Raw genomic sequence first — 282,983 nt, 5'->3', positions numbered from 1 at the left:
TAATCTTTCTGAGCTTGTAGTTCTAAAAAGAACTATCACAGTCCTTTTAGGACTACACAAGAAAGCTTACTAAACAGTCCTTTTCAGGACTTCCCCATCCTCTTCTCTCATATGGTGCAAATAAAGCCTACCCTATAAGATATAATATAACTTTGAATTATATGCATTGCTTTTTTTCTTTTTTTTCAGAGATCCCAACTCAATCCCAATTATTGTTTCAAATATTTTGATACTGACTAAAATTTTGGTGTATTCTGATGATTGATGTATGGCAAACTGTTAATTTTAAGCAGATTAATCAATCATCGTCTAATTGTAATTATACTTAGTGTCCTTCAACAAAAATAATTAAATTGTCAAAGGTTATAAAAGTGAAATGTTAACTTGAAACTACTGAACAATGGAAACAAAAGCACTGAAAGTAGTAGTAAATCATTTATTATTCACTTTATTTTTCACCTTTCTCTGTTGATATAAAGCCATTATATAGGTTATTTTTTTACTACATACGACTAACCACAGAATTGTCGAAAGTACATCAAAATGTATACTCTACTAAAAAGATATTGCAGATACGTTAAGAATGAGTAAGCGAGTCAATAATAATATCATGGCAAGCGAAATTAAATTGTTTTTCTGTTTTCCATTGCATATAAAGCAAAAACAACAAAAAAGGCAAATAGTAACACTGAATGAGGAATTTCACCTCAAATGAGCTAAACTTACAGGCAGGAATATCTGTACTTATACTTTTGCATTTCTTATACTTTTGCATTTGAATGTTTTTGTGTCATAACATGCTATACTAATGATTACTAACTTAAGCATAATTATATGCACCAATTTAGGGTCACTGAAGAGAAAAAAAGGAGGTGGAAAATGGAGAACAGTTAACAGATATTAATACATAGCGGTGGATAGAAAAAGAAGAAGAAAAGAAGAAAAATAAGGAAAGAAGTCGATGAAAAATGCAAACAGGAAGAAGTCAAGATGCAAAAGAAATATCAATATGAAAATCCACTATGACACATGAAACTATGAAATCACATCATAAGCAATATAAAACTGATATAAAAGCAAAGTTGAGCTCAAATAAGCTCAGGTAAAGTACAAAATAATCTATAAATTCTAGAAAGAAAGACTAAATTCCATATACTTCAATAAGAAGTGTGCAGAAATAGACTTGAAAAATATATTCCTACAATACAAGTGTATAGAATAACTAATTTCCAACTATTATCATATAAATACACTACAAGTAAATATATCGCATGATTAAGTAAGGCACATACAGAATTAATACAAATGGCGATTCCTATACAAAATTGATTATCTGAAAAGTGATTATATTATATTAGCTCACATTTTAGTAAGTGAATATTAAGCTTTCATTATTATGCTCAATAATTTACATGTTTAAAAGGCAAAGTACAAGGTACAGGTATTACAGTACAACAAATTAGGTAGAACGTTAGATACTGTTTTATGAAGGACAATATGCCTAAAAACATAATATATTATTCAAATTGCAGAAATACAATCAAGCTAAAGAAATGTGTGATTGAAGTACTGATTGCGAATGAATACAAAGAATGGTCACAAAAATGTTGTTCCCCCATCACAGTACAGAAGAGTTGTCCAAACAAGAAATATACAAATATATTTGAAAGGGAAGTTTAGTGGTAATAGTACAACAAGTACAACAATCTTTAGAATTGAACACATAATTTCTTTACATGTATGTAATGATTAGTACTTCTGCTTAAAATTGGAAGAATACTGCAAAACAACTGAAGAATACCAATAATATACCTTCTTCTAATGGCCATTCCTTCTCATAATGGTGGAACATAGCCAACAACTTAAAATATACAACAACACAAAAAAATTGCTGTGATATTCATCTATATTATGTCTGGATAACCATTGACCTTAGCTCAACATTAATGAATAGATTGCAATGAATTTTGATGTTCAGTGGGACCACATATAATATTGAATAGTATGTTCTAAGACACAGTTTTTAAGATATCACCATCGCCAGTACATGAATCATATAATTCATAATTCCAGTAAATTGGCAATAACTTCTGGGTTTCTTTAAACCTAAATCTAAATAGACCATCTCACCGGGGAAGTACAGGATAGAAAAATAGCCCAAGAAGATAATACCTTATGAATCACTTTTAATAGTAGTAGCATAAAAAAACACTGTCTGTCATTGTCACATCTATACATTTAAATGGTATATTCTGGAACATAATAATCAGCCATTCAGAAACCTCTTTTACATTGTCTACAATGCTCATTATCACAAAAAGTATTAGTTATCACCAAAAATGTAGAGTTCTATACATCAGAGTATAACTTGATTTGGTCTCAACAAGCAGACACCCTCTGTTATTCTGGGTGTGTTCTCAAATTCAAAGCCTTTCAAGTTAAAGGCACTTCCCACACCATAGGTTAACCAACAGCAATTGAACATAATCATACAAATTTGAAATATACAAACAAGTATGTATATTCATTTCACATCTACTATTTTACTACTACAATACTGTTTTTTTAGCCAGTGAAAGTACTGATTATAATGACATACACTAGAGATATAAATGTACTGAAATGGATTAGTTGTACACAAAATGCCTGTCTCACAGCAACATGCTTGTTAGAATATACGCTGAGGCCGCCAGCTACACTCAGCGTATATTCCAATAATTACGATTTGGTAACGAAAGGAAACTTCAAGACAAGAGATATAATGAATTGAAAATGGTGAACGGAACACAAAGGTCAATGAGTGAAGGGAGGGGTGGACGGTTTCATATAATCTGCTCTTTTAATTGCCTTCCCTTCTCCCTTTCTTTTCCTCTTTAGTTCCCCTTCCCCCTTCTTTTCCTCTTCACTTTTCTCTCCCCTTTCTCTTTTCTTTTTCTCTTTTGTTGCCCCCCTTTCCTCCTTTCTTTTTTTCTTTAGGTCTCCCCCTTTCCCCCTTTCTTTTTGTCATTCAATTGCAGGGTGGGCAAGTGGCCCTTTATAATACCCCATGGTAGCTAGGCCACTGCTAAGATACATGTATATACATAAACGAGAGAAAAACTTCACAGGATTGTAATACATATTCTGAATACAATGCTAGCCCTGCCTAAAATCAACACAGCAATTTAGAAAATAGACTTTGCTCCAGATTAAGCGTTATTTTACATGATTTTAAGTTCATATAAAAAGGATGGAAGAAAATGATAAAGGGGATTCAAATGGTACCAAAATCTTGCCAGAGCAATGTGGCACATCAACATTTAACCTTTTCACCACAGACAGTTGAGTGGACTTGGACTTTTGTTGAAACAAGGGTAGGAGTTAGTTGGCTACCAGTTATGGAAAACCCAATCAACTTTGACCTAACCTTGCTCATATCATTCTAAGGTGAAGGGATTCAAATGGTACCAAAATCTTGCCAGAGCAATGTGGCACATCAACATTTAACCTTTTCACCACAGACAGTTGAGTGGACTTGGACTTTTGTTGAAACAATGGTAGGAGTTAGTTGGCTACCAGTTATGGAAAACCCAATCAACTTTGACCTAACCTTGCTCATATCATTCTAAGGTACTATCTTAATCACCAAAGAGACGTAGCTATATAGCAACTGCAGGGTTACCAAATGATTACAACTCCATATCATCATCTTACTGCACTTTGATATTTGGAGTGGCTTCATCAGTTACACAACTAATCACCATGGAAACAAAGGTAGCATCTGGAAGATTACTGAAGATTGTAAACTTTACAACTAGGTGTATTAAACTGCTCAAATATGGATTGACTCCATTTGTTACAAACTATTAAATCCAAGGTGCTGCAAAACCAGAAACTTCACAGCATGAAACTGTCAGGAACTGTTTGTCATGATGGTCATTTTCATGGCAAGAACCTTTAGCAAACTGCAAATATTCTGTGTTGTGATCTAATAATTTTGTGGAATGAAACGTTCGGAAATCTCAAACATCAACAAAATTTGCGGAAGTTTCTGGTTTTACAGAATGAGCTGGGAGTATAGCAATGACGATGGATCTTTGGTGCATCTGGTCTCATATATACATCTCTGTTCCTTCATCTTCTCCATCATCAGGGTTATTGGTAGAGATCCACCGACCTATGGAGGATGCGAGGGCAGCTACCCATCTATCATGGAAAAGTGAGAAGAAACACAGAATTACAATAGCGACAATCAAAGCATTCTTTGATATAATTTTTTCTTGAGTTGCAAATAAATTGATTAAACGCTGGAAAGTCTACACAATTATTGTTGGGATTGTTACCTTTCTACCCTTCTTTATTTTTTTGTGGAATCTGTAATTAGAAAACACAACTGGTTAAAGGTATAGACCAGTTCTGGTCATGCGATTGCATTGTGAAAGAAACGTTGTGGAATTGATCAGAAAAGGTTGATCGTCTAGCATATAAGTATTGGTGTTTACTGCAAGATTCTGGAATCATCAAAATGATAAGAAATTTGGCCAAATCTTGGTAAAGTTATAAGCACTGTACACAGAAAGATGTATATGGGACTATATATCTATCCAGTCCGGATAGATATAACAATTTACCAAATATATGAATTAGTAGGCGGTTAGTCAAAACATATTCTTTCACATGATTGGTGATAAGAGCTTCCATTTCATTTTTGAGAGGGGGGGGGGGGGGGGCTTTTCGAAAACTGGTCCAGACCTTTAATGATTCACATGATCATGTGGACTGATGATGATGAAAATGATGACAATGTAAGATTAAATCGTGATGATGACAACCACATTACCATGACTGTGGTGAAAATGTTGAATATTATGACGATGATACATGATGATGAGGATTAATGATGATGAAAATGTTGATGACGATCATGTTAATGACAATGTAGGATTTAGAAATGATGATAACAGATATGAAAATGATGAAACTCTCAATGTTGAAGGTGATGATGATGATGATGGTGCATGACTATGATCAAGACAATCATGACATCAAGGTGAAAACACTCATCACCAGACACATCTTTAAGTATCTCCCAATTCAAATAAACGAACTTGGTGACTTCAAAATACCTTTTACGATCTGTGTCGTGATCTGCAAAGAAGTAGAACTCTCTCAGCTCTTCATCCGGTGGCTTCAGGATGAAGGCAAACTTCTTACCCTTCAGCTCCGACTCCTGGATGCTGTAACCATGGAGATGAACCACACCTAGAGATGAAAATGATTTTACATTCATTTACAATTTCTCCATGCAAGTAGTCCAAATGAATTCCGTGACAAATCTAGGACAAAGTTATTATCTCATGTAGCTCTCATTGCCATCATTTCTTTTTTGCAGTACATCATACTAACAAGTAATGCAATTTTTTTCAATCTGTTCTCTTGGCAATGTAGATTTTGATTTGGAAAGTCAAGAATTCTAATAGTTTAGACATAATTTTAGCCAGGGTAATTCAACTTTCAATTCTATGACCACTGGAACTTTTTGTATACATATTTCAGGTGTCCATTTCAGTAGATGTCTTTAATATCCTGTTTCGTTTGGTAGGAAAACTCATTTTCAAACTAATATTCACTTCCTCACTAAAATCTACCCTTCATTGGCTGAAAAGCAATCTCATGCATGATGATCGGCACTTTTAAAAAAGACAACAAACATATCCTTAAAGCCCGTCTGCACTAGTTTGGCCAGGAGGGATTAGACCACCCAGTGTGGTCACTGACAGGTGGCTTTCTCATCAACTCAGCTCTCAATTAACATAAGAAAAGAGGATGATGGGGGACCAACGGGCACCGCTTAGGCATTGTTTTCTACATAGAGGGAGCAAGTAGCTACAAGTAGTACAGTGGGGCTTTAACTCAAATCAGTTAAATGATTTCTACTTCAAGACAAACAAACAACAAACCTTGTGCATCCAGGGCATCCATCTCCTTGTAATAATAGAGGCAGGCATCCTTCAGAACACAGAACCGTCTCCGAGCATTCTTCATCTTGCCGTTCCATTTGGTGAGGAACCCATTGCATTCTGGGTCCTTGATTGACAGGGCCGGCAGACTCACGTTGTGGGTGCTAATGTCCAGCCAGACGTCCGTCTTGTGGCTCGGGTTGGCCGCATCGTTAATGGCCTTACCCCAACTGGAAAAAGAGATATAGGTTTGGAGAATATTCTTTTGATTTGATTTGATTTGATTTATTGATTTCTATATCAATCTTAAACATATATATCTAATACCCTTTTCTAACTGCACTGATTTTCATCAGATGCATCCGGACGCATCCGATGAAATGGTCAGTTAGAAAGCAACAGAGGAGAAAAAGGTGATTAAATAGCCGATGAAAAGAAGAGAAATAGGCGATTAAATTCTCATTCTATCGGTGCTACACCGATGAAACGGCCAGTTAGAAAACGTTTGGGAGAAAAAGGCGATTAAAACAGCGATTAAAATGGTCAAAGGTTGCAGTATACGCGCACTTTATCGTAACCAGCTGTGTTTGTTGACTTATGGTTGAACATGCTGCATGCTAGCTAGATGGAGCGCGGGCTTAATAATTACGCAATAATTCTTCACTTCCGGCAAGGGCTCGCCACAGCGAGTGAATTTCACTGGCAGTTAGAAATCGACAGGGGGAAAACTGCAGTTTCACCTCTGTTTACATAAGGAAAATTCAATCGGTATTTTCATCGGTGTGAATCCGATAGAACCCAGTTAGAAAGCAGTATTAAACATACATTATGTCAGTGGTGTCCCATATAAAAGGTGAGCTATTCACTCCATAAGTAACACTTGGTGAGATTGTTTCATACCATTCACAAACTCTGTTGATGGCATTACCCAACTGATGGACGGACATAAATTTAGTTTAAAAACAGAGGTGGGCCATCAATTCTAGTCAAGTAACAACTGGTGTGATTATTTTATAGCATTTTGTCTGCTGGAGAGCTAGAAGGTCATTCAGAATATACATAAAAGAGTATTTCAGTAAATTCCCCACTAGCTGACAGCTGACGATTAACATAATTTGTCGAGCCACAGAAAATAAATTGAACTTTTTGCTTTGAAATCAACTACATTGTCTTATTATTTTTAACCATTAATCCACTCCAGCAACGACATCATAGGACATTCCTAATACATATATAAGTGCTTCAGGGGTTTTCCCTCGCTTGGCCAGATGACGAAATATGTAGAGATCTAGTAGGTCTACCATTATGAATGTTAACTTTGGGTAAACATAACATGTAAACTTGATATTAACATGTACACTCAACAGGACTGCCCAAATAAAACAATCAGATTGTCATGAGAGGATTGAATATTAGCTTATCAAAACACAAACTTATCAACACAGTTGGCCCTCTGCCTATGGGAACTGGGTGATCCCTGTATTAAACCTATGTGGATTAGAGGATACAGTAGTCACTGGATTAAGATAAAGAATGAAGAAAAAAAGTGGGGATAACTGGGCTATAACAAAAATGGGACCTCCAAGTTTGAAGCCTATTGCTCATAGTCCCTTCATCTAGCTGGTTTTCTAAAACATTTGACAAATATCAAAGGAAAGAAGAAAAAAAATTCTCACCTGCTCATCTCCTCCTCATTGGCTGTGTAGAAGACATATGTTCTGGCGCCCTCTTTGGTGAGTTTAAATGAGAATTGTTTGCCGGCATCCCTAGCCTTGGTTACTGTGTAGTTCTGCAGGACTATTGCTCCCTGGGGAAGTTTATCCTGCATGGAAAATATATTGAAGGAGAGATAATGTACTTATATAGATTAGGGATGAAGTATTACAGTCAAACCTGCTTTAGTGACCACCTGTCTACAAAGACCACATTTTTTGTTTCCCTTGAAAATGGTTTCTCATTGAAAGATGTACTAAAGGAACCTGTTTACAAAGACCACTTTTTGTGTTTCCTTTAGGCAGTTGCTATATACAGATTTGACTGTATATTCATTTTGAAAACAGTAGAAAGAACTCTAATTATTGTCAGATGAGAGGCAAAAGGGCTGGTATACTTTGACATACAATTAACATCTTTCTGGCTCTCAGTAGATGCTATCTAACCTCATGCTTCTGTTCAAACATTAGAACATAAATGAGTAATTCTGTGATTTGAATTCTAAATAAAATTTCTATGCAAGTGAAATATGCCCTGTCTGCATTATTACAAATTGTTCACAATAATTATAATGTCTGCTGAGAAAAAGGGCAGTGACTGTAAACAGAAAATATGTGTTGATGCTCTTCTGGCTCTAAACAGGCATGTAAAGTATATCAAAGAAACAAATATTTTATGTCAATAAATCCTAGAAATAGGGCAAAAATAAATTAATCTGGAAGTAGACTCACATTCTCAGTCTTGTAGAAGTAGAGGCAGTTGTCATGTTTTAGAACAAACCATCTTTTTCTCCACTGTTTGATCGGACCGGCATTGGCCATCTTGTGCATGAAGCCACTCATGATGGTATGATCACCTTGGACGTTGAGACTGTTGCATACCACAGTCCCTACAACAATCACCAACGGCTCCGGAGCTGCAACAACAACAACAAAATCAAGATATCATTGACATCATCTACTAACACAGAATCTTATTGACGTATAATTCAGTGAATGTTACCACTAATAAAGATGAACCCATTGTCAATAGGTAGCACAGGTTCCTACCCGGCACTTGAAATGATCACCATTGAGGTTGAGACTGTTGCATAGCACAGTCCCTACAACAGGCACAATGGTCTAGGAGCTTCAACAGCAACAACAAAATCAAGATATCATTGACTGCATCGATCAGGCAACAAAATATAAAATCACATTGAGTAAATTATAGATGTAGTGACTCCTTGCTCTGGATCAAATGGTGAAACATCACTGTTCCATTCCCGGTCACAGCTTGAATGTCCTTTAGCAAGTCATTTAGCTAATATGCCACTCTCAACGTAGACATAGTGCATGGGTACCTGATAGTAGGTAACTCCTGGGGAGTGTTTCACAAAGACTAAGATCGACTTTTTGTTGGACTTAACTATTGCAGGCCTTTCATGCCACTAGTTCCTCTAAAATTCCTGGCATTGGTTTCTCAAGGAATGAACAAATCGTGGTCACAAATCTACAGAATTTACATTTTTGTATAGTTTATTATTGAAGAAAAAAATATTATCTAAAGATCCTAATTGAGAGACTAATGGTGAGACCTACCAGGGGCATGAACGGCCTGCCATAGTTAAGGTCAACATAATGTTGATCTAAGTTTTTTGTGAAACACCCCCCTGGAAACCTATCAGCACCTTATGGTAATGTGGCTAAACCCGGCCAGGTTAATACTTTGTGGCTGCCTTCCCATATGTTCAGCTACAGTGGTGAAAATAAAACCCCACTCCCACCATTACTAGATTGAAACTCTCTATGGATGTTGTATAATCAGCATGATAACACTTCTTACAAAGAACATGATGGCAATAAAGATGACCATTACATACCTTCTGTGGCTATCTTGACCACTTCTGAATGGCGTACTTGTCTCACATCTTGACCGTTGACTTTAATGACCATATCACCGACCTTTAACCCCGCATTCTCTGCAGCACCTCCTGAATGGCATAGAAATGTGGTCGTACACAGTGAGGGATTGAACAGACATGCATGGAAAGATAACTCTCATCTTAAATATATGTGACTTGGGGGGCCGGGGGGGGGGGGGGGTGTTTCATGAAGATCCTAAGTTGAACTTAATAATTATGAAAAGCCGTTACCATGTTTGAAAGTATTTTGTGAAAGTTATTTTAAAAGGCATAAAATGTTGATTCAGATCATTCATATTTTCCATTATCAAGGAAATTTAGTGTTCTTGATGTGAAATCTATGAAAAGTTTAAAATACTTGACTTTTTGCTTTTGAATATGTTTTATTTTAAGGCTACAAATGGCTCTCCATAATATGTAAGTCCAACTTAGAGTTGAGTTTGACTTGGGATCTTTGTGACACATTCCCCTGGTATGGCATCAAGAAGTGCCGGCGGTCTAGAAACAAGAATTCTGCTACTGGTAATCCAAATCTATCTTGTGCACCAAGGTGACTTTATGATGAACCAGTAAGTATCTACAGCTGAGAAAATTTGAAATTCTAGATATATTGTTTGGCACATGTTTTAAAAGAACCCATCAAAAACCAGGATGGATATTTTGACAAAATGAAGCAATACTCAAAAGGGTAATCATAAGGTTGACAATTTGTTTTTGATCTAAAAATTCATAACTTTCTCATCCTTCATTAGATTTTCCTCAAATATTCTGTTTCTTGCATTCTAAGCTTTTTCATTAAAATTTGGCTCGAAGGAATTTGATCATTTGGCAACCAATCCATTGCAAAGTATCATTATCCTCGATATTCAAGTTAGCTCTAGAAGTGCTATCAACTTAGATATACTAACATTTTAGATGTGATCAGTAACTCATGTCAAAATGGTTATACGATAATTGCTCCTGCGACAATCGCTCATGATCAAATTTCCTACACTAACTGAATTCTTAACCCCAACCCTGGGCCCAGCACTATGCCTCACCTTAACCCTAACCCTAACCAAACCTAAAACCCAAATGAAACTCTAACCCTAACCCTACACCTTTGACAAAATAAAGCCTATCAGCATTGTCGCAGGAGCTCATGTCGGTTCACAGACAAAGTAGCTTGGACTTGTCCTGAAACAACCCAGTTCTAAAGGTGGACTGTCTCTTTTGATAGTAAGAAGTCGTATCCAGACACATACCCCCTGGACATCTACCCTCCAGATAACTACCCCCTAGGACAGCCACCCTCTAGGACGACTACCCCCTGGGACAATTACCCCCGGACAACTACTCCCCAGACAACTGCCCCCCGGCCAACTAGCCCCTAGGATAGTTGTCCTAGGGGGTAGTTGATAGGGGGTGGATTTCCAGGGGGTATCCTAGAACAGTAAGAAGAATCTTACCTGGGTCTAAGGTTGTAATAACCACTGGTTTGCTCTTCTGTATCCTCAAGCCATAGGTGCCATCTTGTCTGCGAAGAGTGATCGTCCGCTCTCGACCTAAGGGTCAGAACAATAAAGGGTGACGGGACAAATTGGCACAAAGGAGAAAATCACTGTGGTTCAAGTGGTCATCTTAAAATACTTTGCAATAATTCTAGGAAGATGTAAGGCATACATGTTATCATAAACGTGATAGAAAAAGAAAAACTCTTCTGTATTCCCGTGTTGTCTGAGAGGGTTCCATACAGACACTCAGTGGACAAGTATTGGTATTTCAGGCATAAAATCTTTTTGGAAGTGAGATATTTCAATTTGTTTAGAGAACTCTTGCTCCTTCAAGCACAGTCTACAAAGCAAGTTTTTGTTGGTACAGTGCTCTCTACTGTTTAGTCCTACAAGGACACTGTGAGTATATTCAATCTTAACGGATATACATTGTGTCATTTTTCTGGCAATGTAATAAGTAACAAAATGTCTTTCTTTTTTTTTTTGACGAAAAAAAGAACTAATACAATCAAAACCATTTACTTTTGTGAAAGGCAGAATGTTGCGATTCTCATTGCATAGCGGCGATAACTGCAGCAAGGTGGAGTGAGATGGTTGGTTCCTGATGTTTGGCACATGGGAATGTGAGGTTTTTAGGAGTCAAACGGGTAACAAAAATCACTGCAGTGTGACCGGGACTAACTAGAAGCCAAGAACTTACTAATTCTGGACAATCGCACAAAGTCCTCCGAGCCCCTCCTTCTCTGGATGCGATGAGGACGCTCTCCAAAGCTGGATTTGAACTCCTGCTCGGAGGCTGTGGTAGCGAGGGATGATGACTCCGACAGTTGGCTGATCGTGTCTTTGGCCTCATCTGCTTCAACATCTAAATGTTTGAAATTGTTGCAAAAATATACACTTTATTAGTTTTCCAGAAGGGAGATATTTTTAATTAAAAACACAAACAATTTTCTCCCACATCCTGTATAAGAGAGTTTGTGCTTAGCCTGGTCCAGCTTCACAGGGATCATTGACTTTCACAATTTTCCAAACGAGTGATATCTTTCACTAAATATGTAATCATTCTTTGTTACTTTGAATTTAAAACTTTTAAATACAAATGGTTAACACATTGTAATCAAGCTAAAAAGTTGGATGGAATATGGATGTTAGAACATGCAACTACAAGGTAGGACTAACAGTGATGAGTTATGCAAGAAATACGCACACCAAGGTGACATACCATTTTCAGGATCAGGTTGTGTGCTCATCCTAAGCTCCTCATCAGTCTCGCGATATTTCCAGTCTTTCTTTTTGTAGCTCGCATCATAGATGTCAATCTTATCATACATATTCCTATTGTCGTCATCACCATCATTATCTTCATCATCGTCCTGACTGGAATCAAGACTTCTGGGCTCTTTGACGATGGGTTGACAGGGGACCAGCGATGAAGAACTGCTCGACGTTGAGGAATCGCCCTCCACACGGGTGAATTGTGGAACGAGGGGCTCTGGCATGGTTGTCACAGAGACAGTCACTGCAGCCACTTCAGACCAGGGCTTATTGATGGCATGCTCCGAGTGATGTGCAGGGAACTCTGCACTGTCGCTTAATGGTTCTGATTCAGTGATACTAATAGCGACAGACTGATTCTCACTGAGATTAGAGAGGGTGTCTGCTGGTCCTGACATAAGGGTTGGATTGCCAGCAGGGACCTCCACAGAGGAACTTCTTAGTGCTGCATTCCCTACTGGCTCGATAGTAGCAAAGTGGCGGAACTGTTGGGGATTGTTCCCTTGCTGTAAAGCACTCTTTTCTGTTGATTCATCTGCTGATGAAGTGATAGAGGTCTGATCTACAAAAGCTGTTTGTGTACACATGGAGCTGGATGGCATACCGCCTATGAACACTTCCTCCTCTCCGTCTGAATCCACTTGAGTCACAACAGCTCCTGCTCCTCCTCCATTGACGATGTGCTTCTCTCTGGATGCATCATCATCTGCACCACCAGCAACTTCCACGTCGCCAGTGAGGGAGCTTTCATCATCTTCATCACTCTCTACGTCGACACTCCTCACCCGATGGCTAAGACTGATCTTTGGTCGAGAGAACGGTCTGGAAAAAGAGCTTCTTGGAGCCGGGAGAGGTCGTACAGCATCCTCACCTTCCAAGGGAGTGGTAGAGACATCTGAAGTGGTGGATGCTCTCCCAACTTCTAGTTCTTCTGGTGTTGCCCCAGGACGCATTCTTGGAGGTTTTGATGGTCTGTCCTCCTCGGAAGTGGCGCCTTGATCCTCTTGAACAACAGCTGTTGATTTATTATGGACATTTTCAATTACAGTATTCTCTTCTGCCACCTCTTTCTTCCCTTTCTTTGGATCTTTTTTAGGTTTCTTCTTAGAGTCCTTGCTCTTAGAGTTTTCAGAAACTGCTTTTTCCTTTCCAGAAGCTTCATACTGCTCATGGAACTCTCCTGAGGAATACTTCAGCACTCCAGGCTTCTTCTTCCTTGACAACGAAAATACCCGCTTCCCCATCTCATCAAATTCTTCTTCACTCTCTTCTTCTTCCTCACTTGCTACTTTGCCTTCCTCAGTTAATTCTTGCGCAAGTTCCCCTTTGGCATCCTCTCTTTCTTGAAGTTCTTGTTGTTCTTGCCCTTTAGTTTCTTTGCTCTCCTCAATATCCCGACTGACTCCTGGTTGCTTAATTTCTGAACTGGACACAGGTATATCCTCAGCAGCTAACTCAACACATTCACCTATAGTAGTTTCACCAACTTCAATCTCAGCTTTCGATGGATCCTCAGTATTTTCTGGAGTTCTAGTGTCTTTTTGAAGGGCTATATGGTTATCACCCTGACCTTCTACGACAGCAGAGCTTGATTTAGACTGTTCAACAGTGGGTTCTTGAATACTGCTATGCTCTTGTACAGGAACAACCTGGTCATTCTCTTTTGCTTTGGTATCTTCCTCAACCTCAGTGTTGCCTTGAGCCGCTGCTGTCAGTGAAACAAGGACAATGTCTTCATCATTTTCAGCAATGTGTCCTTCCTTTTCTTGAAGATCTCCAAAAACACTGATGCTGGAGTTCTGTCCTTTCAAACTGTCCTTTTCATCAGGATCAGAGGTCTCTGCATGAACCCTTGTTTCCTCCGCTTCTTCTTCGTCTTCTTCTGCAATCTCCGGCTGGACCTCAAAGACTCCACATTCATCCTCACTGTCTGAACCAAGACGGCTGCTTCCCTGGCTGCGGACAGATTGGGACTTTTGACTTTTGAAAGAACTGCCACCTCTGCTTCTATCTGTGAGAGACAAGACGAGAACATCGAACCAATAAGTACCATCATTATAAAAAAATAAATAGTTCTTGTTTGTACAGGGAGAGTTACAATGGCACTGGAAAAAGTTGATCCTTCATAAACATGATATCATGCAGACATTACGGTTCAATAGAAAGAGTAATGATCTAAGAAATGTCTAAAAACAAATTACTAGCATTGGTGCCAATGGATAATGCATTAATTCTCTATCACCTAGCCCCTTTAAAGCTATAAGTTCTAGAACCTCAAGAGCCTACATGTATTTCCTGGGAAATACTTCCTCTCTTGCTGCTCAGATAAAGGAAATAAAAAATTCATTCTCTTGTAGTCACAATTATAAACCGATCCATTCTTGGTTGTCAGTCCAACAATTAATTTTTGTTATTGCAATGTACTTGAACCTTTATCTTTGACTAATTAAACCCTCAACCATTAGGACAGGATATGGAATAACCAATCTTGCATAATAGAATCCCCTGATTATACTTACTTAGAAAGTCATAAGAGTCTAGAGACTGAGAGGACACATCTGAAGAAACACTTGACAGAGATCGACGCGGGGCAGGAATGGGGGCTTTGGAGATACTACAGATTCCTCCTTCCTTGTTGAATCTTCAGTTTTCTCAAAGGCATCATCATCATCATCATCACATGATGTAGGATCTGTTGTGACACTTTGGTTTTCTGGCTGGTATGTAGGTATGGAGTTGGCAGTGACGTCTGAAGAAGCACTCAAATTATGAAGACTGTCCTGTACAGCTGCGGGTGAATCGCTATCAGGAACAATATCTGTGTCAGGTACAGGTGAAACATCAGAGCTCCTACTTGCTGATGTTTCACAGGATTGGGTGATAGAATTAGTATCAGCAGTCTCTAAAGCATCTTCTTTAGGAGAACAGTCGTTATTAATACTTTCATTGTCATGTGGCACTGGAACTTCTGAAGAGTCTTCACCCCTCACAGAAGTATCAACGGGCAAATCAGAAGGGGTTGCAGCAGTATTGTCTATAGAGTTACTCTTCAAAGTTTCACGATGTCCTAGTTCATCATTCGGTGCATGACTTTCTAAATTCGCAGGATCTGAGTTTCTTAATACATCATCAGTGGATTGACTAATTTGATTACTGTCAGCATCACCCGAGCTTTCTCTGCTTTCTTCAGGTGATAATGAATTATGGTCTATACTTTCACTTATTACACACTTTTGTTCCTCTTTCTCAGTCTTATCTTGTGGGGAAATCTCTGTTTGGTCACAGACAGACTCCTCAGAAGCAGGTGTACTCTTTTCCTCTGATATCGCTTCAGTTGTTCCTGTATTTTCCTTGAGGTCCAGGCATTGCTGTGGAGAAGCAATCCAGGATTTCCTCTTGAGTGGAGGCTTGGGCTTGGGCTTAAAGGCTACAGGAGGTGGAGTACCACCATTGGTCACCGCAGGGGCTGTCCCCGAAGAGGGCGTTGCACCAGCACTCACTGATCGAGGTCTTGATGATTCCAGAGGTGGTGGCTTAGGGGAAACGACCGGAGCTTGGCCAGGCTTGGGCTTTTGAGCAACCACTGGTGGTGGTTTGGAACTTTTGGTTGGTTTGGCTGCTGGGACAGGGAGAGCATCACTTGTGGCTCGTCTTGGCAGGGTTGGCTTGGCACGAGGCTTGGGGGCAGTCTTAGGTGGAGGAGTAACAACTCCTGCTCCTGAAAGAAATATGAAAAGAAAACCAAATGTTTTAAATTATTTTTAATTTTATTGAAAGATAATGTTGACACATGGTCCCATATATTGCCATCCAGTCAAAACAAAATCACAATTCTTGTGACATCTTTCTGCTTTCATTGTGCCATTTGCACTTGTTATCTTGAAGTTGAAAGAAACGATCATATCTAACTTTTAAATGTTAACATTTTCAATAAGAAGCACTAGTATTGCTTGGTCCATATTAAATATAGTATTCATTATTTCTGGCCAGAAAAAAAGTTTAAACATTGAAGGTTTGAGGATATGATCATGTAACCTATTTGTAATAGTAAAGGTTTCCATGATTATTATTTGAACAAAGTGATAGAAATTCGAAAGGGGGACATCAATGTGTTATGAAGACTAGAATAGTAATATTCATCTATTCTGGCCAGAAAAAATATACATATTACCATGCAAAAGGCTTTCACACTCAGCTGTCCTTGAAATGTTTATTTATGAGCAATAAACATCTTGATATTAGCTTTCAATAAATTGATATGCTACAAATCTGGATCCACTATTTGTTTTAAAACTTTCATTCAAATTTCCCTACCAAGAATTTGAAGTAAATATCAGTATAATTAGAGCAGATTCGGTTTGGCATGTAGCTACATGCATTGCTAGTTCTTTTTGTATCATCAAGGATTTAATTTAAAAAAATTGTTATCCCAAATGGTTCATTTTTAGTCAGACTATCACATTTAATGATTCTCTGTTTCATCATCCATTCACAAACATTCTCCTTTATGGTAAATCCTCTTTGTTTTCTGAGGCTTTATTTGATTTTCTTTCTTAGGCTACTTGCCCTAAACCATGTCCATTTTTCACTTGTATTTTTTTGCCCCTTTAAGAGATATACAGAGACGTATTATTACACGACTTGAACCACATATCTATTAAAGCAATTAAATCCGATTGAATGAGTTATGTGAGGAATTCACCTAAGCAACAAGGCATGAAAACAGTGCGTACCTCACCCATACTGAACTTTAAAGGTCATGAAAGTAAATGAAACCAAACCAGGAACAAACCTGTACAAAACTTGTCAAAAATATCTATTTCACTTCCTTATGTTTGGGTAGTATATTGCATGGCAATAATTATCTAAATGTATTACAGAACAATGGAAAGCTTGTGTACTTTGTCATTATAACTCATAAAAAGCCCCACCCCCTTTCCCTGTCACAAAATAAAACACAAAAAGTCATGTCACTTATATTTGAGGATATATAAACATTTGCAATAATTGAATGCAAATGCCAGTGCTACATGTACGTATCAAAGTTCTTTTAAAAGATTTGTGCCAATGAGTTAGATTAAAAACCTTCAGCTAACAAAATACAATGAGACCAATAGTGCATGCATGTAGACAATCGTGTTTTCTACAAACATCAGATTGTCCACATCATACATGATTAATTAGAGCCAGAACTGTTCAAAGTTCGTTTTGAAATTGGATTTGTAAATATGCCCAAAAGGAAAATAGGTTTGCAGAGCATATTTGAGGTTACATATGGCTGACCTCGCAAACATTATGAAAATAGATTGAATGATTCATGAAACATATAATCTGAATGATTGAAATGTAGCCACGACTATCAGAGAATGACTCACTACTTTTTTTAAATAAAAATACATTTAGTAGGGATAAAATTAAAAGTAAATCAATTTAATCAAAGTAATAAAAATGTGCCGACATGAAAAAATGTACATATAAGACTAATGTAAAGGTTTGAACATTTGGACAAATGTATATTCTACCATGCTCAGTTATGGATGTAACATGAGAACTGCTAAGATAGACATACAAAACAATGAAACATCATTCTGTATATAAATACAGAATAATTTTTATCTTCATGTACTCTGTAGGCTAGACAGTTATTAGACAGTATTTTCATCACCATTTTCAGTCTTCAGAACCTTTCCTATAATGACAACACTCCCCTAATCCCAAGTGAAATGACAAATGACCCAGCAGGTCAAGTCAAAGGTCAAAGGTTCAACCCATCATTCCAATCCCACTCAGGTGATATAACCAAGGAGTTTACCAGCACTCCTTGATATAACCTATACCAGAAGATGTGTGGGAGAAAGAATTCAACTCCAAAAGCTTACCATAGTATTAACAGGGTGAACTAGAATAACAAGGGAGAATAGGAACAAAACTAAGAGAAGGATTTTGGACAAAAGAGTATAGACGTCAGAAGTGTGATGTCATACTGGCTAAGTTGTCAAGGTTACTGGTTACAAATAAGTTTGTGCTAAACAATGGTGTGGTGATCACACCAGCACCAAACAATGAGACCCTGCTCCAGCCCGTTGCTTGCACAGATTTCATGGTGAACCTCATGTGCAGGCTTTGTTGTAACCAGTAACCTTCACGACTTTAGCCCTATAATAAACAGCAACATGACAAGTTCATGTTAATTTAAATTAAAAAGTAGTGAGAATTATAATCAGACTCAGTATGAAGAACTCTAAAATACTAAATAGCAACATAAAAGAACCATATTAAAGGAATAGACCAGTTTACTAATATATTCAAATTTTATGCATACTGTTCAAACGAAGGTGGTTCTGGACAACCTGAATATTTACCACAAGACCTACCTAACATAGCAACAATTAATGTAGTTCATTTATTAATAGCAGGTTAATGGAATAACCTGCGAACACCACAAAAAAACAAAATCAATAAAAACCCACCTCTGGACAGTTTTTTGGTTATTCACGCCTGCCCAAATTTCACAGATCTATGAAGTGTTGGGAGCCCCAAAATTTCACTTAAATTGTACATAATGTGAAAGAGGATGTCATTTAAGACACATTTCTGCAAGGACTTCCAAAACAAATGTGTTTGAAGTTGAATATTGATGAAAGAATGCAGATCTGTTTTTGATGGTAGTGTAAATGGCAGTCCAAAGAGATAATGATTTTTCAAAATGGTGTTTTTAGCTGTGTAACTGAACTACATGTAATGGTGGAAAACAGTACTACTTTGCAACTCACTATCTTTGGTCTACTTCCCCCATTATGCCTATCATTTGCAGACAATCTTAGATAAATCAATTGACATCTTAACATGTTCTTTACTAGACACAAGCATGTCAGTAGTCTCAGTACTTGACCTCTAATGACCTTCGCATAGTCAGACAGGTAACTGATATATATTCATAAGGTCAATTCACTATGAAATCATTAGTTTGTCAAATCTTAGAATTAAAAAAATCATTGAATTCTTTTAGTACAATACAATGTGAATTCTTTTTCAGTTATTATCATTTAACTCATCTTACAGTATATTTGTAAGATATTTCTGCCTTTCCCTTGAATGAAAACATCTTGGGTGTACATTGTACATTGAGTGCATCTGAGGGCGCGTTCATGCTTGATTTTGAAGGCAGAATGAGCGATTTGTAACGCTCATCGTAAACGCTCATCGTAATCGCAGTTCCACGGTGCACTGTTCATGCTCACTTCTCCAGGCAATTCTCCTTGGGTGGCCTTCAGCTGGATTCGCAAACCTGTGTGCGCATGCTACGTAGACCCACTAGAGGTCAGTGTGTTGACCCCATTTAAACGCGTTTACAAATTGTAAACGCATCTTTTTGTGAGTTTACGATCGGCGATCGTGATCGCCGTTTTTCGGTGATTCTACAAAAGTGAGCATGAACGCAATCGTGTTTTAAACTGAACGCTTAACAGATGCCTGATTCTGGCCGTCAAAATCAAGCATGAACGCGCCCTCAGACATGCCGAATGCATGTATGTAGCTAATTGATACCACAATCTTGTTAGTACAAATTGAAACATTTACAGTAGAAGGATACAATAATTAATGATTCTACCCTGATACTACTATCTGCAGTAGACAAATATTGGCCATAATGCTAAGTTCCTGTAAGTAACAAACTAGCAACTTTGGTGTAAATGAACATTTTGCATAGTTTGTGAATGGTCAAGATTAGCAAAATTTGAATTCAAAATAATAATTGAATCACACCACTGAAATTATGGCAAAAACAGCAAAAGCTTGTGTCACAAGGGTATCTATACATTTCCCAAAGAAAATGTACATGAAGCTTTATACTATAGTTTAGCTGAGTGTAAACAGGCCTAGTAACCAATGTGAACAAGGCCAGAGACCCTGACCTCTTCATAAAACTTGACCAACTTATCTTAAATAACAGCTGAATCCTTGAATTGTTTCACTGGTCATTGACAAACTATAATCACTGTACACATATTCTCTAAGTTCAAGTTGTATTCTCCAAATTGAGTGTGAACCACGAAATAGGTTCATAATTTATAAAGTTATTTGTGGCCTAGTTTCCAATTCCAAGTGGAATGGTCTTTCTGAGAAGTCTGGAAGACTCCAACTGAACTTTTATTCTTCATTTTCCTGATAAATCCTAGGTTCTAACTGTTCAATTCGTGCAAGTGGCCTGACTTTACCTTGGGATTCATTAAATGTCGTTTCCTGTATTACATGTAGGTCTGTCCTCATTAGCTTGAGATTGCCAAAAATATCCTGCTATTTGAACTATCCCGATCACAAATTATCCAGTTAATTTGCGTCTTCATCAGATCGAAGTTGCAATTAGCGGGGATATTTGGTTGAGATAATCATCCCAAGATATCTTGGGCTAGTTTGTAATATATCCCTTTATTTGGCACAAGACTTGCACTATGCACAAACACTGAGCAAATTTTCTTGAGCTAATTTCTTGAGCTTGAGTTTCAAGTTTCAAGTTTCCAGGTCAAGTCTCGAGCTGATGAAGACGTGATTTGTATTTTCAGGATATTACGCAAATCAGATATACATGTAGCAGGCTATTTGGCAATCTGGAGCTGATGAGGACAAGCCTATTGTCTACCAGATCCATGCTCAGGTTTTGGATCCCGTTTAGTAATTAATCAGTAATTAATTTAGATACAGTATAATGGAGCAGAAATGTTTGTGGTGATAACTTGATAAGAGTGTTTAGCCAGGCATAGGTCCATGGCTTAGCACACAACCAGGAACAAGTTCACATACATGTAGAAGTAGGCTAACACCACTTCCCTTGGATGTCTGAGCCATCAATACTCTACTCCATCAAGTCATGTGATGAGACCCACCTGACTAAAAAAAATGTATCAAAAAATAAACAGGAACCCTACATGTACTTGCATGTCAAACATGTTTCTTGGGAAGGATTACCGGTATCTTTTAAAGTTTCAGAAAATACACAATCTGTTGATTTGAATATCATGACCATTTTAGCAGATACACATCTTGCTGTTAATGGGGTGTTTTTTTTTGGGGGGGGGGGGGGTGGGGTGGTGGAGGTGGGGGTGAAGGGCACTTTTAGTTAGTGCCTGGGTGGTTCAAATGTACAGGTAGACAAAATTTAATGAATGACTGTCTAGCACTTCAGATTTCCAGACAAAATATATTTTAAGCAGAGCAGATCATGCCAGCATCTCCAAGACAAGGTTCAGGTAGCCAAACAAGTCATAAATACAACATCAAATTGTACTTACAATGTTATTACAGTACATGACTGCAAAGAGAAAGTCAAGAGCTAGATCAAGTCTTTGAAGGTTGTTTTCTTTTCTACTTTACATGCTACATGTACCTCCTTGCTCCTTGCTTGTTTACAAACATATTTCAAGCATTGAAGGACTTTAAAGGCATGTTCATATGGGGCCATCCAGTGTTAAACCTTGATTTTGGTAGCATATAACCTACTAACGTCCAGGGCATCGTTTCACTAATCCGTCTTAAGTACAAGTTTACAGAAATCCTATAGAAATACGTGCTAAAAGTAGTGCATGCATTTCAATGGGTTGTCGAAGAACTTGTATACTTGTATGACCATCTCATGAAACGCTGCCCAGGATTCATAAGTTTTCAAACAACGGTTCAAAACTTTAAACAGAGAGCTGGGCAAGCAATCATAATTACAGGCTGGCGAAACATTGAAGTCAAGTGCATCCACACAGCACATATACGGTAGCTAATTGGAGTTAGGATTCCAGCTGGATGCTCATAGTAATTGTATTAACCACAACATTGCTTGTGGTTTAATTAGGCTACTAACTTCAAGTACGGTAAACTTAATGTTTTGAAACCAAGAGTGCATGGTCCTTAACTACAATTATCAAATTTGAAGCCACGAGCTAAACTTAAAGTTTATGGACTTTTGTGGGAACGTCGCTACTGTTTCTGACATTTCACTCACAGCATGTCATCAAATGCATTATGGAACAGGTTCATTACATGAGAGGATATTCTTGGGTTTTGGAAACCCTGGGGAACTTGTTCAATAAGTTTTAACCCTCAGGGAACATGTTCAATAAGTTTTGATCTTGGTAGGGTGCATATATACAGACACCAGGGGGAATAAATGATATGCAGCCAGTAAATGAATCAATTTCATTTTCAATTTCATGCTTCATACCCTCCAGTAAATCTGTGTTAGCTACAGGGGCCTAATTAAAGCTTACGTACTAAGACATTCAGAAGATGGATTAAAGTTTGTTTTTAAACCACAAAATAAATGTCCTTTATTATAATACTGAAGAAATATGTGCATCTATTAGATTTCACATTGTTTGGTCTGCACATTCACTAAATCTATAATCATATAAAATTTGAACAAAACAAACTCAAGTTGCACACATTGATACAATCTTTACAATTTACAAACTGTAAAGAGCAGACATTTTCTCCAGATGAACAATCTGAAATTGTTAGGTATAGGACCCAACACTTATCATAAATTTTCACAAATTTTCAAAATCCCCCAAACTACATGTATCAGCTATAGCATGGCTCTTGTTCATTTTCATTGGCCTAAATAGATCTCTACATGTAGGTAAGTTGGCCTTGAAAAACTGGTTCATGTAGTTTCCTGAATAGGCACGTTTACAGCGCTCAAAATACACGGGGGCGGTGGGCGATTCGCCCCCGTGAGCTACATAATCGCCCCCGTCAGGTTGCTCACGGGGGCGATTGCAAAATTAAAAATCGCCCCCGTGGAATTATAAAATAAAGATTATCTTTTCTGTTATAACTTTAACATAATATTGAGTTTCAATTTTTAAACCTTAAACCAATGAAATTGAACTTAGATTAGCGTGCAAGATTTCTCGTTTTTATGAGTATAGGCCTATTCAGCTCGCAGTGCCGCCGTCAGCAGTGGTTATAGGCCTACTGCGCCGTTAGTAGCGGTATGTGTGCACGCTGCCGCGCAATGTCTGCTCGAGCTGGAGGCGATCGCGAATTACGAAAGGGCAGAAACATGGTCATGAAGAAGTTTTTCGTTGTGAAAGCGTTAACCCGCTGAAATCTGGTGATTTCAAATGACCAGCAAATAATGAACCTCGACCAGTAAATCAATATTAGGGACTTTTAGATTTGCACGATGAGAACGTGGACTGCTACGTGTGACCTCCTTTTAAGGCAGTGCCAGTGCTTAAAAGGACGTCACAGTCATGTGACTGCCAGTGCACGTCCACGCAAATCTAAAAGTCCCTATTAAGAAGAAGAGGAAGACCAAGATGTCGTGGAATAATATGGTAACATGGGCAGATCTACGGGGGGAGGATTAGGGGGTTTAACCCCCTCCTCCCAGCCCCCCGGCGCCCCCTTGGGCTGCCAAGTGAAAATGTGATATTAAAGCGGGGGGGGGGGGGGGGGGGGGGGATGCTGGAGAGAAGGACTACTCTATTTTATTTTTTTCAGAGGGGGGGGGGAAGTGAAGCGCCGTTTTAGCATGACTTTCTTTTTAACTCTTACTTTCACCTATCTCAGATAACCCTAAGTTTCTGGTTGCTGCTTTATTATGTAGTTGATAATGCATGATTAAAATAAACAGAGAGAGAGAGAGAGAACCACCATCATTTTGCAATGGTTCATGCAGGGTTCGTGTAATATGAATTTGAAACCATTTCTTAGCGTCTCAATTTTAAAAAAAAATAGCAAAACTATTTTTGAGGAAAAGCATTATACTGAATTAAATGAAGAATAATAGCTTTACGGTATATTGGATCATACTAATACTGATACGGGCTAAAGACAATGTGGTATTTGTATAGAGGTATTCCAAAATGACATTCTGATAATCAACATTTGTTCTGGTATCATAAATGTATATACGCATAATACCACTGATTTTTATGATTTCTTAACGTGACATAGCTTCTTCTCCCCCTGCAAACAAAAAAGAAAACAAGGTTATTTAATAAAAGGATCATGCGAAAAATAATCATTGTGATTCAAATTGATGCAAGGATTTTTTTTGAATAAGCAATGCTTTTCACCAGAATCTTCTTTGTTAAAACGACTTTTACAAATCTCAGCCATGCAAATCTGCCACTGTGTTGTAAGATCACTTTCAGATTAGGAGAAGTGTATTCTTTAATGAGTATTTTACATTGAATGGAACGTCTCAACTCAGTATAAAGCATGGCTGAGATTTGTAAAAGTTGTTTTTACAAAGAAGATTCGGGTGAATAGCAGTGCTTATTCAAATAAATATTCGCATCAATTTGAATCACAATCATTATTTGTCGCTTAATCCCTTTTAATGACCTTGTTTTCTTTCTCGTTTGCAAGGGGAGAAGAAGATATGTCACGTTAAAGACATCATAAAGATCAGTGTTATTATATACACAGGCCAGTAACAGCTATGTAGCTTGTAAATTTGTAAGAGGGAAAATGCTGATTGCAATGATAATGATGAAATAGCAAATAATTGAGGAGTATCATAGGTACCAATTCAATTGATATTAGTATAAAAAAGAGCCCCCGTCAGTACTAAAAGAGCCCCCGTGAGCCTTCTCACAGGGGCTCTTTTTTGGGGGGAAGAGCCCTCGTGGACAAAAAATTAATTTGAGCCCTGCACGTTTACCATACATAATCATGCAATCATTAAAAGAATGCAAAGACTCAGAGTATACAACCTCAAACAACAAATATACCCTAAACAAAGAATACAATTCTCTCATGTACAGATACACGATACCCCTGCTTAACAGTGGTTATACAGTAACATGTGTTGTTATCATTATGGTGTCGTAAATATGAAGCTTCTTTAACAAACACAGTTTTCTATAATTAAATGGAGAATGGTGTAATGCCACCAATATGTTCCACTGGTTTGAACGCTGATATGTGAATTCATTAATGTTTGTTTATTATCATAGTTCATTAGAATTAACAACTATTAACATGTGGGGGAGCTAAAGGATTTGAAATGGAGGGAGGGGCGGGGTAGAGGGCAAATGCCCCCCTAAGATACTTGATTACATTTTAGTTCAACAAAATAGAAGACAAAAACAAAGAAAGTCCACTTATTTTGTCCTGGAGTTGATGGAGAATACCCCCCACCCCCTTGAAACAAGGAGAATGATATTTTCCAATTTTCTGTTTTTCCACCGAACTGAACATGATCACGCATAGCGTGGTGAAGTGTGACTGTGACATCATCAAAAATCTATTTTTAGAATTTCTTATATTTTTCTTCATTTTCCGAAAGAGCATAAAAATATTAAATGTCCAAATTTAAAAAAAAAACAATTGAATGTGTTAGTTATTGGCTGAGATATGACCATCTGAATAAATATATTTCCTATGGGAACTCAGTGTTATCTGCTCTGGCTCCTAACCATTACGAGCCAGAGCAAATAACACTGTAGTTTCTTGGACATAACTGGACATTATTTTTGATGCTCTTTCGGAAAATGAAGAAAAAATTAGGAAATTCTAAAAATAGATTTTTATGACGTCACAGCTTCGGTACTCTATTGGCTAAACCTGTTAATGCCTGAAGGTATTCAGTCATAACAAGAAAATGCTTTCACATGACTCATGGAATGTGAGCGGAAGTAGCAGGTTGAAAAACATGAAATCTTGTTTATGTTTTTAAGGTCCCAGACAATATGGGACAATTCCCACAAGGCTCTACACATCATCACTATAGCTGTGTTCTCACTATCCTAAACTCAGGCCTAAATTTTCATAGAATGCAGTATACACTACAAGTATACTGATCTTATTCTCATGAAGATTTTAAATCTTATTCTAAGTTTAGTGAGCTGTGAAAAATATTGAGACACGGCCATACCGGTACATCCAAACTTAAAATTCTTGATCTGTCCCTCACAAAAAATGTTACAATTACAATGTACATCTGAAAAATATACAAATACACTACACGTTAACACGCTTCTGTCCCAGCTGGACCGTAAGTATTGCAAAGTGTAGTTCTTTTTTTTAAGCCCCCCCCCCCTCTTCCTGAGAGATATGTCCTCTGCTAGCGAAAAAAAAAGCAAAACATTTATCTCAATGCACTGGCATAGCTAGTGGAAACATAGCTATTATATAGAGAGAGAGAGAATCCCCATTTCAAAAGCACTTTACACTTGGGTGAAAACTCCTAGAGATAGAGATTCCCTATAGCCCTAATTAATAAACCATTTACCAAGGTAGTGGAAATGCTTCTTCTCTCTTGATAAAGGTATAATTAGAGGAAATTTAAAAATGATTAAATAAAAACAACTTTACATACCAGTATTCTTAACACATTAAGTGCTGGAATTCATTTCATACTTTGCAAAAAAATGCTATGGAAGTTTTGACCAAAACAAATATTTAAAAAATACTATAATATAGATTAAAGAAGCTTTGCAATAGTAACAGTATGGACCTCAAGATTCAAGTTCACCCCAATATATATTTTTATTTTGATGCATCATACTGTTCCTATAAATGTGAGCTTGCTCTTATCTGTGTGAACATGCTTGGGACAAGCGTAAACTGTAAACTAATGGGAAAATGCTTATAAATAAATGGAGTTCTCCTGGAGGGCACTGATTTAACATTTCAATGGTGATTGTGGAATTCATATTTTCTTTCTCGCTAGTCATAACAATCAATTTCATGACTGACCTCCCACTGTTTTTCGGCCTTGCGTGCTGACCTATTTAACTCTTTTAAAACTATGAGCAGAACATTTGGGTTTCCTACTTCCCTTTACATTATTGAAGTTCTTCGACCGTGAAAAAAGAAAAGCTTGCTAATAGTGCTAAATATAGAATGTTTAGTAATCCGTTTTTGTTGTTGTTTGTTTTAACTTTGTTTTCATCAAATATTGAAAACACAAGCATTTGGGCAAAAGGGAACAATTTAAAAACTGACGGTCCTACATGTTTGAAACTACTGTACCTATACGTGTTAACCCTTTATTGGTAGAAATTGATTTTGAAAACTGTATGAATAGTCACTATTTAGGTTAGATCAAATAACAGTGAATGATATGCTCAACAGTTTAAGCACCATCAACTGTTATTCAAAACTGGCTATAAAAACCATTTCAACTGGTATATAATCACTCTCAAGGGCCCTCAATGTCACACATGGATCACCTTTGTACATGTAGATGTACTTCTGAATAACATAAATCACTGTTCAGTCTTTAGATTGCATTGTCATTGAAAAATAGAAAAGAGAAAAGAGTGAAGTTTCTACAGATGAAGGAAATGATTATCAATGCTTTGGTCGAGAACCTTGGAGAGTGTGGAAGCGAAATTCCAAGGTATTTGGTCTTTCATGCATGTTAGATGTGAATATACCTGCATGTCAAGCTGTTGTAAGAATTCTAATTTTCAAGTTTATGTAGAGAATTGACACTTCAGAAAATATGATTGTTGAAATTTTGGTTAACCCATTACAAAGGAGTACAAAGTTCACCTCAGACCTGTGGAAGTTCTGGTTCAGTAGCTTGTTGTCACAGTCAGCAGAGTGCGATTAGTTTAGTTTTATCTCTCTTATATCTCTATGTGTTCCCCTCTTAGTTTTTGTACTTTTGTTCATTGTTTACATCTACATGTAAATATGTACAGTGCGAGTCAAAAAAAAGCTTACACCTAGAAAACTGCTAATTATTTTAAAAATCATCTACATGTATGAACAGTAAATTATTATATATCTTATGAAAAAGTGTTTTATCCCAAATCATTTAGTATCATTTTTGTGTGGTACATGTATGTTTTAACGCTTGGATAAAAAGGCGGCATTGTTTGCGAGAGTGCAAAAATCGACTCGCGCCAAAGTAGCTTATGTGATGTTTAAATACGTATAACAATTGGGATTTGGGTGTTAAATCGGTTTTTGCAGATCCAAATAACATCCCTAACAAAATTAATCATGCCACACATATCAAATATAAAAAATCAATTTGTGCGCATGTGTGTGTGTGTGTGCGTGGTGACTTTGCTTGTGGAAAAAGCACATGCAATGCATTTCATTTGATACATTCAATTCATTCTCTCACTCCGCTAATCCGAACATAATAAATGCAGTAGGCATCACTTTGGCGCAAGTCGATTTTTGCACTCTCGCAAACAATGCCTCTTGTTCTTCCAAGCGTTAATACATACCACACAAAAATGATACCAAATGATTTGGGATAAAACACTCTTTCATAAGATGTATAACAATTTACTGTTCATAGATGATTTTTAAAACAATTGGCAATTTTCTAGGTGTAAACTTTTTTTTGACTCACACGGTATATGTTGGACATGGCCACTGCTCTTGCAGCTGAGTCTAGAAAAAAGTCTTGAAAATCGACAAATTGAATTTCATGGTCCATATTCTAGAACCCAAATCTGCCTTTTTTTAATGGTGTATATTATCATAATTTAATCTAACATTGCCTGCAGTTTCAAGTGAACCTTTTTGCACAGAATTAGATTGCAAATTTGGGGGTGTATTCTCGCAGTTCGCGTTATAGACTGAAGATGCCATGCATAACACCGACATAAATATGTGTGAATTTGCGGACGCTGCAGTCTAACTGAGTCTGCATGGTGGACTCATTACCAAGTATTGTAGAGCTCTGAACATAAATTGATTGACAACATTTTGTTTTAAATTTTGGCTGTTCTGTGCTCTAGAAGGGCTATTAAATTAACACAATGATCAGTTATATCTTTGGTGTTGTCAGTTATGTACATGTACAGAGTATGGGACAAAACAATTTGGATTTCCCCCAAAATCTTATAAAAACCTAGACCACAATACCAACAACATAAAATATGCTTATACACCATTCCTGCACTAACAGGTTTAGAGTAGGCCGTAGGGCTGATCTCGATCTCTGAGGTGTACCTCAAATGAGGAATGTCCTACTACTACTGCAACACTGGATATAGTGACAAAGTAGTGCAATGTACTAATACGAACAAGAGACAGAGGATGAGGAGGAGAGAAAGGGGACAATATACTTACCAACAACAAGAACAAATTGTGAATTATCCTTAAATTTCCTCAACCTATAATCACAAGACATCAAAGCCACATTGAGAACCATACAGCAATGCAGACGGTTCCTCACTGGTGGTATCTCCCAGTCTATAGCCCTCTTGGTATGGCAGTTACTTGTAAAGTCAAGTCATAAGTGCAGCTCACAGTGAGAAGGAGGGAGAGAGATGATGCTGATGTAGAGAGTGTGACTGTGTTTTCAATCTGGTTATCAACTCTGAGCCTGGGATCATCTCTTACAGTCTCGCATTTCAGACCTCTTTAGTCTTTGTGTTACGACAGGAAATGACAAGTTCACCTAAAATGCATTTTTGGCTGTCCAAAGTAAGTTCTGATCACACTAAGTTGCATACATAAAACATAAAACATGGATGCCTGATAGAATTCATGAGAGGGATAGAATTCATGAGAGGGCTTAAAAATCATCATCAATGAGCTACATGTATTTTGTACCCTAGGAAAGCCTGAAATCTGGCAAAGTAACATGACAACTTTTGCCAGTGCTTTAATTTTCCTGATAATTTACATGATCTCTGTATATTTAAGCATGTATTAAAACACTACAGACTTGTTGTAGGAGAGATCTATATAAAATACTTTTATGCAGTGTACAGTGTATCTACAAAATAGTTCTAGTTCCTGAGTTACACTCTTTTGATTCTGGCCACAGGGAGAGAGGGCGTCTTTCATCACGAGAAGGATGCAATTTTACTTTATTTTTCTAGGGTTTCACCTCACAAACACTTTGTCACTCATAAGAAAACTTTGTGTGTTGTGTAACTTTTCTGACTTTGGTCAAACCAGGGATATGTGAGTTCAAGCTGAGGTGGGCTTGGGTAAAATCATGGATGTAGGTCCATTCCATGGTATAGAAGGAAGGTTCATGGTGGAAAATAATAAAATGAGTCTGAATTCTTACTCTAACAGTGAGAGACATTGACAGAGGGACAGAGGAAGAGAGAGAGAGAGAGAGAGAGAGAAAGAGAAAGAGAGAGAGAGAGAGAGACAGGGAGGATGAGAAGTAAAGATGAAATCTGACACCCGTTGTCAGGAATTGGACACTCCTCCAGTGACAAGGTATAAGGGGGTGTGGCTTGACCTAACTTTTTAGTCTGATAGACAGACTTCCCTTCTGCTTACATTGCACAAGAGTAAACTCCCTCAAAAAGGACACTTTAAAAAATTACCTTTTACAAGCGGATTAAAAATGTATTTGACATGTCTTATTTTGGGAAGGATACTTATAGAGTTGTAAGATGATATTTGGAGTCAATTTGCATATCAACTTACCACTTTATTTCACCATTTTTCCTAGATAATTTAATATTCCATACTTCCCATCTCTGGCATTGGACTTTATGGCAATTACCAAACCTCCGGTATTGGTCATCAAACTTCCAAGATAAAACTCTCATGACCAAAAAAATTGTTTTTGTTAAAAATAAGGTCCGAACCATCAAGGACATGGAATCGAGAAGTCATATGGAATAGACTCTGTGTAGCCTTTCAAACCACAAACACTGTCATATTTAGGTCTGCGGTTGCAAGACTATCCATATCGTAATTTCCCTAAACTTACCATTCATCTTGATCTCTTTTCCTTTACAATTTCCAAGTAGAATGCTGCTAATGATTGCACTTTATACCTCCGAAACAGACGTCATAGTTTGGTGAAATTATTGTTCCATCTGTTGTTTTGCTCAATCTAATGACAGGAAGTAAATATCTGAAATAGAAGTGTCATAACAAAATAATGTTGGTTAAAGATAAACAATTATCTGAGGCTTAATGGTACTGTTTAGCATGAAATGCCACCTAAAAAATCACACATTTGAGCTGTAAATATCTGAATGGAAGCATAAAAACAAAACTAATATTGGATAAACAATAACAAAGTAACTGAGGCTTTATAACCACATACCACTAAAAGAATATGAAAAGCTTACAATAGCTGAATAAACAGTGAAAATAAAGAGTTTGTAAATGGCTGCAGAGAGTTTTATGTTGCCTTCAACAGATGTGGAAAATAAGGAACAAACAAAATAATTCTCCAAAACCACTTCCTTCATCATAGTTTTCATTGACATCTCTTTGTACTTTTACATTTTAAATTAATGTATTGACAATTTAATATGATTTTTTAAATAGAAATAGTGCTCTCTCTATTTATAGAATACAATTAGATGTAAATACCAAGTGTCAGGACTCAGGATAGTTGGTAAACATTAAGAGGAACTGAGTGAACAAAATAAACATCATACCATTTTTGTAGCTTCTAAAAATCATATACATTATTATGCAGGGCTAAACACATGGTTTAAAAAATCTAAATCTGGAGTCTCTGGAGTCTGAACCCCAAAATTTCAAAATTGTAACATAGGACTCTTGAATACAGACTCTAACAATTCAAATCCTAATCCCTGTTCAAAAGAGTTAATGTGTAGTCAGGCATTATGTCACAGTATAAACACACTTTTTATATTTTATAAATCGCTATCTGGTATGTCACTACTGTTCTTCCATTTAAAACACTTTGTTGAATTTAGGTCAATCATTAAAAGGTATATGAAAAGCCTATCAACAAAATCATTCATCCGGATCCCTATACCAATATGTATACATAAACATGTAGTTAAACTCCCAAAGAACATGTTACAAGTTATAAATTCCATGGGTATGAGCATGGTGTACAAAGAGAGAGGTATAACTTACATGTACATCTTTGAGTCCTATAAATTAGGATGGCACATCATAAGCTATGCTGAACTGAAACCACTTAGTCCTATTTAACGGCCCATATGAAATCCTCAAGAATCGTTAATAATTCATTATCGGGCCAATGCATGCAAATTCTCATTTGCCTTAAATCATTGTAAATTTGTTAATACTTACATTGATATAATACATTCAAACTCATATATATCATATGTTGTACAAAATAGAGATTACCGGTATAACAAAAGGGGGTCTAATCATAATTACTAGGAGTCATGGTTTTAAAGAAGATATTTCACTCAAATTTACTAAAGTTTTCAATTCTCCATCAAAATTACCATTAGTGCTATACATTTACACGTATGTGCCAGTAATACCATGTGTATACCTAGTTATTTTATGCCAGGTCCTTTAAAAATACAGTACAAAATGGAGAATTTACATTCTTCTTATTGTAAAGGAATAATACAGAAAGCTTAATCAACTTTTTCTACCCTTTGACTACCGGTACCTGAATAATTTTGTTCAGATTTCCATATAAATATATACACTTGTAGCATCTCCGTTTCGGATACCCGGTAAACATTTTGTAAAAGGATGTCAAGAAATAGAAATCATTATCATCATCATTATTATGATCTACATGTATACATTCCTACGGCTGACTTAAAATGTAGATCACAATTATAATTACATGTAATACTATTAGCGCCAGCCTTAAATGTACACATGTACATGTACAGGATTGTACATACAATACATGCTTCTGTAAAATAGCTACCATATGTGGTCAGTTTCTGAGTAAATTCACAATGCAAATACCGGTACCAACTTTCCACCCAGGACCAAATACAAACTTACTGTAAGTACTAACCCTATACAGTAGATAGAGTACCGAAGGGCTAAAGTCATATTCGCTCATCGTCCAGGTTACTGGTTCTAAACAACAAGAGCCTGTGCATAAGGTTCACAGCAAAATCATTCAAGCAACGGCCTAGCTGGAGCAGGGCAAATTCAGTGTAGGGCACTGGTGTGGTTACCACGCTATTGTTTAGCACAACAGTAGGGACTTTTAGATTCGCACAAAGACAATGGGGATTGCTACGATAGACGTCCTTTTAATGCACTGCCTTGAATGGACGTCACACGTATCAGTCCACGCAAATCTAAAAGTCCCTATTGTTTGGAACCAGCAACCTTGCAACTTGGCCAGTATGATTGCACACTTAGATATTCTCTAGGATAAAATAACACCCAAAGTATGTATGTGGCCTACAATGTACACGTACATCATGTGTAAATATATATGACCTAGAATTGTTCAATTAAAATGTGTGTCTTTCAAGTACATAATTGTCTGTTTGGTATTAGAAGGGCATTATTCATGATATACTTTGCACAGAGTTAAAGCCCTTTAGCCTCTTAACAGACAAAATCTAAAAGTGTAGCATTTCCTGACTGAATCTCAATAAATTTATTTCCGGGATGCCACAAATACAATTTGGATGCATTTTTCCTGGTCAGTTTTGACAAATGGTTAGTTTCAGTTTCACATGCAAGTACAAGAAGTAGACTTATCATGATTAAATATACCAGCTCTTGAACTTTGTGCCTTTTAAAAAGGCCATTAAAAGAGCAACATCTGAATATGTTCTACGTACCTCACAATTTTATTGACAATAAAATATTAAATCAGCCCAGGTAAATTTATATTGTATACCATCAGGCCCCCTGTTGCCAGATGGTATGCATGTAAATAAATATGTAGGGCCTGTTATGAATTTATGCAGATCTATGCAATTAAAGAATGACATGTGATGTAATAACATATTCTTTTCTTCTTCTTCAAGATATTCTGCCTCCTTCAATACTGAAGATTCTTGCAGATGCCATATACTCGGCCTTATTGGGGTGTGCAGGTGGACCACTATACCGGGGTACTCTTATACGAATAGTGCAGTGGGTTCTTAACGTGCAAGGGTGGTGACTCTACTGTACACGGTACACGGGGCCTCCATTTAACGTCCTTTCCGAGGGACGGAGTGTTTTCCACTTAAGCCTGCGTCTATGAAACAAGGGGAGGGGCACGTTAACACACATGCAGGCTTCAGTCTTCCGTCTGGGTGAGATTCGAACCCGGGATTATTGGTAGGACAGGCAGACGCTTTACCGACTGAGCCAACTCACCTCCTGCACAGCACATATCACAAATATACCAGTATTGAGCAAGAGGTTTGAAAAATCTATTTTGATTTTATTTTATTTTAGTACACAGTTTGGTCAAAAAATTCAGCTTCATTTCAGTCAGCCTTTTAAACACAGAGCTGTATCATGTTTTTATTATAAATGTAATAATTATACAGTGAGAGGACATCAAGAAGTATTAATGAAGAAATGTCATTGTTCTTACAGTAGTTGTGAAATTCACCATAATACATTTACAATTAATGGAATTTCCATGTTTTTCTGGATAACCTTGTACACCATACATGTTGGTCCATGCACTAGGAGTGGAGTATACCTGGTAAATACTGCCAGCATTCATGGACTTATCAAACTATAGTACCCTGCTGCCGGCCACAATCCTCATGCAGGGCTCAGCCTTAAGGTAATCAACTCTAACAATCATCAAACTTTAATGAATGCATTCATTTCCCCCACAAAATATAAAACAGCAATTACACATAAACATATTTGCAACAAGTTGTCAATGAGTTACATATATTAATAAGAGATCAACTATTAGCATTATAATACTTTCAAAACTACTCACTTCCTAGACTTAGCGTAGCATCCATTCTTGCTCTTCTTGAAACTAACTTCAATCAAGGATGTCCATGTACAGAGTCCATATATAAAACTGTCCTAACAATAAAATCCTACCACTTCCGTTTCTTTGCTAAATACAACTGGAAAGCAAATGTACATTCGTCAGCCACTGTTCAGTTTGTCTGTGTATGCATTCCGCACGCAATATATTCATCACAATAAAATACACAGCACACTAAATGATTGGGAGAACTTACTCATCGCAGGCTCCAGTGCACTTCAAAATTAGTTTCACAATAGTTGGGGACTCTTTTCAATTTCAGTAGTGCTTGTGTGTCGTCATTGTGTTTCGTACTCCTGTAGCTAACCCTGACTAAGAAAAAACGCCCTATTGTTGTCGCCGTGATTATTTTACCATTTATGGTAACAAATGTCAACAGAGTTAATAAGGATGTTCAAAGTTCTTCCAAAATCACCGCCTTCGTACACCTGTCCAGATAAGCCGCAATAGGCGCTAACCCAGGATCTTATAACTTGCATTGTATGCGACTGGTGCACACGCAAACGAATCCAGCTTTAAAACCCCCGTGTGTAAAGGCTAACTGATCCGGGTTTGCCACAGGGGAAAACCCTTTTTTGTATGAATTCGCTCTTTAAGAAAATGTCATTATGAAATGTTCAGGATACTGATTAAGAACAAGATAAAAAGGAGCAGGCATGGGTGTCGATCCGTAACTGATACCTATTCATCAGGGGGGGGGGGGGGGATGATCTATTCATTCATCCCCCCTGATGAATAGGTATTACGTAAGTATCGACACCCATGTATCTCCCTCTCTCTCTGTGCCATATCGTTTGACTTTGGCGATCATGCTGTTCCACAACCCTCGGTTCCTTACCACTCCCAGTTCTTTCACTCCTCTCTCTTCCAATAATTTCTGCAGACTGTCCATCCAAAGTATCCTCCTTCTTCCCCTACTCCTTCTTCCCACAATTTTCCCTCTCAAAGCAAGATTCTCTAGGCCTTCTTAACGTGTAATGTGACCCATCAACTTCAACTGCCTAATCAACATCTCACGTATCATTTTCCTTTGCACTCCAGCTCGTGTAAGAACTTCCTCATTACTAACTTTGTCAGTCCAGGGGATTTTCATCATTCTTCTTAAAAACCACATTTCGCAACTTTCCAAACGCTTTTTAGTATCAGAGGCTAAAGTCCACGTTTCACTACCATACATAAGTACTGGGTAGATGCAATTCGATACTCTTATTTTGGTCCTCATACTCATTGTTCGATTTATCAGAATTTTGCCTAGCTTTAAAAATGCAGATTTAGCGATAGCTGTCCTTCTCTTGATCTCTGTCTCACATCTGGCATCCTCGGTGATCATGCTGCCGAGGTAGTTAAATGAGGAGACTTGTGTAATAATCTGTTCTTTCAATTTCAAGTTACATTTTGGACTGCTCTTCTTGGAGACCACCAGGCACTTTGTCTTGGTATAGTTGATCTCTAGTCCCATTCTCTCACTTTCTTTTACAGCTACATTCAGGAGTCTCTGGAGATCTTTCTCTGATTCAGAAAATAAAACAGTGTCATCAGCATATCTAATATTTGTGATTGAATGGCCACCCACTTGTATCCCATTTTCATCTTCCAATTCTCTTAGAATGATTTCATTATACATATTGAACAGGTCCGGCGACATAACACAACCCTGTCTGACTCCCCGTCTGATGTTAATATATTCACTACACTCTCCTTCTACCCTGGTGTATATGCAAACTGATTCCAATATAGACTTTGTAGCAGTCTTAGATCTCTCCTATATAAATTATATCAAGCTTTTTCATCTCTTCAAAAAGTTCTAAATGTTTTACTTTATCAAAAACCTTTGAATAATCAATAAAACACATTTACACATCCTTTTGGATGTATGGTGAAACAAAAAAGCAAGCAAACAAAAAGCAAGAAATGAGTATTAGAGTATTAGGGGTATTCTACTAGACGGCCTTTGCCTCTGAGTGAGGGGGCAGCGAGGAGGGGGGGGGGGGGGGGTGCGAGGTTGCGTATTAAAGGGATCGTTTAACAATGTTAAGATACAAGGCCCTACGTGTTATAAGTATCTGTGATATGGTGTAATATTGAAGCCCTAAAAAAATAGCGCTTCAAAATGATCAAGAAGTGCCTCAAAAACGTAATTTTTTTGAGTGACCGGTTTTACCATACTCGTTTTCCCCAATAGAATGTAGTGTTATGAAAACCGTCAGGCGAACGGTTTTCAAAATTTGTAATTCCAATCATAAATATCTTGATAATCAGACAGGCGATCGGCTTGTAAAAGTCATGGGGTTCCTGACTGACCTAAAGGTTTATAATTATCATTGCATCATGAGCTAAATCCAGAATTTTGTTTCAGAATCTGAGACAAAGTTACCGGATCCCTTTAAGTTATTTGAGGGGGCAGCACTCCTTCCCTCGTTGTGAAATTTCAAAATCAATTACATCATTATTGCTGTTATCATCAATGTTACCCGTGATACAAGGCAACAACTACAGATGTATTTTTTAAAATTTAGATTGCCTAACTAATGAAATAACGTATAACTAATAATTAATAGTATTCATGATTATCAAACCATAACAGTTCAGATTCAAGCGGTTAAGAATTTTTTTCCTGTTCATTTAGTAAGAGCTGCTCTTATATCGATCACCGGTCTCCACTTCAGGCAACGAATTAGTCCCGAAGAAAAAGCAACATGCACTCATACAAACCTATCAATGCTGACCCCATTTTGTTTTATAACATTTTCAATTATGAAATGCATTCAAGTGGGCAATATTCATGCAGAGATAATTGGAATATTTAAGAGCGGTATAGTACAGTACAGAGACAAGTGCGACTGCGTAGTACAGAACACTTCATTAAGGATGTTTCAAAGATAAGCCGTAATTCCCTTCTTATATTCTAAGATAAGTACCGATATCAAAGCGGTGTTGTTTTATTATCACGAGTGCACTTTGTCGGCAACATCAGCCCACTTCTTCGTTAGCTAGAGAGAGCTAGAGAGAGAGAGCTAGAGAGAGAGAAAGAAAGGGGGAGAGAGAGAGAGAGAGAGATAGGGAGAGAGGGGGAGAGAGAGCTAGGGGAGAGAGAGAGAGAAAGAGAGAGAGAGTGGGAGAGAGAGAGAGAGAGAGAGAAAAGGGGGAGGGAGAGAGAGAGAGAGAGAGAGAGAGAGAGAGGGGGGGGGAGGGGCCTGCCGTCGCTAGGGGACGTATAGATGGGATGTGATGTTGTTAAATATCCAGGACCCCTCTTCAGCCTGATTCAGGCTTTGCAAATATCGGGGCGTTGGCGTTACCTTCCCCTGCTCCTCTGTATACAGCAAACTTCCCTGTTAATATTTTTTTTAATAATTGTTATTATCCTGCATGTCTATTATTATGTGGCCAACAAATTGTATTTGCCTCTTTCTTATTGTTTCAAAAAGTGATGGCCTTACTCTTGCATTTCTGAAACTTCTTCATTTGTTATAATTTTCTGTCCATGATAATTATATTCATAATCTTTCTCAAGAACCGGGTCTCTGTAGCCTCTAATATATATTCTTTCGAACTCTTTGTTAATACTATTGTCCAACACTCACACCCTTAGAAAAGAACTGACGAGGTATAATTATGTTTAATACATGGATTTTGGTTTTCAAAGTAATGTTCTTATTTTTACGGATTTCATCTTATCTTATCTCATACTAAGATCTTATTAATATGCATAAGCTTGGACCATGTACAGGTCAAGGTGGTGCCCTACATGTACAATTAGCTGTCAGTTTATCAATATTAAAGGTATAGACCAGTTCTGGTCATGCGATTGCATTGTGAAAGAAACGTTGTGGAATCGATCAGAACAAGTTGATCATCTAGCATGTAAGTATTAGTGTGCACTACAAGGTTGTGGAATCATCAAAATGACAAGAAATTGGCCCAGTCTTGGTAAAGTTACAAGCACTGTAACACAGAAAGATGTATATGGGACTACGCTATATCTCTCCAGTCCGGATAGATACAATAATTTACCAAATATATCAATTAGGCGGTTTCCCGGCAAAATTTGTATCATCACGTATTAGTCAAAACATATTCTTTCACATGATTGGTAATAAGAGCTTCCATTTCATTTTTTGAGAGGGGGGCGTTTCCAAAACTGGTATTTTACCTTTAAAGAAACGAATAAAATGACGAGAAATTGAAGGCACAAATACTAATGGAGAAAAAAATTAGTCGCTAGATCATCCTATACTAATTACCTCATACAAGCTTAGGGGTGAACGATACTCCACCAACTATAATGATTGATAATATAGAGTAATAAAACAAAATGCAAGAATATCAAATACGTTTGTTGTTTCTTATTTCCGACCTCAAGAGTTCTTATGTATATAAGATGAGTTTTCATGAAATTACAAAATAATTATTACCTTAGTTTATTAAGCTCTGCTACTTAAGGATGTCGCAGGAGCTTTCGGCGGTCTTAAAGAAAATGAGATGATGCCTTTGTTCGTTTCCGAAGTCCTGTTTTTCATTAGTTTTTGCCGTAAGAATAATTTCGTCTTTGGATAGAATTGCGGCAAGATGATTGGACGTTGTGTTGTTGTTTTAATGTGGGCAAGAGCAGAATATATATCCAATTATTTTTTATGAAGATATCAAGGGGGTCGGAAGTCGTTAAAAATCGTGAAAATCGAGTGCTTTTGTTAGTTTTCCCCATGAAGACGGAGAGGAGAGTAACAATATTACTGATTCATTATAGTTCGGGTTTGGAATGCCGATACAACATGGCAAAGTCGTTGCGAGGACTGGCAAGTTTTGTCTTTATGGTAATGTCAGTGGGTAAGTCTGAAAAAATATGTTTTCAGTGTTATAAATCATTTCCTAAACTTCCGAATTGTGGCAAAAATCATCAAAACGGGGATTTTGTCTGTTTAAAATGTCATGTTCTCTTCCGGAAATGTGGGATATTATCAAATATAAAGGCATGCGGGCATGTTTGAGTAGGCGATTTCTTCCAAATTGGGTATTAATTTATTTATTGATGTATATATCTATCTGTCTGTTTAACTTTCTATCTATCTATCTAATAATTCATCTGATTTTTGTTTGTGTGGTCTATTCATTCTTTGTATTTATTCATTTATTTATCTATCTATCTAGGTATTTATTAATCTATCCATATATTTATGTATGTAGTTATTCAGTTATTTATTTGTTTGTTTTATTTTTTTTATTAGTTGATTATTTATTCATTGATATGTTATTGGTTTTTTATCAATAAGTTCATTAATCAATTCTTTCTTTTATCTAAGATTCTAGGTCCTTAATATTTTGTATGTTATTTAAAACGATATTTAGATGGGAATATCTACATAATATCTAATCGCGAAAATGATGAAATATTTTCTGACCAGATTGTATGAAAAAAAATATACTATAACATTTTAACCATCTTTGATGAAATCACTTAAAGTCAATTAAAAACAATTTTCTATAATTTTTACTTTATACCTTTAATCAGGAAAATATAGCCTAAATGAATGTTACCATGTGTTGTCCAGTTTAACCTTTTGGAGGGGGGGGGCACTCCTATTTCCGAACGCGTGTTCGTTTTTCCGAACGAGTTTGTTCATTTCAAGATTTCAAGATTTCAAAGTTATTCATGTTTCCAACAAAACATTACAAATCAATTATAAGCATTTAAAACAAATTTAAGAAATACATGTTGGAAACAGAGGGGTCCACTAAAAAGCAATGCTTGTACAAAATGTGAACACCTCAAATGAAACTTAGGAATAATGAGTAATTAAATTAACTTATCTGTAACTACAAAACAAAAACTACAAAATAGGGGGGGAGGGGAATGCCAACAGAGACGAGAAAGGGACAAGACAATACTATACACGACAAAGATAGAAGAACACTGTCATAATACAAAGAGTAGACAATGACAAAAAGAAGTGAGAGATCGAGGGTACAGAAAATAATACCAAAAGATGAGCTGCGTGTGGTTCGGAACACTTTTGGTAAGCGGACACTTTTTTTTTTCTTTTTTTTTGGAGTCCAAAAAAAAATCGCAACGACTAAGCCAGCCGCTGAATAAGCGGGGGGGGGGGGGGGGGGGGGGGGGGGATAAGAAGACACTTTTTTTTGGGGGGGGGTAAGGTCACCTTTTTTAGGTCAGCCATGTGCATAATTCTTTTTTTTTTTTTTTTTTTTTTTATAATTAAAAATAAATCAATCAATCAATAAATAAAACCCAAAGGGGGGGGGGGGGGTAGTTATTTTTTAGGGGGGTTTACACACATAAAAATACCAAAGGGGGATTGAATACATCAGATAATCAAATAACTAGAATACAAAATTTGAACATTTTGAATCTTTCTCATAAGTAGTGTCCTTCGTACGAGTCTTTCTATTCTATTTCTATTCTAATTGAAAGATTCGTGATTAGATTTTTTTTTTAATTTAAGGTACTAACACTTCCCTTGAGTTGATTTATCAAAAGTTTACTATAAATTCGTCCCTGGCGTCACTGCTTTTAGGACTAGTCCACGCTGAACATAGTGAGTGCGAGGATTTCAAGGACTACTTTTCAACACTGGTCTCACCAGACTATCCCGACCCCTACCCACCGGCTACCCGACGGCAATGGTATATGGAGATCCCCGAAGGTGTGCAGGTAAGGACATTACAAAAACGATGTACTTCACTTAATTAGTTGGTATTTTCAACAATGATAACAACAACAAGAGAAACATTGAAAAAATATTTTGTTAAATTCTCTATAACTCACGAATTGATAGAAGGGATTCAGTTCAATAATAGTTAGTACGACCAGGCGCCATGATAATATATAATATTTCTTCCTTACTTCACCCCTCACCAAGGTTAATCGTTAATGAATACCAAATATCAGCTGTAATAAGTACTATTTCACCTTGGAGTAAGATAATTGTTTTCTGGCCCTCCAAAAAGCAATGCTTACTGTATTAGAGAAACATGACTATTTCTATATTTCTGTCGTAAACGCACTCAAAGGGAAAATGCCAAGTTTGCCTACAATCTTTGTTTAATTGTTTTCATTTATAGATAAACAGTTCTCTATATTGTTGTGGTCATTGTTGTCGCTGTCGTACCTCGGAAAACTCATTAACTTCCATCGATGCCTCCATAATGTTCTTGGTCATTACTCATGATCTTTGAAAAGTAAATCTAAATATCTTTAAGATACTAGCAGAATATTCTTTAAAAAATTAGTTCATTTCATCATAGAAAAGTAAACAGAAATGCAGTAACAATATACCCTCTCATCCGTACACATGCTAAGGCAATTTTGATTAACCATTATGGTTTAACCCTAGGCCCTCATTCGCGTAAACGCCCTCGAAATAGAAAGAACATGGGATTACCTGACTCTTGAACACACCCACCAGACTGCACACGGCATTAATGTTACTCGCTTCCCATTGGTCAGTGGTAATGTGACGTCAATATTGCTCCCGGAGGGAAATGTGATGTTGGACTTTTGCAGTGACGAGTTTGAAAATTTCGATGGCTTCTCCTTTGATATACGCACACGTGAAATCAACAGTAAGCAAATTAAAAAATATTTTCCATTCTCCTAGTAAATCTTTCTCTCTTTTATTTCTAAATATATCTTTTGCTAATTTATCTGAAAATTGTACCCTTTTATAAACACAAATTTCCCTCAAAATTTTAAAGAAAAACAAACAAACAAAAATTGAAACATAACAAATTGTTAGAATACTTAAAGACTCTTGAACGTAAATTGTTCAATGCGTTGCTCTTTTTAAAGGAAAATATTCTGATGACATTACGAACCCTTTACAGTGGATTTTCCATCTTTTATTCCTGTTTTTAAGAGAAAACAATAATTGCTTTAATAATATATTTATTAAAAAAAGCACACACAACGATGATTTTATTTCGAAAGGGTAAAAAAAAAAGATAGAAACAAATAAAACCAATTTGAAACACTTAGAAACTGGTGAAGTCGTTAAATGCTGATATTTTATTTGTTAAGGTCCTAAATAAGGAAAATCTCTTGCTATTTCCACGTATTTTAGATACTTTCGACCTGGGTTGTTACGAACCCGATGTTGAGACCTTTGCATGTGCTTCGGGGGTGCAGTACATCCACGCCATCGCACGATGTGATAGGATCGTAGACTGTCATGACCACTCGGATGAAATCGGCTGTGGAGGTGAGGATGAAAGGGAGGAAGAGAGAGGTGAAGAGGAGAGAGCGATGGAGAGGAGAGAGCGATGGAGGGGGTGGGAGAGAGAGAGAGAGAGAGAGAGAGAGTAGAGAGAGAGAGAGAGAGAGAGGGAGAGAGGGGGGGGGGGAGGGAGATAGGGAGGCAGGGAGTGAGGAAGGGAGGAAGGGAAGGAAGACGAGAAAGAGGGTGTAAGAGCTTACATGGGTTATCATGTCAAGGTATACATCACTTGTACATTCAATAATATAAATTTACTTATTTTTTGTCAAATAAAGGTCAGTCAATCATTTTTATAATATATGATAATCTCTCTCCCTCTCCCTCTCCCTCTCCCTCTCTCTGTCACTATGAACACGACGGACAAAGAAAGCGGACAAAATATACAGTTCCTCGGGTAGACAAAGGAACATCCCTTCACTGCTATTATGTACAAATGTGTAGAACAGGTGAATATGCATGTGACACCTGTTCTACACATTTTTACATAATAGCAGTGAAGAGATGTTCCTTTGTCTACATGAGGAACTGTATATTTTGTCCGCTTTCTTTGTCAGTCATGTTCATAGTGTGTCTCTCTGTCTCTGTCTCTAACTTCGTCTGTCTCCTTTATCGACTTTTCCCTTTGTTTAAATGCAGATTGTCCTCCCGATACCTCTCAGTGTGAAGGGACTGATATATGCATTCATTCTAAATTCCTTTGTGATGGAGTGTTTGACTGCCCTCATCAGGATGACGAGAACTGTATAGGTATGAAACTCGCGTTTTTAATACTTGTTATACTTTGTATTGGGGGGGGGGGGAGGGGGTAGGGTAAAAGGCACGTCTTGATAGTCCAATAAGCTTTCTGTTAGTGCTATGATTTTCGTTTGACCAGTGGACTGTTTCCCCTACAGGCCCTATGATTTCATAATATGAAAACAATTCTGATGTTTATAGTATACGCTGCTTTGAATAATATACGCGTGCAGAGCAGAAACTGTAGTAATTTTTTTGAATGGTCCATTCAAGTTGGAACCAGCCGTCTATAATAATGCTACCAAATTGTCATATTGACGAATTGACGATGTTCACGTGTTTATCAAATAACGTTATTGTGATGACAATTTCGATTTTGATTTTTTTTTTAAACGTCAGTTCTCTCCCATTTCGTTAATGATTATAAAGAAATGATTATGAAACGGAAATTTGCTAAATAACTAGTTCTTTGTCTAAATCTTATCTCATTTATTTCCGAATTAAAAAAAAAAATCAAATCAAAATCAAAATCAAATTTTCCTTTGATCCCTAGATTCAAAGTGTCCCGATGGATGCATATGTGGAGAGGGCCCCTATGCCCATTTCTTCGGGCCAAGTCGAGCCTTCTGCGCTGCACCTGGCTACCTCCCATACTGGACGAATGGGACTACGACTTGGAACCAGGAGTATGCAATGAACACCACACTAAGAACCGTCGTCATGTGAGTATAGCTCGTTTAAGAGGCGCAGTCGCATGGATGGGGGGGCAGGCGCGTAGCCAGGGGGGCGGTGGGGGCGGTCGCCCCCCAAAAACGCTGGCCAAAAAAAAAAAAAAAAAAGAGAGAAAAAAAGAAGAAAGGAAGAGGACGTAGGAAGAAAAAGGATAAAGAGTCGAGAACGGTACAACGAATCGTCTTCTTTCTCTAATAATTTAATGAAACGTCTAAGCTTCCGCGCTTCGCGCGGGAGGGGAGGGGGGAACTGAATTCAGATAAGGATTAAGAATCGAGAACGGTACAACAAATCGTCTTCTTTCTCTAATAATTTATGAAACGTCAAAGCTTCCGCGGGAGGGGAGGGGGGAAACTGAATTCAGACAAGGATTAAGAGTCGATCGAGAATGGTACAACGAATCTTCTTCTTTCTTTAATGGTCTAATAAAACTTCAGAGCTTCCGCGCTACGCGCGGAGGCAGGGGAACTTGATGCAAACAAAGATTAAGAGTCGAGGACCGTCACGGTACAGCGAATCGTCTTCTTTCTCTAATGAAACGTCAACAGAAACTGAATTTAGATAAGGATTAAGAGTCCAACGAATCGTCTTCATTCTCTTATAATTTGATGAAAACTCCCCCCTCCCTGCACCCTCCCCCTAGGGAGCGCGCTACGCGCGCTCTGTAAGTGATTCGCACGCTTCGCGTGCTCACTACCGCCCCCCCTAAAATGAAATCCTGGCTACGCGCTTGATGGGGGGGGGGGGGGGGGCGTGTCTTTCCCTCGCACGGCGAAAAAAAAGAAGAAATTGGTCAATTTTAAAGAGAAAGAAAGGGATGGAGGGATATGGACGGGGAAAATCGATAGGGTCCTCTTTCATACATGTATCTCTTCCCTAAACATGCAACATAAAAAGGGAAAAATAAAGAGTTTTAATAAAGATGTGAAAGGGAAAGATTAGAAGAAACGTGAAAAGATAGACGATATGATCACCCCACACTCACACCCTTGTACGGGCATCCTGTTAATTCATCCAACGTTAGTAAGATCGTAGCCCACGTATTGTGCCAGTAACCCATCAATACTTTAACCTATGCTTGGTAGCTTAGGGTTGGCACAATATGGGAAGGGGTGCTGTGATGTGATGCCCCCTCCTTATTAAGAAATCGATAAAGTCGTCAAACTACAATTTCAATGAAAGGACTGGGTTAAACAAAGCAAACAAGTAGAGTGGAATACATGTTTTTAGGAAAAGCGTTATACAGGCGAACATTTTAGTTTAACTGGAGGGGGGAATAATTCCCTAATAATTTTAGACGAAGCGTACTAATGAGACACCCCAGGCGCGTACGCAGGATTTTTTCAAGGCGGGGGGGGGGGGGGGGGGGGGGGGGGTTTAACATTTATAAATCGGGCCGAAAATTTCGCAACGACTCAGCCAGCCGCTGAATAAGCGGGGGGAGGGGGGGGGGGGGATAAGAGGTCACTTTTTTTTTTTTTTGGTCTCGAAATTTGAACATTTGACATGGGAATATATATATATATATATATTTTTTTTTTTTTTAATGAAAAAAAAAAATCCAAAGGGGGGGGGGGGGGGGGGTTAGGGTGGTTTAGGGGGGGGGGGTTTACACACACAAAAATACCAAGGGGGGGGGGGTTAACCCCCCCCCCCTGTGTACGCGCCTGAGATCCCCCATAAATTATGTTAATGATTAAAAGATAATTATGGTTCATCAAAGATTTGCGAAGGCCAACAGCAAATGTATTTACTTACTGCATTATTATCTTGTTTTCCCTTAATTTTGATTATCAATACTTGTAGAGACCTCCATGACATTCCCTTAATGCATCTCGATCCAGGAAGCTTCATCGGTGCTACAAATCTGAATACCCTGTGAGTATGTCATTGAATATTATTATTGGGCAAAGAGAAAGAGATGGAGAAAGGGAAAAGAAAGAGAGAGAGAGAGAGAGAGAGAGAGAGAGAGAGAGAGAGAGAGAGAAAGTGAAAGACAGAGAGAAAAGGAGAGAGAAAGAAAAAGTGTAGAGAAAGAGATAGGGGAAAAGAAAGAGAACCAGAAAGAGAAAGATAAAGAGAAAAAGCGAGAAAGAGAAAGAGACGGAGAAAGATAAAGAGAAAAGGAGAGAGAAAGAGAAGGAGAAAGAGGAAGAGGAAGAAAGGTACAAGTAAGGAAATGAACATTGATCCAGGGCAATTTGAAGAGTCTTTGAAAACGATAGCTTATTTTGTATTGCATGATATCGTTGACTTGATAGATTTGTTTGGCCATTCATAATTCAAATAGGCTGTAATATATGTTAAAATGTAAATTTCTTAATCATTGGCATATCTTTTAAACTGTTATTTTATTTCGTTTCCTTTGTTCTCTCTTATGTGTCTCCCTTTTCTCCTATCCATTCGATCCCCTCTCTCCCTCCTTTCCCTCCCTTCTTCTCTCTCTCTTTTTCTCTCTCTCCTTCTCTCTCTCTTTTTTCTCTCTCTCTTCTCTCTCTCTCTCTCTCTCCCCTCTCTCGCTTTCTCTCTCTCTTTCTCTCCTTTGTTCTCTCCCTCTCTCTCCTTTTGTTCTCTCTCTCTCTCTCCTTCTTCTCTCTCCCTCTCTCTGGTAGTGACCTGACTAACTGTGATATCGATCATCTCCCTTCTGGTGTCTTCGATGGTGCGCCTCGCCTCTATAAATTGTAAGTAAAACTTTCTCAATTAAAAAAATATCGAACTATTAAAAGTTATCAGTAGTTATTGTTTAAAATAGAAATATGAAGGATCATTTTCAATATAAACAAAATTGCAATTATATCAAACATAAATAGAAGAAAATCGTTCATTGACTCTTCCTTTTCAATGTGGCATTTATTGTTTCGTGGTCGCTATATTCACATTTTCCAAACTTTAGTTACAATATTCATTTTGTAGTACCTTCTGTTGGTAGACTTTTGGGGTATAATATACCTGGCTGTTTTATGTTTCGCATGTGGATAGATGCTCAAAATCAATCTGTTTGAACGATTTTGAGTTTTTATCGTGTCGTGAATAGATGAACACACTACATTACTTCGTGTACATTAATATCTTCCTTATTATTTCCTGTCAATTTCCCTCTCGTTTTACAGAGTTATGTGGTAAACTTGTTTCAGCAAGAGCCAAGTCAGGAGAGGTTTCAAAAGACCAGTCATAATAGTTTCACCCATTCTTGTATTGTTGTTAACAATTAGATAGCAAACTGCAATATACTTTATCATTTTATTTCAGGTATATTCGAAATAACAAGTTGAGGTATTTGGAGAAGGGGACGTTTCGTGGACTCTACAACCTGTATCTACTGTAAGTACTGACACTGTTGATAATTGTTGCTCAGGGGCGTTGCCTGAATCCAGTGGCCTATAGAACCCCGCCATTGCATTTAGAGAACCATTGTAGTTTAGAGGGGGGGGGGGGGGGGGGGAAGAAGAAGAAGAAAAAACAACAACATGAGAGTCATGATAAAAAGGCCTTTGAACTTCGGAGAGGTCGTCTTACGCATGGTAATAGATTTTAAAGAATCGGAGGACCTTTCTTTCTGTATTTCTGTTTGCTTTTCAGGGACTTTTTACCCCTTTGTGTTTTCTTGTCAGAGATCTATCAGAACTATCGGCCCATTCCTCTTTAGAGAATCCTGGATCCGACTTTACAACCACCTTATGACGGAAAGATTACTTTTGCAATATAATACACGGTGCTTCCTTTTATGTCTTTTGTTTCTGATTTTCTTCATTTGATTAATGAAGCTTTGCAGAGTTCAACTTTCTGACGAGGTTTGAGGAAGGCTGTTTCGAAGGGCTGACCAATCTATTCTTTATGTAAGTATTGAGACAGCCATGTTGAGTTTGTGGTATCCTGAAATATTATTGAAAGAGCACCACCTTACGTTCATACTAGACACAACTTTGTTTCCTTTACTAGTGTTTATGGAACATCGGTCGATATACATAATTGTACGGCGTTAACAAAAAGAAGGATGTTGTATTGCCTTTTGCGACCGACCCACAAATCTTAAAATCTACGGTTGGCTTTATAATAGAGTTTTTTTTTAAAATTTGTTTTAACAGTTTTTAGAAAAACAAGCGTTTAATGAATACAAAGTTATTTATTTCGTTTGTTTTTATAAATGGGATATAAATGCATAAATCATAACATTATTCCCAAATTCACACTCGTCTTCTGCCCTAGTTTCGAAATCCTGCTAGCGTAAACAGGTAGACCCGGGCCTCGTGTAAGTGTATAATATACCATGAACTGCACAGCTAGAAACCAGCGAGATTTGGGCGTCGGTCGCTGCTTTGAGAAAGAAAGAAAAAAGTTACCTTTTTTTTATATTTTATATCCGACCGACCGACCGACCGACCGACCCAGGTTCTGGCACCTAAAGGGCAATACAACATTTTTAAGGCCTAAATGATGGTGGGTATCTACCTAGGCGCTAGAACCTGGTTTAATAAATATTAGAGAGACTTTCAAAAGTTTATATGATACTGTCAATCTATGCATTTATATTATGCATGGTAACTCCTAGACATGACGCTGTCGGAAAGTGCGGAGAGTCACTGCGTTATGTAGAGAGGACCTTTATTAAGAAAGGGGGCGGGTCATTTAGTGCTCGCTGAATCCAATGAATCCGATAATAATAATAATAATAATAATGATTATAATAATTTTGTTTACCCATGGAAGCCTCATTAGATTCAATGCTGTTCTTCCGGGGGTCCTGCGATCACTATTTCCCCAGCGATTGTCAGGTACCCATTTGCACCTGGGTGAAGAGTGGCAAATATAGATTAACTTCTTGTCAAAGATCGTTAGTGCCGGGCTGAGATTCGAACCCTCGACCCTTGGAATAAGATTCAAGTGAATGAACTACTATACCACGACGACGACTCCAATTTAACTTCATCATCATCTTTTGTATTTCAGAGATCTTGAGTTCAATGGGATAACTGACTTCCGGCCTGGTACATTCCGTGACCTCGGTGGTTCTCTTGAGAGATTGTAAGTCTTTTTTTTCTTCTTTGATTAAAGGCCCACTGCACTATTTATAGCTACTTGCGCCCTCTATATAGCACACTGTGCCTAATCGGTGACCATTGGTCCCCCATGATCCTCTTTTTCCTATGTTAATTGAGAGCTTAGATGATGAGATAACCACCTGTCAGTGACCATGCTGGGAGGTCTAATCCCTCCTGGCCAAACTAGTGCGATGGGGCTTTAAATCAATCAATAATTAATAAAGCCTCAAACTGAATGCCTACACCAGACGTTAAAGGTAATACAAAGTTTTGGTATGGAGTTGTGAATTTGGTTCAAATGAACATATTGGAAGCATATGCGATCCTACAATATTCACTGATCATTGTCGCGGTCGAAATCGACTCTAAAGTTATGAAATTGTAAGTAATAAACACTTTAAGTTGTATAGCTCCCTCTCGAGGTCAAATATTAATTAAGCTGTAAAACAATGTTTCTTGACTAAAATCGACCGATTAGCTATTCCCGTTCGGAAATTATATACCACAACTACATATTCTGAGATTTTCATGGTCGCAGCTACCATTGTACGGCCGTAGGAGCTATTTGAAATTTTTCAAAATTTACCGGGAGCACCGGTAAATCTTTATATTCAATTTTTCTCGAAAGCAGAAGTGTTTTAGGGACTAAAATTTCTAGTCCTTTTAATTCATCCCCAGAGGCATCCAAATATATCAAAATTGTAAAGAATCACTATCCACCCATTTTTCAAAATTTCCCAAAACTTTGTAATACCTTTAATGTCAGGAACACAAAGTTAAAATAATATAGCGATATCCTTTCTAAATAGAGTTCAGTAGATAGCCAACTGATAGTGGTGTAGCTATAAGCAGGAATTAAGAGGGGGTGTATTTGGGCGAGTGCTCCTAATGAATAACGAAACATTACATGGTGAAAGAAAATAAAAAAAGAGAAAGGGGGAAAATAAGCGAGAAATGGGAAGAAACTTGAAAGAAAGCGTTTTTATATTGGGCCTCTTTCATCCCTCTTTGTCTTTATTTCCTGTGTGCTTTATCAATCATCACATTTATGCAGTTATGATTAAAGAGCTGTTTTTATTGAATTATTTTGAAGGATAATAACTCGAAATAATCTGACGTCGATCAACTCATCTCTGTTCTATGGACTGGAAGAGACCTTACTTAGAGTGTGAGTATAAGGGTGAATCTTTACTCAACATTTTGTGTTATGTTAAAAATCATTACTACGTATCTGATCAATGGATATTCCAAAAAAATGTACGATTGGAGTGGAGTGCCTTTTGTAGTGTACAAAGCATTATAGCGTCTTGCCATACCCACGTTATGTTTGTTGTCTCGAGAGGGCGTTCACCACATTGTGATATAACATACACTTCTTCGATTTAACAATATATTTCAATAGATTTCGACATAGTAAAACATCTAATACGGTATAGCAATTATGTCAATTTGTGAATTATTCGTAGCCTTTTTTACTCTATAGCTCCACTGACTACTATAGTAATACAATATCTTTAGGCTTAATTTTGTTAGTTCATCGATGAACCGACTTTCAATAATGTTTACTTTTATTCTTTTTTTTAAAGACGAAATTTGAATTTTTCTCCTTCTTCTTCTTCTTCCGTTGTATAGGAACATAGATAACAACGAACTGAAATATATCGAACCAGGAACCTTTCATAATATGACTATTCTTCAAGATATGTAAGTATATTAGTGAAAGAAAAGAATGACAAATGAAAATGAGAAATTTAATATAAAGGATAAAACTATGAAATGTATTAATGACAACTGTATGGAAAAAGAGGGGATAAGGAGGGGAGAGAGAGGTAGAGAGAGAGAGAGAGAGAGAGAGAGAGAAAGAAAGAGAGAGAGAGAGAGAGATAGAGAAAGAAAGAGAGAGCTAGAGAGATAAACTGGGCGAGGAGTGTGAATTTCATGAAACTGGTGTTCTCTCGTCGCTGTTTTCAAAACTGCATTTTTGAAATAATATAAAGTTCACTTTTATATCGTATCAACATTTTGTTACCACGGTATTATCCAAGAACATTGATCAACTGTCCTTTGTTTCCCATTATAATATGTATCTTTTTAGTGTATTGGCTTCGCTCAGTACAGAACCTTGGACCTTATATCCTGAAGTTTTTGATGGACTCGTCGATTTGAAAACCGTGTGAGTATTCCTCCACACCCCCATCGCACATTGGGGAAGGGTGAAAGGTGAAGGTTGAATGGTGAGGGGAGGGTGAAGGGTGAGGGGAGGGTGGGGTTATGAAGAGGAGTGTGAAGGCACGAACTTTATTTTGGCACTTCGACAGGCACCATACCATAGGGTCGAGCCTAACATTGTATGTCATCTAACTGTGTCAGGAACAGCTACTTTACATAGAAGTAAAGTTTTCAGGGCATAGGAAGTAGAGTTTCCAGAGTTTCATAGTTCAAACCTTCTTTTCCATGTTTTGTCTCTTTTCTTGTTCTTTAACAGAATGGCAAAGAAGCGGGTCCCCCCCCCCCCCCCAACAAAAAATATGAAGAAGGATATTTTTGTGAATATTTTATCATATGGTTTAGTTTAGTTTAGTTTAGTTTAGTTCTTTATTTAAAAAAATCACACCCACATCATCAGACGGCCGGCCGGCCTAGGAAGGCCTATGACTGATACATAAAAATTAAAAAAATAACATAGTCATAAAAATTTTGACATGGTAACATAGTAAAGTATACATAATCACACACACATAAAAAGAATATTCATATATTACCATGAAATTAAAAGTTGTTTGACATGCACTTAAAATACACGCAACATAAATATGTTGTAGGCTTAATAATGAAAATAAATCAGTCCTTACAGTTTTTTACCATTTGTCATTCCACCTGAATCGGCGATGAATTCTTAGTAGAAAAATCGGAGTGTCTGGATTGGTATTGTTCTTTCATTACATGGTTATTGCAAGGCTCACCAATTAAGGCGAGCCAGAGAAAAATCTTTATAGACTCATCAATGTGTTCCTCTGCACGGAAATCTTTAGTAAAAGGCGAAAGATTTATGCGTATTGCAGAAAAACCAGAGTGATGATAATGGTGAATTTTAGACCGTAAGTAAATATAATTTGTTTTTAAAATGTTAGTTGACGCAAAAAAGTGACCTATTAAAGGTAATATTTAGTAGGCACTTGGTACGTTTCTATGTATTTTAACTTCAAAAAAATAAACTATTAATTTAATAAAAATAGTCAGAATCGAATTTTATATTTTTTTGTTTTGTAATAGAAAAAATAGTGCTAAAATATAACAAATAAATTAAAAATAGCTATCAAACTTTGTTAATCGATTACACTAATTTCAAGATCGATCAAATATATTCGGAGTTTTATTTATTTAGTGAGCTATTGTTATTATTATTTCGTTTACAATTGTTCCATTAACTAAGTGTGCCTTGTAAGGTCCGGGTAAAATGCTTGACACTGGCTTATACACAGTGGTAGTAAAACGAGGATGGCGGGATACTATAACATATGATTGATGATTTTCGAACTGGTCTAAACCTACTTTTGTTGGATATTAGAAACTCGCTCAAAAATAGCATTATGATAGTGTTGGTTTAATTTATTTTTCTTATCATGATACGGGATAAAATTGTTTCTGAAAATTTATTTCACATGTATTCACGTTGGTAAACCTACAGATAAAGGAGATGGGGAAAGAGATGACATGGGGGGGGGGGCACTCTTACTGCGTGTTCACCCCCCCCCCCCCACCCCCTTTCCGACTCTCTGGCTTTCTCTCTCTTTCTCTCTCTCTCTCTCTGTCTCTCTTACTATCTCTTTTATTTCTTGCTTTCTTATTCACTTGAGTCTCGTTTTGGTTTTAGACCTTGAGTGAAGTACCTTCCAACCAAATGCATTATCTTGACTCATTCTGTGTTCTAAAGATGTAAAATGGCTTGATTTGGGACAGAAGAAAAAACAACCCTGAGAAATTAAGGATGGTACGCTTATTGTTTTTCTATCGAATTTCATGAATACTAGCTCTGTCAACGATCCACGGCTCTGCTGTTTAGCTCCAGCGGAGACAGAGTGTATCCTTCGGAGGCCGCCTCATCCCCTCTTTACTTGCAGGAAGACCTTCCTTCAGAACGCGACCATCAAAGTCTTCATCTGGTTCCTGGCTGTTAGCGCCCTCATCGGTAATTTCATGGTCATAATCATGCGACTAAGGAGCAAGCCGGCGAATCCCGTCGGTCAGATACAGTCTATGTTTATCACCAACCTGGCCGCTTCAGATTTCTTGATGGGTGAGGTTTGGAGATGTTTTTTAAATATTTAGTAAAGGTTGGGGGTGGGGGGGGGGGGGGGAGGGTTCAAGAGAGGTGGACGATGTGGAGTTCAACTTCGGATTCACCCAACTTCGGATGCCCAGTCCCCACCCCCCCCCCCCCCCCCCCTCACCTCTCCCCCTCACCTCTCCACTCCGGGGTGCTAAATTATTTTTCCCACGATAGTTCCGGACCCCAGTATGAACTCATTTGCATATAGCCAATCAGGAAGAGTCTAGCTAGCTAGCTAAACACGCACATGGTAACCGTTAGTGTTAGTGATTGGGTTTTAATAATCATGCAAACCCGCCTTCATGAACGTATCGTTAGCTCAATCGGTAAGGACAGCGTAATACAAGGTTGGAGTAGTGGGTTCAAATATCTATTTATTCATTCAATATTTTGCCTTTATAAATAGTGAGGCAAAGCAATAAATAATCAAAGCTTAATTGTTTTTGACCTCTTTCCAAGCTGCTCATGACGTAAAACATATCAGTCAAGGTACGGAACTCTCGTTGGAAAAAAATGACACCTCCGGGGTCGGAGGGACCGCATTCGTGTTCCCCAAATCTCCGGTAAAGAGGTATTTTTCGTGCGACAAAGTCCGGCCCGAGAATTGTAAAAAAAAAGGAGTTGCGTATTTCTCTCTCTCTCTCTTTGGACTCCTGAGAAATTTAAAAAGGGGTTATAAAATATCTTGAATATCATTAATAGGGGTGTACGTTGAACAGTGTTCCGGATTTAGGAGGCTCTTCAAGGCAGGAAAAGCACACGAAAGGGCGGCTCATAAATGCTGGCAGTCCAGAGATAGGGGGTGCTTTTGAAGGGAGGGAACAAGCATACGCGTGCCCTAAAGAAAACTGAGTGGGAGGGGGAGGGGGACCCGATGTACCCTTTCCCGATGTTTCATAATGTCAAATAATTTTTTAATCATCAAAATAATGATCCGGAAAGTAGGTTAGATTTATCTGTATAGAAACGGAGCAGGAGAGGTTAGTTGTACCCCCACATTACCCCCTTCCCCATTATCATAAAAGATCGTGTAGAGAAATTGTCAACGAAAATACGTATGCTTTTAGTAATAACATTATTATGCGCCCGAAGTTGTGACTCGAGTTCATTCGACGATTCGCTTGGGCCGATAGAGCCAAGTAAAGTCACTACATCAATGCCAGATGTTAGAAATATACGAAATGCATCGTATATTTATGAGGTCGAGGAAAATGACCATGGGCACATTGGCAGGACTGGTATAGAAATATCAAACCCCAGCCCCGGGTTTATAGTGTTAAATTTGTAGAAATTGGCACATTGGCATTAATATATTTGTTAGTAATTGGTGGCTAGTTCTGTCGGTAATCGGTGAACTCTACACCCCACCACTGAAAAAGGTCTATAGCGACGCCCCTGGTAGTAGGCCTACTTGGACCATAAAATGCACGACTGTCTAGCGACATTCCATCGAGAGGTCTTTCTCGTTCGCCAAACCTTGAGCTCTTAATCCTGAACCGCTTATTAATATGTCATGAAAAGTCAAGTTATTCTAAAAGTGAAAATGCCAAAGAAAAACAATTTGAGTGATCATCATGAAATTGTTACCTGACGTAAACCAACAAAATCAGGACCCCTCGATAGGATAGCTGTGTTGAATAATGGCACAGCTGAGCAGGGGGTTATTCCTAAATAATCTTGCCATAATATTATCAGGGAGATCTCCTTGATATTATCATATTTATTATGTTGATATGTTTACACCCGGTATTTACAATCAATCAATCAATCTACCAATCAATCAATCTATCAATCAATCATTCTATCAATTAATCAGGTGTGTACATGGTGTTCCTGGCCGTTATGGATATCTACGTCGGCGAGTCGTACTTTTGGGAGGGCTTTTCAACGGAATGGAGGTCGAGCGTGGCCTGTCAGATCGCCGGTTTCATCTCCGTACTCAGCAGCGAGACATCCGTCTTCCTCCTCACCCTCATCAGCATCGACCGGTTCGTCTGTATTCTCTTCCCGTTCTCGACGAAGCGATTGACCGTCGCTTCGGCGCGGATGGCCATCGTCGGCATTTGGTGTTTCGCCCTATTCCTGAGTCTGACTGGGGTGCTGCTGAACAACGTCTCTCCTGATGCTTACAGGTAACGCGCCGAACAATAGTCAGTGTCCATTTGTATTGCATCTTAATTCACTGACACCAGATGTGGTTGAATTACCAATTAATGTGTGCACATGTCTCTCAGGCACCCGTAAACACTCCACCTTGGCTTCATAATTATCTCGAGGGTGAGGAACCTTTTTATTATGATGAGAAATCCTTAAGGCGGTAGGTTTAGGGCACATTGTATTGCATAAGACCTGTCAGTAGTAAAAGTGAAGTCCACTCTCGGTGATTGACAACATGCACCTTTTATTGGGTTAGCACCCGAATGGTGTCAATTTCCCCATTAGAATCCACTACCGCTACAGCCACTACAGCCCCAAGAGACGCCATTTCGGTTACGTCATGCAATAGGCTAATCAAACCTATACAGTGTGAGTCAAAAAAAAAGTTTACACCTAGAAAATTGCTAATTATTACAAAAACCATCGATGAACATTACATTGTTATATGTCTTATGAAAGAGTGTTTTATCCCAAATCATTTGGTACCATTTTTGTGCGGTATGTGTTTACGCTTGGATGAACAGGAGAAATTGTTTGCGAGAGTGCAAAAATCGATTTGCGCCAAAGTTGCCTATGTGATGTTTGAATAAAACAATTGGGATTTGGGTATTAATTCAGTCTTTGCAGATCCAAATAACATCCCTAACAAAATTAATCATGCCACACATATCATATATCGAATATCAAATATCAACGAACATTTGTGCGCATGTGTGTGGGTGTGTGTGACTTTGCCCTTTGCAAAAACATATGCAATGATCCATTCTCTCACTCCGCTAATCCCAACATAATACATACTGTAGGAATCACTTTGACGCAAGTCGATTTTTGCACTCTCGCAAACAATGCCACCTGTTCATCCAAGCGTGAACACATACCGCACAAAAATGGTACCAACTGATTTGGGATAAAACACTCTTTCATAAGATGTATAATAATTACTGTTCATAGACGATTTTTAAAATAATTAGCAATTTTCTAGGTGTAAACTTTTTGTTGACTCACACGGTACAGACGATTAGTGCATGCTCCGGTAATTAAACGAAATGTTTTTGCACTGTGCACTTTTAGTGTTTGGGTTACTTGATTACGATATCACAGTCACATGACTGACAATACCCTGTATATATTATTTAGCATATATAGGCCTATTGTAAAGTTTAAATTAAATCGTTATGACAGTAATGTAGTTTCATATCTACTTACTTTGTATTGATATCAACAACATTCTTTTACATTTCACACAGTTTGAGTGACGTCTGCGTGGGTTTGCCTTTTATCCGCAAATCAACCGAACTCCAGAACTCCGTAGACGACCGTACCACCGCCGTTTACCAGACAGAAACCTTCTTCACAGAGGCCACATCGTCGATCTCCACCTGGCAATTCTCCATCGTCCTCTTCCTCGGCATCAACTTCGCTAGTTTCCTCATCATCCTCTTCACCTACATCGCCATCTTCATCAAGGTCCGCTACTCCCGTGTCGAAGTCGGCAAGACGAACCAGACGTCGAACGACATCAAGATGGCTATTCGGATGTTCCTCATCGTCGGTACCGACTTCTGTTGCTGGATGCCCATCATCATCCTCGGCGTCCTAGTCCAGACGGTCGGGATCTCCGTCACACCCAACATCTATGCCTGGCTTGTCGTCTTCGTTCTCCCCATCAACTCCTCTCTCAACCCCTATCTCTATACCATCGTTCATTTTCTACTAACGTCATCAAAATAATGTGGGGCGTCTCTCGCTAACATTCTTTAGGGAAATGAGGTTCAAACTTTTAAAGACCGTCAATACTACTGGGCCAGAAGGGATTAGACCACACAGCGAGGTCACTGACAGGTGGCTATCTCATTTACTCAGCTCTCAACTAACATAAGAAAAAGAGGATCATGGGGGATCAACAGGCACCGATTGGGGGAAGTTTTCTATATAGAGGGAGCAAGTAGCTACAAGTAGGACAGTGGGGCTTTAAGGAAATGAGGTTCAAACTTTTAACTTAGGCCTAGATATTCTTTGTATTTCGATTAAATTAGATTTCAATTATTATAGGTGGTCTGCATTGGGTGTCTCCGTGCAAGGCTTTATTGTACAGGATCATAGGATTGGTTTCTTCCCGTGATGAATATTTTGTTGTCACTTTTCAAAGAAATTTAATTTTTCCTTTGTTCACCTCTGCCTTGAATCTATTATTATTAGTATAACTATGATATCAATTATTATTAGTAGTAGTATTATTATTATAACTATGATATCAATTATTATTAGTAGTATTATTATTGTTATAACTATGATATAAATTATTATTAGTAGTTTTATTATCAGTTATTATCACTATCATTATTGTCATTATTGTTTTCTATTATTTTTGTTATTATTATTATAACTATGATATAAACTATTAGTAGTAGTTTTATTATCATTGTTATTATCACTATCATTATCAGCATTTGTGTTTCTATTATTTTTGTTTTTAGTATTATTAATATCATTATTATTATTATTATTATTATTATTATTATTATTATTTATTATTATTATTAGTAGTAGTAGTAGTAGTAGTAGTAGTAGTAGCAGTAGTAGTAATAGTAGTAGCAGTAGTAGTAGTAGTAGTAGTAGGAGTAGTAGTAGTAGTAGTAGTAGTAGTAGTAGTAGTAGTAGTAGTATCGTTATTAGTATTATCTTTATTGTTATCATTATTATTATTATTATCATCATCATTATTACAAATTGAATTATTGTTATTATTATAATAATAATAATAATAATAGCTCACATTTATAATGCGCCTAATACTTTTGTTTCTAGACGCGGAACATATTATTATCATCATCATCATCATCGCCATCATCATTTTCCTGTGAAATTTTACTCATTTCATTTTGAAAAAATAGTTTAGCATTGCGATGTATGTTATGTAGTTTTAATTGGTTCACCCACTCATACAATTACATGCACATCTATAGTAGGTTACCTAAAGCCGTTACACTTCAACGAGTTTTGTGACATATAAATTGTGTTTGTACATGTTTGTGTAGTTTTAAATGAATTCAAAACTAACAAAAAGTTCATTTAGAAGGAAACAAAATAAGATCATCAACTTCAAAAACTTGTACTAAGTATTTCACTTGCTATGTGTAAAACCATTAAAAAAAATGTACTGTGTATTTTTTAAATATCTATTTGACGTGTCAAGTACAGACATTTTAGGCTACAAGGCTTTTAAAATGTTCACTAAAAATAATGTTGAAATTCCTACTGTTGTATACATTCATATTAAAAATGTTGGTATTCCTTTGCGCCAAATCTGATTTAAAATAGCATCGTGCATGTTATATATTTGGTCACGACAATTCACCAATTTGATAAGAGTGATTTAAAAAAATATAACTTTGTAATTAAAAAAAAAAAAGATTCTGTCAATTCAAAGAGGAAACTTTCAGAAGGACTTTTAAACAAAACCAATTCGTAAATTCTAGTTCATTTGAATTGATATTGTTGACAGAATATTCTTTGATCTGCACAGTATTTTTTCAGTGCTTTAAAGTGCTCTCACTGTCTTAATAAATAATATCTAGAAAACACGATAAGTTGCAATTTTGTTGATCCACAAAAGAGTAATTTTCAATGATTTTAACAAGAATGGAACATCATACTTTTATGAGAATTGCATGTAATTTCGTGCGGAAATGTGTTAAAGACATTTACAAAAGGTTTCCCTTTTTATTCGGTAATAAAGATTGTTTGGTATCACATAACTTATGATTTGTTCTATTGAAGAATATTGTTTTAGTTATGGATGGTGTGATGTTGTCGGTTTTGTCGTGGTCTCCATGATAACGATCGATTTGAAGTAGTTGATGGTTTGATGGTTTGTTTTACCTGACCGATAATAAAGCACGAGTATTCAATGCTGGTAAGTAAGTAACTAGGGGACCGGCAGCTTTAAGTCCTCTCCGACGGACTAGGTAATGAGGAGTAATGCCTTACCAAAGGGCACTATAGCACATTGATTTGGTTTCGAACCCGGGATTTTCCGGTGTATAGGAGCCCGCATCACTATCTCTAAGCCATTGTTTCTTAATTCTTGTGTCAAATTAATGGGATATAATAGTGTTGATGAAGACTTTGATGTTTGACAATTCGAAATCAGGAATGTCGGTAAGGGAGTTCATGGGAAGGAAATTTATCATCAAAATATGTGGACAAACCGTCAACACCCCCTGTCCTAGCTAGCGACACTTAAAAAAATGACGTCGTCCCTTTTTCGATGGCGACCCTAACTCATGAATTCGAACCAGGTTTTCAAGGGATGATGTCGGTACTTATGATATCATTGTACTGCAACCTATTACAAAATACAGATCCCTTTCCCTATACAGGGGTGGATCTAGGGGGTTCGGCGGTTTAACACCCCCCCCCTCCTTTAGCGGCCAAGTGAGAAAAAAAAGGGGGGGGGCAAGAAAAAAGAAGAAAAAAAAGAAAGACAGAAAAGTAAGTAAAACAGTAAAACGGCGCGATTTGGGGGGAAATCCTGGATACGTTCGCCACTGGGTATACCCACCCCCCCCCCCCTTGGCAAAAAGCTAGATCCGCCCCTGAGTATAGGAGTTTAATCGTGATGTGCTGCAACATAGAACACGAACTTAAAAATCAGAGAAATAAGAACTATTTAACATTGTGATATACATATTGGACAACATAATACATGTACATACAGATATTATAGTTGAAAAGTAAAACATTTAACACAGTAATTGCAACTTGAAGGTAGAAGGTATGTAAAACTGTAAAGTTTGAATACAAAAACGCGATCCTAGTACATTAACACCTTGATGAAGATAGAGAACTGTGAATAAAATACCTCATCTAAGAAAATTCGCACCTGGCAGAGGTTCGAACCCCTACTTGTTGATATGAGAGTCAGGTGAATACTATACCACGGTGCTCACACGTCATCATCATTATCATCAAAGTAACTCGGTGATTATGACGTAATGAACGGTAAAGGAAATGTATGTGGACCCCGGCCTCCCACCTTTATCCTTCACCCTCTCCATATTCATAGTCTTTCTATTTAGGTATTTCTATCTCTATTTTAGTCATCCCTTTTCTCCATCCATCTATCCTGAATAAATATTGATTTTTCTTTTTTGGTGAACTCTCAACCCCTCTTTTAGAATAAAATTATCAACAAAAAATATTAAAGCTCTGTGGCAAATTTGCTCTCACTTAATCAAAATAATTGAATGACATCAGTAGCTTATAATTATCTTGTCATTGACAACACGTTTTGTGAAATGGCCCAGATTCGTTTATCGCCTTGAACTTGTTATGATGGAATGCGTGACAACTAGGCCCAGGTCATAGATGTCACCTTTTATGAAAATGCTCCACACATCAGATTTTTGTGATTTCCCTTTAAGTTGCAATAAAATATTAAAGGATAGGCCTATATATTCCTTTCATGCCTAAACATTGCGAACGGAATAAAAATGATCAAAGGACGATGCAGCGACACAGTGTCCTTTTACTAAAGACCAATGCTAATTATGATCAGCCCATCTAATTTTTTTTTAAAGGTAGACCTTGTCCTATAGAAATTGCAACTCCATTTTTGTTAGTACCTGTAAAAACGCTCATCATTATGCTGTCTTACGATAGAGACGACTACAAAATGACCTAGGTTCAAACTTCTGCTTGAAAGTTGTAGCACAGTTCTCAAAAACAAAATATTATTTCTAATAACATCTTTCAAATACGTTTCACATTGTCATTTGAATAGCTGTAGGCCTATGATTGTATTAATTCAGCTGTCAAAACATTTTTAAGCAGTCAGCTTTCAAAAGTGTAGGGCGAGGATGTGACTTAAAATAATGTATATACTTTTTGTTTACAATTAATAATCCTTATCACTTCAGTTGCAACCGTCTATTTTTGGTAAGGTATAATAATTATACTCTCTGCAAAATGAAGTGTACTCCACCCTTTTTGTTGACCTTCTTTCTTTTCGGGTAGGTAACTCCCCGCAAGAATTATGGCGTACAAAAGAAAAACCGAATCTTCGACTTTGAACAATACTGCTTACACGCACGTAGAAATGTCGTCTGGTAGTACCGGGACGTCATTGCACGCATTGGTGAACTTTGTATATCAACCATCCGCATTTCCGTGTATATTTTTTTACCGCACGAAAATGTATACCTGTTGAGAAGCGTATTGTATTGACAAACTCTATCTCACAGTCCCATTGATAGACATTTGTGATAGTTTGACGCTATCGGGACATTGCATTATAACCGTGTGCCTAAAGTCGGCTTGATATTTTGATGACGATGCTTGTTAAATGTGATTTCATGGACTTGATCATGCATTATGTCGTTTAAAAGTCGGTGTTCGTCGACACTGCAGTGAGTTTGGTGCAGGCGCCAACACCAATCGACAGTGATCGAAGAGGAAACTCTTGAAACTGCTGCCTCACGCCCAAACATTCAACAAAAGGCCGGTGGTTTATAAACAAAATATTGTTCTCATACACTTCTGTAAGGTAAGTTTCATCAGAAGAAGTTCCACTTCTTCTTCTTTGAGTTAATCTCCTTCACAGTTGAAGATTCTTGCAGACTGATGAGTGTGTGTGTGTGCTTAATAAAGCCAGGTCAGAAGTTACTTAAATTGTCTAACATTAGGGGTGTGAATAGTTACTCAGTCTTTGATGTTATAGTTCAATGAATTAACTATAAACCATAACAGCCTATATTATGTGTATAATGCAAATTTTAAAACGTACCAATAATTTTAACTTTGTTGATATACAATGTCTGTAAAATAGCTGTCTACAAATAAAAGGTTATCGATTGGGTCTACGTATTGATAAATTGGTAGGACTTTCTAAAATAAGAGCTATGTATAGGCTGTAGCGAGTTACTGTGGTTAAACAAATAAATGAAATGAAACGGTTTTGCTGGCAATATATATATATATATATATATATATCTTGTTCATGGGCAGTCGAATTAAATCTACATAACTCTATAGGCCTATAGTTCATGTAGTACGTTACTATTTTCTTAATGATTTAAATTAGTTATAGGCTACTAGTTTATGTCAGTTCCATGGAACTGTATTACGAATATGCTATTGAGTGATTGAATCTTAAGTCAGCAAAGCTCCGAGCTTACGTTGAACCGTTTCCAAGCAGTGAAGCCTTATTCACACAGCGTACCAAAAGACGGCATTTGTATAAAACATACTGAAATAAAGATATGAGTTGTAATCATAGTTATCATGTAAGCATAGATTTGTAAATCAATAATGATAAATCAAAATCAATTTTAGCAACTGTCCAGCATAGATTACTACACCCAAAAGCTTTCTATGGGAATGTTTGTAGATCTTGTATTCTTAATTACTGTCTGAAAAACCTAGGCCTAGTTTATGTTTGAATTTGCATCTTGTCATGCACCACCTACCCACAAATGGTATTACAATGGAGTTCCTTTTCTATATTGAATTTTGAGGGGGCATTGCCCTATGATTTTCTGGATTAAATATCAATATATTTAGTATGCGTGAGAGACTAAGGTAGTTATGGTTGATAAATATATTTTAATGACGTACACGCCTAAAACTAAAACAACAACAACAACATAATAATAATATACGAAGAATTATGAACATGAAGCCTGTGTTAATGATGGTGTTTTGCACTAAAAGCGTCCAAAAATAGACATTTTATCTTCCTGTCTTATGGCACTCTAGTTTTAATTTCGTTTCATCTTTTGTTGATGATGGGATGCTAATGACCAATCGATCGTTCGTGTGACCAGTTAGAGAATAGTGATGGACGAAATGGCTTCGTCACTTAGATATCGTCGTCATCGTATAATCATCCATATACGTATTCCCCTGATTATTTCACGTTTCCCTTTGTTCATGTTTTTGCTTCAGTTTCAATATCAATTTCGATAACGATTTCATTTCGAGTTGAATTCATTGTTTTCTTCAAATACATTTTTTCCTTCTTCCTGTAGGCCTAATAATTTGATAATCAAGATGATAATAGGCCTACGCTGTTAAGCGTTTTATTCACTTATACTTGTCATTTTATACCATTATGTCTTTATTCTAGATTATTTCAACCTGAGTTCGTTTATTACACTCACTCACAAAACTGAAATGAACTACAGTAGAGACAAATTTCTCTTTTAGAAAGAAAAATATGCAATCTACATTATTTTGCAAACTTTCATTACGTAATGAAGATTTTCATTCAAGATTGATAACAGAAGTAGTACAGGTCTATACCATGTTTATAAGCACTTGATTTCACTAGTCACCACACAGGCCAACCGGGATAACCCTCTTAACTCTGACGTGGAAAAACGGGCATTTTTATGACCCTTTCTTTTGTTTGTTCTTCTCTCAGTTGTATTCAAAGAAAACCCTTTCGTCACAATTCCTATTGTTATTATTTTGAGGACAGTAACGCATAATAGAATAGTCACGGTCTATCTGCCCTTGAATAGTATTTGGAATATCCAAATATAGAACGACGTAATATGGTGCATTGATTGCAAGAGACACTGATATAATATATACCTTTCTGCCTCAAAATGATTCCCGCCACATTGAGGGAACTACATTGAATATAATAGTACATGATTCTATAGAACGACTTCAGTAACGAACGTCTTTGCTTGGCTCTAAATACCTTTTTGGTCTTCCTTCCTTCCTTTTTCCCTTTCCACTTGTATTCTCTGAAATATTTACTAATAAATCGAGAATTCAAGACACATCGGTGGTGGGGATTAATCAATTTATTATAGGAATACAATAATAAACACATCAATGTAATATGATATCTGTATATATTAATCAATTTGTTATAGGAATACAATAATGAACATATCTATGTAATGTGATATACGTACAGGCATTTATAAAAGAAACTATACATGACTTGGATAACAGCTGCACTGCTAAAGCCAGGGTAATTATGCTGCATTATTGTAGAGCGCTTAGAGACTTCTGACAAAGTAAGTGTTAGGCGCTATATAAGCACTGTAATTATTATTATAAGGTAAATCATATTACAAATGTAACATGTTAAAAGATGGTTGTTTTCGCAAAAAGATATAGACAAAAAGAAACATCAACTTTCGCTGCAAACAAGAAAAACAGAGAGAAGAAGAAAAAGAACGACAACAACAAAAACAATAACAACAACTAAGAGCACAATATAAGATAAACAGGGTCAGTTCGGGAGTCAATTATGGAAGTTAGATTGGTCCAGGTTTCAAGTTTTCACGACGTTTTGCTCGTACTTTCCTTGGCAAGACAAAAAAGCTTCATCAGTCAGACTGGTTCTAAGAAAAAGCAAGAGAAAGCAGGAGAAAGCAAAATGATGTGTTTCAATAATGATTAACAAGCTGGAGAAAAAAAATCATTAAAAATATATTTCGGAGAAATGAATTTTAAACAGTAAAAAAAACACACTTAAATTTAAAGTTAAGTGTTATTTTATCTAAACAGCTCCAGTGAAAATATAAGTGGTTGAGTCCATGTATTCTTTTGAGATAAATGAACATGAACAATATCAAAAAGTTGCAAGTTAAGAAGCCTTTCATTGAGATTGTTGATTGGCATGCCTCTTTAATCATGCACGATGCAATATGATCACGGTCTTATCATTGTCACAGAAGGCTGAAAATCTCAAAAATCCACTTCAACATCAATTTGTTGTATCGGATTATATAAAGGGAGGTTTCATGTTTCAGTAAGTGATTCGCTGTTGGAGAGCCTTTACGCCCGATTTGAATGCAAGCATTACAAAAACGACACCAATGAACTGTGGATACTTGAATAATTATTATAATTTATCTCTCAAGCAATATATTGCCTTGATAATGAGGGTAATTGACAAAATCATACAAGGGTAATGACAATACCAATAATGAGATGCAATATTATTCGTCTCGAGATGCGTGCTTCAGGAGCTAAGTAGTAATTTCAATTTAGAAGCTATAACGGAAATCAGTATACAGTAAATAATTGGGACAAATATACAGTGCATACAGTCTATGTGCACGGCGTTAGCATACAAGTATACAATGTGCATTCTGATTGAAATCATCATAACAATACACCTTAATAGATAGGGTATTAAGTTTGTAGAGAATTATATGTGCTAGAGTTCGCATGAATGATGTCACTAATGCAAATAACATGTCCCTTTTTGGGAAAAAAAGTGATTCGTCATTGTTTGTATTTGTCGGGTAAAGTCGGAGATATTCTATGAGGTATATATTTTGTATGTCGTATTGAAATAAATTATGTTAATTATCAAATCATTTGAGTATCTACAAGCAAACATACATTAATAAGAACTATGTGCCGACGGTAATGTAGCTCATTTGCCTGAGATTGTCTTCTCCCCCTTTTTTTTCTTAGACAAAATCAACTAAAGATTCTTTACTTCATTTATGTTCTTTTGAATTTGTCACATGTTTGTATTATAAACACCCCTTTATTTCTCATGCTCCCACCCCCTATCTCTCTCCTCTCCCTCTTACCTCCCAGCTCTATTCCGCCTCTTCCCCTCTCCTCTGTTCTCCTCTGTTCTCTCCTTATCATTCTATTTTAAGTAATGTCACTTTTTTTTTTTTTTTACCTCTTCTCTATTTTATGCATGCTTGCCTCTGTTGTCATGCCTCGTAGCTAGCCTTATCCCTTTTATTAAGTATTTCATTCCTTTTAAATTATCTTATCCCCTGTTTCTTACAATATCTGGCCATCATTTTGATTGTGTTGACACAATACCCGGATTCAAAGTTAATACCGGTACTTGAATTGTTTACCAGGGGATAAGATTTCCTCGTTTTCATTAATAGTTAAGTAAACGAGACCCTCCCTCAGACAGAGTTTGGATAATAGGAGGGTTACGTCTGTGAGAATATTTACTATTCTCTTCTCACAGTTTACACTCGTCATGTCGCAACGCCCCTTAAAAAATGCGTCTGAATAGTCCCGTTTACCTAACACAAACCGTAAGTTCACGAAGCAGTACACACGCTCTCAATCCAAAGAAGTTGGAAAAGGACTGGAAATCCATTTTGTTAGGAGTCGTGATAGGAATAACTTCGTTTGAGAGTTGAATGCACTCGAATCATAGTGGAACCCACTAAAAAGTAGTTGCTTGGCGGTGAATTACTCTCATGAGAGTGTATATTCCACTATATTTTAGAGAATGGATTTCACTTCAAAACGAAGCGAGTTTCGACTCCCGTCCATTTAGAGAGCATGTTTATACAAGACATCATTTTGTACTAATAAGGAATTTGATCCCTTTTAACGGCAATTATGGTGATCAATTTCATCAAAAGCTTTTTTCTGAGAAAAAACACACTTAAGGACACTTATGAAACGCTTATATTAGGACTGTAATAACCGCATGTAGTTCCCCGTACGCATTACCATTTGGCTTTACTTTGCTAGTTATATTAATTATATGACGTCATGAATTGAAGGCACGTGAATTTGATGAATACTACCATTAGACGCCAAAACATGTATTAATAGGGACTTTTAGATTGAGTGGACGAGAACGGAGTGCATGTCCACTGATCATGCGTGTCCATGGCAAGCCGTTATAACATTTATTCCTATTTCTTGATATCAAGAATTGGATTATTGATATCAAGAAATGATTTTCTATTGTGATGCAAATCATTTCTTGATATCAAGAAATTATTTTCTGATGTAAAGCAATGGTAATTCTTGATATCAAGAATTGAATTCTTAATATCAAGAAATAGGAATAAATGTTAGAACGGCTTGCCATAGACACGCATGATCAGTGGACGTTCCCGCCGTTCTCGTCCACTCAATCTAAAAAAACCTATTTCTGCTGTTAACCAATTTCTCAGGTTTGTGCGGGTCAATCTCATACAATCACGTTAATGCGTGTAGTATCAATACAACAATGGCCAATGTTATTAACAACATGATTTTAGACTTCAAAATTTAAACCAGAAAAATGTGTAATAATTTTGTTCACCAAAATATTTGCTGAATATGTGATGGGCATAACAAAGGTTTAGTTTTAATTCTTTTTACAATGTTAAAGAGTAGACATCTGAAACGGTATGGATATGCAATGTAGTCAGAGGTGGTATAGTAGTAGTGGTGGTGGTAGATATGATGACGGTGATGGTGGTAGCATGCAGTGCTAGAATTGTATATTAATGCATTTTTATATCTTTATGGAATATAGCTGTTCCAACGAAAACAAGTCACAATAATTATTGGGGAAATCATGACACGTGTCACATCGAATTAGTCGCTGACATCTCTATTTATCCTTGCAGACTTTACTCAAGATATCGAAGTCCACCGTTAATTATATGACGTATTAATCGGAAAGGTATATTGACTCTTCAATGAACACAAGTACCGGGCCCCTCTTATCAAAGAGTGCAACGCCAAATGGTATGAACAGGGAAATTCCCATCTCTGTTTCATGTCGCCTTTGACCCCTGTTGATATACATTGAAGAAAGAAAAACAATATAATTCATCGCATATTCCCCCCCCCTTTTTTTTTGGTGAAAAGTCATGATATGATTTTATTGTTATTTACTTTGCATTTTTACGAGATTTGTTACAATGATGAAAAGCAAAAATGTTGGTGTTTGCTGGATATATTTAATGATGTAGGCTTCCAGTAAACAATAGGGGGCAGGCTTTGATGCAGATTCTAGCATTGTTATCATTTTTCTATATTCACATTCGGGGGATTGCGTGAAGATACAGTCTTTTAAAGTATATTGATAAACATACGTTTGACTTAATCAATAACACTAAAGATTTAGCGTGCAAAAGCGCAATTCTCTACCATATATTTCTTCATTTTCAACTCCTGAATCACAAGCAATGTTGTCATAGGTTCAATGAGAAGGGTCTTGAACTTGTGGGAAATACCCGTAAAAACTTTAGGCATTCTGTGATCATCTAAAGGGCCTGATAACAATCTGAAAAAAGAGCTATACAGTTAAATAAATTACTCATACCTTACCAAGTTTTGTCATTTGTTAAGTATGTGAAAAATCGAATTACGTTTCTTGAGAATATGACATATTAAAGCTTACATCTAAATGAATTTAACAAAAGCCCTAATTCAACCAGTCCACCTTTCGTTCTTGAGTTACGTAAAACACACACACACACAAAAATCCCCCATCAAGTCTACAAGGGATGTGAAGCCACTGGGCTCGGAAATGTTATACTGCTCCTATTTTACGAAATATGGGAAAATATACATAATATCCTCCACTGTGTGGAGCACGACCTTTAAACATTCCTGGTTTCTATGTCAATAGGGTAGAATAATACAGCTAGCAAGGTCGACTATTCATCCAAAGCTGTCCTTACAATGTGCCAGAATCTAAAAGATTTATAAAAAAGCGATGGGTTTTCCCTAAAATTATATTTTTTCTCGACATGAAGTACAGTACACGCATACAATGTATACATGTTCTGTAAAAGTTAAGAATTCAAAGTTAGAAAGGAACTGTTTGGATCCAATTGAGAAAAGTTGATTATATACTAACTAATAATAAGTCTAAACCTTGATGTTTTGTAATCATCAAAATGATTTTAAAAAATTGACCCAATCCTGCGGAAAGCCACATGCACTTCACATAGAAATGTGTATATGGGACTACCCACCTATATGTGGTATGCAAATTTGGTAAAAATAATTTATTTCAGCTATTTATCGCTATATTTCAAAATTCCAGTGCAATCGGAAAGAGATCGTTTTTAGGGGACATTAATTGTCTCGTATGTTATTCCTCCAAACTAACATTGAAAAATAATAGATTCATAAGTTATTTTCACCTTTACAATGTTTACTAGAACTCAACGTTCTCTGGCCATCTATCATGCATGTCATACATATCTTTTGCAAACATTTGCATCGTTGTTTGAAGAGGTTTTATTTGTCCCTTGTGGTATTTAAACAGCTGGACAGGAATAAAAGCACACGAAATGATGGTGGATTTTCGATATCTGACGTTTTAGATAATTATAATTCTGCAGTAATTACAACTAGAGGTTAATTAAAAAAAAAAAATAATTTATGAGTTTTGAATGCCGTTTTTTACCGTTAGGTTTCATAATGTGGGGGTTTGATTTTGGGGAAGACATTCAGACATAGAAGAGGGAGAAAGAGAGAGAGAAAGAGAGAGAGAGAGAGTGAGGGGGAGAGGGAGGGAGAGAGAAAGAGATAGAGATAGGGAGATAGAAAGAGAGAGAGAGATAGGGAGGGAGAGAGAGAGAGAGAGAGAGAGAGAAAGAGACATTATTATATAGATAGAAAGAGAGAGAAAGAAACCCTTGGGAACAACCTGACTGATGTAAATTAATGTCATCATGAATCGATGCTCGTCGCTTTGAATATTACCGACGCGGACGAATGAATGAAAGAGTTAGCAAAGGCATATTGAAATACTGAACATATTTTTTTCAGGAAAAAAAAGTATGTTAAGAAAAATAATTTATTATAGTTACATACCATTTAGTATTGTTAATATTTTCCTTTATCATTTCAATCTCTTTCAGTTCTAAATTGGAATTCGGCAAGTGCTTCGAACTGAATAATTCCCAGGATTTCAAAGTTGCTGCTTGGAAAAGGGCGAATATTTCGTTAGAGGAGGATTTGTAAACTGTTGAATAGCAGGCTGTTCTTTCTGCTCGTACAGAGGCTCGGATTTTGATACTCTAGGATCGAAGAAACAGGAGTTTTGTGGTAACCATGCCTCGTGGAATCAATTTGGACGGTGCGGACGATCTTGCCGCACTGGACACACTCGATGAGGAGACTATGTTGGAGGCTATTTGTCGGCGGTATGAAAAGGACAGGATTTATGTGAGTATATAGAACAACAAAAAACGAAAACTTCTACAAATACTTGACTTTATTATTATCGTCACCGTTATCCTCATCGTTAATATTTCAAACTTATCGTCCTCATCACTACCATTATCATTACCACGAGCATCATCATTAAAGGTAATACAAAGTTTTGGTATGGGGTAATGAATTTGGTTCAAATGAACATATTGGAAGCATATGCAATGCTACAATATGCAGTGATCGTTTTCGCGGTTGAAATCGAGTCTAAAGTGATGAAATTGTAAATGATAAATTCTTTATGTTGCATAGCGCCCTCTCAAGGTCAAGATAGTGATTTAGCTATAAAACAATGTTATTTGACTAAAATCGACCAATTTGCTATTACCATTTGGAGTTATATCACAACTGCATATTCTGAGATTTTCATGGTCGCAGCTACCATCGTATGGCCGTAGGCGCTATTTGAAATTTATCAAAATTTACTGGGACCACCGGTAAATTTGTATATTCAATTGTTCTCGAAAGCGTTTTAGGGGCTAACATTTTAAGTGCTTATAATACATCCATAGGGGCATCCAAATATATCAAAATTGTAAAGAATCACTATCCAGCCAATTTTCAAAATTTACCAAAACTTTGTATTACCTTTAATATAACCACTATCCCAATCATCATCATCATCATCATCATCATCATCATTTCCATCATCTTTGTCATCATTGTCGGAAGACATAAATTCCTTTAAGATAATAGGAATGACTTTATTTAATTTGTAGACTGGTGTTTAGAATTGTTAGATGATCGACCTGATGACTTTCGATTATGTCTCTACGCCTTAGTAATGTAATTTAACGTTTAGATATTAATTTCCATAGTAATTGCTGAAAAAATTTAGGTAGTCATTATAATCACCATCGTCATCACAATCATCCACAACAACATCATCATCATCATCATTACAACAATTATCAACATAATCGTCATCATCACCTTCATCATTATCATCGTCACAATCGTCATCCTCCTCATCATCATGGTCACAACCACCAGTAATACTGTCATCATAATCATCACCACTATACCATCACTATCGACACCATTGCCAGGATAAGCGTTTTGCAGCTTATTGTGTACATTCATTATCAAAAGATGTGATATTTCATGAATGATAACATGTATATAATATTAACAGGAAATGTATTTATTTGCTTTAAAAATTATATAACAAGTTAATCAATTATATTGCGCCAATTTCTTGAAACCTTTGTAATTTTTTCATTTGTTCATGGCTATTTCCAATTTATAATAACTTCTAGATTTTGCCTGAACATTTTCCAAAGTTGAATTACTTGAAGTGGTAACTCCCACTCCAAGTAACAAATAAGTTTTGTGATACATGATGCATGAGACGTTGTTCTTTTCACCCACTGCAGACTTACATTGGTGATATTTTGGTAGCTGTAAACCCCTACAAGCCTGTGGGAATCTACTCGTATGAGGTATGGTATCAAAACATTAAAAAGAGTTTGTTTGAGGCATGGAGGCCATGTGTTAATTATATGAGTTTAATGCCCTTCTGGCTCCAAACAGACGAAATACTCTATGCCTAGTGAGATGAAAGTATAGGTTACTGAAATATAGTATTGATATATAAATATGTATATACATATATAACTACGGTAATTACATCGGTTTTTAAATGGTGTTACTTTGGACAGAAAAAGAGAAGATCAACAGTTCAACGCTACTGTTGAGACAATTTAGATTGGTGGCCGTAATTGAAGTTGTACCATATTCTTCATAGGCCTGATCAATGTAAAGGGTCAACATGACTCATGAAATTGACACTAATGCTTCTATTTCAGGTGAATATAATATATCAGTGATAAATTCATTATCTCACTAAGAGAAAGTTCACATACATTTTACAATTTTGCACAATCAGATCACGGGCCAATCATGTCTATTTATTTTCTCTTTTCTGGAGACCAAATTCGTGATAGTACTTGAACGTGTGATAATTTTTCGCAGTGACTATTGTCCAAACTGATTATCATGTAAAAACATATTTCAGAATAGGTGATTTCCAATTGTTAAAACTGCACGAAATAAATATATGTATAAAGAGATCAGCATGAGGCGAAGCAGGTTTAATCATGCCCCCTCCGATCTCCAAACTAAACGAATCTTTGAAAAAGAAAAGCATGATGTATTATGCAGGGCTTTCTTGAAATGCAGATCCACTGTTTTCCAGTGGAACTGAATAAAACTACCCTGTTGAAAGAAATCTTGTATAAATTAATAAATATAATAAATGATAGTCGATGCCTTCTAAATAATGTAAATTGTCTGTTCCGGGATATGTCCCTTGACTCCATTCGTCGGTGTACCCAGGTACTTTTCGCCTCTCCATGTTTATCAATTCAAGGATACGTCACCTTTCTTTATTTCTTCTTCCACTCCCTAGAAATCACTTTCCTATGCCGACCTGAAATACAGACAGTCCCTTCCGCCCCACGTTTTCGCTGTGGCCGACAAAGCTTATAGCTCTATGAGAAGAACAGGCATCAAACAATGCAGTGTTATCAGCGGCGAGAGTGGGGCGGGGAAAACGGAGACGGCCAAATACGTCATCGGGCACATCATTAGCCACTGTAATAGCAAGAAGAGCAACTTGCAGGAAAAGATTCTCCAGGTAAGTGAATGCTTTGTGGACTATCACTTTGTTTGACTATCAAGTTTCACACCGGGAGAGTTCATATTTAATGCCTCTGCATTCCATGTCATCAAAATGGAAAGTTAAGACGAAATATTGAAAATGGCCTAAATTGAGGGGATTGTATATGTTCAATATTTCATCGAATTGTGTTTTGCTCCACCCCTTTTAAAATTACGATTACCTAGTGAGAGTTTTTGTGATGAACGTGGCATGTCATCTAGCCAACCTTGGTTGATATTTGTATTATTCACAGTGATAGAAACTGGAAAAGTATTCCGTTTTTCATATTCAATATCAATCTCCTATTTCTTCTTATAAATCCAAGAAAAGTTCAATCCAAGTTGGTCACGAAGCGCTTTGTTGTAGGGTCGATAAAAGTCCTGAAGCTTTCTCAAGACATCCTCAGATACTTTGGGGTGAGGGCGTCCTTTCGATGGGATCATACATCCGAAATCGGGTCTTTCCGGCACTTGCGCACAGAAGAACCCCTTTGTTTTGGACTTTACAAAGTGTGATCGTTTATAGAACTTTGGTAATCCAAGGAATTCTTCTACTTTCGACATAGTTGGGTAAGGGTCTTTCGCAAAGGCATCACCGTCAATGAACATGAATTGGTCTCTCTCATATAAATTCAGTAATTTTTGTATGTGAATGATATACAGCCCTAGCCATGTGAACTTTGATACAACAATATCACCGCCAGGTTCCAGTATTGTCTTTTCGAACGTTTCCTGGATCCTGACGTTCTTGTAGATCATGTCAAAGGGTCGATCTTTGGGAGCGTTGGAATGTGCTACGTAGTGGAGGTACTCTGAGATTGCCCTATCAACAGGATCCCGTAAGATGACAAAAAACTTGACACTGGACGATAGGTACGATTGGAAGACCAAGGTCAAATGAGAATGAAAGAAACCGGGACTTTCTGTCATGGTTAGTTGGAACGGACTACTGAAACGCATAAGTTGGATCCATTTAGTGATAGAACTAGCATTGACTTGTTTTCCAGGGAACGGCATCTCCCTAGTTATGGAGATGACTGGATGAAGACCGAGGAACCTACTGAGGGTACCTGTACCACCTTTCTTAACGCCTATGACTATGGCTACTGGCATTCTCTTTTGGCACTGTCTCTTCTCTAGCAAGCTCCCGGGAATCGGTGACTGCTTCCCGTCGTAGGTGTAGCAATTGTCAACTTTTTTAGTCCACTTTGGATCAGTCGAATTGATACGACCAAGGATCGTTTCGATGCTGTCCCCTGTTTCGAAACCATTATGTTCACTTTGTAAATGCGGAGAACATGTTTGTCTGGCGGCATCTTTTCTTTCTACCTCGGTTATTTTGTTCCATTTTAATCCTTGCGCCGGGTTCTGTCCTTGCGTCCTCTCTGATTGTGGCTGTCTGTATATTCTGAGGAGAGCAGGGTAAATTGTAGAAATCATGCCCCCGCCGAACGTAACAAGCGTAATCGCAATTGAAACTGAAAGACACGCTATCAACACCTTACACCTCATCATGGCAGACCTACACCGAAATGGTACCACATATGACTGTGATGTAAATCTGTCGCTGTTCTCACGGCCTTCACTATATTATTTTCCACGTGTTTAGACAGGATAGGTGCTGATTGCTCCGCGTAATGCTAAGTGAGGAGCGGTTTGTTTGTCGACATAAAAAGACAAACAATAATTGTACTCTTCAAGTCCAAATACTTAGGGCAGATGGCGTGATTTTCCGTTCAGTGAAAAGATGAGCGTGTGACGTGCCGAAATTGAAATTTAGAGTTGATTTGTCTTCCGTTGATGCACCTTTTTAACGTGAATTATACTATCCGTTCCTGGGATTTATGTCTTCAATTGGATATTTACGAATTTTTAATATTGCAAATATGATGTCCTCGAGATCTAAACAGAGAAAAAAAATGGTCAAAGCATGACCCAGCAGCTGAATATCCACCTACCGACACGACGAGGTCTCTCAAGCCTGCATGAGGAGACCTCAGAAGATTCTGCTGCTCAACAGACCACAACTGCCTTTTCATATGCAAATTTACAATCTCAGCAACTAAGTCTAACATAAAAGATCGCATCATGGATCAGGTAGTGAAAGCGTTTCGCTCAAAGGCAGTTGTTAAGGAGATTGTTGACGCTGTTTACACTGCCGTGTACGACCAAATCGCAAAAGGGCTGCATGATTCATTTCAGTTTGAGCTTCAGAAAAGTGAGAAAAAGATAAGCGATTTGTCTTCCATCACTGGTGTCATGCGAAAACAGATCTTGAAGCTTGAATACATACAATATTCGTAATAAAATAAATTATATGATTCGATCTTCAAAGAGAAATTATTATTTTGATAAATTTAATGCTGTAAAATCTGATCTAAAGAAACATGGAATCTTATCAACTCTATTCTTGGGAAGCAAAAAAACTGTAACACCTAAAAATCTTATCCATAACGATGAAATTATAGATGAACCAGCAGTAATTGCTAATATTTTCAATAACCATTTTTCAATTGTAGGTTGTAATGTCTTAAAGTCTATTCCTGATTCGTGCAATAACTTTTCTGATTTTTTTACGGGGCAATTTTAGTCAACGTATTTATATCGAACCTGTCACTAAATGAGAGGTTATTGAAATAGTTAAGAAAATGTCTAATAGCAAAAGTTTTGGGTACGATGGTGTAAACGCAGTACTTCTTAAATCAGTTATCAAATATATTGTTTTACCATTAACACACAAACCACGGGATTTCCCCTTGTAAGAGTTATACCTACATTTTAAAAAGGTGACACAAATTACTTTAATAAATATAGACCGATTTCAATCTTACCTTAGTTTTCTAAAATTCTCGAAAGAGTGATGTTTAATAGATTGTTTGGGTTTTTAATTCATAATAACATAATTTTTTGCAATCAGTGTGGTGTTTGTAAAAATTGCTCCACAGATTTTGTGTTCTTAGATGTATATGATAAAATCTTTAAATATGTGGATGCCAATAAACGATTAAGTTATGCTTTTATTGAAAGATATTTTGTTTGACTGTCAACCAATCATCTTAATCCATCTAAAGCCTCATGTTTGTATTGTACACCAGTAGGTGTCCGGATACGATTTTAACCAGTTTCCTTACATTGTAGCTCAGCGTCGTGAATATATTAGTATAAATGACGATTGGAAGAAGTAAAATAGTTATTTAGTGAATGAAATATCAGCTTAATGAAATTTGTTCTTAATTTGTTCATTCTTGTTTATTTCATAACATCTTTCTTTCTTGGTTTCTTTATCATTCACAAGTCATGCCCATTATTGAATCCATTTAATAAACAATCTCTTCAGAGTTTCACATCAATATCTGTTCTTACCTCTATAGCCTTTTTTGTCTCTATTATATACATTTTGTTTCTTGCCGACGTTTTTTTTGGTACCATTCTTCTTCCATCTTTTGATCTTTTGACTCCTCCTCTGCTCTTCAAGTTTTTGTGAGTGTGTCTTGCTTCTCTCATTAAAATCTTTACCTCTCTCTTTGACACTCTTTCTGTCTGCGGTATTTGTTGATATTTTATCGTATGTCAAGTATCATCTCTTGTCTCTATCTTTAGCTGTGTCTACACTTACCTCTCCATCATGTTAAATTTATGTAATTCCTGTTTTCAACAAGGGCGTGAATTATGGATAGATGTAATTTGACCTTCTAACACATGATTTTTTTCGTCATTAGCCATTACTACTACTAATGCTAAGTTCACCTATTATTTCTACTATACTCCTTCTACTACTACTACTACTACTACTACTACTACTACTACTACTCTACTTCTACAATAATTACCCTCTTCGTTTCCATCTTTCAGGTGAATCCATTGCTTGAAGCCTTCGGCAATGCTCGAACTGTGATGAACGACAACTCGAGCCGATTCGGCAAATTCCTTCAACTTCAGTTCACAGAAGACTGCCAAATAGTAGGAGGTATATTGCAGTGTTTTCTTTTTTAAAGAATGAAAACAAAATCAAACTCAATGTTATACACATTATGTATAAATAACATCAAATCGATTTAAGTCAAATGGAATGTATACATTTATCTTTAACAACAAATGATTTTGGTACGTGCCCTTTTAATTCTATATTTTTACGAAACAAAATGAAGCAAAACTTTTGATTCAAGAGCTTATCGTCTAAATTCTTTGTCATTGAATTGAATTGAATTGACTTGAATTGAATTGAATTGAATTTCTTTATTGTCATGCACAAAATAAAATGAAGGCATAAAAATCGTTTTACAGCTCACATTTGTATAAATATAACAATACATTAACATATCATAGACAGTAACTACAAATAACATAAATAACATAACAATGTAATGTAATTTAACCTTTCTGTTGAGAGCCAGAGGAATTATTTGATTATTTGTACTCCCCTGGCTCCCAACAGACAATATTAACTTAAATAAATAGCAGAAAATGTACATGACAACAATCAATGTCATATAACATATAAATATATCAAGTCACAGCAAAGATCTAAAAATCCATTATGCATCAATTGTTAAAAATTTCAGATAAAAACTGTTTATTTTGAGTAGCAGACATAAACTAAAAGTACATCATACTGGATGGCAAAGAGGAAAGACAAGAGAGAGAACGAGAGAGTGAGAAAGGAAGTGAGAAAGGGAGAGAGAAAGGGAAAGGGAAAGAGAGAGAGAGAGTAGAAGAGAGGAACGGTTCAGTGTGAGATGATGCATATACAGTTTCATTCAAAACATTGCTTTGTAATAGACATTATTTATATTGCACCTGTGCTTAGTACTGTTACATTTATGAAACACTGCTATGCATGCCAACAAATACAAATACAACTGTATGCTAGTACATGTACAGTACATATAGATGGTAGATACACTGTACAGTTGAAAGAAGAAAATTGATGCCAGATAGAAGAGGCTAGAAGAGAGACAAGAAGGAAAGAAGAAGAAGAAGAAAGAAAAGTGGACAAAAGGAAAGAGAGGGAAGAAAGCAAAAGGAGGAAAAGTGAAGTGTGAGATATTGAAAATATTGTTGAAATAAATTGAACTGAATTGATGAGTCCACATGTCACTTACACACTACCAACCACCCAACCATAACAGCAGGGAAGACCCCCTCCCCCTTGACCTTATACAAGCTGACCCATCTTTCCAGGATATGAAGAGAGAGAGAGAGAGAGAGAGAGAGAGACAGGCAGACAGAAAGAGAGAGAGAGAGGGAGAGATATATGTAGGATAGAGAGAGAGAGAGAGAGAGCAGAAGGCAGAGGAGAGAGAGAGGGAGAGATAGAATGAGAGGGTAGGGGATCGTACTCGGGGGTTTACAGGGTCATTCATCTACAGAAATTGTTGTTAAATACTTTCATTGCACTTTGGAGAAAGGACCTGCCGAACCTATCAGTTCTTATTCTTGGTAACCTAATTCTTCCTGATCTATTGAAAACCACTTCATTATGCAGAGGGTGATTAGAATCCTTCACAATCACTTGCAGCTTAGCCAATAATGCCCTTTCTGCAACATCTTCCAGCTCTTTCACAGAGACCCCAATTACTCTGCTGGCATGTTTCACTATCCTATTCAACTTTGCTCTGTTTTTCCCACTAAGGCTGTTAAACCAGGCTAGACAGCAGAAACATATGACTGACTGTATGACACATTGGTAGAACAGGAACATTGTATCACTTTTCACATGTAATGCTTTCATCTTTCTTAGAAAATACATACGCTGGTTGCCCTTGCTTAGTATTACCTTGGTATTACTATCCCACTTTAGTTTGTTATCAATTACAACTCCTAAGTATTTGCATTCAGCCACCTGTTGAATGGCTTTCCCATCAATGTACAGGGGCACGTTATTTGTGCCACCATTTTTCCTGTAGTCAAAGATCATTTCATGAGTTTTTGTGGCATTTAGAACAAGTGAATTATCTTCGCTCCAACAAACAAACTTATCAACTGTATCCCTATATGCAACTTCATCGTTGTTGGTGATCAAGCCAATGATACAAGTATCATCTGCATACAATTGAACAGTGAACGTACATTATACCATGCTATTAATAGCTTGTTTTTTCCTCTTAGATTTGAGCACATTAATAAGATTGAGTATAATATTTTATAAATAGACTGAAATGCCACAACTCGTAAATAATAACACATACTTATAGGGAAATTTCTAAGTTTGGGGCAATTATTTATGTTTAAACATGAACTTACATTTTACCAATTTTGACACAAATTTATGTTGGGTGCTTCGCGATGAAATTGTGATATTTTGACCATTGTCCTACATTCTAGCCAAAATTGACACGTACTTACTGGAGAAGTCTCGTGTGGTATCGCAAGGAGAGGGAGAAAGAAACTTCCATGTCTTCTACTATCTGTTTGCTGGATTGACGGAACAGCAGCTCTTGAGTATACTGCTCTCACCTCCTGAAAAACACAGGTATGTCAGACCTAGGTGCTAACTTTCAGATGGGTGTTGCCGCGAAAACTGAATGTTAGAGATTGAAGTTTGTCGTACATTTTCCGACTCGGGACAAGTTGTTCCAAATTACAGTTGTACCGTTTTTTCCCCAAGTTGTAAATCACCTATTAGAGGCAATCTATTCTGAAGACAAAACGATCAAAACGTCGAGAACCGACACAACTCGTTATAAGAAGACTACAGCGCTGTATGGCAGCTAGGCTAAAGCCAGGGTAGCGACACTATACTTTATATGCACCTTGAACATCCTCTGGGATGTAATAATAAATAAAATAATAACGTTTTATTTACCCAGGGTAGCCACTTCAGTTATGAAACTGCTCTTCCAGCGGGCCCTGCATAACATAATATGTTATTACTACCCTTCTCCAATCTAATATGCTGAGCGCCTACCTAGAAGGCAGAACGTCCCATTGTTATATGTCTTTGGTATGACTCGGCCGGGGTTCGAACCCATGACCTCCCGTTCATGAGGCGGGCGCTCTAACCACTGAGCCCCCATACCCGGTATGTAGCTATTGATATTATCATTGTGAAAAAAACTGTGACCTAACGAGCTCTTCTTTTTGCGAAACAGGACACTTACTGGGAGAGGAGAGAAAAACATCTACACCAGCGAAGACGAGTTCCTGCATTGCCAAAAGAACTTCGATGAACTCCAGGATATCATGGAGCTGGTTGGCTTCACTCAAGAGGACATCTGGATGATCTACCGTCTCCTCTCAGCCGTCATTCAGATCCCCGACATCGAATTCGATGTTGATGACGAGACGGGGGGTTCCTATATTGTCGATGAATATGTCCTGAAAGTTGGTAAGACCTACGAAAAATCATTTTGGTTTACATTTGGTTTACATTATACAAAAATACTATTTTTGGTTTTACTACAACAGTACAGAAGACATAAATACATTAACAATGCTGTTGGAAAATATAATGGGTAAATAATCGCATGCTGGATTGATAGACGAGGCGAAAAAAGAAAAGAAAGAATGAACGACCTTATGAATAAAATGGTTAATATCACATGATAAAAGAATGACCGGATGACTGACAGACTGAATGATTGAACGAATAGATGAATGAATTAATAATTGACTGGTGGACAGAATGAATAAATGAACTAATGAATGAATGAATAAAGAAGTGAATGAATGATCTAGCTATTTGTTCTTCTAAGTTATTAATTCAGTTTCTTTCGTCGTTATTTTACTCGATCTGGATCTCTTTTCTATTTAACAGTCGCCACGCTCCTCGGTCTAGATCCGTCAGCCCTGGCTACAGCTCTCATCTCAAATATAGTCGAAGCAAGGGGTGAGTGTACTCTCCAATATTTCCTCCTAATGAATATAATATCATGATTTAATATCTCAGTAGATCAGAGCGAGAAGAGAGTTTTATCTTATCATTAAACACAGGATTAACAGTCCTTCTGGCACTCAACGGATTTGCATCAAGATTTTATTGAGCAAATAAAATGATGTGATACAGGGCAATATAACGCAACTGGATTCCCAATTCATTATCGAAAGATATATTGACCTGTTTGTCTTTTTCAAATGCCGTATGTTTCTAACATTTCCACATGTTATGTGATTATAATGATTATGCATGTCTATATCTATTGTTATATATTCTGTCCATACATATATAAGAATAGAGGCCGACTATTAAAACTGTATTTTCCTCTTTCTGTACTGATATATCTGAAATTGGTGCGACTTATTTTCTTTTTACAAAGTAAGATGTAAAGGGCACCAGAGGGCAATAGCCCCACAAAGTGATATGCTCTCCTATGTATGCTTTCGACCACTCCCCTCTTCATGAAATGGATAAGAATGAGATTATTTCTATTAGCTAGTCTATAAGACAAAATGTAACTTCTATGTTAATTTGCTTTCATCGTCCTCGTCCTACCCAGGCGAACAGATCGTGACTCTGAAGAACGTCGGGCAGGCGAACGATGGCCGGGATGCCCTAGCTAAGGCTCTGTACAGTAAGCTCTTCAATTGGATCGTCAACCAAATCAACTCCCTCATCGCTCCCGATGATGATTGCCCGTGAGTAATATGATATGATTTGATTTGATTCTTCTATTTATAAAGATACAACTTTTGCAACCACATCTACATATTAAAGAGAAACATTGATAGATACGAGAGGAAAAGAAACCGCTTAAATTGATTGCTGGACGTTCTTAGAACGAGGACAGACGGGCAGTGAAAAGGCCGTAGACATTCGTGTATGATGGAATTTTATTTTAAATTGATATGGCCCGTGTTGCACCTAGTATCATAAAATGCTTCGAGACCACTGCCGGGACAATTTCTATTAAAAATGAAATTGTTTCTAACGACAAAATGGTTTCGTTTTTATTTTCGAGTCGGTGCTCGGGGGTTGGGAGTATTGTCTGTGTTCCAAGACAGTTGTTGAAGATGAAATGTCATTATAGTCTTTGACTTTGAAAAAAAGTACCTGAAATGAATTGTCGGACAACATGGTCAGAAAGAACGAAACAACATAGGAATATAGCTTTATTTTCTCCATCTTAATGTTTCAAGTTAGTCTCTAGTTCTGAGGTATTTTGTCTTCTCATCCCAACATAATCACATTATGGGATGAGAAGACAAAACATTTTCACATGATGACGGTATCTTCACAGGGGAACGAAAGGCTACGAGATCGGCATCCTAGACATCTACGGCTTTGAGAACTTTGGGAAGAACAGCTTCGAGCAGCTGTGCATCAACCTTACCAACGAACAACTTCAGTACTACTTCAACCAACGGATCTTTGCCTGGGAGTTGGCCGAGTACGCCGGGGAGGGTATCCCCAAGCACTCGGTCAAGTACCAAGACAACATGCCGGTTCTGGACCTCTTTTTGGCGGTAAGGATTGGACCGAGGTTTTCAAGATGAGTTGTGGGATAATATAAATTGACTTGCTATCACTATATACGAAATAGCAAACAAGAATGAAGTGTGACAAGAATGAGAAGGGAAACAAAAGAAGGAAACGTGAATGGATGGTAGAGGAGACTTTTAAAATCATTTGTTTGCCACATAATATTGTAAATCAATTTGATCTGCTCGATTCGAAGTGGGAATTGATGTTAGAGGAAATGTAGCAAAAGTCGAAAACAGTAAATCTTACACCGACAATGAAAAATGATTTATAAGATGGTGAACGATTAATAAGTTAAAATATGAATAACAGACTTAGATCTACATTCTTGTTATTCTTCAAGCTCCAGAAATATGACTAGGTTCGTTTTGAGTCTTCTCTTTGTTAAATCACATATTTCCCTCTATTTCTAGAAGCCGCTTGGTCTCCTATCACTCCTGGACGAGGAGGCTAGGTTCCCCAAGGGCACTGACGTCACCCTAGTGGGCAAGTTTTCGACCAATCACAGCAAGAATAGCAACTTCTTGATGCAGAAGAAGAACAAGGGTAACACGACTATCTTCGGGGTCAAGCATTACGCATCAGAGGTAGGATTGTTTCTCATACAATTATCTATTTATTTGTCCACACCTTGAAAACAATTGGGCAGAATAATTGTTCATTATCTACTAATAAAGGATGGAGAGGGACAAGCGTGTTTGTTGGGTAAAACTGAACACCATATTGAGTGACACTTCACACACACACCCACACACACACACACACACACACACACACATGTAAACGCCTTCAATCGGGGAGGTAGGCAAAACACCATGAAACTGTGGAGGTAATAAATATAGGCTTTATAAGCAATATTTTATCAAATTTGAGGAAAGAAAATCACAATAAGCCCATTCAAATGTCAAAAGATACTAAAAAACGTTTACTTCTTCTTACACATGATTCGTCTGAATTTGAGCTATGAAAGTGCGGTGTCTGCATCTAGTCATTGTCAATCGGGGAAGTAGGCATAAGACCTAGCAAACGTGGAGTTTGTCGATTTTTATCTTTTCCTTGTAAACTTCGAACTAACTCATGCAAAAAAGGATATTATTATGTTTGCTTGTATTTAAAACAATGAAGGCAATACTGTCTTTCAAATCTTAATTTCCACAATATAATATCAATCTTAGAAACAAGAGTTATGGTCAACAGTTGACCATTGTGTATCATGTAAAAAGTCTTGATAAATATGATCTTGATTTACTGTATGGAAGCCAGTGGCGGATCCAGCCGGCGGGAAGAGGGGGGGGGGGGCCCAATCCGTGAGAAAATATTAGTTGCGACTCAGCCGTCGGTGAATAAGCGGGGGGGGGGGGGGGGGGGTAGGAAGCATTTTTTGGGGGTGCAATTTTTCAGGAAATATTTTGCGCCGACTTAGTCAGCCGGTGAATATGAGACCACTATTTTTTGTGTGTGACCTAATTCGTGAGATTTTGTTGTTGTTGACCCGTCACCCCCCCCCCCCCGTGGATCCACGCCTGCAGAGGATCCAGCCGGCGCCAATGGGGGGGGGGGGGGTAGCCAAATCTTAATACAAAATTTAGTGCCGTCTCAGCCGGCCGGCGAATAAGCGGGGGGGGGGGGGATGGGGCGCTTTTGTTTTTTGTTTTATAAAGGTTAACTTTACGTTATTATCCTATTTTTTTTAATCGTTTTGGGGGGCTGGGGGGGGGGGGCCGGGCCGGAAAAATCGCTACGTGGATCCGCCCCTGATGGAAGCCATTACAAATGTAATCCTAGGAATCCCAACATCAGTTCCACTTACTCAGGTTCAATAAAAATGTTGGCTTAGCTTTTATCAGTGTCAAGAGATCAAGGTAATTTAAAGGGATTGCCCATGAACTGTCACACTATATTGTGTGGCTCAGAAAGAAAGAAAACCGGATATTTCCAATTACAATGACATAATGACTCAAAGTTGATGATCTTTACATCATTTTTTATCATTTCGAAAAAGAATGATCTTCTTAATGAAGTAAGAATTAGGTCAATGATGAAGTTGTAATTGTAGATCGCAGGTGTTCCGTTCTTTCTAGCCCCCCCCCCCCCCATGTATATAAAAACCATTATTCTATCATAAGGATATTTATATTTCTTTATTTTTGTTTTCGGGGGGAGGGGGAAGATTTCGGCAATTCAAGGAAAGAATACAATTCATATTTGTAAATGTTTTTAAATTAATCGTTATCACTAGTGGTATAGAGTTTGGATTAATATCATTGCTTCTTGGTATGAGATTCCTTTTTGTTCTCTTACTATCATCAAAATATGTTTGTAACATTTATTCTTTTCTTATACATGTTTGCATTTTGACGTATCGACTTGTGAAAATGCTATGTTTTGTGAATAACGTTTATGTCTTTTGAAGAAAGAAGACACATATACAAAATAAAGATTGAGCTTGTTTGTACTATATTGCGTACTGATATGTCTTCATTATTTTAACTGTAAGGAATCACTATATCGCAAATGATGTTACAGTGCTTGCACACGTTGAAATTATTAATAGATAAGCTGGGAAAGATATAATGAAGGAAATTAACTTTAATAATTCCACTGTACGTACCAACGGAACTTAATGACACCACCACACAAAAAGTTTGCAAAACTTTCTCCTGTGCTCCTCTCTTTCTCTCTCTCTAACTATATCTTCATTCAATTTAAGGACGAAACTGTCATCTTTTTCAACATGTTTTAACAATTCCTCGATCAATGTGGTATCAAACCACTTTCCCTGAATATTTTCTTTCCTTTCATCCTCGAATTCTATTAAATTCTTTAACACACCTCCTGCAAACATATACATACTTGCCACTATAAAATTGGATATAATTACAGTTTTAAAACTATGCAGTATTATCTAGCAAATCATTTTCTTTCTTAATTTTAAAATATGACTTATGTTAAAGAGGGAAAACAAAAATCACAAAATTATCATGTTATTTCTATAAATATCTCATACACCAGCAGGTGTATTGTACTACAGAGGAAAAAGACGAGATAGAATCAAATAAATGCCAATTGTAATAAACAATAGTTTATCTTCTTTGAATTTCTGTAAAATATACTTTATTTCGATACAATTATTTGACAGTCTTCAAAGGCACATGCAAATCATGAAATTTACAAGAGACAAGTTAAACACGTCCAGCGATGATATGCAATTAGGAGTTAAGTCCGAACGTGTACATAAAAAGGGCATTAGTACCAATCAATACAATTGAACCACAGGCATTGCACCACATTTGCAAAAATCTACAGATTAAACATGCATGTAGTAGAAAAATGTCTTATAATTGGGATTACGAATAAAGAATTATTTCTAACATCACCTGGGTAAAAGAATGGTGCAATATTGTGAAGTTGACATTGCCACAGAAAATGAGGTTAGAATACAAACGAAGGCAAAATAGATGATATTGATATCATTTACTTGAAGAATTGATCAACTCAGCCTACGCATATTTCATGATTTCTTTGAGGTCTTGTTAAAATAACAGATCATATTACTGTTCATTCTTGGCCGGCCATCCTTAATTTATACACATGTATAGTATATTTGTGTGTTTGGAATGATATGAAAGGTTGAGGCATAAAATGAATTCTGCCACTTAAATAAATGGGGTTTACTACCGCAAAATCCCCAGGGATTCTAAAAAAAATCTAGAATTCTAAAACCTAAAAACAAAACCCACCTCAAACCATAACAAGAAATTAAGCAACCAATTAATGAAAACAAAAGATAACATCTGTAACAACTTTGAACAACATAACTCATAACTAGAAATGAAGAAAAAAAGAGCCCACTGCTGTAAACACACAGCAAGAAAGCCAAAAGCCCTCTCTTGGATCCAGGCAAACAAAGTCTCCTTGAATATTAAACAAAAAAAATAATTAAATGTTATTTAGCAATACTCCCATCAGCCATAATTGAACGCTTTACAAAAAATGATGCTTTACACACATACCAAACACGACAGGCAACACGTACAAACTATCATCCTCCCTAACCAGGGCAGTTTTCGCCATAAAAACTATTTCATACACAGGACCAAACTACTGAAGCACCATTGATCCGAATCTCAAATAGCTTAAGAACTGTTGCAGCTTTAAAAAACATATCAAATTGTTAGTATTAAATTTGTACATGTAATGCACAAGTATACTATTTTTTTCTGGACTGTGACTCCCGACCTTGAATATTCTATTCTAAAAACTTCCTTTTCTCTCTCCTCATTCTTCTCCTGACCCCCATGCTTTACCTTCCCTTCCTAGTTCTCTTCTTTCTTACATCCATCATCCATATCATTTCATTGTTTTATCTGTATACTCTGATTTTGTATCATCATACTTCTACCTTATAATGAATGACACTGTGTCAACATTATTTTGAGGAACTTAAATTCTACAAGCTATATGCTTTTGATTAAGTTCCTTTTTTCACATGTAATTTCGAAATTATTTAGTGTGAAATAAATGAAACTAAACTGAAACTGAAGGTCAAGAGTCACTACTGCTCTCTAAGAAAATAGCAGCCCCTAGGTAGAGTACTAGCACACCACACAGTTTGCTAGAAAGTCCTGATTTATATACCATTGTATTTTCTTTTGTTGTAAAATCATGTGATACATATAAATATGAATGCGTTAGTATTTGAGGGATAATTCCCTTTTCAGTCTGACAAAATTAATAATATCCATTTTTCCAAGTTTCTCAAATATTATATATGAATATTTGTCAGTGGTAACAATAGTACATTCCAAAGATACCATTTAACATGATGGAGTTTGATTTGGGGGCAAAATGGATGTAAAAGATTCCAGATATTAGTTTGATGAACATAATTACGTAGAGTTTAACAGTACCTAAGGTTAAAAAAGCTACACAGCATATCTGTTTTTTACATTCCTATCATAGCATCATCATTAGTTGTGTGCTATACATTTAACACATATCTGACGCAATACAAATTTGTTGGAGAAGCCAACTTTTGAACAATGATGAAGAATGAAGGAGAACTCACTGACATCACAAATCCCCCCCCCCCAAAAAAAAGGGACCAGGGATGAAATTGAATCAGCAAGAAGTAAGGTGAATCATATTAATATTGTAGGTTTATATGATTATACTGGAACCAACCCTTTATTATAGCCCTTTTTATTTGTTTTGTTGCAAAGGTATTACAAAAAAAAAAGGTTTTGGGTCCCCGACCCCCATCACAACTACAAAAAGATTCCAGATATTAGTTTGATGAACATAATTACGTAGAGTTTAACAGTACCTAAGGTTAAAAAAAGCTACACAGCATATCTGTTTTTTACATTCCTATCATAGCATCATCATTAGTTGTGTGCTATACATTTAACACATATCTGACGCAATACAAATTTGTTGGAGAAGCCAACTTTTGAACAATGATGAAGAATGAAGGAGAACTCACTGACATCACAAATCCCCCCCCCCCCAAAAAAAAGGGACCAGGGATGAAATTGAATCAGCAAGAAGTAAGGTGAATCATATTAATATTGTAGGTTTATATGATTATACTGGAACCAACCCTTTATTATAGCCCTTTTTATTTGTTTTGTTGCAAAGGTATTACAAAAAAAAAAGGTTTTGGGTCCCCGACCCCCATCACAACTAATTATTCACATTACAACCATCATCTATAGTCTAGTGCTTAAACACTAAATTGACATATTTTATGTATGTGGGAAATCTGAGAATAATATTCAGATCTGTTCTTATTAATTCACAACAAACATACAGTCGGTTTACTTTTAAAAGGGGGCACTGATCATTGACTCCCCCTCTATTTTTTGCCACAATTATACTAAATCTGCACAAACTACTGCATTGCTAATTAAACAAAAGTGTACAAATTCTATCTCTACACTATCCCATATTAATGGCTTGTACTAAACACTCAGGTCGCGGCTCGTTTGGCCATTTAAACAAGATGGTGTCTTCAAATCGGTTTTTAAGGGGGAAAATATTATTTCAAATTAGTGACTGTTTTTACACTCAGGTCGCGGCTCGCTGGGCCATTTATTCAATGATGTCTTCAAAGGGGATGCGTGGGGAAATTTTCTTAAAAAAGAAGTTGGAAGTTGTGATTATTATTTTTTTAATGATAGACAAATAAGAAGATTAGAATTAAGGCTGGCATTGGGAAAGACAAAATACTAGGTGATTAAAGTGGATTTTAGAGAAAGTGTAATACTACAAGGGAAATGAACTGTATATTTGATAGAAACAAGGAATAATGGATAGAGTGAGAAGATGAATTGTGGGAAATTAAGAACTAACAAGAGAGGATTACATAAACAAAGAATGAAAGAAAACAAATATTTAATAAAAAGGGAATTGAAAGAATTCATTGGTCAGATTTAACAGTGATAAAGATATAAAGAAAAGAGTGGAGGAAATAAAGATTTACATGATAGAAAAAAGATGAGAAATAAAGGGGTAGAATAAAATTTAGAAAGAATATTTTTTAAAGACTGACAAATATGAAAATAAAGCGAGGAATAAAACTTGATAGGATATTACAAGGAATGATGGAAATATTCATTTCATTCTTTCATTCTTTGTTTTTGTATTCCTCTCTTGGTAGTTCTTAATTTCCCACAATTCATCTTCTCACTGTATCCATTCTTCCTTGTTTCTATCATATTAATAGATCATATACCTATGTACTATTACACTTTATCTAAAATCCACTTTACCCACCTAGTATATTTGTCTTTCCCGATGTCAGCCTTAATTATAATCTTCTTATTTGTCTATCATTGAACAAAAAACAATCACAACTTACAACTTCGTTTTTAAAGTAAATTTCCCCACGCATCCCCTTTGAAGACATCATTGAAAAAATGGCCCAGCGAGCCGCGACCCGAGTGTAAAAACAGTCGCTAATTTGAAATAAGATTTCCCCCTTATATTAAAAAGCCGATTTGAAGACACTTAAAAAAAGATGGCCAAACGAGCCGTGACCCGAGTGTTTTTCAGCGCGCCGCGACCCGAGTGTTTAGTACAACCCCATAATAATATCAGAAACAACACAAGTTCTGTCCAAAATGAAAAGGGGCACCCTTTACACATAATAAGGGCACTCTCCCTTGATGATGATATTAATACACTATACTGAACGTGTTCTCATAATAAATGTTGTTTAAGTTTTAATTGTGTCACAAATGTACAAGCATTACACTAGTCAATTCCCCTACTGCCTTCTTATGCTGCCATTATGGTATGTAAATACAAATACTTGACTGTTTGATTACAACTTCCACTGATTTATTTCGTTAAAAAATCTATGGGTTTTTTTCTTGTTCAAATAGGATATTTCCAACTCATGCTGCAAAATTCTCATTGTAATCAGTACATGTTGCCTAAACGATATGCTCCCTGTCATTGATATCTGGGAGTGGCCAAGCATAGGTCCACTAAGACCCTAACACAATTACAAATTGCCGGATGCCTACAAAAATGATAATAAAACCTCAAAATAACAAATCCTTTGCCAGTAGAGTGGGTAAACATTTTATGAATACATGGAGAAACCAAATATAAAAGAATACACATTTTAGACTGTAATAACAAGAACATGCCTTGTAATTTATGAGCATTTTCAGCAGTTTGGTGACTCAAAACAAAAGCATGTGTGTATTCAATATAAAAATGGTGATTTGATATTAAAGGGAATGTTTTTACCAAGGCTGTGTTTTTCTGCTTTTGGTAACCTTCGAGTTTCTTACGTAGTCTTTGATGTTGACCCACGTTCTGTGTTTCAGCACAGCTTCAGCTTTCAAGCATTCGTCTATCGCTCTCTTGCCAGGTAGCTTAGAATGAACAGTCATAAAGGCTCCTAAACGTCTCTGGACAGCCGACTTTTCCGCATCGCTCCATGCTGTCTTTCGTTTCTTCCTTATTGGCTGTTCATCAACCTCTTCCAGTACATGTTGCGTTTGCCTTTGCCTTTTGGTACCTAATGAAAGACAATAACAAAAAAAAATGTTGCAATTATACTATGCAGAATAATAAATGCAGTATCACATACTGTTTCTCTGAGTCTCTGACCCATGAACTTGAAGAGTGCATTACTGTTATGAGGATGGAAGGAGAGGAAGAATATTTAAATCCTCTTTTGCAGTGATGCAGAATAGAGTGTGATCCTGGGAGGAATACACTTAAACGATTTTTTTTTGCGGGAAGAAAGCCATCATATAATTTTGTAAAGCTCATATTTCGTGAAATTATGGGCATCTACCGTTTAGGGGAGTCGGGCACAAACAAGTCTTTAAATTATCTGACAGTGTCATGACAGATGGGGTTATGTTTCACATATTCTACCCGGTTTCTATTGGTCATTTATTTTGCTAATCTAGCTCAGTTTTGGGTTTATTTGGGAGGGGCTCCTGGCTGCCTCCATTTTCATCCATTTCCTAGTATATTGTAGTGATTGCTGTGTGCATGAAAAAAAGTACATTTTGTATTACCTTGACAACCCCTGACTCCCAGTCTAGAACAAAAGGGCCACGATCACATAATACTTTCTGAGTCTATATTATTGTATGTACACAATTTTTTTTTAGTTTAGAGAAGTTTAGATATAGAGACCAATTAAATTCACTAATAGATTTTCTCCGTCATTGGCAACAGGCTTTTTGTGAGGCTACATTACAATTATAATTGTGCTATAATTTTTAACAATTCAAAATGCACAAATATTGGTACGTGGTGATTTCAACAGGAAAAAGTTTGGTTTCACTTTGGCTTTTGAGGATGATTGAGAGTGCGGTACAATAGGCAAAATTAACATTTAGGTTTGCAAAAAGAATTTTTTTAGATGCTCTCATTGGACTTAAAGTCATACCTTTTTGGGAGCATCCAGGTAGCTGACGTTCGACATCATGATCACCAGAATCAACATCGCTGTCACAATTGTCATCACATGATTCAGGTCCCTGTTCTCCAGTGTCGATCTCTGTACATAAAATAATAATCAATAATATTCACCAAAAAGAAAATCTGGGTCAACTGCAAAGAAAACATACTTGTAATTTAAAACAAAAGAATATAATCAATTATTTCTAAATACAACATGGTAGAATTGGCACCAGGTATATGCCACATGTGTGGATCGAGTCAAACAAATGCCTTAATTACCCCTAATCTAAATAAATTGAAACAAACAAGTGCACAATATAGTGAGGAATATTTAACTGCATGGTTCATTTGAAAACAACACTTTTCATTAATTCAATAATGTTGCAGCATGTTTATCAATTTACATATTTTGTATTTGATAATTGTCAAGTTGAGTGGAAATCAGAAATACTTGATTCTTAAAATTAGTACATGCTACATGGTTTGTTATTCATCCCACTCATCCCTCGCCATGATGTTTCTCATCTCATTAGGGTTTGGATTGAGATCCCCACTGTATAATTCTACCCTCATCACAAATTTACCTTCATCTAACTTGATTTGAAGCTCATCCAGACTTTTTGCAGTGCCAATCAGCTGGACCGGGTTCCCAGCTTTTCCCTCCATGGCGAACAGGATCTTTGATATTTTGGCCACCTGCATAGCAGCATCTGGCAGTCTATAATACTCCCTATGTATCCTAATATCGTGGCCCATGAAGTTTGCTAAGGCGTCCATCTCATGGTCCCTCAAGCTCATTAGTTGTGACATGGTAGCTACATGCTTCCGTAATTTTGTGGATCGAAGTGTTGAAGGATTTTGTGCTCCACATGCTTCTGACAGCTCACGGAGAGCATCTGACCCTCGAACATGAGATGTAGTGTCACTATTGGCTACAGCGAACAGGTATTTGTTGCTTGGGTTTACACCTGCTTCCTCCCTGTGGGATACAAGGGTGTCTACACATGATTTCATGGAGTCTGTCACAAGGATCGGCACTGTCCTGCCACGTTTTCCTACTACCTCAACTCTCCAGAGAAACTTTACAAGATTTTTTTCCCAGTCTTTCAGCATCTCTAGTTGTCCTTCCACCATATGAGATTCACCTTTCTTGATTTTATTGTAGTCATCAAGAGTCATCTTGCTGATTTCCCCTTGTCTCCTCCTATTAAACACAATGAGATGAGCCAGCATGGTCTTGTTGAGTTCTCTCCATGTGCTATGGTTTTCGATTGCGGTCCCAGATGACAGTTTGTCTACACAAAGTTCAGCCTGTACCTCTAGGTGTCTTGACAAAGCCACAACATCACTCGTTAGGGGTAGGAGTTTGGGCTGGTTTCGTTTCCTCTGGTACAAAGTTCGTAGAGCATGAGTAGAGATTTCAGATCCCCAACAAGTGTCCAGCAGCTTGATGAACTTTTCTACAAGTTTCTGCATGTCATCCCCATCTCTGTCCATCAAAGCCTTACTCAGGAGCACAAAGGCAGCCTTTCTTAAGGTATGTCCCAGCTTAAGTGCTAGACTTGGTGTATTGAACAAGTGGTTCTCCTCATCAAAGCCTGCCACTTTCTTGACAGCACTCAAGACAGTCATAAAACCATTTGGTGATATCAGGGAAGTCAGACTTGCCTTGCCATTGCAGCTGCAACGTCTGAACTGAAGTACAAGTCTTCCTAGTTCTCGTAACTTGCATCTGATGTGGTTGTGCTGTTCTTCGTCATGGCCCAATTTCTTAGAGTACACCTTGGCCAATTCTAGAATCAACTGATCATTTAGAATGCAGGCCTTGATTTCATCATCGCTGAGACCACTCAGTACTTTGTGTGTTATAGAATCTCTTGATGTGCAGGGCACTGGTGGAAGCAAGAGTCGACCTTGTGCTAATAGTCTTCTTCGTTTTTTCTTTTGCTCCTTAGCCGGCTCTTCTTGCTTCAAAATGCAGCGGTGTTTCCACAATTCGGCTTTCGCAAACCATCCCAAACAATCTTTGCAAGGCTGATAATCACGGGGCTTTGCTTCACAAGAAGGTCTATATACGACCACAAGCTCTCCATGACCCTTTTCGAAGACCCTGTAGTTGTGCATGTGATTTCCTTTATTTCTTATCAATGTCAATAGCTTATCCTTTTCTTTTCGATTCGTTGCTGCCATGTATTGAGCCACCTTTATTTCATTGGAATGTTGTGACCGCAGGTGATCAGGAAGTTTTTTGTGGGGCTTCTCACACATCATGCAATAAGCTACCTTGTCATATTTTCGCCCTCCTTGATTGTTGGTCTTCATCACAGTTATCCCCTCATGGTCAGCATCAATGCCTCCATATCTTGATGATGCCTCCAATGACTGATCTGATGACAGAGATTTCAGTGATCGAGTGATGCCATTTATTGATGTACATTTAGCCTTAGGCAATGATGCTTGAGAATTATTTAATGAAGTCTTCCCTGAAGAGTCAGAATCTCCTTGAGAATCACAGACATAGTCTGGATCATCATCACTATCATCATTATGGTCAGATAATGTGTCCTCATTATCACTTGAAAAAATATTTTGTGAAAGGGTTCCATCTGGTACCATCAATGCTTGTGTGGCAGGCTCAGGGAATGGTTCCCAGTGCTCTCGGTTATTAGGGGGGTTTCTGCATAGATCATCAGATGTGTCATCATTATCAGCAAGAAAATTGGACAGTGAAAGGTTTCCATCTGGTTCCATTAAAGGTTGTGTGGCAAGCTCAGTAAATGGTTCCCAATGCACTTGGTTATTAGGGGGGTTTATGCATGGATCATCACATGTGTCATCATTATCAGCTGAAACATTAAACTGTGAAATCTTTCCATCTGATTCCATTAAAGCTTGTGTGGCAGGCTCAGGGGATGGTTCCCAATTTGTTTCGTTATTAGGGGGGTTTCTGCATAGATCATCAGATGTTTCAGCATCATCAGTTAGAACATTGGAGAGTGGAAGGTTTCCATCTGGTTCTATTAAAGGTTGTGTGGCAAGCTCAGTAAATGATTCCCAATGCACTTGGTTATTAGGGGGGTTTATGCATGGATCATCACATGTGTCATCATTATCAACTGGAACATCAAACTGGGAGAGCTTTCCATCTGATTCCATTAACGCTTGTGTGGCAGGCTCAGGGGATGGTTCCCAATGTTCTTGGTTATTAGAGGGGTTCCGGCATGGATCATCACATGTGTCATCATTATCAGCTGAAACACTGAACTGTGAAATCTTACCATCTGATTCCATTAAAGCTTGTGTGGCAGGCTTAGGGGATGGTTCCCAATTTGTTTCGTTATTAGGGGGGTTTCTGCATCGATCTTCAGATGTTTCATCATCATCAGCTCGAACATTGGACTGTGAAAAGTTTCCATCTGGTTCCAGTAGTTCTTGTGTGGCAGGCTCGGAGAATGGTGAACAAACTTTTTCTGGGTCTGGTGGGAGGTTTGCAGAATTTTGCAGAATTTCAGGTTTTTCATCTTGGACTCCACTGTGTAATTGAGTAGGACTTGGGAATACAAAATTATCTCCCACCCCATAATCATATAACACTTCTTCACCTTCTTTGATTTTCTTCAATGAGAAGAGAACCAGTTCTGGTTCATTGTGAGGGTTCTCTCTAATCTTCATTCTGCTGTTGACTTCACCCCTCCAACCATGGTTGACGAGTCGTCCCAGTTGTTGTTTAGTTGGTTCGACTGATGCATCCCTACTGGAAATGAAATTGAAAAAAAAATGAAAACATTAGATTCATCAATGTTTAAAATTACAATGAATCACTGAAACATACAAGTATATGTGGGTTACAATTTGTGATTTCACTTTAGGTTTTCTCTGTTGTCAGATATTATTTGATTAACTGTTACTTTTCAAGTAGGGTATCACTTAAAGAAGAATCGTTACAGTCATGATTTTTGTTAACGCATGGTTAATTTTAGGAGGAAATTTGAAATACAAGTAACATAGGAAACAAATAGGTAACATTACATGTAGGCATTGGAAATCATAACCAATATCATGAACATTAAACATGCATATGTTTACTTTTCATTTGCCTTAAAATTGTAATGCTACAAAATGTCACCGTGCATCAGACAAGAGTACCGAGGCGAAAAAAGACGACGAACTAACCGTGGAAGATTTTTTCAATATAAATACAAATAACAAAAAAAAAAACAAAAAAAACACAAAGGTCGAATAACGACACGCCCTACAAGCCACGGGCAACAGCATTGCGAACAAAATATATCCTCTCAAGACCCTCTGAAATACGAGAGCCAAAGACATTACATGGTATAACAAAAATAACAAAAAAGAGAGAGAAGCGACCAAATTGGGGAAAGGGCAAGGAGAGGCAACAGACTAAAGGGAAAATGTACAATTTCGGACATATCTATCCACAAGATGTTTACACCGGGTGGGAGAGATGGAAGAAGGCTTCGGCAGGGGAGAAGGAACATGCGGAGAAGAAAGATGAGTCCAAGGAGAAGAAGGGAGGGAGAGATGAGGAAAGATTAAAAAATAGCATGGGAAAAAGGAAAAAAAGCATTATGATAAACAAGAACAGACGTGTAGAATGAGGGGGGAAAGAAGAAAATAATCTATCTAATCTTTAAAAGTGGAACGTAGCTCCAAAAAGCAAATAAAGAATACAATATAAAAAGTGGCTACTAGCACAAACCTGAATTCATATCAAACGGACCAAACATGTATGCAGTGTTATATTATTTTAGAATGAGCAAAGAAAGCAGGAAATCCAATGCAGGGTTTGAATTGTGCATTGAAAACTACATCCTCAATGAAGATTATGTTTACCAACTGTATGATTTTTGTTCTCAAGTTTTCAAATGATTTTTCAATAAATCTTACCATTTGACATATGTTGGCCCATCTCAGATCATCTTCCCAGATTATAAAGAAGAGGAAATTTGGGAAATTACAAAATGAATGATGAACATTTAACAAAGAAGGATAACAGAAATTAAAAGCAGAAGATGTATAAAGACAACAAGCAGGAGTAGCGAAATGAGAAATCCAGCTACAATGCGAGGATGACGCTGGACAACAGACATTGAAAGAAATGAATTAGGAGGATGGGAAGGGAGAGGAGGAGACAAAGCAGATGAAGAAGTTGAATGAGGAGTTGATGAGCGAGGGGTTAGGAGAGGGGTTGAGGGAGGGGTTGGGAGAGGGGTTGGGAGAGGGGTTAGGAGAGGGGTTGAGGGAGGGGTTGTGTGAGGGGTTGATTGGGGGGTGCGGGGAGGTGTTAGGGGAAGTAATGAATGAACAGATGAAGTAATATCAGACTGAAGTGAAGATGAGGTGTAGAAGAAAGGGGGAGTAGAAAAAGAGTCTTCCGATGACATATTGCAGGGAACTGATGAACCAGCATCATTTAAAACTTCACTGGAGGGAGAGGGAGGTGGTGCAAGCTGCGTAGAAATTTCCGAATCTGTTTCATCATTTAAAACTTCACTGGAGGGAGAGGGAGGTGGTGCAAGTTGCATAGAAATTTCCGAATCTGTTTCATCTGTAAGATGAAATGTGGAGTGTACAAAAAAAAAAACATGGACTTTTCAGTGTAATGCACCTTTCTTTTATATCCAATATTTGTACCAAATATTGTTTTATATTCTCATTTTATGCTCTCCAAAATGGAATATGATCTGTTGGACTGACAAGGTTGAATAATTGTCATTGGTAAGATTGTGTGTTTTTTGTATGATAGCTAAAACAGGTTTGAATAGATAGAGAAGAATATAAGTTGCATATTTGTTCTATGCTGTCCTTGCCGTATTGATACTTTCTGCAGAAAAATGTATGTGTACTGTATGTGGTCAGTCCACGGGTTTATTCAAAAGCACGGAATAGAATTTGACAGATATGACTAGCTTTCGATCTTTCTCTAGGGAAAAAACAAAAACCACTGGTAGAAAATATGTTGCCCTGTCAACCCACATGTTTACGACTACGTCATAAGCATATAGCCTTAGGTTTGTTTTCAACACCTATCATTACAAAATATACTTTTCAATAAATCAAGTCGTCATGTAGACTTACCACCATTTCGTCCCTTTCCATGTGAAAAAGTATCTGAAGCAAGTTTCACAGTCTGCATCTCTTCTTTCCCCCACATCTCTGGTTACCAGATCTCCTCTGTACCACAAAAGGAATTCTCCCTCTTCAAACGTTTTGGTGGTAAAGACTGCTCTACCTGTGATTGAAGAAATACATAATCTTCATGAGATCAATCATGCGAGTTTAAACATTGTGAATATGATGTTACAAGTATATTTGTCTGTCATTTAAGATAATGCTCAGGTGTGATAAGTAACTCAGACTCGTACTTGTAAGAAGGCACTTATTTTCAAAATTGGTTGAGTTTTAAATAACATTTGTGTGTCTTTTTGGTCACATTGCCATCAAGCAGACTTGTAAGCAACACATTGTATTTAATATTAGTATGCTGCAGATATTAAATTACAGTGTCATGCATGTCATGATGAACATGACGTTTTCTCTAGATTTTCTAAAAAAAATTTGACATTCAACCCCATGAGGAGGCATTAAAATTCATTTCAAGGTCTAATCTTTAAACACTTAACCAAATCAAGTTTAATACCTCCTGCTTTACAAAAGAGCCCTGTACATACAAATATTTACAAAAAAATAGAATACATTGTAGAAAACATTAAAAAAAAAGCTTTAAAAAAATAAAAACTAGATCAAAATGAACAAAAGGCCTTAAATATTAAACATTTAAGATATTATTGATACAAAGAAAAATGACCAAAAAAATATTTTAAAAAATACACATGCCGTAAAAATAGACTACACAACTGCAAACAGACAAACAAACAAAACTAACTTATGGTAAAAGTCATGATATAACATTAGGTACCAGTGCATGCATTAAAGTGATAGAGGGAGTGACTTAATTTGGTTTTTTAACATTTGGAGTGAAGTTTCCGTGCGAATATGAGTCGGTAGATTGTTACAGATGCTTGGAGCAGTGAAAGAAAAAGAACGTTTTTTAAATTCAGTCTTTGGTTTCAGGATAAATAAGGGATTTAAGGTAGAATGACAAGTAACAAAGTAAACTGGACGATTATGACCAAAAGATTCTAAATAAGGGGCTAGATTATTGAGTATTTTGTAGACGAAAATGCAGTAGTGGTAATTGATTCTATTTTCAACACTTTGCCATTGAAGACTGCTTCACGCAATTAAGTGTTGAATTAAGATTATAAAAACAGAAAAATATGAGGGAAAGCATATCAAATATTCTACTGCATGAAATTAATGAAATATACAGAAAGGGTATAGATTTTACTAAAGAAGTTGACCTGTTTAACTGCGAAGGGTATCAAAGTTACTCTGAAAAGAGCTGGTGATTTTCAGACAATAGGCGATGAGGTGTGATCAAAGAACCATACCAGGCGTTCCTTGCATAGTCTAGCTCTGAATCAATATTTTATTGAGCATATTAATGTTAGATATCTATGCTACAGTGAATTTTCACTATTAATACAATCTACATGTATGTAACCTCACTCACCTTTGTCAGGCAGCTGTTTCACTGTAAATCCTTCAGGATCAACTTCACTAAAAATATCTGGAACTGTCTGTCTGGTTTGACTTCTGAGAATCCGATTCTGAAACAGGTCAAGTAAATATTAATAATATTATGCAGAAACACAGCTGTGAGCAAGCTGGAAGAAAATATCTAAATATTACACCCCCCCCCCCCACATCCTCCCCCTAATCATACTGGAATTTGCCAAAATATTGCTACTCATATCCATGCTCAATTTTATTATATTATTTGTTAAAATCATGAGGTATTATGAAACACATCCATTATGATGTACATCAAGGGGGTCATGTAAATACATGGCTCCACATTTCCCATGCACACATCTTATCATATTTGACTCATTTGCAATAGATATAGATTGCTCCACATTTCCTATGCACACATTTATACATATCTAGCCCATATGCAATAATAAATGTGGCTCCACATTTCCCATGCACACATTTATACATATCTGGCTGATGTGTAATATATATAGATATGGCTCCACATTTCCCATGCACACATTTATACATCTTCAATCCACCTTAAATAGTTGAGATAAACATGGCTCCACATTTCCCATGCACCCATTTATACACATCTGGCCCATATGTAATATATAAATGGCTCCACATTTCCCATGCACAAATGTATAGACATCTGGCCCATGTGTAATATATATATATATAAATGGCTCCACAATTCCCATGCATAAATTTATACATATCTGGGTCATGTGTAATATATATATATATATGGCTCCACATTTCCCATGCACACATTTATACATCTGGTCCATGTGTAATATATATATATATAAATGGCTCCACATTTCCATGCATAAATTTATACATATCTGGGTCATGTGTAATATATATATATATATGGCTCCACATTTCCCATGCACACATTTATACATCTGGTCCATGTGTAATATATATATATGGCTCCACATTTCCCATGCACACATTTATACACATCTGGCCCATGTGTAATATATATATATGGTTCCACATTTCCCATGCACACATTTATACACATCTGGCCCATTTGTAATATATATATATGGCTCCACATTTTCCATGCACACATTTATACACATCTGGCCCATGTATAATATATATAGATATGGCTCCACATTTCCCATGCACACATTTATACACATCTGGCCCATGTGTAATATATATATATGGCTCCACATTTCCCATGCACACATTTATACACATCTGGCCCATGTGTAATATACATATGGCTCCACATTTCCCATGCACACATTTATACACATCTGGCCCATGTGTAATATATATATGTGGCTCCACATTTCCCATGCACACATTTATACATCTGGCCCATGTGTAATATATATATGGCTCCACATTTCCCATGCACACATTTATACACATCTGGCCCATGTGTAATATATATATATGGCTCCACATTTCCCATGCACACATTTATACACATCTGGCCCATGTGTAATATACATATGGCTCCACATTTCCCATGCACACATTTATACATATCTGGGTCATGTGTAATATATATATAGATATGGCTCCACATTTCCCATGCACACATTTATACACGTCTGGCCCATTATATATATATATATATATATGGCTCCACATTTCCCATGCACACAGTTATACAAATCTGGCCCATGTATAATGGCTCCACAGTTCCCATGCACATATTTATAAGTCTTCAATCCACCTTAAATAGTTCAGTTAAACATGGCTCCACATTTTCCATGCACACATTTATACATATCTGGGTCATGTGTAATATATATATATATATATATATATATGGCTCCACATTTCCCATGCACACATTTATACACGTCTGGCCCATTATATATATATATATATATGGCTCCACATTTCCCATGCACACCTTTATACACATCTGGCCCATGTGTAATATATATATATATATATATATATGGCTCCACATTTCCCATGCACACATTTATACACATCTGGCCCATGTGTAATATATATATATATATGGCTCCACATTTCCCATGCACACATTTAAACACATATTGCCCATGTAGATCAATATATATATGGCTCCACATTTCCCATGCACACATTTATACACATCTGGCCTATGTATAAAATATATAGATATGGCTCCACATTTCCAATGCACACATTTATACAAATCTGGCCCATGTATAATGGCTCCACAGTTCCCATGCACACATTTATAAATCTTCAATCCACCTTAAATAGTTCAGTTAAACATGGCTCCACATTTTCCATGCACACATTTATACATATCTGGGTCATGTGTAATATATATATATATATATAGAGATGTGGCTCCACATTTCCCATGCACACATTTATACACGTCTGGCCCATTATATATATATATATATGGCTCCACATTTCCCATGCACACATTTATACACATCTGGCCTATGTATAAAATATATAGATATGGCTCCACATTTCCAACGCACACATTTATACAAATCTGGCCCATGTATAATAGCTCCACAGTTCCCATGCACACATTTATAAATCTTCAATCCACCTTAAATAGTTGAGATAAACATGGGACCACATTTCCCATGCACACAATTATACACATCTGGCCCATGTGTAATATATATATATATATATATATATGGCTCCACATTTCCCATGCACACATTTATACACATCTGGCCCATGACCATGTGTAATATATATATATCTATGGCTCCACATTTCCCATGCACACATTTAAACACATATTGCCCATGTAGATCTATATCTAGTTATGGCTCCACATTTCCCGTGCACACATTTATACACATCTGACCCAGATTATTATGGCTCCACATTTCCCATGCACACATTTATACACATCTGGCCCATGTGAGTTATATACAGATAGGCCTAGACCTAGTATGGCTCCACATTTCCCATGCACACATTTAGGCTAAATCTGGCTGATGTGAAATAGACCTTCGAATCTAACGTTACTAGATATTCCTTTAGTTTAACTCTAAAGTTAGGCCTAAGAAGAACTTATACTAGACCTAGATCTACTACTACTAGTAGCCTAAACTAGTAGTACTAGTCTAGGGCTAGGCCTAACGTTAGGCCTAGATCTACATCTTACTTAGATCTAAGTTAGATCTAGATTAGATCTAGATCTATGTATGAGTTTTTTGTACCCAATATCATGAATAGAACTAGATCTATAGGCCTAAGGAATTCTTTAAAAAGTTGATAGAATATTAATGGGCCTAGACTGGATTAAAAATGAAAGTAAACTTTCTAGATCTAGACTAGTTCTACTTACTTTTGCCAGTTGTGGCTGTACTAATCCCGCCATGACATGTCCATATACGTTAACAGGCACGTCGCAAGGTGCACTGCACCAGCACTGCGCATGCGCTGCATCTAATAAGATACAGACTGTGCAGTGTGTATCCTCATGCTGGCGCTCTTCACTTGATATTATTCTTGAGATCGGAAAATAATACACATATTCAGGCTGCAAGCTATGACTCCAAAGTGGGAAACCGGGGATGGAGTTAAATCGCAGCCGAACGTTGATGGGGTACTACTGAGATGTCCCAAAGCTGATTTAAATCTCGTTTTAATGATTCTGCAACTGTGGAGCTCCACGGTTTGCTGTGTCTCCACAGTTGGAAGTTGTGTATTCATATGAACCTCCCCGATTGACGGTCATTACAAGTGCACACGCACACACACAAAATCTGCATGTTTCATTTAATCCCCGTATTGGACATGTTTTACCCAACTTATCTACAATACAACTATTGTTGTAATCAAAAGTATATTCAACTTGTACATGTGGGAGGAGCCCAAATAGATGCTCCTTCACATTGAGCTGAACTAGTGAGCCTGAAGTCGCAGACAAAATATAAAATATCATTCATGGAGAAACATTTGGCCGCTGCCGCTGGCTACGCTACATGTATGTAGATTGTTCTCCATCTACCTTAATATCACAGAATTATATCCCTGTATACTAATCTTCATCATATATTGATATTGTTATAATGTTCATACGTGATTATTTCTATTTTAATACAGTGTATAAACATACATCTGTCCGATTCAATTGACAAATTTGAAGCAATATTGCCAAATAAGTCAGTTTGAACCTGTAGCTTTAACTAGATTCTCTCAACGCACTGCATGTATATTTGTATGTTACCTATTTTTTTGGTTTCGTTTTATTTCAGATCTGGTACGACTCTACAGGGTTTCTCGAGAAGAATCGTGATACATTCAGCTCTGTTCTATCTGAATGCTTGACCAAGTCAGATAATGGTCTGGTTAAGTTCCTCTTCGTTCAACAACAAGAACAAAAGTAAGACCCTTCTCCCTACTTCCGTCCTAGTAATTAGAATATGATGACAATAGTTTGTTTAACAGATTGGATATTTAAGTCTGTAACATGTTCATGTAGTTGATTCTTTTGTACAGATGTGGTCGATGCGTTTAAGTTTAAAGTCACTCTGTATATCATTCTTGGGGCAATTCTCAGTTAAAAACTTTAACATTTCCTTCTTTCTAATTGTTGATATTGCATTACTGTGATTATGAATCTTAATTCAAATTCAAGACTATAATTTCACAATTTATATTCACTATATTATATAGGCCTATCTGAACATAATTATTACGAACTTTAACTCCTTTTAATTTTGTTTTATTGTAATGCTTTTAGAAACATCATTGGTCAGATGATGTCAATTGAGTGTCATTCGGCAGCTAATCGGAAACAATTAAAGAATGTTTTGAAAATAATAAAAGATCACGACGTTTCGTGCGCCGCTGCAACACTTCGTTATCACCTGACGAAGTGTTGCAGCGGCGCACGAAACGTCGTGATCTTTTCGATCCCTTGTTGACCATACATTGCGAGACAAATGAATATCACTGGCGATATTATTTTCGATACTACATCCTAATATATTTAGCATTAATTACAAAATGGTTTATACTATTTGTGCTTTTTAGTAAAAGGGGTCTGGGCACTCCGTTCAGGAATCAGAAGGATATCTTGATGTGCAAGCCGGCCCCTACGATCACGATCAACCCAGGTGTGAGTCTGTCCAGAGAAGCCGCTAGGAAACTAAAGAAACAGTAAGGGCATTATTATTATTATTATTATTTATTTATTATTATTATTATTTTTTTTTTTTGGGGGGGGGGGAGGGGATGCAGATAATTTTATTAAGCTCAAATGGGACCTCAAAGAGAGAAGAAAAGAGGAGCAAATAATCGCAGACTACACATGATATTCATGAAGAAACCCACACCAATGCAGATCGGATACCTCATGAATCATGACGGATAATATCTATCAAAAATTCGCATTGCACGATACATCTCTCCCAATTATATATAGTGATAATCAATGTTTTATTCAGAGCTCTCAGCCTGTCAGTGATAGCAATTTCATTAACTGAAGGCTCACCTTTATTCGAGAAAAAATGCAAGAGATTATTACTTCCATGCTCTTGTTTTTAGACTGAAAGAAGAGAAAACGGCCAGAGCTAAAGCAGCCAGGTCCAAGAACCAAATACCTACCGTAGGATCCCAATTCAAGGTAAGCAAAAGTATTATTTGATACATCTCAACCTAAAGATTGAGAAAAAAGGGGGATAGAGAGAGGAATATATATATATATATATATATATATATATATATATATAGAGAGAGAGAGAGAGAGAGAGAGAGAGAGAGAGTTAGTTGTTTTCTATGTATTATTTGTCTCTTTTTCCGAGATATCGTTTGCTTTCCATTTGCTATATTTTATTCACCCATGAAAAGATTTTCTTTTTCGCTATAAAGTTAAAAGCATCATTGTTGGAGAAGTTGGACAATCAAGTTGGAATTTCTTTATTACCAATTTCTTTGAAAAGAGACATTTCAAGTGAAGTGCTTTTTACGTTGATGTAATAAAGATAATCATTTCTGGCTAAGAAGGTCAATCATTGCTGGAAATTCTGTCCCGTTTCATAAGTCATCATGCTAATGGGGTTTGAGCGCGCGCCAAAGCGTGTATACGGTATGGTTTGTCTAAGGGCACTTAGCCAAATGATTATACGATTTTTCAAAGAAGGACACTCTATAAACAAAGGTAAATTTACCACCAGTTTTTTAAAAGTCGTGTTCACGTTACTTAAGGTCATGTTGGATACCTGGAAAGCTGCACATAGGATCTTCTTTCTCCGGAGAAATTTTGGATGAACCTTTGTTGATGAAAGTATATGAATCAAATGATCTTAGAATTCTCTGACATAAAAATTAATGTAGACATTTTCTGTCGTCACCTCAGGATCAATGCAGTACATTTACGTGCAACGTAGTATTGAATATCAAAGTATGTCGCAAAAAACACATAGGTAACATGAAAATCAACGAATCTATCGTCACCTGTGTGAACTTAGGAGGAGAGTAGATCACACTTAAGTGACCTGCGATTTCTAAGAGTCTGTAAGGGAAGAAGGAAGATTGATTCGCGACCTCAATTAAAGTGATTGGATTGCTTCCTGTTGTCTTCCGAATCGTTTCGGCTAAGGGATGACTATGGGTGAATGCGGTCAGTGGATTGCCAGTCTTTCTTTGTAGTCATGGGACTCTGTTTCACGTCGATTTTTGGCAGATGTAAACAACATGAAACGAAAGATGACAGTTGCTTAAAAACATCAAAACAATACCAGATTACCGGAATTTAGGGATTGACCTCTATATCGCAGTTAGTTAATAAATGTGTCGTCTGCTAAAGGCCCGGTCACACAGGGAGGACGCATGGGGAACGCACGGCCAGCGCATTGGAAATTTGCAATTTTGGCCAGTGCGTTGTCGTGCGCCCAACTTTTGACACCAAATGCATAGCGTGTTGCTAGCGCGCTGAGCGCATACAGGGCGCATACAGTACGCATACAGACCGTACCCAGAGCGCACATGATAACAACTTCCACGAATGCACAGCGTGTTGCTAGCGCGCTGGACGAATGGTCCACGCATGCACCGCGTTCTACGACGCACGGCCAGCGCATTGGAAATCGGAAAAGGCCGTGTGCCTAACTTTTGTCATGATTTTGGAAAAGCTAGCGAGCTGACACAAAATGCATAGCGTGTAGCTAGCGCGCTGTGCGTATACAGGGCGTGTGCCCCGCGTATGTCTGGCGCTGGTCTAGCGCGCTCAACGCACGTCTGGCGTGCCTTTGGCGTGTACATTCATGCGTCGAGCTCTACGCACACTTTTGAGCATGCTCAAAAAATCCTGACGCACACAGCGAATGACGACGAATGCATAGCGCTGGTCCAGCGCTGGTCCAGCGCGCTCGACGAACGAGTAACGAGTGATGACGCACGCCTAGCGAACGACAACGCACTGGCCAAAATTGGTAATTTTCCATGCGCCGGCCGTGCGTCCCGCATGCGTCCCCTCTGTGTGACCGGGCCTTAAGAGCCAGAAGGGCACTAACTCTAGAAATAGCGTCATTTTAGCTACTACCACATGTCATATTATGTTGCCATCGCGGCGTTGGGAGGAATAAGTGCCCAAAGTGCTACAAAATCTTCCATGAGCCCGGGGGAATTGGATGAGGAGGAGGAGGGGGGGGGGGGGGGGGGGGGAACTCGCTAACATGAACACCCTCACTTCTAAAGTTACTCGGCGCCATCTTGTCCAAGATACTATTATTCTATTAACATCAAATATGCAGAAGTGCAGGAAGTAATTCAGTTTCAAGACCAACATCAATCCACACGACTTGCTGTGAAAATGTTTTGTCTTTTCATCCCATAATGTGATTATGTTGGAATGAGAAGAGAAGGGCAAACAATTATTGGTTGCCAAACCATATCTCACATTTAAGAATTAATATTTCCCCTTCCCAGGGCCAAAGCAAACGTGATGCCTTTCACGGCGTATACCTTTAAGGTCAAAAAGAGAGGGTTAACCAGAAGAATATTATGTCACCCTGATTGCCGGATAAATAGGTGATTGTTCGAGGTCTATCCTTCCTTTCTTTGAATCAGGGATATTACATGTCGGTCAAAAAACTTTGCCTTGACCAGTATGTTAACAAATTTGTAAACAACGGCGATTACGCATGCGCACTGCGGATTACGGGATGTAGGGCATTGTACATAGCTAAGTGTAGTTGAATTAACAGATTAATAACATAAAGAATAGTAATGTTGACTCGGACATGAAAGCATCACTAGTGCGCAGTAAAGCTCATTATTGTAAGCATGAACTTCATCTGATTAATAAACTATTTTTCATGAATGGAGCGATACTCCTTCCTAATCATCATGTTTTGAATTTTAATTTGTATTGAATATGGATTTGAAATGCCTTTTTCTGCAATCGATACTTTTTTAAGGTCATGATTAATGAGAGCTTTATATTTCTACAATGTGGTATGTGGCATTTCTCACAAATTATTGTGGAAGACATGCCGTCTGTTTCACGCCAAGTATTAGAATATTTGTTTTCTATATTCTTGTGAGTAATTCTAACTATTAACATATTGTTTTTATATCCTTTCTTTTTCAGAGCTCACTGACGAGTTTAATGGAAAAGCTTCTTTCCGCCGACGCCCAGTTCATCCGCTGTATCAAACCGAACTCGTACAGCCGACACAACCAGTTCGATCACGAGTTGGTTCTTCGACAGCTACGGTACACAGGCGTCCTCGAGACTATCCGGATCCGAAAGAGCGGATATCCAACTCGGCTTCAGTTCTCAGATTTCCAGCATCGGTAAGTTAATCATTGAACGTTTCAGGAGGACTCATTTATTTTATTCGATGAGTTTTTTTGATGAAAAAAAACATGGATGCTAGTGAGATTAAATGGATACTTGCACGATGGGTCACATCTAGATAGAAGATTAGATTTGTTTCAGTCAGATAGGTCCTCTGGCAGAAGAATAGAAATGTTTCTCTGCAACTAGCAAGAAGCATGGATTCTTTTCGAAAAGTCTGTTGGTCTAATAGACTAATACAAGTTGACTTTACACGTGAAATAAACAATAAACTACAGTAAATTTGTTATGGTATTCCTAAATTCGTTTTTCACAGCATGTTTAAAAAGGACAAACCCTTGGTAGGCTATAACTATAGGATCAAACATCAATATGATATTATCTTTGCATTCTTGAGATTCACACATTAGATGAGTATCATCGTAATATGACTTTAATTTTCGTTTTTGTTTTTGTCTGAAAGGTATAAGTTTATTGGCTTCCCACTAACAGCAGACATTGATGTGCACCCCAAAAAGTGCAAACAAATCCTCGAAGCGGCTGGTTGCACAGACTATCACATAGGCAAATCAAAGGTTAGTGTTCTCCTGTTTACTATATGTATTTAAAAAAAAAAATTGTTTTTCAAAGAGTGTAGAGAAAATAAAAAAGGTCCAATCTGACTTAACCTGACATAATTTGAAAGGACGTGAACACGTAGAAACATGATTGAATATCAAATACTGACACACACAGGAAAGACATGCCATGCGAAACTTTGAATTCAATTGAATTAAGAAAATAAAGATCTCTAAACTAACGTACCCCCCTGAAAAAAACACCTCACAAACACTAACAAATAAAAAACAAAAACATGAGAATGGATATATTTTCATAATTAGTTGAGCAAGATTTTACATTAAACTAGCTATGTGATATAATTTAGGGTATAGATGATGTAAGCAGGGAATCAGATTCTATATGACATTTGTAATTTTTTAATTCATTAAAATATTTCCAATAAATTGTCATGACTCTCACGTAGGCTACGTTCCCTATGAGATAGAGAAACAAATTAAGAGAAGAGCCCAATATTTCTTCTTGGATCTTTCCAAGAACACGACGAATAAAGGACGTTGCTCCAAGTTTATCTCACTAACATCATCGTCTCAAAGATGCTTTCCCAGTTGCCATGACAATGTGGATCTAAATAGCAGTTTTGCAAAAGATGCATGCGTTGTTTTCTAATTTTATTCCTGATTTATAATTAGCCAAACTACTCCCCGGCAATTTACTCATAAGACAATGGTAAGGTAAAAATTTGATTTAGCCTTTCTAGATCTTTCCATGAAGTGACAAATTGAAGGATGTTGCTCAAAGTTTATCTCGTTTCTCAAAGTTTATCTCGTCACCATCGTCTTGTCAAGATGCTATACCATTGTCATGAGAATTCGGAGCTTGAGGCACAATCTTACAGTGAAGATGCTTGTGATCTTTATACTTCACTATCATTATTCCAAAAGGTCCTTCGGAAATAAGGAAGATATGTGCGTGCGTGGGCTGTGCGTCTGCATGTGAGTGTGCGTGTGTGTCTGATTATCAAGGGAATATTTCATTCAATATCTGATGATTGGGCAGTTAAATAGTTACGTTGTGACCATCAAAAATGTGTTTGGGTAACTTGGCGAGTATCATCATTGATCATCGAGATTAATCTTTATTATGTTTCCAATTTCTAAATGTTTCTCCAATCAGTAAACACCTTTCTTCCCATCTGATATAAACTATAGCCTATCTCTATTTGTAATATTAAGCTCGATGAACGGTCCATATTTATTGTGTGGAGTACGTTTTCATCATATTATGTTGAATACACAGTTTGTTACTTTAGAGAATAATTCTATTCCAATATATCGGTTATCATGGAATAGATATGAATCGGTCCTTCTCCAAGAATAGAAGAAATTGTTACAAGGATTTCTCTTTGTATGCAGGTTAATGAACTGATTACTGATTTTGTCCACATCAGATTATTGCTAGCATTCTTGACCCAGAATTAGACAAGTTATTTCCCGAGAGGTCTCCTGATGGTCAGGCTTGGTTGCAGCAAGTCACTTCCCTAGTTGCAGCCTTGGTTTTATTTCACAATGTGAGCCCATGTAAAAGAGACAAAACACACGAGGGTCATTGATTATGAAAAAGCTCTCTCCCGGGATGGCCGTGATGGCGATCAGTGTCGCTTCGATGACACGATGCCATACAGCGAAACGTGTTTGTGGTCACGGGCTCATGACTAGTCACAGTAGGAACACAAACATTGATCTAAATCGGTCACTCACATTCTCCGAAAAGACCTGGGATGTTCGACTAACGGCAACTTCCAGGTGGTCATCAGCTATTAAGAATGAAAAACATCCATGTTATACGTGGCTATGGCGACACTTCCTTGCCGCTAGAAAGTTGCTATGGTGTCTCGTTATCATGATACTCATTTTTTCCTCTCCCGCCTCCCGCCGCCTGTACACAATGTGACGTCATAATTATGGTGCATCTTTTTGGCGCCACCTGGGATATTCTTCATCGTCTGTGGAAGGACTCCTTGACAAGTTCTAAAATTAATCAAAATTAATATGTTTATTTATACCATTGGCAGGGAGAAAAATGCACTGAGCTGATTGATCATAATTATGGGTTTTGTTTGTCAATTTGAGAGCCTTTTTTCGTTTTATGTTCAAAGCTTACATCAAATCCTATTCTCATATCACTGTGCTAACTGATTTCACGTCTCCTCCTCTCTCTCCCTCTCTCTACCTCACTCTACCTCTCTCCCTTCTCTCTCTCTCTCTCTCTCTCATCTCACACACACACATACACACACATATACGCACACCACTATCTTTCTTCTCTCATCTGACTCTCTACAGACTCCTTTTTTATATCATAAAAGATGAACAAACAAACCATCGTCATTGTTTGATAATTTATTCCACCTTTCCCGATGATGAAATTTACTTTTATCTTATTATTGGTGCCACTGATTGCCGAAATGACAAGTTGTTTACAGCAGAAAATCTGCAGAAGAGGCAGGGCTAAGTGATTTCCCGGTCGGCTGAAGATACACGCAAGTATTTTGTATATATCTCACCGTAAAAAGTACATTGAATTCGGAGCTGGAGTGATATCATCTTGTCGATGTTCTCGAGTCAGGAAATTTGGATTCAACTGAATTAAACTTGATGACTAAATTATTCCACAGGGCATACAAGAATTTGTGTTCGTTTATGAATTCGTGTTTCCTACCCCGCCTAGACCAGACGCCATCGCACAGGACACTCTATTATCAGGACGCCCCAATCTTCCTTACATAAGTAACAAACACAGTTGCCATCGGTGGGACCATCAACGTCTCCTTGCAACGATTTTAATCATGATGATAACAGTGATTAAAAGACGGCTTTGCATCTTGGAAAGTATCCAAGGCAATAAACATACTCTTGTTTTCATCACGTGCTCCTCAGCCGAATAGTTAAATGTCTACTTATGGCTCTTAATCCAGACTGGATCTGTTTTTGACGGAAAGTCTAGTTCTATAAATGAAGCGCAATCTGGTAGGACAGGGCATCTAGTTAGTTACAATAATTTGGTCCAGATCCAAGTTAGGCCAGGGATATCCTGGACAGACCTGGAGTCTAACATGTGACGCCCACATGTTGAGTTGGACCTGGTCCGTATCTTAGGATGTGATCAGACCACAGTGTTCCTGGTCTAATCTAGCCACTGGCCTTTGTCGACCACTTGCAATGGGGGCGTTAGCCTTGTTCGTTACAAGGATGTCTATCTTAAAGGAACGATCCTCCCACTCACAAGACACCCCTCGGGGGCAAATGTTAGATGAAATTATGCATTAGATACAGTTCTCGTCCCATCTCTCATAGCCGCTGAGATTCGGGCCACTTCAGTTTAAAAAGTCCATATCATCAATCTAATTTATAAGGGATAATTTGCTGGGAGAAAATAGGTTACGTCATGGTAATCATATCATTGAACTTCAACATTAACAAATGAAGAAAAACAAAAACCAGATTTTTCTCAAAGCTTTCAACTATCGTTTAGCAATGCCTTCCCTGTAAGCTATCATCGTTTATTTACATCCGTATAGAGTCAGAGGCCTGTAAATTCAAGTCCCTGGTATGGTCGAGCCGCCATGGCGCGCCATTTTGAAGTCATTATCCTTTAAATTTTGCATGATAGAACGAATACTTATATTTTCCTCGCAGAAGTAAAAAACCTTTACACCTCTTTCCTTAAACTGCTGCATGCACTGAAAAGTGATAATGTTCGTGCGATGTACACCCTGCATCTTGTAATGCACAAATTCACCTGACATTTTGTCTCGAAGCTGCGACTCCAATATCGCTTATCTCGTTTATGATCAGCTCATGAAGGATACCATAGTGAGTCAACTTTGTTTAGCCTCCAATCCCTAATTTCCCGCCTTTTGCTATGTACCCTTTGACCGTCATGCGTCTGCACCATGGGTGACGAGAAAATGTTATAGTGCTGAGACACTAATCACTGTAAGAAAAGTAATATGGGGATATTTTCCTGATACTTTGTGCCGTTTGCCAGTCACAAAGTCTGCGCAAAGATAACGAGAAATTATTCGAGGGATTGATGGAATATCACAAAAATTAGCATCCTATGCAGATGCTTATTATTATTGTTTCTTTTGATTATTAGTAGGTACGAGACATAATAAGCAGTTCTCGGCTGCGAAATCACTGCTCGACGCCATTGCACCTCCTATTCAAGATAAATTGTTTTGGTCTGAAATTACGTCTTCTTGATGAAAAAGTGTGTATATGTGTGATGTTGGAGGGGGGGGGGGGGGGGGTCGCAACTTCCATAGAGGTGCAATTGACTGTTCTTCAAGTTTTACGGAATGAAACCGGTGTTGTTGTTTTTTCCTGAAAAAATGAGCACCCAGTAATATTGGTTGTCGGCCAATCTGAGATTAATTATTATGATCGTTGTTTTATAACTCAGTAAGCCTTTTAACCTCATTTAAAGTCCAACGTAATCCTCGTCAGCATAGTTTTATTTTGTATTTTTTTAGTTGGGGTTGCGGGGGGGGGGGGTCTGTTTTTTTTCCCAGCAACAGTTTTGAAGAATTTTCTCTAAACGACCAAAGCATCGAGACTAAAGTTTTCTAATTGTCAAGCCTAAAATCGAATCCAAAGGCTCGATTTTAAGACACTTTTTAAAGCTCCCCCTAATCAACAGTTCTGAAGACTATAAAGAAAAAACAAACGCATAAAAGGCATTGTTCCCTTATCATCAGGCGTTTAGTATGAACCCAAGGCTCGATTTTCAGGCACTTTTAAAAACAAAATAATTACTTAAAAAGGTGCAGTTTTAGGGTTCCACCTTACCATTGCTTTGTATATTATTTTCTGCCGGCTCGGAAATCTGGGGACCTAAGCACTGATCGTGTTTCAAGATAAAAGATGATTGATTTAATTCAAAACTATTGGCGGACCTTAGAAGGGAAATCTGATTTATGTTTCCAGAAATAAAGTTCCGTTCACAGTATGAGTGATCCGAACTACTGAACTTTTCGACTGAACAGGTCATATAGAGAATATTCCACAAAGATTGATTTATCATCATTTCTTTATTCTTGTTTAGATCATTGTTATTTTACATCTTGTTTGATTTGTTTGGTTGTTTGTATCTTGTCATTTTAAATCTGTATGAGTTCTTTTTTATATGTTCACTTCTTTTTTTATTCTAGTCTTGTTAATGTAACATTTGTTGTTCGTTTCTTCTTGTTCTTGATCCTAACTTTTTGTTTGATTTGTTTTATTGTTTCCTTTAAAATGGTTCCATCCATCATTTCCACCTATGGTTGCCATATCATTCTATCGTCGATACGGCTCTTCATGTATCCATCGACATACCTTTTCCATGACATTTGTCATAAATTGTTTTCTAAGATCCTCTCAAGTTCTTATTGCTGTCTTTTTGTTGTCTCTTCTCATTTTACCGTTTGCCTTTCAAATTGATCATGTATTGCGCTTTTCATATTCTTTTGATTGTAATTCTGCGAAGGCCTATTTCCGCTTGATATAACCCTTCCTCGTGTTACTTATATTATTTTCAGATAATTATATTTCCCCTTTCTCGTTAACTTGTTGTCTCATTACATTTTGCATCCTTACTCATTGTAAAATCAATTTCAAATCGTGCGTACGGTTCCGGTGAAGAAGGGGTGCCGTTATAAAAATAGTTTGGAACATTGATGTCAACCAATTGCTGTTTATTTGCATGAACAGATTAAGGGCGCATCCCTTACGTATTATTCAATTGAGATATATGACGCATGAAGTGGCATGCATTCAGTTAGTTTTAGAAGTACTTTAGATTCACATACATGTCCAATTTGTCGTAGTGTCCATGTGACAGATTAGTACATAAATACTTGGGACATTATTTGTATTGAATGTTGCTGCTTGCAATACTTGAGCTTGCCAGAACTCCAGGCTAATTCAATTCGATGCTAGTCCTTAATTGTTTCAATATTTATGTATGTAATCTATTTCTTGTAGTAGACAATAACGTTTCTACTACCATATTTATTACATTTGCCGAACACAATGTTTGAATTAAACTATTACTCTGAAATGACACAGAAATGTGCCAACATTTTTGTGTGACGAAAATGAGATAACTGGCTCATCCGTGTGGTTATTATATTCATGACTCTATGCCAATTTATTGTATTTCTGGCAGCATAAAAGAGAAATCTAAATAAATGTAGAATTTGTTTGTGGTTATCTTTAATTTCAATGGTCTTTATAGTAAGATTGATTTCATAATACATGATTATAAACTTTCTTTGCACTTCACTATTCACTTAGTTAATTCATTTGTTTTCATTTACAATTTAGCGCAATATAGAATTTGACGAACGGTTTATAAACTCAATTTTACCTCCTAACACGCCGAGAGTTCAAGATTGGGTGAAGAAACTTGTGTACTATGGTTAAAGCTAAAAATATCACATTTCGTAATACTTAAAGTCAGTAAAAACACAAAAGTGAACCCAAACTACTAAAGGGTGTGTGCTAAAATACACGGGGTGTACATTTGAGTTTCTTGGCGTGAACTGTGCAGCGGAAGGGTCTAAACGAATGAGTACGTGCATTCCTCAAAAGTTTACACAAACTGGCGCCCAAAATAGCTGGTGACGCCATTGCAGTGCTTGACTTTGCATTTTTTTGAAGCCCAGTTAGAGTGTACCAGGAAGGATGGTGGAGAGAAAGTACACTTCTCCCCCGAGGAGGTTCTCCGTTTCTCTTTGCTGGGGATTGTTTTATCCCGTTTTCCGCTCTATCGTTGGAGAGCCGTGAAATATTCCCTGGTTGGATCAAAGTCTTGTCAAGATTCAAGATTGATTGAGTCGGGTTTTTGTTGCAACAAGGGACCACACTCCTTGTACTTCCCCGAGATCTAGTACGGACCCTATTCACATATTGGGATAAGAGCGCGCGTGAGAAACAGAGAAGGTGGGGTCTAGTGGGACACAGCGCCAGCATTCACGAACACCACACATGCACGCACACACACACACCCCACACGTGCGGATGAACACACGCACACACACCCTTTTTGTACGTGCACGCGCTTTTGTTTATGTTTTATTTTATGTCAGACTTCTGAGCGCTGTCGAAATAAACGCGTACCTGGACCTGGACTATCCATGGGAAGTAGGCAGGCGGAACGGTCCAGCGGAGCGATTACATTAAGTTTATTTTTCGAGTGTGAATAGAATCAAAGTTGTCCAGTTGTCAGTATCCCCTCCTTCACCTATAGACTCTCCGTTCCCCTTCCTGCTATTTGAGCAATCCCCCCTTCTTGTCATTGTGACCTACAAAGTATTCCCGCTCTGGACAAATCCCCATTTTCCCCTTTTGCTTTGTTCTTCCGAATCTAAACTAATATGCCGGTGCAGCACGAATGTGTTCAATTTCAAACTGTCATAATCTTGCCGATGGGCATTCATGATTTGCTCTTGATATCATTATGCTTATCCTTTAGCGCTACATGTTCACTCTTTGAAATCGTGATATTTCCATTGTTGTAACTATTTCATCAGCGCGAAAGATTAGAAAGCTGATGTAGATGTGAGGTATTGGGTGCGGATTTATGGAATCAAAACGAATTGACAGCGAGGCTCTTTATGTGTAACATGCAAACCAAAGGCTCATCGTCTGCTTCTTTTCAATAACTTTGCCCATTTATTATTAGAAGCTATATATGATGGAAGCAACTGACGAAAGCTACAGCCTGTCTTATCGGAACCCTTACTATTCCATTTCGCCTTTCTCTATTTCCTTCTTCTTCTTCTTCTTTTTCTTCTTCCTCTCCCTTTTCCCCTCCCCTCTCCCCCTCTCTCTTTCCCTCCCTTTTCTCTTCCCCCCTCCCTTTTCTCTTTCTCCCCTATCTCTCCACCCATTTCTGTCTTTATCGTTTCGCTTCCTGTCTGTCTTAATTGATATCCCTCTCTTTCTCTTTGTATCTCTTTCCCTCTCGATGTGCCTTTCATTACCGTCAGTTGTTGACAAACATCGGAAAGGTGTATATATAAACAACAATTGCTGTTTTGCCCGCGATGGTTTGAGGCAATCGACAGGATGGTACAATTATTATGAGCAGACTCATTTCATGTGACATAGAAAGAAATTAACTAGAAACCCAAAACCATAATCATACCAGGGATATTTTTATCATATATACTTGTCATCCATATCGAAAACGTAAGATCTAGGAGGACGAAGCAATAGGACCATTTGGAAACCCATACCCTTAATCGTACCAGGGATATTAGATCATACTTTTCGTCATCTATGTCGAAAACGTAAGATCTATGAGGACAGAGTAGTCGGACCAGTAGGACGAAAGATGTAAATAAATTTCTCAGTGGTCCTATGTCCCATTGGCCCTATGACAAACACCAACTATACCATAATACAGAACAGAAAAGCTACCGGTAAAATTAAAACTTACAGACTCATTCCTTTGATTTTTGTTCCTCGCGAAATGTTTATTCACTGACCAATACTGTAAACTTTTTGTGACGTCATCTTTGGATGTGGACAGCAAATCTGTTGCTTTGTGATGGAACACAGCTGGTCAAACTTGGCCAGGTGTCAATTTCCAAGAGAAACCCGATGTTGAGCTAAACATTGAATGACTTTACTTTTTATTGTTGTAATGAGGCATCTGGAAGGTGAAGGGAAATTGAACATGGGCGGTTGAAATTTCGTTTGATTTTAGCAACAAGTTCAAGGTTTAATTTTCCCGGAAAAATAAGACGCCATAATGTAATAAAAACTTTCCCTGAAAGCTCTTTTCTGAAGCGGAATTGTGTGGTTGAGGTCGAGGCAAGTTGGGGGTGATCTGAGGACCGCAACATCTAGGGGGAGTTGATGTTCTTACGTTTGTTATTTGAAAATGATTGATTGTGGAAGTATTATTATTTTATTTTAAAGGAAGCTGTAGGAAAATAAACGGGAGATGCGTCTTGCTCAGGTCAGGTGCAGGAGTATTTTGTATTCATATATTGCCCAAATACTCTGCCAATTTTATAATGATTCTGGGAAACGTAAAATATGTGTCGATCTATTAAGTGGCATTATTTTATTATCAAAAAGCATAGAACAAAAATATTTAGTGCCAAAACACTTAGTAATGAAGTGCATTGTAACAGACTGTGATAAAAATGAAAATTATACCATAGTGATGACATAGATCAAAAGATGAATGATAGTGGAATTTACATTATCAATTATCTTATCTGCATGAACAAAGCTATGCGGAAAAAAAACTGTAAAAAACTGAAAAAAGTGTATCGGACTGGTTGGTCCTATTATAGGTTCTTTTTTCCAATAATTGATGTCGATTTAAAAAAAAAAATCATTCAGGTCATTTGAAAATTTCAAAAGGTAAACTAAATTTAATTTGTTTAAATGGCCAATCGACACACATTAGCAGTTTTACGTCTTTATTTGGTCATCACCTATGTTTCTTTGAAAGCAATGACGTTCGACCAGTCTATCTAGTTATATTCCTTTTATGGTATATACAAATATTCGAAGATGATACGTCACCCTTCAACCACCCCCTCCTGAGCAACACACCTGTTATCACCCCTGGCAACCATAGTTTACGTGAGACGCAGCTTGTGTTCATAATTATTTTGGATGTCTTGATGCAAACTTGTCGCAAACCTGTCGCTATGGATGCGTCATTGATGTCTTGAGAGGGACAAGGCAAGATACACGATTGGTCATTCAGAGTTTTACGGTCAACCCCTTGCAATCCCAAGGAAAATCTGTACATGGTTCCGGTTGTTCAATGCATTTTCCTTCCCTAGTGACTGTCCCTTAAAAAACATTGCATGTAGGCCTGTTTACAGTGCGATATAACCTAAAATAAATGTGTCATATTAATTTGATGAGAAGGAAGATTTCCGCAAGCCTTAGTGTTTATATCTGACTCATATATTTTTCTTCGAATTTATGCAATAATTGCGCAAAGTTTATTAGACCTTTTCGTTTATTGGGCATTATAATACGAGACCCGTTTTGTTGACCATGTTGACAGGCACAATATCGACTATTGACAATTTCAATGTTGTGATTAAACTCGCTCCTTTTCTTGACATGTGTTAACTTTTTAATTCATTATGTGCTTAAATCATACCTTTAATTGCAATTTTATGATTCGATACAATTTATCCCGCCCGCTTACAATGAAAAGAATACAAACTTGAACCGGTCGCTTACAAATGCAGAAACAACACTATTTACCAGCAACACTACAAAAACAAAAACACTCGAACACACACACACACAAACTTAATTACAACAAAATGTGGGGAAAATAAACGACTTCCGTGTAATGAATTTTAACTATATATCTGACACCCTCTTTCTCTCTCTTTCTCTCTCTCTTTCTCTCTCTCTCTCTCTCCCCTCTCTCTCCCTCTCTCTCTTTCACTCTCTCCAGGTCTTCCTCAAGTACTGGCACACGGAGAAGTTAGACACTCGAATGGATCAACTCCGAGCTCAGGTAGTCACGTGTCAACGCGTTGTTAGGGGGCGTGCCGCTCGCCTTCGTTCCACCATTCTTCGAGAACGAATACACCGGGACCTGGCCGATACGGCGTCATTCTTCAACGAGATTGAGAGAAGATCGGATCGCAGTTACGCAGCCATGGTCAAGTTGGATAGACAAGATAAGGAGCGGTTCGACCAAAAGAAAAGACAGGTAAGTCATTTTCTTTTCTTTTTAAATTATAATCATCACAGTTTGTTTGTACGTGTCTTCCTTTAATATTTCGATCTCTTTCCACGAGAATTCCTTTTAATCTTGATGTTTTCATTTAGTCATTGCTGTTGCCATGTCTGTGATATTGTTAATCCCATATTATCAACGCGTGGTCAGTATCTGATATTTGAGAATCATTCATATGTCATGATATCATAAGTTGCCTACACTGCCGTCTGTTATCATTGTGTCTTTCTTTCAGTCGTCATGCTTGAACTTATGTCTTGAACTTTCATTTATACCAATTTGTTTAAAACTGAGGTATGATATTCCCACCACCTCACAAAGAAGCGCTGGATTTGCTTTTTGTGAGAAATGGTGCGCATAGTATTTTCTTCCTAACAAATTTTTCGACAACCATCAACGTGCGAATTTGAATGATTAAAAGCATAATTATAGCTACTTGGTTTTGCTTTTTGTGACTTGATCATGCCACCAAATGCCTTGAAAATGTCATTAAATGCGATTGCATAGTTATTGCTGGTATAATATATTATAATATATAAGTTTTTTTGAGCTATGAGAATGAACCGAATTCATACCACGTTTTACTTATCTTAGATTAAACGAGATGCAAATATCTTTCTCATATTATTTTCGTTAAATTCCTTTATTTCCAAAATATTTTATCAACATGACTGCCAGAATATGGCCAGTTCAATAAACATATTGGGTAATGCACGCGTATCAAACACACCGATTATGTATTTTGTTTGTCCATCCGTCTCGATATTGACGATGAAAATAACTACAACTTAAGTATACATGTATTACAATTGTTTCTTTTTGATGTCTTTAAATGTATACGATTGTATACATTAAAGATACGCGTTTATGATCACCGCTCTCCCTTTTAGTGAAGATAAAAAGAGATCCAAAAACCTTACTTTATATAATATTAATGTTATTAACTCTTTAAACATGTCTGTAAATATACACGATTGGCGGGTGGGTCACCGGTGTTAATACACGAATACCTACACAATGATTATCCTTTTGTTTACTTTCTCATCAATTTAACATAATCAATAAAACGAGTTGTATATAGCTCATATAGTTCCATAAGATTGGACGAATTATGGATTCTATCGTTCATTGTTTTCCAGGAATCAAAAAGAGTTAGACAAAAGCAAAATTCATCCCGCTCGTTTGTTATTATTTATCACTTGCTCTTTGTTTTGTTTTTGACCAGTAGTCAAGGCTTTCTTTTGTTGTTAATTCTGCGTTTAAGTGTCAGATAATTATCATGCCGATGACTTAGTCCCACGCAGGGGTTCTCGCGCAGGATTCCCCTAACAGGTGTATGCGTGGGACCGTAGAGTATTATAGTCAAAGCATGAAGAAATCTCGGATGAATCACGCATCTGGCACCCACATATTCCGGCTTCCCCTATAAGACGGCTGACGTGACGTTAAAGGCATCGCTTGTCATAATCAGAGTCCCAAAGTGAGAAAAGTATATTTGGAAAAAAATTCAGTGCATCCAGTGGATTGTATACAGAGGTTAGGGACGTCGGTTCGTGGGTGGGTGTGGGTGTGGGTGGGTGGCGTCAATAGAGGGTATAACGCGTTCCATGGTGATGCTGGGGGTAGACAACTGCTACCCATCTTTCCCCGAAAGAAAAGGTAACAAAGTCCAACTTTTATTCATAAAAGTTTTCTTTAAAAGATTGCTGATCAGGGAAAATCTGAGCTAAGCAGATAAACCGTAGAGATGTCAAGTTTCCTTATTTCCTGAAACTTCTTGAACTTGAAACTCATAAAAATAATTATCGATGCTCTAAGATCGAAGTAAATATTTCTCCTACAATTAGGGCCAATAAGATTGCACTTGCTGTCAAACTTACTGATTGTCAACCGATAGTGACATTCAAGTAACCATAGCAGTAACATCTTAAAAATATTGACTGCATTTCGAAGGGCTCTTTGATTTCCTCCAGCTCTTGAGAGCGAGGCAAGCAGGTCGAGAGAAGACGGAAATAGAGTGAAAGGGATGATTTATTAGAGGTTATGAGATTATACAGATATTTAAGTAGCCGAAAAGATTGGGAAAGTCCTTGGAAAGAATGAAAAGAAGTAACCATTCCTTTTCATTTTAATAAAATGATAGTTTTAAGGTCTCATGAGTCAGATTTTGATGGGAATATGTTATACATAAGCCATGTAGACAAGCCGACGCGACGTTTAGAAAGTTAATCATAGGATTTGAACAAATTTTGAGGCGTAGGCTTAGCATGGTTTGAAAAGCAATGATTTTTTGCTAAAAAAAACACAGACCTTTGGGTTTTTAAAGAATATTAGTAAATGATACTGGTTTTAAAATTGAAATAATTGTACAATTGAATTTCGTAATCGTGGTTTTAGCTTTATTTAATTTCAATTTTTAATTTTAAAAAAATCAATAATCAGTGATCTCATGAAAAGGCGTCGGAAGAACAAAATGAGTTTACTTTACATGAGTAATTTATTTAAGAGTTCTGTACATTCCAGCCTTTCTAAAACATATCACTTACTTTTTTGTTGATTTCTTATCTAAGTTAAATTAGATCATTTGTAAAATCCTTGATGGAAATAAATTGAATTTCAGAATAAGGGCTTGCCATTCGTTTTTTTGACGAACTTCCTTTCAATATTAGATTGTAGAAACTCATGTCCACGCGCACCCGACTAGCTGCTTAGGTTAACATAGCAAAAAGATAAATGTGTATCTCAAATCAGGCTTAAATCTTTCATCGCATGTAGATAGATTGCAATGCAATGACATGCCCATGCTGTGCCTTTCCTTACACGGTTAATTCAATATCCTAGAGAAAATTCGCTTAAAGGTAGTGGAAATGAGGAAATTGAAAAGCAAATAAAGTCAAAGGTAGAATTGGCATGCCTTACGTGCAAGAGGTGAGTATTAGAAGTTCATCTAGTGATCATAACTTCAGAAAACAAGGACTTGTGGTTTTGCATAGCATAATTATCCCAAGTTAAATTTTGAATTCAGTGCAAATGTAGTCTACTTCAATCTATCAAAAGAATAAAGTTATGAGCTAATAATTATGTTGATTTAATTATTCATCTTGAAATACATGCCGATCCAGAAATCATTAGTATGTTACGAATGAATGTTTTCATAAGACATTACTCTCTATATAAATTTTGTCAAAGATATGTAATATTAAAGGCATATAATATAGAAAGAACGAAAAAAAGGTCTAACATGATATATATTATCTTGTTTAAAAAACATCCATGATGTAAAAAACATCTGTTGTGTGTAAGAGCTTAGCCCAAAACTACACAATTAATGAAGTTTTAGGACCTTTTCATATTTGATGTCGGTGATATTTTTAGCGTCGTAAGAAGATTTCCAGATGCACATGGGCCTACTAAATACTAACCGGTTTACCGCAGTTTAAGGTACCTAATCCAAACGAAGTGAAATATCCAAGGAAATATTAATGTCTGGTAATTTCTTGATTATCTCGAATAATTTGCTTTCGAAAGCAATTTTTCGATTGCCTTTGTCCTGTTCTAGTCTGGCATGTAGTCCTAAAATAGCTGGACACATGATTTGAGTTTATGACATTTCATGTGCTACTTTGATAACAATCACGGAAAGAACCGTCTTTGATTGTGGGCGAACAACGTGTATTCATCATTTCAATTGGCGCCGCCTATTTCTTTGTTCATAATGATCGTCTTGACATTTGTCTTTGTTATTTATCACTTCAAATGGCAATCTATGCACTTTGGGGGATAGCTATAACAGGAGACATGAGAAGTCTTCTGGGAGAAAATGAAGGGGAACACATTAAATTCTCTTCAATGATTGGCATGAATATTTAAGTTTGTAACATTATAGAGTCATACTCATATCTTGTATTATTGAATGCTTAGAGGTGATTCAATGATATTATGGTATTGCAGGTATACGTGTCTACAAATTAAAGGGCTTTGAGCGTGGTGACGAGGCACTTTTAGGAAGTACAAAACGAAAAGTTGGTGCTGAAAGAATTTACAAAGACGTGTCTGCCAAGTCCAATCAAATACTTTCCCGCTAACACATTCCATATTAATGTCACTGGCACCAAAGTCCTAATTTATACCTCATTGACTGAATTATTCTCCTCTTGGTACAATCATGTGAGTCTGGATTTTCCCTTCAAACTTTTCTTCCGAAATGTGACATTAAATGCAGCTTTTGTGAATATCGTGACGCAGGCATCTCTTTCGTAAAGAAAACCGCAGGATCAAAGTTCTAAATTTGTGTTTTATGATTGGCAACTCCGCCCCTGGATATTTTCCAGGGTATTCTTATGGGAATATGCTGAACAAACTTTCAAATTCTCTTTTGAGAGATTTTGATTTGCGAATAAAATGACAAATTCTTTATATTACCATCGATTTCAATCTTCTTGATAGTTATATGGGAAGACTAGCTTTCATCGATTTATTTTGGAGTGTGGTTATGAATTTTTAACCAAAGCAAAATCAAAACAATCGCGAGGAGATGAAAAAGGGGTCAGCTTTGTTGAACAAGAAAGATCTTTGCTGTCTTCAAGATTCTTGATTAATTTCCTATAAAATTTGATGAAATGACACCAAACACCTGATTTTTGGTTCTTTCGAGATTCATTTTGATAAGGAATAAAGCTCGACACCGGGTCAAACAAAATTGGGCAGCCGGGTGGGAGGAGCAAAATCTTATATTAATGTGTTAAGTATTTTACTGGCCCGTTAGAGCAGGTGCTTAGATATTTTCAGTTTGATGAAAATTCATGATGTGGGGTCATTAAAAGGGAAATCAATAGATGTTATCTTTTTATCAAGGCGTTGGAAGGATCAGCTGATTTAAACTATTATAAATACCAAAACAATGCAAAGCCTCACTATCTTACAACAGAGGTTCGTACTTTCTTTACTTTAAACTGTACTCAAATCTAATTTCTAGATTTCTTTGCTCGGGTTCGCCCACCTACGTACCAATTCAAGATTTTTTTTTTAAAGTTTACATTTTATTCAATCAAGTTATGACTAAACAGAGGAAGGACATCTCAGATGTTCTGTGTGAGAGGTGACAAGGGGGCTTGCACCTGTATCCATGGACTTTTGCTCTTGGTGACTGGGTATAGTACTTTCTTGGTGGAAACGATGAAACAACTTTCGGTGAAACCACACGTGCAGGTGTTCAACAGCTAAAGTGAGATAACACAGGAGACAGAGAGAGAGAGAGAGAGAGAGAGAGAGAAAGAGAGAGAGAGAGGGGGAAAGAGAGAGAGAGAGAGAAAGAGAGAGAGGGAGAGAGAGAGGGAAAGAGAGAGAGAGAGAGAGAGAGAGAGAGAGAGAGAGAGAGAGGGTGAGGTAGTTGGAGAAGGAGGGTGGAGTTGGAGGGGTGGAGAGTGGTTATGGGAGTAACAGAGATGAGTAGGGTGCAGAAGTGAGGGGCAGGGGGGGGGGGGGGGAGGAGAGGGGGCAGAGAGAGGGGGGGGGGGGACGAAAAAGAGGGAGAAGGTAAAGAACAGATGAGTGAAATAGATGAAGCAGTATATGAGGAGTAAGGGAAAGAAATAGAAGGAGAGAGAGAGAGAGAAATAGAAGGAAAGAAAAAAAAGAGAGAGAACAAGAGAGAGAGTGAGGGGAAAGGGAGGGAGTGGGTCAGTGAGAGAAAGAGAGGGTGCGAGAGGGAATAGAATATAATTTGCTACAAACAAAAAAAGAGGAAGAAAGAGGAGAGTATGAAATGTTCGAGGGAGGTCTTGCCCGAGAGAACAGAAAGTGATAATGCAGAGGTTGAACGAGAGAGGTGTGGAGAAGGGGAACTGGACTGAGAAAGAGAGAGAAAGAAAGAGAAACTCACGAACACACATAAACATAAATGGAGATGGGTGGAGGGTATTCGATGGGGACGGGAGGGGAGGGAGGGGGTGAGTGATCCATCCATGATGTAGGGCGCTTTAGCTACAGGAACTTACCCGTTCCGCTTGATAAGCTCACAGCCTGTAGATGGCACTTCAAGATTTGTCCGACCCAGCCCCCTTGCGATTTGAGCTCTACCATTTAAACCCTACTCGAACCTGTCGAACGCTGTAATGCTATTTCAAAACGCAATGCGCTGAATCAATTGTTTTTCTTCGATGGAATTCATGTCGCCATAATTACGTGCTGATAAAGTATGCTCGTGGGAGGAACATGGGGGAAGCCGAATTGTAATAAAATAGGCCGTGAATTTCTGAGGGAATTCTAAGCCAAGTTCAGAGAGGGGAATCGACCTTGGAATTGACTTTTAATATTTGAACAATATCGTGTGAAATCAAGCTTGGAGTACATCACGACGGAGTAAATGGAAGTATATTTCGACGAAGGGGGAGAGAGTGAGCAGAATTATGTAAAATCTAAAAGGGCAAGCCCAAGGTATGTGATCACTTGGTGTTCCATAATACCTAGGGTTGAGGAATTAGTAAAGGAAATTAACATAAACAGTATCATTTTATTTGAGATTTGGTATGATCCCAAATAATGTCTAGAATGACTATGAACCTGATTTACTCACTTTTTTAAGTGTGGCCGGTATCGCATGTTTACATAGTACCTCGGACTCGCCCATAACGAAAGAAAAAAAAAAATCAGCGACACCTTATTATCCCTTCAAGATGACATATAGATACATCCCACCAGTGAAAGTGGTCCCCAGACCATAATCCCCACTTCATGGGTGGTTTATCCTTCTTTCCTTGTTTCACTTTACAGACGAAACAAGACTAAAACAAAAATCCACTACAGAAAATAGGGAGGGGAGTGTGAGGGTGAAGTCATTTTTCCTTTAATGTTTTCCTTTAATGTTAGTCATAACAAATATTTTAACACTTTGCAGTCTAGCATAAACGTGCTTAGAACAAAATACAACATCATTTTATTTCATAGGAAATGGAATTTCAAGTATCGTCCGAAAAAGTTAGTAAAACTAATGTCCTAATTCTTTGTATATTGTTTTCTCGTACACATATTTTCTTCTGGAGTTTGCAACATAATATCTGATATCTACAAACATTGCAAAATTCATTTTAGATGATGCCGTGGGCGTTTTTTATTTGTTTGTTTGTTTTATTTTGTCTATCTTCTTTTAAACATTGCCTTTTTTGTGAAATATCGCGTGGGATTGTTTGTTTTTACGTTATGAATATGAACTTGAATTTGTCTTGTGCAGAATTGGAGGAGATTATAAGAGATTGTAAAATATGACTGCAAGATATCGAAACGTTGTAGTTCTCGGTCGGAAACATCGTACATTTGGCACGAATCAATGGAAATGAGATCACTCCAAGTTTTCTTGCCAAACTCTTGCTCCCTTCAGCAAGCCAGCCGGCCGGCCGGTATAATAATTGTACGGATTTTTCGTGATTTTCATAACATGTATTTCTAATATATGTGTATTTTGTGTAAAGAACAACCAATAGAGAGACAATTTTCAAAATATAATGTTAACAGTTGGACACCAACTGCCCATAATTATGTTTGCCGAACGCATACGCGTGCCCAAACGATGGATACTTTCAGTCAGTATCTTTATGATCAATGTAGGCGTAGCATATAGGGGTTTGCATTTCGACCGACTTTGCTTTGAACTCGAGACCTCGCGGTCCTAATACCATGGTTCAAGCTGGCAGCTCCTCTAAAATTATTTCATAAAATCATATGAAGATACACGGGAGAAGATTGAAGATGATGCCGGGGGAGGGGGTCATCAAGCTTGGTCTTAAAGATTATGACGATGGCAAATAAGCGGTGAAAGTTCATGGTTTAACGATTTTTATATTAATCCATCGGAAATTGATCAGATTTCCTGGGCAAATTACCCCAAAGCGCGCCCAGGGAGAGGGGGAGGGTAGATAACTCCGAACCTGCCAATCCTACAAACTTTGCGGTTGCCTTCAAATTCGCCTTTGTCATTTATGGCCATAGTTCTTTCGCTAGTATATCCCTTCGTAGTAAAAGGCGACCAGAAGTTGTGGATTTGTTGCGAAACTTATTAGTGATATTTCGGGTGTTGGTGGTTCGTCACCACAACAAGACACATGAGCGAAAGTAAGTGGGTTGGTGTAAAAACACCTTGGACTAATTGAAGCCAATTTTTATTGGGCGGTGTATGCATATTGGAATAATTAGGGGTCGGTTGCTACACAACGTCTGTAATGGCGTCAATGACCTGGCGAGAGACATTCTACTCAAATTTTAGTTGATTTATTTCTCGTTGCACTAATTTTCTTGTACGTTAATTCTCTTTGAATCTATTTTAGCTATCGTATCTGCCCACTCATGTAATTCGAGATTAACTTTAAGACAGCTCGAATCGTTCATCATTTTCTCTTACTTCAATTTGATAACAAAATTCGTTCAAATATTTTGACCTGCACTTAAAAACCTATATTTTCATTTTTTTCCTCTCGCATTTATATTTCTTTCATTTAGTATGTATCAATGCAAGACATAAAAGGGGATCTTCTTTTTATTAGCCACAACGTGTTATAATTCTTTCCAGAATTGTAGTGATTTTTTAACAAAGTTTAGGGTCTAGCCAAACTGTAAGTATTCTGTTGAGGCTTATCGTGTCTTTCACACAACCAACTTTTGCAAAAGGCATTGTATCCAGTACAAGAAAGAATATCTGACACGCATTTAATCAATATTTAATATGTCACGAATCTCAACTTGCTTCTTTATACCTTCTTAAGAAGCAAGATGATAACTAAGCCCCTTCACCCCCCGCACGAAGAATTAGAGGAATAAGAATAAAATGTCTCGTGAGTATAAATCACGAAAGTTGCATCGCACGGATGTCGTGATGAATCTGGCTATTCGCAAGGATAAACATTAAAAGTATGTTTCTTCTTGTATCAAGGCCTCTCCCGAACATTTGGATTTCATAATTAGCAAGCAGGAAATCCTCTTTAACGACATAAACGCGACCAGATGTTCTGCTCCTGCTTATGTTGCTTCGGCAGCTGCTAAACCTCAAGATTACAACCTTAAATATGTTACTCAACAGACTACCATGCCTGTCATTGCAACCACCCTACGTCTTTTTGGCAGCGTGCCAAGATGTAAAACCGCGTATTTCCTTTATTCTTTAAGCCCATCAATTTAATTAAATTTCTTTTTGAAATATCTTCGAAAGTCGAAGGCCTTTTGACTAAATTTAGCCCGATTGATGACGTCAAATTTTGACCTGTCGGTGGAAACTTTTTTAGACCATCACTGTCAAGACTGTCGACGGCCGTATCACTGATAAAACAGTCTTGTTTTGAGCTGGTAGAATTACAGGGTCCTGATTAGCCCCAGGTGGTCCTTTTATCACTTGCCCCGATGCCGCAACTGCCCCGTTGAGAGAGACAGCGCTGTTCCGATTCATTTATAGCAGCAAGTTTGTATTTTTTCTTCCTTATCGCCGGACAGCATCTTTGCGGCTACCATAATGGAGAAAGTCACCTGCTAAAAAACGCTGTCTGTGTTCACCTGATTTTATTTTTGTTTTTGTTCTTGTTATCACTTTCCGTGATATAATTCATGCTGACCTTGTTTCAATAGGCTTATCAAGAAAAGGTCTGGATTTCCAGGGTCTTATTTGCTGCATGTCTATTTATATTCCTCTTTATGACTTAAGATTAACCAGCAAAATCCAGAAAAATTAAAATTTTCAAAGTAGGCCTACTCTCGAGTTTAGACTATGATTATGACCGGACAAATGAGACTGACTTGTGGTGCATATGCGGTGAAATTTATTGGTTATTGAGGTTTAGCTCATCTTGGAATAATGTATTATTTATTTTAAAAAAACCACACCATTCATTATTAGTTTCCTCTTTATATCTAGTGTTCATGCAATTTGTACAACTTTAAGAAGTTGTAGCACAAGAGAAGCAAGTTGTTTGATTTGTATCACCCATGAGGCAATAGCCCCAGTGCAGCTTTCAAGTTCGATGTAGAATCATTTATTTCTCAGGTGAGAATTTTTTTTTAACATCACAATGATAACAATCAACATCTTTTCTCCTCAAAATCATTGTGGTTGTTTTTTGCTTTCTAAAACCAAAACAAAAATAAAGATTAAAATTAATCTCCGAAAGTCCAGTGAGAGGAAAGAGGCGTCGAGCGTAAAGATATTAATCTGCAGATCTTTGTAAGATCATTCGTAACATCCGAAAATTATACATTCATCACAACCGTTTTTTTCTTTTCTTCATGGCACTCTTTCTCCATTATTTACAAGACCGTCGACTGCCCTCCAAAAGGACGTTACTGTCATTGACAATACATAAAATGTAGTGTTACGACTTTCTTTCGGGCAGCCGACGAAATATATCCCACAGTTCCGATTTGAAACCAAATAAAATGTAGATTTAGATCAATAAATAGGTTTTAAATGTCTGTTCTGGTACTCTCAATAGACAAGTGACGTGGCGACCTCAATATATTGTCTAAACATTCGAAAGTTTGATGTAAGCATACGAAGAAATACAAAGTTTTGGGCTTTCCTAGTTTCGGATCTAGGTTAGATATAAAGATTTGAACTAAATTTAGATCCCGTTAACTTCAGAATGAACTATATAGGTCATCTTTCTATATCAGGTCAGAAGGACTGTGATTGAACTTTCATTCACGTATATTGGCGCAAAAAGTGTTATATTTCATTCATTCGGCGCATGGGAATCGGTAAAATGGCTTAGAACGAAATGAAATGAAATGGCCGTTAAACCAATCATGTTACTGACTGAAATATTTACAATTCTTTTGTTCTTTCAATGATTTTATCCGATTTTATTTTTACCGTAAGAACTACAGGTTTCAAAGACAAGATATTTTTCTTTTAAATCATGTATAGCTGAAATAACCATTTACCAGACACCTGGCAGAAAGCAGTATTGGACCGACTTTCCCAATGTCATTTTGATGAAAGAAATGTTAAAACATTTTTTGTTCATAGAAAATCAACTAATAATTATTATGATTATTTCACACAGTACCGCAGAAGCTGAATGTTAACTATTTAGTGAGGCAATGCGATATCTATGACTTATTTTGACATTAATCCCTCAGACATTCTGGAGTTATGATTAAAACCGGGGAAAATCCTGCCCCCCCCCAAAAAAAAAGTAATAATAACGAGATTTATGAGGTCAAATATACCACTACGGTTATCAATCTACCTACTTAAAAAGAGCAATTCTTTTAATTTTGAAAGACATTCCTCTCGTCGCTGCAGTCTCTTAGATTATTCTTCATAATTCACCTGTTATCAGTCTTGTCTTGCCGGGCTCTTCGCACGAGACGAGTCTCGTTTACCCCCTCCCCCAACTTTCTAACTCCAATACTTGGTCGAAACAAAAGAAAGGAAGCGAAGTTGACCGTTGGGAACAGGAGTGACCTAAGGAAGGAAAGTGTGTCATCAAAGATTACTTATATAATATACGAGATTCTATGACGTCAAAAGATGATAAATATGGTAGTCCATAACGCTGGCCAGAATGACCTGTGATTGTGGTCAATATTTTTTGCGGTTTTAGGCCAAGGTAAGCCTTCAGGGGGATTCAGCTTCTTTCTTTGTAGAGAAGAAATAACGAGATAATATTGTGGGATTTATTATTTTTGGAACGTGAAGACTGACGTGAATCTATTGCCGGTGTGAAAATGATTATTGTTTTAACCTTTCGAATTATAACTGGTCATTTATCATTTGTTATATTTTGACGTCATCTTGCATTGTGATGTCATAATGGTGGATCCCCGTGGTATTCAGTGGGTGGCATGGAGGAACTGACTAAAATCGTCGAAGTTCTACTTTAATCTGATCGTCTAATTGTTCCTCTTGACGATCAGTGTAGTATGTCATCGTCATGTTCCTTTCTCCGTCACCCTTTCTTTCCCCGTGACATTTTATTTATTTATTTATTCATTTCTTTCCTTCTTTCCTTCTTTCTTTGTTCCTTCTTTCTTTCTTTCTATCGTTTCTTTCTTCATCCCTTTCTTTGTTTCTTCATTCTTTCTTAACCCTCTTCTCTTTTTTACGCTTCGATTTGGGAGGGTAAAGGGGTGCTCTTATCTGTGCTACTGCTGACGATCATTACCTGATATTTTGAGATTGACTATGATGGGATGATAGTTCTGGTTTCTGATTGTGAGCAACAAGTGGTAGCAGACTGACTGTGATGTAACATCGGCAACTTATAGCTGAGCGCTTGTTTTCGCTGATCGAACATGACTAGTGGTTGATCAGTCAGTCTTACTCATCACCAAAATACTAAGACAGTGGGTTTGTGGATGGGTGAAGGTTGTTGCAAAATGTTCTTCTGATAGAGGATGACACAACCTTGACGTCAGATTCATGGACTTATACATTCTAGATATTAAATAGCTTCCCGCCAGAAAGCCGCGCAGGTTATCTTTTCATAATGCGTGTGCTAATTAACTACTCTTTAGTAAAATTGAGCCCCAAGTTCCACGATTTCCTTTTGGGAAGATTCTTATAATTGGTACTTTCCAGGAGCAAAGTCAGTTTACCACTTCATATGTACTCGCGTAGTAGCATATTTGCTTTTGATGAAGATTCGGTAGCATAGTTTTCTTGCTGAATAATCAACATCGGCAAACGGAGAGTGGACTTAGTGGAGAAGATGATGACCCACACTGCTGATATTAAACCTAAACTTTCGGTATGACCATAGTTTAAAATCATATACATTCTTCACGAAACTTAAAGGCTTAATCGCAGCTATATCTTGAATTTTTCACTTCATTACTTGATGTTAACAATGTCTCTGTCATGTGAAACTTTAATCTCTTGACTTAACGATACTATGACCTTTCAGTATGTTAACAATGTGCTCTTCTTTACTCTCCCGTTCAGATGATTCTTGGTGAGCTACGGGTTCGAACCGATGTCCGCCAGAAGCAGATCCAGCAGGAGAACCGCCCACCCCCACCGGTAGGGCAGCGACCCACCAGCCCCAACAGCAATGGCCAACGGGGATTACACCCCAACCAGGCCCAGCACCAGAGGAGGGCTGGGCCACCACCTGTGTCGCAGAAACCGTTGGGGTACGGCGCGATCGGGGCGCTGAATGGGGCTCGAACCGATAGGTCACAGATACCGACTAGCAAACCACAGGTGGATGAGGTAAGTCAAAATACAACTTTTTCATCTTGGATGCTCATTTTGATACAGAGAGTGTGCAATAATTAAAAACGATTATTCAACAAATGGAAACACAATAGCATGATATTAAATGATTTACTTGTAATTACATATCGAAATCATAATCCATCCACAAAATGTGTGTTTTCCCTGAAGTAATGATATCATTTTAATATTGATGTACCATCTAGTAGCGTTACATTTTCATCTAAAATGAAATTTATAGATTTCATTAAAATATTGTTCATTGTTGGTTTAATTGATTCGTGCATTTTCGATGCTTTGATATCGTACATGCATATGAAATCAGATCAAGTACTTTTGCTTTTCCTTTGTTATTTGTCATTGTTCTGGCAGTTTCTTGTTTGCTATGCTTGCATGTATTTCATTTTAGTTTTGTATAACTTGCTGTGACGCACTTAGATGTCTGTTTAAGAGATTTGCTTCTGAACCCACATTGCTTATTTCCATCATTTACATCGTGTTGTGAAACTGAACTTGTCTCAGCAAAACGTAGAATGGATGCATAGTTTTAACTCGATAACTTCATTACTCCTCTCATTTCATACCACATCTTATCACCACTTTGTCTGACTAACATTAAACCAACTAGTTTCATCATAATGACTAACCATGCTACTCTTGACGACGTACTCTGAACCGTTGCAGAAAATAAACAAGTAAGACATACATGTACGAAAGTATTTCATTACCGCGTGTGCCAGCATATTATAACCATAGCTATTTGAGACACATAGTTAGGTCACAGGACGTTGCTTCTGATTGGTCAGGCATTCCAGGAACCTCCCTCCCATAGAGATTGTACTTGGGAGGGAACTATTTGGAGCTCCAAGATCTAACGGACCAATCTCGCGTACGCGTCGATGCGCGTGTCACAACTATCTCTCTTAGCACCCGAGAACACAAGCGGGGCTATGAAGATCAAAAGTTTTAACATCATCCTCATTTAGCCTCACATGCAGCATATACCATATTGTGTGGTGAAATAATTCATATAACATCTCTAGTTCCACACAACTGTCAAGAAACATTGACAATAAGAAACGCGGCTGTTGGAATAGTATAATATCCTAATCATCCTACTAATAAATTATTAACTCCCAAACTAGCTCCTAGATGGCAGTTGGTGGCGGTGGAAATACAAAAAGTTGGCAAGCCTGATAAAACCACCAAGCCCCCTAATTCAATGATCTTCGTTTAACCCCACCCAGCATTATTATGACTAATGAAATGTTTGAATAATTTATATAACTTGTTTGCATAATTCCACTTAAGAGCTAGAAATGTTCGCTACAATAATAAACGGGGCTGTTGGAGCATGAACAGAAGAAGTTTGTCCCAACTCTGAAACACCCTCGTGAATTCGCAAACTACTGATCATCTAGATAATAATTAGCTGCTATTGCACTGCGGATAGTTCCAAAGCTAATGAGCATATATATTGCCATACTAGATAGTTGCCTTACAAAAGCTTTAACACACGAAAGGAAAGAAGAACGAAAGAAGAAAAAAAAACCTGCAGCGGTGGAAATATAGTAACAATGACGATTTACCGATAAAATATTTGAGTACTATAACATCCAGACAGGAGCAGGGAGACATGTTGGTGAGAGGCATGTTCATTGGCCGAGAAGGAAAGAAGAACCCAGTCTTATACCCAGGGCAATTCAAGGAAAATACATAAATGGAGAGGTGAAAATTACTTGATTCTATCTTTAAAGCCCCTCTGCACTAGTTTGGCCAGGAGAGATTAGACCTCCCTGCATGGTCACTGACAGTGACAGGTGGTTATCTCATCAAATCAGCTCTCAATTAACAAAAAGGAGACCATGGCGGACCAATGGTCATCGATTAGGCATTGTTGGCTATATAGAGGGCGTAAGTAGCTATAAGTAGTGCAGTGGGGCTTTAAAATGTCCGATGTAGGTTAGTGCACCAGTTTTTGAGCACCATATTTGATTTCAGTTATAAAAATAATCGAACACAAATTAAAACAAAACAAACCGTCAAATGCCACTTTATAGAATTTTAGAGGATATATTGGAATTTAATGATGGTGTGGGCAAGCAGTTTGTTGTTGTTCATTCAAATCATTTTTAGCTATACTTTGTTTAGTTTAGTTTAGCTTAGTTGTATTTTGGTCTAAATCCTAAAGGGTTATTTTAATATGGGTTGTATTGTCAACGACTAACCTTTAACCTTTTCTTGATGTCAAAAAATGGTATGGTTCGTATTATTGTTGTGACCGTGATGTCCTGATCAGATAGCGATTCATCCTACCATTTTATTCCAATTTAATCTATAGCACATAATTCTCTCTCAAATTAATGTGTTTCACCATCAGTTCATAAACCTTTCCACATACATTACGTACCCTTCCCTACTAATTTTCGAGTGTGAATTCATCCAAAAATAACATCTGCATGGAATGCCATCTGAAACTCAAACATGCATGTTATCATTTTCATCTAATATTTTGGGTCTGGTTAGGGTAATATGTTACATTTTGATAAATTGTACTGTAAACATGTATGTTGTATTCGAGATATACGTTTCGGTGCTTACAAAATAATGTCATCTCTCTGTGATACAAAAATGATACTTTAGGGGGTCAATGATATTTTCAATGTTTTACTATTCGAGAAAACACGCCTGGATATAATGTCAATATTTGATTATTCATGTTTACTCCAATGGTCCAATAAAGAAATTGTATATGAATTATTGATCTTTAGAACAAGTGCAATTTTCCATCTGTGATTGGATAAGTAGGCCTAGTCAATGGGCCCATTTTTAATAAAACCTTATACAAAAGAAATATTGGACAAAACAATTACATGCCCTTCTCTTATTACCTTCAGAGGTATAACCAAATACTATTTTACGTGACAACTAATAAATTAGTATAATTGGTCGTATATTTCATAATCAGAATGTTCGATTATGAATAAAGCATTTTGTGTGTACAGGACTTAAGATTGATATCAGATTCTTTACTTAATGTCATCCAAATTAATTGCCATCCCCTTGTAGAGGAAAGGATGACAAAATTCATTTATCCTGAGTGAAGTTTGGTTGAGAAATCGTACAGTCACGTGATAACCGTGTTTTAATCTCTTTGTTTCGATCAGGAAATCATCAACGAGTTGACATACAGCATGCAGGACATCGGAACTGAGGCGTGGTGCAAAGTCTACTTCATGGAGAAACGATGTCGCCTGTCCGACTACCAAATCAAATCACCCGCCATGATCGTTGATGGATACGCCTTCCAACACCCCGGCAGGTACAAGCCCCCTCCCCCGTCAATTTGTTCCCACCATTTTCCAACCTTATTATGTATTTTTAATAGTATTACCACAGTTGAATTTGACTATTCTCTTAAAAGTTTAACAATCATAAACGGGAACTTTGAGCAAGAAGTCAGTATTAAAAATATATTAGCAAAATAATTTGCAAGAAACGCCATAGTCTAGATATATTAATAGATAGAACGCATAATCTTTATAGAGATTGTAATAATTCCAATCGCATTTAATTTAAAGTATTTAATTTACCGACAAAAAGTTTATTCCATGAAGAGAAACTAAAGTTGATTATGTTTCTACTACTAAAGAATATTATTCCTTTTCTCTATATAGACTTGGATTCGGTGCGCTGGCAAACCCACTACGGGATCCAGAAACCAAGAAGGTACGCGAACACATCGGGAAGGGCGTTCAGTTAGAGATAGATAGCGAAGGAAACGTCTGGGCCACGAGACTAGGCAAAAATGAGGTCTTCGTCAAGGGGTGCTTTGAACCCGAGAACCACTGCATCTCGGCAGAAGTAGTTGCAAGCATGGGACGTCTGCCACGCAACCAAGCTATGAAAGTAAGAATATTTTCGGATTCCGATATGCTTATTCTGATAGACAATCTTAATTTCTCTCCCTTATATTGTGAAGGCAATACTTATATTTCTTGGAGTATACAGGATTATCTTTTGATCCATTTTTTTTATTTTTTATAATTTTAAAGATCCGAATGAACTATACATTTCGAATTCTTTCATTGTTTACTCAAATTATAGTCTTTTTATTTGTGGAAATATTTTCTTGTTCATCAATTAACCAACTTTGTATGAAAGATGAGATTTAATTCACTTGTATTTAGGTCCCCTCTGTATTACCTGAAAGCCATTTTTGCAGTCTCAGTACTGAGGTATACATTGTATCTCATTGCATCAAAGATAATCCAAATTTGTTCTTGTAAGAGATGGAAGTGTGTCAAAGGGACTGTGCACTAATTACCTTTCAAATCAAATTTCCTGGTATTTAGTTGACGCGTAATTTCTTTACCGTTCAATGCCTATACATAACCTCAATCATATTGCCTTTTGCTAATATTTCAGCCGGGCTGGGTTTACCGACTTGATGCTTTTCCTGTCGTGTAACGCTCAGTTCAAAATTCTACTCTAAAACTAAAGTTGTATGATACAATCATGATGGTAGATGAGATGGAAAATAGACTTGTTTAATTATTATGTAATGGTTCTTGCCTGATTTCATATATTACAAATGTCTTAACTGGATTTTTAAGCTAATCACCATGATTTTCCCCTTCTTTGCCACTTACCATTAGGTTTTCGATATTGTAGAGTACAAGGCACAACTCGCTATTGAGGCTAAGAAAGGCAATGGTCAAATTGACCACCATCGACTGAAGAAACTGAGCATCGTTTCTCTAAGCTTCGTCAAAGATAAGGTGGAGGATTTCAACACACCCTGCTGGATTTCCTTGGTTGTCCTCCCCGCCATTAGAATGGACAATCCCAAAGGTGAGATAAGAAAACATAGAGGCAGACTCTTCCATTTTTGTTTTAAGGGGTGATGTACCGGTACAAAGTATGCCAGTATCTCCCACCCCCTCTCTCTCTCCCTCTTCTTTCTCTAACCTGTGTAGATTGTTCACATTTTAGCCAAATTCTATACGCAAACCCTAATTAAAGATCACATTTTTACTGTAAAAATGATAGGCAATTATTAACTTAATTTTAAGGTATCATACTTTGAGATAATCAAGGTTAGCTTCTATGTATTGAGTATTCCTGAATTTAACTATCACCAAGCAGTACATTCTAACCGGGGCGTGATACATTTCAATTAACCTCTGACTTACCCAATTAAGCGAAAAATGTGTCATAAATTTCAAGGAATTTCAACCCAATCTATAAATCCACCTTTGCCTGTGCACATATTATGTCACTGGCCTCTGTTACCTCTGAAATGTATCGTGATATAAGCTTACCTTCGTGGCTATGTAGCTTACCTTCGTGGTTTGAAGAAGACAAACCCGGAAGCCACATAATTACAGCGCCTCCCAACGGTGAACCGTTATGCTCCTATCCTGTAGGATAGTTCAGACAGCAAGACAAGTATCAATTAGCACCTTTACCTATATGTGGTACTGTTCGGAAGCCAAATTAGCTGCATGATGTAACGAAATGTCCTGCTTCGATTGAGATAATTCTTAAATGTTCCCTCTTTTCATAAACACCTCACCTATTTATCACTCTCGACTTTCTTCTCTAAGTTCTCTATGTATTCTTTCTTTACCTGCAGTTTTCATAACATCAGTAGTTTTGAACTTAAATATAACCTCATTTTGATGATTTTTCTGTTGATTCTGACTGTAATGTAATGAAAAGTTAATGAATGAATGAAAAAAGGAAAGAAAGAAAAAGTGGGCGAAAATAAGAATACTAGAAGAAGTTATTTCAATCTATGTTATCTCCTGCTATTCTATGAGTGAAACTAATGTAATTATTTGTATTATCCCCCCCCCCCCAATTTCCATGCAGTACTACGAGATGTTGGTCGGTTCCTGAGAGCCTTCCGTACAGCTGCACAGATCGAGGCAACCCTCATGGGAAGAGAGGTAAATAGCTCATGATGATGATGATGATGATGCTGATGACGATGATGATGATGATGATGATGATGATGATGATGATGGTGAAAATGGTGGTGATGATGGTGATGATGGTGATGATGGTAATGATGGTGATGATGGTTATGATGGTGATAATGGTGATGATGATGGTGATGGTGATGATAGTTTTGATGGTAATGATGATGGTAATAACGATTATGGTGATGATTGTTTGGATGGGGATGATAATGGCGATAGTGGTGATGATGATGATGATGATGATGATGACTGTCAGGATAATGATGATGACGATGCTGAAGGTGATAGTGGTATTGGTATAGTGATGTTGGTGGTGATGATGATAATGACGATGATGATAGTGGTAGTGATGTTGCTGCTGATGACGACGACCGCACCGCCAATATTATTGAATTCAACTTATTTCTCATTTGACTTACAGTCAAGTCGAAAGTGGGCTCGAGTCAACAAAAGAAGCTCTAACTTCGACAGGGAAAACAAGACAGACGGGAGGAGAAAGAGGATTGAGGATATGAAACAGGCCAAGATTGATAAGAGACCATTCCACTACAGCTGGGAGGCAGATGATGACGAAGATTTGGGTAAGTTGATGAAGATGAAGTTAGTGGTAATGAGTATGATGATAACAATGATGATGATGATGACGAGAAAGATGAGGATGACAACATATTTAAAAAAAAACGAACAAAAATGACAAAGTAAATAATGACGACAATGATGATTATGAGGAGAAAGACTAAGATGACGTAAATGAAGATGATGTGAAGTTGATGTAGTGATGACTGGTGAGAACAATGGTGAATGCGAATAAGACGTTGATGACCATGATGTTAATCTAATCTGATGATTGTGACGATAAGGACAGTGATAAAGTTATTGCTAATGACGATGATGATGATGACGATGTTGATGATGATGACGATGTAATGATGATGATGGTGAAGAATAAGAAGAAGGAGGAGGCAACATATCGATACGTCTTCACCTCTAAATAACTTCTAATGACTAAAATCATCACTAATTGCTTCATAACTTTCTCTCCATCGTTTCAGGTCTGTCTAACCTGAGTGTGACTGCGATGGACCGCGATGGCCGCAACTCTGCCTACAGTGACACAGGATCTATCTACTATAACAGCGAGGCCGGTGATTCCCCGGGCTACGGAGGGAGATCAAGTAAAAGGAGATCAGTCTTCCGGGCTGTGTCCATCAGGAATGCGAGTAAGTTTAATTTACACTTTTTATCAATTTTCTGACATTTTATTGATATAAAGTGCTGGGAAATATTTTCATTAGGGAGAGCGCTATAGGCCTATAAATGGAATAGTATTGTGATGTATATTGTAAGTTTATACCTTTATCAGATATTTATCAAAACAAAGAATTATTTCACACCTTCTCTCACCTTTGTTGATACGTTATGGATCTACTTTTTTTCTTCAATTTTAAGCTGCTGTTTTCATTTCTATTTTTAGTATGTGAATGTTGATTGTTTGGATATTAAAGTGCAGTAAAAAACTAAAAAGCAATGGTTTCGGCCATGATAACTTGAAAGGAAACGTCTCGAAGAAAGATTTTTTTTCCTATAATCAGCGATGAAAATCACTTCTCTCTTTGAATACATTCTGTTATAGAAACTGTAGAACGCGAATTAATCCTCATTTTATTCACGATTATGAAAAAATCTGTAACAAGTATAGGCAGCTTTTTTTCGGTTTGATCACCTACCTTATTGCATTTCTGTCATTTTCGCATTCCTTAATTTCTCCAGATGCTTTTCAGCAACGCAACCTCCGTTCCTCGTACGAGCGCAACGGCGAAGCCGTGGATGACGACGGTCCAGTCACGTCCAACTACAGCGGTTACGACTTGGAGAAAAAACGGGAATGGGCTCGTGTCAAACTCATCAAGAAAGAGAGAAGAATAAGCGATGATAATTGAACCTAAACAATTAGTGTTTACAGGTTTAGAGAGTGAGTTTAACCTAGGAGTTAATGACGAGCGACTCTCGTCCTTTTGAGGCCTACTAGGGTTATTGTATGAAGACGTATGAACTATAAACCACTCCAGAAATGTGTGGTTTCGGAAGAAGTCGGATAGGAAATTGAGAAAGAGTACAAGAACGTTGCTCTTTGACTAAGGCATAATGCCAGAGTGGATAACGTCCCGAAGCGACTGCCAATTATTCAGTATTGAATGAGCTTTCGTCTTCATACTGAACCCTTTTGCAGTGCTTCTACGGCAAAGCTAGGGGACATATAACTGGCCTAAGCTTAACCTTTGCAAGAAATCTCATCTTTGTAGAACATATTTGCTCTGAATGTTTTATCATTATAGATGTTTGTAAGTTCAGAAATAAGTGTAAGTCTGCATATAATTAAGTTTATTTCCCCCCAAAGTTAATAACTAATAACAATGTTTAACATGTTTTACTCTTCAAAAAAAAAGATGTACTATTATCTAATGTTTTGGTAAACCGATTTTTAAAATGTTTATTTTAAAGAAAGGATGAAAACTAAATAGAATATCCTTTATGAGACATATACTTGCCCTTTACATGTACACTGTTTTTAATATGGTGTATATTACGCAGTAAATAAGCAAAGAGTAAGAAAATTGAGACTGTTTACTTTTCCAGAAATTTCACATCAATTGTTTTATTGGTGAACACTTCTGCAGTAATACTGAATATAGAACGTACATTGAGAAATTCCATCAATCACAAAAAATACCTTATGAATTATGTGCTCTTACTACTTACAAAAATAGATATTGTTTAGACCAGATAAACAACACACTTTTACTTGATTACATTTCGATTGAGGGCACTATCGACAAAACTTGTATTACTTCATGCACCGTTTAAAATCACACCATATTGCAGGTCATATTACATATGGTAACAAGTCAAAATGGTATTGGCTAATGCTGGGTCAAAATGGTACAATTTTGATAGCAGAATCGTCCGCCAGAGATATTTTGGCTATAAAATTATATTCTAAAAATACATCCTGCATGTGGTCAGATGCATCCACAATCAAAACAGAAAATTCAAATATGCCCCCCAAACAGTCTCCAAAATACCATCTAGACTCAGCATTACATTTTCACCAAATTTTGAGTGAAAAACACCATTGCATAGGGGACATTTAAAGAGCAAACCAACAAATCAAATATCAAGGCAGTCACAAATTTAACTAATATATGACATCCATAACCAAATGAAATTTCTTTATGTAAGAACACATCTCATCAAATGAGAAGACCATTAGAAGGGTATGGCTTCCATATATTAAATCCACAATCTCCAAATATCATATGTATATATATATATATATACTCTTTATAAACAAAGAAGATGATATAATTCTCAGCTGAAAGAAGATTAAAATATATATTCTACGAAATTAAAATTTGGCTGAATCAACAGTTTCATTAAACTGAATATCCTTTCCCTCAGATGTAGATGAATCAACTTATAGATGTGACTTTGAATATATCTCAATATACTTTATCAAATTCAATTTCAATCATAAGAAAGGTATCTATTTTTTTAATTAATCAGCATTTGTCATTTTGCAGCACTTTTCGATGCTTCAAGTTTCCATGTAAACTAAAAAAGGCAGCTTGCAGAAAGCATTTTTCATAATACTTCTTTCTGGACTCAAAATTATATATGTTCAGTAGCAAAATGCGACATGCATGAAGACTAAAATATCATTTTAACATTTCCAGTTGCCATTGAATAAATCACTTCATGCAACACAGATTGCATGGTATTATACAAATTTAAAATGAATATATAATAAACCAGGCAAGATAGTGAAATACTATAATTAGTAATGATCAGAAAACATAAGCTAATCATGCATAAAACCCAATGGGAAGGATTACATTTTCATTCATAAATGGGTTTCACCAAGAATCATCTCAGGCGTTCATTTGTATTAATATTCAACACGCTAACGAAACCTCAGTGCAGGCACATCATATGTTTCTACATGTAGCTTTTAAAATATAAGCTGCTATTTGTAATTTCAATTTGGTACTGCAAGTAATACCAAACCTGATGATAAATCACACATTAAAAGTACAAAGTGTGAGAAGTAGATTTGCTTAAAGGTGATACTTGGCGAATATACAAAGTCATGATTCTTTATTCCTTTACCTAGTTTTAATGATGCCAACTTTTTAGAGGCTGGTTACACCCTCTGCAGTCACGACTGGCCAATCACATTCTTGTTCTAATTTGAATGAAGTGCATTGACCAATCAGATGATTGCTTTGTAGGTGGGCCTTCATTAGTGACATCACCGTCAGATATTTTTTCTCATCCTAAATTTTATGTCGATATCCAGTTCATTTTATCTTAGAAGAGGATGTTAAGTTTCAATAGAAGACTAAATTGAATACTCTATTATCTAGATAATCCATTTGTATAGGTATATGAAATTAAATGATGGTTTCAGTATAGGGACATATGATCCGAAGCAGAATGAATATGCAATGATATGCCTATTATGTATGCAAAGTGATGTTCTATTCTTAGAAAGACAAAAACAACATGTAATCATATAATAGTAATTTTATGATGAACAAATTGTATTATAACAAAAAAATTGTGAATTTTTGACAGAGAGAATGTATATGTTTGTTTGAACTATTGACAGTACTATAACATCTGGGATTTTGATATGTACAAATGTTTATTAAAAGGGAAAAGCAAATAGTTTAGTGACATGTAAATATAATAGGACAGTATTTAGTTACCGTAGATTATATATATACAAGGTATTATCAATTATAGTTGTAGATCATGCAAAGACATATTTTGTAGGTGATATATATCTGATGATAGTTGGATATTTATCAATGTTTCTTTAGCAATTTATTTTGGTGCGCATTTTATGAATGGGTGAACTTTACATATACAATATGTTAATTTTAAGAGCTTAACACCATCATTCATTGTACATATATTTCAAGGAGTGTTATATTTTCTAATTTAAGAGAGAGAGAAAAGGGCGTTTTTTGACAAGCTTTAAGTAGCTGGAGATCAGGCCATAGGAAATTTACATGATAGAGTCTTCAGGTAGACAATGTCTATTAAAGAAAGCTTATTTGAGTATAAGAAATTCCTGAATTTTTGCAAATTATATTACGCATCATATCTAAAGACTAGCGGCAAGTACACATAGATAGCATCTCAAATAACAGATAATGAAATAGATGATATTCTTATTTGTACACAATGAAATAGTGGAATAAATATTTTGATAAACAAATTGGAAAGCATTAATTCCTTAATTCACAATATTTTAAGGGTTACTGATGTGATGCGAGATGAAAATTACTGAGGGAACAATGAGGAAATGGATTAAAATACTCGCTGGATAGGTAGAGAGAGCGAAACAGATAGGCAGAAATGATGGAGAATGACAGACTGAGCGGGAAAGGAAGAGAAGACAGGGAAAGAAAGAAAAGGAGAGAGAGAGAGAGAGAGAATCATGAGGGAGAGGGAGAGAAGAGAGAGAGAGAGAGAGAGAGAGAGAGAGAAGCAGATAGGCAGAGAAGCGTGAGGGAGAGTGACAGACTGAGCAGAAAAGGAAGAGAAGACAGGGAAAGAAAGAAGAGGAAAGAGAGAGAGATGGAGGGACAAAGAAAGAGGAGAAAGGAAGAGGTATTGGAAAGAAAATGAAAGAAGGGAAGAGGAAAGGAGAGAAAATAAAACAAAGGAGATAAAGAAAAGAAATAGAAACAATAGAAATAGAAAGAGAGAGAGAAAAAAAAATGGGGAGATTATAAGCAGAGTAACAGATACAGGTACATGTCAGGTTGGACAGGAAGAAGTGAATCTCTTCAATCAATCAGTAAATAGATAACTAAGCACTTCCTACGTCTCCTTATATCCAGAAATGCTATTTCTGATGCGTTTATTAGCATAAAAATACACAATCAAGCGAATCATTTCAGGTCTTAACATGAACATGTATTTTTGGCTCATGTGATAAGATGACAATAGGCATAAAAATATAATCTCGAATTTGGTTTAAAAATTGCCATAACATGCATTTTAATATCAGCTGAAAACAAGTAGTAATGGCAGAAGATGTAAAGGTTGATTTTAAGTTAACATTATCGCAAGTTATATATCTGATTACAATTGATACACACATTTTGCAATCTTATATTTTGTCTTATTACATGTAATGCATGTACATGTCCCTCAAATAGATTTTTTTTTAAAACCCTCCCATGCTTTAAAGTGTTTAAACAAGTGTGGTAACTTGGTAAGTGCTATTTCAAGAATGGGTTTTTAACTTATAAAATGCTTTGCTTCATTGTAAATTATGTCTAAAATACCTTACATAAAATGGTGGTTCTTTTTCTTTTTCAGAAAGACAAATCTAGTCAATCTTAGTCCAAATGAATTGTTAAAAACTAACAATCAATGGGCAGAATTTCCAACCCTGGCATGGAAGCGGTGAACAATTGAAGCAAATTTTTACCAAAACAGCAAATAATTAACAGCAAAAAAACAAACAATGATTCTGACTGACTTTTCACAAGTTATCTAATGGAAATTCGAGAATGGTTGACAGCATACAAACATTGCACAATTATCAAAAATGATTCCCAAATCTCTTCCTATTCATACAGAACTGATCAAAATATCAAAGAAGGTAATAGTCAGACAAACCCAATTAGTTCTCTCATTTCAATGCAGGGTTCAACATTAAATGCTCCTTTAAGTTCTGAGCCTGAAAGACCTCCCATTTTAACAATGAAGGAACATATAGCAAGACTCACCATTTATTTTACAGTAATCTTGCAATAAAAGTTAATGCTAAGAGCTATCACACAGGAAAAAGAAAACAAAAAGATCCTTGCAAATGATTATTTTTATATTTTGAGTCACATACTCCCAATGACCCTCCATAATAAATGGTAGTAATGCAGCATCATTAAGTGTGGCAGGATTAAGGAAGTCAACACAAAAGACACATCAAGTTGCCAGTTCATGCTCTAGCATATACATATTCAACATCATAATCAGATTTTTTACAAATAATTACCAGTATGTATAATGAAACAGATTGTCATTGATATTGATTTATAATCCAGCAACATTGATGGTCATAATATAGGCACCTGAAGACAAAAAATAGTTACAAGACCATGCTGACTTTTTTCTCCTTCATAGTGCATTCAGGCACATAAATTGTACAGTAGATCTTGTTACAGGGCTGCATGTGTGGTGATGCCACTTCGAGATATTAATTTTGGAGGTTCATGAATCATTAGGAACCTTTTCTGCTAGTCATTAGGTTTCTCTGTTTCATGTAAATAGCTACATTTTCGAGGTTAAAATACAATGTTCTTTCCTGAATAGCAAAGAGGATATACTATCAAAATAGTAATAAAGTTAAATTTTCTAAATCGGATGAACACTGAATAAAAGAAGGGTCAACCAGCTGGCTTTTTCTTATTATCCTCATCATAAAAATATTTTAAATGCATTTAATGCAATTTTATAGTCTCCTAAAAAAGTTACAATGTTGGCCATATAGTATAGAGCCAATGTGAAAAACTACACATGTTAAATGCACATGCAAATCCATTGAAAGCAGAGTTCACAACTCATCGCCTGGTCATTTGTAATTCAATGGACTATTCGGACAAGAAAAAATACTATGCGTTTACTACAACAAAAACAATGTCATGATAAGATGATAACTGATAATTTCTGGATTATAACTCGACAGCCACTTTTATACCTGGCTTTGACAAGTACCGGTATATGGTTTTGATAATGGGCTAATTGAAGGGAACCTGTATGTCACACGTCCAATGGAAATTAGTTCCTGATCCGTCTTTAATACTGGTGATAATAATACTTTGATCTTCCCAGGAACACATCCAGAGAGATTGATTAGCTTGAATAAAAATTACCTCATGGATACGGTAATCAACAGTTTCATATTTGTTGCAAGATCTTTGTGTAAAAGTGATCTTTAAAGCGGAAATGCACTACCTGTAAAACTTACGCCCTCTATATAGCAAACAATGCCTAAGCGGTACCTGTTGGTCCCCCATGGTCCCCTTTTCCTTATGTTAATTTAGAGCTGATTTGATGAGATAACCACCTGTCAGTGACCACGCAGAGAGGTCCAATCCCCCTGGCCAAACTAGTGCAGATAGGCTTTGAAGCATGGTGGATTCAACAATCTGCAGTATCTTTTTTGTATCTGTTTTGTTACTCTGATTGCTATGTGATGATGAATTATTCAAACATATGTCCAATATGAAGCTCAAGCACAACCAGTTACAAACTTGCATATTTTCAGTATATAAAGTTATTGAAATTCAGTACAACTTTAGATGCCCTCTGTTTTGAGAACTATCTTGATTGGATCACTGATGGATTATTTAAAGAGGTATCCAATACATGGCGCAATGATAAGAATTAAAAATGACGCAGTCCAACCTTGGATGTCCTCCATATTAAATCATCACTTGGATGTACAAACAGGGTTTTCCTGCTGGTGGTGCCTAGTGCAGCAGGTTGAAATGAAGTATAATGAAGATGTCCTTTATGGCATTACCAATTCCAAAGGTCACATGGGTCATCTAACTCTGTGGGCCACATCCTTGTCCTTTGTGACAAGTGTTATTGTATGGCCTACCTTAGAAAGGTGAAACCCATATGGGTCACATCTCCATGATTGGGTGAATCATTGATGGTCTTTCTATGGAGGCGGGTGCCAATTACATCAGAATGAAATGAAATGAGATACATGCAGGTATATTTAGCATGGGAAGTCCTATTCAGATATCCTTTGTGACGAGCGCTATAGTGTGATCCACTCCACAGGCAATATGGGTCACCTGACCAGGTAGAGAGACCTGAAAGGATGGAAGAAAAGTTTGACAAATGAAAGAAGGTAACATAATGGAGAGACAGGGTCAGATGAGAATGATTAAAGTTTAAGATAGAGATGGGCATGATGGGAGAAAAGTGAGAAAGAGAAAGAAAAAGGGAGAGAGAGGGAGAGAGAGGGGGAGGGAGGGAGGGAGAGAGAGAGGGGGAGGGAGGGAGGGAGGGAGGGAGGGAGGGAGGGAGGGAGGGAGGGAGGGAGAGAGAGAGAGAGAGAGGAGAGAAGAGAAAGAAGGAGGGAGGGAGGGAGGGAGGGAGGGAGGGAGGGAGAGAGGGAGGGAGGGAGAGGAGAGAAGAGAAAGAATTAAAGTGAATTCTGAGAAATTAAGGTTTGCGCACCAAGTGTGTTGTTATAGGTACATCACAAAGCAGATTTCACACAAACTCATTTGTTGAAAATCTATAAAATATCTACACACATGACACTTGACAGCAAACAACTCTTTAGTTTGAAGAGGGCTATTATAATATTAATAACATGTATTGTTTACCGAAGGGTAGCATCATCAGTATTAATATTGTTCTCTCTGAGGGCCCCGCAATCATATTATTACCCCAGCTATCAGTAGTCAATCCTATAATTGTACCTTCTCTTGTAATAATCCAGCATGGATCATCTTTATCTTTTCTGTTTTTATCACATCATTTCAGTCTCCCCCTCCAAAAACAATACAATCATCCTTTTAGAAATGGATCACTTGTCATCTCAATAAAAAAAAACACCCCCTCCCCTCCCCTTTAATAAGAAGTATAGTTTTTAATAAAGAATTGTTAAAGAGCTCAAAGAGAGAATTGTAAGAGAGATATGACTTACTTTGAGAGGAAAGTACTGGCTATGGAGCTGACCAAGACCAAGGCAGCCTGATCCATTGGTACCCCAGGTATACAGGTCTCCATTATCTAGAAGCAAAAATAAAATCAATCAATTACACCAATGCCTCTCATGAAAACAACTGCAGAATTTCCAAGAAAAAGTGATTGTTTTGGCTGATACATTTTGAGATATTTTCATGCTTCATATCATCTAAATGGAGCAACCAGGCAGTTAACTTGTTACTTTAACACAGACTTTAAGGTCTCTGTGGCTCCAAACGGACGATATATAAAAAAGGTGTGTACAAGAGGAAACTGCAACTTCCACACTGAGCATGAGTGAAGCACAATGAAATATGATAAACATGATATTGACAAGAAAATGCAGAGGGATAACTAATGTTAAAGTTCCCAAAACTTGTACAACTTCACTGCTTTTACGGGTTACACTTTTTTTGGGCAAATTATGTGAAAATTTGCTAACCAATAATATGAGAATGAGCAGTTACATTTGAGATATTACAGAAAAAGTAGATAGATATGATATATTAACAATTACAAGAAGCTCTAGAGTACAAAATCTGTTACATTCTCAGTCAAGAAGTATTGGTATGAACTTTCTTAGCCTTTCTCAAATCCATGATTCAACAAAACTCTCACCCATTTCCCAAGAACCTGGTGGCTCCTGTATTAGAGCCTAGCTTTGGGAATGGAAGAATTTTGGAGTTGATGTATGGTAATCTGAACTTACTTGTGACTGCAGCAAAGTAGTGATGACCACACCAGACCTTGGTGACTGCTATATCCGTCCTCCTCCGTGATTTACCAAACAATGTCATGTCTATACACTCGGGAACAGCAGTGTCTGTTAACTTGGGACCTCTCCCTAGAAAGCCGTAGCCCCACACCCAAACTTCTCCAGATTCTACAATAAAATGGAGGGAGAGGAGATTCAAATATTGCACACTAGGCACTTTGATTTGGTAAAAGAGCTAATTTTGATTTGCTGGTAGCAAGAAAATAACTTTGTTACAGAATCAAGCACAGTCATCAAACAATAACATAAATAAATACAAAGAAGATACAAATTGTTACTTAGTAGTTAGCAAGATAAAAAAGCATTTCATGAAATTTTGTAACTACATTCAGTCCACGGTCTGCCTGCTAGGCCATATCGTCCTTGTTTTCCCAAATTGACGGTAGTGAGAAAAATCGTAACGCAAAGTGAATGCGATTTTTTTTTCACTACCGTCACTTCGTGAAAACAGCGACGATATGTTGTCGTATGTCCATATTCTTGTTGGTAATTAGCAGGTATGCTGTATACAGCAACCTTTGAACTAGTTTGTGTGTATTTGACAGCCATAAATTATATCACCATTTGTGTTGAATACAATCACAAATATTGACAATAATATTTGAATTTTTTTTTTTCAGAAATAAAGTTTCACTGCGAGTGATCAAGAATATAAGTATAGATACTTGAAGTGTGTCATGATGATAAGTAACTACAGTACTGGCTCTTTATGCTCTCATTGCTCATGTTTCAATATTTATACCATAAAGGAGTAACTGACCATTTGTTAAGGCACATATCGTCCCTCCAGTGGCAGCACTGGTAATTTTCCCTATTCCCTTGAATGGTAGATGCGTAGGGGTGTAGACTTGAGTATCCTCGGTAACGCACTTGAGTTGATTGTACTCTGAGTTTCCCCAACCAAACAATTCTCCTTTATCTAAATAACGAACAAGTCAGTAAGAACACACTGATAAAAGAAATACATGATTTCTAAGTAAAATCTAATGACTAAAATATGGATGCAAGGCTAACATCATCACTGAATAGTGAAGTTACAAATGACATTTTAAAAAAAATCTTTAAAGCAAAAAAGGAGGTGCCAAAGAGAGTCATATTTCACAGAATGGCTACTCAATTTGAATTGAGCTGGACTAGTAACAAGTGAAAATAGCATAGACAGTGAACAGCAAAGAAAGATAAGGTTTAATTAAAAAAATTCCACAAGCTTTCAACCTGCAGAATTTCACATATAATGTTCAAGACAAAAAAAATATATATAATTTTGATTTCTTAAAAAAAGTACATTATTTAAATACAACCTGTGGAAAACTAGATTCATTCTGCAACTGTCTAAACTTTCTACTGTTGTTTCTTTAGTTGCAGTAGCATCCATCATTCTTTGCATCTTAAATAGGCACAAGTCATCAGGGCATAATACTGTTTAAAATCATCATTCTCACAAGTGTTTTAATTTCATGATTTTTTTTGTATGGTCATGAATATAGCAATATGCATACAATAGCTAGCAACCCATGTTCAAACATGTACTGTATATAGCCTGTGTGAAAGAAAACAACTTGCGGAAATGCATGTAAGCCAAAATTTCAGCTTTTGCTTCTGAAAACATTTATGTTCGTCCAATAGTCTGTTAATTATATGCTAGTTTATGTCAAATAATGTTATTTCCTTACTACAATAAGATCGTAATTATTCAAATATTATAATTGCGTTCATAAGTTCATACCATTCATATCATATCTGATTTTTACATAATTGTATATGATATGTATTTCTGTTAATTTATGCATATTTAATTCTTTAGATTAATTATGTAATATATTGTAAAATTGATTGTTGTAAAGCGCATAGAGAATTTATTATTATGCGCTATATAAAATGACTTGTGATGTGTAGATATTTACCTGAAATGGCAAGGCAGCAATCTGCAAGAGTAGTGATCTGAGTAATATGTTCATCCTTGATATCCCCTTCTAAGCGTGTTGGAGTACTGGTATCCTCAAAATGACCCAAACCTGAGAAAAAGCGATGTGATGAGTGTTATCAAATACGGACACTGCAACATTCTTGTTCTAACCAATGATGACAATGGTTTGCCACATTATTGCATCAAAATACTATGATACTTGAAAAGCCTGATCATATTGGAAGATAGATATTTAATTGTGTTCCTCTCGACTTAAAATACATTAAACACTTATACAATATTGTTTTTTGTGGGAATCTCGATCCACACAGACTTCTCTCAGAGTTTAAAAAGTATACAGTTATTACAATTGTATAACATGCTTACCCACCCCGCGCCCAAGGTCTAATTACATGTGTATGTAAAACAATATACATATTCTTTACATTTTATATAATCCTGTCACAAATATAGGCAACAGACAGATAATTATTGATTGTGAGCAGTATCCCAACGATACCTCATGTTTATAATAATAATAATACACTGTACTACTACTAATATGTCTTGTTTACCCAGGGTAGCCTCATCAGCATTAATACTGTTCTCCCTGAGGGCCCTGCAATCATATTATTACCCTAGCTGTAGCCGAGCTAAATGAAGCATCCTGTACATGAGAGGAAATCGTCTCTTTATTCGACATAGCATGTGTTCAATAGTCTGTGTAACAATCGTAAGATAGGACAAGTTTCTTACCAGTTTGGCCATCAGCCCCCCATCCACAGCTGTACACGTGCCCATCTTCAGTCAGAAACAGACTATGATCGTGGCCACAGCTGATCTGTATAGTGTATAAATGATGCAAGGTAATGTTAAAACATAAAGAAGCGAAAACAACAAAGGAAATAGAAGAAGAACACACATAAAACCATACAAGAAGAAGAACAGCAATAAACTATACATACTACTGTGTCCATAACCTATACAGAGTAGATGGTTGTAAATATCAAATTTTGATATCATAAAGCTATACACTTAAACACATGTACTGATGTTCTTCCACAGGTGAAGTGGCAATATATCTGTAGGACAATTCTTAAACTAGTTTGCTTGTACAACATTGTAATATATGTAACAGTTCACAGAAATATCCATTGATATTGATCAACTTTAACGATGTAATAAATCAGCAAGTCTTTACAGTTTGAGAAGAAAAAAAAAATTCTACGCCGATTTCACTTCAGATTTGAAGATACCATAATCCATATGACTTTGAGCATTTTCAATATCACTCCTCATGAATGTTGATTACATTCCTCCTTGTTTACAAATTTGTGGCAAGAAATCAACAGTGAAACAATTTCTTGCAGATTTCATCTCTTCCTGTAATTTACAAGCCTGCTCTTGTAACATACCAGCATGTGTAAATTTCAGCCTCGGTATGTCCTGTGTAATGTTCTACCTATCAATCAAATGTACCTAACATTCGATTTGATTTGATTTGATTTGATTTGATTTTATTTATTGGTTTCTTTTTTTCTTTTTTTCATCATACATTTTCATGAACATAATATGTTTTGATACAATATTTTAAGTGTATATAATTTTATACAGATAATAAACAAAATTAAACAAACATATTTAATGTACAGAATGACCTTCTTTCTCTAAAACCACCTCAAGTTCAGTGATGCTGGAAAAGTTACAGTGTACACTTTTATTTTCAATGTACTGATAATTTTAACAAAAATGCATAGGAAAAAATTTGTACTCAGTTTTTGCTTAGATGAAATACTTAGCCAAATTAGGTATTCATTTGAAGCCTTTGGCTAAGTATTTTACCCTAAGTTTAAGACTTAATTTTGAAAACATTGATTGGCAGGCATATGGTTTTCATACCCAGTGATCATAAGCTATGCACTATTATATTAGCATGCATTCAATATGACACGTAAATTGCGCATTACTTTTGACTGACCATGTGATGTCACAATGCTTATCAGTAAGTATTTTTCTGTAAAGTCGGCTTGCGAAATTAATTGCTTAAATGTGATCTGAATGAGATATACTTAGCTAAGCCAAGTGCTAAGTAGAAGTTTTACTTAACTAAATATAGAATTGAATACCAGCCCAGACTTGCATCATTTACAAAAAAACATTTATACAATAAAAATAAAAATATTCAGTATTTGCTTACCTGTTTTATTTTACCCTCTATTCCTCCAATTTTATGAATGATTTTATTAGAGCTGAAATTGTAATAATGAAAAGAGAATAAAGACAAATTAAAAGAAATAGAACTTGGAATACCCAGTGCTAAATGTAGCGGAAAGGCAGGGCCTTATTATAGAATAGGTTTTCATCAGCAGTTGTAAGACACCTCTTTCGAAAGAACTTTAGGTTGTGCAATGTATGTCATTAATCCATTACCACATAATCAGCAAAAGAATGATTTCAGTGCGTAGTTTGTTTTGCTCTAATAAATGGAAGAAAACAAACATACATACTGTACATTAAAAAACAAACAAGTAAATAACAAAATGTCAAGAGCACAAAAGTGCAACAGCCCTCAAATCAAAGACAGATATTATATCATTAAGAAATATATGATGTAATAGTTCACTACATAATATTAAGATTGGTTGATATTTTTTTCTTTTATGGTATAGATCTCTAGAATATCAAAACCTAAAAAATAAAAAAAGTATCAATAAATGTTTACCTGTAATCTTCAAGTGGTATAATAGGTCTCCCACATTGCCCATGAGAGTTATTGCCAAGACTGTATACTGTAGGAGAAAAATAACAAGATGTCATATTTAAAAGACTGAAATATGAAATATATTTATTTATCCGCAACTTAACAAAAGAACTTTATAACATTTCTTATAATATTCAAACTAAACAGTGAATTTATTATACATGTATATTGTATATGTAAAGAGAAGTTACCTTATCCAGCTGACAATAATTTATCCACGTTTTCATTTCACACTAAACATTCAAACTATATAATCACAGAGGAGTTAACCCACTAATCAAAACTGACCTCCTTCTTGATGTTTGCAATACACTGTACATATATTTTAACTATACAGATTACATAAAACATATGCTTAATTTCAATAAATTGATATTTACCTCCTTCTTCATTTTACATTACATATTCAAATTACTAAATAGTTGAGAATGATCCAATTTATGTGGATTTATATACTGTAATCAATGAAATTTGATTTTAAATTGAAATCATTCAAGCTACACTGATTTTATGTATAGATTCTGTACTTCCACATATTGTAACTTTCATCCTTCTTCCTCTTCAAATTACATATTACATATTGAATGATTTTAAAAGAAATTAACTATGGCTCCTATATAGTCACTTACACATTCTGCGATACACACATTACCCAAATTATACCGATACAAAACATATTACATAGTTACCATGGGGCATATGTAGTCACTTAACTTCCCTTTACCTCTTTGCTAACAACCCACACTGGCTACATGCAGATAGAGGATTAAAATCATCCAATCGACACTTAAGTCCTTCTTCATGGGCAACATAATCAATTACATGCATAGAGAGTAGCTACTGTCCTTATGACATTACTAAGTGATCGCGTTACTTACCACCTTCTTCATCTGTGAGGATGAGGGAGTGAGATCGACCACATGACACCTGAGAGACCCTGGTTTTCCTGGGCTTCGTTAGAGGTAGGTTGATTTCAGTTGGCGAGATTATCGTATGCATTCCTTCAACTGGGAAATAAGATGAGTGAATATGAAGAAGATGGGTGAAAATATTGAGATTGACTGCTTATCTAACTCCTTTATTAAAGTATATAATTATATCAAAGAATGCTCATACTAGACATGAAATTAAAAAGTTTAATTACAGACATTGGTCATAGACAACACTTGTTATAATAATGAATTGAATTACAATTCTTACAACATAACAAATAAACAACAAAATGAACAAAGGGAAAATAGCTAATATGAAAAATCTGTAATGTTGTGTTCGTTTGTTGTTAAGAAGACGTTGCAATTACATCAATCTTGTTTCCTTGGACATTGCACTAGTTATCAGACAAAACAAACTGAATTTCATCAACCCTCCCCTGAAGTATTTACTTGTGAAGATTTTCTACTCTTCTGACGTTGCGCAGGAATAAAGACCCACCCTCTAGATCAAAACACAGTGATTGGCAAACAATGGATTTGGGGGTCATAGGTCATCAGTCTCGAGTAGACCTCTAGTCTCATGTGGTTATTCAGTCGACTTGGACGTCCCTCAAGGGCAATCCACTGTTATAGGAAGTTGATTGGAATGAAAAGAGAAATCTGACAGATGTACATTGGTAAAAGTTTGAACAAAATTAGACAAACTATAAGAAAGTTTTCACTTTGTAACAGTGGTAATCATAATATGGGAATTTAATATTGGCAATTTGGTTTGGATGTAGTAGCAGACATATCTCCCATATATGTGCTGACACAAACGATGAATATCCTTTTAAACAAGATTTACCACTAGGTAGGATCTTTTTTTTTTACGGGAAGACCTATACCACCATGCAATTCAAAATAGATCTTAAGTATAGCCTAGAGGGAAAAGGCAAACCAAGAATAATGCTATTCTAGAGTACAACGAAAGGGAGAGTCCCCAATTATGTCAGCTAAATGACAAATTCACCATTTGATATACCCAGGCCGCATGTGTTCCTATTACAACCTTCCAAATTTGTTTTCTTCTGAACTCTCTGTTTTTAAAACTCCAGTCAAACATTCATCACGCTGTTTCTCTGATTTTTCCTACATTCATGGTTTCCCCCAATTGTACTTGGAGTTTTAGAAGTCTTTAATAATAAACTCTTGATCATTTTCTTACCACTTGTCATAGCCTTGGGATGGTATCCAATCTGTGAGTTTGTATTGATGCCCATACCCCACACCTTGCTTGTGTCCTGTGTATGGCTACCGATGAGTGAAAACCCATATCCACAAGCTGCTGTTGTGATCTGCTCAAGATATGAATGTAATAATAATAATAATAATAATAACAAATATTTATAAAGCACATTTTTCTAATTACTTACTCAAGGCGCTATACAAAACAAAATACACAAATCTCTCTCCAGAATTTTAACACCATAATATCAATTGTAACTCTGAGTAAATAAAACTGTTTTAACATGTTTCTGAAAGGTTTGTAGGCATTGAAATGTTTCGAATGGCACTTGGCAGCTTGTTTCAGAGGACTGGTGCAACATGCTGTGCTGATAAACTGTAAGACCAGAAACTTTCGGGTACATGAAATATTTTTACGATTTTCATGCTAATGTCGCGATACAATTGAATCACAATATGACACAACAATAAATTTTTGCGATTTGTGAAAGTTTTTTCTAAAAATGGGATGTCCTTGTCAATTCACAAAAGTTTTGTGTCACAAATGTTTCTGGGTTAACAGTACTGTTTTGGTGGTTCCAAGTCAAGGAATAGGTGAAAACTTTGTTCTTAGAGTGTGACCTTTGTGCCATCATAACTATTTATTTCTTTTCATGGTACTTTCTTTTGTTTGAAATTTGATCAATCACCTTTGATCATTCAAACATAAGATTACCTATAGTTTTCATAAAATGTTAATGAACCTCCTCACCATACATGTGCATTATCAGGAATTGTTTGTATTGGTCTATACATTTTTTTACATTGTAATCTAACAGGAAACCGGTACTATAGTACATGAACTTTTTCTTATGAGATACCGGTACATGAAAATCTGCAGAGAATAGACCAAAGACTGACCTTTTCATCAAACTTGAGCTTGTAAGGAATAGGCTGAAACTTCTTCGGTTTCCTGATGGGATTCTTGCGTTGGCTCGGGAAAAAGTAGGATGGGACACCTAGGGCTCCTGTGTATGTGAAGCCCCACACATAAACACTTGTGTATCTTTTCCTGTGCTTGCCGACCATCTGCACAAGATCTACATACTTCCCTGTCTCATTCTTCCCCATAGACTTTGGGAAGTCATATTCTTGGTCCTGCCCCCTGACATGTGTTGCATAATAAGTTCTTGACTGACCAGACTGTGTATTCAGACTGTCCCTACAAGTGCTTGATGATGTCGCCAGTGGAGAATGATGCTGCAGCTGGGATGCACTCTTCGCATGTAAGGATGGAAGACAACAGGTTGCCCTTGGCAACACAAAACAGCTGTAGCTTGCCCGCTGAAGAAGTGGAGGGTAGACTTGAGCCAAAGACATTGTTAGATATGTCCATTCATTGATTCAATTCATCTTAGATGTCAATAATTCTGGAGAAATAATAAGAAGAGAAAAAACATTATTGCAAAAGAATTACTGTACAAGAACATTGACAAGGGCAGGCGCGAAAGCTTTCGTCCTTGAAGTTGAAGTCTAATTTGCATAAAGTAAACAACTTGTTAACGCTAAATGCGACATCTGTTTTTAATTGTAGCAGTAGGGAGTCTAATGACAAGTCGCAGTTCTCAAGCAAAACCAGATGAGACGTCACCTCAGCCCTTAGGCCTAGACTAAGCTGCTAAGCCTTTCATTCAACAGTGCGTTAAAATCTCCATTTCATGAAGCCTACACTTTTCAGGAAGAAGAAGAAGAACATGCCCTCGGGCTGTTGCTGTTAACGAATGTACCAAAGGCCAGCACCAGGCCCTCGATTTCAATGCACGATTAGCTAGTAGGCCTACGTACTTGTAGTAGATCTAGCCTAGACTCTAGTCCCATTCGTTCATTTTCCCTGCACCATATTCAGCCCATTTCGTCCCCAAATTATCAGACAATATCACCTTCAAATTTACCTTCTCATTTTGTAAAATTATTCAAACTTTATCTTTTACTATCATAAGACATTCCTTCAACTAATTATAAAGATAAGAATGTACAAAGAACTTACAATTTCCATAAATGATGTAAATAGTCGTCACACTCGCGTTGTCGATGGAAAAGTGAATAACACGACCTAGTCTACATTTCAGGCAAACATGTGACTAAAATATCTAACTGGAAGTGGTATTCGTGTTCATGGCCGTTTGGTCTACCACCAGTTCGTCTACTAACCAATTGGTCTATTCTCATATGGTCTACTATCCACATGGTCGAATAATCATTTGTCTACTTCTCATTCAACATTTGGTCTAATCTCCTATAAGTAGACTAGATACCACCCATTTCGTCTATTGCTCATATTACCCTTATTCCCAGTTTGTCTTTAGACTCTATGTCAATTTAGAGTAGACAGAAGTAACCATCTGGTATATACCTCCGACCAGGGATAACTCACATATCCCTGCTCCGACATTTGCCAATAGAGGAGCCATCAGCTAGAGATTGAAGCTTTCGGTCTACATCTTGAGCTACTATCAATAATAATCATTCATTAGACCTTATGGTTAAAGACGAAATGGGCAGTAGCTGGTTGTAGACCAAACGACAAATCGTATTACTATTAAAGGGCAAATCCAACCCCCAAATGACTTAGCTAGCCCTACTTTCAATGGAACGCAGAAAAATCGGACAACCACATCGAAAAAAGTTTGAACAAAATCGGATAACTAATAAGAAAGTTATGAATTTTTAATGACATGAAAAACTTTGAAAATCACAAGACAAATTGGCGACTCACTCATGAGTCTGTGACGTCATCGCCTCACTATTCACTGATTGTTAATGTTTTCTTTAAATTGATAATATAAATTTCCAATTTCCCTTCTAAAAATCTTATTTCCTCACACCATCGACTACAGTAGGCTGGGGGGGGGGGGGGGGCACATGCACGTTTTTTTTTTAGGGATTTCTGGACATATTGATGTGACTCGCCCCCCTGCTCCACAGTCTTAATTTACTACTCAAAATCAAAGATGCGACAATTTTTTGAAAGCTACATACAACTTTTTAGATGACCATAAAACTAAAAGGGGACATTTTTAGGCGATATTGGGAAATAATTAAGAAGCAGATAAAAAATAAATCCGAAGTGACAATTAGGGGAACTTATTACATATTTAAAAAGGGGCACTTCTTAAATTTATACATCACATATCTCTTGACTTTTAGAGGTACATTTATGTTATATATTTCATATGATTTTTTCTAATACTTTTGTTCTACCTGCTAATCTCCACCCCTATAAAAAAAAAACCTCCAAAAGCAAATGACTTTTGTGACATCAGCATTCCAATTATTCATCAGTCAGCTAGATGAACAAAAGACAGGTATGTCCTCAACCATTTAGTACCTTATTGCATTGATTTCATCAGATAGCGTTGCATGTTTTCATATATTCACATGTATTGGCCCATTGAAACCCTTCTTTTCATGGTGTTGCTTAGGGATTTCTGATATAGCAACTAATTGAGTTTTTTACGAGTGAGCATTGTATAATTGTTATTTTTTATTTTCATTTTTGATCTGCTTCTTAATCTTAATTATTTCCCAATATCGCCTAAAAGTGTGCCCTTTTAGTTTTATGTATACATTATTACAGATCAACAAAAGTCAACATAAATTCGTAATTAGTCACACTTTAGGAGGGGCACTGGCTATTCATAGGTAGATCTATATAAAGATTAAAGTGACAATAATATATCGGGCGCGGACTTTCCAGAAAGGAAAATGGGCACTTATCAGGAGACCTACTACTATTATAGATCTGAAGGGATATTTTCCGAAGTAAATAAGAGGTAGTTTTCCGAATTAAAGGGGGAGGGGCACTTTCGGGGTACTTAAAAAAAAGGTGAGGGGGCACTGGGACTCCCTTAACCCCCCCCCCCCCCCCAACAGAGCGCTGCATCCACCTAGACTATAGTATAGATCAGGCGCGGATCCAGGATTTCTTAGGGGAGGGGGCCCAACTTTTTTTTTTTTTGCTCCCGAAAATTTGAAAATCGCGCCGGCCGAAAAGTCGCTCAGTGGGGGGGGGGGGGGGGGGGGGGGGGGGGGGGGGGGGGGGGGGGGGGGGGGGGGGGCAACCCCCCAAAAAGGTAAAAATCGCGTGATTTTACATGATTTTTCTCAAGCCCCCCCCCCCCCCCCCCCCCCCTGGATCCGCCACTGGTATAGATCCTCTAGATCTTATAAAGGTATATTTCTAGGACACCTACCCCCTGGACATCCACCCCCGGTCAACTACCCCCTACGACGACCACCCCATGGGACACTTACCCCCCGGACAACTAGGCTAGGCCTAGGGGGTAGTTATCCTAGGCCTATTTTGAGAATGAGAAATCCAGGGGTTACTGTTGGTGAGCACTAATTTTTGGTTCTTCCCTCAATCACCCCCCCCCCCCTTTTGTTTAAAAAAAATGGCATGTAACAGGTTCCCTGCCTTACGAGTGAGAACATTGGGGAAAGTTGGGTAATTATCAGCCTGGAAATCACAGATCATTTCTTATCACTCTCCAGAGTAGTCTAGACCTAGATCTAGTTTTAGACTCTTAGTACTTAGACTTTCGAATTAATACTTTCAAAAGCCCCGCGTACTTTGGTCACCACACACACTTCATTCATAGATCTAGTCTAGACTCTAGTCTAGACTCTAGATCATGTGCTGTCAAACTTAGTTGGAGATTCTTATTGATTCTTTCTTGGATATTTGGTGGCTCTAAAAAGAGCCGTTTGATATGCCGAGTTAAGAGGTATTTCCTTCTTAACCGCCGAATCCGTACAGGGTACGTCCTTGGCGCTTCAGAGCGTAGACGACGTCCATGGCAGTGACGGTCTTTCTCTTGGCGTGCTCGCAGTAAGTGACGGCATCACGGATGACGTTCTCAAGGAAGACCTTGAGGACCCCACGGGTCTCTTCGTAGATGAGACCGCTGATACGCTTGACACCTCCACGTCGGGCAAGACGGCGAATGGCGGGCTTGGTGATTCCCTGGATGTTATCACGCAAAACCTTGCGATGACGCTTGGCGCCTCCCTTTCCGAGTCCTTTTCCTCCTTTACCACGTCCAGACATGTTGACTTGTAGATTTGACGATTGAAAAAATCTGTACTGCAAAATGAGTTTCGGCGGGTATATATAACTCCTTTGCGGACGCGAGTGTACTAAATAATTTCTATTGAGAGTGAGCCGCCTACGGTCAAGGGGACTAAAATCTCGTCGCTTCGTCGATGCAATATTTGCATAAACTATCGCACGTTCGTTATGAACAAATTCTTTACTCAAATCGGTATAAAAAATTCAAGAACAGAGTTCCGGTTATCAAATACTATTTAAACACTTTAATTCATCTCAATACAGTATTTAAGCGTATTAGTTTACATATTGCACAGTAGACAAGAGAACATTAATGTATTTTACTTGACCAAAATCGTTTACAACAGGTCGCCAGCACCTTATGAATAATTCATCAGGACTCCTTGAAGTCGTTTGCTCGCCAAAATAGAAAACAACGTGGAAATATTCTTACAATTTCTACTTTTGTTTGGTGAAAAAATAGTCCATATCATTTTCTATTCAATATCGATCATTTCATTTTCAATTTTGATGGATGCTGTTATTGATAAATGATAACATACTTCTCAAAAAGCCAAAATGTCGACGACAGGAAAGCCGGTTTGTTAATGAATTATTCATTTTTACAGCGATCTCGAAAATCCAATCCAGTACGATCTTTCTTCTCTTAAAACCTAACGAATATTACGTATTAGCGTATAAATTTCTGTAATACATTTAGAAATACTACTTCACAGCGATAACGATACAATTTAGGATGTAATTAAGTTTAATATTTCATAATCTTATAATGTTTACTACAATGACCATGTACAAAATCACACGACGAGGCCCGAAGAAATCATGAATATATTAGGAAAGCGTACAGTACCCAATCACATACTGTGCTTGATATAGCGAATGGCCAATCACTGCTTGTCGCACGACTAACCAATCATCTTCGTACAATTTTGATATAAATACGAGTGCGGGATTTTTGAAACATCAGTTGATATCACATTCAGCAAATCAAAATGGCCCGTACCAAGCAGACCGCTCGCAAGTCCACCGGAGGAAAGGCTCCTCGCAAGCAGCTGGCCACCAAGGCAGCTCGCAAGTCCGCCCCAGCCACCGGCGGAGTCAAGAAGCCCCATCGTTACAGGCCCGGTACCGTCGCTCTCCGTGAGATCCGTCGCTACCAGAAGAGTACCGAGCTGCTCATCCGCAAGCTCCCCTTCCAGCGTCTGGTCCGTGAGATCGCTCAAGACTTCAAGACCGAGCTCCGTTTCCAGAGCTCTGCCGTCATGGCTCTTCAGGAGGCCAGCGAAGCCTACTTGGTCGGTCTTTTCGAGGACACCAACCTTTGCGCCATCCACGCCAAGCGTGTTACCATCATGCCAAAGGACATCCAGCTGGCCCGCCGCATCCGTGGCGAGCGTGCTTAGATTGTCAGCTTGACATCTAAAACCAACGGCTCTTTTTAGAGCCACCACATTTCCAAGAAAGATCAAATTCTAAACTCTCCGTAGTTCTAGGCCTATCACCATCATTCAGGTCTAGATCTAGACCGAAAGCTTCAGTCTCTATAATCGTCGGTTGTTCCACTGAGACTACGTCTGGCTCCACTAGACCTCCGGTTATAGAGACAGAACGATCGCCTATGCCAGCCTGTGTTGAACTTATTCCGCTAGATTTTAGCCGCTAGGCCCCTCCCACAAACTTGCCACGGCCGTATTGTTATGCCCCCAAAATCCCCCAAAATGTCATTTTACCTCGTTCATTTCCAATTTTAAATTAGGCCTAGGCTATAATACATCGGTTCCACTTACTAACTTTATTGATATAATCCGTTTAATGGTCCCTTTTAAGGAAATTATGGGTCAAAATCGACATCCATGTTGAAAATCTTGCAAGCCGTGTTAAACTCTCGCTGCCGTCAATCTCATCCCTTCTAGTCTACGCCGAAGGCAAAATGATTATGAAGGGAAAACTGTGATAACGCCATTACGAACGTGTAGATGGCGCAGTTTTTCCTTCATAATCATTTTGCCTTCGGCGTAGACTAGAAGGGATGAGATTGACGGCAGCGAGAGTTTAACACGGGAAGCGACTTTGCGTTTTACACCCTGGCCTGGACATTTTCCCGGTAAATAGCAATGAAACTGCTTGAATGAGTCTAGTCTACGCTCCTCGATCGGGCGCGCCAGTTCCAAATCGAATCGTACATGCGCACAGTACAGACGTACGTCGATGCAGCATTTATACACACCGTACGCAGCTGCAATACTGAAGATTAAGGGAGAAGATATAGGATTTCAAGTTCAGAACAACAAGTTAAGAAGCTTGCTGCACGATGGAATTCATCGAGGATGATGACGGAGTGGCAATGCAGACGCCTTTGCGGGTATGAATACTGTAAATCCAGTTTTGAATTGTAGTTATATGAGTACGATTAACTGTAACTGTTAGGCATCCATAGTTAGCAAAACTAAGAGTAAGACTAAGTGAGTCGCTGCACATTGTCACATTGTCACTGTCACTGTCAGTACTGTCTGTCAGTCAACATTAACAACAGCAATGTCAATTGGACTAGCTAAGCATAAGTAACAATGTAAACAAACATAACGTTAGATCTAACGTTATGTAGTCTAGGACTGCAGGAGGGCCTAACTTAAGTTAAGGTGTAACTTACTAACTTAATACAGTTCATGAGTACTTGGATTGGGATATGTAAATTCTAGATGTTCGACTTTGTACAGGTAAATGATTATATTAGTGTTACGGTAGGCCTACTGTTTTCTTGAAATTCAAACATTTTTAACTTTTCATGTTAGTTGTGCACCAGCACCACATAAATGCTTGGGAAATTTCATATTTGCACTCGTTTCAAGCTTCAATTGCCAAGATGCAGTTTACAAGTACATGTACTAGTATATTATAAAAAATGGTGAATAAATCACAATATCTCTGTGGAGTATCTAAATAATAATTATAATATTGGATGATCAATTTTCGCGAAATACGTGAAATATTGTTACTCGCTGAAGAAAAATATTTTCACGTATCATCCATTATTATGTGTATTCAGTTCGTTATCTCCAAAGTAAAGTGCGGTGCACGCCTCTGCGCCCATGAATCCGCCTATGTTCAGATCTCTTTTTATCTACATGTGCATGTATTTTCAAATAAAAATTTCTTATAGTCATTTCTTGCATCTAAATCTTAACACACTGTCAAATTATCTGTTCAAATTTCTACTATTGTTTGCTTTCACTTTTACTACATATTTCTTCTTTATATAACTATTTATGCATACACATACTCCTGTATCTTTTGTATTACTTCTCTGACATTGAAGGATTAGATTACCTTCACGAAAAAAAAAAGTATATGAATGTAAAGCAGTAAATAAAGTGCAAATGAATTCATGTAAAACTGGTGTATAATTTCCTTTATATGTTATGTGTCTGTACATTACACTAGACAAAGTGATGAATGGAAAAAGAGAGAAAGAGAGGTCTTATAAACAAATATCATGAATTTAAAATGAGAAAGAGAGAAAGGGAGAGAGAGACAGGTCTTAGAAACAAATATGAATTCAAGAAGTGAGAAAGAGAGGGGGTCTTAGAAACAAATATCATGAATTGAGAGCTAGAGAGAGAGAGGTCTTAGAAACAAATATCAAGAAATGAGAAAGAGAGGGGGGGGGGGGTCTTAGAAACAAATATGAAGAGAGAGAGAGAGGCCTTAGAAACAAATATGAAGAGGGGGTTAATGAGAGAGAAAGAAAGAGGGGTCTGAGAAATACATACGAGAGAGAGAGTGGGTCGAGAGAGAGAGGTCTTAGAAAACAAATATGAATAGAGATGGGGGGGGGGGCGGGGGAGAAATGGGTCTAAGAAAACAAATATGAAGAGAGATGAGGGGGGGGGGAGGTCTTAGGACACAAATATGAAGGGAGAGGGGTCAAGATAATTAGAGAAATTAGGTCTTAGAAACAAATGACATGAATTTAAAAAATGAAAGACGTGATCCCACAATAATAGAAAATGGTACGAGTGCAATATTTAAATCACAGTTTATGTATTACATTACCATTACACATATTATGTCGAGTGTAGTCTGTGTATGTGTCGATATGTGTACACGTGTGTTAGGGGGGGGGGTCCGAATCAGCAAATGGTTTGAAAGTAGGCTACACGTCAAAAATTGAAACCCTGAAGAAGGCGGAATTAAACCACAAAAACCATAATATTATTTGGTTTCTCTCTTTCCTTACTTTGATTAATTCCTTCTCTAATTTCTCTCTTTCTTTCAAGTTAGTTTTTGTTTTCTCTCTCTGCTTATGACATTCTTTGTTTCCTCTCTGTTCTTTAATTATTTATTGTTTTTCTCTATTTCCTTCTGTTGTTATTCGTTGTTTTTCTCTCACTCGTACGTCTCGATACAAAAGTACATGTACCGCGTACCGCGACACTGGACATATAGGACGTACGTTGAGCATTGCAGAAGAGCTACGTGCGCGCGCAATATCTTGTCATGGATAGACTTTTCCCAGTCGGTTCCTTGAAATTTATTGGGAAAAGGTCCAGGCCAGGGTGTAAAACGCAAAGTCGCACACGGGAACACGGCTTGCAAGATTTTCAACATGGATGTCGATTTTGACCCATAATTTCCTTAAAAGGGACCATTAAACGGATTATATCCATAAAGTTAGTAAGTGGAACCGATGTATTATAGCCTAGGCCTAATTTAAAATTGGAAATGAACGGGGTAAAATGACATTTTGGGGGATTTTGGGGGCATAACAATACGGCCGTGGCAAGTTTGTGGGAGGGGCCTAGCGGCTAAAATCTAGCGGAATAAGTTCAACACAGGCTGGCATAGGCAGTCGTTCAGTCTCTATAACCGGAGGTCTAGTGGAGCCAGACGTAGTCTCAGTGGAACAACCGACGATTATAGAGACTGAAGCTTTCGGTCTAGTCTAGATCTAGATCTAGATCTACTTAAACTAAAACAGAGAACAGGAGTTCTGGGAAGAGGTAAAAAATAATTTGTGAGTGTTCCCATTGTTCTTAATACGTGAGTGTGGAAGCAAATCAGATAAAAATGTTCCCTGAAAAGCATGGCTTCTCATTCTCAAGTCAAGTGCCTTCAAGTTCAACATGTTCAAAAGGCTTCTTATTCAAATAAGGCATGATGATGTAAAACTATAACAGCATGCCGCATCATGCATGTTCGTGTAGAGGTCTAGGCTTTATAGAAGTTACTACTATACTAGATCTAGGCCCATCCTACATACGGTCTAGGCTATTCCTGTGTAGACCTAGACCGAAAACTTCAGTCTCTCTAGTCGTCGGTTGTTACACAGAGACTACGTCTGGCTCCACTAGACCTCCGATTATATTGGGGAATGTCAACAAAAAAGAAATGACCCAAATCAGATGGTTATTTCTGTCTAGTGTAGACCTAGCTAGGCCTACAGACAGTGCTTGTAACTTTACCAAGGCTGGGCAAAATTTCTTATTTTGATTTTTTTCCAGAACCGTATATATTACACACGTAACACACCAATGGCAATACCCAATAGATCTAGATGATCAACCTTTTCTGATCGATGTCACGTCGTTTCTTTCACAATGCAATCGCATTAGATTTACCAGAACTCAACTTATCTTTAACTAGGTCTACATTAAAAAAAAAAAAAAAAATGGTCATGGACACAAAAAACTCACTGTCAAATCAAATGCTCATAGGTCTAGATCTAGATTACCCCCCCCCCCCTACAACTTCCAACAAAAAAATATCAACTTTGACCAGGAAGGTCAGGTGTCTCACCTCCCTGGTATTCAACAAACCAAATAAAAAATAAATTGGGATTTAAGAGAATGAATTTATCCTGTATATTTCTCAGTGGAGAATAACAAAGATAATCAAATATTTAAACAAAGTTGTGAAGTGAAGACAGAAAAGAAAATGAAACAACGCATGACAATAATGGAGTCTATACTGAATTTATTCAGCTGCAAAAGCAATGCATCGTTGAATGAATAATGTCATGTTACATTTCTAGAACTCGAATAGGTCTATTTTAAGTTTTTTTTACATGTATTTCTAAATCAGCTTAATATTAAATACAAATAATGCTGAATTTTCATATAAAATTCGCGGAATTCATTCTATCAAGTATGGAAAAATAAATTATTTTTTGTATATTGTACTACTACTATAGTACTACAAATAATAAATTTAACGAAACCCACCAATAACAAATTCAGTGAACTCTGGTAAAATATGACAGGGCCTATCGACAAAGGTTTCATAAATGTCATCATTTGGAGTTTTGGACCCTGGAATCCCTTTAGGTAGGCTTCGATCCGAGAGGTATAGAGTCCGAGGGTGTTACATTAATTTGTAATCTGGGGCAAATCTAGGAGGTGACTTCTGTACAACCAGTAGATTGAGGACAGGTGATCATGACAGTTTCATGCTGTGAAACACTTCAAGTTTACTTCATAATTCTCGTTCGAGATACTCTTCCCTCAAATTATTCATAAAATAACGATCAAATTTTGAACGTTTAATCTGACTTTTAACCTACCAATACAACCAATGCTAGATATAAGCATTCAATTTAATGATTCACGCTGCTAACAGCAGGACTACATTAATTTAAGTAAAAGTTTCAAGTTTCATCAATAACTAATATGTTACATGTACCTCTCCACATACACATTTTTCTTAACCTGGCTTTAATTCAGCATCAATTGGCAAGAAACAGGTTATTTATACATAATCTACAAGGCAAATATTCAATTACTAATAGCTTGTAAAAAAACACTAAAAAGAACAAAACAAATACTAGATCACATATCAAAAATTATATACAGAACTAAAGATTTACAATTTCTATTGACAGTCTACTGTGTTTTATACTTCCTGCATTACATTTATCTTCAATCGTTCTGTAATTCTTTAAAACATTTCAACGTATAACTATCATGTTTGAGGAAATTTAGTATTTATGACAGTTTATCATTTCGTTTTTGAAAATAACAATTTATATATATGTATTTGCTTATTTATGATTCATTGTCAGAAAAATACTTATTGTACTTTATATTATTATTGTTATCGAAAAACTGTATGTTTACATGAATGCAGAAGAAAATCAAATCAAAATCAAATCAAATATATGCAAGATGTTACCCCTATGTAGGAAACCAACGCAACATGGATGAAATCCTACATTTCCCCCCCTTTGGGACACCTGACATGTCCACACCAAAATGTAATATAACACTGTGTGTGTGAATGAACCTCTGATAAATCAACAATATTCCCTCCAAGAAGATAAAAAATGTCCAATATTATCTTCCACTGGACAATACAAAGTGTACACGACTCAATATAGACAACAAAGGCAAATGCATCAATTATATAAATGAGAAAACCAACAACAACATTTAGAAATGGGCATTTCAACATAGGCAGCATCAGAAATAAATAAATTAAAAAACTTTTGCATTGCATGGACTATATTCCAACAGAATGATATTCCAATAGTTTTGTACCCAATTAAAGAGTTAGGTAATAAACTATCATAACTAAAATTTTGTCATTTCCACTTTGTGAAAAATAAAAGGCACAAATGTTGAAAGAAGGTTGTACAACACTTGCTCCTGCAACAATTGCTCCTACACTAACCAAATTCTTTACTTCAAACCAGGAGATTTTAACCAACACTATACCTAACCCTAACCCTAAACCTGAACCTAACCAGGCTAACCTAAAACCCAATTGCCACCTTAACCCTAAAGCTAAACCTAACCAGGCCTAAACAGCTCTCTGAAACTTAAACATATGAATTTTTAAGAATTATACATATATTCATCCTGTGTGAAATCACATAATAATGCCTCCATTGGTCAAGAGGTCAAATCTGGGGGTAAAATCAGCTAATCCTATAGCATAAAGGCACATCAAAACACATTTCATATATCATTGATTTACAACATATATCGTAAAAACAATATAACTTAAAATAATATACATACATATTGTATTTCACAATTTACAATAATAAATATATTTATATTTCAAGGTGTAGAAATTCTGACATAAAAATCAAGATGATTTCGTATTACGTAAACTCTATCATAATTAATGCCTCCTTTAACAAAATAGCAAAAAGGAATACCATAAATATGTAAATAAAAGTGTCCACTAGATGTCCAACATTATTTTTTTTGGTCAGAAGTAGTGTATCATGTAATCAGAGCACACTATTTATTATGAAATTATAATAAGAATATTAACACTTACAGATCTTTATAGATATTTGTTATATATATATATATATATATCTTATCAATATTTGAATTAAATCATAAATACTATTTTTTTCAGTATGCTCACAACCAGTCAGCTGTCAGTGTAATAGTAATTTGATGAACTTCTGCAGCAGAAATTGTCCATAAGACTTTGTAAAAATATATTTAAGATTATACAATTTATAAATATCTATATATTACTGCTTTGGACACACAATATTTAATAAAGCAATGACACATCTCGGAATAATAGAAGATAGTAATACTAGGCCATGAAGGTTATCACTTAAATGGCTTTTTCACAAAAATATGAACTCGAAAAAGAAAGAAAAAAAGTACTACACAAACAATTATATATTTTTATTTAGTGTTTGCATATCCAGGCATTGAGGTTGATATAAAACCCTGTATTTGATACATAAATAAATCAAAGGCATATTGTTTCATTTACTGAAAAGTGTCAAATATGAGAGGCACGTATTTTATGCACTCGCATATGGGTGAGTTAAATGATCTACTCAGAAGTGGCTTTTGCATATTGATTAAGAGTGTATTTAAACTTGCAAAATCTCCTAATAGAAGTAACATTGAAGCTCATATTTTGAATTTACGGTAAATATTATGACATGAAACCTCTAACCAACAGAATAATTTATTTTTTTTGTGACTAGTACACTTTAAATATTGATAAATGTAGAGCATTAATATCTTCATGTCCAACGGGCAAGCAACATGTAATCATTTACTTTTAGTCCAAAGCAGAGGTTTAAACATTGATTTTAGACATGGATAATTGAATCAACCCTTCTTTGTAAAATCATGTTTTAATTCTGGACGTTACCAAATTGATATAGGAATGAATTTGGACCTATTACCAAGTTTCTAATTGATACGATACCAGTCCACTTTGATATTTCTAATGATGCATGTGTATAACATAAATGATGTACCGGTAATGAAAATTGTCATGTGACTTGCATAGCTAGTGGTGGAAAGACAAAGATAATGTACAATAAATGCAAAGTTCGGTACGACTCTACTAAGTAGAGTCGTACCGAACTTTGCATTTAGTCTTTTGATGGAAGTAGTACTTCCATCAAAACACTGGTCTTCTATTATACCCAGACAATATTATGCTCTGTCAAATACAAGATGTCTACTATATATTCCCATGTAGGTAATCTTAAATTTCCATGCACCAGTTGACATCTCGAGTGGAGTATGGGTTGGTACAGAAGGATTGATAGGGAACATTTCATGATCTCTGAGGAAAACCGCTACTTCTTCTGCAAATCGAACCATCTTAAATGCTGTATGATATGGTTCTCCTCTAGCTCAACACTGGCAACTATGAATGGATATTCTGCAAGTGGTCGTTGTCTCTGACAACCTTTGAAAAGCTCAAACTTGCTCCACTCAATCCCTCTTAATGCATGTCACCAGAGATGGAGAGCTTACAATTGCATGGGCATGGACTCCTATACAAAATGACCTTACATTCCGGGGAATCCCCCTCCATGCATGCCACCGGAGATGGAGAGCTTACTGAAGTCACTGGGTGACGGCCTGGTTGGAACGGACCCACGAAGGGAGCCTCCAATTGGGCGTGGTCTTCTACCATACCCCTGTGGAGGTCCGGAATGGCTGGAGGTAGGTTCTTGGGATAGTCCTGTTGGGATGCTGTGCGATAAAGGAGTTGTGCTGAAAGAAGGAAAAAAACAACAATCATTTTGCATGCCAACTTAATCATCTCATGAGATATCATCAAACATCATAGAAGAGATGATGCAAACCTGGGATGTATACCATCTTATTATCATATCAAATGTATTTAAATGATTTTTTTTTCTTTCTAATTCCAAGTTATGCTGATGAAATAACGAGAAATGTCACTCATATTATATGCATGTTTCATCTCCATTTCCTAATAAAAATAGGTAATCACAAGAGAATATACAAGTATGATTTTCTCTCACATTCCTTCATGAATTCAACATACCTGTCATACGACTGGTGATCATTTCTCCCATACGTATCTTGATAGGATGTCCTCATGGAGGATGGCGGGAGATGTGAAGGGGGACCATTCAATGCTGAACTTCTGTGCATCCCTGTGCTTTGGGCTGTTAATTCAGGCATTCCTCCCTGGTTGCCATGGAAACTCATCCCGCCGAGACTGTTATAATCTGGAGGAGGATGCCCAGGATGCCTGGACTGCATCATCTCATCCATGTGGTTGCCGGGCGTGGCTAGCATTACATCATCACCATAGTTTTTCTTCAACACTGACATGAGATCCTGATGTCTAGATAACAATTGTTCATCAACTCTGTTTGGCATTGCATATGCAGACTGAGAAGGTGCGCCAAGGTCAAAGGGGGCTCCTGTATCACCTGGTCCCGGTAAAGTGTCACCAAATGTTTTCACTTGGACATCATCAGCAAATCTGTAAATGTGGGGAAGGAGGGGGGGGGGGGGGATAGTTTAAGATCGTGGTGCTAAATTAACAAATACATATGTGTCTGGTTTTGGGGACAAGATTATCAAACAAAATGTGACAATCTTATATTCTGAAGAAAAAAATTCATCTGTTTAAAACGTAATTCTGAAATTATTTAATGTCATGGCAGATATTAGTTAAATAAACCAACAAAATAAAAAATACCCAAAGTTTTTAAAACCACCAAGACACTTGTATATATGCATGCACAGAATTGTACAGATTTGAGGCCTCTTTGGCTATCTATGCTAATTTCTCAGTACTTATTTTTATGAAAATGTATTTTTGGAAGGTATCATTCGTTTGTAATTTTCAGCATTCAAGGTATATTTGAATACATTTTGTAAACGTTTTACTTTTTGTTAATCCCCAATATTCAAGACCACATATTAACTAGCTCAGCTGGCTAACTGGTTGACATACCTAACATTTCCTTTGGGTTTTCCTGATTTGATCAATCCTGACTTCCTGATGTGTCCATTAGGAAGTTGTGTTGCCTTTGGAGGCGATCTGCCGCTGCTGGTCTTCAAGGCCTGTTGCCATGGCGGTAATGAGTTGAAGCTTCTTTCTGGAAAAGGAGGAGGGGATATCTGAGAGGAGGAGGGGCCTGCAGCCAGGGACGGAGAGTAGGACTGCTGGTGGTGAGGGCTGGATGGGCCGGACAGGGGTTGTATCGTTGTCATCTCTTGAGAAGGAGAGGGCAGCTTCTGTAATGCAGACGGCTGCTGCCAGGACGGATGCTGTGTTGCTGGAGGGAGGGAGCGTAAAGGGGAATTCTTCATGGATACAGTCTGTGGCAATAGTGATGCGGAAGGCTGCGAGGATGACTGGAAACGAGGGGAACTGGATAGATGCGACAAGGGTGATGATGATGGCTCTATGGAAAGTTGCTTGAGCCTCGGAGATGTCCGTTGCGGGCCAGAAAATGCTTGTTGCCGTGGTGATGGCTGTTGTCGTGGTGACGGCTGCTGCCTTGGTGATGGTTGTTGCCTTGGTGACAAAGATACAAGAGATGACGAACTCCTACGAGATGATTGTCTGGGAGATGCTATTTTTCTTCTGGGTGAGGTGGAATTACGTCTGGCAGTAACCTTGGAACCTGAATGAAATCAACAGAGACTGATTTAGATTTGGGTGTTTTAACAAGATTCATTTCTATAGAGGGAGAATGTAACATTACACTATATTCCGATAAATCAAATCAAATTCAACTCTTCACATATAATATGCCACACTTGATGACCAGCCACAAGAACATACGCTTTAGAAAGGGAGCATATGCAGTTATAACTCTCTAATATCTTCAATCAATCTTGTTCTGGGTGTTCCTCATCTTTAATCTTACCTTGCACTATATGCATTCAGTCTCATTGTCTTCTTGGAAATCGCAAACTAGAAATGACACTGGAAGTTGACAGCATCTGGGAAGTAGCTACTTTTGACATGAAGTTATTGTATCACAGACAAATAATCGAATGTTGCAGGTTTAATTGAAAGCCCCTAAATGAAATTGTTTTATTGAGGGCTTCTAGAATCAAACTGGGTTTGGACTTCGTGTTCAGTTAACTTTGTTATTCAGGTTCTTTTTATAGTGGGGGTACGCAAAGTGCCCTTAGCCCTGTCTATCTGTGTTTGTCAGGTTATGGAGTAGAGTTATATTCACCTTGTTGATCAGGCCCACTGCCCCCAAACGCTGCAGAGTAAACCTTGACGCCATCATTATCACCATTACCTTGTGCATAGGCATAGGGGTTGGTAGAGGGCTTGCGTCTAACTACAATGTTGTCATACTGCAATGTGGAATATAATATTGGCCGTTATTCATTATTTAACTCACAATATACATCATTTGCAGTTGCATTTTTCCAATACATAACTTTAATCATACTACATTTTAGAATAGACATATACGACATTAGTTATATTCAGCATTATGATAGATACTAATATATATATTTCAGGATGTAAAGTTGTTGGTTATTAGAAATTTTACCCATGTAAATATAAGCTACTGTTCTTTTACAGAGGATTCATTTCCTTTAGTGATGAGTATTATGTATACTCGAAATAGAGACTTATATCTTGATTTAAGCTATATATTAGAGACAAACAAGAGGTACAGTAATCAAATGTACTAATGGGGGCAGGGGGGCTTCAACAACTATTTTATATATCAAAATATCGCAGTAAACATGAACGTCTGATTACACATTTTAATTTTAAAAAATGTAATTTGTGGTTGTATTTGGCACAAAATGGCAATAAAGTTGTCTTGATAACGGCGTGATTGACTTACAGCTTTCCTGATGGCCACTTTACTCCCCTGGACGTCCGCTGCAGCTCTCTTATTGAGGGGCTTGACAGGTGCACCAAACGTATTGGTTCTCTCCCCACAGAAGTTAATATGTCTGGCTGCTGCAGTCTGGCTGAAACGGCGTCCACAGTGTGGACACTGTATGTAATCTGGATGAGAAGGGAGAAATATATACAGATAGGAAGCACTGATTCACATTGAATTGTAAATGAAACCGCGGCTAGTTTTGATTAATTAAGTGGAGATATATCTTAAAATGGACAACTATACTGCAAAAGTCTAGAGTATCTTTCGAAGAAGTAGCAAGGACTCTAGGGTGAAGTACAACATACGGGAATTTTAAAACAAGGAAAAAAAGAAAAGGAAAAAGAATACCTTGCTAATATCTGCAGGATAGGAACTATGGTTAGGCTTAGTGATTTAAACCAACATACACAAATCAATCAAGTTTTGCTCCTACATCAAATTTCCCTGGTTTGAATAATGGACTCGTATACAAACACAGATACAGAAAATAAACCTAACAAATCACGACCCTTCTCCCCCAGATAAGACCACAGTATGCAGGGGTGATAGTGAGCAATTAAAAAAAAAAGAAAAAACTAGATGGAACTTCGACTGCGCGCAGTCGAAATGATGCCTCCGTCATAGAGCAATTTTACAAACCAAAACAGAAGGAATTATTCAAATTCAAGTTCAATTGTAATCCATTAACAGGTTCTCAGAATATCGTGATTACAAGCAATTTCTCATATACATATATGACCCTTTGATCTTTGACCACATGACCCTAACATCTACTCAGTTCATTGGCTCTGCAAGATGTCCCGAGTTAAATAGTAATCCATCTGTCAGTTCTAATGAGAATGCGTTCATTTTTGCATACATAATGAGCCCATGACCTTTGACCTTTGACCTCATGACCCAAGAATCTACTCAGTTCATTGGCTCTGCAAGATACATACATGATCTAAGTTTGGGAGGAATCCATCAATCTGTTCTAATGATAATGCGATCACAAGCTATTTTTGCATGCATAATGAGCCGCATGACCTTTGACCTTGACCTCATGACCCCAAAATTTAATCAGTTCATCGGCTCTGCAAGTAACATACATGACCTAAGTTTGGCAGGAATCCATCAATCGGTTCTTGAGATAACGCGATCACGAGCTGTTTTAGCATACATAATGAGCCCTGTGACCTTTGACCTTTGACCTCGTGACCCCAAAATCTTGTCAGTTCATCGTCTCTGCAAGATACATACATGACCTAAGTTTGGCAGGAATCCATCAATTGGTTCTTCAGATAATGCGATCACAAGCTGTTTTTGCATACATAATGAGCCCTGTGACCTTTGACCTTTGACCTCGTGACCCCGAAATCTACTCAGTTCATCGGCTCTGCAAGATACATACATGACCAAAGTTTGGCAGGAATCCATTAATTGGTTCTTCAGATAACGCGATCACGAGAACGGGACGTACGGACGGACGGACAACCCGAAAACATAATGCCTCCGGCTACTTCGTAACGGAGGCATAAAAAGAGGATTCTGGGAAAAATGGCATCTAACAACATTCCCCCCTTTGAGTAAGAAAAATTGGGAAATAATAGGGGAAAATAGGGAAGAAAGGGGAAAATAGGGAAGAAAAGAGAATATAAGGGGGAAATAAAATCGGGAAGAAAAAAAAAATCAGGATTTTTTTTTTTTTTTTTAAATTCAGAAACCGATTTAAATCAGGTTTTAATCAGGTCTGAGTACGAGGAAAATATCCATAAAGCTGCATCGTCAATATAAAATGCTGATTGCTGAAGAGGCTGTATTCAATTTTGTCCAGACAATGAAGTAATTAAATCAGCACCTCACCTGGATTGATCGACGGAGGAGGGGGTGGAGGGAGGGGCTGCCCTGTGTTGATAGCATGCTGGGCTTGCCTCGCTGACCTGATGGCATTCACAAAGTCTGCATGATTGTTTCTCCAGTTTGTCTTCTTTATACCTTGTTTCTGTTTGGAAGAAAGTCACAAAACAAACTCAGCAAGCAAACAAGGATCTAATACATAACCATATTTTTCCCGGATATTGATTTATCATTAAGGACTGAATGAACATTTCACATTTACTATGTGCTTCTTCACTCAACTGTGCATTAGCTCAATTCTTTACTACTACTCTAGATTGTGTCACCTGGGTGGATATTGACAAATTTAGATCAATGCCTTTAATCTCCTGATTGTAAGTCAAGACCATAAGTATGCCAGAGCATGTAACTAAAAGTGAATAAAAAAATAAAAAAATACATCCATAAACAGATATGTCCCCATGCCCAATAAAAGGAAAGAAATACAAAATACAGGAAAAAAAATAATTAGCTATCAAGTCCTCAAATGAGAAAATAACATATTACATGCCCTACTGATGAGTGCATATACTGATTGTGCATGATCAATAATTGGACTTGATCTTTACTGCATCAATTACCTTTATTTTATCAGGTTTTACGATTTTTGTGATGGATATTCCAGTTCCTGCTACCCTCTGTCTTCCTGACTCAAACACCCTCCTTTTAGAGTTGAACACTTTGGCACATATTGGAATATGCCTCTTCTGTTCAGGAAAAAACACAATTAGGATTCAACAATTAAACAATGATAACAACACGAAGAAAAGGTACATATTTCTGTAAATATTTAGACTTATCTTCTTCCCCAAAACACAAAGTTGAACTCGCGTAAAAAGATGATTTTATTCGAGAAGCAAAACTTATGAACAAAACCAAAATACAGGTTCTTCTGACTTAAATATTTAGGGTTCAACATATATTATAATTTATTTCTCATAATAAAAATAGTGTCTGACAAACTGATGAGAAGATATTTGGATACATCTTACTTTAATGTGTTCACATGTCGAGCAATTTGTGACTGACATGCCACCAACATAATAGTTCTATGATTTAAACAAATGAGAAATCTATTTTTCAAACCTGTTGGATTAAATATGAACACTTAATTGGGACTGAATCATTTCATAAGAAAAATCTCAAGTAACAGAAAACCCCTGTTAACTTCATTTTAACATTTAAAAGGCTGATGAACCTTGCAAGTACTTTATAGATAATGACTTGTATGCTCATAATTCAAATTTACTTTCCAACAGGATTATCGTACGACGTAAGGAAAGATCTAATAATTTCACTTTTAAAAAGAGAAGAGAAGTTTTACCAAAACATCGGGCAGAAATGTTCTCCCACATGTGTGACAAGACTGAAGGTCTGTAGATGCTCCTGAGGATGGAGATATACCAGGACCTTTTCTCCTAGTCCGAGAACCTATTGGTACGATTGAAAATAATTACAAAAGACAAAAATTAAGAAGTTGAAACATGTCTAGAAAGTAGAAAATATGATGTGGGTTTACACACTCATAAGTCAGAGTCTTACTATTAGGTCCATAGCTATTTAGGGCTATGGCACATATACTTACAATAGTCTATCTGGAAATGGTAGAAAATGTCATTGATTCACACAATTTCCAGATCAGCCATAGATTCTACTTTAGACAATTTTTTATTTTAGTTCAAATTTTTTTCACTTTCACTCTTTTCTGTATTAAAAAAACAATCATAAAGAAATGGTATGGGGGTAGATTGTTTTCCTTTTGCAGGTTGTCTCAACTATCAAGACAAGTAAGAGGCTGGTTACTTTTAAACCAGCCTCTTTATTTTCTTGATAGTAGATCATTCAGTGTCAGTAAATAATCTTAGATCCAGATGCTCTTCAAAACATGACACGAATTAGCACATGTGGGAAAAGAAAAGAATAAAATTTACGTCGTTGAGCTCAATAAAATATGTTAAAATACTTTATTCAACACAACTTACCTGGCCGCGACATGGTTGCATCGATATTTTCAGAGGTTTTGGACACTTAGTTCTCATCTTTGAATTCTGACAAGGTCCATAATTGAATTATCTATCACTCTCTAAAAAAATCAAGTTGAATGTCGAACCGCAACCGCGTACCGTTGCGTAGGGAAAATAGTTTTATGGCAACGCTAATGTGCGCATGCTCAGATCAATTATAACCTTAAATCTCTTTGGCCTCGGTGGTCTCCATTTGCGATGCTTTAGCCTAACCCTGATATTAGGAAATCGATAGGCTGAATTGATTTGGTTTTGAATATTGCACAAGTAATTTGCTAGACTTTATGTTGTATATATAGACCCCTTACTATAGCGCGTCAATTTTGAAAGTACATGTATTGTAATCAGGGAGTTGGATTGAATCCCGGACTTGGATATTCTTCAGCTAGATCACCGTTTCGGCCGAGTAGAAGATTTTTGAGAAAATTCCCATAATGATAATTGACATTGCCTTTTAATTCTTGCTTGATAAGAAGGTTGTTCTTGCTTGTAAATGTATAAATACGCCAGTGCTTCCGAGAGTGCTTCTGGAGATATGACCTAATGTTGGATGCGCTCCTGTAACTTTCTTTTCACATTATTTCCCTTATCCTCTCTCAAGTTTTATATATCAGTCTCTCTCTCTCTCTCTCTCTCTCTCTCTCTCTCTCTCTCTCTCTCTCTTTTCTCTCGATTTTCTTCTATCTCTCTCTCTCTCTCTCTCTCTCTCTCTCTCTCTCTCTCGCTCTATCTACCCCCTATTTTGTTAGGGGGGGGGGGGGCTCTTTTCAGCCATAAGATTTAGAGTCGGAGAAACATCAATATGCTACAAAGTTGAGTATAAACGTACCCTAAGTTAGGTATTTTTTCTAAGTTATGTTGATGTCCAGAATCTAATGTTTACTCGGGATAAACAATTTAACACATGCTCAAAGGGAGAGTTACTTAGGACAGAAATAAAATCCATGATAATTATCTAGAGGAAGCTTACAACCGATCGAAAGTCGCTCCTAATATACTTCAACGTGGACTCTTGAGTAATAGGCACTATGAAATGTTTGAAAAATCAGATTGTTGATGCTTCGTTTCGAATGAGTGGTATACCATGTGCATCCACTAATTTAGGGGTCCAATGTACACAGCAAAATATTTCCATTACTTGAATATCTTATTAACCTTATGTCAATCGGCAGTTGTGTGTGCCTACCGCACATCTTTGATAGCCTAGATTGCGATTGGAATAGCCTCCCTGAATGTCATGAGGATTTAAACTTGTTCTAGTGTTTTCATTGGAATTTACCCAGGTAACCAGATCACGTAGGCCTAGCATAGGCCTACCCATACAAATGAAATAGTGACGATCTAAACGTATTAACTTCCTTGAGAACGTTACTCAATTGAGAAAGATTCCATGACATTTGCTCCGGCGACAATTGCTCCGCTGTAAATTTCATACACTAAATCGAATGGCTAACTTCAACCCTGGATTCAACACTATACCCTACCCTAAACCTAACCCTAAACCTAACATAAAACCCTATTGAAACCCTAACCCTAACCCTACATCTTAGACCAGTGGCGGATCCAGGGGGGGGGGGGGGCCCGGGGGGCCCGGGCCCCCCCCTTGAGAAAAAAATCATGTAAAATCACGTGATTTTTACCTTTTTTTGGGGTTGGGCCCCCCCCCCCTGGCGCTCAAGGGGGGGGGGGGGGGTGCAAATTGAAATTTTTTTGAGGATCAAAAAAAAAAAAAAAAGTTGGGCCCCCTCCCCTAAGAAATCCTGGATCCGCGCCTGTCTTAGACGAAATAAAGCCCGGAGCAATTGTCGCAGGAGCAAATGTCGTGTCACCAGCATTTTCACAAGACAGCCTACCACTTCGAATGCGTTGTAGTCGCTGATCTCGGAAAAGCGGAGGGATTAACGGAGTGTTATTCAAGTTTCACTTTCTTTTGTGGCTTGACTATTTTTTTGGATATAAAATGATTTGAAAGATCATTATGATTATTATATTATATTATATATATATGATTTGAAAACTTTATGCTATAAGACTGCATTCAGGATATTTTTTTTAATCAAAGTTGCTTCACATCTAGACTCATGTTTGACTTATTGTTTGCCACTGGAAGAATGTGAGCATGCAGGCTTATGTTTCTTTAATTTTATAGGAAAAAGAACACACGAATTCTTCATCAATGGCAATGCTTGGCCCTGGCCACTTCTCAGATGCATCATGCATGAAGTATTACCGCTAACGGTATGGGGCCTATAGAGGGGGAAATATATTGTTGGAAAAACTTAAAACAATGTTCACTGATGAGATATCCCTGATAAATGATAGGCGCTTTTTGCATGTATAATATATATATTTTTTGGTATTCATTGATTTTATTTCTCAAAAGGCTAATTCTTTTTCGTACTTAACATAGTAAATACAAAACTGCAACATGATTATGATTATGAACAAAGCTTTTTTATCACTTGGTGATGAACATAACATAATTTATTGGTCTTAATTTCACAAGGACTTCACATTCACATAAAAGGAAACTATTACCTTACTACACAGTTATTTCATCTCAAAAATTGGAACAAGCATTGCTTGTTTTCAGAAATAGACTGAATACTTACAAAGTGAGTTTCATATTTCTCACATATTAATACAGAATTGTTTTATTTTTCAAGATTTTATCTCAAGTTTTGCACAAATCATGATAACAAAATTGTACATGTTTATTCTTCATAACAAAACTGGATGCACTGTACATTGATATTTTGACTTAAACATGAATTGCAATAATAAGAGGAAAAACGAAAGTACATATTTGGTCAAAGAATAATTGTCAACTTCAGAGAAAATGCACCGCATGAACGATCACAGCTATCGTTTTACACGTCACACGTGTGAATTGAACCCGACCGACGTCAACCGGCTCATAACGACTGAAATTCTGTCAACAAAATGCCGCCTGTAGCTCAACCCAAGCCCCAATTTGACGATCTTCCAGATGGAATCAAGGCCATCTTGTTAGGGCCACCAGGAGCAGGCAAGGGAACCCAGGTATGATGAAAAAATAATTAAAACTTTAAAATGATTTTGCTATGCTAGGTATTTGTCAGGTCAGTAGCTGTGGCCCCACATGTTGATATTCATGTAATTACCTAACTCCGGGAAGCTCCGACGCCGATGCCACGCCGAAGGCGTCGCCGTGGGAGCTTCGGGTTCGTGCATCAAAAAACATTCTAACAGCGGTTTGGGTGACGTGACATTATCTCAAAATATGGAAAGGGAGTAACCACAGCAATTTTGACTTACTAGGTTGCTCGATAGTCTTCGATGGGAAAAAGGGGGTGGTTCTTCTTCCTATCTCCTGTAGTCCTGACGATTCTTCCATGTTGTTTCGTTGATTGACTTGATTCAACCGGCAAAGAGAAAGTACGCACTAAGTACGCAAACAACATGGAAGAATTGTCGGGATAGGTCAAATAATGGTCATGATATAGAGTCGTTATATTTCTTACCCCTTTCGTGTAAATTTTCTTATCTTTTTTGGAGTACTTTTCCTTAAAATGAAGACATTATAATTTTCACATTGGTTTCACGGCAAACCTCTGCACAATGACAATACAATCGCATATGTACCGCACCGACAGAGGGGTGCGTGAAGTTCTCGAATTCACGCAAGCTCACCTGTCCACACCTGTCCACACCTAGACCAAATTTTTCTGTCTCTTTCGTTCGTTAGCCTCAGATATGGGTCGGGGTCGGCGCTCTCTTTAGAGACAGAACAGGCTCATACGCTTTAGTGTTCATGTTCTGTGTAACGTTTCTTTACACCAAACAACTTGGCAAAACTACCAGCCAAATTCCATATTTCACAGGATGCATATCCGGTGCATCTTATTTTGAAAATTAGGTATAGACCTAGGCTTACAATGTAACTACTTCGGTTCCACTTACCACTGAAATAATCTGTTTAATGGTCCCTTTTTAGAAAATTATGGGTAAAAATCGACATCCATGTTGAAAATCTTGCAGCCGCATTTTTAACTCTCGCTGCGCATGACGGAAAAACTATGCACGTCTTTACGAACTGTAGTCCGCACCCTGCCGCGCCATTCGTTGGTTTGGTACAACAGTATGCAATTGTGCAGTGGTTTGGTTCGGGCTAGCAATGCAATTCAGCCCAGCGCTCAAGCTAGCCGTGGATCGTGAACCGGACTGATTTTAGTCTTCTCTCAGTTTCCCCTTTTTTCTGGTACCATGAATTGGCCTAATCCGATATTTTCGTAATGAATATCTGGATAAGTTTATTTTTATGTTGATTTGGCGGCCATTTTGCTCCAGTAGAGTTGTTAGGCTAGCATGAAAAATGTCCTCTGCACTCCCAGATCAGACACCGTAATACACGCTGACCTGCCCTCAGAACATGTGATTATTTTTCAGATTTGAATGTGACGGAAAATAACATAAAAACATAAAAACATAAAAACATATAAATAATAATTCAGAGTATCGGTATCTCATTCAAAATGCTGAAAGTAAAGGAAATATCACCACTGGCGGTAATTTAAACAACGGTAACCCATATTGCAACGGGTATCCAACATTGTCCCGAATGTGTGATGTAGGTTGTTCATATTGTGACGTCACCTTTTCGCATGTAAATAGCGCTGTCATTTCACTTTGTGAGATGGTTCTTGAAACTTGAAATGGTATCGAAATTGCATTTATTATACCTCACAATAGTGAGGGCTTAAAAAGTACTTTACTCATTTTGTTAATGTTCTCAACAATCTGTACTGTAGACATATAATTTGCCTATTTTTTCAAATTTCAATGAACCTTCTCTTTTAAGATACTACATGTATGTCCCTTTTGCAGCCAACATCAAATTCTGTAGAACTTTGCAGGAATTATGTCATGTTTCAGCTTCAGTTTCAGTTTCAGTTTTTATTTTTCATTTTTTTACAGAACAGTAATTTTGACAAGAAATCAAATATACAATTCAACATTCAATAATATAATACATTTTACATGGTTTAAAGTTGTGGAATAGAAAGTATACATGCATATCCAGTATAATGGGTTTATAATTTCTTGTAAAGATAAACCTGTGGAAATGAAGGGATCCACTGAAAAGCAGAGCTTGCAGAATGTGGATTCCTCAAAATAATGACAAACATAATTTGTGTAACATGTAAATACTGTATACAGTGTATACATGTAGTGTCCTAATATACAAATTATTTTTTTGGCCTGCAAATGGGACATAGTACCCGTAAGGAAACGTTTTCAGGTATGTTTGTATTCAAAAGAGGGGCTCTTTATTTCCTTGTTATCGTGACTCCTTTGCGTGTCAGGGATGAGAAAACATGATGAAATGAACTTCTGTTGCAGAGTTTTTTTAGTTTCATTAATGGTTCTGTAGAAGGGGAATACACATGGGAAAATTGATGAAAATTCATTGTTTAATGGCTCTTTGAACTGTTATCAAAATCAGTGCTTAATACATTGCTTAATTAATGTAGTTCTGAAGCAGATATCTGAGAGCATCGTAAATAGTATTAGTGGGCACATTATTTAATGCGTTCATGGAATTTAACCCCACCCCCCCAAAAAAAAAAAAAAAAAAAAAAAAAATCAGTTTCACCATACCAAATTTTGCATTATCTGAAGAATTTGAAGTTTTTTTTAAATTTCAAAAGCTAATGTTATAAATCTATTGTATATAGCCCACTGAAAAGTGTATTTTTTCTAATTTTATAAAAGAAGAAAATCATGATGCGGAAATATACCATCTTGTGCATGAGTACATACATGTAGGTAAAATGAAATGAAGATGAAATGAAATGAAATGAGCCTTGGAGTTGGCTAAAATCTCCTCATAACTATATTTACAAATCAAGGGTTCAGTGACACAAAGACGCAACTCCATATTTTGCCAAAATGAGTATTTGATATCAAAATGTTCAGAAAATGTGGGCTTTCCAGGAAACACAAAGACTTAACTCCACCCAACAGTCAATGGCTAGTCAAACATAGACTTAACTCCTTAAGGTCCAAGTGCTAAGTGGCACATACATGTAAACCACTTTTTCTCAAAATGGGGTTGTGTCTTTGTGTCACTGACCCCTCGAAATATTGTGTACAATAATCATTGTTGACGAGGAAAAAGGAAAATAGCAAATAGCAAAGTTTCTCAGTGGGATTATGTAACAGCTTGAGTAGAATAAAATGACTTTGATATTTAATATTTGTTATGATGTGATTATTACCATAGTGATGTTACTCAATATATACCGATAAGGCGATATTTATGATATAATGATATCGCTCAGTCCATCGTATTTATTTTGTTGTTTTAATCCATATTAAATACTGATAAAATTGATAAATTGATGCAGTATATTTCTTTTTACCGGTAATTAATTATCAGTTTGCACATTGCCACATACATTGTACATGTGTACTGCAACACATGTACATTGTGCGGTCTTTTTTAGCCTAACTTATTTCTAAGACCAGTTCACTGAGCTACATACACAAATGTACACTGTATGAATGTCAGAAGGTCTGCATTCACAGACTATTAAGTCCAAGGGCATCCCTCATTGAACTCTCCCTGACGTGAATCACTGGTTAGCATTTCTGCTCTCACTCTCGTCTGTGTTTTTGTATAGTACCGAGGCACCTCACTGATTGAGGCTATTACGCTGTCTCCACACCGTGGAAGCCTGAAGGATTCACTCTTCACTCTTGACATGTAGTTGAATTGTGTGTTTTGTTATCCGTCTGTTTGCTGGGGAATTTTCATGTGGCTTATATTGAATGCAGTGCAGTGCTGCATTGTAATTGTATCTGGAGGAAGCTTCATTTGCTTTATACAACATGTGAAAAGCTCTCTTGGTCTGGAGTCTGGATGTAACAGAGGCTGTGACAGTACCGTAATTGTTTGTTATTTATGGTGATGTGTCTGGGATTAGCAATTCAGTATACCGTAGGTGATGTGTCTGGGATTATTAGCAATTCAGTATAATGTCTATCTCGTGCTGTGGAGTGGTTTGGTTCGCAGCAGAAAGCGAGCTGCATATTTTGAGCCTTCACAATTAGGCTTTCCAAGGGATCAGCTTGATGATTCAGTATTGAGTCTGTTAACTCAACCAATCTATTTGTACAAATGGTGAATTGGTTGGTTCTCTGTTCATAACAATGCGTACGTGGCTGGATTATGAAGTACCTGCATCATGGCAGGCTGGAGGCTGACTTCCTGTTCATATTGAATGTTAGTGCAGATTGGTCCATGAGTTGTTACAGGCCTACATGTTTTAAATGCCTCAAGTACATGTAGGTACATGTACAATATTAAATGTCAAAACCTGAGAGAAACTGAGTAAACTGAATAAAATCTGTTTTGTGACTTATGTTCACTTCATCATAGTTTCAAAATAATGTAAGGCAGAAATAAATGGGGGTGGGGGGGTTGGTTCAGACAGTGTGACAACAGCCTGGTAGAGCTATCTACACTGTGGTCTAGTGATTAGATTTTCCATATCTCGTAATCCTGCATCAATGATGTTCAGAGACAGACAGTGTGACAACAGCCTGGTAGAGCTACACTGTGGTCTAGTGATTAGATTTTCCATATCTCGTAATCCTGCATCAATGATGTTCAGAGACAGAGAGGATAGGATTTTGTTTCATTTGTACTTTGGAACTCAGAAGCTACCAATTTGTACACATATAGGCCCGAATTCACAAAGGAGGTTTGTCGACAAATCTTGGTTTATGTACGTCATATGACGCGTTTTTACGCTTTTTTTACAAACCTGGTTTGTAAAAACGCGTCATACGACGCACGAAAACCAAGGTTTGTCGACAAACCTCCTTTGTGAATTTGGGCCATAAGGTTCAAATTTTCTGCTTGTCTGTCAAGAGCCAGAAGGGCACTAACTTGTATGCATTAACATTTAGTTATCGCTCTCTTGTGTCTCTCGACACTCGCAACACTCTCAACAGACGTTTTGTTCTTTGCCTTAAAAAATGATAAATCTTGATGTTTTTTGTCGATGCTACCTACAGGTATCTGATTTGGTTTTAAGTAAATTAAGTTCCACTTGTGGTTTTCATGTTGACCTCTTAGTCTTTGTTTTTGGCTGTGATCTTTCTTTTATCTACATTTGCCATTTGGTTTGTCTGGATGAAAGTATGTTTAATCTCCCCTCCCCACCTTCAAAGTGATGGCGAATTATTGATGCTTCTCTTTAGTACCTGATGTACTGTATGTTGACCATTCCACAAGATCTCAGCTTCAGTGGTTTTCAGAATCTCAGGCAATCTTGTATCGGTCAAAAGCATGTGCATTAGGTGGCATGTTCTTGGCATCATCCAATCAACTTCATTCTTATATCCAACAGTCAACAGATTGGGAAATATCCAAAACACTCACAATAGGTCATCATATATGCTAGATAAATAGACATCCAAGCAGTCGTTTGACATTATCGAAAGTAGAGCTTTTAACAATTTTGACTGGAAGGATCATTACTGTGAACCAAGATGGCTGCCGCAATCAAGAGTCAGGATCCAGTTATGCATGAGCCAGAGGAAGAGGGAGTACCTCAAGGGATCTGTGGAGTACTCCTTGGCCCACCAGGAGCTGGAAAAGGAGTCCAGGTACAGTTGGTCATTTCTCAGATGGGGTAAAGAGAAATGTGCATTTGGCAGCACTAAAGTAAGGGTTTGACAAAGAGGCACAGAAGCTAGGGACAGAGAGGTCAAATGTAATACCGGTACCTGTACTACTAAAGAGAAGAATGAGAGAGAGAGAGAGAGAGAGAGAGAGAGAGAGAGAGACAGGCAGACAAAGACACAATGCAGACTTACAGACTATACAGACAAATGTTCAGACAGTCATAATGACAAAGGTCATGAGAGATAAATAGATTGGGAGATGTCCAATAGCTAAAAAAGGACAGAAAAAAATAATTAAAAATTGGTATTTACATGTTTCTGGCCCTCTCCACCAACTTTAAATCCCTTTCTTTGTGCTGAAGTGATACATCTTACATACACATGTAGTACATCATTTTGTCTGCCTAGTTATACCATGGAGTTACTAACCTCCATGGTTATACTTTGGGTTCACCTTCTGATTTGTCGCTTTAATTTGATTGTGTCTGTACAATCTGTTTGATGGACCCATATGTCATTGTGTGATGGTGTACGTGCGGCGGCTGTATCAGCATACTTAAAATTCCTTCTAGGCAAGCGGCTATCACAGCTAATCATTAGTTGTTGTGTGGTAGACACTCATATCTACATGAACATGCAGAGGACTTTATTAGCTATGTTCACTTCAAAGTTCTCAACAACGAGGGTTCACACAGGACCGAAACAACGAGTAGTCAAAGTTAACTACAAGCCAGGGAAAGCATTTATTTTTACTATGAGCTGGAGTAAATTTAAAATTAATTGCGTATGCAAGGCACATAACATACAGTGCAGTGAGAACCCCTTTAGCCCCTCCCCCCCCCCCCCCACTGCTCATAGTTATTGCGCTAACCTTTATATCTGCCATTTTTTTAACTTTAGTTAATTTAAAATTTATAAAACCACAACCTAAATTTAAAGTTACAACTTAGACTTTCATGTGAACCACACTATTGCTATGTGTACTCTGTAAAATATGAGGGTAGGCCTATAGTCCGATTTGGAGAAAAAAAATCTTGGAGAGAAGATGTCATCAATAGTACCATCTAGATCTGGAAGGAGTGATGAAAATACCATTCAAGGAAGGAAGAAAACAATGAAAGCTGGTTTATTTGTTAGCTACAAACAAACACTCTGTTTTTACATTTTAACAATTTTAACAAAAAAAGAAATTGTTGTTGATGAAATCACCTTGTCAATGGTTAAATGTGAAATAATAGTAACGGTAATTTGTAAATGGATATGTTTGATGCTTTAACTGCTTAGGGCACAAAGTCTAACTCTTCCAGACCCAAGAGCCTTTTGAGCAAATTTGCTTGATGACAATAAAAATCCATCCAGACATCTTCAAATTTTGTCAAGACCCATTAGGCCTGAGGCCCCCTCAATACATACCGTGCGAAGCGTGTGTAAGAAACAAATTTGTTAGACACTGATCTCTTTTTATATTGTGTTGGGTGGTTTTTTCCCTTAAGTTATAAGTGGCCTACTACTTCATGGAACGCTGCGTCTACCAATGCTAATCGCAATACTTGAAATTGGTTGAATGGTGGGTGGGATGGAGGATGGAGGGGGTAGGCCTCGCAGAGCCCTCTTATGGTTCTCAATTGATGTGTAGTACATGTCATCTGTTTACTAATGTAGGATGAGATATGATAATTGAATTTGACATGTACTGTATGTACTTAGTCTGTGCATACAGGACACTGTTGTAATAGTCTAAGGAACCACATTAGTACCGTTGGAAGAAGCTTGTTACATGACTCTACTGGTATTTGTATAACTGATGCTCTTTTTAGTGGAGGATTATTTATTATTAGATAATTTATAAATCACTTAAAATTATGAAAGCATGATAATTATTCCTGGAATTGATGCTCAAATGTAAAAACAGTACCAGCAGCTTGCCTGAGAGACAAATTCATTGTATATACCGTATCTACTTTTAAATGTTTATTAGCTACCATGCTATTTATGAACTGGTATCAAATCCAATACATGCATGTTGATTTTATAATGATATGCTCAAATGCAGTATGTCTGCATGAATTATGCATATGTCACACAGTGAAAAAGATATGAAGCCGAGGGCATTTTGCCCCTTAAATCTACCATATATGAGAATATAGAAACAGTAAATATCATACATGTTTATCCATGAGTTTGGTTACATGAAATTGGTGATCTTTAATTTTAAATGGACATTGGAAATGCAAAATATCCCTCATCAACGATTGTCTTCATTTTAACCCATGGATCTATTCACACACATGTGCTTCTCTTTATAGCAGTCATGTAGGCTGTACTTTGTTACCACTGATCTCTTGAAGCACTTAGAGGCTGATATAGATTGAAATTGAAGATAAATTGTTTTAGATGTTTGTTAGAAGAAAAGAAAGAAGAAAACAAATCGAAGTTGCCCTCCATTCCATGAACCAAAACATGGAATGCGATATCTTAGTCGCTCTTCCAACTGCTTTAGAGATAAATTGATTTCATCACCAGAATTAGGAGCAAGAGTACACCCCCATCACCAAATCTTTCTGTGCATTTCTTTCTTCTTTCCGTCACAGGCACCCAAGCTTGCAGAGAAGTACTGCGTATGTCACCTGGCAACGGGTGACATGCTGAGGGCGGTCATCGCCTCAGGCTCGGACCTCGGTAAGAAGCTGAAGGTGGTGTTGGACAGCGGTAAGCTGGTCAGCGATGAGCTGGTGGTGGAGATGATTGATAACAAGCTGGGTGCACCCGAGTGCAGGAATGGCTTCCTTCTAGATGGCTTCCCAAGGACCGTTGTCCAGGCTGAGAAGGTGAGCTATCAGTGATGTCTCTGACAGTATCTTCAGTTCTGTGACCAACCATATCCAATGTTTGGACCTTTCATATCTTTTGCTCATTATTACATTGATATTGACATGAAAATTAATTGTAATTTGGTGTTGGTGGTGATGGTTATTTTACCCGACTGCTAAGAAAGCATAAATGCTTGTAAGTAAGCAACCAGATGGCCGACGGCTTTAGGTCCTCTCCGAGGGACCTGGTAATGAGGATTAATGCCTTACCAAAGGGCACTAGCGCATCGCCTTGGTTTCGAACCCGGGTCACCAGATTACGAAACCACTGCTCTACCGACTGAGCTATTAAAATTCTGCAGATGCATCTTTATAAATATTACAGTTTTTAAGTTTCATGCAAACATCATAGTGATAGAAATATGTAGCAAATGATGAAAATTATATGTTGTGATATCTAGCTATTGCTGCCCACAGTTTTACATGACTACCGTGTCTAAATAACTTCATATTATCTTTCTTCTTTCTACAGCTGGACGAACTTCTCACAAAGAGGAAGACTGCCCTGGACTCAGTAGTCGAGTTCGGCATTGACGATTCACTGCTTGTGAAACGAATCACCGGACGGCTGATCCACAAGCCCAGTGGGAGGTCTTATCACACAGAATTTAGCCCTCCAAAGAAGCCTATGACTGATGATGTAAGTAGGACCTTCAGAATAATCTAAGTGGATTGAAGGGCAGGGGAAAAAAGTTATACCATTTAGGAGCTGTTATCCCCTACCCCCACTACCCCTTTTGTCCACAAAAAATGTTAAATTGATGGTGGAGGCAGTGTCAGAAGTATGTCCATGTTCATATGCCCCAGACTCATTCAGACTTGTTTCCATGGAGGTTTCAGTTTGTGTGTGTATGGGTGATTTATTCTCCCATCATAAATGTTTCAGTAAATTGTAAATCACAGATGCGAGTCAGTTCCTATTCACACTGCAGATTATAAGGTAGATATTCCCATTGATGATGTAGACATTTAAAAGTCATAGATTTTGTATGCCAAAAGATAGACAGTTTGATCAGCAGACAAGGTATTGCTCATGTCTATAGGTTTCAGTGATTAGCAGAATTCAGGGTTCTTGGACTTGGCAAGAATTCGCGTCGTAGATTATAAGGTAGCTAATCCCATTGATGATGTAGACATGTAAAAGTCATAGATTTTGTTTGCCAAAAGATAGACAGTTTGATCAGCAGACAAGGTATTGCTCATGTCTATAGGTTTCAGTGATTAGCAGAATTCAGGGTTCTTGGACTTGGCACAAAATTCTCTCATGATTTTTGTAAACGTTTTTTAAAGAAAACACAAATATATTGCCTATCACTCTAATTCTCATTAAATCATACTGTATATTAACCTGTATACGATGACTACAGTACCAGACCGAAACAAGATTTCTTTTGCTCCATGTGAGCAGTGTTCGTGTACAGGTTTGATTGTACATGTACATATAATTACAAATGTGCCTTTTTCCCTCTCCCCTTGTTTTAGGTAACTGGTGAGCCACTGATCAAGCGATCAGACGACAACGAGGTAACGTTGAAAACACGCCTTGAAGCCTACCACAAGCAGACTGCACCTCTCGTTGATTATTACTCCAAACGAGGGATCCATCAACGTGTCGATGCTGCTAGAGCACCTGACGCCGTCTTCGCAAGCATCCAGACAATTTTTGCTAAAGCGCAGACTGGAAGAAAAGATAAAGTTGTATTCATTTGATTGTAGAACTACTTAGGAGTATGAGACTGCAGCTAGTCACCACAAAGCCTGGACAAAGTTAATAACATATCAGTGAAACTGAAAATTAAAGAAAGTTGTTGTTCAGGGATTAATAATTCTAAAATTCTCTTTCTGTATCTGCAAAATATTCATATGCTGTGGGACTGTTCAGAACCTGAACTTTGAAGATAGAAATATCAAGAAAAGGAATTTTTTGTTACTTTGTTTCTGCTTTGTGGTGTCTGGTTACAGATAGCTTTATTTCTCTTGTAATTACAAATCAGAAGGGGCTATGCCTGCTGGAGGAAAGCTCAAGTGCTATTTGATGGGATTTATTGGGGGTAGCGTAGATGACTATTGTCTTACATTTCAGACTTGTGTGGAATTTTGAATGTAATGAATTTGGAGCTCTATTTTATTACCTGAATCATGTCTGGAGTAGAAACTTCTGCCAAAGACTTCATAGAAGTCTATACCTACGAGCGATATGAATGTGGGATTTACTACATGTTTACATTATGTTTACAATATGACACTTGTTATCTGCAATATATATGGAAGCATTGGTAAAATCATTGGTTTTACATTGGTTTTACATTGCACTACTGATGTATTATTTACTTGCATCCAAATGTATTGTTTTCGACCTTTTGAAGAGGTCATAACTCTATTTTATTTTCATTCTCTATTTCTGTATTCTCCCCCGTTCCCAATTTCTCTGCATTAATCCCAGATATAATGCTAAATATGTGTATGATCTTCTTATGTTCATTGACTGAATTTGCCTTATTTTTGTGCTTGAATAAAGATTATTTCATTACCTGTTCGCCTTTAAGTCTGAAAATCATGATTAACATTTATTCATGAAGTGGTAGAGCTGTACTGTAGAACCAATAACTTTCACAACATGGCATTTTCACTAATTCCTCACTTTGGCAGCATAAATTGAGACCATTTTTTTAAGGCCTGTCTTCCAATTTGCCAATGCCATGAAACTTTTGTGAATCTAGACCACATACAAAATTTGCCATAGATTCTTGTACGTGAAAACTTCTGGTTTTACAGTGCACCAATACATACATACATAATCAGCTCCTATAATAGGGGTTTAGTGTAATGAATGCAACTATAAAAAAAATGATCTTTAAAAAAAAACTTTCTAAAATTGTATTCCATTTCCATACTGCTGCAATTCTACTTTGCTCTTATATTATTTTATCTTCATCTTCCCACAGAAACACTGTGATATGTAACTTGTTTAAGTCTTAGTAATTTTGTTTCCATGCTGTATTGTATTGGTTTACCAAAGACCTCAACATCATTGGACTCTTAAAACCATCTGATCCCAAATTAAACCATCTGACCCCAAATTAAACTGTATGTATATCACATGATCATGAAAACAGCATTTTCTTTCTCAGGAAGCGGTCACATTTACTATAGTCAAATTTGATGAAATGTCAAAGCTTTCTCTATTCTTTGTGCAAACAGTTTTCTTTATTTGGAGAAAAGAAAGGGCCTTTTCTGCTGATGACTGTTTTCATGTTTTCTTTATAGCAACAAATCTTTGTTACAAGTCATTGCGATAATTACTGTAGATGATAAATTGGATGTTATAGGATAGTACTAGATATTGTTTTCAAAGTAGATTATTCAAAAATTCACTTTTTTTGCTTTTGTGTTCAAATTACATGTCTTTCCTTCAGGCTTGTCATTACCAAATTTAAACATACTAACATTCATGATTAGCTTGTTTCTTTTTTTAAAATTTTTTTAAATTTTAAAAAAATCAATTAATTTGTCATAAAATGGGAAGGAGATACGAATATCTGTTTATAATATCTTCTTTGTGAATTATTTATCTCTCTCATTCTCTTCTATGTAATAACATTCACTTCCAATGCATATCCTATTACTGCTCAAAAGATATAACACTGTACACATTAGAATGAAATTCACAACACTTTTCTCTCTGCGATAGTTTATCTAGCTTGTATTTACATGTACATGTACATTGTATTAACAAATTCAGGAAGACAAAGAAATAAACATACAGTGATCTTTATTACTGATTATACTGGAGAGGGAAATTGATAATTATGCTCAATAAATTGAGATTTCTATCATAATGAATCATGTGTCATGTTGTCTTTTACATGTATTGTCGAGCTTTGTACAGAGAGCAGCCAGTGAAATGGATGTCGTCAGAAAAGATGAACATTTATGTAACTGAGAGTTTTTACATATTGCAAACTTTCATTATGCTTGTAACTTTGGCAAATTTGGGAAGTGCTCAATTCTGCGAAAAACTCCTGCCAAGAATTTTTTTTTTCTTGACTGACAGAACACAAACTTTTCGCAATTCCTGCACAAGTTTCATTTCGCGAAAGTCTGATTTACAGTACCCTAAATATTTTTCTAAAGGTTATTCAGACATCTATTACCAACATATTTTATGAATGAAATTTATGGTTCCATTCATGTCCCCATTTTTAGTTTGAGAAAGAGATAAATGTTTATGCCAAACAAACACACGTACATGTATAGTTCAACTCCATTGGGCAAAAATAGGCTGGACTAGCCAAAATACACAGAGTCTCTGCAAAAAAGGTTTTAAGCTACAATACATGTACTTACTTGAAACTTTCCTATATTGCAAACATATCTAATCAGTATGCATAAGTAAGCACAATTAAATCATGCAAAACTATCCAAGATGTGAAATGCAAGACTGAAGATTAATCATGTACTTTCTCAAAGCTGAAAATAATTGAAGTACAATCTAACATTACCCATACAGCTTTTCATATTCAGTATTGTAACAATTAGCTGATAAGAGTATGTCACAAAGCTGCACTTCTTCTAGCCCAACTTTCATGTACAAAATACACGTCCCAAGTGCAGTGGTTCATTCTATATATGGTCCCATATATGCTGAGATGATTTGTTCATCAGCTAATGACCCTGCCGTCCAAGATCTTGCCAAGGCCTCTGACGAGGTGCCACACGGAAGGCTTCTTCATAAGCTTGACTACTACGGCATACAAAACTCGACCCATGCATGGCTGGCTGACTTTTTTGTGATCGTACGCAGCAGGTAGTCTTTGAAGGAACCGTCTCTACCAAATCCCAAGTGACATCTGGATTTCCGCAGGGTAGCGTCGTCGACCCAATGTTATTTCTGCCGTTTATTAATGACCTGCCAGAGTACATGTCTTGTGACACCACTGTTAGACTCTTTGCAGATGACTGCCTAGTGAGTCTATCGCAAAATTGGATCAGAAGCGACAGTGCACAACTCTAGAAGCGACGGGAAGCTGACTGGTTAATGGAGTTCAGCCCGAAGAAATGCCAGGTCCTCCATGTTTCCAACAAACAGAAGCCTATCATCAAGTCATACATCATTCATGGACACACTCTGGAGAATGCAGACACAGCAAAATATCTTGGAATCCATCTACACAAGAAGCTTAGTTGGAATGACCACATCGACAAAGTAACAAAAAAGGCTAAACCCAACTGAGCCTTCCGCCAGAAGAACATCAGATTACGCCCACACAAAGTCAAAGTGCTCTGCTATCTGACCTTGCTCAGACCAGTCATGGAATATGGAAGCATCATCTGGGATCCCTTTACCCAAGCCAACACCAGGAAATATAGAGATGATCCAGAGGAGATATGCACGCTTTGTTTGCAATGACCATCACAGAAGAAGCATTGTCACAGCTATGCTTGACCAACTGCAATGGCCATACCTGCTTCGCACAGAGGCCACGACCAGAAACTCCAAGTGCAATATGCTCGGACACAAGTACCGCAAAGGAGTTTCTTTCCTGATGCCACGAGGCTCTGTAACTCACTACCCCAAGCCGCCGTCACCTGTACCTCTCTGCCAAGATTTAGGAGAGAGGTACTCGAGATCCAGCTCTGTTAAGCTATGGATGTCTTTTTAGCTGCACATAGTTCTTTGTAGGTCTTTTATGGAGTCACTACATATACACCTGCACCTGCCTGTACTTAAAGCAAAGAAGAAGGAGAATAGAATATAATGCAGTTGAGCAGAAGTTATAAGAGAAATACTTCCTGGTAATTGATTATTGAAAACTTAATTCTTTTATACAGTTTCCATAAGCTTTATACAGATATCATCTGATTCCTGGAGGCAATGGGTTAATAAGATTCCAAAGTTTCCATCACAAATATAAGGATTAGAACATAACCCTTGCTCAACACCCTTTCCCTCCAAAAGAAAGGGAAAAAATGTAGATTGTAACATGTGATTAGATATTAATAAGAGACAGAGTCTAGAAGAGATCACATCATGCAAAACTAAACTGATGAATGAATATAGACCATCTATAGTTAATATTTTGAATAAAAGAAATACAGATAGAATTTTCTTCTTATACACTTTTTCCAATTTATTGTTGTCACAAATAACAGTCCCCATGCCATATCCTTATCACATCTGCAAATGGCATGACTGAGCACCATCTCCATTCCTTGCAGAGTATTATAATTCCTCTGAGCTATCCTTAATCCAAGCCAAGCTGTACATGTAAATATAGCCTTTAAAGGGAGTGTAGCATGGCTATAAACGGGGGCAATTGGGTATAATATGACTACGGACGAACCGACCGCAGCATTCACGTGCGTGCAACATATGCAAAACCGAATCGTGAGGAGAACTTCAGTCTCTTTCGCGCGTGCTGACCATGCAGAGATTAAGTCGCTGACTACCGTTAATCAAGTCCATTCGTTTATGTGCAGTTGTCTAAAAGAAGACGTAGATATTTGCCATGCTACACTCCCTTTAACCCATCGGATACCAATCCTGAGATGGATAGTGCTGGAGTCTATGGAAAATGTGTGTTATACCCATTTTCAAACTGTATCCATATGGGTTAATAGATACAGCATCATAGAGCACATACTGATGAGAGTTCATATCCGACTACTCAGGCTGACCTCAGCTCTCTATGTTCTTGACCCTAAGTACAACAGGCACGGACGTGCACGGTAACATTCCTATCTCGGTGATCACCATGGAAACAAAATCTGGCGGGGTGACGTCATATACAAGGTTGAGAAGTGTCAAGGCATTGATGTCTCTCCAGTCGGCCAGGTTGCACTTTGAGCGGTTGATAGAGACTAGGTCACCAGGGTCACCTATAGGAAAAAGGTCAAAGTTGAAAGGTAATTAAATCATCTACTATGAGTTCAGAAATGATAATGGTATTGTGGATGCCTTTAATCCATAAAATTGGACATGATAGAAAAAAAAGACCCCAAAACATGATTTTTTGTATTTCCAAAGGATTAAAGTTACTCCTACTAGGTATCGCAGCTAACTTTTGAAAGTTTCTAAATTTCACTGCCCCTGCCCATTTCCTTTTTGAGCACATGAAAAGAAGAATTTTGATACCTCATTTGTCAAATTTGAATAAGTACTTTTGAAAATATGGCCACTTACATAAGAGAAGAAATGGTCAAATTTTGCGTAATTAGGCTATAACTGACAATTAGCCATTTTCAAGGTGATATAATTTTGTAATTAATTGATGAATCACCTTTCTTTTCAAGAAATCGGTTCTCTGTATGGATTTCTACATGCCTATTTTTTTTCAGGTTCTTTTGACAAATATTTTTTTTTGTGGAATTTTTCAAATAATTATATGAAGCCCATTTTGATGCGTGTGACAAATGGTTATTTTTGTGTCGCCGGAACAAGTTTTCATGGGTTTTGAAACATGGCTAGATTTAAGAGTGTATATCAAGAGGGGCTGAATTTCGGCATATCTGGGGTATATTATATAGATTAATTATTTCTTTAAGTTTGGACCATCAAATCCATTTAAATTAATTTTAAAAGGCATTTGAAAATGGCTCTAAACTCTTCAAGAAGTCCAGGTAGACAAAGGAACATCCCTTCACTGCTATTGTGTAAAAATGTGTAGAACAGGTGTTACATGCATATTCACCTGTTCTACACATTTTTACACAATAGCAGTGAAGGGATGTTCCTTTGTCTACCTGAGGAACTGTATATTTTGTCAGCTTTCTTTGTCCGTCATGTTCATAGTGTCGGGGTACAGCTGTATTCATCGGATTTGCGCTCAAGCACCATCTCGGGGTCATTCTTAATATTTACATGATTGTATTCTCCATTAAATTCTCTTTCTTCTCGTATCAAAATTGAATTAAAAGTATGTTTTTCTGATATAGAAAAATTGTTTCAAACTTTTCACTCTGATTTTTCACGATCTTTTTGAAACATACACCCATCATTTTTTATATGAAAATAAAGCTTAAGATGTGCTCTTTCCGACCAGTGGATTTTTAAAACTCAAAGACAAATGGCGTTCAAGCGCATTGAGCTAAAACTAGCGATGCAAATCGGCGATCAAATAAAAATGGTGACAAACGAAGTGAAACAGTACGAATTAGAGGGTAACTGACAAGCAACTGTGTCGTAAGTAATTGATGGATTTTGATGAAAATGACATGACATGAAAGACAGAATCCTGAGCTTTCGAGAGACATATCATTTTATAATATTTATTTTTTCCATGATATGAAAATCTTCCTTGATAAAGAGAGAATTTGCATGTTTGAGCCCTGCGTGTGTCCCCACTCAATGTAGCTCTTCTGTGATACCTACTCCTACTTTCCCTGCAATTTTTTAATAATATCATAATGATAGAATATAGAAGTCATTTGCTATTTACCTTGAGAGGGCAATTACAGGATTAATCTTTGGTGCAATATCATATTGTTTAGGCACTAACATGCCTGGTTTACAATTAATAGTATTAACCTGTGAAGTGGAGAATTAAAAACAAATTGAAAATATGGAACTGCCATTCTGCAAAAAAAACCCATCAAACTTTAACACTTCAAATATAAAAATTATGTCCACTCACCGAGTTCATTTGTTACAAAGCTATCAGTCTGTACCCTGTCACTAAATTTGTATGTCTCACAGCAGACGAGAACTGGAACATTGTAGGATTTTGCTACCATGGCGATGACCGATGACCCGACCCTTGACATGACATAGCCATTGGCAAGGAGGGCATGTGCACCAAGGAAAACTTTAGATACCTTGGATCAAATATATATTTAAGAGAAAAGTAGAATAACAGAGGATTATCCATCATTAATTGACAATTTAAGATGAAAACCATTCTTGATGGTAACTTGTTAGTGACAAGATTTTCTTCTGTATCAGGTAACAGTAATCTTTCCTACCATGTCATAAAACATCTCATCTAAAACCACTACATCAAACAAATTGATCAATATGTACATATATTACTTGTCATTAGTAATTGCAACTTTTCCATGTTTACAGTTGGATTACACTTGGATTGGGCTACACATGATTTCAAAATTAATGTTTTCTACAGAAACATAACGCATATATATTTTCTACCAAAAGAAATGCAGGGAAATTTAGAATTTTATAAATTCCAACAAAGCAAATTTAAATTTAAAGATGTGGCATGTGAAGGGGTAATTTTGCATCAATATCCTACCTCGGGCATCATATAAGAGACTGCATTGATGAGGATATAGCTACACTTGATCCCAGCAGCTACAAGCCTTCTTATGCCCTCACGACCTTCGACCTTCGGCCTGCTATCTACCATGATGACCCGGAAGCTGATACCAGATTTATGAGCATCACACAGGACTTTCCTGATTAAAGATGAGCTGGAAAAGAGAGCAAAAATAAGACGTTTACATCATCTGAAGTCATCTAAAGTTCATTTCCTAACCAGGTGGACATACTATCTGTAATAACTTCAATTTTTTTCCTTCAAACTTGAACATATTCATATCTTATAACTGATTGTTTCTGCTTTTCCGGAGAAACTCACTTACGTAACCCAAAAGATGAATATGTACAAGAGGTTTTCATCAAGCAAGCCAATTACATGTGTCAAATTCAGGGTAGCCTGTTCAAATACTTAATACACATGTTTGGTGCTTTGCATAGCACAATGGGCAGCACAAAATTAAGTAATTTGAATGTAGTACCAGTAAGCAAGGTGCTCCAACATACTCACAGGCTATAACTATTCAGGGCTCTATTTCATCGAACCAATGGGATTAGGGCTAGGTTAACGGTTGTGTTTTAGATAAGGTTTAAGATTAGGGTTAGGCTTAGGTTTAAGATTTGGTCCAGGGTTGAAGTTAAACAAATTAATAGGATAGGGTATTGACCAATGTACATTTGAAACTGCAGCATGTGACAGATAAACAACCATACATAACAAAAAAGAAACTATGGATAAAGTCAGGTACAGGAAAACAAATTATATAAAAAAGTATGAAACGGATGATGTCTCCAAACTTACCAACTGTATATAAGGATGACATCACCATCTCTGATCTTTTTGCAAGCAAACGTCTTGGAAATGGCTTCCTGGGCTAAGAATATCTTTTCTCTCACGTAACTGTCTATGCAGTCACACAACCTCTGTTTGGCCTATAAAAAGAATATAAAAGTAGAGATTGAAGAAGATGAAAACAAAGTCTCTAACCTTGTATCTCGAGATGTGGTTGTGGGGATTGATGGAAAGATTCAGCTGGATTGACAGTCTTCCTAAAGAATAGTTTCTATGAAAACTACCAAACTGAGTAGAACTCCAGGAAAGCCTTCCCTCCTAGAATAACCACCCCCAGGTCAATCATCCCCTTGACAACTCCCCCACCACCCCCTCCCCAATTTCCAGTACGTGGTCAGTATTACAAGGGGTAAAGTTTTAAGATAGTTTTCCCATGAGGGTAACAGAGATGCCAAGTTCAAAGATCGGCAATGCGTGACATTTTCATGATTCGGCGCGCGTGCGAGGGTGTACACACGTATAAGGTATAGCGTTTTTTCAAAATCTAGCGTGCGCGTCGTGCGTAAGAGCATTTCAGACCCTCGAAATGCGTGATGTCACACCTAATGCCTGATACTTGGTAGCTCTGGGGTAATTGACTACGGGTGGTAGTATAGGGTGTATTTGTCCTAATCCCATGGACTGCTTCAGAACTTCAGGAACAAACAACATGACAAAACTGAATAATACAACAATAACCCATCCGGCTGGACAAAAATAAATGTACCAACAGAATACAACTAAAATTTTACTTAATTGAGCATCTTTAAAATTCATGTGAACACTTGATTTCGTCCAGTAACTACTGAATTCTCTCATTCCCACAATCTTATCACAGGGATCAACCATGTCCCCTTGGCAATACGTGACAACTCTGAAATATCTTTCTAGTAGAATCTCACACAGCATGACAGACTTTCTCACCTCTTTGTCTGGCATGCCTTGAGGGATATTGTTGATCTGCATCTTGAGATACTTGATAGCATTGCCCATGCTGACTGACTTGGGGCGACACTGGTTGAGGAAACTAAGAGAGAGATGGCAATATGGGTTGTAAGGTATTATGGTCTTTCAAGAGGAGGTAGAGTTCACTTCAAAGAATCTAAAAAATCTGTGTGAGGCTTTATTCAGAAACGCTATAATGTGGGAGAATTTCCCTTTGAAACTTTAATAGAGGGACTACTCTGAGAAATTCTTTACACCTTGAAGTATAAATAACATACACATATTTATCTGCATACTTTAAAAAAGAAATTCAAAAGCTATGACACTGCAAGAAGCCAAGAACAATTTTGTACTCTATACAAAATAATAATACACAACGGCTATTGCAAAAACTACACAACAACATAGAGATAATAGTATAAATGTTCAAAAAATCTTGCATTATATACACAAAATTCTATCTTGTTTTTAGATTTTTGTTAAAAAACCCTACTTATTAACTAATTAAATAAATTAGATCTAGAATGTCTTAGGTATGTAAGTATTTGTAGCCTCAAATGAGAATTACACATCAAGAAAGCAATGAAGAACATAGCATTATCTTTCCTTCCGAGATTAATCATGTTGTTACACAGAGAAGGAATGGCAAAACTTTGTGAAACCGGAACTCACTTGATGTACGGTTTGATCTTGTAATCTAGATCTCGGGACAAGTCTTTCTGAGGTGGTGTGTTATAATCAGCTATAACCTGCTTGAAGGCTACCAGCAAGGCTACACACCTGTTAACAAAAAGAAGCAATCATAACGTGTTAAGAACCATTCATCTGTTTTGAAAGTCTATTTGTCACAACATGCTTTTACAGGAAGTTGTGTTCAGGCTCAAAAGCATGTGGAACAACAAGAATATGAAGAAATAGCATTAAAACAATAATATTGGGGGGATATATAAGAGCATATATACTTTCATACAAAAACATTTATAATCTGAATGGTTTGCATTCACTTTGCTAATCCAAACTGTTGACGGGATAAGACATAGTAAATATATGATATTCAATACCTGTCAGAACTTTTTTCACGTAAGTGTCGTGATTCCAGTATTTTTCCTGTTCAGTGAGAGAACTTATTAAAGAAGTGTTTCACTAATTGCTTCTATTCAACTAAAAGTGGGAAATTTTCAGGAGCTCATCTCAAAAGAAACTTTTGGCTATCCATTCTTTACGATCATGATTCCTGAAGCGGAAATGACCCATTGAAGAAGGATAGAGTAACTGACCTGGAGTTAGCTCCTGATATGATACCCTCAGCGTACTGCAGACCTAGCTTGATAACAGCCGGATGGATCCCACCAGAGCCAAAGCCAAGACGGCTCGTCAGCGAGACCTGTCGCTCAAACTGGTTCAGATGAGAGAAGAGACCCACTTTCTTCTGACTCTCGGCCCTCTGTGGTACCTGGATTTAATACAAGACTTAAAAGTATAGACCAGTTTTGGCAACTCCCCCCTCTCAAAAAATGAAATGGAAGCTCCTACTACCCATCATGTGGAAGAATATGTTTTGACTAATATGTGATGGTACAAAGACTGGGCCAAATTTATTATCATTTTGATGATTCCAGAACCTTGCAGTACACACCAATACTTATATGCTAGATGATAAACCTTTTCTGATCGATTCCACAACTTTTCTTTCACAATGCAATCGCAAGACCAGAACTGGTCTTTACCTTTAAAGGTTAATAAAGGGATACCAGTTGGTTTCACTCAGTAAGCCTGCAAAGAAACTCTGATAAGCTGGCATAAGTCCCATTTATATATCGCCCCAAAAAGCTGTGATGAAGAGAATTCAGGGCCTGAAATCACCCTAAATGCACCCCTGATATATAATATTTCTTAGACCGAACTAGATCAGCACTAACTCTTAGCTGGTCCAAGGTTAGACCAATATGGTTCTGACATGCTTCTTCATTTCGACATCATCAATAGACAGCAGATCCAATCACAAAAAGTTACCATTAAATCCTCTTTGTCTATGTTTCCTATGATGTTATGAATAAAAATAAATGCATAGGTAAGAAAGCAAAATAAGTGTCTGGGATATAATTTGATTGAAACAAGAATAATTACATTTCTGTATTTTTACGAAGATTTCTTGGTGAAGTTGTCTTTTTCAAGCAGATGCAACTGAGTCAGATCATCAATTGATGAAGTAATTTGAGCATTACATTCAAGTTATTTGTTATTGCACTTTTTACATAGCTAAGGTATGAAGTTACCTGTTGCCGTTCAAGTTTCTTTGCTCTTCGTTTCTGCACAGTAGGGTCATCCAGTTTGATATCATCCGAGACTCTGTAAATATCTTTCTTGAGATAAGCTGAAGAGAAACATGAATTTACCAACAATGATCATATTTGTGTGAAATGAAATGAAAGTACACTGTATAATTATAGCATACAAGTATTACATTGCAGTAATTGTGAGAGGGAAGGTGCAAGGGTTCAAACTAATGTAAAAATAAAATGTGGTTGAAAATAAACAAATATAAGTCAGTAAGGATCAGTGGCCTTTACCTATTCTACTTCTTTTAGAGGGTGTTTCATAAACTGTAAGCCTTTACAAAAAATGGTCTTTAAAACTGAACCAACTCATTTATGATACAACAAATCTATTAAAACAAAATTGATCCTAATTGATGAAGCACTCCCTTAGTTACCTCCATTCTAATTGAAGAAATGGGAGACATATCATGAACACTGATACAACACAACTTATGAATGTGCTGGTCAATGAAATTAATTTGAAAATGTTCATCTGACTCACTTTCTCCTGTCTGTTTACTAGCTTTACTTTGTAGCTGACCACTGGATCCACTACTAGGAAGTGAACTACTCCCCCCTCCGCCTCCCGCTCCAGCTCCTGCTCCTGCTGCTCCCACTCCTGGAGGGATAGGTTCTCCAGACTTCTTGGCCAGTTTGGCAGCTCTCTCTGTCTCCTGAAAGTACGCAGAAGAACAAATTTAACATGGCAGAGAAATAAAAAGGAATCCTGAGTTTGGGTGATGATGACAAAGGAACTTCAAATGAAATGAAGAATTTTATTAAATGCCCTATTTTTAGGCTAGGATGTGAACATAACTAATAACCACACCATGAGTTTGATAGATATACAAAACTGCTGCAAGTAGTTCTGGTTAATTTTGTTTTCAAAAATTCTACAGAGTACAGATGAAAAGGAATAGCTTAGGAGAAGAGAGAAGATGGAAAACAACACACATAAACATACACAAATGTTGATATTAACAAACAGAACAATAAGAATGAGTCATCAATTGAAAGGCTAATGTGAAAAGGAGGAGAAAAAAAATATCACGAGATATTGGGCATGAATGTAAAACGTTTTCAGTAAAAAAAAAAGAAGGAGTGGTAAGTATCAAATTTAGCTCTGGAAAATTAAGAAATAACTCTGCCCTTCATGTAACATGATCTTTTTAATAAAGTACATTTTACACTACAAGATATCACAGACCATACTTAACAATATCTTGCTTCAACAACTTACCTGTCTTGCCCTCCTCTCTGCTTTCATTTCTGCCTTGCTTTTCGGTGGAGCTTGGACCTGAGCTGATTCTTTCTCCTTCTGCTGCTCAGCAAGCTGCTTCTGTTTCAGCATCTTTCTTTCCTTCTTAGACAGCTTCTTCTCACCTCCTTCTCCCCCTGCATCACCTCCATCTTGGCTCGCTACACCCTCCTTGATCTTCTTCCCCCCTCCTGTAGAGGGGTGGGGTGTGGACTTGGCTACTTCAGCCATTTCTGTCATTTTTGAGATAAATAGAAAGAAATGTGATTAAATTTAAACGATACATCTTACACCTTGAGTGCTTGTTCATAGATTTTGAGGTCTGGTTTTTCATTCAGTCTCTGAGAAGGCGTAATCTTGAACAGCTGCTCAATGGTGCTGTAAGCATATATCCTAGCATAGAAATGCCAACCAGCATTTATATTTCTACTAATTGTCTATTAATTTAACAAGAACTGTTGTAAATGTCATGGATGCAGGTACAATGAAAACAACCCATTTATAAATGACATCAAGCTACCAAATACGCAATGCAACAACCCAAGTTATGTCTACCAGCAATGAGCAACATCAACCAAGCAAAACTCACTTTTCTTGTTGTATTTCTGTTTTTTCTCTCTTTCCTATTTCACTTGCTTCCTTTTCTCATTGTTCTCTTCTGCAGCTTTCCTTTGTTCATCATGTTCTACTTTTCCTTATTCCTCCTTCCCCTTTTTTTATTTTTTTGGTCCTACTCTCCTTTTTTCAGACTCTCTTCTGTCCATCATTTCTCTTATCATTCTCATTTTAAGATACTTGTGATTTTTACTTCTGCATATTTTGCAATTATCGTCTTTAAGTTTCATTCCTGTAATCTTGTTGTTCTTCTCTTTGTTATTCTGCTTCCGTTCCTCCACATCCTACATCTACTTTGTTCTTCTTCCTAATTTCGCTTATAATTTTGTTCCTTTTTGTTGCATATCTTCTGCCACCATTGTCATTTCATCTTTCCCTCCATCTTTGTTGTCTATTCTGCTAATTCAAAGACTTTTCCTCAGTCAGACATTCCTTACATTCTCATCCATCAATAGTCAGTATTTTTGGTAATGCTATTTTAGTACTAATTACTAGAATCTAGACTAGTTCTAAATTACAAATTTAATAAAATCATGTCATCTAAATCTACCGTAATTTTTTTTTTTTTTTTCTTTCTTTTTTTTTCTTCTTTTTTTTTTAGTTTCGATTTATGGTGCTATGCCTGGCAATGTCTCCTAGCTCAGTAATCAGTGTGTTGACTCACCACTCGGAAACTACAGCAACACTCAAATTTGTCTGTCATCTTGGTTTGAAAGTGATCTTTCTAATAGATCATGCATGACTATTGATGTTTGGCATAGAACACACTGCTTCTGCTAGGTGATGTGAGGAGGCTGGTGTGGGACACTTGGTATCATGAAGCCTTAGACTGTTGTTACTATTAATTGTGACAAGTTCACAACTTCAACTGCACCTCGATGTAAAATGAAGGTCCTTCCCCGCGTGGGTTTTCGGCAACAAAACAACAACAACAACAAAACAAAAACAATTTTTTTTTTTTTTTTTTTTTTTTTTTTTGCCCCCAAAATAGGGGTGCGCCTTATACACAGGTGCGCCTTATACACGGAGATTTACGGTAATTAGATCTAGGTCTAGATTAGCTTTAGCTAGAGTAAAGGAGCCCGTTTTCGGCCACTTAAGACAAAATCCTATTTTTAGGACTCTTTACTTCCTATTTATTATCGTTTCTTGTTCAAATCATGAAGCAAATATTATTATTATTTAAACAAAAAAAGAATCCCAGAAAAAAATCACGAATTGCCATGACAATATTCATTTCAATTTTCACTGTTTTGGAGCCAGTTATCGGCCGAGCGTTTCAGTTTACGGCCGCATGTACAAAGTCAATAGGAAGCGCTCGCGCGCGCCGTGCGTTTCCGCGCTGATGTACAGCACAAGCGGGCGGAGCAGGTATCCCACGCCGGAGCTCCCTGGTGCTTGCCTGGCCGAAGACAGGCACAGCGGTGATCGGAAGTTGGAATCTGAATTAGACAGAGATATCGTGTGTGCGTCGCGGTGTGCGGCTGCATTGATTTAATACATGCGATGAGATACTTTTGAGCTTGCGACTAGCACAAAATCGGGCTCTAAATCTGAAAAATACTTGAAATAAAGCTCATTTTATGGTACCCATATTTCTTACAGACACGCGTAAGATACTCGATTTTTCAGATTTGGGTAGCGGGACCGGCGATTACATCGCTAAAATGTGATATTTTAGGATATATTTTCGATTGCAAATGTGGTTCTTCAGTGACACTGGCATGGTATGGTATGTGTGGGATATGTGTTATGCTATTATGCGATGTATTTTAGAGTGATTTTACCTTGCATCCAAACAATCGGCCGAAAACTGAAGCTGGCCGATTACCGGCTCCTTTACTCTAGACCTAGACTAGTAGTAGATCTAGATCTAATCATCTATGTTTACATGTTTATTTGAATAGATCTAGGCCAAAAATAAAGCCAGGGTATAATTCGAATCTATTTCACCACTGAAGCGTATCAGCACACCAGAAACAGAAGTATCAAATACTAATATGAATAATGCTTATCAGCGAGCAATCGATACACAAAATTGAAAAATAACAGATTGTAAATCTTGACACCACATGAACACACATGAGTGGGACTGCCCCCAACATCTGGATACCATGCCGATGATCACATCACCAATTGGCATAGTCTTACCAACAACATAATTTTCAACAAAACATTCGCACATGTCGCGAAATATAACATGATATGCACACAATACATTACATTTGAAATGAGTGAAAATAAAACTCACAACTCGTCAATTTCGTCAGGTAAATAAGCAATCAAGAAGGCTTTAACGTGCATGACCGGTAGCCACAAGGAGTCAATGAATATGCATATCAGTGACGTCGTGTCAAATCATGAATATTGATGTTCTTGACTGCGCGCGTACGTACGAGCAGAATTGGGGTCATGACTGTACGTGCAACACAGTGGTTCAGCCAAATCAGGGCAAAATCTTACTATTATACAGTTGTATTGTCCGTGATTATGAGGTAGAAGTGTTTGAGTGTTAAGTAAATTTATTTAGTATGGATTTTGATAGCGTGTTTATACAAAATTGGCGATTCTTTTGGTCGTTTTTTAACTCCAAAGAATACGTGACCAACTCGACCGGTCGTCGGCTAAACCACCTCGAGGTGATGTGCCCGCCTACCTCTACATGTGCCCGATAGAGATAGGGATCGAGTTAGTGTAATAAAATAGTATTCTATATGCAATATCCGAGAGATAACGGATGTAACATTAAAGCTCCCTTATATATGAGTTTACAACTATCAGTTCAACATCTTTGCATTGATTTTCTTTGAGATATACGTGTTTAACGTTGTCAATACATCACCTCCCTGTAGATGTGCCCGCCTACCGCTACATGTGCCCGAGATAGGGGATTATGTAGTGAGGCATACAACTAATGTTGTATATCGAATTTCCGTCATGTCATGGATATAATAAAGCTTCCTAAGATACAATTGAGTTTCACAAATATCAATTTATCTTCTTTTCATGGATTTTCTTTGGATTCTACGCGTTTTACCTTGTCAAACAACCACCTTCCTGTAGATGTGCCCGCCTACCGCTATGTGCCCGATATATAGGGGGAGTGTATTAATAGGCATACAACTACCGTTGTAAATTGAATTTCCGACATGACTGTAATAAAGGATGTAAAAAGTTCCCTTATAATTATACAAATGACTTACCAACTATCAATTTATCTTCTTTTCATGGATTTTCTTTGGGTTATACGTGTTTTACGTTGTCAAAACAACCACCGTACCGCTACATGTGCCCGAGATAGGGGAAATATAGTGAGGCATACAACAGTGTAGATATTGAATTTCCGTCATGTCATGGATATAATAAAGCTCCTAAGATACAAATGAGTTTCATAAATATCAATTTATCTTCTTTTCATGGATTTTCTTTGGATTCTACGTGTTTTACGTTGTCAAACAATCACATCCCTGTAGATGTGCCCGCTTACCGCTATACATGTGCCCGAGATAATGGTGTAGCCAGACATAATTATTATGCGTATCTTTCTTGCTCCCTCGACGTGGCGACTCCACCAAACATACTCCCTCTTTCTTACTCACCCCCTTTCTCTCAGGCTCTTACCCCCTTCTCTCTCTCTCTCTCTCTCTCTCTCTCTCTCTCTCTCTCTCTTTCATCCCCTGTTTCTTTCGTTTTCTTTTTCTCTTTTTTCTTCTTCTTTTGCTCCTTTTCTTCCTTTTCTTTCTTCCTTTCTTTCCTATCCTTCCTCTTTTTCTCTTTCTTTCTCCTCTTCTCTTTCATTTCTTTCCCTTCTTTTCCTTTTCCTTTCTTTCCCTTTCCCTCTCCTTTTCCGGACAATATCCTGACAGGCGGGGGTGTCGCACCCCTACACCCCATTTGGGGACGCCCCTGGTTGTAGGGAGATAGATTATATACAATATTCAAACTTTTCGTAAATATACAATATTGCACGATTTTTTTTTCCTCCTCATAAATTATGTAAAGAAGTAATAATTTCAAGATTTTAAGTCAAATAAGGAACGATTTTGCGATCGTAAGGCATTAAGCAAACGGTGGTGTCCCCTATATTATGTCTTTTTAAAAGTAGGCCTATATTTTCTTTTAGCTTTGATAATTATATAAATACATCCCCCTAATCTAGCTAATATATTTCCCCCGCTCCAGTGGTGACAAAAAAGGGAAACATAACACACACGTAATCCTATCGTAATTTGCCCACCTTGTGTGAAATATCCCCCCCCCCCCTCAACTGATAGTCAATCTTTGGTGACAAGACGATATATTTTTACAAGGAAACCACCTCGACCAGGAACAAAGAAAAAAAGACAGATTTAGAACGTGACAGTAAGACAATATATATATGCTTTATGATTACCAACCTCTCCTACGAGATGACCCCGACAATAAGACACTATTTCAAACTCGTGGGAGACAGTGAGCATAGGATGACAATATATAATGCTTTTTCACAAAAACAAAAAAACAAAAACCAATATATTCCTGTTCTCAATGTGTATGATGAATTGACAGGTGATATGTACATTATGATGTGTTTGTTCTGTAATTATCTATCTTGTTTCATGACATCTTACATCAGCCTTAATTTTCGTTCTATGTGTTCCCTTTATTGTATTTTCTTTCTTTTTATTATGGTTTGGTTATTTAAATTAATTGATTATCTATATTTCGTGTGTGAACCTTTGAGCATGTATATTATCGACTCAAACAACTATTACATTTATTTTCTGTGTTTGCTTTGAATTTACCATGTCTCGAATTAATTAATCAATGTTTATTTTTTATTGAACCTGCATTCAAATTTATGTTTACATTCCATATTTTTCATGTGTTTGTTCTGTGTTTATCATTATATCAGGCCCCCTTGTTGCTACGATGGCTAGATATCCCACCCCAAAATAAAAACGAAGACAATTTTCTCACGGCATTTTTTAACTTTTATTGTGTTGCACTAAAAAGACTTTATAAGACCTCCTTACCCATCACCAACACCCTCACCCCAACAAAAAAGACAATAAATGTTTGATTCATATTTGGATTGAATTATCTCTTTGTACGATACATGACGCGAAAATCGTCAAGGTCCGAAAGTGTTCAAGCCCCCTATCCCCCAAAGTCTCAAACGAATCACAATTCTGAAGTGCCCCCCCCCCCCACCTCTCACCCCTCTCCGGACAGTAAGTAGGCTCGTGGTCCGGCCCAACCCCCGCGTGTCTTTCTTGCTCCCTCGACGAGACAACTCCACCCAACAACCCCCTCTCTCGTTTACTCCCACCCCTCCTCTATCAGGCTCTTACCTCCCCTTGTTTCCCTTTTCTCTTTTTGTTTTCTTCTTCCTTTTTCCTTTCCTTTCTTTTCTTTCTTTTCCTTTCTTTCCCCTCCTCCCTCTTTTCCTTTCTTTCCTTTCTTTTCCTTTTCTTTTTTTCTTTTCTTTTCTTTCCCTCTCTTTCTTCCCCTCCCCCTTATCTCTTTTTTTCCCGACGGCAGCGCAATTTTACCGACAATATCCTGACAGGTGGGGGGGGGGGGGGGTGTCGCACCCCACACCCCCTCTTTGGAGACGCCCCTGCTCGTATGCACTGTTTCGTTCTTGAAACACTGTTATATATATTTACACAAACAAATTATCTTACAGAAAACATTGAACATCATTAACATACCCAAAGGAAGAAGTCCTTCAAATGAATCATTATCAAACAAATAAATTACTCAAAAGTATACTGAGTAATAATCAACAATCATATTAAAGGATACTGATTTCAAATACAGGCCTCTACACTGTTAAACAAAGTTAAAAGGTAGGTGTTACCAGGCGCTTATCCAGGGAGGGCCGAGCGGGCCTTGGCCCCTCCCCCCCCCCCCCCCCCGCCAAAAAGAAGAAAAAAAGGAGAGAGAGAGAAGGAAAAGAAGGGAAAGGGATAGAGAAGAGAAAGGGAAAAAAGAAGAGGAAGAAGAAAAGAAAAGAGGGAAGAAGGAGATCGGGGGGAGGGAGGAGGACTTGCCTCCCCCAATCAAAAATAAAAGAGAAGGAAGGAAAGGGAAAGAAAAAAGGAAAAGAGGAGATAAAGGGAAGAAAAAAAGAGGAAGAAGAAAAGAAAAGAAGGGGGATATCAGTTGCAATTTTCCCGCCAACAAGTTGTGGGTCGGGGGGGGGGGGGGAGGGGGCAAAAGGCCCTTGCTCCCCCCCCCCCCGTCCCCACTAAAAAAGAGAGAAGGAATGAAAAGGAAAAGAGGAGAGCTAAAAGGGAACAAAAAAAGAGGAAGGAGAAAAGAAAAGGGAGAAAAGAAGGAGAGATCAGTTGCGGTTAATCCTGCCAACAATGTGTAGAGCGGGGTGGGGGTCAAAATGACCTTGCCCCCCCCCCCCAGCAAACCTAATACTCCATTCAAACATCCAGAGCTGGGCGGAGGGACGGGCTAAAAAACAAATCACATGGAAACGGGACATTGGGAGGATTTCTCTGATCCCCTTGGCCGTAAGATTCGAATCAAATCCTTCATGATGTTTTTACTAATTACAGTTCATTAACACTTGAAAGAGCAACAAATTAGTTTTGAATTTTATTTCATGAGTGCACCTCAACAAGGAGACCGTTTACACACCGAAAAATAAATGGAGTCGTCCAAGTTACTTTTTGTTCTACCACGGAAGCAGGCTAATCTTATTCCACGCTTGTAATATATGCCTAAAAACTATATACCACAATCTCGATTCTTCTATAATTAAACTGATGTGTGAATTTCTGCCTTTTTAGAGATGGAGAAATGACACAAGAGACTGAGAGACTCTGGGAGAATTATCAGGTATGTTTTTATTCGAAACAACGAGTATTTAACAATGTAGCAAAGTCAGTGTAAACACCATACTTTGAATGCGAATATATTATATAGCACCACAGCGACAAGTGCTCGTACGTGGTGAACGAGAATAATAGAAAAGGGCTGGGTGAACATGAATAAGGGGCCTTTTTTGACAACGACTAAATGCATGATGAAGCGACTTATAGCGTTTGATGTAAAGCAGTAAAGCCACGATATGAATGTATACTCGTATGAATCACCATATTTCGAGATATGACGTGGGTGCGTATGTGGGAGATATGGCACGATAGGAGGCATTTGCCAATAATTATTGTCATTGATAGTACAGTGCAAGAGTTTCTTCTTTGGTAAGTCACAGAAGATCAATTCGTTATTATATTTAAGCATTTGGTAACATGTTGCACTCGTAATGCCGTCTGAGTTTGAGATTTGTTTGACTATAAACTACTTCTAAGTACTACGTCTCCTACTTCTAGGATATTCTACTTCACCTAGTACTACATTGTACATACATCACTGCTACTACTACTACTACTACTACTACTACTACTACTCTACTACTACTTTTACTATTTCTACTACAACTACTTCTACTATACTCTACTACTACTACTACTACTACTACTACTACTGCTACTACTACTACTACTACTACTACTACTACTTTTACTACTTCTACTACAACTACTTCTACTATACAACTACTACTACTACTACTACTACTACTACTACTACTACTACTACAACTACTACAACAACTACTACAACTACTACTACTACTACTACTACTACTACTACTACTTCTACTACTACTACTACTACTACTACTACTACTACTTCTACTACTACTACTACTACTACTACTACTACTACTACTACTACTACTACTAGTACTACTACTACTTCTACTACTACTACTACTACTACTACTACTACTACTACTTCTACTACTACTACTACTACTACTACTACTACTACTACCACTTCTACTACTACTACTACTACTACTACTACTACTTCTACTAATACTACTACTACTACGACGACGCCGACGACTTATATTACTATTAATCAGCTGATATTAATACTACACTAACTGTATTACTGCTACTACCATTAATACGACTTATACTAAACTATTAACATATTCATTGATAAATGATGTTGATGATCAAGTTGATTATGTTGATTGTGATGAAGATAATGATGATGATACTGATACCCATATTAGTGGCAATAATAGTAAGTATGATAATGGTTTGACTTGCATGTTTCGTTGATTTCCGTCGGAAGGGATACTTTCATCTAGCATCACTTATTATTTAGGCCTAGTTTAAAAGGAATATACTTTCTAACGTTATGATTTCGTCTTGAACGTATTTAAGCCATGAGACAAACCGTTTATAATTTGTATCGAATGTAAGAAAAAGGATTGTCCTTTATGTTAAAAAATATGTGTCAAAATTTAGTATTTAAAAAGGGACAAAGTAAATCATGATTTGCAATGCTTTTTTTTCTCTCCATGTCATCACTACATGAATGATGTTTAAAAAATCGTATGAGACTCTAATGATTTGATTTTGATGGAATTATTTTTCAATATCTCTATGGAAACTTTAGATAAACAAGTCCTTTTATTCTTCCTGACCACAAAGACAAAAGCACAAGTCGTCAGTTAACTCTTCCCCAATTCATGATTAAATTTTAATCATGAAGAGGTGGAAAGAAATCGCTGGCTTCGCCATTTTATTGATTTGTTGGTGGCCAATTTCATGTGTCCTTGATTGCCTGCCTATGCGTCCCGTACCCATAACCAACGTGGTTCAATAGAAGAGTGGATATCAACATAAAATTCTGCAAAACAGGAATATGAGAAGATCAATCATAGGTGCATGCGAATAAAATTGTAAATGTAATGTTTCTATGGATGGGCGAACACAACTAACTGAGGAAAACCATTTTAGCTGACTCCAAAGTGCAATTTTTCTTGATTGCGGATTCTATAAATTAAATTAAGTGGATAATAAATCTAAGCTTTCAACGCATTTGACAGTGATGTTAATATGATATATAACAACAGTTGATGATAACCACCCGTTCAAACGATCCTATTCATTTATTAGATTTGATGTGAGTATTTAGCTTTCTCTAATGTTGTCATTTATAGACCCGTTGGTGTTTTCACCCAAATTTGACATTGGCTTCTTTGCTCTGTTTCTGCACTGGTTTTAGTTATCCCATTTCAATAAATTTGATATCATTCAATTAACCCACCTTTTTATCACATGTTGTATATTGATGATCAACGCTGTTCTAAAGTTGTGAATTATAATTAAATTGGGTAACCATGAAAGAACAGAATAGTGCCTTAACTGTTGCTTATTTGATGCAGCTTGGTCTAACACAAAAACCTCGATTTGGGAAATTAACCAACATTTCTTCAGTTACAGACTATTGACATCTACATAATTATAGAATTCTGAAATGTACATATATTATATATATCAATTATTTCATCTTTTCGAAAATATTTCACTGAGCACATTTCCTGAAATTTATTTTATCAATATGAATGTACGAAATCAAAGAACAGGATATGGATCAAATGTGTTTTTATAATATTTTGTGACTGGAACAATAACATATTCCAATCCTTATGTATCATAAATGGGACCACACCCAGGTCCTGACCACGAATAGTGTTTGCATGTATATGCTTACTATACTCTTTTTGAATTATTATCAAACGTGCTCAACGTGTGATTTGACTGATACAGTCATAATTATTGTTTGTCAACTTCATGGTGCTCACATGGTCGTATAGGGGTAGAGTTTCACCCAGGGGGCTGTGCACTCATACCTGAATATTAACTCTCCATTTCTCGCCCCAAAGTCCCTGATATATAACATTTATTACTGCAAAAAGCATTGCTAGGCCTATATCCCCCACTTTTGATCATTTGTATTCATGAATAATCTTTTAATTTTTTTTTTGTCGGTGGATAATGATTCTGGTCATAATGTATTGGCATGCAATGTAGTGAGCAAATGAAGCAAACGGACATATGTTCTTAGACTACGTTGACAGCCATAAACTGGGGTATTAGTTTGTAGTATTTCGGAACTTCTTCATGCAAGTACATTTATTAAAGTAACCCCCCCCCCCAAGAAAAAAAGAAAGAAAAACATCAACACCCAAACAAACAATCAAACAAAAAACCAGACCAACGAACAAACAAAAACACCAATGTGTCTGTCTGAGCCAGGACCTCAAACTGAAAATGATGTCCTTTTTTAATTTAAAAAACCAGGAACACAAGTTACAAGTCGCTGTAAAGTATTTCAGTTAAACCTCCGCTTATTCCATAAGGTAAATACATAAAGTTGAATGGTCGGTGATTTCATGTATTTGTTATAAGGTATTTTTGTTCTTATTGTTGCACTATTCTGAGTGCAATACAATGAAGAGGAATTTTAAATATTCGGCTCATAATTGAACGTTTCTCGTTGACAATGCCCCGAATTTACTAATACAATTCACACAATTTTGATGTTTTATTTAGATGATGGGTGTTGTACTTTTGAATGAAGATGAAGGCCTTCATAAACAAATAATGTCATGAACATTGTGACTGTATATGGTTGCAAGCAACTCAGTGAATGGAAATGCAGCGTCAAAAAGCAATCCTACACTCATTTATTTACCAAATTGTAGATCACATAATGGTGATAGTATGAATCGTGTTCAAGTAATTTTTCGCTATATCATTCTTTTAGAACTTCATTTAAATAACTTTTTGAGAAATGCTTTATATCAGTTTCTCAGTATTTACTTGGACGAAAGTAACGATGTAAATTTATGTTTTTATGAATATTCGAATCACTATTAATATGGTGATACATAACTTGTTTGTGAAGGCCTTCATTTTAGACAGACTTTCAGACGGTTTTTAAAGATTTGTATTTATATATTACATTATTGTGTATCAAGATTGCCAATGTTTTTATTGTGCAATCTTACTAGCATGGTATAAGGTAAAAGGGAATAAAGTTTAAAATGCCTAATCGGAAATATTATGGTTTAATCCGAACTTTATTTTCAGAAAGAAATTGGTGTTTTTTAAGAACTGGTTTCAAAGTGGCGGCATTGTGTATGTAAACGCCATTTTTAGAAACGGTACCTTTAGAAGTAGTGCTCAAATTGGGTATGTATTAAAGCAGAGGAAAAGTAATGTATTGTTTGACCTTGCAAAACTTTAAAAAGCGATTCCAAAACATTTGCATACCAAAGGCAATAACTCTCTATTGGAAAGAACAAATTTACAAATTCAAAGAATTCTTAATAGAGGTAGAATAAAAAACTGTACGAGTTAACTAGTAAACAATGCTATGCCATGCTACGCCTACATGTAGATGATAGGGTTGCTAGCTGTCGTCTATTTGGGGGAAAAGCTCTTAGATAAAGATATCAATTGGCCAAATTGTTTTAAAAGAAATTTAATTAACATTAATGATAATAAGCTGACAAAAATTAACTTTAAGATTTTGTATCACATTCTACCAGCGAGAAAGAATTTTTTAAAGTGGAATCTTGCGCCTGATATTAATTCGTCTTATAGTTTTACATTAGACTTAAAGGAATAGATAAGGTTTTACATTGGACTTATATTCTACATAGACTACATATGCTACCTAGACTGCATAGACTCATAGGTAAACATTATATTATCAAATCATAATGACAGATCTTATCGTGTATTGTTTCTGGCGAGTGTGAAAAAGAAAATACATGCACGGAATTCTGACCACACCTGTTATATGTCTCACGTTTAAAGCTTAAAGTGGATTTCTTCATTTACAGCAAGTTATTAAAGACATGTTGAAAATCTTCTTTCACTACCATGAGGTATTTAGATTATCTCCTGTTGTACTCTAGTTGAAAGAAGAAAAAAACGTAATACATTTGCCGAAAATTAATCTCTCATGTAGACTTCCTATAAAAATTACAAAATCAGCGTTGCATTGCAATGCAATTTACATTGCCAAACCACTGCATTGGCATGTTACCCAGAATCGCCCCAAGTATTACACCTCCACAGCAGTGAACCCTCATATTCTTTTCAAAACTTTATTGAATTCACCTATTCACTATTTTTTCTTCAATTCCCGTGTCAATAGAACTACGAAACGCTCCGATGACTAAGTTATGCCGTTATTAAATATTCACAGTTCCACATGCACAGAGACAAATTTGTATACCCGACTGCGGTATCCTTTCACACAAACAAGACACAAGGCACACACCCTAAAAATTCACATTTCTATAGTTGGATGACCTCTGCCCTCTATCAAATGTACATACACTGTTTAGAGTATTTAACAGAGGATGAATGCTGCATAGAAAAGAAAAGAAACACAGATAAAATAATTTTAATACATATTTCAGTATGAATATTTGCCATTGAGATCAGTTGGGTACTTTGTGCTACAGGTGGGCGCAGGAGAATAATGAATGGAATTTTGTTGGATTATTCCGACATTCTTACAGGAAATGAACAAATATGATGGGTCGATTTTGACGAATCAAAGAGTGAATAAACGACGAAATCCTGAACAATTATGGAAGGGTAGATGAAAGCATATCGGTCAAAGCCTATATTTAATAGTTAGGATTTGTGTTTTGGAAGGTCACACTGGCCCCTGAGAAGGACTTCCACAAATTATATAGACTTTTTAACATTAAACTGTAAGGGGGCCTCGAGATTGTTGCACTTTAGATAAGAATATTATGTTAATATAGCCCAGTGATACAGTAAAGTTCAAAAGAATTTGATAGGCCTACAGTTCTTATTTGGGGTTACTCCAAGAATTCTTCTTCCTAGAAGGCCTAAGTTGAACTTAGTATATTGTATATCAAAACAATCGTGTATCTAAAATAAAATCGTGATTGGTTTTCAAAAGCTTCACATTATTAAGTACATATTTGTTCGTTACAGAATATTGACATTTTCATAATTGTTCTCTTCTTTCACAGATCAATACTGGAATTGGAAAAGCAACACCAAGAATGAAGTCGTATTTGCGTCTTTTACGTTTCACATGCACTTCACCCGGGACTCTTACGCGATAAAAGACACATTGAATAATGTAATAGGTAGTAGTAAAGCGATTGCAAACTGTCAAACACTGATTAATAGATCGTTAACTAGGATCATTGTCTGTGGCATCAAACATCCATTTCTGGGTGGGCTCAGAATTTCCAGCGAAAAAAGGCATTTGCCCAATTATTATCTCAAGTGGCTTGAGCAACGCCCTTTTAAAACGCGAGGTATTCTTGATTTGATCATTCGACGTCGTCATGGACATCGCACGATCGGTGTCGTGGTCGCCGGAGACGTATAACATGAGGGAGTTGATGTCATACCTTAAGATGCCCATCATTGCCATGGTTAGACAAGGACACTGTTCGCTTAGGGAAGAAGATTCACTTAGTCAGGGACAGGTTGGTATGGTTGTTGTTGTTGTTGTTGTTGTTGTTGTAATGGCAATCAGTCAAGAACTGACTATAATCTCCAACGCCTTTCTTTTTAATATTAATTTCTTTCTTTCTCTTTTTTCTCTCTTTTTAAAATATATAATGTGGATAACAGTATACAAAATAAAAAATAAATATAGGCTTCTCTCTCTCTCTCCCCCCCCCTTAAAATAAAAAAACCCAACAAAATGTAGATTTGTTTGTACCCTGCCGGTTACCGAGTAGGTCAGACCTGTCCGTTAATATTTTATCATCTTATGTACTTTTATCAACCATGATTTGAAGATCCGGTCGAAGCATCTAACACCTTTATAATGGTTGTTACCCTGGAAGCACAAAACGCGCTTAAAACGATCGCAAAACGTTGTGTGAACGTGAAGACGTTTCAATTATGTCCCTACTCGTTTTGCGTTCCCTGGGTAAATGGTGGATTGTTTCGATTGACTTAATTGTAGACTTTAAGAAACTAATTCATGTTTCGTATTAACTTGTAATAATTGACATCTGAATTAAAGTTTGGTAGTCTTTTCAAGCCATCTTGATTTATGAAGTGTTTCATTTCCAATTTCATATACATGTCAATTTGTGGAGATGAGTGAATTTTAACGAGGTACGCTGTGGATACGATATTGCTTAGAATGGATTATTGTTAGTCAACATTGTAGAAGAAAGGGAAAAGAGGTTACATGCACCCTCTTATTAATCACTTTTATTGTTTAAAGATACATTAACCTGTTTACCAGTGAATGACAATATGCCAAAATGAATTGGTGATAAAGATCTAATCCTTGAAAAAAATTACGTGCCCAAATTCACATGTATTTATGTCTATCTCCACCTCACTCCTCTTCTTTTTGGCTCATGTAGATCACTGACACAGCGGGAACTGATTCAAGATTCAAATACAATGTCCTTTTCAAATGTACTTCTATTTATCTATAGAAACTGATTTAGAACAGCCATCGACACGGGCAAATGTCTTCGTGTTGAAAAGAAATCTGAAAAATGAAATGTACACTCCAGTGCCTCCACTACCCCCCCCCAGGCCTAGATCTTTATCTCTTTCTTTCCATCTTTCTCGCCGATATGTCTCCCCGACTAACACTCCATCTGTCTGTATTTCTGCCCGTCTTTCTTTCTTCCTTTCACATTCGCCTTTCTTTCCTTTTCCGATTTTCTGTGTGCACAGTTCCTGATGGTTTGAATTTTATCAAATATATAATATGCACAAAAAAGAAAATATGCACGGTCGACTGTCGAAATGTTATCATTCTCCAGACCAACTAGTTTGGTTTTTAAAGGTACATATCACTTTCCAAAGCAATCTGGGGCTTTAACGGCTTAACAGAGTAGAAAAATCTTTAATTAATTTTCAAAATATTGAACGCTCACTTGGCTCAACTAGATTGATGATTAGAAATCACACTGCTATTCGTTTTCATCAGGAATAACTTTCCTGGAAATGTACTATATATATCATCAATGCCTCTTTGATATATGTTAATCAGCATAACATCATCATATATCATATCATTATCGTATATTACATATTGCTCATTATTGTTTTGTCTTCTTTGGTTTCTTTAAACAGGTGATTAGAATAGCGCGTATTCACACACAGAACCGTGTCGTCGCCAAAGATGCTAAAGACAGGCTGATCAGCATACCCTTATCATTCCCTTTGGATTTTGAAGTGATGCCAAAAAACAAATCTGGGTCCATCAGGAGAACATGTAAGTAACGAAGTAGAGATGGATAGATAAGTAGATAGACAAGTAGATGGATATACAAGTAGATGGATAAATAAGTAGATAGACAAGTAGATGGATATACAAGTAGATGGATAAATAAGTAGATGGACAGATAAGTAGATAGACAATTAGATGGACAGATAAGTAGATGGACAAGTAGATGGACAGATAAGTAGATAGACAAGTAGATGGACAGACAAGTAGATGGATAAATAAGTAGATGGATAGATAAGTAGATAGACAAGTAGATGGATATACAAGTAGATGGATAAATAAGTAGATGGACAGATAAGTAGATAGGCAAGTAGATGGACAGATAAGTAGATGGACAAGTAGATGGATATACAAGTAGATGGACAGATAAGTAGATAGGCAAGTAGATGGACAGATAAGTAGATGGACAAGTAGATGGACAGATAAGTAGATAGACAAGTAGATGGACAGACAAGTAGATGGATAAATAAGTAGATGGATAGATAAGTAGATAGACAAGTAGATGGATATACAAGTAGATGGATAAATAAGTAGATGGACAGATAAGTAGATAGGCAAGTAGATGGACAAGTAGATGGACAGACAAGTAGATAGACAAGTAGATGGATATATAAGTAGATGGACAAGTAGATGGATATATTATACAGTTATTGACTGGCAGGGGGTGTAATATAACATTATTTGGACCGCTGAAGGGAGTTATATTTCCCAAGTGATTATATTTTCCCGAAGCGCGCAGCGCTGAGGGAAAATATGGTCACGAGGGAAAATATAACTCCCTTCAGGTCCAAAGAATGTTATATACCCCCTGCCAGTCAATAACTGTTATATTAGATAGCCTTGTTTTTTTTTGTGGGGGGGGGGGGGGGGGTTCCATATTTTTTTTTGCCCGAATTTTTTTTTTTTTTTTTTCGGGGACAATCAAAATTACTGAAGAATAATCTGTCGAGATTACCTTACAAAAAAAAAAAAAAAAAAAAAAAATTCTTACCCCAAAAAGCATTTTTCGGGAAACAAAAAAAATTTACCCAAAAAAGGATTTTTTTTGGAAAAAAAATGTGGAAAAAAAAAATTCTGGGGAAAAAAAAAAATTCATGAAAAAAAATATTGAAAAAAAAAAATGACCCTCGATAATGGTGTAATGTGTGTAATTGGTGACATACAGTCCTCAAGAGGGCGACATGCATTGATTAAAAATATATTCATTTCACCAGCCGGTAAAATATAACACTGAAAAGTGACCGGCCAGGAAAATATAACAATTTGGATCCTCGCAATTGATATCACGTGACGAGCTCTGGACCAATCACATCTCGGTATCTGTCTAAGCTATCTAATATAAGTAGATAGACAAGTAGATGGATATACAAGTAGATGGATAAATAAGTAGATGGACAGATAAGTAGATAGACAATTAGATGGACAGATAAGTAGATGGACAAGTAGATGGACAGATAAGTAGATAGACAAGTAGATGGACAGACAAGTAGATGGATAAATAAGTAGATGGATAGATAAGTAGATAGACAAGTAGATGGATATACAAGTAGATGGATAAATAAGTAGATGGACAGATAAGTAGATAGGCAAGTAGATGGACAGATAAGTAGATGGACAAGTAGATGGACAGACAAGTAGATAGACAAGTAGATGGATATATAAGTAGATAGACAAGTAGATGGATATACAAATAGATACATACATACAAAGATACAATTGTATATATATAGCTGGATAGATGGAAAGATAAAATATGAATACAGATAGTTTGATAGATGGATAGATAGATAAATAGATAGATAGATAGACAGATACAGAGAGATATAGATACATAGATGAATGAATGGATATAGTGATAAAAAGAAAGGTCGACAGACAAGCTAGACGGAATACATTTGTCGTTTCCCTGGGACTTCGACGTGACATCAAAGAACAAATCTGGGCCAATCATATGATCAAATATAAATGACGAAGTGTCACATATGTAAAATGAATATACTTTGAAAATAAATTTGCTTCTTCCTTCTCATCTGTCGAATCCCGCAGATTTAAATATTATGTTAAAAACAACATGTACAATGACAACTGACTAATTACAATTTAAGAACATATCTGAGATACTGCACTCCAGATTGTCAGGATATATATACTTTTAATAATCTTCATGTATTTTTCTTTTCACTTTTCCATCATGATTTCAGTCAGGAAATTAAAACGAATGCAACTCACCGAGTTAGTACGTAACTACCAGCTCCCGCATAAGGTCAAACTGCCAAACGACCACCGTAACAGGGACATCGTCCTAAATGTCGTTGGAATCGACCTATCAACGGGACCAATCGACTTGCAACAACTGGAGGAAGAAGTATACCTCCAAGGAAATGCTGTCAACTTTGGTAAGGATGCGAATATTTCTTCAAACTAAAATTCAGTTATGCTTTATATGAGATGATATATGTTTTGTCATTACATAGACATATTAACTTAATTTGAAATTGGCACCAGACGAAAATATTTTTATTTTCCTCATCATGTGCCTTGTCATGAAAGTTGAAGACACTGTCTTACCACCTTGTCCTAATCTTGCATTTCCACGCAGCTTTTTAATGCATCACGTAGTAATCATGTGAGGATATTTCTTTGTCCACTCCTTTTCTTCTTCCTGACGAACTCATCTCTTCTACCCCATTTTGTCTACACAACTGTTCTCAAAATGTTCATTGTCTGGCTGTGATCCTCTGCACTAAGTTTCTGCAGACTTGGCACCTCTTCATACCGCTTCATTTTAATACCTACTATATTTTCAATTAAGTTATTGATAATCGTGCATGTAATGAAGAAAATCTAACAGAAACGAAAGGTGGCTATTCATACAATAAGCTGTAATTTGATTAGAATATTATTTTCCTTACTAGAGCTCAATAAATGTTTCAAGGTTATCCTTATCTTGGTCATTATGCAGGTGAACTCAATACGACGGTACTCAACATCCCCGACCACTCTGATTTGGAAGTTTCTTTAGCCCTTGGACCACGACCAGGCAAAGAGTCACAGTTTAAGAAGCTCAAGAATAAACTAGCTGATAAGGTTGCGAAAGAAGTCCGATTTGGAGACGCAGTCGATGCACAAGGTGTGAATTAATTTGTCTGGTGGTAATTGGAAGGATATATGGGGATGACGGTGGTAACCAGTAAATTATGATTATGATAATGAAAGTGATGGTGACCAGTGATGGTGAATAGTACTGGTATCAAGTGATTGTGACGAGTGATGGTGACGAGTGGAAGTGACAAGTGAAGATGACGAGTGGAAGTGCCGAGGAATGGTGACGAGTGACGGTGAAGAGTGATGGTAACGAATTATGTTGATGAGAGATGGTGATGTGTGACAGTGACAATTGATGGTGACGAGTGGTGGCGACGAGTTATGGTGATGAGTTATGGTAAGAGTGACGTGAAGAAGGGTGGCAACGAATGGTTGTGTTGAGTGGCAGTGATGTTGACGAGTGATGATGACGAGTGATGGTGACGAGTTTTGGTGCCGAGTGGTGGTGCCGAGTGATGGTGCCGAGTGATGGTGCCGAGTAGTAGTGCCGAGTGGTGGTGACGAGTGATGGTGACGAGTTTTGGTGCCGAGTGATGGTGCCGAGTGATGGTGACGAGTGATGGTGACGAGTGATGGTGACGAGTGGTGGTGTCGATTGGTGGTGACGAGTGATGGTGACGAGTGGTGCCGATTGATAGTGACGAGTGGTGGTGTCGATTGGTGGTGACGAGTGATAGTGACGAATGGTGGTGTCGATTGGTGGTGACGAGTGGTGGTGCCGAGTGATGGTGACGAGTGGTGCCGAGTGATAGTGATGAGTGGTGGTGTCGATTGGTGGTGACGAGTGATGGTGACGAGTGGTAGTGTCGATTGGTGGTGACGAGTGATGATGACGAGTGGTGCCGAGTGATAGTGACGAGTGGTGGTGTCGATTGGTGGTGACGAGTGATAGTGACGAGTGGTGGTGTTGATTGGTGGTGACGAGTGATGGTGACGAGTGGTGGTGCCAAGTGATGGTGACGAGTGATGGTGCCAAGTGATGGTGACGAGTGGTTGTGTCGATTGGTGGTGACGAGTGATAGTGACTAGTGGTGGTGTCGATTGGTGGTGACGAGTGATGGTGACGAGTGGTGGTGCGGAGTGGTGAGGAGTGATGGTGACGATTTATGGTAAGGAGGGATGGTGACGATTTATGATGGTGAGTGATGACGACGGGTGATGGTGACGAGTTAAAGTGATGAGTGATAGTGACGAGTGGTAGTGAAGACGAGTGGCGGTGATTAGTGATGGTGTAGATTGGTGACAAGTATTTGTAAGTAGAAGGTTTAATTTAAAATGGTATCGCACGCTGATATGATGCTACAGGAATTGTAACAATTGAGTTTCAGCGTGTGACGAATTTATCGTGGTTAGTAGTGATGACGATTTGTTGTGATTATCTCATTTGGTATCAAGCCTTCTTTTATCATATATTTTAGTCCCGCATCACTAAAAGAGATCTTCATTTAACAGAAACTTTTTGTAGGCAACTTCTCAGTCCATCTTTTTTTTTATTCAATGATCAGAGCTACTTTCTTGATAAAATAGATTAATTTCCACAAGAAATATCAATGACTTTCACTACTCTTATTTCTTTCCTGCCAATCAGTGATCAAACGACTGATACAAATCGGTGCCGACGAAGACGAGACGCGATCGAGGTCGGGTTCTACCCTCCGAGGCTCAAGGTCAGTACCCGACGTCAGGGGCCACGTGGTCAACGACAACGGCACCAACGGTGACGCACCTAGTGCCACAGCGAGTCGATATCAGAAGCGAGACTCGACCTACAACCGACCCAGTCTCTCTGCCTTAGAGAAACGCATGAAGGAAAACAACCCACCTGCCTTACCGCCCCCATCGCCGCTATACAACAGCGGCAGTTCGTTCGAATTCAACAACGCCGCCTTCGATGCCAATGACATCAGCGATTTGGATGAACTCGAGAGCGAGGATACAGAGAGTGACGTTCAGCCAGCTCCCTGGACTGACATCAAGTTGGACGATGACGATGACGATGATGAAATAGCCCCACCGAATATACTCTTTGGAAAAGTTTCTGCATTTTCTTTCAACAATCCCTCGACTTGGGGTTTCGGGAAGCAGAATGGCAAAGCAGATCTTAAAACAAAATAAGTCTACTTTAATATTATCACGATTAGAGGTGTCGTAGCAGAGTGGTTTGATCAATCGGCTAGGGATACGAGGGCCGTCACTACGATCCTTCGTCTCGACATTTGCCCACAGGCTACATTGCTACTCTCCACGCCATTATCGTTGGGGATGAGCATGTACTAGCTTTTAAGATGGCTAATATAATGGTTCGAATGCTCCAAATTGAGAGGAGTGCGGAAAAATGTTATTGCATCCGATCACCAGCATCATATTCTGAACTCTGTTTTTTTTAAAGTAATGGGTAAAAAAAAAAATACGAGTATAATTATTTGTCAGACAACTTTGTGTGGATTTATGTCAAAGTCGGATAAACTCCCCTGATTATAATCAAAATATGACAATATTTGCAGCAAAGTGAGCAAAATATTTATTTACCAGAGTTGAGCTGAAAATTGTCCAAAGTTGGTCGGATACACAGATAGCCTAAAGTTTTGTGAATATTCCATACAATTTCGTTCTTAGTGCAAAGCAACTTGATCGGTTACTTGCTGTATATTTAGAAATTGTGCAGAAATGATTTTCACTTACATGCTAATATTATGATTTCATAAACCATGGAAATATATTATTTCATTGTGATCATAAAGATATTAAAAAATACTGGTGATTCGATATGTTTGGTATAGACCTGTTATTATCATAATTATATATTTTTGTGGATGCAACTTCAATATTGATGTTATGTCTTTATATGTAGTCATTTCGTTTATCGTTTTAGCACGGGGGGGGGGGCACAACTTTCAGAATGCGTAATGCGTCGTCAACCAGATTTCTCCTGAAGTATACATTTCGTTTTTTTCTTCTGTTACCTTATTACTTTTTAGAATGTTAATAGTCTTCTAATTAGTTGGTTGAAGATAGAAAAAGGTCTTGCCGTGATATCTATGCTCATATATGTCTGAAATACTCAAAGCATCTCATAATATTCTTGTTTTATTTGTATATTGGTTTGTAATAAGATTCTCTTTTTGTGTTTGGCTTCTCAAAAGAGTTGTTTCATAACGTGTTGTTTCATGTTTGTAATAAGATTGTGTTCATTTATAAGTTTAACTTTTCAGTATGAAAAAAGAACATACGGAGTAGATGAATATGCATATGGCGTTCAAAAGATGTTTCACTACTGAAGTTCAGTAATGACTGATGTATTCATACCATACATATATCATCATACAATTGTAAAAACTATACGAAATTATCTTTTCATTAAAAACGTGTCAGTTTGTTTTATTTCTTTCTCTGCGTATGCATGGTGGGTTTGTTAAACCTTGATATCTTATATAAAAACTACAAAATCACATTTTTTAAAAGATTGTGACATCAGTCTTTCATTTTATTTCTCAGTCAAGTTTCTCTCTATCTACCATAATTTTAAATGTAATTTGTTATACCCTATATGGTGTTAAGTGCTTCAAGTCCTTTTACTCGTTTGTGAATTGCCTTGTTTCAATGTAAAATGTTTACCATGTATTACGGTGATGACAGTGAATATTCGATATTATATCTGGAATTATATTTTGAATTGCTGTCGTTAGTATTCGTTTTCTTTATATTCATATTCGAAAAGAAGAAAATAGGAGAGTAAGAATTAAAGAGAGCGGAGAAGGAGGTCACAGAATAAGAATAATAAGAAGAACAAGAACAAGAAGAAAAAGAAGCAGAAGGATGGGGAAAAAGACAACAAATAATAATAAGAAGAATAAGAAGTAGGAGGAGACGAAGAGGAAGAAGGAGAAGAAGAACAAGGAGGAGGAGGAGGAGGAGGGGGAGAGGAGAAATGGGAGGAAGAGGGGAAAAGAAGGTGAAGCAGAAAAGGAAGAAGGAGCAAATGGCATGATAAGAGAAAAGGAGAAGAAGTAAGGAATATAAAAAGAGGGAGAGAGACAGAATTAGAAGGAAATTGTAAAACGCGATATGGATAAGAAAGAAGAAAATTAAGGAAAAAGCGTGAGGAGGATGCAAAGGAGAAAAAGTTGGGACTTAATTAAATGCGGTATATCTAGCATATAGGGGAAATCAGGCGTACATCCCTCCCCTGTTTGAAGGCCTATGAAACAAGACCGAAAAATATCTTAACTTAAAATCTAAAACTTAAATTACAATAGGTCGTACAAAAAACATACCCATGTCACTAAGAAGAAGAATGTTCAACCAATGCATTCCAACAACTATGACATATGGATCAGAAACATTGTCACTGACAAAGGATCTAGAAGAGAAGCTTGTGACAACTCAACGAGCTATGGAAAGAAACATTTATCTCTGCGAGACAAAATCAATCACAAAGTCATACGCCAGAAAACAAAGGTTAAAGACATCATGGAGAAAGTCAGGGAATCAAAGTTTGTAGCAAGACTTCAGGACAATAGATGGACAAATTGCTTAACAGAATGGCAACCAAGGATGGGGAAGAGAAGAAGAGGAAGGCAGAAGAGAAGATGGAGAGATGACCTAACATCATACATGGGAACGGCCGCTTGGACTAGGATAGCTAGAGACAGAAGAGAATGGAAATGTTATGAGGAGGGCTTTGTCCAACGTCTGGATGAACTATAACCTGATAGATAGATGTGGGGTTGCCCAGGTGCTTGAGCCTCCCCCTCTCCATTTGGATAGGATTCCCTCCTCTCGTTTATAAATTTCTGGGCAAACACCAAGTATTACAATAATGAAGACAATAACTACGTACTTTCATTTATTATTTATGTTTTTAGTGTCTAAAATTATAAATTGGCCATAGACGATAGAGAATGATTTACTTCAGGATTTACAAGATAGATAGGTAGATAGATAAATGGATTTTATTTAGATCTTCATGTCTGGCATTTAAAAACTAAAATGAACATGAATTACAATGAATCACATAATAATATGAGATACCAATAGGTCACTTTCGCAATGCTCTCAATCGCGGAAGTGACCTACTCATATTATCAACTTTCGTTTGTAAATATATATACATGAAATGCTTTTATAGCAAATCAAAATAGGACACATCGATGGCCTTACTACGTACTACTACTTCTGTCACTACTTCTTCTACAACTGCTACTGCTTCTTTTACTACTACTACTACTATTACTACTATTACTACTACTACTACTACTACTACTACTACTACTACTACTACTACTACTACTACTACTACTACTACTACTACTTATAATGATAATGATAATGATAATAATACTAATAACACTTATAATGATAAAGACAACAAGTATGATAAGGAATATAATAATGATTCTGATAATAAATATGATAATAAATAGCATCACGGACGGAAGAAAAAAAATACCACAAAATTGACGTTGCCATTGAATTACAAAATATATGCTGTTCTTTTTGTAAACAGCCCCTCTCTCTCTCTCTCTCTCTCTCTCTCTCTCTCTCTCTCTCTATCTCTCTCTCTCTCTTTCTCTCCCTCTCTCTTTCTCTCTCTCTCTCTCTATCTCTCTTTATCTTTCTCTCTTTATCTCTCTCTCTCTCTCTCCCTCCATCCCCTTTCTCTCTCTTTCTCTCTCTCTCTTTCTCTCTCTCTTTCTCTCTCTCTCTCTCTCTCTCTTTCTCTCTCTCTCTCTCTCTCCTTAACGCCTCCACTACCTGCGATCAATCGTTTCCCACGACCCAGCAATGGATGGGTAGTCAACCTGAAATAACATGAACAAAGTCAGATTTGATATTGTTTGTTATTGTTATGTGGGTTCTTTATTAAAGGGAATCATCTCTCCATATTACACGGTATCGATGCGCCACAAAATATTATGATCAAAAAATATATTTTGAAGGGAGGTTGGGTCGTCAACGTTCATAAATATTATAATATTTACCACAGATTAAGTTATCATGCAAGTTCACACAACTTTTGACTTTTTTACGCTCTAACCAATGATGACATGGTCAACAAAATCATATTTTCGACATTTTTGTCGGGCTCACCTTTCCCTATTTTTATGTAAAGGGGTTTAAAAAAAACTACGACAGGGTCATATCACATTGTTATAGGACATTTGTCTTGGTAGGATTCCTCCAAAAGACGCCGTAAAGGTGTTTAAACTGGAGGTGTGTCGTTCACATTATATAATGACTTGATTAGGTATTAAGAGTAGACTGTCTATTTGATTTGATTTGATGACGTAATCATAAAAGTAACCTAGCCGGTGCATATTGGATGAGCAGATACGTTTGTATAAGCGGGGGGTAAATGTAAAGTAATAGTCTGACGTTGTGCCTGATGAGATGATGTCAGTCTACATGTCTCAATCCCATAGTCAAATTCAAATAATTTTAAATTAATAATCAAGGTCACACTTGTGCTTGCTATGAGTGATTAATTAGGAAGCATGAATATCATTAGACCCAGGTTGTGTCTCTTTTAGAACATTACAGGCAAGCCACACTATGAATATGACGGACAAAGAAAGCGGACAAAATATACAGTTCCTCAGGTAGACAAAGGAACATCCCTTCACTGCTATTATGTAAAAATTTGTAGAACAGGTGAATATGCATGTGACACCTGTCCTACACATTTTTACATAATAGCAGTGAAGGGATGTTCCTTTGTCTACCTGAGGAACTGTATATTTTGTCCGCTTTCTTTGTCCGCCATATTCATAGTGCCAGGAGATAACTATAAATATAAACGCTTCAAACTATTTGTCTTTCACATGCCTTAGTCATTACATCTGAAAGATTAATGTATGCAGACTTATCAATAGCTCCTTTACTATGTTATACAAGCTTTATATTAAAACAACGGTACTACTTGGAAATGTCAGCATAATTTCTCGTATCCAATTTACGAGGTTGATAATGATAATATAATAACAACCATTAATAGACTAATTAAACCAAAGGGTCAAACTCGATAATGATATCCATAAGGACCGCTATTCATAAGGACCGCTATCCATAACGTGCGCCAAAATGAATAGCGATCCAGTATGAATAGCGGTCCTTGCGAATAGCGAGCAGACCCCAAACTAAAAGCATCCTTTAATGGCGCGATCTATTATTTGATCCCCAAAACCAAGAGTACCGTCAACGACTTTCAGAACTATAGTCATCAATTCAAGCGTGGACTAAAAAACAAAGAAATAGCTCCTTTCGTCATGGATTCAAATTCAATGCATAAATTTGTGTTAGGTGCCATGTTATAATTTCTGCCATTTACCGGTTATAAAAAAATGTATTACAATAGGCAGAAGGCGAATTGCACACATCATTATCGTTGCTAGGTAGGACAAACATGGCGTGTCCTATCTTACAACAACACATCATGCATGCAATTATCACTCTCACTATCGAAAAACGATTATTCGTAACATGTGAGTGACATAATTTGCAACAAGGCACTTGAAAAAGATTAATGCATCAAATTTGATTACATTACGAAAATGGCCTATTCAAAACGATTTCCGCAAAGTCTCAAAAGGGCAATTGTTCACTAGCCAAAATCAAACATCCAATCATTATTCCACACCTCATGAATGGCTCAACGGAACTGAAATATGCCTTATGACTCGTAATTTTGTTTAAAACTGTCTTAAACAGCACACACAAGCACATGTTTTGAATGTCATGTCCGATACAGGGGCTCATGGATTTTGTGCAATGTATGTGATATTTTTCGGCGCCCAGACGAACTTGCACACCAAACTCGCTTTTGGCATTTTGAGGGCAGTGCGCTAAACGTTGATCAAACCCTTTATTCTCTTCCTCACGGAATCCCATTGAAAATTTGATTTGCATCACAATAGGATCGGAGTGGGCTCCTGAATAGCACTCCCACCTTCTCTATTCTTCTTTTTCGGGGGTTAGCGAGCAACCAGAAGAATAGGAGAGAGGGAGAAAGAAAATAAAGTGACTCAAAGCTTTTCAGCTGAGCGAACACAAGTTGGGGCCCCCGTTCAGTGCAAAACACACATCTATAAATGGCAGCAAAGAAGAGAGAAAAGGAGAGAGAGGGAGAGAGAGGGACGAATACGGATAAGGACATAGGAACATATTGCATGCGTGCTAAACTGTATTGCTCTACCGAACCAAACTTACATTCCTGTGGCGTACGGCGGATCTGCAAAGTAACTCTGATTTATTTTTAGATGGCTGATATTTTATGGAAAAAACTCTCCAACTTTTTGTGTTGATTGAAGTTTTGTTTCATTGTTTGGAATCTGTTGCTAGCTGGTACTTTCTGATGAAGGATGGAGTTAATTTGGATACTACATGAGCGGTAGAACCAGACTGTTTTCATTCACTTCGTACAGGTAGGTACAGGCAGGTACAGGCCATTTTTATCATGTGACTACTTATTCAGCTGTCTACGGCTGACGTAGAATAATAATCGGGGTTTGATGAGATTTTTTTCTTCTCACAGGTTATTGAAATTATGATTAATGTCTGTTCATTATGCCACGGGACTGGTACAAAGAAATATAGTGCCTACATATCAGAGCAATAACGGTTACGAAATGCTGAAACATCGATCAACTTCCTTGAGTTATAATGTTCACAACTCTCGGTATAATCTCGCTAATTGTTATTACGTCTACGACGAGGAAACAGTTACAAAGTGGGAAAACTTCAAAATGTATATAGTAGGAATGCAATTTGCAATTTGGATGTAACTGTTGTTTATTTCAGAACGTTAAAATAAACTCATTCAAGGGATAATATGTATTCACCATACTCATAGAGTCATAGGCATGCATTATACAAGTCAGCATTCTTAACTTTCACCTGTATACAACGGTCACATAATGTGGGTTTAATTTGTCAAAACCTCTTTTATGGGCATCTGTAATTGGAACATGTCTATGGTGTCCTTTTTAAAAAAAACTTTAAGAGAATGTTTGCAGATATAAAATTATAAAAGAAAAATATTGAAGACAGAACATAATCCGTATCAGGACAATTACCCCTTGGATAATCACCCCCGGATAACTACCCCCGGAAAACTACCCCAAGGACGATAACCCTAGGTATATTACCCCAGGACAATTACATCCCCTCCCATGACAAGGTCATCCATCCCGAGGCTAATTACCACCCCCAAAAATTATCCCTGTTCATTAAAGGGGAAGTCAACCCTGTTAATAAGTTGGTTTTTATTCAAAGCAGATTTTTTTCCCAGGGGGTACATGTAGGTGTAATTATTGACCTCAGGACAATTGCCCTCGATGAGGTGTAGGGATGATTATCAAACGGAATACTTTTTAGGGGGTAATTGTCCTTGGGGGGGGGGGGGGGGGGGTAATTGGCCCGCTGGTAATTGGCCGGGGTAATTGTCCTGGGGTTAATAATATATACAGGTTTCATTACATTTATGTGATGCCGCTGTTTTCAGGTTTCGTAAAATATTTTAGTCGTTGTCATACAGGCATACCGATATGTTAAATGAAGTATTCTAAAGCTTTACCTTTTTTTTATTCAGGTTTCATTATTGGCCTTAAGCTTCTAATACAATCAGCATCATTTTAAACAAAGACCTTACAGTCACCGCCATAATATTTACCATTTCTTTATTGGCCCCAACCTCCAAAACCCTTAATATTAAATTATCTCAGCCTCCTGCCTTGTGCCTTTAGCTTTGATATTGACTTCGATTTAATGTGAGTTTAATTCGTTATCATAATTGTTCAGTGTCAAAGTTCGGGGTCGCAGAGATACATGTACGTGTCCCTCAATCGAGTGGCAGGGGGGGGGGGGGGGCAGAAAGAAGGGGAAATGGGGAAAAGATGCGTGGAAAGAGAACGATAGTTAGGTACATCGTAAATCCACTCCATCGCCTTGTTCTCTCGCAAATCATCCATCCAATTAAACTGATGCAACCCTTCTACCTCACTCCCCTTCTACATGTACCTCACAACCCCTCAGCCAATAATGCCCTTCACATGGATAGACAGCTCAGCGAAACGGGATTATACACCTGTTCCCCATAAAGTATATATCTTCCCTATTTTCAGGATCTGATTGTAACAATATGATCTTTTAAAAATATACAAAGATCGTATCTTCCCAGAACCATATAGATCTGAGAAAATATAAGCTTTGTCTTTCAAGAATAAATCACTTCCTCACCATCGGGAGTGGTAAGACACTGTCACCCCAACTTTATGGGCAATATAGTGTATGAAAATAAAATTGTCTCACTTATGTTAATTACCCTTTACTAGCCATTAATTTTGACAGCAACTTTTGATTTAATTTCAAGTATATAATCGCGACCTGTCATTCCGAGGCTTGCTAATGGCGCAATATGATCAATCACATATCCATTAAATAACTAACCATAATCCTCATACTCTCGCTTTGCGATCACCCTTTCCCATCACCTTTTCCCTTGAAGCTACAGACAAATTAAGTTTATATGTACAGAGAATCACAATTTCGTAATTTTATTGACTGAGCTGCACTTAATAACCTTGCATTTTCAAGAACATGGTCAATTTTCGCCATCATATTTCTTTAGTGTTTCATGAGAAAATGCTCATATGTAAATCTTTTTAACCACTTTCAAAACTCTTTTCATTTCATTCATTTATTGGTATAATGTTCATTCAAACAGTGAAAACTGCTTTACTCCCATTAATCCCATTTAGAGATCTCCAATTCAGAAATCTGTCCCTTTATCTCCAGAAAACAAAATTTTCGTTTTACCTCAGTCGATCCATTCATCTCTTTTATTGCTACCAACGATCTGTGTTTCGGATTCTATCCCAAATTATCTACTGCTTTCGCATGTAATCGTAATTGCGTGTACATGTACATGTATATATTCACAATGATTGTACAGCAGACATTGTACATGTATTGTCAGTGTTTTCGAAAAGATTGGTATATACAATGTAGAATGAATAGGAATAGAAACTGAGCAAAGTCCGCCATCTTGTTCTATTCTATTCGTGACCTTCAAATGAAAAATATAGAAAAGAAGCTTATTTATCTTTCTGCTTGTATGGAAAACTCGGAAGATGACTTTGCTATTGTCATGCATGTACACAAAGTGCAAATATAGTAGAGGCAGTCACCATGCTTAAAGTGGTATGTCTTTTACTAGACATAACTGTTATACCCGCTCTGCTATAACATCTTGTGACTGATGCATCTGTTCTCATTGTCTACCTTATTTGTTTCCGCTTCATCATTCTGCTGTCATTCTCCTAATACTGTGTGAAGAAAAAGAAAATGAAACAACGAGCTACATGATGAATGGTGCAAAGTCAGGTTAAAAGAACTAAATGTATCGCTTTTCTAAGAATCTTCAGTATTTTCTTACTAAATTCTCATAAGAAGTACCCTGAAATCCAGGAGGTAAACCGATGATTCATGAAACTGGTTGGGTAAAAGAGGCCTAAAGAATCATGAGCAGAATTTGTCTATCCAGATCAGGTATGCACATTCTCTATCAGTGCCTTTGCATTACCATCACTATCATCATCACCACCATCATTAGATTCAACATCAAAATAATCATCATCGTCAACATCAGCATTCTCATCAAAATCATCGCCACCATCATCATTATATTCATCATCCCCATCATCATAACTTTGAACACCATCATCACCATCATCATCATCACTAGCCTCATCATCATCATCATCATCATCACCAATATCTGAATTTGACGGTAATGTATAAAGCATTTAGAAACACCCCGATGACGCGGTATACACTGATACCACAGAAAATATAATTACTACAAAATAATTTGCAAAAGCTCTTGGAACATTCCACACACGTATTCCCTTTTCTACCAGTGCACTTCCATCATCATCACATTCGTCATCATTCTTTGACGGTAATGGAATATGTCTTTAATAACATACCCCCGATGACTCTGCATAATCCTTCCCGCCACACTGGCGTTAACAAGATTCCTCCAATCCTTCGGAGGGTGCTAAGAGCGCACCCTCTGGGGGTGTTTTATGGCTACTTAATTAATTGACGCCCCGTTTGGGAAAGGTTAAAGACGTGGATAGCTTCTCGATGCGATGCTTTCCGATGATGATAGCTTGTTATTTCATGGAAAACTGGGTTAATATTGTATGGGTCTTGATGGAAAATTGTTTTCTTTTTAGAAAAAAAAACAAAGAGGGAATTATTCTGTTCGTTTCATTCTAGACGTAAATGCCAAGTTATACTTTGTATTCTTTGATGAGTTCTGAGAGAAATCTATACTTTCGTCACCTAAAAGCGTCCCATTAACATTCATGTACATTTGCTCCTCTCATTCTGATGTGGTGTAGGCCTATGTTATTAAAGTGGCTGAAATCGCGTGTATGTTAATCAATTGAAAAAGGTTAAAGGGATCCGGTAACTTTGTCTTAGATTCTGAAACAAAATCCTGGATTTAGCTCATGCTGCAATGATAATTATAAACCAGGAACTAAGTCAGGAACCCGAAGAATTTTACAAGCCGATCGCCTTTCTGATTATCAATATATTTATGATTGGAAATCGAAACCAAATTTTGCGTTTTCCTAACGGTTTTCATAACACTACGGTCTACTGGCGAAAACGAGTATGGTAAAAGCGGTCACTCAATTTTTTTTACTTTTTTGAGGCACTTCTTGATCATTTTGAAGCGCAATTTTTCTAGAGCTTCAATTTTACACCGTATTACAGACACTGATAACACGTAGGGCCGTGCATCAGATTTAACATTGTTAAACGATGCCTTTAAGAAATGAATCACATGCAGAGAAGCAAAGTGAATTACATTACTCCATCATTAATGCTATTTTCATATATGACTTTTGTTGATAGATGTATCCATTATGCACGTGTACTTCATCCACAAAGAATTTCACACGATTCATCCTACAATTTTATATATTTCAGTAATTTCTCATGATAATCGCGAATTCCTAGATTGTAGTAATTGAATTAAATTTTAGACATCAGACAATCTTTATTCTGTATACAGGTACATGTACATGACATGAATACACCTACAATGTATTCACAATAGAAGTACATGTATGTACAGTACTGTAGATAAGAAGATTGAAATGTTCAGATTGTTCATCATGCTACCTCACTTAAAACAATCGGTAAGATACACTAAGGAATTGCCTTAAGGACAAGCATAATAGGTAATCATCGAAGCCCTGAAGGACCACTCGTAGGGACGTTAACAAATATCACCTCTGTTGGTGACATCTTGAAGACAATGAAATAACTCAGGTGTACCGATTTCTCATTCGACTTTGAGGGTAACCCCAGATCAATAAGATCATAAAATCCAATGACTGGGGTAACACAAGTAATAATTACAATGTAAAGCGCTCGGAAATTTAGGACTAATCCCCATACGAATGTGACTATTTTTTATTATCATTGTCATTATTATCAATGTCTCTTGGTTAAAATTACACGTCGAAGTCTTACTACAGAAATCTCTTTAAATGTTGATGTGGCATAGCCTACTTTTTTAGGAGGCTATTAATGTACTTCTAATTCACCTTCACTGAGATCTTATTTTTGTGATAACCTGTTTTCATTGACAATTATTATACATCACTCTGCAAGAAGGAAGGATATGAATATGTACAATTGTCTTTTCCTCCAATTGGCCTACATAACTTTATATTACCCCTGCCGTGCAGAAAGAGGAGATGAATATATAGATTAAGACCATATATATATATATATATATATATATATATATACATGAAGAGGGAGAGAAAGAAAGAGAGAGAGAAAGAGAGAGAGAGAGAGAGAATAAGATGTACATGTACATGCACTGCTAGGGGTGGTAATACATGTACACCAACTACGGAGGCGCCTCTTTGTTAAACTGAAAAACAAATTTGTTCGTAGAGACCTATGCAAGTTCACAAGACTTATTGACAGAATGATGCAAATTTGTAGATATATGCATTCGTGTCTGCATTATATACGTCTTCCACAAACATACACTGTAAGCTTGTTCATTTACATGGACATGGTTGTCTGCTAACAATCAGACAGAAATGGCGCCATTTTCGGCGTACATTGTAACTTTTCAGTGAGATAAACCTCACTTTTTTTATTCCATGCAGTATGCTTTGGGTACACTATTCATTCATGACAGTATTTCGATTCAGTACATCTTTTCTTATGTCTTCTTCTATTGAGGGAAAGAAAACCTTGCCCTCGGGCTCCCTAATATCCTAATGATCAATACCTGAAAACAGAACGGTCAGTATGAAAGAGAAAGACATAACCGATTCTGCTCATTACCGTGTCTGAATCAGTGGAAAGGACATAATGGTCATTTTGCCGCCATCGTTTGCAAGCGTCACATTTTACAAGCGGCGAGTCGGTCAAAAACCACAGATCTACATACCTCAATCCGGACCGCAATCCAAGCACATTAATGTGAGGCTATGAGCATTTGTTTAAGACCAAGGCCGGTCCTTAATCTATGGAAAAGCTCTGGGCCTAATGTGTCAACATTCCAAGCCTAGGTACCTGGTACAATGCAGGTAGGTCTATAATGTGCTTTGAGTAAAAGACAAACAGTATTGTAGAATGTTTTCTCCCTCTATTTGAGGGACTCTTTTATTGCGTACCCATTCTCTATAAGGTGAGCGAAAATTTGTCATTGTATGTTTATTAAACAGCGGAATTAGCAATAACCGTAAACAAAAAAGACACGCAGCTTTAATATCACTATGAATATGACAGACAAAGAAAGCGGACAAAATATACAGTTCCTCAGGTAGACAAAGGAACATCCCTTCACTGCTATTATGTAAAAAGGTGAATATGCAAGTTACACCTGTTCTACACATTTTTACATAATAGCAGTGAATGGATGTTCCTTTGTCTAACTAACGAACTGTATATTTTGTCCACTTTCTTTGTCAAACATGTCATAGTGTATAGCCCAGTGTATCACATTTTCTCCTGAGTACTAAAGATTCTTCACAGGACCCATGATATTAGCATACATGTAGCACCCCTGCGGATGGAATGTATTAACTGTTGCTTTGTCCGGTAATCAATGGATTATGTGGGTACATGTAGTTCATTTCTTTTAACAAGATTTTAATAGCAAACCTATGAATCCAACTAATAAAATATCTTAAGGTAGCTTACTACATGTACATGTACATACATCTATAACAAAAACTTTACTTTCAGATGATAAACCATAACAAAGTACATGTACAAAACTATACATCCATCAGTTGCCTGGTTGTTGATATACATGTAAATGTTCTAAGAATGAAATACTTTGAGAGTTTAAACATTTTAAAATAACTTCAAGCTAATAATGGAAGCAATGTAATGTCTGCGAACATTAAAATAGCTCAAGTCAATTTAATATCAGTCAATTCCTAACAAATTCACAGCACATTCTCAGTTTTACCCAGTAATACTGACTACCCTTACTTTTGCAATATACCACTAAACTGAAAATTCCTCGCTATAGTAAACTGAAGTAGTCGATTTGCAGCCTTTTAAGAGCGGATAATATAGAGAGACTAGATGCATTCTTGTCTGATATCGATCGATAAATATCGAGCGATTGTTTACAACTTGAATCTATCTCGCCGGTCCTTTTTTCTAAGCGATTCGTGCCGGTTTATTTTCTTCTTCAAAGTTGCTTAAATATATACCCACTGTTTAAAAAAATCTTGCATCAATTTTGACAAAGTTACTACATCCTAAATTAGTAGTTTTTATATCTATTGTAGCATACATGTGAATCAAAGTCAACGCAGATAAGTTGGTAATTGTTATAATCATATCGAACCATTTGTGTTTCTTTTAGGAACCTAAATGTATGGGATCGTTTCACTTTGAGAACGAGGAAGGTTTTAAGTGGACGATCAATGTGGCATTCTTATTCAAAGGTGTTGACAGATTTTGGATCCTTTGAAATTAATGTTCAGAAATTAATGCCCTTTTCTGAACTTGAAGGATAAGGCTAAACGACATATTCTGAAAGGGTAACTCTGTATAATGAATTGTTGTTTAGCGATGTATTGAAGCATGCATGGCAAACACACTAAATGGTCACAGTATACTCAGTGGGATGTATTTTCTATTGTTACCAAAAGAAGAACAAAAAGCATGTAACCACGGTAAATTCCAAGGTGTGGTATATATACAAAGAAGGCTTTGTTGTCAATTTACTAACCACGTAATAATCGAAAGAAAAAGATTTGAATGAGTTGATATTATTGAGGAAATGACACACAAATTATTATACACGTGCACTTGACAGACCTATTCCACTTTGTATACATTATAACCTGCTAGCTAAAATTGTGAGTTATCTAGCTATATAATTATGAAGTAAATAGATCTTTCATTATTTATTTCGTATTATTATATTCATTTTGTAGGAGCGCATACTTGAATCCATGAGACACATATACAGATTTATTTATTTCAAATTCAATTCATTTTTATTATAACATTTGAATAAAAAGAACAATCACAATGACAATAACATATACATTAAAAGAAAAAATAACAAGTATCAAACACAAACGAATCCAAAATGTTCCTGTCAAAGTGCTTCATTGTTCATGACTATATACAGGTGTAGGTAGAAAGATCTTAAAGGGCATGCCTTTCCAATTCTGAATCCATTTCATGAAAACAGAAATATCCCAAACTTTTAAAGTTCAAGGTGTACAGGGTCAGTCTAAAACATACAGGTAAACCAATCACAATATAATAAACTAATATTTTAAGAGATTGGTGAGTAACAAAAAGTACCTTTCAATATACTAAACCTTACCCGGGGCGTAGGATTTTGTAGGGTGTAATATAATAGGATTACAGAGCGTGTCCTTTCACACCGTTTCTGCTCCGAGCTAGAACAAATTTTTGCTGCCATTATGATTCCGTTTCAGGAGGGATTATAACCAAGGATGTAGATGTGATATCATATGTTTGATGAATTTAGAGATAAAATAAATACGTTGAATAAGCCCCCCCCCCATCCCCAGCCCCCCCCCCCTCCACTTGAAAAAGGAAATTGAAAGAAAGGTTGGAATAAGGAGAAGGCAAAGAGACAGTAAGGAAGGTGGCAATGAACGGGTGGGTAGAGAATGAATGATTAAAAGAGTTAAAAACAGATGTCAAAATTGGGATTAAGAGGAGGAAATGATCATTATTTTAGAGGCAAGAGAGAGAGAGAGAGAGAGAGAGAGAGAGAGAGAGAGCAACAGAGACAGAGAGGCTGATGAACAGTGACAGAAGCAGTGAAAGAGTTAACATCGGGATTAAAAGGAGGAAACGGACTATTTAGAGACAGGGACAGAGAGAGAGAGAGAGAGTGAGAGAGAGATAGGGAGGGAGAAAGAAAGCAAGATAAATACAAAGGAGGGTCGAATAAGAGGGACTGAAAAAGAACGAAATAAAGATAGAGAGAAAGTAAGAGTTAATTCATCAATACACAATATAATCTGATTCCACAATTATGTTTTACCACGCATTAAGATGACTGTATATCCGGTATTATAAAGAGTATACTGCATGCTTTTATACAGGAAGATCCTCAATGAGTTTTCTCATGCACACAAAACTTTGGTAGTAAAGGTTTCATAGAGGATTGTATTGTTAATCCAAATTGAAGCCTACATTTTGTACATGTAATCTCTCAGAAACTCTTTTGTAATGATAAAGTAACACGTCATAATGAACCCATGCTCCGGAACTCTACGCAAATACATTGGTTTTATTTGAAATTTGCCCGTAAATAAGAAGTTGACTACGAGTACACCTCCTTATAATATTTGATATATAATGTACATGTATTATGATCAAATATGAATCCTGTCACGTACACACCGTTTATCATTTCATAGAAACAAATACTATTTTATAGATTATATGTACTGTTTCTTGATATGTTTAGAATACATTATGCCTAAATGATGTTTCTCCTTAAAAAGAGAGTGACATGTTCACTTGTACTTGCCGCAATCAGTGCTAAATGTTCATATTTTCAAAAATATTTTAGTTTTTATAATATATAGTAATTTCCAGTCTGTTCAGAATTAAAAAAATTGATTGTGTCGCTGTTATACAATGTACATCAATTTTGGCAATGTTTGTCTCTCAAGAACATGAACTATCTTGTCGTACTTATTTGGCATCAGTATAAACAGGTTTATGTTTATTCTCGTCGTCAAATCATTGTTAGTATTATTATAATTATTATTTTGCATTGGTAAATACATCTATACATTATTTTACAGTCAGTTTTATGACTCATATATGGCATAACATGTAAATTATCGTTTCAGACTACATGTAGACGTAGACTTCGAGAAGGCCTGGGAAGCCCTGGTCTGACCCGAAGCCAAAAAGTACGACATGTTCCTGGTTATTTTCTATGCCCCCTTTCATGAAGGGATTACTTTCTTTTTTAAGAGGCGAGACGAAATGTGAGCTTCATTTCTTGGGCTTTCCAGCCCCAAGTGTACACCTCTGATTTCCTTGGAACCTTTTATCCAAATTCCTTTACCCTGCAGTAACGAAACGTTCACATCAAGCTTGGATTACACCCTCTGCGTGCCTGCACACTTCTCAATGTAATATATAGGACTGCGGGGACTTTGGTGCTGAATTGCAGTGGTGGAGAGCGTGGCAGAGTGTAAACTTTCGTCTGACAAGATTGATCTTCATGCCTGCCGGGTCAATGAATGCAGTGAATGCACCAATGTCGAGCTTTATTCACCCCCATGTTGACATGATCAACTGGAATTTTCCGAGCCTACAATGGCGTTTATTTGCCTCGCGGGCGTGTACCACAGAAGAGTAGGCGAAATTAGAATTTCACTGTTGTGATGCGACCTCATTATACAGTAAACTGTCGAATCGGCTCAAATATGGCGGATGTTTAAAGAAAGCTGGATTCTAGGACACGCAGACACCCAAGTTTATTACTCAGTGGTTGCTTTGGCTTTAAACACCATGCTAACAATTTACAATGTAGGTCTATACGTACAGATTGTTCAACATTGTAAGCATGATACCTGTGTGCGTTTAGCCCTTGAACAACCCAAAATAAACTTTATAAACAAATTACATTTTGTGATTTTTTATTTCACTTTTTATGCCGGTGACATCCAGTCTTATGCAGATATGAAATAATGCCCTTCTTTGACAGTTGCTTTTCAAAATAAACCACTTCACTCTTTCTGATGTACTTAACGATGTGGAAACCTATAAATCATCATTATTATTTCACTATTTCTAGGCATTTGACTTTTATGACCAGCTTCATAGCATACAGATAGTGCTACATGTGAAATTGAAACCGTCATAATCAGTTGAATGGCAATTTGATATTGAGGTAACTCGGGGGAAAACAGTCGAACCTAAAAATCCACAGCAAAACCCCAAAAGCATACAAAGCACAGGAACTTGACGTTACTAGGGCGTGACGGGGCGTGACCCAACAGTTATCCTGGACGTTTAATCACTGTGTCACGGTGTATGAACGTTCGACAAGCAACTAGATTTCAGCTTGCTAACTATACAAAGTGACGATTATTATAGTTCATGCACTATCTAACAAGTGATTAAAGATGGGCAGAGACATTGCTGAAAATAAACCAAACTTTAAACAGAAAATAAGTTTTCCCAAGAGAACGGTTTCAAGTTGGGTTATTAAGTATAATCAATACAGGTGGGGTTGAAATGAAGTACTTTGATCGTGAACTGTTTTGTAGACATCTATTACACTCTAAAAACAAATAATGACGTGTCCTAATATGTTGTTTTGAGTTTTGAGATGTATTACAGAATATAGGGTGGGTCTACTACCTTCTAAAATTTAATTAATTGTGTATTGATTTCATAACAACTTACTTATCAAAGGCATAGGTGTGTCTAATTGATTTATTTCGGTGTTAATTAATATTCGCACGCTTTGCATTCTATAAATTACCTTTTGCTTGTGGGTTAGGTGATCCTACCCATGTGGGTGTGGGTTATGTGACTGTGTGTATATACTAAGGTGTATACTGGAAATGATGTGCACGTACTCATGTATGGTAGAATCGAGTTGCAAATCTAGGAGCACGATTCAAGGTAACATCTGCCATTCTTTTTCAGGTCAAATTCCGGCTGGTGGAAGGCGAGAGCAAAGTCAACACGGCTCTCAAAAATTCAGTTTACACATCTCGAGATCAAACAAATATTGTATCGGTTTTGGAAATGACTTTTGACTTAAATTACCTGCTATCCACTGCCGTGGGAAAGTGGACAATGTGTGCATTTCATACATTGGGGTACTTAGGTTTGACAGAATAATCAATTTTAAACTAATGGACCACACAATCAAATACATGTGCTTCTGGTCTTTCTAGACAATTAGTGTCACTGCTTTATTGGTTACATGTAAATGCTTTTAAACGAAGTGATTTGTTGATATTCTGATTCTAAAAAATGCAACTATCAAACTTGGCATCCTTCCCACATGCTGTATCTTCAGGCAAATCACATTAACTGTAACAAAACAAAAATGTTTTTGCTTCATATTATTCGGCTCCACATCTTACAATGACTACTTTTCTAAGCATTTTCACATTTATTTTATTTGGTTGCCACATTTGCCTAAGTGTCCCATCAATCGTGACAAATTTCTGACGATGAGCAAATTTTCTTAAGGTGTGAAAAGTTTGATGCTTTCATGTTATTACCTTCATGTATAAAGTTGAAATTAATTAATTCAATTTTCGGGTTGTAGTGAGATAACAGTTTTTTCATTATTTCCGTACTAAGAAAGTATTGAAATCTGCCTTGGTGCATTCAGCAAGTAAATACATCAATTGAGATAGCCTGGTGTGAAACCAGATAGTTACACAATATGAAACTGGTATGAACACAGTCTATTGGGAAAGTGTCTGAATCTACTATTCGGTGTGCTTGTTACCACAGTGTGTCATGATGTGAACACACTTTTTCACATTTTCAACATCGGGGAAGTGTTTCTTCTCTTCAATCTGTCACACTGTATGTTAATGCTGTCTCTTACCGGATAAGTGACATATTACCTTTAATTCTCATAAACTTGTTACCAAATATGTTTTCTATTTCACTTTCCGTTTCTCTGCAGGAACCACGATAAACGTAGTGACATAAGATTCGGCGTAGAATATAATTCTTTAGTCTTCCTTCCACACATCTCGTTACCATGACAACCAAAGCGAACGTGAAGGACATCCAATGGTCCCGTCAGCAGTACACCTTGAGAGAGGCCTTGAAGAGATGTACCTTCCCTCAGATCATGAAAGTGGTGGAGGGGTACGAGTCCTCCGATGAGACCGAAACGTTAGCTCGGGAACAGGTGAGTTGCTGAAGATATTGGCCCGAATTCACAAGGGAAGTTTGTCGACAAACCGAGGTCTGAAACGCGTCAAAACGCGTCATATGACGCACATAAACCTAGGTCTGTCTACAAACCTCCTTTGTGAATTCGTGCCAATATGTCTTCATTATTCTGCACATATTCTTGACAATTTTTGGATCTTTCCTTTCTCGTCATTCTTGTCATCACTATTGTCTTCTATAAATTTCACCCTATTCTGAAATCTGAAATAAACCAAAGACATTAACCGGGGAGTGCCATGTGTTGGCATATACGTAAGTTAAAACAAAATATGAGAGATTTGCACCTTATGCTACACCGGAAAAACCATTATGGAATAAAATAACTGTAATGAAAGCATACCCTTACTAAGGGATTCAATATTGTACCTTTAGACACATCTTAGATAAAGCAAATATTGAGGGGAAACAAGCATTGTATATCTAGGGGAAAGAAAGTTTCGAAAGAAACATCAGAATTTCATTTTTATTTGAATCGTTTACCGTTTGTTTGTTTCAGATTCTTCGTATACATCAAATTCACACTCAGACCAGAGTCTTGGCGACAACAGATAAGAAGGGTCGATGGCTTAGTATCCCTCTACGGTATGCTGAAGCAAGGTTCGAAGTCGTGTCGGGTGGAAAACGTAAGAGCTTAGACTTTCATTTTCAATCGGTTACTAGTATTTCATGCAATAGTGTATGGTCGCTTATATCCAAATATGAGAAGAAGAGCCCTTAAATCATCTATTATTAGAATAATTTTTTTTGGAGATCCTTAATCAAAACACACTCTTAGCAACATTCAGATAAACTAAAATATTAAATTGTTCTTAGATCATACAACATTTTAATGAACTTTAAATAGCATCTAGTCGTTTGATTTATCTTTATGTCTCTGTGGTCATATTTCCAACACAAAAATAATCATTAAAGTAGAGGTCTATGATAGTGTTAAACAAAACATTGTTTCCACAGCCGCTTTTCAGGTTGTGTGCTAGAATTAAAACATATTATGGACATTAACCATGAATGACAGACAACGGCCCAGACCTCCCTACCAGCCCCCCTCCACCAGCCCCGTCCACCAGCCCCCTCCACCAGCCCCCTCCACCCCCACAGTTTAAGAATTACATATTGTCGTTTTAATTCGCCAACACAACCTGCTAGAACATTAATTGTAAGAGCAAGATAGCAGTAGGAATCAATCACATGGCTTTCCCTTTTCGAACCATGACTACATTCTTGCATATTGGTTCCTAGGTTCGAAGCCCATGTACATGCGAGAGATAATCGACAAATCACTACTGCCACAGAAGGTGAATTTCCACACGGGAGACGATTTGACCTTTCACCTGCAGCTCAAGAGCAATGTCCCGAATACCAAGGAGAAGTTTGGCGCCCTCGCCCTGCAGAAAATGTACGAGACGGGCTATCTACAAGGCAATGCCATCCAGAACGGTAAGAATTCGATGACGCATGCATGACGCCATTTAAATGATGGTGATGATGGTGATGGTGATGATGATGGTGATGATGATGATGATGATGATGATTGTGATGATGATGGTGATGATGATGATGATGATGGTGATGATGACGATGGTGATGATGATGGTGATGATGATTGTGATGATGATGGTGATGATGATGGTGATGATGATTGTGATGATGATGGTGATGATGATGATGATTATGATTATGATGATGATGGTGATGATGATGATGATGGTGATGATGATGATGATGATGATGGTGATGATGATGATGATTGTGCTGATGATGGTGATGATGATGATGATGATGATGATGATGATTGTGATGATGATTTTAATAATGATGGTGATGATGATGGTGATGATGATGTGATATGGTATATGAAGTAGACAAATTGATAAATCGCAAATGAGTGGATAATATCATTGAGAAGGCACCGCAATAGAAACCGAGATGAACGAGGATAAGAGAAGCAAACATAAACGCTTGTGGTGGTGATGATGGTGATTGCATATAAAAATGATATTTTGGATTAAGAAAATGAACATTGAATATCGATGATATTGAAAACGATTATAAAGGTTTTCTGCCGTTCTTTTCCAAAAGAAAATATTATGTCCAACATATCGCATCTGAAAAAAGATGTGTTTTTATCAAGCATAATATCGCGATCATGATGACTCATTTTGTTGCTTTCAAGGGTATAATGTAAACAAAAAAACGAGTACGTACTTTGTTCTTTTACAAGAAATAAAATGCTCTTTTAAATAATCGAGGTAATGATTTGTTCTTCTTTTCGTAGACCATCTGGACACCATGATCCTTAACATCCCTCTCCATTCGCCTGTTTCGGTGGTCCTGGCCGAGTCGTTTATAGTAGGTTCCCGGGAGAGGTGGGAACGCTACCAAACCCTGCTCGATAAAATTGTCTCCAAGAACGTAGTCTTTGAACTCCATCCTGGCAATCCACGTAAGACCCGCTCAATATTTTGTTGTTGCCTTAAATTACGTTGAACGATTTATTAAAACAAGTAGCTCTAAAACAACAAATAGAAATCAAATGGTATCAGGTAGGCCTTCTTTCAAAATATATTCAGCCTGACAGATCCGTAGACTGCATCTTGGTGGCTTAATTTTTATAGTGAAATGTGGTGGGGGTTATTCTACCTGACTGCCAAGAAAGCGTAAATGCATTTTGGTAAGCAACATCAACATTCATTCATTCTTGAATAAAAAAATAAACAACTGTTCTTTAAGAGAATATTTCTGTGACACATCAGAGAAATAAGCATGTTGCGATAAGTTTAGATATGTATGTTTATCACGTTTATCTAGCAATACCAAAAATATTGTACTTAAAATACCTTAGATTGTCTCAGATACAAATACCGCGGTATGTTGCGTAAGAAGTAAAAAAAAGTTGTAGTTAAAAATCGTCATGATTACTTCATCATGTACCTTTTCCACCAAATTAATTGTGAACTTTTGCTTGTTTCTTACAGATATCACATTCTTCACAGACAAAGGACTGGAATCTGCAAACCAGCAGGAACAGTACGAAAAAATCACCCCCTCGGGAACGCTCTTCATCACCACCAAAAATGAAAGGTTAAAACAGAACAAAGGTCAAGGGAGTGTCCTAGCAGGACCAAGCGGTGCTAGGACGTTGTCTGCAGCCTCGGCTGGTAAAGCAGCCAACAAGGACCGCGACAATGCATCAGTCCAAGCTGGTGAAAGGCCAGGAAGACCACCCCTGCGTCACGTACAGTCGGAGTCGCCGAGTGGCTCGTCTTTCATTGCTCACAGACCAAGGATGCAATCCCCTGGAAGACCGTTGTCCGCTCAAGTTACATCGATACACGGCACATTGCCAAGGTCCATCTTAAAGAAAGCTGACGGTGATCGCTTTCCACCGCCTCCTGTAGAGACGATGACGGGCAATTCGGTTCGTAACCCAATGGCATACATGCGTGACAGGCAGCATTCTCCCCAATCACGCAGGCGTGCATCTCACTCACCTGGGCATCTGGACGCAAGAGCTAAGAGCCCTGTCAGGGTTGACTATCCAAGGCCGGTAAACGCAAATTCGTCACCCAGAGGTTCAGGGTCTAGCATGAACAGCCTTGCTGACTCGGGTTACTCTACATCTTCCAGTAATGACCCCCGGAGTAGACCAGCAAGTGGAACCCAGTTCCTTGGCAAACTACCCGATCCCGATTATGATGCTGATCATGATGTGGCTAATGGGCGAGGTGGTGACCACACTGACTACCCTGCAAGCAAATCAAGCTTCAATCCTCCAGCACCACCTCCTGTAGCATCGATACCTTCGAGACAAAACGTCCCCAATGGAGCACCAGCACCAGCAGCACCACCTCCACCCCCTGTACCTGTGATACCGGGTGCACCGCCTCCACCTCCCATCGGGTTCATACCACCACCACAACCACCTCAATACAGGGACGTGGCTCAGATCAAGGCCAATCAAACTGCGGCCAGTAAACCTCAGATGAACACAGGGAACGGCAGAGACGACATGCTACAAGAGCTTAAAGCGAAAGCAGAGAGGCGTGCATCCAGGCTGGAAGGACTCGTTCCTTCCAATAAGCCATCAACCTTCGGAAAATTCCCGAGAACCACCAGTTCGTCCCCGAGGTCGGTAAACAACAACGACGAGCCAAGCAACGAACTGCAAGCTCGTCTGGCTAAACGCTTTTCGGCGGCAGAGGGCGCTGGCTTCGATCAGAATACCATCAAAACGCCACCACCTCCTGCTGCTAAACCAAGCCCCAGACAGACGAACTCTAACACTCCCCCTGTAGCTCCAAAGTCTGGCGGGGTCCGAAACTCTCCTGGGGTCCGAAACTCTCCAAAGTCTGACGTTGTCAATTTTGATTCGCTGGCCGGGGTGCCCAAGGACTTGAGCTCTCTGTCTGTCTCGCAAGTCTGCCAGTGCCTAAAACTGATGAACCTCGAGAAATACAGTCCCGCTTTCAAGAGTAATTCTGTAGATGGACAATTGATGTTACAGCTCAACAAGGAAGCGTTAGTAGACAGTTTTAAACTCAACAACTGGGATGCGCAAAGGGTCGAATCGTTTATTACTGGATGGAGGCCCAAGTATTGAACGATCTAGGCGTATTAATCAACCATGCCATGCAAAAGTAATGAGGGACCCAACTCAATATGTGTACGCGTCCAGTTGTCTAGCTTATCGTCGTCATTGTATGCAACTATTATTGAATAAGATCTGCTGACTGTTCGCAGTGTAATGAATATATTTGATCTGAACTTTGGATCACCTATGATGAAGAAAATACTGAAATGTGTGATATATATACTAATCATCTCTAATTTGCTCTGTTTTTGCTTTTGTTGATGACCGAACTGGTGACACAGCTTGATGTTCTCTGTTCGTCTACGCTTGGTTACATGCTTGCTTGCTGTGTGAATGTCCACATCAGTCATTTCGTGTTTCCATCACTTCCGATCCGCCATAGTAAATAGATCAGCTGTATTCTTCCAACCCGTCGTTATATCTATTAATGTGTAATTAATCTTGATCTGGTCGTGTTCATATTAACCAAGGTACCCTGACTATACACGTATAAGGGTTTAGTCAAGCTTGAATCAGTTGTTCTGTCTGTAAGACTTTCCTATGAATGAGTAAGACATCATAAATTCACTTTGTCCTTTAAAGCCCATCAATACTAGTGAACAGGAGGGATTAGACTAACCTGCAAGGTCACTCGTCACTGGACAGTTGGTTATCTCATCAAATCAGCCCTCAATTAACATATGAAAAAGAGGATCATGGGGTACCAATGGTCACCGATTATGCATTGTTTATTATATAGAGGGAGCAAGTAGCTTAAGTAGTGCAGTGTGGCTTTGATGTCACGTTTACTTTTTATCTGGATTGATAAATGGCAGAGTTTTCACTACTGCGTATTTTCACCCGTTTAAATTTGAAAAATGTTAAATTATAAACAATTACACTCCAACACACTGACATACAAAAGCCCCTTTGATAATTCTCTGAGAAGTAATAGTTTCTGGAAAATTACTTTAGAACAGTAAGTTACAAAGTGAAAGAAATACCTCAGACAATTTTAATCGTGGATTATAAATTAAAATTTAGGAATCGAATCGAGTTGAGGTTTGCTTAATTAATACGGTGATTACAAATTCAATTAGGTTTCATTACGTAATTCGATTTCGTAGAATTTGGGAATATCAATTCTTCCCACACGTCAGAACATTGGTGGCAAAAACCTTTGAGGAATCGCAAATGATGGATATAGGCAGTATCGAAACTGTCGTTTTGAATTAATTACCGATACACACCTTTCATGGGCTTGAATATAGGCAAACAAGATTCACATCGTATATAATTGGAAGCAGGCGCGTACGCAGGATTTTTTCAAGGGGGGGGGGGGGGGGTTAACATTTATAAATCGGGCCGAAAATTTCGCAACGACTCAGCCAGCCGCTGAATGGGCGGGGGCGGGGGGGGGGGGGTGTAAGCGCCTGATTGGAAGGACATCATACGGAAAAAAGACCATCCTAGTGATGAATTATTAATATTCTTTGTTACACAGAGAAACGGAAACCGTTTAGTAAGTTTTGTGATATACAGAAAGTTTTCGTCATGTATGGTACGATTTACTATGTCCCGTGACGATATTGTCACAACCTGTTATTTGATAATAATATCCTGTATAATTTCACTATCTTCTATGTTTTATATTTTGATAGACCACTTGTTAACCAATTTCTCTTGTCATTACATATATAGAATTTCTATCTCATATTAAGGGAATTAATATATTTTTGATAAATATATCCTACTTAATGCTTGCAAGAATTTAGCTATTTTCCTAGAATGAATTATGTTTTTGCTATATGTAAAAAAATATGTATGCTATAAAATGTTAAAAGCAAACAGATGGATAGTGTAATTCGCAGTACTATGTGACTTGTCTTTATTAGTAAAATATTGTATCTTAATCGAACCAGTTACAAAGTTTCGTTGTTTTATTTTTATTCAAACTCTAAAAAATAATTGAGTACCATTTTACACGTCTTTGGGGTTCCTGGTATAGAGTACCGAAGTGTGACGTCATAATTATTGGTCAAGTTGTCAAGGTTGCTGGTTCAAACATTTTTGTGCTAAACAATGGTGGGTTGATCACACGAGCGCCACATAATGAATTTTCCCTGCTCCAGCTCTTTGCTGGAATGATTTCGCGGTGAACCTCATGCGTAGGCACTGTTGTCTAGAACCATGGTAACCGAGACAATGAGCGAATATGACGTCAGCTTTTGTCCTCAATTCTTTCTGGTTTCAAGTACACCCAATCAAAGATCAGATCAAAGATCAGATCAGCTGTCTCCTTCTGATCTTCTTCCGATCTACATGTATATGATCACAACTTTCTTCATGCCTTGTCTTCTCTAACCCCCCTCTCTCTATCTCCCTCTCCCAAATTTCCTCTCCTTAAAAAAAATACATTTGCCTGTATACACCTGCCGGGCCCGGCTCTCTTCCCCTCTATCCATTTCGATGTCTCTCCCTCTCTCTCTCTCTCTCTCTCTCTCTCTCTCTCTCATTTCATAATTATTTGTTTGAAAAGCTTCGAAATACATTTCGAACAGCATTACGCACTGAAAAATAGATAAACAAAAAATACGAAGACTATTTTCATGAATTTCTATTCAAAGAGCATTTTTTATTTTCCATTTGCATTTCAATAAATTCTCCGATGACGAACCAGTCGTCTTAGATATTACAATGCTTTTATATAGTATGCGATCATAACTTGAACTTAACATAATAAATAAAAACGGACCAGCCGCTTGTGATAACAAAAGCAAACAATGATTAAGGGAGTTTACAGATACAATCTGCGCATGGGCAGATAAAGGTCATTTGTACCAAAAAGGTAAAAACCCACAGAGATGAATACTGGATATGCGCTCATGGAAGTTATGTAACATTATTTATTTATGCACCAACAGTACATTCTATGATACGCAGGTAGAAGTATTCTTTTCAAGAGGACAAACAAAAGGTATTCATGAAGCACATCTAGGACTTTGGCAGTTATTATTCTAATATGCTCAAAGTGGAACTTCTCCAGACTCCATGTGTAAAAGATCTGTGGATATTTGGGGTCATTTGTACCATGTGCTATCTGTAAACTCCCTTATTATAAAAACAAAACCACTAACAACAAATTTGACATGAATTATTAAACAGTTAATCAACGTACTATACATTATGGAATATAAGAAAAGCGTTAAATAATAATGTTCCCCTAAGTCATGTAGTAGAGACCGATACGTTGAATAATACACCAGATCGGAAAGCGTGAATACAAAACTGTTTTGAGCTGGAGGTTAACACATGTACTTAACACAGACCCTTTGGCAACTCGGATTATTCCCGTCAATTCTGCATTGCGTTTACTGTATATGAGGAGCTCAAGAGCGGTTCTAGAAGAAGAACAAAAAAGGGAGACTGGGACGTTGGGGGGGGGGGGGGGCTTGAGCTCTTCACAAATCCATCCTCTGTAGAACTGCGTCTGGAAGTCATATTCCCCTTACATCATTGAGTAAGAATTATTCTCAGGTTTGCCATACTGTATGTACAGCCATACTGTAGGTACAGCCATTTCTGTTTTGCATATACTAAGACCATACTGTACATGTATTTGGCATTGTGTGATCACTCTCACAGACACAATGATACCATTGAAATTGTATTCCATTGTATTGGTGGTGCTTCTCTTGTGTAGAAGCACTCAGCTACCACATACTTATTGTTGTATGAGAGCTAGCTACTCTCAGCAGTTCAATGTCTCTGCACAATCAAAGGGAAAGTACATTGGGGGTCCCATTGGTCACATTCTCAAAAACAAATCTCCATAATTTCTTTGTCCAAGTAAGCATAAGCGAGCTAAATGCTTAACTATTCGGAAGAGCAGTATTGAGGCAACTTGGTTATATCGGAAAGATATTATTTCAGAAAAAGTCATATCAGAAGCAATAAAATTCACAATTACAATACTGTCCCACAATGACAACGAAAAGGGGTTAATGGCAAATTGCAATATTTGGTTGTCGATAAGATATAGAGGCATTTTGAAATCACTCTTAAACTATCTGTAGACATGTCATTGTAAATAATATCTACATCGTATTTTGCAATAATTTTTTCCAAACATTTTCTTGGTAAATTTTGGCACGCGGATACTTCCTTTGCACATAGCTGGGGCACAATGCCATTTACAAGTTCCTAGTAATCTTCTTCTTGAATACAAAAATATGTTTAGTCTAGGTGGGATTCAGCTCCTTGTATATCTAAGAACCTCATGAGGGAAGAAATGTGCTCATCAACCTCGACGTCACCTGAAACCGAGCTCATTCGTTTGGCTGCTTCCTTTTCCTCCAGTTTACTCGATCTCGAAAGCGAGAAGAACTTGAAGTTCGACTTCCTCTTCGTCACCGCACGCGTTGTGGCACTTTGCTCGGAGCCGCTGCCTCCATTCACCCATTTTTTCGACACCGAGGTGTAATTCGAGCCGGACATCTCGAAGGGAACGAATCGACTCTGACGGAGTACAGGTTCGGCAGCGTCTTCGTTTCTATGACCACCAGAACGACCGCCCGATTCATCTGCAGACGAACCGAAGAACCCGCCAACTCTTTTAGTTGTTGCGTTTCGTTTAGGTTGCTCTCGTCTTACTACTCGGGTACTCCCGTCTGTCTGCTCAACCATGATCGGTACATCGATTTCTCTCGAGCTCGATGACGCATCTTCCCGAGACTCGACATTCACTCCGCGCTTTATCGCATTGCTTACGTTGTCACCAACGTTGTTATCAACTTCGCTATTATCGGTCTCCTTTTTATTATTGTCATTATCCCCGTTGCGACTCTCCGTGTCTTGCTCGCTCCCGTACCCGTAGTCGTCTAAACTCATCAGCAGCCTCTTCCGCGCTCGAATCATCGCCTTTCGCTCCTCCTCGCTCATTTCCTCTTCTCCTGATATCGGATTCGTCGTCCCATTCGACGTGTTTGCTGTTCGAAGCCATTGCAGGGCACTCTTATTACTTGTTTCACTGTTTTTAAAGCTCTCACCCCGCGAGGCAGCCATCATGTTTGCCATAGCGGAGCCGGAGATGTTCCCCTCATCTCCGGCTGAGGTCGTCTGCTTAGGTTGGTGTCGCCCGCGGTTTTTGTGATAAGCTGTACTAACTCGTACGATCTTGGGTGATATCCTAAGCTTGGCCAGGTCCTCGAGTGTCTTACTGCTTCTTTGTGATTTCGACATTCCATCGTACAACATGATATCTGCAATTAAAGTAAGTAATAAATTAGTTATGAGGTTGCATGTATCAGAATAGATCCATCTTATATTTCGCTAACTCATAAGTAAATAAATACACGTTGCAATCCTCATGAATTTAATACCACTCGAAATGCCATTATGATATTTATTGACTATTTCAACAGACATCTCACAATAAGAAACAACTTGAGCATGTTCGAGAAACTGCAATAAAATTTCCTCCTATTTCTTTCAATGTTTGTAAATCCCTCTGTCTCTGACGATGTCACTCCCTCATGTATTACTTTGGTGCAGTGTTTAAATACCTGAACTTCCTCTGCACATGTCAAAGTTCACCCATGACTTGATCTCTCTCGTGAGTTGGCTCATGTACGACGTCATAGCTGTCGCAGGCATTCCGATCAAGCCAGTTGCCATGGTAACATGGATGTCCAAACTTGAGGGCAGTATGACGACTTTGGGACTGATCTCGTCTGCAGAAAATAATTAGAAAATTGTTATCACTATCAGTATCACAACCACCAGTTCAATTTTAATTGTGCTCTTCATAATGATTTTTTGAAGCCATAAGCACAGTACAGCACTATTTATTTCTAAACTCTAGTCAAATCGTATAATGTTTGAGGGGCCAATTATCATTTAGACAGTCATTATAAGTTGGCCCTGATAAAGCAGTTTTGAACCTTGATTTTGTTTCCATCTGAAAGCAATGGAAATCTATTTGTTTCCATTCTTCAGTGGCGTAGCATGGGTTCAGTCATCGAGAGGGCACAGTTGTTATAACAAAAAATAGGGCGGCATCAGGCTTTATAGGTGGATGAAATACTTTATCTCTCCCTTTCTCTCTACGCCATCCGATTATGGAACTCCCCCTCAGGAAGCCAAGCCACTGAATGTATGTCAAAACGTACCATCTACAAGTCGGTTAGCCGCGAAGTATTGCACCCGGGTGACATCCTTAATCTTGAAATCTCCACTGAGCATGTCTGATGACCCCTCACCCGGCTCCTGACCGGCTATCCGGATCCGAGCCGTCTCGATTTGGGAGAAGCGGATCTTCTTGGGTCGTTTACTGGTTCCCTCGGTAGCTTCCACGATCTCTCGCATGTAGATGGACTTGCGACTTTCTGCAAGTTAAAAATTAAGGTGAAGGATTCTTTGAGAAAAGTCGGGTGACGAGATGCAATGAACTCGACCATGTGGTATTCAAAACATAATGGCCTAGTTTTTACAACTTAGTTCATTATACATAAATAATCAGAGCTTCTATCATTATTCGGAAGATTTGATATAATAAGACAAATCAAGATATTTTCCATCCCCTAAAGAGAAAGTTATCAAACATGTATTTTGCCTGTAGGAACAAAATTTATACAAATTTCCACAGTAGAAAAAACGGTTTCCACTACAGATAAATATCAAACAGAATAACTGCCACCTTTTGACCGATTTGTTATAGTAAAAGGACTGTTAAAAGAAATTATGGTATTGTAGGGGATGATATAATGTTGAATGGAGAGTACTCAAGTGAATTTGAATACAGGTGTGTAATATTTTATAATAAATTTTGATTAGGTTTATTATTTGCATGTAAGTCATGCCGAATGTAGCACAACAGGATCTACCGACTTTTAATTTAAATGAACAACAAAACGTTCATTGCGTCTTTGTCGTGAAAACAATTATATATTTCAAACACAACATGAAGACCCCCCCCAACAACAATAAATAACTAGGCTTGAATATATGAATACAATCTCTGATCAAGAGCGGACATCAGTCACGGCCTCGACCAGGGAATGACATACCTAGTGTCTTGCCGATGATATCAAACTTGGCTCCTGTATGGATGGGGAAACTCCAGACCCTCTTCATCGAATCAACAGCCAAGACTCGACGCTCGAAGCCTGCATGGTTGATTCTCAAGATCTATTACGTAATAAAATACAACAAATTAGAAATTGTGAGAGTGTTACGCCCCACCGTCTTTATCACAAAGTTGAAACGTGATATATGATTCCACTTCCTAGTGCGAGGCAGGCCCAACCCACCCACCGAATATGATATTAAAGGTAAAGACCAGTTTTGGAAACGCCTCCATTTCAAAAAATGAAATGGAAGCTCTTATTACCAATCATGGGAAAGAATATGTTTTGACTAATACGTGATGATACAAATTTTGCCGGGAAACCGCCAACTAATTGATATAATTGGTAAATTATTATGTCTATCTGGACTGGATAGATATAGAGTAGTCCCATATACATCTTTCTGTGTACAGTGCTTGTAACTTTACCACGACTGGGCCAAATTTCTTATCATTTCGATGATTCTAGAACCTTGCAGTACACACCAACACTTATATGCTAGATGATCAAACTTTTCTGATCGATCCCACAACATTTCTTTCACAATGTAATCGCATGACCAGAACTGGTCTATACCTTTAACAACAGCCTGGCAACCGCCATCTTATACTGTGATACCTGCTTCATCATCACCTATTAGCTCACAAGGGCAATCCAACCCATGAATGGTGAATAAATAAATCAGAGCAATCATGATTTATTCGGATAATTGCCATGCCATTTTCGGATGCGAAACAGTATATTTGTATAGATTTAAAATATCTTATTTATGATGAAAAGTCTGCTCACTCGCGTCACTCGCCTGCAATCATTTGAAATTGGAAAGTTGAGATTTGGGAAAGGGACGTACAGCTCCCCCATGTTATACACTTTTGCACAATTTGTTTCCTTTTTTGTTCTTACATTGTGTTTACATACCTCTTTACTCTTGATCTCACTCCCATCGATGTCACATCTAATTATCTTGACGATGATCGGGAATTGATCGCTGTCGAGTTGCCTCAGTTGTATTGCTTGACGACCAAACCTGAACTTTTCGTTCACACTCAGCTTATCCATCATGATGATGATATTTCCTCGATCACTTAGCTGGCGATATAGTATACCAGACGGCAATTCTTAAAAAATGGATCGTTTTCCCGCCAATGTAAAGTTTGCTGTACGTTGAGGCAGAATATTCAATGCTCCGGTATCGAAAGACTTGAAGATAATAATCAATTTCCGACAGAGTCGTTATTGGAATAGATCTCTTTTTGTTCAGCTTCAGTTCTGGAGCTTCTGGTTCAGTCTTGCCACTTCCGGTGGCCTAATTTTATAATTGAAAAACACGATCATGAGAAGAATTTGTTGTCGAAGTTCTCTTTCAAACGATTACTGCTATCAAATGGCTTCCCAAATAATCGACATGACGGTGATCATGATAGACGTTCTCTCTAGAGCAAACGCAGACTTCAGAAATCCATGATTACGCTTTGTCGCTTTCATGTACTGCATTCTCCTATGTCTTAAATCCTGGAAAGAAACAAAACAAAGCAAAAATGTTTTTGAATTGTATACATGCAGGCGCGCCGGAAGCAGTTTGGGATTGGGGGGGCAAACATTCCAGGGGGCTCACATTCCAGGGGCAGTGACGTAATGAGAAATAAAGTTCGGAAGGGGGGGGGGGGCAGACGAAAAATCTGCATCACCACCAGTCTTACACGTTACATGCAGGTCCCGCGGAACGTTTTTCAAAGTGGAGTATTATCGATCAGGTAGAGCGTAAATTGGCGTGGGGTCCAGGGCATGAGCCTCGGCAGGGGGTCAAGGGGCTGAGCCCCCGGAAGCTCAGGGGTTTTAGGTATTTAAAAACGGTCAGATGAGCATCCAGGGGCCCGCCTTAGGGCCCTTGGTGGGGTCCAGGGGGCAGAGCCCCCGGAAGCTCAGGGGTTTTAGGTATTTAATTAAGGTCAGATGAGCATCCAGGGGGCCGCCTCAGGGCCCTTGGTGGGGTCCAGGGGGCAGAGCCCCCAGAAGCTCAGGGGTTTTAGGTATTTAATTAAGGTCAGATGAGCATCCAGGGGGCCGCCTTAGGGCCCTTGGTGGGGTCCAGGGGCAAAGCCCCGGAAGCTCAGGGGTTTGAGGTATTTAATTACGGTCAGCTGAGCATCCAGGGGGCCGCCTTAGGGCCCGTGGTGGGGTCCAGGGGGCAAAGCCCCGGAAGCTCAGGGGTTTTAGGTATTTAATTAAGGTCAGATGAGCATCCAGGGGGCCGCCTTAGGGCCCTTGGTGGGGTCCAGGGGGCAGAGCCCCCGGAAGCTCAGGGGATTTAGGTATTTAATTAAGGTCAGATGAGCATCCAGGGGGCCGCCTTAGGGCCCTTGGTGGGGTCCAGGGGCAAAGCCCCGGAAGCTCAGGGGTTTGAGGTATTTAATTACGGTCAGATGAGCATCCAGGGGGCCGCCTTAGGGCCCTTGGTGGGGTCCAGGGGCAAAGCCCCGGAAGCTCAGGGGTTTTAGGTATTTAATTACGGTCAGATGAGCATCCAGGGGCCCGCCTTAGAGCCCTTGTTGGGGTCCAGGGGCAGAGCCCCCGTAAGCTCTGGGGTTTTAAGCATTTAATTACGGTCACTTATTAAGGTCACTTATTTTTTTCTCCGTCTTTCTTTCTTTTTCTCTTTAACATACTTTTTCAAAAAGGAGGGGGGGGGGGGGGGGGGGGCTCGAGCCCAGCCACTTTGTAGACCATGACATAAAGGCTTCTAAATAAGCGTATTTCGCCCGACTGTAATTTGGGAATTTCTTATTTTCCAACAAACGCATAAGAAGGTATGACTTACAAAAAAAATGGAGAAAAAATGCCGGAAAATCATGTCACAACATCAACATTTGTATATCACTTGTTTCGAATAAGAAATACATCACCCCCCCCCCATCAGTACGCCAACGTTCAGGGGCTCATGTCTTCTCACCCCTATAACAAAAAAACGGACACGCTTTCCCATTCTCGCACAATATGTCCACGATATGCGCGTATCGCTATTATAGAGACCTCCATTGATAAATACCGTATAGGTGGCATGCGCAATGTTTATGAAATTTAATTCCTGTGAACTTTCCTTTTTCTTTGAATGGAATTGTATATGTGATTTAATTCAGGTTTTTATTATTGTTACGTTCTTTTGGATTAAAAATACAAACCATGTTTACTCCTTTACTGTTTTTTTTTTTTTTTTTGGAGGGGGGGGGGGGGGCGTTTTGGGGGGGCAAAAATGCGTTTTGCCCCCCCACTTTTTTGACTGGGGGGGCAACTGCCCCCCTGCCCCCCCACTTCCGGCGCCTATGTATACATGCATATAAGCAATCTGAAAGAAACAGACTTTGCTGTTTTCTCTATCACAGGCATCTAATAGCAAAAATCCAAACGATAGCATTTCCTTGAAAACTCTGCATTAGCTCCGTACAAAAACATAAACTCTCGATGTTTGTCCGTTTCACATCGAACAAAAGTGGTATATGATATTGGCTGGAGTAGTCCTTGAAATCAGAAGTGAAAGAACACTAGTCTACTTTGTCTGTTTGCTTTGGTTGTGTGATCAAATAGGTGTGTATGCAATATATTTGCTATTATAATGTTATGCGGGGATCTCTATAACAAGTCTCCGGGAGAAAAATCAAATTATTATTATCACACTCAGTTCATCTGGATCGGCATTAGTAACGAGTTATGACAGGGGCTTAGATTTAAAAGCATAATTCATCGGTTTGAATGTTGTTAGACATATTATAACTGATAGTATAGATACCAGTAAGGACGTATTTTGCGAGCTCCCCTCCCCTCCTCTCTACTAAAAAACTTCAAACATTATATGTTTCCCTCAGAAAATTTTCAATCAAACATTCACCCTAAATATGATTATTGCAAATATGTTTTTATACAACCCCTGTGTGAAAGTGAAAGTTTATGGAATTTCCTGTACAAAACTTCCAATGACCCCTTATTTTTCTGCTTCTATGAAAACCAACCTAATTTCAAGGTGGACTTTCCCTTTAAACCTATCACTTTTGTATCGAAAAGAGGGTCCGCGGGGAAATGAATCACCAAATTGTTATCATATTCATCTGAATTGATGGAAAATTATGGAATAAACCTGGCGATTTATACTTTTGAAAATCATCAACCTGAGAGATTTTTGACACAAATGATTCTAGTTAGGGGTATTTCATCATTTTTATTTTGTAATCAGTCCGATCGAGCCTAATACTGTAATTAGATTGATTGATTGATTGATTTTATTCGTCAAGTAAAGTACATTGAATGCTTACATAGAGCAAAATGAAACGAGAAGATACATTGACAGGATAACCCATGAAAGCCGGAAAAGGCTTATTTCCAACGGGGTCCTATAAAGTACGTGTACAGTACGGCATGAGAATAAAATATCACAACTAATAACTACTACGAATATTACGAATAAATAATATAACATAAACAACAACAAAAATTTCTAGAACTTATAGCAAACAATGATCTACGGTATATTATGCAAGATTAAACTTGAAAACATGCGCTACACATAATGAACTGTGATTTAAGATAACTGATATTACTGTTCTTGAAGGGATTCATGCTTTAGGTATTGTTTTAATACACTTTTAAAGTGTGAAAAATTCTTAACTATTTTGACATGTTTTGGGAGAGAATTCCAAAATTGGATACCATTAAAATAAAAAGAGTTTCCAATTTGTCCTTTTCGCTTGGGTAAAACAAAATTAAAATGACTATTTCTTGTATCGTATCCATGGATATTTGAGACACGAGTAAAATTATTAGTAATATAATGATCTACATCTGAGTAGTATATTTTATGGACATGGTGTAACACGAGTTGTTTAGACCTTTGACCTACATAGAGTATACCTGCTTCTTCAAGTTCATCTTTCCCGACTTGTGTTCTTGGGCCTAAGCAATTAATAAATCTTACCATCTTATTCTGAATTATTCTTAACTTTTTCTTATCCATCTTGCCCAGACTACTGTACCAAACAGCATTAGCATAATCAAATAAACATTGTATCAAAGCAAAACACAAAATACGTCTCGACTTCATGTTCATACATGTTTGGTATCTATACAAAAATTTTAAGCGAGAATTAGCCTTTTTGGCAATTGAATCTACCAAACCTGTCCATGACAGATCACTAGTTAAATTTATTCCTAAATATTTTACTGAATCTTTACTCTCAATTGTAGATGATGAACGACAGCTGGATGTAAATGCATACCTAATTATAACAAATACACATTTGTTTAGAAAGTAATATGTCAGACACGTGCATGCATGTATACACAGTATAGGAAAAACATTTCTCACGAAAATACACACTTGATTTAACATTAGATCAATGTGAATTTCCAGACGGCATGGAAATGAAAGCTTGATTTCTTAATTCGAAACTAAATGTTTGAACTAAATACGTTCATACAGGTTCTATGTACGACTCCACAAGATTATAACAAGTCAATGACAATGTTATACAGACAATATTAATAATACCATATTTAAAACTTTATCCACGTTCGTAATTATTCTCTTGGTTCGTCTTTTGAAATTTGGAGCAAAACATTTACAGAATCATACTCCATGCACGATGTTCAATTACAAATTTGAATTGAAACTCTACTGTGGGGTGGAAAAAAATTATTTATTATTTCTCTCTGTGAGCGAGTGACCTCAATCAAATTGCTGAGAGCTTTTGTCATCAATGATTTCATGACTAAACTATAATATACGATGGTAACGCGCAAAGATGAGGGATGGATCCATACTTGTACGTTATAACGTTTCTGTACAACTGCAACAGTAAAATTCTCGCATTGTAATTTTGAGAAACAAGTTTAAACGTCTCATATTTGGTTTGTTTTGTCATGTTCCATCAAGTTTTCTCTGACAAGATAACCCAAACAATCTTGAAGCCAAGCGTTTTATATAATAGGCCTACAACTTTATACATTATTTTTTTGAAATCCACATAAATGCATTTTTAGCAACAATGAACACCATGATCCAGTGTACTTCCCCTCATTATGAAACTAAAGCGAAAACATGGCCAAAATCAATATAACGTGAAATGGAACCAACTGAGCAGAAGACTTCGCCGAGACTTCGACCACTTCAAAATACTTTCGATAAAAATACGTGTATTTAAAAAAGACACAAGTGAACAATATACTTACGTGTGTAGATAACTGCGCTGAAAATATCCACCCTTTTCCGTTGGCCCGGCGTTATTAAGACGATGATATTGCAAATGCTATTCATCCACAGGTGTGTGCATTCCTGTATATACCCTTATATGGGAGATAACACCGGTAGCAAATGTATTGAAACTGTGTACCGTGCTCGGGCCCTTCTCTCTCTCTATTGACACCACTCGATCATAATGGGTACTGGAAAGGCAGATGAGCTTGAGTGGTTTTTCTGAACAAGTGGGAGAGAGAGAGAGAGAGAGAGAGAGAGAGAGAGAGAGAGAGAGAGAGAGAGAGAGAGGTTGAGGTTGAGAAAGGACAACAGAGCAAGGCTGAACAAAACAAAATGTCCACAGCATGTGTAGCCCTATCTGCGTGTCAAAAAATAAAGGGGGGGGGGGTCGGGTGGGTGTAACATTTATTGTAAGGTCGCCTCAGAGAGAGAGAGAGAGAGAGAGAGAGAGAGCTAGAGAGAGAGAGAGAGAGAGAGAGAAAGAGAGAGATGTCGACAGGAGTAGGATAGAGGCAGAGAGAGGGAGAGAGAGAGAGAGAGAGAGAGAGGAAGGTAGAATTGTTATTAAGGGGAGAGGGATAATAGGAGAAAAAACAGCGAGAAAAGGATTAGAGGGGAGAGAGAAGAGATAGGAAATACAAAGTAAAGCGGGTGGAGAGGAATAGAATGAGTGTGGGATCTGGGGGCAGCAGAAAATATAGTGAAATAGAAGGTGGAGCGAGAATTAAGATGAAGAGCAGAGATAATAAACGGAGATAATAAAAAGAAGCAGAGAAAAGGATATAAAGGAAACTGAGTAGGACAGATAGAGAGAGAGAAAGAGAGAGAGAGAGAGAGAGAGAGAGAGAGAGAGGGAGAGAGATAGATACAGATGGAGGTGTAAACAATTAGTCATGGCTTTTGTAAATCCCCTCTCAAGTCTTTCTACAGTAAGTTTTCTCGTTATCGTCTCTGGTCACACATAACATACAGAGAAAAGGATGACCCATTCACCTTTCCACCAAACACTAAGTACAGAATGTCAAGGCAAGTTATATGGTCTTGAAATACATGTCTTCTTTCCCTTTTGTGGGAACAGAACGTGTGTGCATTTGCGTGTCAGGTACTGATATATAAGCCAGATCAAGGCTCACCTAGAAATTCCTTTGTCAGAATAACAAAACGGTCTTTATAGTTTCAGAATTTATAAGTGAATGGGGTTTACCAACATGAATTCAGGCAAAATGATATGAAGGTCTTTTATGAGGTTGCGGAGGTTTACCAAGACATTTTTCTTGGAGGGGGGGGGGGGGGGGCGCCATCCAATTTTATATCGAAAATAATTATCATGTCTAGATTTGATAAATCTTCATTATATTATATTATGTTGTACATTTAGCGAGTAATTAATGTTAAAATTTTTTGTATCGCCAACACTGAATCAAATGAATCCTGAATTAAATCAGTCAAAATAATCTGAATTAGCACAGGATACAAGTGTGTTTAAGGAATAATGATAAATGCCTACTTTATATTGTGTATGATAAACATAATTTGTATGGGCAGCTTTGGTTATAGACAGAAACTATTGACATAGCTTATAATGAATATGATGCTGCGGTAAAATGGTTTTCCCAATGATTATATCTCTTTCAAAGAACATTTATAAGTCTGATTTGTGTTTACAATATAAGTTTCCTCTATTCTTCTTCTACACATAATGCATATTTCCTTTCTCTTCTTCTTTCTCTCTTTAATTTTCTATCTTTAATTTCAATTGTCTTTTTAAAGCCTCTTTCTCCTCTTTGTCTCTTACACCGATGCTATGAACAGCAAAGTTTCTGTTTCATAAATGACATTTCATTTCCAAAGCAAGATTTTTTTTCTCTCTAATTTCCACAGCAATTACCACGGGCACTTAAGCTCCATGTATTCAGAATGCAAACAATAATTATCTTCCTAATGAAGCACTAACAGGTCCACTACCTCTTCACGTGACTATGATGAGGGCAGTGTCGGATCCAAGGGAGGGGCAAGGGGCACACATGGCCCCTCCCCCTGATAGATATCAAATCTGACATACTTAAAGTAGATACAAATAAAAACAATGTACGATGTGCCCCCGCCCAGGAGAAAATTACGACTAAAAGCACCCGAAAATTATAATATCCCCGATTATTATCAGCAATTCTGAACTAAGTGTAACACCAAAGACTTTTGAAAAATTAGGCTAAGATAATCTCAATAGCCCAGTTCACCACCACCCGTTGACGTGTGCGAACATTAAATTGAGTTTTAAAGCAATCCGAACATTATTTCTATGGGATATATAATAGGGTATCGAATTTGCCCCTGGGTGAATTTCGTGAAAGAATTTATGATCGTTGGATGCTGATATTTTTGTATAAATGTTTGTTTCTGAAGTGCATATTCATATTGGCTCAACTAATTGTACAATTATTTTAGATAGCAACCCCTCGGTCGAGGCCAAAGTAAACATAACAAATATTTGGTGGATTACACATCAAAATTACAAAAAGTGTTGTTTTTATTTTTCACAGTTTGCGTTTATCTGACCTTCATGCATTTGTTGGTACAATTGAGGTGATTTCGTGGCAGTGTCCTTGTTAGATATATAGGGGAAGATCGGGAGAGAGAGATAGAGAGAAAGAGAAAGAGAGAGAGAGAGAGAGAGAGAGAGAGAGGGAGTGAGTGTGAGAGAGAGAAAGAGAGAAGAGAAAGAAAGAGGGGGGGGGGGTAGAAAGAGAGAAAGAGAATTGGAGAAAGGTGAAATTAGTCTAAAATATTTACGTTCAATATACAATATTTCAATGATATTTTTAACAATATCTAATATTGTTAAGTTTTCCAACCGACAGTTTGGAAGACCATGTTTAATGTATGTAAATCATTTATACTGAGAGGGTGTAAATGCATGACTATTTAGATTTTAGTTTTCGGTGTACAAGAATATTCACAGAACTTAGTCATTACCACTCAGATGGATAAAATGGGCAAGATTAAGCGAATCGTATAACTGAATTCCTATACCGCCTACAGGTACAAGCCATGTTATGTATATTATATTGTGACGATATTTGTCAAGCGAATATTTCTAGCATAATATTCGACAAATATTACCAAATATGGCATTGTGTTTTGTATTTGATCACCCGCTGTGACGAGGCCATTCACGGTAGAATCAACGAGTATGGCATACAAGTTAAGGTCTCCATTGCACGTCATACAAGCCTCAATTTCGCAGTATACTTTTCGGTAAATAATTCTGATTCATTATTGTTTGAGAGTTGGATAAACAGAATGTGTCTCCTATACAATCTTGAATTCCCTCAATTACGTTGGGAATGGAAAGACAATATTATTTTCCTCTGAACCTTCTTATCTTTCAGTTTTTGAAGGATATATCAAACAGGTTTCAGTCTCAGATAAAACCGCAACATTTTTTGTGGGAAAAAGTATCAAAATGTACTTAGTAATTCATACGTTGCTGTTAACTATCTCTATTAAAACGTTAGCTATCTGCCATCTAAATACTGCACGAGGCGGACTAGAAAGTTTGTGAGAGATGACTACCATTTTAAGCGAATGAGAAATACAGCGTATAACAGGGGGAGGGGATCAAGGGGAGGTGCTTGAGACATGAACATCCATTCATGTTCCAAAGAAAGAGGAGAAAATCCAAGTAAATCGAGAAAGTATACATGTTAAACATACACGGTTATAGATATAACATATTATGTGTATAAGAAAGAAGACTGCATTCAAGTAAACACTGGGTCTAGATTTATAACAATTGGTCCGAATGTCAATAAGGAGTATGATTTTTTTTTGTCTGAACAATCCATTCTTTGGCCCAGATTAATATCCTCATAGAAATTCGCTGAACCCATTGTGCAAATATATCACAAAAGTTCACCGTGCAAAGTATATTATGACGTATTCAGTCACGCCGTATCATTCTTAGAACCTACTAATAAAAATGTTTTCTCAACAATCGTATATTTCCATTTTTACCAACTGAAAAATTCCTTGACAAACAATGCGACTGTTTCATAGTTGTGACGTAATCAGAGTCTGATTGACGTCATCAGTTACACAGTTACTGATTATATTTTTAGAAAAAGGGAAATTTCAGAAAAATATGTCAAACGTACTTGTATATTATAATGCTATCGACATTTCAAGACAAGCTAAACAAAAATTGATAATAATAAGGATTTAAACAAAATCGAATATAAATCAAATCAATTGCAAGAACTGTACTATGAAATCCCCATAAACAGGTGTTGCAAACAGAACACAGCCTCATGACCAATTAAGAAAATACGATCAAACGAGCTCTTTAAATCAGTAAAAACGACCGTAAAACATTATTTTCTGATAGGATGAAAATCAAGATTTGCTTAATTTTTCGATTTGAGTCTTCAAGGAATTTTCCTTTTTTTTTCTTCTTCAAAGGATGCATCTATTCATGAAATGTCACCAAATACTTCCGTCACTTCTAATGCATTTAGGCCTGACGTGACTGTCAGTTTCGACGATTTATTTGACTAAAATATATAAAATCACCTAATCACTAAATACTTAAAATCACATAGGACAGTGAGTCTGTTGAAAATTTGACATGCGCCTGTTTGTTTATGTTTTTAATGGAAACATCTATGTTCTTATATTTCAAAGGATAATCATGAAATATAACTTTTTAAAGCCCTGGATAGATTTCGTAAACATTTGGCATAATACCATTATTGCACACCGTTCATTATTGATTGAGTCTATGTGGCTTGTTTTTCAAATATTGACTGGGGCGTGCAAAACCCTCAAAATATTTGTGCTCATCTATATCACTTTAGAACCAACTGTTTCACAATGCTAATATATTATTTACATGACATTATTTGGAAGTGTATTTCCAAAAATGCAAAACGAAATCAGGGAACTCTTATTCATGCTAACAGTTCGGAAACGAACGGGACTATCCCTTCTAATTGTTTCTGTTTGGTTTGTCTACCTCTCTTCCTCTATTTTCGCATTCTTTTCTCAAACAAAAAGAGATGTTGTATTGCCCTTTAGGTGCCAGCACCTGGATCGGAAGGTCGATTTTGTTTTCTCCCTCTTTGGGTTATTATTTTTCAGTTTTGAGTGCTTCAAAACATATTTTTTTATTAATTAATTTTCTCTTCTAAAAAAACGGTGAAAAAGTTGACCATAGATTTTAAGATTTTGGGGTCGGTCGCAGAGGGCAATACAACAACTCTTTTTTAATAAAACATTACGTTTTTCTATTCAAACAAAATCTTACTATTTTTTACGCGTATAATTTTCATCCCATCTTCTCCTTCCTCGTCCACTTCTAATTTCTCTCCATTTAATTCATTCACTTCTATTCTTCTCATTTCTAGTCCGCGATTTTCCGTCTCATCCATGTATTTTTATAAATGTTAACGGGTAACGAAACAAGTCAAAACTTCGCGGACGGTCAACTTTTAAACATTTATGTCGAAATTCACAAATGAAAAGAAAGTTGTGAAATTATCCGAACAGATTTACTGAATTTCTTCTCAAAGTTGTACAAAGAGTCATCAAACATGTTAACAAAGTTTTCAGACCCGTTGTTAGTGCTAACATTTGGTGTTTGTTGATTCGCCTTCAAAATTGAGGTCAAGATAGCAACTTTTTTTCGAAATATCTACTCAAGAGCAATTCCAATACCTATTGTAAATGTAATAGAAATCATATTCAGATTACGTAATACGTCAATGTCATGTTCGCACATTTCAATGGGAGACGCACAAGGCTACTGACATTTTCTTAGATTGATTTTTCGAAGGTAGTTGCTCTCGTGTGTGATGTTTAACTTTGTTCGTGTTTTTAAAAGGTGGTGTGGAAGATGAAAGTTGTCCGGAATGTAATTAGTATCAAACAAAGACGTCAAATTTTGTTTTGGTTTAAGCATGGTTTAATCCACTGAAGATGAATATCAGGCAGTGTCACAAATAAGATCAATACAATTTGAGAAGGTCGTCAAGTTTGATGCCGACATTTATTAAAACACTGTCAGGCAAGAATACAAAATACATGGACATCTTAAAAAGTGAAAGGATAAAATAATGATATTATATTTCTTTCAAGATTTGTATGCTGCTTGAATATCACACAGTACACATAACCACATTGCGTAGTATGATAATTGAATAGACAGTATTAATTTTCTATTCGGGGGAAAATCCAGCAGTTAAATGAATGAGTTTACTCGCCTTCAATCTTTCCATTTAAACCTCTAGTCGCATTATATAAGAAGGATGGACAAATAAAGTACCGTATTAAAAAAATGAATATAATTTAATCGAAACTTCAAGATGAGTTCTGGTCATGCGATTGCATTGTGAAAGATACGGTGTGGAATCGATCAGAGAAAGTTGATCATTTAACATACATGTACAAGTATTTGGTGTGTACTGCAAGGTTCTGGAGTCATCAAAATGATAAGAAATTTGGCCCAGTCTTGGTAAAGTAAAGGGGGGGGGGGGGGGACTCAAATTTGGTTTGGCCGGGGGTCTGCCGCTCAAGCCTCGAAACCCTACCCATTATTATGGGGCATTTAAGGGGCATTTTTCACAATTTTCGGTTGTTTTGGGGGTGTTTTTAAACGCCCGAAAATTTTGCAAATTTAAAAAAAACGGACCCATTTTTAATGGTATTTTTGTTAAAAGTGGGACCCATGTTTAGGGATTTTTTGTGTGAAAAAAAATGACCCAATAGAGCGGCACACCCCCCCCCCCCACCGGGACAGAACGATGTATATGAGACTACACAATGAGGCATACAAATCGGGCCTCATTTTTAAGCTGTTACATGTCATATTTAGCATATAAAGGCATTTGAAGACCCATGCTTTTCAGGGAACATTTTTTCTCTGATGTCCTTCCACACTTGCATAATAACAATGATAACGCTCACAAATTATTTTTAACCTCTCCCCAAAACTAAATTTTCTCTTTAAGTCAAACATTGTACAATATCTCACCTCTATATAAAGGTTCACTGTCGATGTAAAGTGTACACTTGAAACGAAAATTCTCGCGAGAGAAATTAAACAACGAAGAGCTTTGGTATAATAATTATGGATGGCCGTTTTAGAGAGTTTTGAGTTTATCATTTGTAGTAGGTAGTGTATCAGAGAAAACAGCATTGATTACTTAAAAAATATAGCACATATGTAAAAACAAAATGAGAAAGGATACAACAAAAATTGAGCCACAATATATGATAGCAACAAGAACAATATCAGTAACAAAATCCTAGTTTCTAGTGATGAGTTGTTTAGGAGGAAAGACCTACATCAAACTGGTCTCCAATTGTGATGGATGAAGTTATAGAGTTTCTTTGCATCGAGGCCACTGAGACCTAGGTCTGATTTGAGCGTGTCTTCAGAAAGTTCCAAGGCCATCTCGCCATCTATCTTGTTGTCTCGGATCTGAGCTTCGTATTTATCAAGGCATAAGAATTCCAAGGCCTTACACATGTCATCGATAGTCAGGCCGCTGAGGTTGGCAGGAATGTCTTGGATATTCGCAAAGCGGATTTGATCGGACGAATTAACCACCCGAGCTTGACTGTGTTCGGTCGAACCATGTGGGACTACTGGCGGCTTGAGAGAGGGCTTATGCGAGGGGACAGCAGGTTTATTCGGCGGAAGGGTTGGTTTTTTCCCTGGTAGAGCTGGCTTTGGTTTAAGCTGAGGTTTGAGCGGATTTTGTGGTGGGGATTTTGTGATGGGTTTATCGACCTGCTGGACCGGAGGTTGCAGGTTTGGTGATGAGGGACTTTGATTGTGACTTAAACCATGGGTACGAGGGGCGGGTATAGGAGGCTTTGATTCTGCAGGAGAAACATCGACACAGACGGATCCGTTGTTTTCCGACTCGGCTGAGATGGTTGAACCATCACCAGGTGATCGGGGCCGCTGGACTTCATCTAGGACATCCCTATCTTCTTCTCCTCTCGTGTCCACTGACTCATCGTTGTCGTCATTGTCGTCATTACTGTCATTATCATCATCCTCGTCATCGTCGGCATCATCGTCCTCATTATTATCATTCTGATCATCATCCTCGTCATCCTCGTCATCGTCGGCATCATCGTCCTCATTATTATCATCATTCTGATCATCATCATTGGCATCCCCGTCAACCTCATCAACCTCGCAAGACGCTCCTGATCGTCTCCTCTCCTTTTCCTCTTCCTCCTCCTCAGCGAACATGGCAAGCAACATCCTGCGGTGCTTGGCAACGCGAATCTCTTCTTCCGTCATCTCAGATTCATCTTTGTCCCGTAGATCGTTCAAGATATCCGCTACTGCTCGTTGCGGTTCCTCTGGCTCTGGCTCAGATTTCGGAGCGCTAAACGGCCTCTGTAGAGCAAGAATGTAAGAAATTGGTGAAAAGTTCATATATACAGTCATATCGAAGAATGGATACCGGGAGGAAAGCATTTAGAGTGTTTAAACACATAAGAAGGGTGGGAGGAAGGGACAGAGGTGAAGCTTAAAGCCCGTCTGCACTAGTTTGGCCAGGAGGATTAGACGTCCCAGCAAGGTCACTGACAGGTGGTTATTTAATCAAATCAGCTCTCAATAACAAGAAAAAGAGTATCACGGGGGACGAACAGACACCGATTAGGCATTATTTGCTATATAGAGCAAGTAGATAGGCTATAAGTAGTGCAGTGGGGCTTTAAGGAAAATACTTAACAACACAATCAAGTAATCGGGATATCGACCCATCATGCATTTTTCTTGTTCTAAACAGTGGATCTATTGCATGAGATACCACTTATACCAACATGGACGCATGTTAATCTTTATCAATTAAAAAAACTAAAAAATTTAAAAAGAAGAGAAGAGAACAAAAATGGAGATAGAGGAAAGGCAACACAACTTAAGGTGATAAAACCACTTCCATCTCTTCCCTTTACTCCCTATCACTGTTTTCCTGCATTTCATACAACAAGTGCTTCTCCTCCCACCCCCGACATGAAGCTCTTATTTTAAATCCAGGCCACAAGTGTGCATGCCACTGTCTTGACCTACCATATTTGGATATCGTCCATCTGATAACGTAGAGGGCGTCCTTGTCGGTGTCCTTCTTTTGGTACTGGATGGTCTTTGTTTGATGATGCTCCCGACGGAGACGATCTTGGTCGGTGGTTGCTCCTCGTACAAACACTCTGTTTTCGCCTTTGACTTTTTGGTCTTCTCAGAGAACTCGTAAATTTGGATATCTGCAATGAATATCCAAATTAACGAATATGTATCAAGCTTGCTTTTACTTATATTTGACAACATTTCTTTGTTCGAATTCAATGAGTTGCTTTTGTTTATGAATAATTGATTAAAGCTTTCACTGAAAGTTTTAAAAAAAATATGACTGCACAAAGCTAACACACCTTAAGGCCAATGCGCAACAGTCCACTTCATTGAAAAAAGGAATAAAAATCCTGTGGCCATTTAGTTTGATGTCCGAGGCTTTTATTTCATTGTATAACAAAATGTACATGTCACAGTCAAACGTTTACGGTGATTCAAGGAGAAGGGAGCACCCTGGGTGAACACTCTCTCCCGAATGCCCCTTTGACGATAGTGTTCTCGACTAAACAATATTATAATAAAATTAAAAGGAACTGCAAATTGAATAATTTCTCGTCATCTTGTTAGCTCAGAGCCATCTGCACACAGATTGTTAAGTAGCCAATTTGGTAACGAGATGGTGTATATTTTTTTTGTTTTGCGCTTGCCCAGCACAGTAGTATTCGCCATATCATGCCCAACTCTAAACGATTTGGTCAAACTCTTCTGACCAATAGCACTGTGTCAACTGTCATCTGCTGCCTTCGACGATAATAAAGAGGCACAAACTTACCTGATTTGCCCCTGTACATATTCAAGTTGACCTTCTTGTTAATATCACGCGTCATCGCATCCATGTACTCCTCCCAATATGCATCCGGTTCACAAGCAAATTTGGTTGCTATGACAACCTCGACATCCATGTAGGCAGGCAGAAAAACAACTTTGAGCTTGATGTCGCCTGCAAAGAAGACAGAAGAAAACCAATTGGTAAGATTTGGTAAGCAGATATGACAAGGAGAGACAAAATTGATTTTGAATAATGTCCGTCTGTTTCTGAGGTGTGACTGGTGCATATTATGCATGTTGCACCCGATGCGTCAATTCGATTGCGCTAATACATGCGTTAATGAAACCTGTGAAAACGATAAGCACATGCGCCAGTGATCAAAATCAATTTTTTTTTAAACACTTTCTCTTTCGCATGACATCACTCTGACATGACGTGTCAAAGGAAGGCTGCGACAGTTAATGACGCTCTCTTGCGTCAGGCAAATGACGCCCCATGTGACCCATGTGTAGTTGACATTATATAATTTGCGTCATTCTTATCGTCACTTATCCTGTTGGCCTTCACCTGACTCGAGTCACTTTCTTGGTCTTGGCAGTGATTAAAAGCAATTTTTGCACTGTTTATTATTGTTCATCACTCTTTATCAAGGCATGCCAAAGGCTGCGTCAGTCGATGACGCAGTACTACGTGAGTCAAATGACGCCACATTTGCAATGAGCAACACAGGAACAAAAAACTTGCATCATTCTTACCGTCACTGATCCTGTTTGCCTTGAAGATCCTGACCTTCGTCACTTCCTTGGTCTTGAAGTCACCCTCTACTAAGGGTCCGGAATGCTCCTCTCCTGTAATCCTCATCTGCATTTCATCCTTCTTAGCGAAACAGAACTTTTTGGGAAGCTTCTTCGCTTCCACAATCTCGCTCATGTACATCGAATTGCGCCTATCTGTTCGGAGATCAGAGAGGAAATGGAAGAAACTGCTGTACTGAACTCGACGTTCATAATTTCTCACGATGGTGTCTTCAAAACATAAACGTTATTCGTGATTCAATAGTCAAGTAATCCTGCAACACATTTTGTCTGTGCATCTGCTTATATCTTCAAATCTCAACAGATTGTCGAAGTATATTTTTCTTAATAGAATTCATTCTTTAATTGATAAATAGATGTCTAATTGGAATCTACTACACTGAAATCAAGACTGTCATGGGCTTTGTTATTATAAGATATACTATCCACTGATGAGTAAGGCAACTTAAAACCATACTTTATTTATATTTATTGCTAGCAATTAGAATCGTCATCATCATCATCTACGTCGTCATTAAGCGTCTGTTTCTCACTCTGTGCACAAGGTTTTACGTTTTTATCTCCCTCATGGCTCTTATCAATGTCTTTCAGTCTTCAGCATCTTCCAACCTGGAAATGAATTGCTTGCTGACGCCAATGGCTTTAAAATGTGATGCAGAATCATTACAAGTTAATGCAATTATGTTTTGACACGCATACCTTTCTTGCCTTTGACATCAAATTTGGCTCCGATATGAACAGGAAAACTCCAGTGTCTGCCCTTCGAGTCCGCCGCAATAACTCGCCTCTGTCTCTCTTCTCCGTCAATCCGTAGAATCTGAGGAAAGGTGAAAGCGTGTCATGACAATCAAATATTTATCAAACCCCTCGCGTAATCACATGTGTACTACAATCTTCATGTATTATGTATGTAGCTGTAGGTTTTCTTCCTCAAAGAATGTTATCCATATCGTATTGTATATACCATCGAAATATCAGTTTAAGTTATTACCATTAGTAACCTTCAACCTTACAATGATTAACATCATCATATCCATCTCCACATATTCATCATCGTCACAATCTTGACTTAATATCGTCTCCATCACCACCTTCATTTCTGTCATTACTACCATCACTCTTAACATCGTCACTATCATGCATTTCAAGTTCAACTTATCACCACTACCATCACATCAGTGTGATCCCCATCATCATCATTGTCATTATCAATGTTATCACGTCCACCATCGCTACATACCTATCACCACCATCATATTTACCTCTCCTTTCGCGAATTCCTATTCTCTTCCGACCCCTCCACCTTGGTGAGGAGCATCCTCCTCATCCTCATCCTCCTCCTCCTCCTCATCATCATCTTCATCACAATCACCATAATTATAATTATTTATCATCACTATTCTTCAGTACCATCATCATCACCATCACCATCACTACCACCACCATCATAATTAATTACCTCTCCTGTCGAGAAATTCTGTCGACCCCTTCGTCACCTTGATGAGGACCATCATCCTCTTCCTCATCATCATTGTCATTATAACCATTATCATTATCATCATCATAATCATTATCATCATCTTTATCACAATCACCATTATCATACTTATGATCATCAACAATTCATCATCACCATCACACCACCATCACTACCACCACCACCATCATTATTAATTACCTCTCCTGTCGAGAACTTCTCCTTGTGTTCCATGTCGTCCGACCCCTTCGTCACCTTGATGAGGAGCGGGAATCCAAAGGAAGCCGGTAGTTCTCGGAGCCTGAAAGGTTTGTCCGTCCACATGATCTCCCCAACCCTCTTGTAGTCTACCTCCTCCATCTTTGCTCAAGGTATCTGACCTTTCACCTCCCTCCAATAAGATTCCAAGCACTTCGCCGCAATGGGCGCCAGTAGATTGGCGGCGTATAGGTAATCTGTAGAACTATATCCACCACTTCAGTGTTGAGACCTATAAACGTTGTCCGAAATGACTTTATTCACCATAGAGAACTCAGCTTGAAGTAGGGAACTTGCATCACAGCATCTCGATGACCAAGCAGATAAGTACAACCTGTAAAAGATGATTCAATTAAAATGATTTTATTTCCATAACTAAATCAAAATATGAAGAATGCTTACATAAAATTTATATCAAATTACATTTGCATTATTACATAGAAGATGAAACTTATTTGTAATTATACAATATGAAATGTTGATAAGCGATCAAAGCATTTTAGGATACATGATATAAAGGCATAATATTATCATAAGTCAAGTAGTATTTAAAGAAAATTGAGAAATGTACTAAAAGGTAGAGCTCGTATTTTTGTAGATTAATCTAAAAAGAAAAAAAAGGAAGGAAAAAAGAAAGAAAGATTTAAAAAGAAAACAAACACATGCACTACAAACACATGCACTGTTCGGAAGTATGAGCTTTTAAAGTAAAAACACAGTCGAGCAGTGCACATATATTCATGTATATATAAATATTTCTGTAAAAACATTTTTACCTTCGGGAGTGTCAATTCGAATATAAAACACATTGAGCAACAAATAAACATATACTTTACACCCATTTATTTTCTTTTTTTTAACGATAAGGTGAAATCAATGACAATAATGTGAAAAAGTTATTCCTCAATCTATTGGGAACAAATTTAAAACACTTTTAACCAGGTAGTCTTTTAGATTACCAAATACACAGAAACTGTCGTCATGGTTACATGCATATCACACCATTGTGTTCATTGAACCTCAAGAACAACCAGCACAATCAATGACAATGTTATATATTAAAACGTCAATAAAGGAGATGGAGGTTGGGAAAAATCCAGAGTAATTTGCATTGGCAAATTTATCAAACACAAAAAACAAAAACAAAACATAAAAACGTTATCATTTACATTTTGTACAAGATAACCGTGTTATCAAGTTACAAGTTGGCAATTCGCTTCTGGACATTTCATTGTCGGGTGTTATGGTAACGAATGTTTGTTTTGTGAGTGGAATGCATTAATTGGTCACTGTTCAACAAATAAAGCAGCTCTAGCTGTACGATATCAGTTAAATTGGATGTATACGTACATGCAAACGCAGATTATGATAGCTAATAATATATACAAAGTGGAATGCAGACGAATTCCTGGGACATTTTAAGATGTTGGTTTTTATGCCTAGGGGAGGTAATAATAAGTTGTACCGGGGCTTTTTCCCCATTTTGTATACCCTAAAATTATAATTGCTGTCAGCACCTCTTCCCCTTCCCTAAGCTACCCCTTTAAAAGAATTCCTGAATCCAAATTTGCAAAAGTTTATTTTTTACTAAATGTCTATTTACTGACATTTTGTATCGTCAATAAATTGTACCCCGAAAATGGATCGACACAGCTTTCCTAATTTACAAACGATCTTATCAAATGCCAAGCAAACACTATGGCCGAAGTACAAATAGCTCATAAAATGGTGTGGTGGTGATGGTAGGGAGGGGGGGGGGGGGCTAGATTTAGAGAATCGAATTAAAAGAGACCTTTAGACTATACAGATTAATATATCCTTTTGAAAGGCAAATATTTTGCTCAAAATTCAATAATATTCTATGGATTATATAGCGTATATCATTCCTGGCAAATTTTGGTTTATCTATGTATTGTTAATTAGAGCTGACATGCACGATTATCACTTAATTTATCGTTCAATTGAAGCAATCCTTTACTCTAAGGCCTTGAAGTGGTATTGAAATGTGTCATATAGCTAACGATTTGCTTGTTCATCAAACCACTCATTATGTTTTGTACCTGTTTTGGGTTCATGAGCGGTTTCGCGTATTTTCATATTCACTAATTTACAATAGACTAGAAACTCACGAACCAAGAACTTAGCAATCGTTGTGTTATTCATAGAAAATGTAAAGACATATACAACAATCGAGAACCAACTGAACTGTATTTGTCAAATCCACAATATTAAAACATTTGTATGGAGCTTTGTTATGTTTGTCTTTTTTGGTGTCTAGAAAAATAACCACACACCAAAAGCTGTATTAAAATAATAATGAGGAAATACGGTGCACTAAATGTGGTATTGATTCTAGTAATTTTGCAAAGATGCGGTCTACGCAAGTGACGATCTTTCCTTGAATTGAGGAAAAAAGGCAAAGCTATGAAATAACCTCATTTTGGACCAGCATAAACTGGACATTTTGTAAGTCCAAATCAGTTATATTATGCCAATTTTTGATGGAAAAATACCAAGAGGTTGGAAATTTAATATATGTATTAGTCATAAATCATAATTAAACGATAGCATGCGTCTGACACGATTTTGTATAGATAACGAGAAGAAGAAAAAACAATTAGTCAATTGCCGAATTAGGTGACTGCATGATAAGGCATTTTAATGACAACGAGAAGAGATACCAGTATTAGCAAAGGGTGAATCGTTATGTTAATTAGGCAATCGAAATGAAAATTAATAAATCGAACGCCATTGTATATAGCTCCATTAAAAACCGTGTCGTACTGAAATAATCATAGTTAATGAATTCTCCAACGAGTTATATGCCCAGGTTGCAACTCCCGCTAAGATACACATGCAATGATTGAACGTGTATATTATTATAATAATGCCGAGACTTCCTCCATTGTCCCTCTCGTGTACTTTTCTAACACTCAGTCCAAGCAGGATTTCCTAAAAACGAATCATGTTTCAAGATTTAGTCAAATAAATGCATATTGCGCTTCCGTGTTCGTAAAGGTTTTTTCATGGGTAATAAACGGGGAAACGGTCACTTGAACTTTCTAGGAAAAGGTACTTGAGTGGTAGCAATGACGAGATTTGTCCTAAAAATGCTTTTTGAAATAAAAATTTGCTTCTATCAAAGAACAAGGTTACCATGTTATTGGACTACTATTTAAAATTAGACAGTTGTAGATAATGTGCTAGCCTACAGGAACACTTTAAAGCTTATCTGCCGTAGTTTACAGGAGGGATTAGACCGCTCTGCAAGGTCACTGAACAGGTGGTTATCTCATCAACTCAGCTCTGAGTTAACATAAGAAAAAGAGGAGCATGGGGGACCAATGTTCACCGATTAGGCATTGTTTGTTATATAGAGGGCGCTAGTAGCTACCAGTAGTGCAGTGGGCCTTTAAAACAAAATGTGACAAGCATATGCATGTCTTAATAACTAACAATCTAATCAATGACGTAAGAAGACGTGATGGCTCAGTGGTGGAGCAGTGGTCTCGGGTTCGAAACCAAGTCGATGGGCTAGTGTCTTTTATTAAGGCATTTATCCTCATTACCAAGTCCACCGGAGAGGAATTAAAGCCGTCGGTCCTCTGGTTGCTTACTTACAATCATACACATGCTATCTTAGCAGTCAGCTAAAAATGTACCATTAAACCAAACTCTGTAATAATTTGATAGAAAGTTCTACTATAGACTGACCAGGAAGAAATATTTAGGTAGTGACGAAGGGGGAACAATAACACCGGACATTGGTGACAGAGCAGTGATCTTGAACAATACGAAACCCTGACACTCCACAAGACGAACCATTCAAGGGGGATTTTCTCTTTCTTTTTTTTTTTTTTTTCTCTCTTTCTTTGATTCTTTTCTTATTTTTCAATGTTTAGTGTTTACGATCACAAGACAATTGAATATATCCTTGGTGACGTAAGGGCCATACCCCGGTTATTTAGAAAGAGTTTCACATGACATGTATACTGGTCCGCTTACTGACAGTATTATAGTACATGGTTAAATCCAAACTATTTTGTCCCACACGTTACCGACCTACCACATCTAAGATTTCAGTGTATCTGATGTCTGTATCAAGCTGATAGCCCTACGAGAGCTTGAATCAGACAACAACAAAAAATCATAAAACATGATATTTTTATGTCAAGACAATTGAATATATACTTGGCAACGTATATGGGCCATACCTCTGACTTGCCCACATGTACAGTCATATTGCATTTAAACTATTACTTTGAAAATCAATGATATATAATGTAAAGGCCTACAATATAAAATCTCCTGAAAAAAACATAAGAACATAATAGTATCTTTTTAAAACATAGTCTTTTAAAGCTCAATGCTTCTGTTGTCTCAATAAAGCGAAACCTTTGTTTGGTATGATAAATAAGAATTAGAATGACCTTGTTGATTCAATGTCAATAGAGAAGGAGATGAACAAAACTAACATTGACATTAATGATGTAAATTATTGCTACTATCATCAGCATACACCTAAATATAAATGGAAGATACATTTTGACGAGAAGCTAAATACAAATTGTGGCCCAGGTTCTCAGAGTTTCAAGTTTATCATGAATTATTGTTTCCCAAACTGTTACCCTGTCGTAAGTAATTACAAAAAATGAACTGAGCATGATTGTGGAAGGTAACAGAAATACAAAACATTGGCATAGAAACTCGCATATCTATTGGTATAAAAATGAGACCTGGGACAAGACTTGGAAGCCATTTTAAAATAAGAGCAAATATAAACAGGAGACCCTCATACCCGGATGGTTTTATTATTTATTGAAACGCAAACCATGACGGGCGGTAATAATAATATGCATATTTGTTGTAGTTAAAATATTGGACAGCATGGCTAATGCCGTGTGCAATCAAACAATGCGAGAAGAGATATATGTTTACACTGGTATGCAAATCCAATAGTACTACTGAATCGTGTTACCATATCCAATATGTATTTGTATCGGGTAAAGATGCCTTTTGTTTTAGCTGAAGTATTATCCATTTGGGTTAAAAGGTTTTACATAATTATTGTTGATAAAATTCTTATAATCATGTTTAATAAACCAATGTTTTATAATCTCTTCCTTTGGACATAGTCATACCTATAGGCTGATTACCGGATATATCATGTCAATGCCTAATTCTTCTTTCACAAATTTAAGCACAATTTCATTAATTGTTTTTATAAATGGTAAAATCTACTAAACATATGGCACCTTTCAGTCATACACTGACGAGACATGTTAGTTGAATGTGCATCTTATTTTCAAGCCTATCTCAAATAGTTAAGTTCAAAATGAAACAAAAAGTGGTTAGAATGTCAAAAATGATGACAAAAGGAGACTTACTTTAGTCACCAACACAATAGATGAACTGATTGTATAATATCCCATACCATGTCCATATATCCTCTGGTTCTGTCTAACTTCTCTCTTCGACTCCCAGCAGACTACTACAGGAGTGTATCTCAAGTACAGAAAAGTCTGCTCTAAAACGTCACTCTTGTTGATTATACTTCCGCATCAGTAAAAATAGAAAGCGAACGCTCCTCCAAGAAAAGGACTAGGTGCTCAGAACGTCACAAAGCTGGCATTGATGAGGTTCAATGTATGATTGTAAGTCATTCAAAAACCGTCGCGCAATGCTAATAATGGCAGACGCTTTTCGCTATGGAGCCTACTGTATTGTCGCTACAAGTTGTTTGCGTGCACGTTTTTCATGCAGAAAACACAACCGTTGTGATCAGCGCATGCTATAATCGAGCATTCAGCCGTAATGAGAAGAAAGAAGCGTCACTGACTGCATGACTGCAGTATGAAAAACGGGGAGTACCTTTTAAAAATGTAATCTGGGTACAGAGGGATACAGTCCAAAGGTCTCTTTCAATTCGATTCGATAAAGCGAGCCCTCCACAACAACCACCATATTATGAGATATTTGTACATCAGCCATAGTGTTTGTTTGGTATTTGATAACATCGTATGTAAATTATGAAAGCTAGTACTGTGTCTACCCCTCGTATTAACGCACTTCTTAAAGTACAAAGATGAGATCTCTTCATATATTGTTAATTGTTGATAAAGTATATATAGCCTACCGGAGATGTAAAGAAAGAAAAGTGGGTTCTTCACTGAATATGTTTTGTTTATTCAGTCCAGTAAGTCCTATCATTGTTTGTTGAATGATATGTTTTAGGTTGATGTTTTATTTAATAATTTAGAGGGGTTCAAAAATCGATATTATGTTTCCCTTTAAATTAGTTATAAAAGGTAATCGACAATGTCTCCCTCTCTCTCTCTTTCTTCCCCTCCCTTTACCCCTTCTACCCCCTTTTCATCTTCATATCTTCTTTGTATTGTATTGTATTGTATTGTATGTATTGCATTTATTTTCCATCAATTAAAAAAAACATTAATACATAAACATTTACAATCATAAAGACACACTTATAAAAGGAAGACGGAGGGATGGCCCTACTCAGTGCTGTTAGTATACAACAATGCTGTTTTGGATAGGGGTTCCTTCTTCTTCTTCTTCTTCTTCTTCTTCTCCTTCTTCTTCTCCATATTCTTCTTTCACTCCTTCATTAACCTCTGGCTCTTATTCCTCCACCTTTACCTCGATTGCTTCACCTTCATCTCCACCACCATAATTTTCCGATCATCTTCATTTCGTCTCTCTTTTCGTCTCAAATTATTATTTTACACCATTGTTCTCTTTTTGTTTTTGTTTTACGACCTTCTACATTCGACATCGCATCTCCTCTCTATGTAATTTTAATATTCAATTCAATTCAAGTCAATTTTGGTTAGGTTGTTTAAAGAACAGACCATGGTAAACGTCCAGAGACCATGATATTGTCATATTTACAGTAAAATACAAGAACACATGAAATAAGGCTATAAATTGTACATTTACATAAAGTAAAACTAAGAGGAAGAATTTGACTTCATGTATTAAAAACGATAATATTAAACACTAATAATTGTATTATTATGTTGAATTTAATAGTAAAGATTTGCATTACATTAATGGTACAGTGGAAGCAGGTAGTAAGAACAAGAGAAATGTTTCATGACAAAAAAACAAGTCCGTTATAACAATACAAATTGGCAATTCACAACGGTAATTACCAGTTATTGCAATTAATAATGAAATCAATCACCTTCAGACGTATTCTGATGAGGAAACATGTTTTCATAATAAATCTATAGACTACAACAATGGGTTCTTATCCATTAATATGACGAATGGTGTACTTGAATTTTCATGATAATGGTATTTGTTTGTACAGTCATTTCATGCTCGCCTACTTCCTTAAAATAATGTAATGCTACCATATCATTTCACAATTATTCAATATCTAAAAGATATCAGCCTATAGGTACAAACGTATTGACA

At 37.3% G+C, this 282,983-nt stretch overlaps 16 protein-coding genes, 1 long non-coding RNA gene and 1 other non-coding gene across 26 annotated transcripts; 7 read left to right on the top strand and 11 right to left on the bottom strand.

The window, feature by feature from the left end:
- Positions 1-3,124: 3,124 nt before the first annotated feature.
- LOC115918701 lies at positions 3,125-14,785 on the bottom strand. Its single transcript, XM_030987347.1, has 10 exons — positions 14,776-14,785; positions 12,271-14,334; positions 11,749-11,913; positions 11,004-11,099; positions 9,514-9,624; positions 8,384-8,568; positions 7,616-7,761; positions 5,940-6,169; positions 5,106-5,241; positions 3,125-4,185 (listed from the first exon to the last, which is right to left on the bottom strand). The coding sequence occupies exons 1-10, from the start codon at positions 14,783-14,785 to the stop codon at positions 4,092-4,094; spliced, it is 3,237 nt and encodes a 1,078-aa protein (XP_030843207.1). The 3' UTR covers positions 3,125-4,091.
- Positions 13,463-35,441, bottom strand: LOC115924773 (acidic repeat-containing protein-like). 3 transcript variants are annotated; one of them, XM_030987600.1, is made up of 4 exons: positions 35,144-35,441; positions 30,982-31,128; positions 14,843-16,041; positions 13,463-14,334 (listed from the first exon to the last, which is right to left on the bottom strand). In XM_030987600.1, exons 2-3 carry the CDS (start codon positions 30,986-30,988, stop codon positions 14,861-14,863), a joined length of 1,188 nt encoding a protein of 395 aa, XP_030843460.1. In that variant the 5' UTR covers positions 30,989-31,128; positions 35,144-35,441; the 3' UTR covers positions 13,463-14,334; positions 14,843-14,860. The 3 variants fall into 3 exon arrangements, with proteins under 3 accessions (XP_030843460.1, XP_030843454.1, XP_030843450.1); XM_030987594.1 differs by lacking the exon at positions 35,144-35,441 and adding an exon at positions 34,891-35,122; XM_030987590.1 differs by lacking the exons at positions 30,982-31,128; positions 35,144-35,441 and adding an exon at positions 29,370-29,900.
- A 4,135-nt stretch (positions 35,442-39,576) lies between these two features.
- LOC583882 lies at positions 39,577-51,546 on the top strand. The gene is made up of 13 exons (XM_030987586.1): positions 39,577-39,774; positions 41,481-41,617; positions 42,300-42,528; positions 43,026-43,163; positions 43,815-43,925; positions 44,467-44,635; positions 46,452-46,523; positions 47,258-47,329; positions 47,898-47,969; positions 48,413-48,484; positions 49,596-49,670; positions 50,781-50,855; positions 51,320-51,546. Exons 1-13 carry the CDS (start codon positions 39,582-39,584, stop codon positions 51,393-51,395), a joined length of 1,491 nt encoding a protein of 496 aa, XP_030843446.1. The 5' UTR covers positions 39,577-39,581; the 3' UTR covers positions 51,396-51,546.
- A 1,098-nt stretch (positions 51,547-52,644) lies between these two features.
- Positions 52,645-52,763, bottom strand: LOC115924987. The gene has a single exon (XR_004064527.1). It is a non-coding gene; the product is annotated as a U5 spliceosomal RNA (small nuclear RNA).
- A 9,539-nt stretch (positions 52,764-62,302) lies between these two features.
- LOC105438489 (myosin-IIIb) lies at positions 62,303-144,386 on the top strand. Of its 3 annotated transcripts, none has more exons than XM_030987533.1 (26): positions 62,303-62,721; positions 70,793-71,099; positions 72,521-72,586; positions 73,555-73,782; positions 77,658-77,772; positions 80,130-80,277; positions 80,897-81,132; positions 81,562-81,633; positions 82,241-82,379; positions 82,982-83,207; positions 83,637-83,810; positions 103,998-104,125; positions 104,779-104,904; positions 105,292-105,370; positions 108,338-108,543; positions 109,011-109,122; positions 119,600-119,860; positions 132,810-133,079; positions 134,703-134,810; positions 136,250-136,404; positions 136,760-136,991; positions 137,741-137,936; positions 138,960-139,036; positions 139,491-139,650; positions 140,122-140,289; positions 140,840-144,386. In XM_030987533.1, exons 2-26 carry the CDS (start codon positions 70,986-70,988, stop codon positions 141,007-141,009), a joined length of 3,966 nt encoding a protein of 1,321 aa, XP_030843393.1. In that variant the 5' UTR covers positions 62,303-62,721; positions 70,793-70,985; the 3' UTR covers positions 141,010-144,386. The 3 variants fall into 3 exon arrangements, with proteins under 3 accessions (XP_030843393.1, XP_030843407.1, XP_030843399.1); XM_030987539.1 differs by lacking the exon at positions 62,303-62,721 and adding an exon at positions 68,640-68,660; XM_030987547.1 differs by lacking the exon at positions 134,703-134,810 and having other exon boundaries at positions 62,304-62,721.
- Positions 73,781-75,819, bottom strand: LOC115924764 (heparan sulfate glucosamine 3-O-sulfotransferase 1-like). The gene has a single exon (XM_030987579.1). It carries the CDS (start codon positions 75,318-75,320, stop codon positions 74,109-74,111), a length of 1,212 nt encoding a protein of 403 aa, XP_030843439.1. The 5' UTR covers positions 75,321-75,819; the 3' UTR covers positions 73,781-74,108.
- Positions 89,044-103,489, bottom strand: LOC105440881. Of its 3 annotated transcripts, XM_030987556.1 has the most exons (6): positions 103,085-103,489; positions 99,761-99,857; positions 98,263-98,416; positions 92,745-95,914; positions 92,147-92,257; positions 89,044-91,258 (listed from the first exon to the last, which is right to left on the bottom strand). In XM_030987556.1, the coding sequence occupies exons 1-6, from the start codon at positions 103,115-103,117 to the stop codon at positions 90,981-90,983; spliced, it is 3,843 nt and encodes a 1,280-aa protein (XP_030843416.1). In that variant the 5' UTR covers positions 103,118-103,489; the 3' UTR covers positions 89,044-90,980. The 3 variants fall into 3 exon arrangements, with proteins under 3 accessions (XP_030843416.1, XP_030843423.1, XP_030843431.1); XM_030987563.1 differs by lacking the exons at positions 98,263-98,416; positions 99,761-99,857; positions 103,085-103,489 and adding an exon at positions 97,072-97,404; XM_030987571.1 differs by lacking the exons at positions 98,263-98,416; positions 99,761-99,857; positions 103,085-103,489 and adding an exon at positions 97,072-97,404 and having other exon boundaries at positions 92,745-95,911.
- A 3,269-nt stretch (positions 144,387-147,655) lies between the features above and the next one.
- Positions 147,656-158,774, bottom strand: LOC115924740 (RCC1-like G exchanging factor-like protein). Its single transcript, XM_030987526.1, has 12 exons — positions 158,489-158,774; positions 157,363-157,871; positions 156,443-156,572; positions 155,182-155,310; positions 154,265-154,331; positions 153,740-153,791; positions 152,299-152,383; positions 151,541-151,651; positions 150,397-150,555; positions 149,571-149,744; positions 148,821-148,906; positions 147,656-147,975 (listed from the first exon to the last, which is right to left on the bottom strand). The coding sequence occupies exons 2-12, from the start codon at positions 157,819-157,821 to the stop codon at positions 147,898-147,900; spliced, it is 1,530 nt and encodes a 509-aa protein (XP_030843386.1). The 5' UTR covers positions 157,822-157,871; positions 158,489-158,774; the 3' UTR covers positions 147,656-147,897.
- Positions 158,775-161,189: 2,415 nt separating this feature from the next.
- LOC115924735 (histone H4) lies at positions 161,190-161,606 on the bottom strand. Its single transcript, XM_030987519.1, has one exon. The coding sequence runs from the start codon at positions 161,549-161,551 to the stop codon at positions 161,240-161,242; it is 312 nt and encodes a 103-aa protein (XP_030843379.1). The 5' UTR covers positions 161,552-161,606; the 3' UTR covers positions 161,190-161,239.
- Positions 161,607-162,515: 909 nt separating this feature from the next.
- Positions 162,516-163,091, top strand: LOC115924728 (histone H3, embryonic). The gene has a single exon (XM_030987508.1). It carries the CDS (start codon positions 162,565-162,567, stop codon positions 162,973-162,975), a length of 411 nt encoding a protein of 136 aa, XP_030843368.1. The 5' UTR covers positions 162,516-162,564; the 3' UTR covers positions 162,976-163,091.
- Positions 163,092-163,636: 545 nt separating this feature from the next.
- LOC115924732 lies at positions 163,637-164,965 on the top strand. The gene is made up of 2 exons (XR_004064422.1): positions 163,637-164,051; positions 164,578-164,965. It is a non-coding gene; the product is annotated as an uncharacterized LOC115924732 (long non-coding RNA).
- A 5,991-nt stretch (positions 164,966-170,956) lies between these two features.
- LOC105438488 (AT-rich interactive domain-containing protein 1A) lies at positions 170,957-178,995 on the bottom strand. The gene is made up of 9 exons (XM_011666365.2): positions 178,562-178,995; positions 177,904-178,010; positions 177,161-177,286; positions 176,547-176,685; positions 174,660-174,826; positions 174,027-174,153; positions 172,787-173,462; positions 171,863-172,309; positions 170,957-171,564 (listed from the first exon to the last, which is right to left on the bottom strand). Exons 1-9 carry the CDS (start codon positions 178,572-178,574, stop codon positions 171,357-171,359), a joined length of 2,010 nt encoding a protein of 669 aa, XP_011664667.2. The 5' UTR covers positions 178,575-178,995; the 3' UTR covers positions 170,957-171,356.
- Positions 178,996-181,546: 2,551 nt separating this feature from the next.
- On the top strand, positions 181,547-193,988 carry LOC753458 (adenylate kinase 2, mitochondrial-like). 2 transcript variants are annotated; one of them, XM_011666343.2, is made up of 5 exons: positions 185,251-185,351; positions 187,003-187,261; positions 189,871-190,107; positions 190,622-190,789; positions 191,632-193,988. In XM_011666343.2, exons 2-5 carry the CDS (start codon positions 187,145-187,147, stop codon positions 191,857-191,859), a joined length of 750 nt encoding a protein of 249 aa, XP_011664645.1. In that variant the 5' UTR covers positions 185,251-185,351; positions 187,003-187,144; the 3' UTR covers positions 191,860-193,988. The 2 variants fall into 2 exon arrangements, with proteins under 2 accessions (NP_001229617.1, XP_011664645.1); NM_001242688.1 differs by lacking the exons at positions 185,251-185,351; positions 187,003-187,261 and adding an exon at positions 181,547-181,645 and having other exon boundaries at positions 191,632-191,859.
- On the bottom strand, positions 193,656-207,703 carry LOC584767 (translation initiation factor eIF-2B subunit delta). The gene is made up of 11 exons (XM_030987497.1): positions 207,640-207,703; positions 204,756-205,006; positions 204,018-204,189; positions 203,474-203,571; positions 202,475-202,650; positions 201,870-201,977; positions 201,177-201,279; positions 200,223-200,353; positions 199,398-199,575; positions 198,783-198,963; positions 193,656-197,028 (listed from the first exon to the last, which is right to left on the bottom strand). Exons 2-11 carry the CDS (start codon positions 205,002-205,004, stop codon positions 196,829-196,831), a joined length of 1,596 nt encoding a protein of 531 aa, XP_030843357.1. The 5' UTR covers positions 205,005-205,006; positions 207,640-207,703; the 3' UTR covers positions 193,656-196,828.
- A 4,331-nt stretch (positions 207,704-212,034) lies between these two features.
- LOC100891675 lies at positions 212,035-227,304 on the top strand. Of its 2 annotated transcripts, none has more exons than XM_030987483.1 (6): positions 212,035-212,228; positions 218,281-218,748; positions 220,373-220,514; positions 222,728-222,922; positions 223,489-223,656; positions 225,220-227,304. In XM_030987483.1, the coding sequence occupies exons 2-6, from the start codon at positions 218,605-218,607 to the stop codon at positions 225,744-225,746; spliced, it is 1,176 nt and encodes a 391-aa protein (XP_030843343.1). In that variant the 5' UTR covers positions 212,035-212,228; positions 218,281-218,604; the 3' UTR covers positions 225,747-227,304. The 2 variants fall into 2 exon arrangements, with proteins under 2 accessions (XP_030843343.1, XP_030843349.1); XM_030987489.1 differs by lacking the exon at positions 212,035-212,228 and adding an exon at positions 212,289-212,593.
- A 4,369-nt stretch (positions 227,305-231,673) lies between these two features.
- Positions 231,674-250,137, top strand: LOC115918706 (serine/arginine repetitive matrix protein 1-like). The gene is made up of 6 exons (XM_030987464.1): positions 231,674-232,051; positions 244,864-245,094; positions 245,635-245,761; positions 246,378-246,575; positions 247,414-247,581; positions 248,114-250,137. The coding sequence occupies exons 2-6, from the start codon at positions 244,942-244,944 to the stop codon at positions 249,736-249,738; spliced, it is 2,271 nt and encodes a 756-aa protein (XP_030843324.1). The 5' UTR covers positions 231,674-232,051; positions 244,864-244,941; the 3' UTR covers positions 249,739-250,137.
- A 2,601-nt stretch (positions 250,138-252,738) lies between these two features.
- On the bottom strand, positions 252,739-263,256 carry LOC100891815. Its single transcript, XM_003725581.3, has 6 exons — positions 263,052-263,256; positions 257,754-258,347; positions 256,776-256,896; positions 255,879-256,094; positions 255,273-255,440; positions 252,739-254,969 (listed from the first exon to the last, which is right to left on the bottom strand). The coding sequence occupies exons 2-6, from the start codon at positions 257,895-257,897 to the stop codon at positions 253,945-253,947; spliced, it is 1,674 nt and encodes a 557-aa protein (XP_003725629.3). The 5' UTR covers positions 257,898-258,347; positions 263,052-263,256; the 3' UTR covers positions 252,739-253,944.
- Positions 263,257-269,953: 6,697 nt separating this feature from the next.
- On the bottom strand, positions 269,954-281,381 carry LOC100891884 (histone-lysine N-methyltransferase SETD1A). The gene is made up of 7 exons (XM_003725582.3): positions 280,931-281,381; positions 275,487-275,877; positions 274,508-274,625; positions 273,749-273,943; positions 272,997-273,164; positions 272,168-272,358; positions 269,954-271,489 (listed from the first exon to the last, which is right to left on the bottom strand). Exons 2-7 carry the CDS (start codon positions 275,643-275,645, stop codon positions 270,419-270,421), a joined length of 1,902 nt encoding a protein of 633 aa, XP_003725630.2. The 5' UTR covers positions 275,646-275,877; positions 280,931-281,381; the 3' UTR covers positions 269,954-270,418.
- Positions 281,382-282,983: the final 1,602 nt, after the last annotated feature.

Source organism: Strongylocentrotus purpuratus, unplaced genomic scaffold (genome assembly GCF_000002235.5).
Source record: "Strongylocentrotus purpuratus isolate Spur 01 unplaced genomic scaffold, Spur_5.0 spur5_contig_839, whole genome shotgun sequence".
NCBI lineage: Eukaryota > Metazoa > Echinodermata > Echinoidea > Camarodonta > Strongylocentrotidae > Strongylocentrotus > Strongylocentrotus purpuratus.
This window is presented reverse-complemented; position numbering and strand designations above follow the sequence as displayed.

Coding starts and splice junctions, on each gene's coding strand:
- LOC115918701 (XM_030987347.1), bottom strand. Junction 11,914..12,270: donor ACAACCTGATCCTGAAAATG/GTATGTCACCTT, acceptor TCAAACATTTAG/ATGTTGAAGCAGATGAGGCC. Junction 11,100..11,748: donor TGTGCGATTGTCCAGAATTA/GTAAGTTCTTGG, acceptor TCTGACCCTTAG/GTCGAGAGCGGACGATCACT.
- LOC115924773 (XM_030987590.1), bottom strand. CDS start 29,451: ATGGTTCTCAATGTGGCTTTGATGTCTTGTGATTATAGGTTGAGGAAA. Junction 16,042..29,369: donor ACAATTTGTTCTTGTTGTTG/GTAAGTATATTG, acceptor TATTTCTTTCAG/GAGCAGGAGTTGTTACTCCT.
- LOC583882 (XM_030987586.1), top strand. CDS start 39,582: ATGAAGATATCAAGGGGGTCGGAAGTCGTTAAAAATCGTGAAAATCGA. Junction 43,164..43,814: donor GGATGAAATCGGCTGTGGAG/GTGAGGATGAAA, acceptor GTTTAAATGCAG/ATTGTCCTCCCGATACCTCT. Junction 46,524..47,257: donor GCTACAAATCTGAATACCCT/GTGAGTATGTCA, acceptor TCTCTCTGGTAG/TGACCTGACTAACTGTGATA.
- LOC105438489 (XM_030987533.1), top strand. CDS start 70,986: ATGCCTCGTGGAATCAATTTGGACGGTGCGGACGATCTTGCCGCACTG. Junction 104,126..104,778: donor GTTCAACAACAAGAACAAAA/GTAAGACCCTTC, acceptor TGTGCTTTTTAG/TAAAAGGGGTCTGGGCACTC. Junction 134,811..136,249: donor GAAAATACATAAATGGAGAG/GTGAAAATTACT, acceptor TGTTTCGATCAG/GAAATCATCAACGAGTTGAC.
- LOC115924764 (XM_030987579.1), bottom strand. CDS start 75,320: ATGATGAGGTGTAAGGTGTTGATAGCGTGTCTTTCAGTTTCAATTGCG.
- LOC105440881 (XM_030987556.1), bottom strand. CDS start 103,117: ATGGCGGGATTAGTACAGCCACAACTGGCAAAA. Junction 98,417..99,760: donor GAAACAGCTGCCTGACAAAG/GTGAGTGAGGTT, acceptor CTTCAATCACAG/GTAGAGCAGTCTTTACCACC. Junction 91,259..92,146: donor ACCTGGATGCTCCCAAAAAG/GTATGACTTTAA, acceptor GTCTTTCATTAG/GTACCAAAAGGCAAAGGCAA.
- LOC115924740 (XM_030987526.1), bottom strand. CDS start 157,821: ATGTCTTTGGCTCAAGTCTACCCTCCACTTCTTCAGCGGGCAAGCTAC. Junction 155,311..156,442: donor TCCCAAGGCTATGACAAGTG/GTAAGAAAATGA, acceptor CTTATTTCCCAG/TTGAAGGAATGCATACGATA. Junction 152,384..153,739: donor TAGAGGGTAAAATAAAACAG/GTAAGCAAATAC, acceptor TACACTATACAG/ATCAGCTGTGGCCACGATCA.
- LOC115924735 (XM_030987519.1), bottom strand. CDS start 161,551: ATGTCTGGACGTGGTAAAGGAGGAAAAGGACTCGGAAAGGGAGGCGCC.
- LOC115924728 (XM_030987508.1), top strand. CDS start 162,565: ATGGCCCGTACCAAGCAGACCGCTCGCAAGTCCACCGGAGGAAAGGCT.
- LOC105438488 (XM_011666365.2), bottom strand. Junction 174,827..176,546: donor TCCTCCGTCGATCAATCCAG/GTGAGGTGCTGA, acceptor CTTCTCATCCAG/ATTACATACAGTGTCCACAC. Junction 171,565..171,862: donor GATCACCAGTCGTATGACAG/GTATGTTGAATT, acceptor TCCTTCTTTCAG/CACAACTCCTTTATCGCACA.
- LOC753458 (XM_011666343.2), top strand. CDS start 187,145: ATGGCTGCCGCAATCAAGAGTCAGGATCCAGTTATGCATGAGCCAGAG. Junction 187,262..189,870: donor GAGCTGGAAAAGGAGTCCAG/GTACAGTTGGTC, acceptor TTTCCGTCACAG/GCACCCAAGCTTGCAGAGAA. Junction 190,790..191,631: donor AGAAGCCTATGACTGATGAT/GTAAGTAGGACC, acceptor CCCTTGTTTTAG/GTAACTGGTGAGCCACTGAT.
- LOC584767 (XM_030987497.1), bottom strand. CDS start 205,004: ATGGCTGAAGTAGCCAAGTCCACACCCCACCCCTCTACAGGAGGGGGG. Junction 204,190..204,755: donor CAGAGAGGAGGGCAAGACAG/GTAAGTTGTTGA, acceptor GCGTACTTTCAG/GAGACAGAGAGAGCTGCCAA. Junction 201,280..201,869: donor AAGATCAAACCGTACATCAA/GTGAGTTCCGGT, acceptor TCTCTCTCTTAG/TTTCCTCAACCAGTGTCGCC.
- LOC100891675 (XM_030987483.1), top strand. CDS start 218,605: ATGGACATCGCACGATCGGTGTCGTGGTCGCCGGAGACGTATAACATG. Junction 220,515..222,727: donor TGGGTCCATCAGGAGAACAT/GTAAGTAACGAA, acceptor TCATGATTTCAG/TCAGGAAATTAAAACGAATG. Junction 222,923..223,488: donor AGGAAATGCTGTCAACTTTG/GTAAGGATGCGA, acceptor GTCATTATGCAG/GTGAACTCAATACGACGGTA.
- LOC115918706 (XM_030987464.1), top strand. CDS start 244,942: ATGACAACCAAAGCGAACGTGAAGGACATCCAATGGTCCCGTCAGCAG. Junction 245,095..245,634: donor AAACGTTAGCTCGGGAACAG/GTGAGTTGCTGA, acceptor TGTTTGTTTCAG/ATTCTTCGTATACATCAAAT. Junction 246,576..247,413: donor AGGCAATGCCATCCAGAACG/GTAAGAATTCGA, acceptor TTCTTTTCGTAG/ACCATCTGGACACCATGATC.
- LOC100891815 (XM_003725581.3), bottom strand. CDS start 257,897: ATGATGGATAAGCTGAGTGTGAACGAAAAGTTCAGGTTTGGTCGTCAA. Junction 256,897..257,753: donor GTGAGATCAAGAGTAAAGAG/GTATGTAAACAC, acceptor ATTACGTAATAG/ATCTTGAGAATCAACCATGC. Junction 255,441..255,878: donor GGCTAACCGACTTGTAGATG/GTACGTTTTGAC, acceptor TATTTTCTGCAG/ACGAGATCAGTCCCAAAGTC.
- LOC100891884 (XM_003725582.3), bottom strand. CDS start 275,645: ATGGAGGAGGTAGACTACAAGAGGGTTGGGGAGATCATGTGGACGGAC. Junction 272,359..272,996: donor TATGTACAGGGGCAAATCAG/GTAAGTTTGTGC, acceptor TATTCATTGCAG/ATATCCAAATTTACGAGTTC. Junction 271,490..272,167: donor ATGGACGATATCCAAATATG/GTAGGTCAAGAC, acceptor CTTGCTCTACAG/AGGCCGTTTAGCGCTCCGAA.